This window comes from Lepisosteus platostomus, chromosome 10 (genome assembly GCF_059453375.1).
Source record: "Lepisosteus platostomus isolate fLepPlt1 chromosome 10, fLepPlt1.hap1, whole genome shotgun sequence".
Classification (NCBI taxonomy): Eukaryota; Metazoa; Chordata; class Actinopteri; order Semionotiformes; family Lepisosteidae; genus Lepisosteus; species Lepisosteus platostomus.
In genome coordinates this window covers 41,348,216-41,585,557 of record NC_142620.1, presented here as the reverse complement: position 1 = coordinate 41,585,557, position 237,342 = coordinate 41,348,216, and the positions used below count along the sequence as shown (strand labels likewise).

The window sequence follows — 237,342 nt, the reverse complement described above, 5'->3', positions numbered from 1 at the left end:
CTATTAAGCAGTCCCGTGACAGCGAGATCACAACCCTGAGGCTCTCAATAAAATTCACATTAGTGACGTCTTCTCAGATTCTTGCAGGTGTGCATGACACAGTTCTTCAAATACGCCGGATTTAATTAGCAGAGTTCTGTTTAGCCTTCAGAGAATTGGTCATATAAAATGGGCTTATCGAAGTTTAGCAAATTGTAACAAAGACGAGACCTGTTAGTTGTTAAAACCTGGCAAGCATTTGCAAGCGGTCCGTGTGACCTATCCATTAAACTTGAAGTTCAATTCCCAGCCTGGACATCTGTGTATCAATTTAGGGTCTCATTACACTTACGTGAGGCTTTAGCTATTAAAGTCCTCGAGTTAATTTTGCTTTACTCCAGAGGTGCATTTCGTAAGGCAGCAATATGATTGAATCTCCGCAACCGAAAGAAAAGCTGTGAATCAACTTTGTCTTTTAAGCAAGGGTAAAATACCTACTGGGTGTTATATTTAATGTATGACGTGACCTTTTATATAATGGAGAAGTGCATCCTAGGAGTAATAAAATATAAAAAGGACCTGGAGATCTTCGTTCTAATGCATTTAAAAATCTTTTAAAATGATCATTAAAATTCCATGAACAATATAGTTCATAATACTACAGTACAAAATCTCCCATCGACACGGTTGTGATTGTTGACAACGTTTGACCTATTATTGAATAATACTGAAAACATTACGAACCACAGGATATAACTTTCTGTAGCGACAATGCAGTGCTGTTATATATGCAGAAAGATCCCCACCTTGTGGCAAAAAGCTGTAGCGTTATTTTAAATTGGACATCGAAGTATGCCAAAAACTGCACCTCTTACAAGACCGCGACAGGCTTTTGCTGGACGAGTTATCGTCCCCCGGAAAGAATAAACGCTTTGAGTCGGCGGATATAATTTTCTGATAAGATGAGAAATGTGTCGATATTAAGTATAACATTTAAAGCTGGTGTCATCACATATTAAACACAGAGCTGTTTTTAAGATTTGTTTCCCCCGCATTCCACGCTTGTGTACAGTAAATGCGTGAGACGTGAATCTTGCGTCAATCCGAGCTCCTTAATCCTGCCAGTCGTGCCCGCGCAAGGATTTAGCTCTGCTGCCTTGTATTGCTAGAAATGAAAAAAAAAAAACAAGCTGGTGTCTATTAGGTGTATCGAAAAGACAACTGCTTCCATTTAAAAGAACGACGGGTGGAGTCGATTCCAGAAGAATGAGGCAGAGATTTGTCCGTTTACTCTAAGCCTATTGTAAACCGCCGCTATGTGAAGAATTACAGTCACCGCTGATAACACGATCCAGTGTTGAAACAGAAGAATTATTTTTGTTTATTTTAGGAATATGTATTAACTACAGTTTTACAGGAACTGTGGGAGCCATCCCATTGTACAGAACAGTCCAATGAGTGATTCGTTAATGTTCTGCAAACTCCATCAGTCTGTGCGGTATCTGACGCCTGTCCTGGTGTGTGATGGTTTCTCCCTTTTCATTCTTTACTGCACAGTTATCTGTTTTTGTCCTATGTAATGCATAAAAATTATAGAATGAGTTCGCCATGGAGCATGTTCTTTGTAAAATAATTGAAATAATTTAAAAATCTAAATTTGTTTAGAGAAATACAGAATGATGACTAATTCTAGTGATTGGAATTATCCCTACTATTCCCCAGGTACTGAAATTTATTCTTGCATTGATTAGCTAACCATACTTTGACAGCTCACATATCAAATCCATCAAAGACATTACTCCTATCTCAATCACAATTATGAGAAATATACCTGCAAATATTACTGTACAAAGTCTGAACAGAACTATTATGTTTACTGTATAACATTTTTAGTTTTTTTAAAAAAAGACAAATCTAGTTCTTAGGTTGTATTTTTGACACTGTTTCCTGAGGGAATAAATACATCTGGAGGGAACTGTATTCAATTCAATTTATTTTTATATAGCACCTTTCACAACAAGGTTGCCGTACGTGTTGTGAATACAGAACAGAACAGACCAGAAGACAACTGGAGGAGAGGAATCAAAAACTCCTAAGTAAAGAGAAAAAAAACTTCTAGGGGTCCAAGGTCAACTGGCTGCTCAACCCCTTTGGGCATGCTAACATTATACAATTAAAACAAGAAGTAAATGAATGAGGGTATTAATCCATCCATCATGTCTTCTGTGTGTCATTTCTCCATGCAGATCGCTGCAGACCAGCAAAATCCTCCTAAACGATTTCTATATCCACGATGTCCCTCTTGGATCCATGGCAGTGATGCAGCATCCAACTCGGATGGTGCCCAGTCTGGGCACCATCCAGACGTGGGGAGGAGAATAGGATAGTTTGGTCAGAACAGATGTATCTACCTGGTGGCCCAAAATAGAGACACACAATGCCTTGTACAGCAGCACCAGCAGCCATGGTTGTAGCAGGCTATAATGCAAGGTGTGAGTAGGCTAGGCTGAAGTAATAGGTCTTCAGTTTGGATTTGAATACTGAGATTGACTCAGCATCCCAAATATGGGGATGGAGACCGTTCCATAAGCTAGGCACCCTGTAACTAAAGGCTTTAATGCCAACTGTTTTTTTATTAATCCGTGGAATATGAAGAAGACCTGCATTCTGTGATCTAAGCGGGCGACTTGGATGGTATACATTAATAAGTTCTATTAGATAGACAGGTGCTTGACCTCTGAGAGCCTTATACAGTAGATAAGTAAAAGGATTTTGAAGTCCACCCTGTACCTTACAGGAAGCCTATGAAGAGAGCTAAGTATGGGGGTAATATAGTCGTACTGTCTGCTCCTAGTAACAATTCTAGCTGCTGCATTCTGAATTTGCTGTAAGGTGTTGAAAGAGTGGTGGGTGTTCCCTGATAGTAGGGCATTGCAGTAGTCTAACCTGCTGTATACAAACACATGTATTAATTTCTCTGTCTTGAGTGGAGAGAAACTGCCTTAGTTTTGCAATATTTCTCAACTGTAGGAAGCATGTTTTCAATACTGTTTTAACACGAGAGTTAAATGAGAGCCTTGTGTCTAATATGACGCCTAGGTTACGTGCTGAGGCACATTTTTAAATTCTCCAAGTAAGTGTATATACAATTTTATATGCCTACAATACCACGTGTATCTAATTATACATACTGTAGCTATATGGCACGCAAAGTTTCTATATCTGTATATCTTTGTATAGCTAGGTATTGCAATTATATAAATTGTGCTTTTGTTAGTATGAATAACTCTTGGTTAAGCATTACTACAACTCATTTCTACATTGTAATAAACTGTGGTTGCAGGTGAGTTTTATGGGCATTGTATGCCTGGAAATAGATGTCTATGTGTGGGAAAACAACAATTCTTTAAATATTACTTCCATCTTCATTTTCTAACCACTTCTTCCATTTCAGGGTCACAGGAGAGCTGGTGTCTATTCTGGTAATCAATGGGTTCAAGGCAAGATACACCCTGGTCAGTATGCCAGTCCGTCTCAGAGCAGATACATATTCATACCCAGGGCCCATTTGCACAGGGAGAGCATACAGGCTCCAGGTAGAGAGCACCCCAGGTTTGGAATTGAACCCAGGGCCTCAGCGCTACAAGGCAGCAGTGCTAACAACTGTGTCACTTTGCTGCTCAATTATAATGTCCCTGTGTATATAAAATACGCAAGCAAGACATTTGTATAGCAAGATACTTGTGTTAAAAATGATAAACCATTCCAGCATTATTAACACTACCGTTCTTTTGTTAATTCCATTTCTTTACCGCTCCATGAGTGACTAGTTATTCACCAAACCTATATATTTTTTGTCACATCCTTTGGATACATTCCACATTGACAGGTGGATTAAATTTAACTTTTCTCTGGCCTGCATTTTAAAGCCTTTACAAACTTTACAAAAAATGAAAGAATTCATACTGAGCTGTTATTGCCATGCACTGTGAGTTTTCTCATTAATCTGGCATGAGGAAAAAGAAGCTGCAGTTTTTTTATCTTTTGTCGTACACTGAAGGAATCGGAGGACATTTCAAGGACTGAGGATGCTAAGTTTCATCGTTACCATGGAATGCTAGCTGCTGCCAAGATGACTATCAATCATTAAGTATAGCCCTCCTCTTTTTAAATTTTCATTATATTTTGCCACTGTAACTTATGTACCCTCATCTATGAAAGGTTTGTAGAAGAACTAATGTAATAAGGCCTAGTCAAAGTTCACCAGAAATTCTGCTAGACTCTCTAAAGAGACCCTCTAGAGACCCTACCACTTTCTGACAGTCCTCATCAGCCACTACTTTATTTTCTAAAAAAGTCATTTAAAGTAAAGAAATACTGGTAAGATGCTAAACTGTTCAGCGTTTGTTGATTTAATCATCTTTATTTCAGACAGCATCTTTCATGATAATTTCAAGGCATATTACAAGAAAATGAGACAAGGGCAACCCAAAAGAGAACCGAATTAATCCACTTTAATTTACTCTTAATTATCTCACTAAGTTAATCAAAAATGAATAGCCAGTGTATAAAAGTTTAGTTTTAAGACCTGATTTGAAAGCGATACATTCTGTATTGAAAGGGACAAACCAAAGGTCTTGCAAGAACAAATAAAAATCATTGCATGGCTTTAGAGGAAAAGAACAGAAAGCATGATCTTTAAGAACTCAGAGGCTTGATTTGGAAATTGGAACAAATGTCAGAGTCTATAAAATACAAACAGTATGGTGTATAAGGAGTTAAAGAGTTGAGTACCTCATGTACCCGACTGTAAATATTCCACCCAATTCCTTCAGAAGGCAAGAATACTCTTCAATAGGCAAAAACAGGAACCAGCAAGCAAAATTATTTTTAAACATCCAATTAAAAAATATCTGAGTTGTATTTAGGCTCAGTGGAATTTTATATAAATATAAAAGTAACACCTTTAAGTCAAACAAAATATTTCAGAAACTGCTTTGCAATTGCTCCTATTACTATCTTTTAAAGATTTGTGTCACAAAGGTTGTATAAAACATATAAATGCTATGAGGTGGTTTGTGTAAAGTGGTCATCATGGCGGCATAGCCGTTAGCATTGCTGCCTCTCAGCGGTGGGGCCCTGGGTTCAATTCTGCACCTGAGGTTCTTTCTTCATGGAGTTGGTCTTATCTCCCAATGTTTATATGGGTTGCATCCCACAGTTCAAAGACATACTGGTAGGTTAAATGGCTTCTGAGAAACCTATCCCTAGTGCTCTGTGATTGACTGGGGTCCCATCCAGGGTGTATACTGCCTTGTGCCCACTGCTCCCTGGGATAGGGTCTGGCTCCCTCCTGACTGTGAAGTGGATGATGGTTTGTGTCAACCAATTGCAATAGTATTTTTGTAAACACTTTTTGTTAAATGGGACTTGACCTTCTGGTTTTCAGCTTTTTAACATGAATTAAAAATCATACATTAGTCTGGTAACTAGTCTGTTTTTTTTTTGGCTTTGTGCGATGAAATGTATCCCATTTCACAGGAGATTCTTAGTCATATGGACACAACACATTTTTGTTTGAATGTTCCAAAGATGAAGGTGTGTTTGCTACACACTTTTTAACTGACTTAGATTGGGTCTAAACTGGGTCTGCCTCCTAGTGTCCACCGCCTGGCGTCCCGACCTACTGTAACGTGAAAACTCCATATCAGGCTTGCCATTTGCTTTGGCTAGAGTTGCAATTAAAGAGGAAGAATGTAAAAATGTGTGTATTTTCATTTTAGGAAAACAATTTGAAAAGTTAAGTACTTCAGCAGGCTGAGTTTGCATATGTTACAGAAAATTTTAATTCTCATATCAGTGAAGTGCATACTACATGTATGGAGTTCTCTTTTTAATTCTTGCTGTGGAGATGTGAAGTGCATCACTGGAAGTGCAATAAGTTATTCTAAAGATGAGTAAAATGCATTATAAATTTATGGCTTTTTCCAGAGCACAGTAATGCCCTTGCTTAATGTGACTGGGAGAACCCCATACAAAGCACAGTAAAGTACTGCAATATGATGCAGTTATTACATTTTGTTCCATGTATTTCATTATACAAATGGTTACATGTTATGGCTCCAGTAATGAATGCAGGTCAAACAAATTTTGCTAAGGACGTTGGCCAGAAGTTTAAATCAAAGTATTATTCTTGATCATGAGATAAAGATAAGGTTGGATCCTGGGCAGCAGAGAAGTCAACCCCTCACAGCATGCAGTAAGATTAGGAAACCATCTGGCAAGAAACCCAGATAGCAGAATGATTTCCCTAGAAAACCTATATCTACCAAAACCACTCCAACAAAACCTCTAATTATGAGTACATAAAATGTACAAGAAAACACCTTTAATCCAAAATATAGTTAAATTGACTGCAGATTTGCTTTATATGTATGCCTTCAAGCACTTAAGTTCTTCAAAGCCCCAACGTGATGCAAACTGTAAGAAAAAAACAGCAGTGGAATGCAACAGTATTTCTTTGTGGCACTAATACTTGTCATTGGAGTAGAGTGGCACAATCCTATATGTGCATGAAAAGCAAAATTATGGTCCAGTTTAGTACAATTTCTGAAGTAAAGCAGATTAATTTTGCTCAAATGGAGTTTAGAAGGTTTCATACTACTTTAACTTCTCATTCACAGCTCACACCTGAGCAGCCAAACCTCAAGAACAATTAAAACAAAATAAACTGCATTTCACAATTTGCTGACATTTGAAACTAGCTATTGGTCATAAGTGAAATCAAAGTTGTTAAGGTATTTTATCACATCTTTTGCAAAAATTTCCTTTTTAGTTCAGTATTGGTTTTGCCAAGCAAAACAAGCACTGTAAATATAATTGCCATTTGTCCCACACTCACATTTTCAGAAGTAGAAGTTTTTTCTGCACTTTGCTCTCTCAAAATATCAATTAAGGCAGTTCATGTTCCCGATCTATCACTAAGTACCTTAAAAATAAATAAGACCAAGTGCCTGTCATGTATTCTTATTTTAATTATCTTTCTATTTCTGATTTGAGTGTTTAAAGATTATATAAACTTAAGTTCAAGTCAGACTGAATAGAATCTTCCTTTTTTGGCACAAGTATATGTGTATCAAAATAGAACAGACAGATATTAGTTTAAATAAAATATATAGCTTCATTTCTTGAGGATTACCCTGAAAGTTTTGAATGTGGCATGAACAGTAAGTGAAGAGACACTTAAGATCAGTATAGTTCAGGTAATTAACAACTTGCATTTCATAAGGTGTCAAGTTATTATAAACTGTAACAACTGTAAATAATGGGTCATTCCTAAAGTATAAAAAGCCACTAAAAATAAGTACAATTTTTTATTCTCTAACAAATGTTAAATACTCCAAACAATATTCTCCTTTTATTTGACAAAGTTTTAAATGTTGCTCTGTAAATGTACCCTTTGATTTCAGAACAATCAGACCTCAAAATCTGCTTTAACCTATAAACAGGGGACTACTGAAGGACTCTTTAAACATTTAAAGCACTATTATTGTTAGAACAGGAAGGAACTTGATCAATAAACCCAATAAACATGGTGATCAAGAAAACCATATTCAATCCTCTGCATTCTCAATAATTCTATTCAGTTCTAATCACCGACGTTGAGGGGGCATCTCATGGTATCTGACATCATGGAAGTCTACCAGCTCCATTTTAACATATTACCGTTTTTTGAAGTCAAAGCTAACATATGTTTGTTGTACAGAAACAATGTATTCAAATCTAGTATAACAATCACATTTAACACAAATAAAAAGTGTACTGAGACAAAAATAAAGGTCTCTTTGGACAAACACAGATTCATCCACATTAACCTACACTGAAAACAAAGCAAAAGGCAGGGGCCCTCACCCTGTGAGTTTCAAAACTTTAAAACAAAGTGATTGATATCTAGTAGTTTATGAGGTACAGGGGTAACATTCAAAACCATGTATTCCTGCTGTGAAATCATTATGGGCTGATTCTGCAAATTTAGCCATTTCTGTTAAGTACATATTGATTGCAATTGAACTTGCTTGAAAGAGCACTTATGTTTTTTCCCCTCTATTTACAAATATATCTGAAGTATAAAGATGTGCTTTATTATCACTTAGTGATTCACTGCTTGATGATGGTCTCTCCCAGGTTATTCAACAGACTTGTGATTTCTTCGTCAATCCTCATCCTACTGCTACTTCTGAGAATATATGTACACACACAGTTCCGGAAGTACAACTGGCACAGTGTGTGTGAAGCAAACTACTCACTAAACTTATTAGGTTAATTATGAATTACAGGTACATTTGCTAATATTGATATTTTCAACTTGAAACATTTTCTAGCAGCGTAATTCAAGATAATGCCAAAATGCATTTAAGTACCTGTATAGAATATTGTACTTAATTGCATTTTAAATACAACAGAAAAAAAAATGGATTTTCTTAACTATTCCATGTGCAAAAAATATCCAAGGCGATGAAATTCCATCCAAACAAAACACACAAGTTGTCCCATGAAATCAGACCTGCTACCTCCAAGCCCATGTCCATTAAAAAAAAACAATAACACTTTACTCAAGGTGGAATGAAATGCAGAAATTAATAAGCCAGTCACATACAGCTGATCTTTTGGAAACTTACTGCAATTCCCCACTCTCTAGACTGGGTAATTTGGCACTAACTCTGAACACACAGCTATCCTTTCTTTATGCAGATGCAAAACGGTGACAAATCTCAACACACATTGTATGTGTTTTTGTATAGGGATAGATCTAACCAGTGGGGGACTGGGACAGTCAGGAATGAAACTCCATTGGAATTTCCAAATAGGTCTTGTAAAACAATACTGCACTGCATACACAAGGCAACAAATTGGACTGGTTTCAGTATTCACGTTTTGTGTTTGTAATGCTCCTAAGTGTATGTATTACAAATGTACAAGTGATTTTGAATCAGTGAAAAACTGAACAACCTCCACAACCACATGTACCCATATAACCATTAAGGGAGATCCAGAAAGCACAGTTACAGCTGAGTCCTTTGTTCAAACAAAAGTTAAAAATAAAACTATAAAGAAAAATCAGTTTAGCAGGCAAGCCCTATTACCTGGTTTTCCAGCCAAAATACGTGGCACCTGCCCTGTGAATAGTCTAGTACAGTTACTACACCCTAACCAAATAGAGGAAGAAAAAAGTGAAACTCCTCCTCACAATTCAGCTGCAGAGGAGTAATATTTTCTTTAAGGTGATTGACAGATCAAAGCCACTAAAGATCACAGCAAACAATACATTAAAAAACACTTTTTCACAAAGAGAGCTTAGCTTTTCGAAATGACTGAAAGAGGAGTATAGACAAATAATTCTTCTCATGTTTTTTTGAAACATTGCACCCAGTTTTATGTACCAATCAACAGTGAAATGGAAGTATTTTCAAGCCTAGTACCATGATGACAAAGAAACACCACGGTTATAAGAAATAATAAAAAAATTCTAAGATTTCATATCTGAGCTACATTTCTTGGGGGTATTCCAGATAAGAAAAAAAATTGCAATAAAACATGAGGCCTGTTCCAAAACCAGTACGCTACCCTTCAAGGATTTAATTCAGATGCTAAAAATTAATTTCAGTTAATAAAACATATTCTGTGCTCCCAAACATTTTCTCTACAAAGAACACAGATAACAGATCTCAGCATTCATATTAAATCAAGCATATACCAGAGCAGTCAGAATCAATTAAAACATTAAGTTGAATGTGGAAAACCACTGGTCATGGCTGTCATTTCAGCTGAGCTGATGGATATTTGACAAACTCATTACATGAACCAAGGATTTAGCTTATTGAAACAGGCAAAGGGTGCAAGCCTTTATGTTGTACAGCGATACCGGCAGCCATAATGTCCACAGCAAGGCTCATTTTACACGACAGTGTGGGAATACATCTTTAGGTAAGGACTGGGCCACCAACACTCATCATAGGTAATTTAGACAAGTACACCCAGACTCACAGTGGTTTTCAGCTCTGTGGCTTGGTATTGGAAATCTACAACAGGGTGGCTAAATTGAGAGCTTTCAGAAACACTAATTTTAGACAAGCAAAAACAACTTAATGCTCAGGTAGAACAAAATCCAGAAGAGCTTGTAGCATTAAAGACAACTAAGCTTGTTTACACTTTAACAATTCGTCAGAAATTAACTTTTGAGAAAAGATCTTTGGTTCCAGTTCTCACTAATTACTTAAGTATTCTGAGCAAGAAAAGGTGAAACAAGCTGGATAGATTCACTGGGGGTAATATGACAATCATTTAGAATAATATAACCATGGGGGAACCACAGAACCAAGAAAAAAAAACAAACATGCATTTTTCAAAGTTTGTATTTGCCGATTATGTTTTGTTTTACCCACCTAGTTTGGACCTCCAGTTGACTCCCACATGAGAGGTTGAGGAAGCAGACTTCTCTGACCCACCCACCTCTGGGATACTTGTCTTTTAACAGGTCACAAGCATCAGAGCCTTGTACCAGAATTTCAACATCAACTGGAGAGGCTCATGTCTCACTGATAGCACTGCATGGCTGCAAGAGGCCCGGAAGGCCACATAGGGCGTAGGCACTCCTGGGCAAATATTCCCACCCTACCTTCAGTGATGCTCAATCAAGGTGCACCACCACTTGGGAAATCTCAGTCAGTCAGCTAGTAACCCGGCTCAAACCCATAATCACAGAACGTCTTCTACTTTCAGGCAGTGCTCAAACTGGTTGAATTGCTGGGGTATGCAGTATAAATATAATACTAGGGTGAATGATTCTGTATTGTATTTTACTTTTTTTTAAACTAACACCATATTCACACTCAATTTCAATCTGCCCATGTGGATGAGAAGACTATGTTGAAAGCATCAAAATAAACATGTCAAAATAAGGTAAAATGTGCTTATAACTATCCATTTTTAAAACTAAAACAAATACACGAACAGGTCATGTTTAAACTACTTACTATGTAAATAAGCCTTTTCTAGAGACATAATTTTCAGAAAACCGGCAATTGGGGAATAATGCATTTACAGCCATTCAGAAATAAAAAGCTCTGAGCAATACTTCAGTGGTTTTACACAAAAAAAACCACCAGAGAAATGCTAAAAAAACATCCTGAAAGTAGTCTGAACATTAAAAAAAAATGACCCCTCCCTCATTACAGTACATTTCGTGTCTAGGTCCAATATAGATTCACTAGGAATACTGAATCCTCAGAGCTGACATTCATCTCCTAGCCCCTGACTCAGTTTCCACACTGTTCAATCTCATTGATTTAAGCCGGACTTTTATGAATGCAATGGTTTTGAGATGTTCTAGATGTTTTTAGAACTTGCCTTTTTTAAACTGTATGCACCAATATTGCAATGAGGAAAAAAAATGTTGGGTGGTATCCAGCTTCTGGAACAATGAATAGCTAATTGTGCAGCTGGTAATTTGGTATAAACAGTTAAAGAAAAAATGTTAGGGTGGCCGAAACGTACGTTATCATGCAATTTCATCATCTAGTTTCAGGTTAGCCCATTCTCAAGGGCTGGCTCACGATTTGTGGCAACGTTATCACTGTGCTTACTGACTTCCCAGTACAGATAGGGATGGCTGTAGATTCCAGATGAAAAACTGACAAAACATTTGAAAATATACCAATAACTATTTTAGAAATATGTTTAAACATGACAAATCTGCCTGGAATATAATTAAACATCCTTGACATAGTCTGCACCAAAAAAAAGGTACAGCGTACAAGTACGCATTATTATACACCAATATTTATGAACAAAAGTGGTCTATAGACAGACAAATCTATACAGTCTAAATTACAATACAGGTTCAGGATGTGTATCTGCTGTAGGAGAAAAAAAGATAAACAGGATGTGGATGCATTAGTAAAAGGGATACCTGACAGTGATTTTTCCCCAAATCATGTTGATTGCAGTCTCGTTTTGGCACACAAACCTGATGCTTTCTTCCTTTTGGAATCTCTCAGAGACGTTTTAATTGTGGTTTGACTGAATCAAGAGGTCTTCACACAAGGCATACTGGATCTTGCTATGCAGGTTGTACAAAATGACTTTTTACTGTACCATCAATTCTTCATGTCAAAGAACAATTCTGAAGAAAGTACTCAGCTGCAAGAACTTGACTAAAAATAGTTGTTTTGCCATTAACTAATCCACCCCCAGTGGTGTCTTAAAATGATCTAGTGCAGGACTGGAAGGCTACTGAGTTGGATTTCTACAACCAGCACTGTTTCTAGCCTCTTTGTAATTCCATTCTTTATACAATTACTGAACAAAGATATTTATGGAAATTTATCTAATTAAACATGGTTTGGTTATATGTTATAACCACATACAACACTAGTTTGTAAGTACTAGATGTACTAGAAGTAGTATGTTTTGATGGTAAGTCACTAGCTTGGGTTCCAAAACTTAGGTCGGTCACATACTGGGTGCACATTATATGAAAAATGTGTTAGTTTCAAAGTTATTCTGAAACATTTCATGTCAATTATAATTGCATTTCATTATGATTCAAATGGATTCAAGTGCAATGTTTACAAGCCATTTCTTAAATAATGCAAGAAACACATCTAGATTTGATAAGCTCTAGACTGAAATATATGCTCATATACGTCTAATGCCTGAATTTTGTATTCTGAATTTTTAAAAAAAGATTTGTTCAGTGTCCAGTTTTCCTTCATGCAACTGTCACATATGTGGACCTTTGGTTTTGACTGATGTGATGCTTATTACAAGGCTATTGAGCCACCCTACACGGATAAACAAGTATACAGATTTACAAAAGCATTTCTATTTTAGAAACTGCCTTATTTCTAAACAAATGAGGCTAATTATTTTGGAATGGTAATATTAAATTAATTTTTACTTAATGACCATTTGCAAAAAAATCATGAAAGGTGAGCTTGAAAGGGACAGTTTAAATTGTCATCTTCTAACCATGGAAATGTTCAAATGGAAATACTACAACAGTGCTTTAAGAAAAAATACAGAACTTCTAGAAAAGTTTTACAAGTTTGAAAGGGAATAACTTCATTTATGCAGACTCGCGGTCCCTACTATATTTTAAGAACAAATATACAAGTTTATACGTTTTGCTTTTAACTTTTTCCCCTACAGCTAACTATTGCACTGACATTCCAAGAAAGATAAAAAACACCACTCATAACTGGTCAGATGTACAGATGCACATTAGAGGAATCTTTTATTCTGTGACTTCCCTCCACTGTAATAATACAAGCTCATACAGTGCCACTGAGAGGTCTGATGTCAAATAATCACCGCATTACTAGAGAGTGACATGACATCAGACCCCAGCCCACCCCCATCAACACACACAAACCTGGAACAAGTGCTTCCAAGTCTTATCCTCAGTCAGTTAAATTCAGTCAATGAAACATGCTGCTGTATGTGGCTGTCCATTAAACTGAAAAGACCTCCCAGGGACCTGGTACACTTGCTTAACTTCTAAAAACATCAAACAAAAATCAGACAGAATCCTTAATATTCAGATCTCTCCAAAATGCGCATCCATGCATTTAACCTTTAAATGGATACCATAGACCCTTCTTACCCTTGTACAAGGTCAATAATCATTACAGAAAGCAAGCATGTTAAAAATAAAGTCACCAATATACTTCACCTTCTTGTCTCTTTAGGCAGAGGCCAAATTTGGTGCAAACATTTCCTCTATAATTTTTCTTGTACAGAAGCCATTTCCTACGACTGTTTGAGGCTGGTCCCTTTTAGGTTTACCAAATTGATATATGTACTTTATCAATATCTGATATCAATACCAGAATAAAAAAGAAAACCATACTGGTGACTTTAACACATGCCAAATGCCTTTTAAGTAGAAACAATGTCAAACAACTAAAACCTCATATGGCCAGGTACTGAATGAGAAATATTTAGTATTATTTTAGTATTAAATGCCATGGGAATGAAGGTGGCATACATTATTTCTTTAGCTCCTGTCCCTGTTAGACCACACTCTCGCGAGTGGAAACAAGGACTGCCCTCCGGCAGATGGGACAAGTGGAGTTTTCTGAAAGCCAACGGTCAATGCAGTGGACATGATATTCATGAGAGCAGGGGAGCTTGCGCAGCTTGTTCCCTTCCGCGTACTCCGTGATACAAACACTGCAAGTCTTCAGAGCGTCATTCTCCCCAAAATTCCGGGTCGACAGGTTGTCAATTTGTTCTTTGGTGAGTCCCCTTGGCTGATCATCATCGTCGTCATTGAGGAGGAAGAAGTGTGCCAGTCGGAGAAAAGGCAGGGACCCGGGCTCCTCGAGGCTGATAGGGCTACGGCCAGCACGACCTTCTCTACCAACTGTCGGCACTGAAGCACTCTCGCTGGCAGCGTCCTGACGCTCCTCTGCGGTCCGTGGCTCCGTGCTCTCCAGGCCGGAGTTGACGGTGTTGGTAGAGTTGGTGGTGTTGTGTAGCTCTGTGGGCTCCGTGGACTGGCTGGGTCCCCGGTTAGAGTCCGAGTCACTGTCACTGTCCATAAAATAACTCAGTTCGCCGAACCCTGTCATTATCTGCCGAATCATGGTCTGTAGGGCCATGGATGTGGCCTCACTAAGTCCAGCATCAGATATCCGCCGGATGGGAATGCGGATTGTGCTGACATATGTCCGCACCCCTGCTCTTTCCGATCTCGAGAAGGTACGACGGAACCCGCCTCGTTCACTCTCATATAAGAAAGTGTTGTTAGAGGTCTGGGAGCGAGACCTGGTCCGGCTTGCAATGCTGTCTCTCTGGCGGTACTCCCCTGGCCGTACCCTCCGCACCTGAAGGTCCAGCATGATGGTCGGGGGTCTTCTGCTGGAGGAGTTTGTTTCAACACCAGCCCCCCCATCCGAGGGGTTCTCCACTTCCTGGGGGGCATTAACGGGCTCTGCTGAAGCACTGTCCAGCTGGGCATCATACTCCACAGTGCTCTGTCTCGAAAGAATGTGCTGCCTAGTTCTGGAGCTTCCTTCCATTTGAGGTTCTGAAATGTGATGGGGACTCTGAGAGGATGTGCTGCGACGGGCTCGCCGCGGGCCCTCCATGCCGTCATGGTTCAGCGGCGAGCGGCTCCTCTCGTTCCGGGCTCTGGTCCTCCGCTGCTCTGGACTGCGGCTTCTGGCCCTTCGCTGGCCTCTCCGGACTGCCTCCTCAACAGGGGGGCTCTGTGGATCTGGCAAATCAAGCTGCTCAATGGGTGGCCTGATCAGCAGAGGAGACTCAGGAGGTTCTGCTTCAGGATGGACAATGATGGCAGGCTCCTCCACTTCTGCTGCGACCGTTTCCATTGGCTGTTCCACTACAGCAGTCCCAGGTACTGGCTCCGTTTCCCCCTCAAGCGGCTCCCCCTCTGCCCTGGCCTGCTGCTCTGTAATGTTGCGGTTCACATTGATTTCCAAGCTGAAACGGAAGTCACCACTATTTGGGTTGGTTCGGCTCACTGCTCTCCATGACTGATTACCCCTGTGGCCACTCCGGGTGGTGTTTCCTGTCCGTCTTACCGAGTTCAACCAGTCCAGAATAGTATCTCCATTGGAACCCTCCTCTGACCCCTCTGCTCCTATAGGCAAACAAAAAAAGTGAGCACTAGAGTAGAAATGTTTGAACTGTTGTCTACAACGTGAAGTTAAATGCAAAAATTGTCCTGTGAAATTATACAAATGAACATGCATCTGTATGAAATTATACAAAAACAGTGTCATTTTTATCTGCGATTACTTGGTATACAGGTTAAATGGCATGGTTTCTAAAAAAAAAGTCAAGGAACTACAGTATGTTACACTTTTCAAAATTATCAAAATCCTATATAAGATTTAATATCCATTTCAAAGCTATTTTCTACAATTATCCACCATAGTACATAAGTAGACAACTGAGGATCTAGGATCTAGGACAGTTTTTATGACAGAGAGAAGTAAACAGTGGAAAAATGGGCAGAAAAAAAGATAGTATACCCACATTGTAGAACTGCTGCAGTTACAGTGACTGGTACTCACCAGCAGCAGTGATGAGCAGATTTTGCCATAACATTTTTAAACTCTGAAGAGACACCACACAAGTATTTCTGGGTATTTCCCAACTGTGCAGTTAATTTAGGATGTGTTACTTTTTTGTTTATTACTACTATCACATCTAATGATTTACTTTTATTTGTCTTTACCCATTGTAGCCTTCAATTCTACCCAAACAAATGACTGCAGTATACTGTAAATGGTGTATTACATTCTGAAGTTTGCTGTGCTTTGAACACTTTGTGCATGACTTAGGTTCGTGGTGAGCACCTGCTCAACAAAAGCAAGTCCTTTACATCAAGACCATTTTAATCTCAACACTGTAGGCTGTACAAATGATTAAGCAAATAGTCATTATGGACTAGAAAATGGCTAGATAAGATGGTATCAATTAGTCACTAAATCAACTAACTGCTTAATTTGATTCTTCATGATCAGCATTAAAACAAAGCCTTCTGCATCTTTAGTGAAGCGATAAAATACATTTCATAAGCCCACATACCAGCACTCTCTTCACTTCGTTCATTAGCATTCTGCTGCTCTGGCCCATCTTTGATCTGCTGAAGGCGACTCAGCAACTCCTCTTCTGTAATCTCACCTAATAGAAAAAGGAAACATTTCACTACAAGGCTGCTGATGCCATGAACATCCTGATGCAAAAAAAAAAGAGATCAATGTTGCCACTGCAACATTTCCTTAAATGAAGGTACAATTGGATCACTGAAACAAAAATTACAAAGTACTGAGAAAAAAAAATACTGGCATTTTCGGAAGAAGAGTCTGTTATGACGAACCTCCTAGCACAACAAAAGGATTGAAAACAGTCACAAACATAATTCATAAAAATTTCAAATAAATGCAGACTGAAATCCAAACTGAATATGCACCTGAAAGAGCTTGTTTCACTATAAGCTGTGCTATTAAAACCTTTCAGACATCTGTATGGAAGATTCTTTTTAATGAGGGGGAAAAAGGGTTGGTCAAACATTACCATCGTTTACAGAATTAATATATACCCCCAAGTGAAATGCAGATATTCTATACTGCAAAAATGAGCATTTGAAATATGCTTAATTGATAAGAAGGAGGGTAGCCATTAAACTTATTTCATAAGCCTGCATCCAAACAAAACATACACAATTTTATATCTTTTTATATCCATTGTAGCACAAATACACTGTCCAGCTAAACACGGCAATACAAACATCATGATTCATCTTCTACTGTTCAACAATGTAGTAGCACATGCTTACAATTTTTTTATATGCTGCAAACTATGGTTTATGGTTACAGTTATGGGTTAAATTTTTATTTTTACCCCACCTTTCCAGTTGTTGGGTCCAGAAAACCAACATTTCTATTCTACTGGCTTTGCAGTTGTGCTCTAAAGTTAATTACACTCACTGTGTGGTAGATAGCAATCACTGAGAATGGAAGTGATTTTTTGCTTGCCTTTAAAGAGTTTCATTTATTTTAAAAAGTGTGAATTTCTTTCATGAGGGCTTAGACTATTAATTTTTAAATTGATTTACCAACTTTTGTAATTAAAATCAGTGATTTACAAACCTTACATTAATAATGCATTTTAAACATCTAGCATTGAGTGTGAATATGTAGCTGCTCAGATAACTAAAAAAACTAACTTAATGGATACAATATAAACACCTATGCATCAATTAATCTATTAGTACACTAGCAATGCAAACTTATTTCAGTTAATTTTCCTTTCTCAGGAACATGCAGTAACTCAACCAGCACCTTTTTTATAGGAATATTAAGATGTCAAAGCTATTCATGTACTTTGTTCAAACATGTAACGACCATTGTAAGATGGCGATCATGTGCATGTGAGCCTTTTAACATCTAGTGCTGTATGTCTGAAATCAATGCAAAAAAAACTTTATACTGCTACAATCTAATTCTGTATGATTATTATAACTTTCTGTAAATACAATTTCCAAGTATGCATTCAATTGTCTTTCAATTGCACATAGGTTAAACTGAGCATCAAAAGAGATAACTATATAATTTAAAAAAAACATTTAAGAATAGTGATTAAATGTTTTTGGTGCTGTTAACAGATCATTTCCGAATGGTGATGCACTAAAATATTGACTGTTCGAATTAACACCAAATCACCTATTTATTTAGAATTAACTCTGGTAGAGGTGGTGAGGTGTTTTAACCTGTAGAATGTCACATATGGTGAAAATCAGGAAATAAAAACACAGAAAGGAACATGTATACTCTGCTTATCAATACAACAATGCTTTTTGTTATTATTCATGCCATTAGGATATTGGAGGCCAGGCTAAGTAAACACTTTCACTAGCCTTCAGAGGTGTTCACAGGTAGAAACTGTTAAACTGGCAAGGCATTACAGCCAGTCAATGACAGGGTATGATCTAGCACCTGATCACGGCGCCGTACCTGGATCAATGGGGAGATCCAAGTCTGAATGATTGGCCAGGACTGTCTAGTTCCTTACAGAACTCCACCTTACTTGCTACCCATCCTTTCGCTTATATTGATGCATCAAGATTCCAGACCTGAGTGACACTGAATATTTGTGGGATGAGTTAGAATTATGTGGGAGATGTAGAACACGAAGGCCAATCAACAAGCACATTTTTCTCCAGTATCTTCATTAGGAATTGGAAAGAATCCCACAAGGCAGCACCTGAAACCTCATCAAAATGTTTTGCAGATGAACAATTTGTATTACTTCTGACAGTGGCAAGGCATGCTTGTACCCAGTGACTTTTACACTAGATCCCCTGTTGAAGATTAATCTTAATTTGCACCACAAATTTATTTTATTTATTTATTTTATTTATTTATAAGGTCAAAAGAACTGATTAAAAAGTGTCATTTTCTTTCCACTTTTTCAAAACGTTTGCCACCATAAGTGGTATGTTTTCGTTTGATGCTCAGTATACATTTTTCATTTATTTCTAAAATGTTAGCAGTTACAGCTTTATTATAGTGCTGTCAGTTGAACAGTCTTTTGAGAATTTGGCAGTTGGTTTCCAGGTAAGTTTCAGTATGAATCCGTCTTACCTACACAGCGAACACTACTGCAATGTGGAAACACTGAGCAGAAAGATTCCAAGTACAGTCCTCAAAATCAGTATTGTAGACAGGCCCTTAGGTACTACAATAGTAATGCAAAGTAGCTAATACACAATACATGTATTTATCAATATAAAGATAAACAACATTATAGAGGGCCTTTCTGCTATATAAAACAACTGAAAAGAAAACAATACTCAATATGTACAAGGCTACAAAGAACCCTTCATAATGGCTTATGAGCTGCCTTCACAAACTCTCTAAATGCATTTGTAGCAACACCAAGTAATTTAACCAACTGAGCTTTGCACAGAAAACAATACCGTGCTTTGTGCTTAATTAAAATGAAATGTTACTGCAGTTTAACAAAATGGCCCTGTACACAAACATGAAGGGCCAAAGCAGCTCTGTACTCCAGTACATTATATTTTAGATTCATATTTGCACATTTACCAGCATTCCTTTAGTTATTGCTGCTTTAGGCATACGTCTTAACCTCAGAAATATTTTTCTACTCAAGGGAATGAGAAAAATACATACTTTTACTACTGTATAAAAGACTTGCATTATATTTCTGTATAGAACTCCCTGGTTAGTCAATTTTGCCTTAATTAACAGAACAAAAAAATAGCTTGGCCATGTCAGTGAATCTTCACAGTGAGTTTCTTCTGAAAATATTTTAAAAAATGTATTAATGCAACAGGCAAAAAGGTCACTTTTCATTATCCCATGGTAACACTTTTTGAAAGAATGTTCATCCCAAAAAGACTGCAATCCTCAATATTACAAAGGATAAACTTACCATGAAACGCCCTGTCCGCTCAATGCCAAGCTTCTGGCACCAGCTTCAGCCAATGGACGAACATGCACAAGCTGCTCCAAAAATTACCTTCTTTCGTGTCCCCAACAAAAATGGACGGGTCCTCTTCGGCAGTCCTCAGGCTTTTGTGGCGAGCACAAAAACGCTGCCGTGCATAGGACAAGGTATTGAAAATGGGGCAAGACCATTCTAAATAGTTTATCTTCCTGAGCCTTTCCCTATGCTTGGATTATACGAGAGCCATTTGCTTGTCAAAATCTTAAAAAAAAACAGAGCCCAGTTTCCTCTTCTTTTATACATCAGACCACAACTGACTGCAGTCAAGGACGACCGCTTTATTCTTTGACATTCACAATCCAAGTTTATGTGTTTATCACTTCAATATTCAAAGGCTCTGCTTTGGTGGGTTTCTCCCTGTCAAAGTCACTATGTGGCCTATGTTTAATTTACAAATAAGTTCAAAAGATCTAAGTGGATGGGAAAATGGTTATCTTGTGCTTCCAAGCAACAGTAGTTATACGTGTTAACTAAAAAAATGATGCAAGAGAAAAGCTATATAGAGAAATATTTTACACTTTTTAAACAACTTACAGTTTGAAGTGTTATTCAAAAAACAAACATGGGAAAAATGAAAAGTTTATTGCATACCCATAAGGAGGATATCCCATCTACAAGACTAGGAACCACAGTTAATGGCATCTGTAAATGCTCAACTTCTCATTCAATGACTTGTGCAGTATGCAGAAAAATGAGGCGATTAGAGATGTTGTAGTACACGTCTGGAACACGTCCAGAACTGATACAGCAATGAACATGTGCTGTGAGTGAAAAATCACTTGGTACATAAAATGGATGTGTACACAGCTAAGCAGCAGAGACTGCTAAATGAATTTCAAAAAGGCAGCAGCTGTGAAAACAAGCCACCTGAGAACACCACCAAAGGTTTGGTGTTGAAGGAAAATTGAAAGGAAAGTACCAGCTAAGGTACAGTTTCTGAGGTACTCGGCAAAGGACACAAAAGTAAATATGAAAGATATACTGCATAAGAATTACACACAATAAATGCTAAAATGTCTTAACTGTGAGTAAATTAACCTCAAATCAACAAAGGATTTGTCCTTTTAAGAAATATGCCAATGGAATCAAATATAGGAAACAACCTATTAAGTGTAATGACAGAAAATGCAGTTAGTGCTCCAGAAAAATTTTAGCTCACTATCCTTATTGGCCTAATGTCAAGACGTACAGAAGGTTCTTTCAATTTTAAGGACCTCAAGAGGATGAGACAATCCAGTTGCAAACCAGCTCTATTAAGGTACACTGAAGAAGATACATATTTTGTGTCAACTTGAATAAATTTAGACGTGTAGCATGCCTGAAGGTCAAATGGAGCGAAATTTAACAGGATAATAGATCAGTGTCTCCAAGGTGATGTAAGAATTTTTAAAAATTATTTAATACAGACGTAACATACGGATGTAGTTTGTAGTAAAAACTTGGGAGACAGGAAGGCCACAGTCAGTGAAGGAATTTCTGCATTACTGTAGTTACCATCAAATCCATAAAAGCTTTCGCTGGCCCAAACCAATGACCCAAGTCCTGAAGTGATGCATTCAGAAAGCACTGTACTGGTGAGAATTATATCTGCTGCATAAATAAGCCAGAAATGTTACTGCTGGAAATGCAACAGTCTAAACAAGAATGTATACACTCAATGTTTAACGTGTAAAACCCATTCTCTTTATCATGAACATCCCACCCCAAAAGCAGTTGAAGCCAAGATGCAGTATTAAACAGGTTTCCAATTAAAATCCTTTAAAACTAAATGTTTAGAAACTTAACATTTCAGATTCACCACCTAAATGAAAATTTGTCAGATTCACCACCTAATTGAAGCTGGAACGCCCATAAATCAACCTAAAATGCTCATAATTTAGTATGTAATGACATTTAAAATTGTTAAAACTACATTGTGGACATGTGTAAAAGTTTGATGGGTTACTTTTAATTCATGTCAGTTCACAGAAGACACTTGATGTGTTATTATATAATCTACATAGGAAATAATTTATTAAAACCACACAGCAATATTAATAAAGAAACGAAGAAAGAAAACTGCAATAAGTTATATTTATTCCACTAAGTGATAACCTGCTCAGAAGTGGCAAAGGCTGAAATCTATGCCACACCAGTCTGGAAAATAAACTGGATTTACGACTCAAGGTAAACAAGTTTTAAATGATGATTAGCATCAGAATACTTCTTTGAAGCCCTCCTACATACGGCTGAAGGAAACAATTATAATCTTAAACTTAAGCAATACAGATAGCTGATTAAACTCCACACTTTCGGAGTAATAAAGACATGACCAGTGTGTTATTATACCAAATAATGAATACTGGGGCACAACACCAGTAGATTTCTGGCTACATAAAGTTTTCTATCATTCATAATGTTAATGCAATTCCAAATGAAATGATTTTAATGCAGAAACAGCAAAACATCACCACACCAAACTTCAGTAACGAATAGAGGCCTACTTTTGACATGACTGAAGGTGGTCTGTTCTGCATTGTCTGTGCCAAGACAAACAGTACTGCAACCTTTTTGTAATGTAAATGAAATTAAAATGTAGTTAATCTGTATTTTAAAAAGTAGGATCAAGCTGTGAACATGTTAAAGTGATCAGAACTTGAGCCCGTTAAGCTTAGTTTTAGTACTTGTACTTGATGAGCTTTCAACACTAGGTCACTTTAAGCACTTCCTTTTGAAAGCATTCAATCCAGGTGTGTTATTGTAAGGTTTTCTAAAGCATTTTCTTGAGAAAATATTAAATGAGTGGCAAAAAAGTCTTGTAATTATAACCAATGTGATGCAGTTCATCCATTTAGCATGTTGACTAACACTACTTTGTGAGGCAGAATCCATCGCTTCATTTTAAAACGTTAGTATTTGCAAGTCAATCAGTTTTTCCTCCGCCTGACTGGGTCTGTGGAGGAAACCCAATAGTATTAAAATGGAAACAAAAACATATCAATTTAAGGGAATTAGCTGTGAAAATTGTTCTGTCACTAAAAAATGGATGTATTACCAGGGGTTCCCAACAGGTTATTGTCTCTCATCAGCCGGTAGTCCTCCTCACTCAGGTTGTTCACAAACTGGTAGAAAGCCTCTTCCCTGTTGAGCCGGTCTCTCTGCCGCTGACGCTGAGCTTCCGACTGCTCGCTTCCTCCTTGTTCCGCACTGTCCGAGTTCTCCATTGCAGCCAGGGCAAAGGTGAGGTCCTACTTCAGACTATTAGAATGAAAACAAAGGAAAATTGATTTGAAGACGGTGTGGTGCCACAGGGTTACATACCAGCCCCTTGAGCTGCACTTTATTTCAAATATAAGAGCCACTTTGCATTTGGCATTAAATGATACAGTACAAATTCTTCTAATCTTCAGATCATGTTAATAGCGGGGGCTGGGGGAGAGTTTATATTGATTTAGCCTGGGATGGTAATCATGCACTCGTGTGAAAATTCAAACATGCACTCTTGAAAAACTTCTTTAAAAATGTCTCAAGCTCATAACTGGGACACAAATCTAGCTTCATAATCAACTCCTTACACGTTAAGTACACACTAATATTTGCGGAAACCGGAAAATGTGCTCATGTCATTAAGGATCTGCCCAGGCACGTGACGAAACACTACCTATGCATTTTACACAAGAAATGAACAATTTGAGGACACGTCGCTTTTTATAGGTAGCGACTGATCTTATCAAATTTAAAAGTACATGGAGATACTCTTGTGGAAAAGATCAGAGTGAATCCAATCACAGCAAGGAAGCTGTTGAGCTTTTCTCAGCATTCATGGTTAAATAGGCAAGGCTTCAAAATGATTTTTAATCTGCACTGGTAGAAATACAATAGAGAGTAGTGAATACAAAAAAAGTCTGCAATGTTCTACTTATTGCTTTTTTTTACTAAGATTCATACATTCTACTCAAAATATCGTTATAAAACAGACATGGGTACAACCTACATATTTCCTATGAGGGCTTACACTTTCTATAAAAAGTCAACTTTTTAAATAAACGACAGATCCAAAAGGTAACTAAAAATAAATCTAATTCTGTAAATTAGGAGCAGTTAATTCATTTAGCTGCATGGTTTAGTTGGGTCATGGCTTTTAAATCCCATGTGGGATGTTGCTTTTGTACCCGTGAGCAAAGCATGGGATTCAGATTGCTCAAGTGAATACCAGTGGGCAGAGTACTTACTGGAGCAATTCCACCAGTTCTTCATTGTAAACTAGTATTTTACAACGATCACAGCGTCTGATTCATAAACTGATCAAATAACATAATTAACAGATCTGCTGCACAATCTGTGCATTTGAGTGCACACTATAAATGTGATGCTCAGTACAACAAAACTAAAATAAACATTCATTTCATTACCTTATCAACTTATATGGAGAATGAACCAATCTGAAAACATTATAACAAATGCTTGCTTTTTATGATCCAATTAAAATGAGTGAATTATAAAAACGGGCCTATAATTTTGCAATAGAATAACTCCCAAACCAAGGACTATATCCCAATGAAAAATCACTTAAGATGGTAATCAGTGGAAGAGGTTCAAAATACTATTCTGAAATATTAAAAATTGCTATACAATTAAGTTACTGAAATAAGGCGGTGCGTCATCCCTATTTATCTTCAGTTATGTGTAAAGCAAAAGACGTCTGAACTTTTAAAAACGCATGGTCTAAACTGTGTATTTAAAAATGCTGAAATCATGTGAAGCCTTTTTGACTAAAATTATTCGTGTTTAGATCAAAACACATCATGTCTGAATCTGACAATCGATGAGAAAAAACAAAATGGCAACAGCTGTACGTTTCCCAAATTAGGTCAGAAAAATATATTTCTGGATTGTATTACTGAATCTTACCGTGGTATAAACAACACAGAATTATTACTATAGTCATAGATTTGATTTTTTCCGATCGGATTCATCTCAAGCAACTCAATTATGAGTAATAAGCTCTGAGGCCCACCGTCTGTTAAATAAGGTAAAGAAAAGAAAAAACAGAGAAACCTCCTTTTAATCGCTAGAACACCGACAAAAAGCAAAAACAGTTATTTTAACGACTTTTACTGCGGCATGCTGAATTGGTGTTTCTTTAATTAAAGAAAATTCAATGAAAGGCTAGACCATCAAACGACATTTCATGAATTGCACAACAAAAAATAAACAAGGAGTTTCTAATTAAAAACAACGTCATCATTTTCCGGCCAATAACACAAAGCGGGACGATTTTTGACCCCCATGTTACGAATTCAAGAACCGTTTCGTATACCTGTTATAATCCGTTGCTTTTACGTCAATTAATTCGCGTATTTTCCTCTCTTCTCTATCTCGGATTCACCTCTGTCTTCCTATGTCTCAAACTGCCATTTTCTTCATTATTGCAAAGCCTACCGGAACAGGAGCTGTGATAAAACGGAAATACGCAAGGACCAGGAGTTCTGTTCGCCCGCCACAGCGCCATCTTGAGGAGGGAAGACGGACTCGGTGCTGCATTCTTTCGGTTTTCTCTGGTTGTTGATGCGGTGCATAGGAATAAGGAGAAATGCGGGGATGTAATGCATGTAGCTGGGAAGTGACAGATTACATAGAATGTCTTTTCTGAAAAATGAAATAATAATTAGAAAGATGTTACGCATCCTGGTACATATTGTCATTGGATGATAATAAAAACATAATACCCCAAGTGCGTATAATTTCCCACGTGTGCTGCTGTCACTTCGACGCCCTGAAGCACTGGGCAGACGAAAACAAGAACCGGAATGCGGATCAATTTAACTAGAACTAGGAGAAAGGCATGCGCGATAGCATCCAAAAATATTGTTTATATTAAACTGGGTCCACTAACTTATGATATGAGTATGTGTCATACAAAATTATTTTAATGTTTTTTTTCGGGCAATCTGTGTTCTTCGGTTGTAAGCTATCTATACTCGCCATTTCACACACACGTGCTTTGTGCACACAGGCCCCTAGGCTGTGCCAATACACCAGACTGACGCTGCGGCGCCCCCTCAACAGCGTTCCACACCGAACTGCGCTAGTTCACGAAAGGTGAAGATGTTACGCGCATGAAATAAATAACAAAACCCATTATTGGCAATTCTTCACAAAATGTTTTGCATTTTCGTTTTCTGCCCGAAACAGAACATTAGTAAATCATCAAAAGAAAATGATTTTTTTTGTTATTTCTCTTCAAAATAAGAATTCAGCTTGGCATCCAGTGTAGTGTATTTGTTGGTTCTTACTATGTGTATACAATTTTGCCACGCCTCTTCTTGTCAACATAAGCATCACTAACGGATTGACGGTCATTTCTAAAGGCTGGTGAGAATTTTTATGAAGTAAATTAGTTCATATAATACATATCTGCATTTTCTCCTCTTTTATATTGCTCCTGGAATAGATTGATAGCAGTGGGAGTCACAGCCTCCACTGGTATTTTCTACATTTTTTCTATGATCTGTGAAATATGATTTTTTTATGAACAGTTATTATTGCTTTTTAATTTGGGTAAAACGATATTAAGCTTTTGAGGGCATAGTGGCACAGTGGTTAGTTAGCATTGCTCTCTCTCGCAGCGCACCATGGGGAGCAATCTATCTGTGTAGTGTTTGTGTTCTCCCTGTATAAGTGTGAGTTTACTCCAGGTGCTCCAGTTTCCTCTCACAGTCTAAAGACGTACTGGAAGGTTAACTGGCTTCTGGGGAAATGGGGAAATTGGCCTTGGTGTGAGCGTGTGTATTGTGTCGCTGTGCAATCTGCAATGCACAAGCGTTTTATCCAGGGTCTATCCTGCCTTGTGCCCGTTGTTTGGCGGGTGGGCTCCGGCTTCCCCTTGACCCATTAGCGAAAGTTATTAGCAAATGGATGAATTGACAAGGTTTGAGTAGGGAGCAGTGTTAGGGTGCATTGATTTTAAAGGAACAAGTAATGGTTAATTCCACATTGATCAGTAGAAAGTAAAAAGTAGAAATTCTTAATTGAAACTGCTGTTGAGCCTTCTTTGAGTGTGAGGGAGAGAGGATGAAGGTTGGAATAAAAATCACGAGAGAACAAAGGACAGAGCAGGTGCGAATGGGTACACAGGTGAGAAAGATATGTCTTTGTTGTAAATGTCTGTAATAGGTCTGTAGATTTTATTTTATTTTTATTTTTTTGGAAAACACTGGCAACACTGATTGTACCCATCGGTCATGCCATTAAAGCAACTTGAATTGTATTGAATTGAGTGTCTGAACAAAGAGCGAGATGGGGGAGAAATGTGAAAGTCTGAAATCTTTTTTAAAAAGAAATGAGTCTGTCATTGAGAGAAAGGGGAAGGTGTGACCAATGTTCCCTCTAATTTGTAATGGCCTATGTGCGCAAACAATTCGAGTTGTGCAAATGTTTTCCCCATTGACAAAAACCTGTGCACACTAAATTGAGTATATGTGAAATTGTAAACCTGAAATTATTTTTATAGTCATTCTCATAGAAGCATAGAGATCCAAAAGACCGGGACAGCAATTCAACGAGCCTAGTCATAGAGACTGTGCCGAGCGAGCATGAACAGTGAGGTTCAAGACTACGAGAGCATAGATATCGGTTATTGAGTAGCAATAATAATGCCCACAGCCAAGTTGGGCCTCTCACAGCCAGTCTCATGGTCAATTTAGCGTTTTTCAATTGATAACCGTGTTTGTTTTATTATTATAATTTTGGGGGGAATTTAATTTTTTGTGCGCAGTTCAATTTCCTTTGTTTAGAGAGAACATTGGGTGTGATCCAAAATTATTAATTTTGGCTTTGGATGTACTAATTTAACGTTTAATTTACTGCTTAACTGCTTGTCATCTATCTGTTATCAGAGCGTTGCTTTGCCTGCTGAGAGTCATGGCTAGCTGGGGGCCCGTCCCAAAAACATAGGGTGCAATTAGACTGAGAACATGACAGCTCTTCCCCTAGAGGGGGCAGCAGTCCATTGCAGGGTGACAAAGAAAGGGACAATTTCAAATAGCCACTCCAGCCTAGTCAGCTTGTCTTTTGAAAGTAGGAGGAAGCTGGAGCTCCCAGAGAAAACCTGAGATCAGGATCAAAATTCAAAATCATGCACACATGCAATGGAGAAGGAATATGGTTGGGCTATTCACATTTTACTCTGGAAATAGAGGATACATGTGAAGCCCATGTTGATTATTGACAAGGAGCAGGCAAGCAGGGTGGAGAAGGGGATTTTGTGATAAGATTTTGGTTGGCTGGAGAGAGTGGGGTGTGTTTAATACTTTCAACAATTTTAATTTCTGAGTTCTAATAGGTTTAACATTTAATATACACCTCTTTCAACTAGCAGCCTACTGTTAAATAAAGTAATGATAAAAAGGAATGTTAAGTATAGTAACCTCTAGTTCGCATCACGTTTTGCCAAAGCTATTTCGTGATCCCTCTTGCAGCATTCTGAAATTCCCAATCTTGTTGAGCTGAGTTATCAGTTGCTGGTTTAATAGAGTTTTCATTTGTCAATGAAAATCTAAAAGTTCTAACAATCGCTTTCGTGAGCATACCATCTTTTCAATGTATTAGGCCTAACAGAACCACCTCTTGCTCATATTAGCCTCAGGGTAGTTGACTTTGTTAGGTACAACTATACACTGTACACTTTACAGTAGCTATAACAACCATGCATGTACAGCAGCAAAAATTACAATTAGAGTAACTAAAAAAAGTAACTACCTTGTCAAAATGCACAAATCACAAAGAGGGGTGGATTATTATAATACTTAAACATTCATATAATTAACAGCAGTAATTGACATGCATTAACATATAATGGAAGTCATTTTAATTAATTTTGTTAATTATATAGCAACACAGAGAAGCTCAATATATTTGGTGGTCTATGTTGTTTGTTTAAGGATCAATTTGACCAAATAATTGAACATCTAGACCCTGATTTCTGCACAGAACAGGTTTTAAACAAATTGTTTTCTGATTTTTTCCAGGACATGAAACATGTATGCACAGTGAGTTGTGCCCAATTAAAAAAAAATACAGTTTGTCTGGAAGAGATTCTTTCCATTTCAACAACACAGTGGAGTGATTGAAGATATAGCTTTAGTTTGTAATCGGGGCATGCTAACATTCTATGAGATATAGTACCCTTGTAAACTAGAGGATGTTGACAACATTTCATCCATTCAGATGCCTCATCTTTAGATTCACCCTTACTCTGGTTTTCAGATGTGGTTTTGAATTTCCAGACTGTAGTCTTATGGATCAGATGCCTGCTCCCTTTGTCTGAGAAGAAAAAAGTATTTTCACAGTCTGGACATAAGCTGTCAACATCACAGCCATTTTTGGATAGCAAGCAACCTCAGGTCATCTAATGTCTCAGCTTTCAGAGATGTACAATGGCATATTTTCACTTTGTTCATGCAGAAAAAGTCTCTCTCACAGATGATTATAAAGGGCTGAGTGTAAGGAGTACCTGTTTAGTAGAAAAATAATGTAAGAAAAGTGGTAGGCTTCTCCTGTAAAGTAATAATGTACAGGTTAAAGCTCCTGTCCCGTATTGCCATGTGATCAATCCTTTCCTGTGGAATTAAGTTGGACTCTTCCTCTGTCAAAATATAAATTTCATTCTGGGGCTAAAGTGTGTGATTATACTGATAGGCTGAAGGAACTGAACCTTTTTAGTCTCGAACTGATAAGACTACAAGATGTCCAGATAAATGTAATCAGAATCCTCAAAGTTACTGACAAAGTTAATCCAGTTATTTTGCCAGGATATCCTGGCTTCTTTCATTGAACGGCTGGAGAAGTTCCTTGGATCAATTTGCTGCTAACAACCAAACAAATTAGATGTGCCAATGGCCTCCTCTCATTTGTGTCTATTCTTCTGAACTTCTTCAAAGAGCTTTCAAGTTCACATATCTCTCGAGTAGCAGCAGAGGTACAGTGAAGTAAGACAGGCCTTTGGAAATCTCTCATGTAAGTTTGTCACAATGATATGAGGTAGTTTAGTGACGTCTGTGTCCCATGGTGTAGGATGTGCCTTACAGGAGTATCCAAAATACAATTTTAAAAATGCATATAAAAAACGTTATGGTGAATAAAGTGCCCCTTATTTCTTCTTATTCCACAATCCAGACTTTGGTCCTGCAAGGCAACTTCAAGTATGAGCATTGTCAAACAGCAATGTTTTTATGAGGTGTAAGTAAAAAGAAACTGCTTCTTCTCACACCAAATATGTTAGAGTTAGAGCTTGGAAAAGAGCAGTGAGTAATAATAATAATAACAATAATAATAATAATCAGATTATAAATATAACTATAGAATAACAGTCAGTACATATTCACCTTCTGTTACACTGCCAGTGAATTTCTAGTAATTTATTGTACAGGTGCTATCTTTTATTGAAGTATGTCTGACATCATTATTGAGATTAACAGCACAACATTATTAGAACCTATCGTGGAAATGTTGTCACACTGGGAATCTGTACTACATTTTGCTTGGATAATACAGTAGTCTTCTTTCCCCTCTCCTTTGCTGCTACTACTGTCAAGTATTTTCATATAGGTGTCTGACTTCGTAGCATGTCTGAATCACCTGCTCTGCTTGGTAACCACTTGGTGCTTTTAAGTAAACTGAAATAATTATTTCTGGAAGAAAACAAATCATTATTCTCACCTGCTCACATCTCTTACTTGTAGAACAATATTACATCTTGAACACCAATTTTATTGTCTCTTCAAATATATCTGAGTAGTGCGCATTTCTGACTGCATCAGGTACTGCTAGTTCCAATCTGTGAGCTGTGCAATGTATTGGAGTGGTCATGAAGCCTGGAGACAGGACATGTGTACAGTACAAGTAAATAGCTGTGCTGTGTAAAGAGTTCCAGTTTCTGTTCCCTCTGTTTCAGCCTGTGTGAGTCTGTGATCACTGTGGAACACTGTCAGTGTAAGGTGGGGTTAGCTGGGCATTCAGTGAGGGGAGGGGGTGTTGGGGGAGCATGTGTGTAGAAGGACCCCTAGTGGGCCAAATGAGCTTCAGCAAACGGGAGGTCTCTCCCCTACTGCACTGTATGTGTGCAGAAAGCCTCTCTCCCTACTGTGTCATCACTCACAAGTAGGGATAGAAAAGTGGAAAACTTTCATGTTTGATTATGTTCTGCTGAATGTTATGGATTTCCTTAGAAATAGAGCACGACTGGGGAGGAATGGTTTGTTTGGCCTTGCAGTTGGCTGTTACTCCATTGGCTAACAACAACAGCAAAAGACCAAAAACAAGATCTCTCCACTGTGTCAGTGCATTCATTGAAGACCCCCATAAGGAATCTTTGTCCTTCCATGACAGTACTGTGACTGCATATTCTTTCAATTCCCTCAAGCATGTAGCCTTCCTTGTTTTCTGCCCCTTCAGTAGAGAAGGTCTATCAAAGTTTGTGCAATTTTCTTCATTTCTTTTTTCTATTTTATGCAATTTGTCTATTGCTCTTAAAACACCAAGTCCGTGTGCATGTCCAAAAGTTTTTTTTGTCACTTTCATTGCAACTGTTTACCTTATGTTACAGTGTAGCTAATCCTACAGTATTTCCTGATCAATAGTACTAGAGTTAGTGCTTTTGTCAGCTAAAACCACAACCAGCCTACTCTGTTCAATGAAATCTGCTTCTTGATTTCTCTCACTGTATGCAGTTGCACCACTGAAGTCGCAGCAGGTATGGCCATTGATGTACAAGTCCTTTAGTTCAACATTTTTTCTTTGCTTGCTTTAATTTTCTAAAATTGCCATGTTTAGGCAGAGGCAGTTCTTTCCTCATGATATACAGTAAAAGGCAGAGCAAGAAAGGTGTGTTATCATGCCAAAATGTGACATGCTCTTCTTAGCAGGAATATTTGCTATTGGCGTCTGCCCTGGATTGTGTCCGACTGATTGGATAATTACACATTTCATGCAATGGGCAGAATTTTACTTTACTTTATAGAAGGTACTGGTACCCCTCATAAAAAAAACCTATCTTCATGATTTGACTACATTTCTGGCACAGGTGACAGAATGTTTTAGTCAGGCAATCATCAAATGTGAACGTAAACCATTCTTTTACCCATCTAACCTTTTGCTATCTGCTTCATCCAATTCAGGGTCACAGGGGGAGCCGGAGCCGGAGCCAGAGCCGGAGCCTAGGAGGCAAGCAACAGGTGCAAGGCAGGGTACACCCTAGATGCCAGAATCCCAGTCCCTCGCAGGGCACATACCGACAACAGACAACAAATATGCAAGCACTCACACCAGGACCATTTTTCCAGAAGTCAATTAACCTACCTGTACAATATGTCTTTTGGCTGTGGGAGAAAACTGGTGCACCCAGAGGAAACCTATGTGAACATAGGGATAACATACAACCTCCTTACAGATAGCACCAGAATTGAAACCATGGCCCCAGAGCTGCAAGGTAGCGATGCTAATCACTGTGCCACCATGCCAATCCCCATTCTTTTACTTAATTCATTGTTCCAAGGTAGGATGAATGATTGCTTTCTTTGTTTCATTTTCTTAATTGCCTCCTTATTTTGTGGGAGCGGTCATTCATCTCCAGTTCAACACATCCTCCTCTCCTCAATTCAAGCCATTAAATGTTCCCCTCCTTTTTGCAGTTGCTTTTTTCTGTGTCCACCTGCCTGCATGAAATTGTGAGTTTGGAGTTTGGGACTGGGAAGCAGCTTGAAGGTTTGGTTCATAGTTTAAGCCACGGCTATCACTCCTGGGGCCATATTTATTAATTGAACTTTAAATGGTTTATTTTCACATACACAGTTTAGAATCATCTCTCTTAAACTGTAAATGATTAAATCCTTACTTGAGTCCCTGCAACACACACTTCCAAACAATAGGTTTTGATAAATCTCAGTGTTAACAGACTGGCTTGTACATGGAAACCCAAATTTAAAATGTCCCAAACTAGCAACTGTATATGGTAAATGTAAACAGTATTTGTTGGTAGTGATCAGTCAACTTGGAAAAAGAAGGAAATGTATTGAAATAAAAACCTTTAACGCAGATAATGTGAGTGGGAGTGTGTTGTTTGATTCATTTTACAGCAATGTAATCATGAAAGGAATGCAACATTGGCAGTTAAAAGACATGCCTCCATTTTGATAAGAACCAAAATTAGAATTTTGCAATTTGCTGTCCAAAGTAATGATTCATGTAAATCAACTATACATTCAGTGCAGTATTCATGAAAAGGTGAAATTTTACTCATGGTTTTACTGTACATAAAGTGAATATCTTTCATTTCAATTCTGTTTACAGGGTAAGCAATTATTTAATGTTTAGTGTTCACAATGTGATACATTACATATTTAATAATTAAGTAACTGCATCTGTAAAAGATAAATGGTGCTTTTTCAGACAGTCTTGTCAGACTATATTGTCCTAGTTTTTTAGAATACGACTTAGATTTTTTTTGCATCTAAGGAATATTGCCTATCTACATCTAGCTATGGCAATGCCTGATATAGAGAGTCTATTTTACACCTCTTTATCTTCTAGAATTGATTATTGCAATGGGATTTCTAAAACTCCAATGAAACATTGTAGTATGATGAAAACTGAGTCAGAAATGTAAGTCCTGGTCAGGTGTTCACATTATGTATGTTTATGATAAAACTCTGTTCTACCTTCCAGCTGAGTAAAGAACAGACTTTAAAACCCTACTTTTAATGTTCACAGATTTCTTTGGCCTGTCCCCCTTTCATCACTGACCTTTTATCCAGTTTTAGCCACAATTTACAATCCACTGACTCAGGTCTCTTGTCAAAGGCATTAGCTTTTAATCAGCAGTACTGGGAAAGACACTTTCAGACAGTGCTGAAAAAAAAAACAAACCAAGTAAATTATGTGGGACCTTAAGCAAAAGTAGATTAAAATTTCTACATAAGAAATTACAACAGAGTAGGACATTTCTGGCTTACAAGTCATACAGTTTAGATTTTTTTGAGAGATGAGAGACTAAGCAGACCTCAAAGCATGGCAGCTCCAAAAAAAACTGCCTTTTGTTTCAAATCGTTTTCAGATAATGGGAGATTTAATAGAAAATGTAGTGCTATGCTTATTGAATGCGCCAGTGTTATAGGTTGGCTGAAACTGCAGTTTGCTGAACCCTGGCAAACCAGTATATTGAGTTTCTGGGGACCTTCCAGAGATTTTAGCCATTTGGGCTCAATTGTACTACCCCAGAATACAAGAGTTAAAATTGTTTGCCATACTGTGCAACATCTGTCAGGAAGTAATGGACATAACTGAGAGCTATAAGCTCCTAAATTGTTTAAAGGAGGGGGGAGTAAGAAGGATACTGAGGATATACTGTAGAATTATTTTTTTACAGTTGTCCTTACTAGTCATTCAGATTGAGGCAATTCACAGTATTTGTACATCTCAGGTTTTTCTCTAGTTTTTTAGAACACCCACACTGTCTGCCTACTCCAAACGCATTAAATTAGGTTCTTGAACTGGATATATTATGATTGTTTTCACAAAGATTTGAAATTTGCAGAAGATGTGTACAATACAAAGACCATAATAACATTCAGAACAAGTAAGATGATTCTTCTTACAGACCTGTTCCATTCATCATATGCAGCATATGCTTCTGTCAGGAAATGAAAATAAAACCCTTAAAAAAAAAACCACATACACTGTATTTTTATCTCCTATTGATATAAGATATTTGTTTTTCTCAGAACAATTAATAGCTCAAAGAAAGTCTGGATTTTCTTTTTATTGATTAGTTTAATTTCCAACCCTCATGTTAAAACAAATATTTGTCTGTAGGACTATGAACTTTATGCATGATTTGATATTAATACATTAGTGTTTTTAAATCTTGCAGCAAATCAGATATCTCTGTTTTTTTCATGCATATAATAATGCTTAAACTAAAGCACAAATCCTGCTTTCTAAAGCTAGAATTTCAAGAAAGCCGATATTAGCTTTTTGTGTTATTTTAACTGCATTTTTTGTGGATATATATACCTTATATAAAACATACAGTATATACCTTTGAATAAAAGTACCAGATCATAAAAGAAATTCACCTAAATAACACTTTAGTTTTATAGCTGTTTAATACCTCTTTTTAAAGTTGTTTGAAATTTCATTGTACAGTAAATTTTTCTATTTGTTTAGCTCTTTTCCTTTTTCGGCATTTTGTGTTAAAGTGTCTATGTGCAGGGTTCTTAAGATCAGAATTGATGTACCACAATTCTCCTTTCCATGATACACTTTATTTCTGTAAGAGAAAAAGAAAAGTCTTGATCCACAGTAATAAGATCCATGGTACATTTTTTGTAATGTTTGTTAAACAAATTCAGTTTCTCAATCCTTGTCTAAGAAAACCCCTGTGTTATTTAGTTTTCTAACCAGTAAAGCTCTTTCTTAATTAAGTATGTTGAATCTTTAATTGAATTTTTTAATAGGTTCTTTACAGAAATAGCAGGATGATGTTAGAAATTAGCATGAACCCTGTGTTAGATGCTTGGTTTCAGAAGACTTCCTTTTTAGGGTTATGTCCATGTGGAGCTTAACCAATAATTCTAAACACCAAAATTAATGCTTTTTATAGGAGTATTTTAAACAACAATAATTCCCTAATACATCATTAATTAAAACCCAGTTAGGGACTCTCATGCCCATCCTTGCTGGAGGACTGTGCAGTAGGCTAGTTTACTCTTGCAGCAGGCCACGCCTCTTCCACTAGTCAGTCAGGCCTGTTGCCATAGAAACATAATCAGCACCTGCCTCCTGGTAAAGCAAACTGTTGGAGGTCTGACCAAGCAGTGCTTGATTTTCTGTTTCAAGGTTTTTGGGCACAGCCAGTGCTGTGTTTCTTTTCTATGTTTTGTTCTGGACTCCTGAGCCTGGCACAGGATCTTCCTGGTATTCTGCTCAGCTCCATACCTGGAATGCTTCATTCGACCTCCACTTTTGGATATTCCCTTTACTGTTCACCATGTCTCTCTGGCTCTGAACTGTGATTGTTTCCTAACTATGATTCAGGATTGTACTTTGCCTGCTTGCTATGCCCGCCTGCTGCTCACCAGTTTACTTGTTCCAGCTCTAGGACTTGTCCTTTGACTGATCCACAATCCGCCACTATAATTCCAGCTTTAGTAGCAGTTCATGACAGGAACTGCTTAAAAAACTACAAACGTTTATGAATTTAAGACATCAGATCAGAAAATAGTTAATCCAGTTATTAGGGGATTAAATAAGGTGTTCGATAACTTTAAAATTGCAATTTGTTTAAACAATCTAGAAAACATTGGGGTGGGCCACGACCAAAACTGTGTATTTAATCATACTTAAAACATACTATTAACCCATTATCAGGGGTCAATAACGTTTTGGCCTTCAAATTAGTTTCTTGGTTCAAAAAGGGTTAGAGGGCCTGAGTGGGATCAAGTAAGTATAGGTGTTTAGTTATAATGTTATTGAAATAAATTTAGTGTTAATTTAGTTTAAGGGATAGAAAAAGGGGAGTGTTCAGGGGTAGTATGAATATTACCCTGCATTTATAAATTCCAAATTAATGTTCTATATAACATTAATTGAATATAAACTGATAATTGCTAGAATTTATAAACAAGTATTTAATAGGTAACCTAATTTAAAGTCAACCAAAATATATTATCCATCTGTCCACTTTCTAACTATTTTATCCAATAAAGGGTTTCAGGGGAACTGGAACCTATTCTGAAAAATAACTGGCTCAAGGCAGGATACACCCTGGATGGGGATATACTGTATACATGCGCGCACACTCATACCAGCACCAGCCTTCGCAAAAGCCAGTTAACCTGCCAATATGTCTTTGGACTATGGGAGGAAACTGGAGCACACAGATGAAACCCACGGAGAGGAAATGTGAGCTCCACTCAAATGGCACCACAGGAATTGAATCCAGGGCCCCAGCAATACAAGGCAGCAATGTTAACTACTACACCACTGTGCCCCCCCAAAATAACACTATATTATGTGACTAGACAGTCAGAGTTATAGACACACCTCTCGTGGGATGAATGTTGTTAATTACATTGGCATTTTTCTACATTTCTTAGACTGAAACAGCAACATTGAAATCTCAATGTTTAATTCCATTGCAGCTGCAAAACTGTGGATCTCAGGTATGGAGAACATCATGGTTCTTTAAGTATTAGAGGGAAAAAATGACACTACATAATTCAGCTAACGTATCAAGTTCTGAATCTCTCAAGATTCATCGGGGCTCTCGTGATCACCAAGATGATCATCATTTTTAGTTGTTTTAGTTTCAGATTACCCATGATGGGTATTTGAAAATGTCATCATTCAAACTTTTGTTTCATTTTAATTCTGTGTTAGTTTCAAGGTATTTGCAATTACCACAATATTGTTTGATTGCAAAAATGTAAAACGCCGTTCCATTAGTCCGGCATCTGCCACTAGGTCAGGGTGATACCAGAGTGGAATGCGCTAACAGTATGATTTTCCAAGATCCATAATGTCATTATTTTTCATTTTGTGAAAGTATTTGAAGAAAAAGCTTAATTGTGAAAATCTTACATGAGATAATGAAGGTGTGAAATGGAGAGATAAAGCAAGCGTGAATTCATTGTAACTGGTTGCCAATTGCAAATAATGAAGCTTATACTCTATTTGTTGGCTTTTGTTGGCCAGCAATGGATGCAAGGCAAGGTACAGCCTGGATGAGACAGCAGTCCAATGCAGGCAGACACACAGACTCTTACATGCACAACCTCACACCTAGGGACAAGTTTCCCAGAAGCCATTTAACCTACTAAATGTTTTTGAATTGCAGGAGGAAACTCACCCAAAGGAAACTGAAAACAGGTAGAATGTACAAACTCCACGCAGATAGCACCCCAGATCTGGATCTGGAAATTAACTCATCTTTTATGTCTTTCTGTTACAAATTCTAGTAAGGAAATGTAATTTTGTGTTATATGTAAGCAAATATTAGGATTATTTAAATTACTTTGCTTGAATCTAGAGAAATGTGGGTCTGTATGAAGGAAAATTATTTTTTTCTTATTTGAACAGTTGGGGTGTGCTTTTGTTAAATACTTTGGTTACCTTTACTTATTATTTTGGTAAATACATTAAACCAAGGGAGTAAGGCGTGCCTGTTAATGCAAAATGGCCATAAAATCACGTCTTTTCAGCTAAAAAAATATAGTATATACTGTATATTGTAACGCATACGGCCGACAGGTACTGTGTAAGAGCCGGCTTACCAGAGCGGTGACGTCGCCGCCCTTCCCTGTAATAGCAGGACCACAGCCCCTGGGCAGAAGAGAGATCTCTCTTTAGGAGTCCCGGGTTCGAGCCCCCGATGGTGCGGGGCCAACCTAATGCGGCAAGGGCGCCCACCTGAGCCCCCGTTGCGTTACAATATAATCTCATATGATAGTGTGTTTTCTGGATCTTTTTACTTATTATTACAATTGCATTCACAACAGTTTATGAAAATTGTTCCTTCTCCTATCTTTTTTATTATAAATATAGACGTTCTTTATTCAGTTGTAAATATACTGTGTAAAATTCACAAAACACAAACATCACCCATTGTAAGCAATTTGCTTACCCCTTTACTAATTGCCCTCTACTTTATCTATGATTGCTGAGAAAATCTAGTATTTCTGATTTTACAAACAAAATTCCCCTTCAGCAGATTGTGTCCATTAAATACAAAGTCTGTTAAAGCAAAGTCCATTAAACTGAGAGTTTACTGTAGAGTATCTTTTATATTTTTCTCTCATGGGTAAATCTTTGTGTTTAACAGAAGATTAGTTATGGAAGGTTAAAAGATGGGTGCTGGCTTTTGGGAATCCTAGAAACTGACTTTATTTTATTAATGTTATTTATCAATACCTGGAATTTTTGGATCTTAGGGCCCACATTACATCCAGAGAAAAGGTTTGTGTCAGCTGAGCTGATCTAGAGTGTTAAAAATTGATTTGCAATTGATGGTTCTCCCTGTTAAATTTAAAGGCACACTAATAGTATCTATTGTGTACAACTTGTAAATAAAAAACAGACAAGTCAAAGATGAAATAAAATGACTTCCTGAACCGGTGCTTGTCTTTGTGTCTGTGGATGTTAACAGGAGAGTCAAACAGCCGTATCATTTAATACTTTCTCCGTTCTAGCACTGCATGTGTTTTTTTTTTCATTACTCAGTAATACACGTGTGCCTTTTCCTCCTTCTTAAGTGTAATGGTAATTATTCTTTAATCCCTGAGACACTGCTGCTGAACGGTGCTAGGAGATTTACACTTGCCTGACTGTCTTGCCGATTGACAGAACAAGGAGGTTTTCACAGAAAAATGCATGTCTCCACTTTTGCTAATGCCTCAGGTCATAACTGCATCAATATCTGTGAATATAATATATGAATTCAACATTGGTTGTGGGTCTTTAGGAATAAGCAGATCTGCTTTTGAATAAACAGCATAGCCTGGCCAAGTAAGTGTAGGCACAGTACTGATGAGTTTGACTTGCCTTACTGGTGTATATTTATTAGCATCTGAATTTCCATACACTTGTTTGTTCACTACTACTGGCTGAATCAGGATTAGAATCTATAGCTCTCCTGCAGCTTTGAATGTAAAGGAATTAATCAGAGTAGAACGATAGGGAGAAATCTGCAGTAAAAGTCATCAACAGGTCCCATAATTCCTGGACACTTGTCAGAACAGGTTTAAAAGTAAAAGTAAAAACACTGAACCTTTGCTAAATTAATGCTGGTGTCACATTATCTGGAAGGTGTATTTGTTATAAAAATAAAAACTTATCCATTATTAAATGAATGGTTTTTGGTCACCAATTATTATTTTGGATGTCAAATTATAACCCTGGAAAATCACAAGAAAAGAGAGAGATACACACACAAACAGGAAATTCAACCAATCAAAGCTGGTCTTTTTCTATACATTAAGTGGTTCTGTCACAACATCAAGCCTTGACATGAAATTTCCCTGCATCTCCACTTCTACAATCTGTCTTGGAAAGCCTCTGTATTCATTGATGTGTTTTCCAGTATTGGTGTGTGAAAATGGCTTGAAACATGTTCCCAGCCAGATATGTCCCTTTGTTCTGGTCATTCAGCTCATTTGAACCACCTGTTTGGATCAACCTTATTGCTCTTTAAAACAGAGAAAGGGTCAATCCAATCTCTTCTCACACAGTTTTTTGTACTGAGACTGAAAGGATTGTTACTTAAATCTGTCCTCATACCTCATGTCCTTACTCTCTGGAACAAGCGTTTTTTCACTCACCTGGACTTTAACCAGTAGTTCATGACCATTTTCATTAAAGTGAAAGACTACTGTATAACAGTGCACAGTACTCCAGATACTGCTAGGGCGTTCTTCAGTTTCAGCATGAGTTTTTTGGATTACACTATGTACTCTTTGCTATTTCACCAAGCAGGTTGTTTGCTTTTGTATTGCTTGATGTAAATAAGCAGAGAGTGTTGTTTCTCAGTGTGCACTTTCTAATTCCCATGGTGTAAGCATGTCCCACATTTTTCTAATCTTTATGCAGGCATTAAAGTTTCTGGTATTTGTTTTCCCATCTAGGCTCCTCCTTTTAAAACAGAATTAAGGGATCTCTGCATCTTAAGAGAAATCGACCCAGGTTTGGCATATTTTCTACGAGCCCTTAAAATTCTGGAAGGCACACTTTTCTTTCTGTCAGCAGAGCTCTCGAATCTAGTGAAAAAAGCTGGTAAAAAGTAACAAAAAGACATACAACAGTGGCTTTTTGCCTAATTTTCATCATCATAGCAAATCAGTTCAGACTAGTTTTAAAGGAGAGCCATCAGATTAAAAATTAGAACTCTACATATCCAAAAGGGTAGATTTACGACCATTAAATGTCATTTCCCCATGTATCTGGCAATATAATCTAAATCCTTCTGCATTTACTTAATTGCATTTCAGCTGTTGCTCCCCAGTCTTTGTATCATTAACACGTTTTTCCACTGACACCTTGAACCATATAATCTACTAACGATATACAGTATGGGGAATATCAGGAGCCTCAACACCATGCCTCATAGGACTCAACTTTGTTTGCTAGCTAACATGAACATTTGTCCTCTCACTATGACTCTGTCTTATGCTGAAGCCAGCCCTGAAACCTTCCATTTGATTCCTTGCATGTCTGTGTGGAGTTTCCAGTATTGGTGTGTGAAAATGGCTTGTAACATGTTCCCAGATATGTCCCTTTGTTCTGGTCATTCAGCTCATTTGAACCACCTGTTTGGATCAACCTTATTGCTCTTTAAAACAGAGAAAGTGTCAATTCAATCTCTTCTCACACAGTTTTTTTGTACTGAGACTGAAAGGATTCAGTCTGTCTTTATACCTCACTCAAAGCCTTTCATTTGATTCCTTGCATGTCTGTGTGAAGTTTCATTCTGATTTCATAGAGGACAAATGGTTTGCAAATACTCTATGAGTGCATATAAACATAGAAGTTATGTTTTCATTTGTGCATCTGTAAGTCAGTACCCCTGAGGGGCATCTCTAGGGTTAGAGGACCAAGTCTCCATTTCTTCCAAAATACATCAGAATGCATAAAAAAAAAATCAGAATAGTTTTCAGACTCAACCAGCAGCTACAAGACAATTAGGTTGATACTCTGCTTTTGAAAATGGGTGGTGATGGTCTGCCTAACAGACTCCCACGCAGATACCACAGACAGCTAAAGGTAAATTTACCGCTCACCTATGAAAAGACGAGAATTGTGTAGAAGATCCATAGATATTGTTTCAGGTCACAAAAGCTTGAGAAAGCACAAAGCTGTTTCAGTGTTTAGGGAAGTCAGAGTTCAAACTCAAAAAGTCTTTTACCTTAAAAACATCCAGGAAAAATGTTACTACTGCCAATGTAGGTAAAGACAAATTTTCAAATCTGTTAAGTACACTGATTTAGTGTGTTAGCACTGTTGTCCATAGGCAAGTGGAAAAGCCGGAATGAATGGCTTTGATCTGTCAGATCTACACAATGCACCGTGGAAGATGTTCACTTCCACCATGTCAGGGAACCTATCGGTAGAATAGGAGGATCCTTGTGCGTGACCATGAATCCCACATAACGCAGAGTAGCGAAGGGAAAATCCAAAAGATAAGATCCAGAGGCTAGGTAAAAAAGGGAGGCAGAGGGTCCAGTAACGAGAGATATCCAAAAAAACAATCCAAAGACAAAATCCAAAAGCCGAGGTCAAAAGGCAAGAACAAAGAGTTAGTAACAGGAGATCAGTCAGAAGGTTTGGAAACACACACAGGAGAATACTACAAGAGGCTTCTCAATAGTGAGCAAAGGTTGGAGTGAGAGGGAACCTTAAATACTGAAAGGACTAAACTGCACGCTTAATACAAATCCAGGTTTTTGGAAAATTGAGCTTTTAAGGAATTCTGCAATGCTGATCACATTACTAATTACCCATTCAGAAGGTTTTGTTTCACCAGGCTGCCATTTTGGATCTCTGCCCCAAGAACCTTCTTCAGAAGGGAAAGTCACAAGTTCCGGAAAGCCTAGAAGACTTGCTTTTCCAACTGGATGATGTCCTAGAAATCAATATGCATTTTTACAGAAAGCACTGGAGTCTTGGATTGCAATAAATGAGTGATGTGAGTTTTCAAGAATGCCACCAATCAGTCCAGATCCAGCAGGCCAACTCTGTTTCCCAGCAGTGTTTTTCAGCCCCATTGAGCCTGGCAAATAAACTACCGTATAGCCCACATGTCCAGCACCTGTGATGCCCCTCAATACAACCTAAGCTGTATTTTCTCAAGCATTGCTAGCTCATTGGATCCCCACAAGCCTATAAGCCAGCCTAATCTGTTACACATAAGAACCCCCCCTTCCAGAATAGAGGCTAGATGCAGACTGAAACCCTTTTCTTTGGCTAGTTTAATAAGCCTCATAATTAACCCAGAAGAGTGGCTAATTCCATGCAGTGTCTTTCTTAACAGCTCTTTTTCTGCATGTGAAATTTCACACCTAATTACTCATTTACACTAGCTGTGCATCATTTTGCAGTTTTTTTTTCAATTAACAAGCAACCATCTTGGCTCTAGGACACACCACAGAACCTAAGGTTTGAGCCAAGATGGAGGCTGTCTCACAAAGCCACTTCTTACTACTGTACTTCATATCACCTCATGTATACACAGAAATCTAAACTTTTGTGAGACATCCTGAACTAGAGCATTAAAATACGTGACCAATGTATATTTAATAAAAACTGAAGCAGAGCTGAGCTCACTTTCTTTTGTATCTCTGTATAATTCAAAAGCTAAAATACTTGTCATCTTATGGTCTTACAATTATTCATCTTGAAAAGAAGAGAAAATGCAGAGAAATCAGTTCTGTTTCTCTCACAAACAGAAAGCAGTTCATCAGCTCTCACTATATATTCACATGTAAATGTTCCAGCAACCTTCTACTAAGACCACATTCTATATAGAATTACAGTGCCTTGCGAAAGTATTCGGCCCCCTTGAACTTTTCAACCTTTTGCCACATTTCAGGCTTCAAACATAAAGATATAAATTTTTTATTTTATGTGAAGAATCACCAACAAGTGGGACACAATTGTGAAGTGGAACGAAATCTATTGGATTTTTGAAACTTTTTTAACTAATAAAAAAATGAAAAGTGGGGCGTGCAAAATTATTCGGCCCCCTTGCGTTAATACTTTGTAGAGCCACCTTTTGCTGCGATTACAGCTGCAAGTCGCTTGGGGTATGTCTCTATCAGTTTTGCACATCGAGAGACTGAAATTCTTGCCCATTCTTCCTTGCAAAACAGCTCGAGCTCAGTGAGGTTGGATGGAGAGCGTTTGTGAACAGCAGTTTTCAGCTCTTTCCACAGATTCTCGATTGGATTCAGGTCTGGACTTTGACTTGGCCATTCAAACACCTGGATACGTTTATTTGTGAACCATTCCTTTGTAGATTTTGCTGTATGTTTGGGATCATTGTCTTGTTGGAAGATAAATCTCCGTCCCAGTTTCAGGTCTTTTGCAGACTCCAACAGGTTTTCATCCAGAATGGTCCTGTATTTGGCTGCATCCATCTTCCCCTCAATTTTAACCATCTTCCCTGTCCCTGCTGAAGAAAAGCAGGCCCAAACCATGATGCTGCCACCACCATGTTTGACAGTGGGGATGGTGTGTTGAGGGTGATGAGCTGTGTTGCTTTTACGCCAAACATATCGTTTTGCATTGTGGCCAAAAAGTTCGATTTTGGTTTCATCTGACCAGAGCACCTTCTTCCACATGTTTGGGGTGTCTCCCAGGTGGCTTGTGGCAAACTTTAGACGAGACTTTTTATGGATATCTTTGAGAAATGGCTTTCTTCTTGCCACTCTTCCATAAAGGCCAGATTTGTGCAGTGTAAGACTGATTGTTGTCCTATGGACAGACTCTCCCACCTCAGCTGTAGTTCTCTGCAGTTCATCCAGAGTGATCATGGGCCTCTTGGCTGCATCTCTGATCAGTCTTCTCCTTGTCTGAGCTGAAAGTTTAGAGGGACGGCCAGGTCTTGGTAGATTTGCAGTGGTCTGATACTCCTTCCATTTCAAGATGATCGCTTGCACAGTGCTCCTTGGGATGTTTGAAGCTTGGGAAATCTTTTTGTATCCAAATCCGGCTTTAAACTTCTCCACAACAGTATTACGGACCTGCCTGGTGTGTTCCTTGGTCTTCATGATGCTCTCTGCGCTTTCAACAGAACCTTGAGACTATCACAGAGCAGGTGCATTTATACAGAGACTTGATTACACACAGGTGGATTCTATTTATCACCATCAGTCATTTAGGACAACATTGGATCATTCAGAGATCCTCGCTGAACTTCTGGAGTGAGTTTGCTGCACTGAAAGTAAAGGGGCCGAATAATTTTGCACGCCCCACTTTTCATTTTTTTATTAGTTAAAAAAGTTTCAAAAATCCAATAGATTTCGTTCCACTTCACAATTGTGTCCCACTTGTTGGTGATTCTTCACATAAAATAAAAAAATTATATCTTTATGTTTGAAGCCTGAAATGTGGCAAAAGGTTGAAAAGTTCAAGGGGGCCGAATACTTTCGCAAGGCACTGTATATAGTATAGAATATGCAGTATTATTATATTCTTATTTAGACATTGAAAGAAATTGATTGTTTTAATGTATTTGCATTAGACGTTAAAGTAATACAAAGTTGCAAAAAATAGTCAAGCAGTAGTATCTGGCATGTTGCAGCATGCTGGAAAGAGCCTTTGTAGATAACAAAAGGCATAGTACTGAAAGAGTAATACATTAATAGCATCATATTAGAGCTTTCTAACAACTTGTCAGTATATAGTATTAAATGCACATTAAATTCTGACAGGGTTAATACTGATGCCTCTCTTTTGTATTTTTCCTATGATCTCCCAAAATAGCCATGTGAAGGCATGGGTTTATCTTGCACTGAAACATGCATCATACACAGGCTTTTGCACCCGATCTGTGGCTTTATTGTCATCTTTCATTTGGCTAAACTGCTGTGTCTATCCAGGTGGCAGATGAAGCAAATTTTCAGCTGAAATCCTTGCTCTGGGTGTTTTCTTGATAACAGCAAATGACTGTATGTGTCACTGCGTTGTCTCTCTCTCTCTCTTTCATCCCGTTTGGCTCCCCTCCCCCGCTTTCCTCTACATATCACAGTTTTGGAGCACAGCCATGCTTGCAAAACAAAGCCTGAAGACATTTTCTGGGCATATTAGGAATCATCTTGAGGGTAAGCAGATCTGGCAAGCTAAGCTGACCTGTGAAGAATGAGGGCCACATTTTGTGCATAAATTGAAATCAAGGAGACAGATTCTGATTTACTAATGTTAGCAAACGTACCACATTCTTCAAGATATTGACTACACCCCTACATGATCTGTACCAGAAGCTTGTGATGACTTCAGAGTGTCTGAGTAGAAATGTAGCAGCTTCTTTTTTCTGTAATAGTTCAAGTGTACTTATTTTTTAAGTGTCCATTCCAAAGCAGCTTCATCTTAATAAAATAACTGCAACCAAGAAGACAGCTTAAACCTTTAAAGCTCAATGGATTACCTGGCTAAAACAAGACATAGCCTGCTGGGTTTTTGTCCAGTAGTCATCTAGCAGTTGGTGTCCAAATACCAGAATTCACAGCATCCAGGTTCAATTCACATTCAACCCCTGGTCTTAAAAGATATTAAATTGAATCAAAGGTTCTGTAAAACGATCTTGAAATGTTCTAGAGTGACTGTCTTTAGAAGTGTCAAAATGATGGAACCTACCTCCACATTGGAATCTTCCTGAAGCTCTGTATCACATTCTGCATTAAATGACACCTGCTGTAGCCAGCTGCTATCCAGAACCATTACAGATATCATAAGAGTACCTCATGAATCTCATATGATGGTTTTTGGATCAACAAAGGGACTAATGGCTTATTATCTACAGTATAGTATATACTATAATATACTATATTGTATAGTGTATATAGTATATAAATAAAGAATACACTAATAGTATATAAATAAAGAATACACTAACAGTGTTGGACTACAAGAACCTGCAAATGGGTGAGCAATGAAAGAGGTGTGTGATTTTGATTAGAACTGGTGTAGATGGAAAAGTAAACTGCTTGGATTCAAGTATCAAATTTCTTTGGACACTATATTCAAAGCTACATTAGTACACTATGAAAATACCCAGAGGCAGCTGATGCTTCAGAACTGGGCCACACTGGGAATCCAGTACCCAACAGTCAACATCTAATATACAGGATATATTTCCTACAAGGAGCTTGTTTATGCATAAGAGAAATTCTGAAAGTCGGGCTGGCGAAGTTTAATGTCAGGAAAAGGTTAAGTTGTTTATTAAATTCAAACCTAGAAGAGTAGGACTCGTACACATTTACTTCCTTTCGAATGAAGCATACTAAGAATGATTGCTTATACAAGTCCCTGTCCTGTGTTGGGAACATGGATGTGCTCAGGATTTGCGCCTGGGCATCCATTGGTTGCTTTTTCAATCTCAGCAATTAAAAGTACAGAGCTTTGCATTTCCCTGACGTTCTTCAGGGAAAGCAGGGGAAGCCAAGAAGATTGATCTGTTGCTTTGCGAGTTCCACTGCTCAATGAGACAGTCACCCTAATTTGGAAATCTCTCCTTCTGCACCTTACATTAGCCACAGAGAAATCCAGAGATTTATTGACAGTGGTCTTACCTTCATGTTACACCTCATCCACCATGAAAGCTTTTTTTCTGCTACTTCTGAAACACTGCAAAATTACAGCTTCATCTTCTGGTGATGTTTTTCTTCAGTTAGATACCTAACAGACTCCACATGCAGGCTCAAACTAGATATATAGTGTGCTATTTGTATACTTAAACCAATTATTTCATCCTCTATGCATGGGTTTATAAGGATAGGTTTATAGATTGCAGCATTTTAATATACACTTACAATATATGATTAATAAACAACCCTAAGGAAGATTGCTTGCAACATTACAGATATTTTTAATAGTTATTTTGGAGATATTTAAAGTCTTTTTAAAGTCCTCATCTGTTTTCAGTAATTCTGTAACAAAGGCCTATACTTATTTCTTTTCCTGGTGAAATAAATCTTGAAACACCATGAAATTGCTCATAATATTGCCAGCAATAAACTGAAAGGCGTACATTAGAAAAATTGCTTCAAATTAATCACCAGCAATTACTGACGGCAAGTGTTGCTTACCAGTAATTGCCAAGTGTAAAAACCAGCTAAAAAGAGACAGATAAATCTGTCTTGGGCTGGCTAGCTGTAATTTTTTCCCTGCTAGGCTGAAGTTTTTTTCAAGATTGTAACCAACTCAGAATGTGAGACGGGGATAGGAGATAGCAAGCTTGGTGGCTTTTAGAATACAAGGCAGATTTCTTCCTGGGTTGGCATCTTGTCTTCTGTATTATTAGCCAAACCTTCAGCAAAGGCATTGATCGGGCATTGTTCCGTTTATGAAATGGTTTTATACAGCCTTTCTGGTGTCGTTTTCGTTGACCTTATTGTAATCATTGAATGAATGATTCCGGATTTTTTTCAAAAGTCCTGTCTTACAAGATGCATTTGTTTTAAAGAACATTTCGAAAATCGCAGAAGATTAACCTTTTTATTCACATAGTTACGCTAATGCAGTGAGAGTTCATGTGGAAAGATGCCATTGACCCTTCATGAACTGAAACTGATGCTTTACTTTTGCAGCAGCTGTAATTCACAATATTTTCAAAGTGATACAGAACATCTTTTAATATTATTTTAAGAAATACTTGCAGGGAAATCATCAAGTTTGCCGATGACACCACAGTTGTAGGTCTGATCACAGACAATGATGAGAGGGCCTACAGGGAGGAGGTCAGTCTCCTTACAACGTGGTGTGATGACAACAACCTCACCCTCAATGTCAGCAAAACCAAGGAGCTGATTGTTGATTTCAGGAAACTGCAAACCGGACATGCCCCTATCCACATCAACGGGACTGAAGTGGAAAGGGTCAGTACCTTTAAATTCCTTGGTGTCCATATCACCGAGGACCTCACATGGTCTCTCAACACCACCTGTCTGATCAAGAAAGTGCAACAGCGCCTGTACTTCCTAAGACGGTTGAAGAAGGCTAAGATATGTCCCCAGATCCTCACTAACTTTTACAGATGCACTACAGAAAGCACACTGACAGGCTGCATCACCGTGTGGTATGGCAACTGCAGTGCTGCTGACCGCAAAGCCCTACAGCGGGTGGTGAAAACTGCCCAGTCCATCACTGGGGTTGCCCTCCCATCTATCTAGGACATTTATGACAGATGGTGCTTGAGGAAAGCTCTAAGCATAATCAAAGACCCCACACACCCCAGCTACAGACTTTATGATCTGCTACCATCTGGAAAACGGTACCGGAGCATTCGGGCCGAGACTACCAGACTCAGAGACAGTTCTTACCCCCGCACTATCAAACTGTTAAACTCCCAGCCTCTCTCACTCTCACCTCACCTCTCACCTAAGATCTGAACCTCACAGTGCCTTTTTCCTTTCTTTCTTACCAAAAACCCAAACACACATTGAAAATCTACCTCTACCATACATGTCAAAAGCTCACTCCCCATAATTTCTATCCCTTTATTTTATCCTGTTGATGCATATTTTTGAACATAACCTGTTACCTTTTTGTTGTTTTGCACATTGCCTGTTGTTGTTGTTTTTTTTGCACTTCGTCTGTTGTTGTTTTTTTGCACACTGCCTGTTGTCTCTGTCTTTCTTTTGTTACACAATTGTATTGTTGTTGTTGTTGTTTTTTTCTCTTTGTACTACTTATGTCCTAGAGCTAGCTAAATAGCATTTCGTTATACCATATACCATGTATATGAGTGTAATGACAATAAACTTGAACTTGAACTTGCAAAGTTGTTCCTTATTTGAGGAGTTTTTGGAGATCTGTTTGTATTCAGATCAATTGGAAAAGGGTTGTGGTGGAATAACAAAATACGCCACTGGAGTGTTATGACGTGTGCTGAGAGAAGGTAATAAAAAATAAGAAACATTACAAACTAGGAGAAAATTTGGCCCATCTAGTTCATTTAGTTGCTAGTAGCTAATTGAGCTGAGCATCTCATTTCTTTCTTGAAAGAAGCTAATTTATCACTTTCAATAACATGGCCGGAAGGGTAGTTTTTCCAGACTCCTTCAATAATTTACATAAAAGGTGCTTCCTGCTCCTGGTTTTAAATGCACTTGGATGTAGTTTCCACTTGTGTCCTCTGCTTTGTTTCTAGCTGTTTGTTCTGAAGAGCTCTGCTGGGCGTTACAGTTACATATGCTCACCACCAGAGGGCACCTCAAGTACTGGTTCCTGGCTCGGCTACGCAGCAGAGGCGCAGACTATGCAGATGACTGTAGCCAATCACTGACTGACTAGTGTACACAGACTCCTCTCCTCCCCTTCTCAGCTCCATATAAACTCTGCTCTTATTTCTTCTGATGCTCACCATTGTATACCTCTAGTTTGAGCTCTGGACCTTTACTTACCTGGTTTTTTTTTTGCTTGCTGTACTTGCTGAAGTACCCTGCTTCTTATCTTACTTCCTTTTCCTGTTCTGTTTCAGTCCTTGTTCTTTTTCTGGTTCTTCTTTTTAAGTTATTTCCCCTGGTTACTCCTTGTGTCCTTTTGTGCCTTCCTGGTTCTTGAATTTGGCTTGTTTCTGGACTTTGTTTGCAAACTCTGTATTATCCTGTAGCTTCTTTTAGTGATCCCTGTTGGCAGGAACCATTTCCTCTGCTTACTTGAGCTGTCTAGGCAGCCTTTACACTGGATGCACTTAACCTAAGAAACATTACGAACACAATCTTGAGATCTGGTTAATTGTGATTGCTTGTGTGGAGGACAGGTTTTTTATAATACAGCCTTTTCTTAAATGTTCACAGGATGTCAATCAATGACATGGCTCCATAATTTGTTTTAAACTCTGTGCCTTCTTTTTACAGTCCTCAAGGAAATTCTTTGTAATTTTCCGTTATAGTCTTGCTGTATTATTGAGATAGAAATAGTTTACTTGGTAAGTAAAGTGAAAGACTTTGTAAGACAAGTAAAAGTGATAAAGATCCACTCAGGAGAGCAATTGAGTAACTAGCGTATGTCAAAAACAGATTCAGACAGAAAAGAATGGTGCCATGAATCATGGGAAGACATGCATAGATTTTTTTTTCTCTGTGCATTTGTTTGTCACTGTGCCACTGCAAGAATGAAATGTCCATTTTCAAAACATTTCTACGCTGTGTTGGATAACTATCACACTAACAATCAGTTTAAAATGATGAAGGACAACTAATTTAAATGTAATTCAATTTAAAATGAAAGAAAAGGCCAGGAATGTTTTTTTCACTATGCATTGTTCCTTCTTTAAGTGATATCTACTGGATAAAAACTTGCTTTAAGGGAGAATTATTTGGAATTGTCTTTAAAACATGTGTACCGCCCTAGGTTAAAGATGACCTGCTGCCTTGTACAATTTCTCTTTAGTGTCACGAATCATGGCCCTGCACTCTAAGATTGCATAACATATGGCAAACCTCTATCACTGTGTACTGAAAATCTGATTTTGCAAACTCTTTTTCAATTGTAAAGGATTCTGGGGCTCCTAAGTGGCTCATCCAGTAAACAGTTCCTACCCAGAGAGGATTAGTCCTAAAGTTAAGAATTGTGGCGATCCATAAGTCACTCAGCTATGGTGCTAACAGGATTCAGTACCTTCAGCTTCTGGCTGAGTGAAGTCAGCAGGGCTGGCCTTCTACTCAGCAGTGCATTGCAAATGTAAAGCATGTCTGTCTGTGGAGGAAAGGGATAAAGAATCCACATGGAATCCACACACACACAAAAGCTTTTACATTTAAGGTAGGTGCCAATGATAACAAACAGGAAACTTAAACTTTAAAAAAAATGGGCACATTTCTCCAAACAATTATTTTTAATCTCAAGCAGGAGAGAACACAAATGAAACTGGACACGTCTTTAGGGCACAGAACAAAACTTCTTAAGAAACAGAAATGAAGGCGTTTGGAAGAAAGTGCCTTGCCGCCCTGTGGACACTGAATCACCGAAATCCTTCTAAAGGCAGCTTGATGAGGTTCTTGGATCAATACAGTGCTAGAAACCAAAAGAGCAAGAGTTTCTTCCTCTTTGACATCTTTTGGAGACTCAGCTGTATTTCCAATTGTTTAGCATTATACAGAGGACCAATGTGGAGATGACCTGCTATTTTAATGTGTAATTTAAATGGTAAAATATAATATTTGGAAACAGTTTGGGATTTTTATATAATAAAAATAATAGGCAATTACAGTGGTTAGCATTGCTACCTCGTAGTGCTGGGGCTCTGAGTTCAATTCCAGATCTGTGGTATCTGTATCCCAAAACATTATGGTAGGTTAATTAGCTTCTGGGAAAATTAGCCCTGGTGTAACTGTGTGGGTTTTTGTGTCTGTCTGCCCTGCAATAGGCTGGCATCCTGTGTAGAGTGTATCCTGCCTTGAACCCTTTGCTTGCTGAGATAGGCTCTTGCTCCCCTGCACCCCTGAATTGGAAGAAGCAGTTATTAAATGGATGGATGGATAAAAATAATATAAGAAATCTCCGTGTCTTGATTCAGCTTCTTTAAGGAACAATTAGCTCCACTGCAATAAATCCTCAAAGGCACTGCATATCAACCCAGCAGTGTTCTTCTGAATGCACACTGAACCCAGACGTGCAGCAGTACAGCAAGCAAGACTTCAGGATTCCACAGGTCCAGGTACAAAAGGCCACAACCTGTGCTTGCCACACCTAATTATATTGGGAGGTAAAATTTATATCATAATTAGATATTTATTACACCTCCTTTGCCTACCTGGAAATGTAGTTTCCTCCTGGAAGCAGAGTAGAGGAAAGGCCAGCACTATAGGGCTATAGTGGGTAGGAATGTTTAAAAAAATCTTGGCCCAATATACACTACTTCTATGACACAATTGTGTACACAATGTACTATTCAGGATAATTAAGAACCTTATAAACCAAATTAAAATCAAAAGCAGCATAATAAGAAACAGCTGGTGAACAGATATGACATCAATTGTGTCAATGTCAGAAATGTATAAAACTTCTAAGGCACAAGAGATGCAAATATTGAAATAAATAAGAAAAATGAAGGAAATGAAAGCATATGAAAACCTACCACAAAGTTATAGACAACCATAGTAGGTGTATGAATTGGCCCTAACTTGTTAGTAGGACACGGAGACTAAAATATTAAGACGGAAAAACAACTGGAAGATTGAAGAAAACAAAACTTTAACTTTAACAAAAATGAAAAGCTTTAAATAACACCATATCAAACACTTAAAGAAAATATGCAGAAACATTAAAATGATTGCTGATTCCAAAAAGCAAAAGGGCAACGAAAAATAATGCTACATTATGCTTACTAAGTAGAAACAATTGTTGTTAAACTTACAGCATAAAAAAATAAACTCCATAAAACTGTAAAATACTTTTGATTCCCAAAATGTGAGCAGAGTGTAACATTTCAATTTATTTGACCCTTCAAAACAAATCACAATAAAATCTTACACCATTCTGAAGGCAGCGTTCAAAAGCTCATTTTTATTTTTATATTTATTCCATAAACATTATTACAAAACTCAGCAAGTTACCAATATTACATTATCACCATACAGGCTTGATCACAAATATTTAAAACCTTTGCAACGATTACAACAAAAACAAAATAATACTAGAATAATTTACATGAAAATCTATAAAACAGCAAAGAGTTCACAAATTTGTTTTTTTTTCCATTCTTTTTCTTTTTTTATTACACGATAGCACTACACTCTCACAAGATCGGTCTTATTACAAAACTTCCAACAAAAATTGTATTGATTTTTTTTTGTCGTTTGTATTTTGGTTTTTAAAACCAGAAACTTGTCATTATACATCCTTTTACTGGCCCTTTGAGGCTCAAAAAAGGGTTCCCACACGCACACTCACAAATACTTCACAGCACTTTCTAAGAAAAATATACACTTACAAAATATGTTACAAATTGGCACACTGAAAAATATACAAGATTTTGTAAGATGTCAAGAGTTCATTAGGAATCCCTCTGGAAACAACTCTAGACAATATTTATAAAGCTCAATTTTTTTAACGAAAAAGGCAAAAGTAATCCCAATTAATGTCAAAAACATGGTGTAAGTACATCAAACATAACATGACATTATATTGTACATTCTTAAAAAGGGCACAGAGAGTATTGTTTTTGATGTGTTTTGTTTTTGTCTCTGGGAAAAGTGCTTTTCTCTAGCACCATTAAGAAGCAGCAGCCCAACAGTGGTACATGTTACAAAAGTTCGCCTTGGAAAAGTACATTCAGTTTACAGGAGGAGTCAGAAGAAAAGCAGCCCATGGTCAGCAGTGCAGACAGGTCCCTGCCGCATCAGCTGTTGGATTTTCCCGGTCTCAGTTTAAGCCAGCTGGAATGGTAAATAAGGAGAAACATTAAACCTTTCATGATGTACCACATAAAACTTGCTCATCATGAAGCAGAGATGCGTTTTATGCTCTCCTTGTGTTCACACGGATTTCCTCCCACAGCCCAAAAACGGCTCTGGTGCGAGTGTGTGCTCTGCGATGGACTGTACCATACCAACCCCACTGGGTGAAGATCTCAAGGCCATCTTAAGACATGCTGGAGAGACTCTAGCTTATGAGTGTCTAGAATGTCTTGTGGATGAAAACAGATGTGGTTTTCCCTATTTGATATGCTTTTGCCACAGTCCTGACCAAGACAAGTGGACTGAAGATGGATGGATACTGTAGATGGATGGAAGACAAAATGAAGGCAAATTTGTTTTGAAAAAATGTACAACTATACCAGCAACTAGGGGTCAAGAGAACCACCTGGAGTGCCACTATGAAATAAGTACACAGGTTTGTGTGAAAGGACTGTGAAAGGAAAAAAATCTCAAAGATATTTCAAGTAGAACTGTAATTTCTACCAACAAAACTAGATATAGTATCTGTTTAATGTATAATGATAAAGATCTGTAATTGAATCTCTGCTTTCTGGTGTCCAAATAGTTACTAAAACGCAGACCATAGTGCTAGAATACAGATGAATACTAAGAAAAATATTCACTGTCTTGGTAGAATGCCCTAGTCCTGGAAGGCTATAGTGAATCTCTAAACATCACCACCTCTTTAACACCTGAGAACAATGCTGAATCCGTTCAGTTTAACAGGAAATTGCTTATAATTCATTATACAAAGAGCTCAGTGGGAATGATAAACAGAAGACCGTGTGACCCTAGAGGCCCAGTGTTAAGATGGTATTTGGCATCCTGCAATTCCCAGGAACACCGATGTCTGCAGTTAAATTTTAGTGCTTTAATGCATTGTAAATCAGTTCTTAATCAGGATGGAGTGCATAATTGCAGACATACAGAGGCAGCAGGTAGCGAGTGTCCGATACATTTACTATTATTTAAAAGGTTGGATTTATAACTTGTACAACTGTTTTGCACAAAGGACTTATTTGTTCAATTTCTGAGAATGAGAGAATAAGTCAGACTGTCTGCTAGTGTACTAGGGTGCATTCCCTTGTATTACCAAGGTCTCAGGTTTAGACCACAATATTTTATTTATGGTAATGATTTTGACATCTGAGAGATTCAGAGATGTTATGTCTTTTCATATTTTGCATGAATAAATGGCAAATAAATGGTTTTCAAAGAATATGCAATTTTTTAGTACACTTAATGTACCCATTTAACCACTTAAACAGGTAGTGGTTTTCAGATTTCAGCCAATTACTTACACAGTTACCACAGATCAAAACTGAAGAATCTTTACATTTTTGAAAGAATTTTGACAATACCCAGACACAAAACATTTTATTAGATACCTATGATGGCCAATCTTGCATCAGGGGTGTTCTGAAATAATAGATATTGCAGGTTTTGAACTAATTTGAGAATTGCAGTAGTATGACTCCAAATATAAAGCCCAACATTTTATAGAATTCAGACATTATGCTCACAAAACCAAAATCTCATACTGTATTTCATTTCATTTAGCTACGTTATAAGATTAGAAATGAAGCAGAGGGATAATGCCAAGGAAATTGTACAGTGCCTTTCAAATGTTTCAGACACTTGCAGTTTTCACATTTTGTTCTTTTTAAAGCTAGTAGCACTAGATGCTTCGAAGTGGCAATTAATATTTGTTATATATACAACCTAGACCACACATTCAAAGTAAAAAAAAGAAAACGATAATATGAAAGAAAAATGGAAAGGTCATGATTATATAAGTATTCAAACACATTGCTGTGCCAAATCTACATTAATTTAAGAGCACAGAATTGCCTTAACAAACCACACAATTAGTAGAATGGCCTCAAGTGCAATAATAGGTGTTCATATTTTTTCACAATATATACACTGGTCTCTGCAAGGTTCCTTAGTCAGGTAGTGAATTTCAAGCAAGAATTCAACCTTGCTCATAAAGAAGAAGGACCTTTAAAAACAAATCAGAGATTAGGCTGCAGAGAAACACAGATCAGGAGAAAGATCTAAAAAAAAAAACGTTCTTTTTGAACACTATGAATGTAATCATTAAGACGTGGAATGAGTATCATACCACTCAGAAACTGCCAAGATCTGTCTGTCCCTCCTACTGTAACTCAACAGTCGGGCAAGGAAGAAACTGGTTATGGATTAATGGCAATAATGGGCCAATGGTGACTACAGAATACAGAGTTAAATGGCTGAAATGGGAGAAAATGTCCATGAGTCGGCAATATTCAAATCACTGCATAAAGCTGGCCTGTAAAAAAAACCCTCTCAAATCCCACATAGGGTTTGCAATAAACATTGAAGTGATACTGCAAATAAGTGAAAAAAGACTTTGTGGTCAGGCAAGACAAACTTTCAAGGGATGAAGTGGGAGGAAATGTGTATGATTCAAAGCAGGCCTGTATAGCAGAGTGGCAGGAAGGAAGCCATTACTGAAAAAATACATCTTAAATACTGGATGAAGTTTGGAAAAGGTTATTTAAGTGACACTGCAGATGTGGCAAAATTGCAGCATTTTGCTCTAACTGCAAAGTGTTACCTCTGCTGCAAACCCAACACAGTACTGTACATCACTCAGTCAACACCATCCTTACTGTCAAACATGGAGGTGGCTTGGTTATGTTTCTCATCAGCAGGGACAGGGAAGCTCGTCAAGACTGACGTCAACATAGACGAGTACACTCATCCCTCATTAAATAAGCACTTTACTTACGAGTACTCACTAAAACGAGCGATACATGTACATAACCATCTATGAATTGGCTTCATTACTCTGCTCTCCGCTCCACTGATAGCTGATGTGTGGTGCACTATGGCTGCCATCACGTCGTCCAGGTGGGGCTTCACATTGGTGGTGGTGGAGGGGAGTACCCATTACCTGCAAAGCGCTTTGAGCGGAGTGTCCAGAAAAGCACTATATAACTGTAAGAAATTATTATTATTATTATTATTATTATTATTATTATTATTATTATTATAACTATTTCTGTTCTACAGTATGTTCTACAAAGTTAACTTCCTCCGCTAATATGAGCTCCAAGCGTTTCTTCTATTTTTATTTTTTGTTCCTCTCAGATGTTGTCGTCTTAACTATCTTAACAGAAACTGTAAGTATATTATACTATTAATGGTGTAGAATAATTAATATCTAATTAATAAAAATAATATTGTTTCACATATAATATACAATTAAATGTTTTATTTTGATGCACTATGTATGCACAATATCAACGTATCCAGACAGTCTGATGCCCTATATTTCTTTTACATTTATGGCTTTCTGTCTTTGCACATAATTTATTAACTAAGGTAATATTTTTTGTTTAGTCAGAAATTTTGATTAGTTCATGTCATTTTTATTGTTCATGTTTATTGTTTACTGTTTTATTGTACTGTAGAGATTATGCAAAATATTATATTATTTCTCCACTGGCATGTTGGTAAATTCTACTTGTAACATATACTAAGCAGTTTATGGTGCCAAAGTATTAGAATTGCATCACAAAAATACTAAACTCAACTTGTTTATGTCCCATTATGAGCACATGGATCGAACCAGAGACTTTTATATGTATTTTAATGAGAATTTAGTGTCATTTTTACAATTAATTGCCTACAGGCAGAAAATTTGGAACCAATTTTGCTTGTATAGCCAAAGTTGAGCGTACTTGCAAATCATAGAGGAAAACCTACTTCAGACCTAACAGGGACAAAGATTCAACTTTCAGAAGGACAAAGACAAGTTTACCCCTTGGAAATCTTCAGTTGGAGATTCAGGGTCTGAATAAGAAATTTTTATAATTATAACAATTTTATCATGTTTAAATAAGAATTAAAATATAATCAGTTTGATAATTTTTAAATATAATTTCTACTATTCTAAATATAAGTAATTTTATTACTACTAAATGGAAAACCAAAGATACTTTGCAAAACTTCTGCAAGGCACACTGTATCTTACAATAGGCCAATTTTCAAAACTTTTTTTAACCCCCCAAAAATTTTTTTTTCACTTTTGGTTGGCCTGTAGTGGCAGAGCGATACAAATGCAAATTGATTTTTAAACTTTAAAAAAAGTTTTTCTTGAAATCACATTTTAATTTTAAAGTGCATGCTTAACATTGGCATATGTCTGCAAGTGTTTAAAATACTGTAAGCTTGAATGCTCTTAGTCAAGCACTGAAGCATGAAAGGTCGGATAATTACTCTACGTTAAAGGCCGTAATTATCAAAAAAAAAGTTTAAGGACAGTGCTGGCACAGAAATTGCCACGTTTCAAATGTCGTCTCTTGTGTGAATAGAAGGGTGGACTTTTTCTTTGCTTTATATTGGGCACCTACTAGACAAGAAATATTCTGAAATTCCCTGCCATTTCTGAGGTAGCAAATACTGTATATTGTATCAAAATGAAGAGGAGAGGGAGCATCTTACTAATTTTTTTAATTATGTTTCTTGCAAGACATTTCTGTCTTTAAAAATGATCTCAAGGACTACATGACTTAAAACTACTGCTGAGAGCACTGTTCTGTAAGCGCACCAGGACTCCCTTCAGATTATGCCAATGCAGTTTTCTTATGAACCTTAAAGTTTGTATTGTTGAAGAGAAGTAAAATGTGAAATTACTCTTTTCATTTTACAAAAGGTGTTTTCCAATATACGATACAGAAATCATCACAATAAAGCCTGTTTAAGGATATTCTTTTATGGTATTTAAGATTCTGAGGTTCAGTTTTGCTTTACATATAAATATGCAAATCACAGCCTCTCCTATGAAGCACTTCAGACAACCTTGTGGCACTTACTCTAAACTCTTACAGACTGTGGTAGCCAGCTATGATTCCAGCAACAAGATAGTTCTGCTATTCAGAGGTTAAGCACATCCTTCTTTTTCAGGCACCATCTTCAATTATATGCCTGAAAGGACAGAGACTCATTTACATGCTAGGAAGGGGCCACCAAAACTCCAACAAGGATGCTGGAAAGTCTGAAGTGCAAGTATTCTAATCCTAAAGCAATTTAATCTAGATTGATCATTTTGAGAGAGCCATGTCTAGAAACCAGGAGAGCGCCTTAAATTTATATGTAAGCAACTTTGTATGGTTTAGGGCAAGCTCCCTTAGAACATATAATGCCGCATGGCATTAACCAGGATCTAGGCACACTTTTTCCCATTAATGAGCCTATTATGAAGTGCAGATAACCCTGACAAAGGTAACTATTACAAAAATAAACATGACAAATGAATATGACACAAGTATAAGTTTAGGGCTATTTGTGTTTGCAAGCCTGAGATAAGCACGATTCATCAGTAATGGATCTGGGTACTTGTTTACCTCACAAGCCACAAATGCAGACAACACACTTTCCTATGATAACCTGTCAGAACAACTAATATGGCTCTATTTTGCACAGCTCTACTCACGAGTGATTCAGTTCAGAGACTCTCTGTAAACCAATCTGTTTTCTGGTGTTAAAGAGGTCTGCACCACTCTGGGGATCAATCCAGGGTGAGACTAGTCAGTCTTGCCTTCAGCAAGTTGGAGGAAAGGATTGCAACTGTTCTGTCATTTTGCAACTGGCCTTCAAACTTACGGAAAATCAGCTCTAGTTTTGTTTCTTAGAAAAGGCAAAGAGCCATTTAAATTATTTAACAATGAATAATTTAATTATTTTCATAATTTCCAAAACGACAGGCTATTATCATTATTAAATTCAGACGTTTCTAAGTGGCCATCTTTCTAAATGGAAAATTCAGCAGCCAGAATCCTGACCAGGTCTAGTGCAAATGATCACATTACTCCAATCCTGGAGTCTTTGCACTGGCTTCCGGTCAAATTCTGTGTGGACTTTAAAATCCTCATGCTCACCTATAAGGCTCTGCATGGCTTGGCACTTCAATACCTGTCTGAACTATTATTGCCCTACTCCCCACCTCGCAACCTTTGCTCTTCTAATTATGCTCTCCTTACTGTCCCCCAAGCCCGTCTACATTGTATGGGTGACAGGGCCTTCTCCTGTTATACCCCCAAGCTCTGGAACTCTCTCCCCAAGGATATCGGAGTCACCTTCTCTAAACTCCTTCAAATCCAGACTCAAAACCCTCTTCTTTAGAAAAGCCTTTACTTAACTGGTTCCATTCTTCACCCCTCTGCTTTTCTTAGTACCACCATCCATGGTCTCTTCTATATATTAGAATTGTGTTTTATCTTGTGTATTCTTTTAATTTATTGTTGTTGTCATTCTGTAAAGCACTTTGAAAAGCCACCTTTAAAGGTGCTATATAAAATAAAGTTAATTTTTTAAAATATTTTCCTGTTTTTTCTCATATTTCTAGTTCAGCTCCCCCTGTCTTAAACCAATTTGTTTACTTTGGTGCACTCTCTGGATATAAAATAATTTGGTCAAAATACTTCCTTAAATCTTCAGATTGCATTGCTATAAAGAGGATATTGGGTGAACTTCTCTTATACTCGATATACCTTTACAGTTGCAAACCTAAGGTTCTACTTATCTAGATGGTAAGATTTTCTCTAATTTTCAGCAGACTTGTAAAGGGAATATACTTAAGCTTCTGAATTAAATGAAACAGATATGATGCATAATCTTTTTTACTGGCTAGGCTACATGGTAAGATTTTCATTACAAAAATAATTATATTCCCTCACATTCACTTATTTTTTTTCCAAGAACATCATTACCATCCATCCATTAAAAGGAATCTGCTTCTCCAGGTGGGGGCATGGTAATTTAAAGACAATTTTGGAAACATAGGTGCAACTGAGAGCAAGAGACCTGTCTCATCCTGGACAGGATGCCAGTCGATCGCAAGGTCACCGAGGAAGGAACAATTTAGAATAAAAAGTCACACATACCCAGAAAGTATTAAGGCAGTGGGATGAAACTCCCTGTTTTACTCCCGTCAAACTACTTAGAACAAATTAATGCAATTATAGTTAATTCCATTTGAAACATGTAGCCAATTGTTCAGTTGCAGACCTTACAGCACTCCAAAACCTGAGGTACCAGACTATACCTAATTTTAAAGATTCCTCTTGGGATTTCTCTTGGATATGTTTAGGACATAGCTAGATTCAAGAGCAGGAGGTATGGTGGTGTAGCTGGTAGCATTGCTGCCTCACAGCACTAGGGCTCTGGGTTCAATTTCTGGGGTGCCATCTGTTTGCTTTTCATTGTTTTTGTAAGGGTTTCTTCCCGGTACTTTCCAGTCACAGTCCAAAGACATACATTCAATTCATTAGCTTCAGTGAAAGTTGCCCTGGTGTGTCTGTGACTGTGTGTGCCCTGCGATGGACTGGCATACTATCCAGGGTGTATACTGCCTTGTGTCCGTTTCTGTCTGGGATAGGCTCCTGCTCCCCTGCAACCCTGGATAAAGTGGTTAGAAAATGAACTGATAGTATCTTCAGATTCACGGCACTATAATAAGAGCGCTTCTAAGTATTCTTGCTCCTCAACGTCAATTCCCAAATTTCTATTAACTTTCAGACATGTTCTAACTGCATCCAAAAATGTATTTCAGAAAAGTTGACTGAAGAAAGAGATAATTCTGCTTATAGAAAGAGAAATGACTAGATGACATTTTGCTACTACAAAAACTGTGACAAGGTGGTCAGATGTCATTTCTCTTATCCAGTTGTTAATCGGTCTATTTTCATTTATTTGGAACCCAAGTTCACATTGTCCTTTCATCAAAATTAAAAAAAAAAGATTGTTGGAAAAGTACAGACTAATTGAAAAAAGTAATTATTTTTAGTAGTATTTTAGCATTATCCATTTGAAATAATAACACACCATAATGTAATATCACAAAAACAAGAGAAGTATAAAAAAATACCTGGTATGTAACATTCCGGTATGTGTGTATATAACATTCAAAGGTATGTGCAACTGTAAGACTTAATGGATACAAGTATGTCTTTATACTAAGATGTCACTGTCTGTGCTCTTAAATAGGCAGTGTACATGAATAGTAATGCTTGACTTAGTCAGCTTGTACTACTTAAGTAATATTTGGAGGTGTACTGTATTTAGGATCTAGGAAATGAAATGATCAATAGATTTGGAAACATTCAGAATTTACAGATCACAATGGTTTCAAGTGGTGTGGGAGTTAAGAGAACATAGTCCATAGTTAGAAGCCCTAATAATTATAAAGAATTAATCAAATTTGTACATCAGTACAACATTTGTTATAGGATATTTTTCAGGATTACTTAATCCCTTTTACACAAAAATATATTATGACCAACTATCACTAAATGACTTGTAAACTTCCAATATTATTTTTTCTTCATTTTACATTTATGTTAAGTAACTGATTCATAAAACACTTAAAAGATTACACATTAGATGGTAACTGAGCAGGCATAACTAGGCTGAGTCCATAAAAATTCACACAGGGTGAATTTGAAAGATTCTTTCTCTAGAGAAACATCTGTGCCATTGTGTCTAAGCATTAAAGCATTTAAGCATTTAAAACAGAAATTTGCTACATAAATACACAATAAAGCTTTGGAAAATGGTTGTGAAAGGCATTTTATTTTATTTCAAAATACTTTTGGAAGATTATCTGGATGTTACCTGAAAGAAAAAAAAAATGGAGCAAAAAGAAAATGCTCTGATATGTTGTTACCTTATAAGTTCAATTTTAAAATCACTTCTCTGCACAGAAGAGTGCACCAGCCAATGTGGTATCTATAAGAGTGGTATTTACCTCCTCTTCATGGCTGACAGATAACTCAAGCTTATACTGTAGCTTAGAGTTTACTATTCGGTTATTGTATTTTGTAAACATTGTGAAATTATTTCATAATTACAGAACCAATTCCTATAAATCGATTACATTTTTTCTATTTGCATCTTTTTTTTGCCTCTTCTCTTTGTTGATTAATGTGTAAAATCTACTAAGCATGTGTGAACATCTGAAATTTGAGCTGGAAGAAGGTGGAAATACATGTAACCTATAATTTTCATGTGTACCATTGAGTGACATAGAAAATTAAGGACCCACGCACATAGATCACATAGTTTGATCACTGTTTAAGAATTAATATCTGTACATTGTTTTGTCTCTCAGTTTCAATGAATGTGAATAAACCTTGTGAAGAACAGAAGCCAGCATAAACCCTATACAGATAGCTGAAGATTTTGGAGTTCGTTATTATACAGTTCTTAAAATGGTCCATCATCATTAATAAATGAGTATTATAGACCTTTGCAGAAACTGCCAACCACAGCAAGGTCATACAGTTGTCTGCTTTAATTTGCATGATCATTTTCTGCCAACCTCAACTATCAGAATGTTGGAACACATCAGGGATAGTGTTGACTTTATCAGACATACTTGGCATGACTGACAGTCTTGACTGCAGTGTGCAATACTCCACCACACTATATAACAGGCAGCTGCAGAACATAATCTCCCTTGGTATTTTCATGTGTTTGTGGAGAGAGCACTCGTAAATTGCATTTGTAAATATTATACATTTCTTTTAGAAGTAAGCATATATCTATTCAATAATTATTAAAAATAGTGTTATACTTGTGATGTGATGACAGAAACATTGAAAGAACATCATTCAGTTCTTCTTTATGTTGAAAGGATCAATCTTAACTCTTTTCTACATTTTCTCCCATACACAATAGTTCTCATTCACTAAACAATGTTGTGTTCTGCACATCGTACATGATCTTAACACAAGTTGAGGACACCTTCAGTATTCATCAACAGTAGCTTTTCACACTAGCATATCACGTGCAACATGGCACGGAGAAGAATTACTGTGGTTCCATGTTTGAGTAATTTACATACTATATAATTAATAATGTTCATGTTTGTGAATGCATAACACATTGCCATTACAAAAAACCACCCAAGGTGATGTGCAACATGCAAACAGTTTTCACCATAGGTACTAAATTTAGTGTAAGCCTCAGCATGAAATAATAGTAAAGACCATTGAAAAAAATACTTTTCTTAAATTCATGATAGAACAAAGCTGGAGATGGTACTGTCACAGAAGTAGAAGAGGACCATGAAGAAGTGAAGAACAGCAAATCACCAAAAGATCAGCAAATTTCCATTATATATTTTATCCTTCAGGTGCCTCTCTGCGTGTACTGTCTGTTACAGACAGGTAGAGGACAAAAAACTGAAACACCTGGGTAAATGAGGGACCCCAAGTTTATTGAAAGCAAAGGATTCCACACAGGTGTGGATCATGAATTAAGTAAATACCATTCCAGCACTGTAAGAGTAAGAGTCATGCATAAAAATGTTTGTCTATAATAAGGGCTAGAATAGCTACAAGAGGAGATCTCTGTGACTTTGAAAGAGTGGGGATTGTTGGGGTGCATTTGGCAGGAGCTTGAGTGACTAAGGCAGTTCAACTGGTTGATGTTTCATGTGCAACAGTGTCTAAGGTGATATAAGCAAGGAACTTCGAGGGAAAGACATGATCGGCAAAATTCAACAGTTGGCGCATACGCCAGGATTGTGACATCCATGAACTAACATCGCAACAGCGATGAATTGACTGCAAATCGAAACCTGGGGCAGGAGCAGCAAGTCATCAAAACTGCAGAGAACTTATAGTGCGGGATACCATAGTCAGGTTTGCTCATCAAATATGCATGACCTGGCAATATGCAATGCGGATTTGTGAGTACAGTGGTGCAAAAAACACAGGCAATGTACTTCCAAGCATTCGAGAGATATGATACGGTCATATGAATCCTTCTTCACCATGTTCTCGAAAAATGGATGAGTACATTTGGTGCCAAATTAAAGAACTCTACAGCCCTGAGTGCTTGTTTCTAACAGTGATGGGTTCTGGTAGTTCCATGTTTGGGGTACATTTTCCTGGGATGGCATACTGTAAGTGTACTAATTCTCTTAGAAGGCAAGGTCAAAACTAATCTTTATTTAATGGCATGGAGTGATCATCTTTACTCCACGTTACAGCATTTCTTTCCTCCCAGGAGGAGTGTCTTCCAGGATAACAATGTCTCCACTCATACAGCACATGTGGGCCTTCTCCATTGCGAGATATGAACCCAATAGAGTGCTTATAGGATATTCTGGTTTCTGGATTTTCGGCATTACATAAACTTCCATATTGTTTTAAATCTACCAAAAAATGAACATGTAAATTGTAAATAATGTAAATTGAAAACATAATTGTAAGAAACAATTATGACATGTCTTGAATATTTTTTAAGAGTGTACATGTAGCCTATATTGTAAACCGTTGATGTAAAAAAATATGCACCAGAATGTTGTAGCTTGTTCCCATATAGCTAAGTGAAAGCCGTGCAAGATTTTAGCTCGGAGACGTGATGACATCACAGCTCGAGCGAAGGGGCAGATGTCAGATCAGTTGGCAAGAGACAGTGAGAAGGTAAAGTTTTACATCAGGAATTAATAGATATTGATAAATCTGCAATGCTATCGAGATGCTTAATTTTGATAGTTGTACTCATTGTGCTTTAGTCTGCTTTGCTATTTATAGTAAAGACGCCAACGGAGACCATGGGTGAACCATAACAGTGACAATCCTGACAGTTCTGTAATTTTAAATTACACTCACATTTGGTAGACACATTTTTACAAAAAGTAAAATAAAAAATATGATGTCTATTACCAATTATTACTAGTGACTCACTGACATAAGTTCTATGTAATTTGAGCCTAACTATATTATAATTTATAATGTATGCACAAAATTTCAAAATATAGTATGTAAGAATTTACAAAAAAAGTAAAAATTAATACACCAGTACAGGTTCCTTTTTTTGCACCAAAGAGAAAGGTAATGCACAGTGTCGAGACCAACCAGATATATTTCATATATTGTGATGTCCCGGGAGGTGTAATCATAGAGGGGTGCTATCTATATGCCCACCTTCTGGAATTTTGCGACACGTACAACCATACGAAGATGCCGACCTCCAATTGGAGCATGGCAATTAAACATCTGAGATGGAAACGAGGCTCAGCTGTTACAGGTTATGCCACGTACAAACCCTGTTGGTAGAAGGTAAGGGGGCGTGGTAGATGTCAGTTATGACGGATGACTGGGAAGCGTGGTACAACTCAGAAGCACGGAGCATGAACATATTTTATTCTTCTCCCTAATTCAAACAGAAGCCATGGAATTGGAGGACTTCCACCCAGGAAGGAAGACTGAGGGTGAGAAAGCCGAACACAAGAAAAACTAAACTGAAACTGAAAAGCCCCTAAAAGATGAATAAACTCCTTTAACTAAAAAAAAAACCTGTGTTGTGGAAATCCTGTCTCGACATATCCAGTTTCGCTACTTGTCCATACCCCAGGACATCACAATATATAAAATAACACTGTCCCTAGATGTATTGGGAATGAAGTAAAAGCAAACTGTTTAGGTTAAGCTAGAGTTTCATCAAAGCTTTGCAATGATTATCCTACTGTACATGTCTAACAGCTTTGTTCAGTGAAACGTTCATATAACATTAGCAAATAAACATGTACTCTTGATAAAGATCATAGCAAACTGATGAAGCAACTAAAGAAAGAAGTCAGCATATCAGCCAGCAGCAGCAACACCTGGACCATGTGGTAGGCTAATTCTTTGTGTAGCTGAAAAATGTAACTGTTAGTAATTGTTTAATTGACATCTGTCTCTGTCATCTTGAAAAAACAGTACAAGGACAAATTGAAATAGAATGCGATATGATATTAAGGCTTGATGTTAAAACATAAAGAACAAGAACATAATGGGAAATGTACATATGTTTAAAAAGAAGAAGAATTATTAATTAAATCATTGTAATTGTATCCTTCTGTTGAAGATATTTGCAAAAAACATATTGAGGGACCAGTGCAGCCACAGAATAAATCCAAAAACACCCCAGGGAGGAAAAAAGAGGAACTTCAATCAAGCATGATACCCGACATACATGGCTTGAATACTCACAGTCCAAAAATGCCACATACTGCTTTGCATGCAGACATTTTGCCTTTCCTATATCCCAGCCTCTGTGTTTGCATCATTGTGTGGATACACAAATTGGAAGAAAGCTTATGCTTAAAGATGGGGGATTTTGCTTGCATTCCACATTTGAATACCACATAAACGCAATGTTCACTTTGAGAGAGTATAAGAGCAACACATCGGTGTTAGACCTAACAGATGACAGCCACAGGAAAATGATCTTTGAGAATCATCGGTGCATCAAAGCTGAAGCTGAAGTCGTGCTTTTAACTGCAACTCAGAATACAGCTCAGAAAGGTCACAATGAGTCAGAACAGTCAGAACGGAAGACATTTTTTAGAACTTTTGCAACTAGTTGGTAAACCCAACCCACTGGTTAAGAAAAAAAAATGACCCAGACTTTGATAAGTCAATTAGTGCATTTCAAAATTAAATTCTGCCATGTTTAGCAGAAACATTGAGAACAGAGGTTATAAGTGGGGTTAAAGAGAATGAACACTTTGCTGTGACAGTGGATGAAACAAGAAAAAGGAAGAAATGTCTCATGTTCTTCAAATTACTGTAATGATGGAATACGTGAAGGCTTCCTAAAAATCCAAATGGCAGACCATTTACTGTAGATGCTGCAGGATTGACCTGGCTGTTTAGAAAGATATGAGTTGGACTACAAGGAATAAGTTGTTGGTAAAGGATCCAAGATCCTTAAACTTATATAACACTTTCCTGGACACTCCACTCAAAGCACTTTCCAGGTAATGGGGACTCCCATCCACCACCACCAATGTGCAGCATCCAGCTGGATGATGCGACAGCAGCCATTGTGCGCCAGTACACTCACCACGCACGAGCTATCAGTGAATGATGAAGCCAATTCACAAATGCAGATTCTTAGGAGGCCATGATTGGTAAAGTTCAATGGGAAATTTGGCCAGGACGCTGGGGTAACACCCCTACTTTTCTCGAGAAACTCCCTGGGATTATTAATGACCACAGAGAGTCAGGAACTCGGATTTACATCTCATCCGGAGGACAGTGCCTTTTTACAGTATAGTGTCCCCCTCACTATGGCTGCTGGCAAGGGTATGATGGAACATCCTTTTGGAGTAGAAAACATTCTGGTTTGGAAATGAGAGTCAAAGCAGTAGCCAAACCTGCAATTAAAGTCAATTGTAATGGACATTGTCTAAAGCTGGGTACTTGTTGAGTTTGTGAAATCTGTGCCACAGGTTGCATGTTTTTTCTCCTTACTGGAGAAACTGAATGTCTGGCTGTTATGTTCAACATTAGTGGCTTGAAGTGCAACATGAAATGTTTGGAGGCATGCCAAGGCAGTTCCAAAGGCTAAGTACACAAGGTAGGGCCTGCGGGTATTTAGCCTGCAGAAACCTTAAGGTTGTCAGCTGTCATTAGGGTGCAGGAGACAATTTGTGATGAAAACAGTTCTGATAGAGGTGTAGAAGCTAGGGTTTTACCTTTTTTTAGGCTTCTTGCATTATTCAAGAAAGCTGATGCAAAAGTTCATTCAGAAATACTCCAGTCACCAAATATGAACCTTACCAAATCAATTGAGCTTTTTGAAGCTCTTCAGCATTTTTTTGTGACTGTATTGAATCAGCTGTATTGAATTAACTGTATTGAATCAGCATTTGATAAGTTTTGGAATGAGATCATTTATAGTGCAGAACTGTGCAATGTTAGTACAACTGAAAGTTTTCAGAGGAGATCAAAAAAGCCAAGCTGTAAATTACAAGATAGTGTCATCACATGCACACTTGGTCAGTGCAAGCAAGAAGTGTATAAGAATGTTTTTAGTGTAGGAATACACTGTGCTGTACTTAATACCATGTTTGGTGAGATGCAGGAGTGTCTCTCTAAATAAAATTGTAACATAATGAAATGAATACAGGCACTGACCAGCAGCTTTGTAGAAGAGGGAGCTGTGCTGTCATTGGCCAGCACTTATGAGTCTGATGTGGAGGAACTGGAACATGAGTTGCACCAAAGTAAGAGATTTATGGGAAGAAAGACGGCTGGAGAAATGGAAAAGCCCTCCCGTTTAGTTCACTTCACAAGATTTTTAGAGCCGTTCATAGAAGTGTTTCATCAGCTCTTTCACTTTTGCAGAATTGCCAGTGAGTAGTGCTACTTGAGAGCACAGCTCTTCAACTGGTGAAGAAGCATCTACGCACAATTATGGCAGATGACAGGTAGGGCAGTCTCTCAGTACTCAGCATTAAATCAGAGCAAATGAAAGCACATGATTTGGATAAGTTTGTGAGAAACCTTGTCAGCCAGGACAACAATCACTACATCCAGTTGTTTTAAACTTGTTAAAAACACTGTGCATCAGCAGTGCTTTTAACCACTTCTAATCAACGCCCATATTAATCAATTTCTCTCTTCACACCAGTCACGGGCATAACCCACTTGAAGCATTTATTTCCGCTTTGAGTCTATTTTTTGTGTGTGCACAAGTGGCACGCCAGTGGATTTTCACAGAAAAGGCCTTTAAATGCATACTATACAGTTAATTGTGCAATATATAATCATAACTGCTGTTGTGTTTGTAGGTCAAGTCAAAGTACATGTTCCTTTCTATTAATGCAACAACTCTACAGGACATTAAAGAAACCAAAAAAATAGAAACTGTCACCCCATTGTATCTTATATTGAGAATTATGATTTTTTATTGTAATTTATTTAAAAGCTCTTTAAGATGCTCTCAAAATATGACAAAATACGGTTAGAAATAACAGGGTTTGGGCATATTTCTAAAGTTGTGTCTGGTGTGAATACAAGCTCTGCACAAATCCATTCTGCTTGTGCGTCAGTTCCTCCTCACCCACGATGTAAAACAGGAGTTACCAGTGTAAATGGTGCAGAGAAGAATAGTAATACACCTTTTAGTAGTACATCCTATTTTAGAAGGCAAATAATATCATTTAAAAATGCCACCCCAGTAGGTGTCCCCCCCACCTAAGATATTTAATCCTGGCTACACCACTGCCAAGCGAGGTACTGTATGTACCAGACAAACTAAAGTAAGCCTATGCTTAAAATATGCAAGGTATGTTGGAGGATCCTCAATGGAATACCTAAGCATGAGACCTGTCATTGTAAGTTGTAAATAAAGAAGATATATGCACTACTTCCATGGAAGGTGGTTAGGTGATGAGTTGAAGCCATATGTCTGAAGCATAAAGAAAAGAAATGAGAACCAAAAGAGTTTTAAATATGCAATGAAGATGAGTCTGTGATGTGTCTTGAGAATGTAAATGCTTACTGTGAAATGTTTATATAAAGAGTTCGCAGAGGTTTGAATGTGATTAGCAGTAAAAACTACTGTGGCTCCCTTAATTATATGCCACTATTCAATTTCTTGTAGTTAAGTGAAATAAAAATAAAACAAATGTGTTGTGGTCACCACTGATGCTCTGAACTAGCTGTACAGTAACCTGCTGACTTTATTATGCCTTTAAGTGAAATGAGAGCGTGCCCAGACTGGTGGAAGAGAAAAGAGAAACCAGTAATACTATTTTGCGGTGTACTGTACATGCTGCCTTTCAGTTCCAGTATTCCATGAACGTTCTGCTGGACCATAGCTGTTTTCATCTGCAATAGTATATTTGTCCTGAGGTTTCTAACAAAAGACCTTTTGAAGACTACAGGTGATGGTCATGATGCAAAACCGATTTTGCCATGATCCAGAATTTTTCAAATTCGTTTTCAGAGATGAAGGATCAGTATGGTACAAGACTGCTGTTAGAGAGGAATGATGGGGATGTGGGTGTAGCAGGTAAAGTGAGAGCGAGACCTGCAGGCGAGGGGGGGCCTCTGTCCTGAGCCCCAGCACATGCGCAGTGGATGAGACAGAAAGAGCCACATCTGGTGACAGGAGCGGAATTCATGTTTTTAATGAAAATGTTGAAAGAAATAAAGCATGAAGTGAAAGGCGAGGAGAGGTCCGGAGAAGAAATTGATGTAGATTCGAGATGGTGGATAGCATATGTCAATCTAGAGGTAATGGAGCCAAGCAGAAATAGCAGGGGCCATCGACAGAGAACTTCACTGACACCTGAGGACGACCGAGGAGGTGCCTGATGACTATATCCGAAGTATACAGTAAGCATATCATCCGCACACTGAAAACAAGATAAAACTCTTGATACATGTGTTTGTCAGTTACTGCCTCCAGTTTCTTTTCCTTTGTTTTTCTGGAAGCACACTTAGCACACACAACAACTCATACAACACATACACACCATTCTCTTTCCCAAAAGAAGCAGGGCAAGACATAAAACATTCTAAAACCCATTTTGACTTCAACATGTCACAGTCAAACAATGCAACTATGACAAGAAAAATAAAAGGTATGCTACATAAACAACTGTAGCAATGTTATATTATTCAGAGCACTGGTACTAATTTTCTATAAAAACAAGGTTAATACCAAGCATCATGGGACTGATGAATACAGATACTATCTTTATAAGAAATCGTCAAGCTACTACAGAAGTAAACATTGAATAATTTAATAAAACTCCTTTGCGGTTTTGCGGTTTGTTGCTTTAGTTAAACGAAGTTGAATGAAAATTCTGAACTCGGGTAAATATTTTCTCACTAGAGGGAAAACTAGAGGTCATTTAACACCACAATTTATATTTAAAATATGACGGATAGAAGTTTCTTTTTTAGCCACACACAGTTGGCTATAAACACACACATAGATCTTGTTGATGAAGTGTTCCAAGTCACATCAATTGGAACCTCCTATACAGTACTATCCCACAGTGTGTATGTAGCCACAGCTACATATTTTATCACAGGTATCAGTAAGTCAAGAGATTTCTCTGCCTTGAATCAAAGTTCCATTTTTTCAAAACAGCACTTGCTGTTTATTTATCTGGTCAGCATGGTGGTTGGCACTGTTGCTCTACAGATTCTGGCTTGTATGTTTGATTCCTGGGATTCGTTTTGAAGTTAGCATATTCTCCTAGTGTTTTCACATGATTTTCTATGTACTCCAGTTTTCTCTTACCTCCTACCTATGCTGCCTAGGTCTGACTCGGTACTCTAAAGGAACTCAGTCTCTCAGTCTGGCATTGTACCCTGGGAAAGACTTCAGGCTACCATGAACCTCACCAGGAAGAGCAGCTTTCTGACAATGGATTGTCATTTTTTTCAAAGGTGTCACCACAATCTGGTGTTTCAGGTATTTGCTGTTGAGGGCAATCACACTTTCCAGACATCTGAAGACCCCACCTTCACTTTGTCTTGTCAGAAAACATCTGAATTGTTGTAAAACCTTAAAAGAGCACACATCTTTGAGTGACACTTTACTTAATTATGTACTAATGTCATAAACTATTTAAGTTTTAACATACAATGACAGCAATTTGCATTTGAGCACTTGTGTGCCCATATAGAAAGACAATTACATTCTTAAAACAACATTTAAAATGGGTTAAACAACTAATACAATGTAACATAAAAACCATAAGCTTAAGGTGGTGTTCTTATTCAATACGGCATAACATAACAAAACTCACACACAAAACACAGTACATATTCTTACCCTCTGATGCATTACAGACGTCCTGGAGCATCCAGCAAGAATCATTTCATACTCATCCTGCTCCATCATTCTGTATAGAGGACTATTTTTAAGAGCTTTCAACAGGATTCTTCACATTGAGCTTCACAATGCCGGGTGATGTTGAGGTAAGTTGAATTTGGCAGCCAAATGTAAAATAAAAACAATGTCTTTTGATTTTGGTTAAATGAGTGGTTTTGTCCTACTGTTGGCTGCAGGTGCTTTTCAACGGGGAATTGTTCCAAAATATAGCATCTCTGGAATGTTTTCTTTCCATTAAGAGTCCCAAAACAAAACATGAAATGTTCATATAGATATAAAATTGTCTGTACAGTCACTTGTTCATAGTTTGGCACATGAATTCTGTTTGTTTTTTTTTTGCAAATAGTGCATATGTTTTCTGTACAACTGGCATTAACAAAAATTGCAATTCTGAAAGAATTTAATAGCAATTTTAAAATGTATTCCAGGCTTGTTAAGAAAGAGGGAGTCCATTTCATTAAAGCCCCCCCAAAAAAGCATTTTTGACAACAAACAATAACAAATAATGCCATTCCAAAAAAAAAGAGGAAAAAGTCACTGAATGTATATTAAATACAAAAAAGTCCCTTTTTGCTTTTGCTTTAAGAAAACTGAAGTCTGGCTCCCTGCAGAAATGCATGACCATTTATCCACACTCCTAGGGTGACTTTAGATATATCAACAGGGGTGATATGATTCTCTACAGGAAGTTGTAGTTCTCCCGCATAACACGAGTCAGGCTGAAAAAGGCAGTCTGAGATATGGAAGGCGTCCATATTCTGCATACAAAAGACAGGGTGCTTATGTTTTCAGTTAAAGCATTTGTATAGAGCTATCTATGTATAGACAGAGACACAGAGAGTGATATTGTCAGGAAGGGGCAGCAAGTTTCACAAAAAAATAACATTCCACAAAAAGGCTCAGGTATTAAAGTTGTTTGTCAAGGCTTATAAGAATAGAACAAAAACCAAAATAATAATTAGAAAAAAAACTGAAGCAGCAACATAGCAGAGAATTGCAGCCATGGTAGTTTTTTTTTAAAAAAAGAAACCAGTCAAGCTGGAAACAATTACTCAATAGGTAGTTTGCAAGTACAAGAATTTCTCATGCAAGTTATTCATTTTCTCTCCAGTAAAGAAAAAAACGTGTGGGGGGTGGGGCGGGGGGAAATGTCTTTGCCATGCAACTTTTGTGTCGAGTCAACAGGGAAAAATAAGGGGAGAGAGGGCTGAGAAGGTAGGAGGAAAGTGAGAAGGGATGCACTGCAGCCACAGTTACAAAATATTACCTCAGTTTTTCAAAAGAGGCCATCATTGATAAGTCCTTATTCGGTTCGCGCTCGCCTCGCTTCCCCTTACTGTTTTCATCCCTTGGGAACTTTGCACTTGATTTATGACGGTACATCTTTTTGTGTGCTGGGCCATTAGTGACTGGATTATTTAGGTTAGGGCCACCCTTATCAAACAAGCACCTCGGAGGGCCTGCATTACAGTCCAAAGCAATTTGAGGGAATGCACTGTGGGATGAATTTAACTTTGCCTGATTTTTACTACTGGCTCCCTTGGCGGCTGACTTTCTGCTTTTTGTAGTGCCAAGGCAACCAGTGCCACCTCCTTTCTTCTTGGATTCGGGCGGTGTTCCGGCCAGTATTTTGAGAGTTTTCAGTTTTAGGCTGTTTGATTCAGGAGGCTGGCAAACCCCTGATGCAGGGCCCCACAGCGGCTCGATCGAAGCCATCATGAAACGCTGGACCTCAGCCATCCCGGAGGCAATGTTAGACAGGATGTTGGAGGGCTCTTCAAACTCACGCTGATCGTCGTCAAGGAGGTTGCTATTCTGTGCCATTGTGCTTTCTGCCCAACTGGCATTCGCCTCTTTAACTAAAGGCCAGTCACCAGACAGCCCAGTGACGCTGCTTGAAGTGTTTTGTACCACAACAGTATCTTTCAGAGACTGAGCTGAGGCAATCAAGTTATTTCTAAACTTTGCTGGCAGTTTGGCACCTCCTGCCTGTCCTTTACCACTCTTACTCTCTGAAGGATTTTTCCCTTTTTTGGAGGACCGTGAATTTTGCCTAGGGGTTTTGCTCTTTTCTGTTTTACTGGCCTTTGGAGTTTTTGCTTTCCTTGTACCCTTCTGGTCTGGGCCAGCATTCTGACCAGCACTCTGCTTGGCAGTTGTTTTCTTTTTTGCCTTTGGAGCCTTTGGCCCACTGCTACTATTATTCACCTGCTTGTCGAATGTATCCAGGGAGGGAGTTTTCTCTACCAGACTCACTGTGTCATCGTCATTGAATGTGTGGAACTGGAATTGATGACTGTTGACTACAAATGGACCACTGTGAGGGTCCTGCTGCTGGATGATATTACAGTTCCACTTCATCTCCTGTGTGCTGCCTAAAACAGCTTCATTTGAGTCTTGGAATTCCTTTGTTTTTCCCACAGATTTGATTTCTGGTCCTATTACTTGCGGAGACAAATTCGGTGTGTCAGGTGGTGACATCTCTGACAAGGAAGAGTGGCGGAATTTATCAGGAGTGAAGTTGGAGATATCCAGGAGGTCTGTTGATTCCTTCAAGGGAATGATTTCATCAACACTTTGCTGGATCACTAGTTTTGGGCTACAGTGGGCTAAGAAGTTATCATTCATTTCATCTTCTCCATCCTTATCACAGGACTTTAAACTTAGAGAACTATAATTACTTGAAGCTGCTGACAATGAACCCACTGAATCAAAACTGATGAGTCTGCCATTATCCGTGTTTAGAGTGCCTCTCTGAAACTGGAAATGTCCCTCTCCACATGGCACCTGGCACGGTTGATAATCTGTGTCAGGCTGCAGGGCCTGCTCATGCAAATAATTCTTCTGATACAGTAGTCTGTTGCCGTCCAAGTTTAGCTGACTGTATCCTGAGACCGGCAAGTTGTCTGCCATTGGCATAGGTACTGGGCCAGAAAAGCTGCTAGCCATTATAGGGGTTTCTGCAATGTCAGATGCAAATGGTGGCTGGCTGGCAGTAGGCTGCGCATGCCACATATGAGTGAAATTTGGCTCAATCTGGTTTGTGCAATTCTGGGGCGACTGTTGTAGCTCAGATTCAGAGGGAGGAGAAAGAACACAGCTCTGTGCAAGCTGCAAGGAAGTGAACTGCTTGTCAGCCTGGGAAATACCGACGGAGTACTGCCCAGAGGGGTGCGGAGAAAAATAAGAGATTCCAGTGCTACTTGATGAATCTGATGCATCTAGCAATGTCTGCAGATAGCCTCCGGGGACAACTGGTACACTTGTAGACACGTTCACAGATGGTGCGGGTTTGTCAGGAGAGCAGGTGGCTGATACAAAAGTAGATTTTTCAACAGCGTCAGTGGTGTGGTTTTCAGATAAATGGGGGCTGTTTGTAGCAGAGTCAATAGTCGCATCCTTCATGCTGCCTACAGAGTCCTGATTTTCTAAAACTGGGCAAATGTCTGATACGTTTGTTATGTTTTCGCAATCCTCCTGCATGGCTTTCATTCTTTTGCTCTTCAGTCTGGCTTCACTTTTAAATTTTTTTATCCGAACAATTTTACTTCCCATTCCCTTATCTTCCCTTTCTTGTGATCTGCTGTGTACCATGGTAGCATGCGTGATGTCATTTGAGTCTAATCTGTTTGCACGGTTGGGGGCTGCTATTGTTAATGGCATGCCTGCAAGGGCTGCGTCATCTTTAGTGCCGCCTTCCTGCTTCTGATCAGACGAAGAAGGGCCCTGCTTGTTTGGTGATTGCTCCACAGTTTGAATTCTTTGAATCCTGAGTCTGTTTGCAATCTTATATTTCCTTTTGGGGAGACTTGCCCTAAAGGAACGGCTTGAGCCATTCAAATGGAAGTGGTGTTTGATGTCACCCTGCATCCGTGTTTCCCTTCGGTCAAGTTGCTTTTTTTGCCAGTAGCCCTTCAAAGGGGCCATTTTTTCATATTTGTGCAGCAGGTCAGCATTTAAGTTAACTGTTGTGTGAGTGGGATCAATTTTACCAAGCTTCACCAACATGTGTTTCTCTCCCTTGAACCTGTTAATGATGATATATTTAATGATCACTGGAGGCTCTTTGCGGGAAGACTTCCGCCTTTTCTTTGGACACCAGTCATCATCGTCTTCTTCTTTCGGGCCAAAGGGCTGCTTCTCGCGTTTCTCTGCATTCCTTTCACTCTCAATGGAATCCACATCATACAGATAGTCCTCGCTGTACCTTACCTTTCTTTTTGCTCTCAGTCCATAATTTAGCTGGCTGGAGGAGCTGGAATTTTCTCTGGACAAAAAGCGGTTGCATTCTTTAGTGTCCCGAAAGGTGTCGTAAGAAGAGCCAGTACAGGAGCTATCATCACTATATTCTCCTGAATCTTCAGTTGAGTTGTTGGAGTCGAAAAAATAGTTCCTTTTCGGGGTCATGTATTGCATTCCATCTGCAGTGCTGCCATGTTTATTCAATTCTGCCTTCTCCTCGTTCCCCCAAAGACTAATCTCATCCGCTTTGAACTGCAGAGTGTCCATATTCTTCTTAATGGCCCCATTCTCTTTTTTGGTACAGTTCACAAGGACGCTTGGGAAAAAGTTAAACTGAGTCTCCTCTTGGAGGGCATTGGTTTTTTCCTTCACATTATCCTGGAAGGACTCGTAGCGGATCTTTAAAGAACACACATCACTGCTAAGGGTGGAGTCATCGTCATCAAACATGTAGTTGTCGACATCCTCCTCGGAAAACAGGTTCACCGACAGTTCATTTTTGGAGCAAAGGTCAAGGAGTTCCATTTTGCTCTCACTAATAAAGGACTCAAAATAGCCCCAGTCTTGATTGGGATTAGACAACAGGGCTTCCTCACCATTGCATTTGTCCAGAAGCAATCCTTCATAATAGTTTTTCTGTGTAGGGTCTTCTGAATCACTGTCAGATTTCTCAATGTCCCTTTTGTCTGCTGTCCTAGACTTATGCAGGGGAAAGCTTAACAGCTGATCAGAAAGCAGCTCATCCCCATACCTTGCACTCTCCCCTGTGCTCATACATTGGATTCCTATGTCTGAAATAGAACATGAGTCATATTCTCGGTTCACATCGCCTATTTTCAGGCTGATACCAGGCTCTGGGTCCACACCGTCTTTGGATTCAATGAAGCAGCCTAGGCACGTTCGGCTCTGCTGCATCAGGCAGTCTCCAGTCAGTGATGACATGCCACCTGGTTCCATGATCGTGAAGGGGGTCCGGTCACAGTCCTCAGGCAGGGACCAGGGACTTGCCCCCTTGGTTACACAGGAAGTGAGAGAGATGGCATGGGTGGAGGAGTCATCTGCTGAGTGCTCAGGCGCTTCGGTGAGTCTCAGCGGGGAGGGAGGACTCAGGACACAGGGTTCCTTTGAAGCCAAAGACGGCAGTGCTCTGTGGCAGTCTGGACTTCCTTTCTGTGCGTTAGCTGCTGTAGCCGGAGATGGGAATATAACTGCAGCATCTGCAGCAACATACGGCTTCAGATTATTCCCCTGGTCATGAGATCCTAGGAAAAAAGAAAAAAACATAAAACAGCATCAGGAGCAAGCAGCAATTGGCTGTGTCTGAAAAGAATACATCTGCTGCTAAACCTTGGTGGACCTTTTATCGGAACTGTTACTTTAGCGGAAGAAATGTTTTTGTAATAATTAAAAAAACTTCAGGCTTACTAATCTAATTTACATTCAACTAGGAGACTTTGTAACAAAATAATGGATCTGCCCTGTGATAGTGCAGTTTTCTTTTTTGGCAGTTAAAGTAAATGTATAATTAAACAACAAAGACAGCTGGTTTACATGTAGTATTGAATTTGTTTGCCATGGATAATTAGTCAACTGCAGCAAAAGCAGGTATATACACATGGGAAGAGACATCCTTAAGCACTGCAGGCAATGTAACTAATAAGTACTATCTTTGCTTTTACCTCACCCTGGAGCTGTGTGTTTAAAAATAGACCTAGATAACAATGCTAGTTACAGTGGCAAATATTCACAAATACATAGCTTTAAGCATCTAGATATCATAATAAAACAATAAGAGAAGCTGTTTGTCTCCTAGATAAAGCATTAACACGTTTCACAGTGGCATAATACCCTGTCAACTTAATGACATAGGAAATATACTTACAATTATCATTATATGAGTCTTTAGATAAAGATGTACACTGCAATTTATAGATACATCTTTTTTTTTAGTGACAGCTGCTCGTATGGAGAGAGACTGAATCTACACAATTAATTACCCCTTTTCATATATACTGTATAGAGATAGTCATATAGCTTAGACAACTAATCACTGCTTTATACACACATAGAGAAAATCACAGCTATTTATATATAAATAAAAAATGTATAAAAGAATTATCCATGCTTGCACATGGAAGTTGGAAAATCTTTTTGAATTACAATTTGATTCACATATATTATAAAAATATAGGAAAGGTTACAAACGAGAGTAAGCTTTTTCGCTCATTCGGTCCATAAATTATTAGCCTTCTCAGAAGACACCAACCAAGTCCTGTATCCTTGCTATTTCTGGCCAATCCTAATCATCCGCAACATATTCATGGCTGTGTTTCCACCCTTCTTTTTCATACTGTTCATACTGCTCATTCCTTAACAAGTCAAATGCCTTTGAGATTCCAAAACCTTTTGTCATTCTTTCAATTTTAAGCAATTTTGATCTGGTCTAGCAGATGTTTGGAGTCACTGTTATGTTGAAAAACCGGCCCATACCATTTCTGGAGCCAATTTACACAGTTGAAAAATCGAATAGAATAGTGTGATCTCTTTTCTAGAACTCCTGTTTTTGCACTCATGAAAATCCCATCCCGCATTTTTACAGTAGAAATTACAAAACGTATAGACATCTCTTAGTCATTTTCCTTTCAAACATATTACATACTTAGCTTAATCTACAACTTAATCAAGTCATGAAAGATAGTTTTGTATGCTCCTCTTTGAGAAGTAAGAAAACACTAACCCAAAAAGAGATCTCATCATTTTTTACAAGATTTCCTGTGATCAAGTCTTCCTCAATGCAATGTACTGCGTGGCTCAATACTGTATACTGAAGAAATATTTTGCTGCCACAGCCACCTAGATCAATTCTTGCATAGATGCTATGTATATGTAGAAGGAGTGGGCTATATATGAACCTCATATATAGGAAGCCCTACTACTTGCAACAATAATCTACAATGTGATTTAGAAACACAGAGTGGATGGAAGGGAAAATCATTTAAAGGTAAAACATGGGAGATGCACAGTGGGTGGAAACAGGACAAATGAAAAAGGCCATCACAAGTATAGCAATACTGAATGGCCTGTATTGAACGGCTTTTAAGAATCAAGCAATAGAATTTGACAGTTGATGGAAAGGAATATTTTATTAATGGGTACATATTTTTCAAAACAGGATAAGGCTTGGTAGCCTTTTACATTAAAATAGCAGTAATATTCAGGACCAGAACTGCAAGAAGCAAGTGTTACAGGAACTGACACAAATTCAGAGGGTTTAGTGGTAGGACTAAATAATATCTCACAGCTTTTAAGTGCTGCAGTGCATACTTTGCTGAATGGAGAAATTTATAAAATCTGTAAGAAGAAGGAATAAAGGTGGCAGTGGGGGTTTAAACTACTCTAATGCAGATGGAAACCAGTATGGTACTGCGTAAATGAATGTGACTGTGAGAAGCCAATGACTACCTCTCAAATCAATTTGTCCTCAGGTTTCTGAAAGGTAATTTTTGTTTTGACCTAGAAGTGAGAGAACCACTGGGGACCAAAAATCACAATGTTATTTTTAACAGAAATAGGCAGATATAAGGTAAATAAAATTCAGTACCATTTAAAAAGTGTAATCATTACATATATGTAACAAGTAACTACATTTTAAGTTAATGAGCTTGAGGAAGTCTTACGGATTTATATTGTTTATCAATTTACTCATCTAGACAACAAAGGGAAGGATGCTGATATCCACAAAATACTTGGATACACAGCAAAATGTTCTAAATTCTAATCGGGGGGTAATGTATGTACTGAATTTTTTTTAGATACAGTACAACATACTACTCTGCTCTGAAAAGATCCTACAAAAGAACATCCAGAATAATGGAAATGGAGAGCCACAAACTTACAAGTTTTCTGTAGTGAAAGGACTTTTTTATGAAATAAAAACATGCCTTGTCTTCTGTTCTGCCAACTATTCGAGCTAAATAGACTCACAAAAGAATAACCTCACATAGCTTTTAATAGAGTCTAGGTGTGACTTTTTATCCTTATCTTTCATTTGATACACAAATAAAACGTGGTCTGTGTCCTTTCTCCATCTCAATTGATAGTGCTCAACTAACGTTTCCTCTCTCTACAGGACACCATGAACTTTATCCATGCTTTCATCACATCTGGGCTAGATTCACCAATTATTATTGTTCTTATTATACTTTTACGGAGTTTAGATTGTGTCCTGCTCATAATTTTGGTAATCTATAGTGCCACTGCTAGGATCCTCGCTAAAACTAGATACACTCATATAAAGCCCTGAAATAGCTACAGTAGCTACCAACTATTCAAGAAAGCTTCTTATTGCATATCAACTAGAATGACCCCTCCTGTCCTAGGATGCCAGCTATCACAAAACCCCTTAAATTCACATTGCCATTGATAGACCTTAGATACTGAATCTGCAGTAGTCCATTGTAAGAGCAGACATTTCTTGATAAATGATAAAGTCAGTTCAAAGAGCTCCTTAAAAAATAAAACAGCTTTGTAAGTTCCCTTCATCCATTAACAACTAACAGCCACATGAGCTTAGGAAGGTTAGGAATTTTCACTTCTTATCATGAATTTCTCCCATATTTATGTGCAGAAATCTCTACTCTAAGATGTTATTGTGCTGCATAGCAGATAGATATTTTCCCTATCCGTGATCCTTTCTCTTAAAATTCAGTAACATATTTATGCATCACATCCCCCCTCTTTGAAAGAATTAAAAAACCTGAGTAGGAGAGACTCATATCCCTTGGACCTATAGAATACAGATGCCTGGATGGAAGTCCAGCGAACGCCTACTAGCCACACATCATACTGCCAGTGGTTAATGAAATCATTAGCATGGTTCTTGTGCTATAAATAAGATTTGTTCTCACTACCAAACCTGTCACAGCAAGATTTTTTTTTCTTCAGCCACCTACGTAAATAAGGAAAAATTAATTGCCAAGAACTTGGAACATTCATTAACAATGACAGAAGTTACAAGAACATGTGATCACAAAAATTAATCCACTGCTGCCACTGTCTTGCCAGACTCCCCTTGTAAAAACAAATAACATTAATTGTCTTTTTCCTGCATAAACAATATATACATTAACCCAGGTATGCTATTGATTTGTGGAATAAAAGCAAAGGAATTATTATTTTTTATATACAGTGCTTATAGAAAGTCTACACCCCCCTCGGACTTTTTCCACATTTTATTGTGTTACAGCATGGAACCATGATGTATTTAACTGAGAATGTGTGCCACTCATCAACACAAAGTACTCTACAATGTCAAAGTAAAAAAAAAAATGCATTTTACTAAATAAATTAAAAATATCAGAAAATAATTTAATGCATAAGTATTCACCCCCTTGCTTTGACACACTAAATTACCACTAAAGTAACCAACTCTCTTCTCCAAGTCACATAATTACTTGACTGGAGTCCACCTGTGTGCAGTTGAGGTGTTTCACATGATTTCAGATGAAATACACCTGTGGCTGGGAGCTTCCCCACTTCCCCAATTCCAAAGAAACACTACACCATAAAGACCAAGGAACATTCCAAGCAGATCCGAGACAAGGTTCTTGAAAAATACCAGTCAGGGCAAGGATATAGGAAAATTTCCAAGGCATTGAATATACCTCAAAGCACAGTGAAGTCCATCAATAAAAAGGTGAGAAAATATGGAACAGCTGTGAATCTGCCCAGAACTGTTGGTCCTCCAAAACTGAGTGTCTGGGCAAGAGGAGCCGTAGTAAGGGAGGCCACCAAGAGGCCAAGGAAGGGTGTCAAGAAGAAAACCTTTGTTGAAACAAAACTCATATCACATATTGGCTGGAGTTTGCCCAGTGTGAGGGACAGAACAACTTGGAGGAAGATTCTATGGTCTGATGAGACCAAAATTGAACTTTATGTTTGAAGGAAACCTCACACAGCACATCACACTGAGAACACCATCACTACAGTGAAGCATGGTGGTGGCAGCATCATGCTTTGGGGATGCCTACTGCCTACTTGGTTATTAAAAATACTTTGCTGTTCTTTGGCAGGTAGGGGGACCTCTCAGATTGCTCAATCAACAAAAGCCATATTACTCTGCAACTCACAACTGGCAACCCACTGAAGCTAAGCAGGTGTGAGCCTGGTCAGTACCTGGATGGGAGACTTCCTGGGAAAAACTAAGGTTGCCTCTGGAAGAGGTGTAAGTGGGGCTGGCAGGGGGTGTCCAGAAAAGTCCAAAAGGACTTTTGAGTGTCTAGAAAAGCGCTATATAAGTGTAAGCAATTATTATTATTATTATATGGGGCTGTTGGATGCAGCCGAGACATCGGTTATGTCTATTTCCAGGTGGTAAGGGCAAGTTCGTTTAAACATTTTGAACCCAACGGAACCAGGTTAAGTTACCTATGACCTGGAACCTGTGATGTGACCATGCCAGAAAAATAAAGGTGAGAGCAGATTCTAAATTGTTTTTGCATATTTATTGAATTTCCCATGATTTAATTTTGCAAATAAAGACGTGTCCATACCACTAACTGTGTCTCAGATCAGATCACATATCTTGGCTGAATGAATATACTGTAGTCCTGTGAACATGTTGCAAAAATACACAACCACGTGTTCAGAATCCCGAACTACAACCTGAAGAAGTATAAAAATGCACTCCAGGTTCCCACAGTAGTGGTGTGAAATTGGCCATGCTGCTGGAACTGATTGGACATTAAGTCAGCTAGTGTATTCATGTCTTACTGCTTCTTCTAGATCCTACCATATGGTGTTATTAGTAAGAAATCCACTGCTCCTCCATCCATGTTCTAACTTCTTCTTCCAGTTCAGGGTTGCAGAGGAGCTGGAGTCTCTCCTAGCAAGCAATAGGTGCAAGGGTGGACACACCCTAGATGAGAAGCCAGTCCATAGCAAGGCAGACACATATTCAAAGTAGGACCAATTTTCCCAGAAGCCAATTTAATTACTAGTACTTCTTGGACTGTTGGAAGAAACCATACAGAGAACACACCTGGTTCGGAACTGAACCCAGGTCTTAATGCTAATCACTGCGCTATGGTGCCTCCCAATGCTCCTCACTAAATCACTGTTTGTGTGTCATGGTAGGCCATGTTGGTAAATAATCAGTGACTCAAAATTGGATGGATTGTAAAGTACTAAAATCATTAATGACTCAATTAAAAAATATATTAAAAAAGATCTACAAAAGGGGAACTCATAAGAACAATGGAAAAAGGTAATGAGATCAGGCCAGTCAGCTTATCTGAACTCATCAGACCTCTGCTCAGCTTTTCAACAGTACTGACAAGAAAGAAAAGTATGGGAGAAAGGGGAGAGTCCATTGTAAAGATAGAAAGATTCTCCAAGCAGTCCTATCCCCAGTCCGATAAAGGCTTCACACTAGCATGCTGGTGAAAAGAACAGAATCTCAGTTTGACAAAGTTTGCAAAGCTGATGGTGGAGAAAAGCCAGCCATGGGGGAAACAAACAGCAGCTCGATTAGTAAGACCTTCTCCTACCGTTCCCCTGATGACAAGTCCAGAAGGTTGACAAATAGCAGAAACAGAAAAGAAGTTGACAAACAACAACAGAAGGGTACACAATCACACTATAAGTACAGATACTGTTCCAGACACAAATGAGGACACATGACTATACATGGCTGCCTTGGAAGTCTTATATTTGACCTTCTACACTTTATTAAGGGCACTTCACTTTCACTGGGTGTATGGCATTTAAACTAATTCTCTTCTAGATGGCAAAAGTACAACATGTCAAAAACAAGACAATTGTTCTTTTTGCATGTAAACCCAGCCTTTCTCTCTCAAGTGGGCATTATACCATGCACACTGAAGTATATGCAGAATATAAAGCAAAAGAGCATACAGCAAAAAGGAGGAGAACAGATTGATGAAGTCAATTCATACATGGGGATTATTAGGAGACCACAATTGATAAAAGCCAATTGGATATTTGGCCAGGATGCCAGGATAACACCCCTGCTCTTTTCAAGAAATGTCCTGGGACTTTTAATGACCACAGAGAGACAGGTCCCTGGTTTTAAGTTTCATCTGAAGGATGGCATCTTTTTTAAAGTATAGTGCCCCCATCACTATACTGGGGAATTAGGATTCACACAAACCGCAGGGTGAGGGCAGGGTTTTTCCCAGGAGCTCACAACAAGGTGCTGACCAGGCTCACACTTCCTTAACTTCAGTGGGTTGCCAGTTGTGAGTTTTAGGGTAATATAGTGGCTAACACTTGGCCTGGGATAATATTTGAAAGCAAAGAAATCTGAAGACCACCAACATACGCCATAATCCTAATGACATGCCAACTGTCAGTAATGTTTTTGTGTAATTGTGAGTGTATATGCTGTTGCTAATTGGTTATTGCTGATAAACACAGAATACTTTAGTGTCTCCTATATGCTACTGTACACACTTTCAGAAGGAGCCTTTGGCCATACAAAGATTCTTGAAGCATTTGTCTTTAAAATATCTATAATTTCTGTGTATAGGGTTTTATACCAAAGATGAGATGAGGCAAATCTATCATGGTCAGTCTGAAATGTAACTTGGGAGCTGAACTGTACTGAATCTATACACCACAGTTTGAAGTAGAGCTGCTTTGAGCTCTGTACACAGGAATAATTTCTGACAAGGTAAGACTTCAAAGATTGGAATCTCCTAAACTGGCTCAGTGCAAGAATCTTGCCTGTAGTGAGACTGCCGTTTACCTGAGAAAAAGAAATATTAAAGCTTAATATTGAACACTTGAGATAAAACTTTATTTGGAATGAGGATGAACAGTTGGTGCTGGGTTTTTGGATAGCTGAAGTCACACAGCTAACCACCAAGCCGTTCTGTAAGCTCAGATTCTGCTCCTTTGATTGTGCTTTCTTTCTGTGCTCATGATTATAATTGAGCATTCCTTTAATCCTTAAGGAAAAGTCATCTTGAAATATCAATTTTCCCTTCTGCATCACCATTGTTGAAGAACGTTTTCACTTCCCCTCAAAAGACAGTCAGGAGTCCATCTCAGAAGTTAAAAAGTTTTATTTCATGCGCATGGGAGTGAAACACATAGAAATGGTGACTGCATTTTTCTCAAAGCGATTAAACTTGAACAGTCCTTAAATATTTTTCTGTTATCTATCAAGCTTCCCTGTGATTATCAGATTGGCCATATTCCAAGATCACGCTCATCTTCCTCTTCCCCATTTGCCAAAGATAACTTCTTTAAATACGATTGGTTACTTAGTTTCGTAGCACACGTTCCTATATAACACAGTACAGAATTACATAGTAGCTCTTTTGTCCAGTGTTCTTCCATTGTAGTTCCATTCCATTTCAAACCAGTTCTGTACTGTATGTCCACCTTATAAAATACTACAGTCTCAGCAGAAAAAGTATGTACAAAGTTCACAGAGACCCTCTAAACACAATCTTATTATTTTACCCTTATTCTCCCCCTTAAGTATTTTATTGATAAGGTATGGATTGAATCTTACAGCATCTGAGAATACAGATATGTAGGGCCAAGAGATCTCCAGAGATTCTCTGTGATGGGGATTGCTAAAGACAACAGTTGTCACTTATTTCGGGAAATTAATCACAAGCTATTCATCTAATCTAGTACTTACTCACTTGTACGTTTTGTCTCTAATGCTAGCAGAACAACACAAATTCAAAGAATGTTTATGAAACAGTGAAAAGGAGATTCTTCCACTTGTTATTCAGCAATGGAACTGACAAGATTAGGAAAAAGTATGGTTATGCTATGCGCATCAAAAATACAAAGAAACTGGCTTTTATGTCTATTTTTAATTTTAAATAAATATAACAAGTAGTAACTTTTCTGATTCTCTTAGTAACAAAGAATCTTACTCACTAGGCAATTTTCCTACTAACAGTAATTGCTCAAAAAACTTCTAGCAATATAATAGGTTTTCTACCAATTATACTGTATGTAAAGTCATTCTTAGAAAAGACTCTGAAGGTTCCCTATTGAGTCAATGGCTCCTCAGTCCTTGATCACTATCCTGATGTGTATATTCACATTTCTTACGTTTGTGCACTGAAGTACTTGCCTTGTGTTAAGAACTGACATTATTTTAAGAAAAGGTCAGCCTATTACCCACAGTACTTTGCTCAGAAAGTAAATCATTTTCACACTCCGTTAGAATTTAAAATTCCTTCATCCTTTTAGGGGAAAAAAAAACAATTTGGAAATTTTGAAAATCTTTTTTCCATCTCCATCAACCCCAATTTCACCCTGTTTTTTTATGTTTCAAACTTGTATTCAGATATGTCCATTAACAGAAAATAGTAAATGTAGGTATGTGTTCTAATCCTAGTGGGAACCTAACACTACTAACTGCTGTGCTTTTCACCACGATATGTTAACATTTTAACTACAGCCACTTCACAATCATAAGGCTGATCTTGAAATCTGCTTAAATTAAATATCTGTTCCTCCCTTTCTTGATGCTAATTCTGTTGTGTGTAAAATAGGGGATGGTTGTAATAAGTGCACGTTTTTGGCATAAAGCAATTAATCCATACATTTTTGTAACCATTGTATCCAATTCAGGATCACAGGATGACAGAGCCCATCTCAGACAGCAACAGGCTCAAGGTGATGTACATCCTGGAATGGACATCAGTTTGGGCACACATAGACACAAACACACATCAGGGCCAGTTTTCCCAAAAGCCAATTCACCTACCAGCATGAATGGAAGGAAACTAGAGCACCTAAAGGAAACCCCCTCAAACAGAGATAGCACCCCAGGAATTGAACCCAGGGCAATGCTGACCACTATGCCACTGTTCCAATCATTACACCAATTCATCCATCCATTTTCTTAGCATAATTCAATTTGATTTTTTTTTGTATAGAACCTTGAGCAACAAGTTGTCACAGAGCACTTTCACAGTAATTCATACAAAATATACAGACACAATTATGCAGTACGTCATAAAGAAATTGGTGTAACTGGATGTAAAGACGTTTAGTGTATCATAGAGTAACAGTGTAACCATCAGGCAAAGAGGAGTGAAAAAGAACACACTCCAAAAAGGAAGAACTGGAGTAGTGATTTTTAAGAGATTAAAAATATGTGATTCCAAATGTACCTTCACAAGAAAGAATAAGGGCTAATTACAATTTTAAAAGAATGCTTGAAAAAGAATCTTCTACTCAAATACATGTTGCATTCTCCTTTTTATTCTTCTTTTAAAAATGTTTATTATATTATGGAACTACAGTATCATTAACATATAATGATAATGCATAAAATCAGAAATGAATTACATATTAAAAGAAGAAGAAAACACATCAATTCCTATCTAGTTTTATAACTGTCAGAATATTTTTCTTCTTTTTATTATCATCATCCTCCTCCTAGGAAAAGCATGCAAAGAGTAAAGTGTACCTATATAATAAGAAGCTAATTATATGTTTAAAAATAAAAGTAAATATATAAAAAAACATGTTCATCTTCATCTATTTAGTTAATAAGAAAATAACAAAGAAAAGGTACAAATATCAGGAGGTCATTTTTCCAATTTAGGTGATAGCTTGGTAGCTGTTTGGTCCTAGAATCTCAATTTCTATCTTTTGCTATTTCAGAATAACTTGGCTTGGTGGTTTGTTCCTGACACCCAACTGTGTGTTTGAAGAGCAGCTTCCTGTTTTCAGTGCCCAATCCAGCTGTTATGAAATTCCATGTCTTCTTTATATTGTTGAGATTTAAGGAGTGCCTTGGGTTGGCTTTGTTAAAACAATTGAAGGTTTTGGATTCTTGAATGAATTCCCTTGCATCTCTTGTCATGGTATCCTATTGCTTTTTTTTCCACTTCAAATGCAACAAGAACGTGTAACAAAATAGTGAAGAGCAAACAATACAGAAACATTTGAATGCAAAACATATCAGTGTATTTCCACCATTTTTGAAGATGTATATGGACTTTTGGTGTGGTGGGGCAATATAGGAACCTGGCTCCTGCGATCTCAGCACAGCTTCTGCTTTCACACTTTGGCTGAAACACAACACTGCTTTATAGAGGCTCCCTTTCCTCCTTCATTTGAATCTTAGTTCAGACTCACTGTTCGCCAACCGCATCAAAATGCAAATGAGCAAATGTCAACCTGTTCCCTGAGATGAGGGCTAGGGCTGTGCCGGGATGTTCTTTCTGAAGCAAAAATGAATCCTTCTTCACCTCTTTGTTAACTGGCTGATAGATCAATGGATAGACACCTGTCTTCAGATTTCCACAGCTATACATGACTCTCCACAATCAAAGCTGAAAGTAAAGCCAAGTTTTAAACCACAATTCAAATAAACTGGAAGGTCAAATCAAACAATCGTGGCCAATCATCTGAATAATCTCACCCCCCTTAATGTGTTGAAAGCATTCTGGCACTCTAGGTTGGCCAACTAAAGAGTAATTTAAACTGGGGGGTTGGGGAGTGTTGCGAAAGAAAAATCTGAACGCTCCTTCAAGTTCTTGTTTTAACTCTTTCACAATGGCATACAATATAATGTAATTGTAACAGTAACTGAAGAAAGCAGACTGAGGATTTCTTTATCAAACCTGTGGAAACACTACTGGACACTAGCTTATCTGTAATCAATGAAGTCACATGCTGATGTCATTTGCCACTATTAAACTTCTAAATTCTCCTTGAAAGACATGATAATCCACAACTATGGTTAGGAAAAGCATTGAGAGTGAAAATAGTTTCACATGCGCCATTCTGGGCAGTCCAATAGCTTGACTATGGCAATATGTTAATCAACAGAAGTAAACTTTTAGTCTCGCTTCAGCTACACTAGACTGAAGGAAGATTAAATACCTGATGGTCATAAAATATCATTCTAAAATTATTAAAGGGTTTAAGCATGGTGGCTATCACCTTGTTTCTCACGAGACAGCAATGAAATGTTTTAAAGGGATCAGTAAGAGGTAAAGAGGTTTCACATCGTTTACCCTGAGAGAAACAGATTTTGAGTACAGTACTCAAAGCTGAAGGTAAGTGCCTTTTTAAATGCACAGTCATGCAACAATTAACAGCACTGTGGTGGTTTCACCACAAAATATGGTCTTACTCATGATATCCATCAGTAGGACAACTAATGGATATCACTGTTTCTGATATTTCTGAAATAAAACCACATATCAGAAAAAGAAAATCATTTTTTGATTATTTTACCGAACTCCAGCATTGCTAGTTTAATAGAGGGGTTAATTTTTTATATAGTCACAATCTGCAAGCACACAAACATGTGCCTACATCAAAAATGCAATTATATGAGGAACAGTAACTACTTCACTTGCATTTAAGAGAAGTTATTTAACTAACTCAGCAGCAGCAGCAGCAGCAGCAGCAGCAATGAACCCATCAAATAAATGAAGTACTCACACATGGTCAACACTTAAGAACATATACTAGAATGCAATTTTTTAAACGAAACTTCTGCATACTTGTTAAACAGTGACAATGGGAATCATTCCTAATTGTTTCACTGAGTTCCTAATTCAGTGATGGGTTCAAACTGCATGTCAGTCTTAGTCTTTCAGCATTACTGAAAACATCTAACAGAATTCAACTGAATTTATAGGATTTATAGGAATTTATGTGAATACATTTAAAATTAGATAGGTTCATAGTCTATTTTAAGTCAAGGAATAATGTAATATTCCATTTTCAGTTTAAGTTCACTAAGAATGCAGTAAAGGACCTGCTGCAATGACACAGCAAAGTGTTTAAGTTATATAATTTAAGAATAGAAAAGAATTATTGTGCATTATTAACCATTTCAGTGACATAAACAGAGTTGAATACACTGTATATATTTTTTCCTTGCTTAGATAAACAAGCTGATCTTAACAAAAGACCTTCCAGGTCAAGTGAAAGGATATGAATGTGTTGCTTTAATTCAAATAACACGATGATGTGATATATTGCACTTCATGGTGTGAGCTACAGCTCAAATACCTTGTTTTTGTATCATTTTAATCTGACTACAGTGTACCGAATCACTGAAGAAAAACTTAATTTCCATGTAAATCAAATGCAAAAAAGAATCTTCTGAGGTTTGATTGCGATATACAAGGCTTAAGCTTTCTGTACTTCTGAACCAGCTGTCAGCAGGGAACTGTGGTTAGGCGTCATGTAAATGAGCTCTGCCGCTGTGCCTGCTGCTACCTCAGCATGCCAAGATCCGTAAAGAAATCTATACACTGGCACATATTTTTCTTCATAATGTAAGGCTGGGATTATGTATGCGCAAAATAGGTCTGTTAATAATGACTTATGAATGGTGATGACTTGATTTGCTTTGGGAGTAGGGCACCATAACCTCAGGGGTTTATTGTGCCGGAAGACCACATCTTTAACACGGGGTTCTATAATATATGAAGAATAGTCTTACTTGCTAAAATCTACTTGTGAGTTTGTGTTTTAAAGCGAACACCTGTGAACATCACTTCTTACCATAGAGCAGCACACATCACTATAGTTAGTGGTGTTGATTTGATTAGAAAACGGTGTGAAATGGTAATATGTCCTTACAACGATACATACATCATATAATGCAAACATATTCAGACCCTGGCACAGTTTTTATATTTTGTCGCTTTAATGCTTGCAGTCTTGACACTTTGATGTTGCAATTAATATTTGTTACAAATACAATCTTCTCCACACATTTAGTGCATAAAAAGGATTATATGAGAGACAGATGGAAAACTCATTCAATCCCTATGCTGTGGCAAACCTAAATGAACTTAGTTTTAGGAGCAACAAAATTAGTTGATTGACCTATGTGTACAACAATAGTGGTTTTCACGATTTCAGAATAAAAAAGACCTAACTATGTGAAGTTCATTGGGAAGATGTGACCAAGCAAATACTAAACAATACTATGATGTCTAAGAAGCTTTCAAAGCAAGTCAGGGCCTTAGTCATTGAAAAGCAAAGATCAGGAGAACAGGAAAATGAAGTCTCTGAATATTCTGGTGAGCACAGCCAACTTAATCTAAAAGAAAAGGAAATTACATTGAACAACCCAGAAACTGCCTAGTTCAGACTGTGTCTCTAAACCAAGCAGTCATGAAAGGAGGAAACTGGTGACAGATGCCACTGTGAAACCAAGGACAAATCTGAAAGAAGTACGGTGGTAGCTACGGTGGCAGGGATGGGAGAAAAGATGTTCATGGGTCAACAATATCCTGTTGGTCACTCCACAAAATTCTGGCAAACCCAACTCATATGGGTTTGTGGGCCTTTCTGGTGTAATTGCAAAGCATTTCATCTGGTGCAAACCCGAAACAATGCATCTCCCACTCAACCTCATCTCTACTATCAAGCATGGTGGTAGGAACATCATACTATTGAAGTGCTTTTCCTCAGCAGGGACTAGAAAGCTTGTTAGGAATGGATGGAAAAGAATACCGGACAATATTAGAGAGAAACCCTATTTCTGTATCCTGAAGACCTTAAACTCAACTGAAAATGCAACTTTCAGTAGGACAATGATCCATTGCACACAGACAATGTTTCACCGCAATAGCTTAAAATAAGAAGGTGTTTGTCAAACCAAAAAGGTTTGAAACTTTCAATGGTTGAAGGTTGCTTCCACCAAATAATGAGTTCACAGGTCTGAATACTTATACAATTGACATTTAGTTTTTTTTCTCTTTAGTTTAGGTTGAGTCTTCAGGTTGAGCATTACGTTTTTCAAGCTTAGATAATGTGAATGTATAGTCATGATTCAGTAAATTACAGTTTTTCTATTTAAAAGAACCGCTATAAATATGGTTCAGCGGTACCTTTCAATATCATGTTTATTCAATAGCAGCCATTTTAACCATGTACAAGCATTTCTTCTTCTCCCTTGAAGACCTTTCTAATTTACACAGCTAGAGTCTGACTCCAGTACAATTAAGTTATGATGATAAGCAAGCACAACGATGGGCCTTTTAACTTATCCAAGGCACCTAAAGCCAAGAAAAACCTTACTCATAAGTCATTAATGCTATTATATACATTATATTTTTACTTTCATTAACAATGTTTCCAGTTCTAACATCTTTGTAATTTTTATTCTTTCTTTAATTCTATTATACACACTTTCAAGGAAATTCCTGACTGTTAAAGCTGTCTTCTAAAACTAATAAGCAGTCAGTGATCACGCTGGCATTATCAGACAGATTTTTAATATTGGATGAACCACTTTTTAACAGTTCTGTCAGCGGTATGCAGCAATCACAATGAAACAAATATGTCATGTTGATAAACTACATACACTGTTCTAAGGAAACAAAACCACCAGCATTAAATCCAAATCCATCAATCCATTTTCTAACCAATTCATCCAATAAAAGGTCGCAGGGGAGCAGGAGCCTATCCTAGCATGAGCACAAGGCAGGACACATCCTGGATGGGATGGCAGACACATGAGGGCCAATTCTCTCAGAACCAATGAGTTCAAGTGATTGGAAATTTAATTAGAATTAAACTACATTTCATCAGAGGTACATGGCAGTTTCAGTTTGCATAGGTTATGAAAATAGATGCTTAAACAATAATCTGATATACAATATATTAATGTTTAAACAATGAAAAGTCACTTAAGTTAATGTAGTAGGCATGTATAAATTTTTCCATTGCCACCCAGTGTTCCAGTATATCACAGGGCATAATGCAGGACTATGCCCTGGACAGGCACCAGTCTATCACAGGGTATTTTTCCTATTTTTTCAACTGCAGTTTCAATTGCAGCTGGTCTAACATAACATTACTACTACTATTTTATATGTCGGGGGTTAGAAAGAATTGGCATTGATGAGTGCATTTCAAACCTCAATCACAGAAAAATGTACACAGCAACTTGGAAAACCTCCAATTTCCATCACAAAAGAGAAGAAATTTCCAGGTATGCATAGCGCCTTATTGCTGTCATTGTCTGCAATTCACAAACTGAATCAACAAAATGATGTGAAATGTCCCTATTACATTGTAAACAAGTAGGCTTGTGAATAAATTTCTTTTAATCCAATAGAAATATTGCTCCAGACTTTGAGACAGTTTTGCCAGCTAATACTAATTACTTGTTACCTCTGCATGCAGATCACGTTGGAACATTTCTGCGGCGATATGTGTGCTGCACAACCTGTACTTATTCGCTCTCATTACATTAGGCATTACATCGACTAGTGAGCAGGAAGGATGGGTTTAAGTTACAATTCTCTCGAACTCTGGCTCTCACCCATGGCGAGACCGGCAGTTAGCGACAACATGGCGACCTTACGGTACTTTCACAAAGTTTACAGCTTTGTGATTAGATCTATATTTGTCCAAATGTCCCATACTGTCAAATTTGTTTTGTTATCGAGATGTACAGTAATAACCAGAAACTGGGACTGCAGTTCCCCTTTAAGCACTACCACCAGCAGACAATATATTGCGGCATTTGTATTTTTATATTCTTAAAAAATGCATTTCCATTTTGTCTCAACAGGAAGAATCTCCTGATAATTTGCCACCATTGTTGTGTGCTCATGGATGTGTGTCCCAGGTGACATAGAGCTGATAAATACTGTACCTGCCTGTAATCATATGTTGTATTGTTCCTTAAAAATGCTCCTGTCTTCTACTGCTACCAGGTAAAGTGATTGTGCAAACTCTTCTCTTCTCTAAAACCAAACATTTACTTAAACTAGTTTTAAATCTATACTCACGTTTTGATAAAATAAAAAATCATGCATGGATGGGATCATGGACAGAAAAGGGGCCCCTGCCAAGTTTTACGGTTATGAGGTCTTTGAGAAAAACATTGTGTGACTTGAGAGATAAGATATAATCCCAGCCTACTTCCTTAGATAAATTTGTGCAATTACAATTAATATTTGCACAAATGTATGTTAGGCAGTGGGCTGGCACTATTACTAATGGGCTACAATCGAATAACAATCTTCCATTCTGAGGCTTACCTATCTCAATACACATTTTTTCCAATGTCTCTCTACTCTGGGAGAAACGTGGACTACCCTGTGACTCTTAAAATAGTAGCTATTTTAATGTGATGTGCAATCTCTTTCACACACAAATATCAGACAAGTTCCTGATTTTGATTTCTCTATGTGAGCTTGTTAGAATCCTGTGACACATCTTAACTGTTTAGTATGCTAAAAAAAGTCCATGATTCTTTTTGTCAGTTTGCACCCTTTGCTCTCTTTCTTCCTCATGCACAGTCACTCCCCAGACTTAATTTCCCATTCCATTCCATGATTTCCAGCCACCAACAATGGAAAGTATGAGCCTTCATTTAAACATTTGATGTGTGGCATCAGGAAAAGTACTTGATATAGCAGGTACTGACCATCACTCCATCACTACTAATAGCAGTTTGGACATCACATCTTTGGATACTAATGCACAGCATAAGAAACCAGTCAATGTACCTATCTCCAACACTGGGAACCACAGCAGCCAAAAGCATTCCACCTCAAAAAACAAAAAACACTGAACAAGAGGTGATTTAAGGGAGATGTGATCAAGGTTTCAAAATCCTGAGAGGTCCTGACAAAGTAAATGCAAAGTATAACCTAAAATGTCATTAATAAAACAAAGACCCAAGAAAAGAAATGTTTTGTGTAGGAATTTCATTGTGTTCAAGACTTAACTTAAACTCAAAGCACATTTACTGTACACAGGAGGTAGCTGGTGCTGAGAACCAATGTGCCAGCCATACTGCATCTCTGAAGCTAAATCCTTCAAACAGTGACAGGGTGGAAGTATCCGTTAATCTAAATAATAAAGTGTGATATCCACCAATATAACCTGATGTGGAATGAACTATGTATTCGCATTGAAACAGGGCAATGAAAATGTCCAACTATATGCAAATTCACAGGTTATACTTATTAATAAGCTATAGCAATTCATGGGCTAAGGAAATTAACAGCATTTTAATCTCCTAAATAATAACGTTTGCTCCATATCAGTCTAAAAAGTTAATAAACTGCAGCTTTAATCATGAATTACCCTATTTAAAAGCACAATGATATTCTAATTTTAAGCTTCTCAGAATACACTTTCACATTATTGATGGCCGATACTAAAAATATGTACACAAGAAATGAAGGAAAACACAGAGATTCTTATCTTGCAATTGGCAAATGTTTAAGGGTTTCCTTCCCTGTTGAAACTGCATTGAGCAATTTAAACCGTGGGTGGATTTTGAAATTCTTATATGCTTATGTTCTGAAAGGCTTATGAGACAACGGTCCTACAGGAACATTGTGTCCAGTTTGGGCCACCGCCTTACAAAAAAATACTGGTGGTCTAGAAACATACAGGGGCCCCCAAGTTCAATTACACACGTGGGGTGCTGTCTATGTGGAGTTTGTATGTTCTCACTGTGCTTGTATGGGTTTCCTCTGGGCGCTCAGGTTTCCTCCTACAGTCCAGATAGGTTCCCCTGCGACCCCATATTGGATTAGATCCAGTTAGAAAATGGATGTTTTAAGATATACAGGAGAAACCAATTGGTAGATAAGGTTCATTGAACAATGAGCTAGTACAAACTAAATAAGGAAGATGGACCAAATAGTCTTTTTACAGTATAACATGTACAGTATAACATACAGTAGAATCATATATTCTGCAGCTTTAGTAACCAAATGAAAATCAGTCAATTCAAATTGATTTATATTTTATTGGCTAAGAAAACATTCAACAATGAACAGAAACATCCCAATAAAACAATTTGAGCAAGTGTTCCATTGTACAACTAAATGTATTTGCCTTGCAGTTTTTAGAAGCTTTCATTTGCCTATAATACTATGAAGTCTTGAACATAAATCTTTAAATATTTTTTTAAACATATTAAGCAGCCATATCACCTTGCAACTCACAACTGGCAACCCCCTGAAGCTAAGTAGGTGTGAGCCTGGTCAGTACCTGGATGGGAGACATCCTGGGAAAAACTAAGGTTGCTGCTGGAAGAGGTGTTAGTGGGGCCAGCAGGGGGTGCTCACCCTGCGGTCCATGTGGGTCCTAATGCCCCAGTATAGTGTCTCTGTCACTATACTGTAAACAGGCGCCGTCCTTTGGATGAGACGTAAAACCGAGGTCCTGACTCTCTGTGGTCATTAAAAATCCCAGGGCGTTTCTTTAAAAAAGTAGGGGTGTAACCCCGGTGTCCTGGCCACATTTCCCATTGGCCTTTACTTATCATGGCCTCCTAATAATCCCCATCTATGAATTGGCTTCATTACTCTGCTCTCCTCCACACTGATGGCTGATGTGTGGTGAGCATTCTGGCGCATTATGGCTGCCGTCGCATCATCTAGGTGTGTGCTGCACATCAGTGGTGATGGAGGGGAGTCCCCATTACCTGTAAAGTGCTTTGAGTGGAGTGTCCAGAAATTTTATTATTATTATTATTATTATTATTATTATTATTATTATTAACTGCATAAAACATTGCAATGACTGTAATGAGACTACTGACAATAACATGGCAGGAAAAAAAAAACCCTACAGATTGTTTTACCAGAAAAACAGAAAGAGATCAGTGTTGAATGTAGAATAGGATAAATTATTTCTCATCTACACTAGATGTTGGTAGTGAAATGAATGTGACTGACAGCATGACTCATTTGGAACTAGTCTAAAATCAATTCTTGTCTAACCCGAATTCTGTGCATTTTTTTGGCTCACAAAACACTGTGTCTTTTGGTGCTCAAAATAACCTAAAATGTTTTACAAGCTTTCATTTCTGAGTCGGTTTGTTGCAATTAGTTTATGCAGTACATGTGTTGAATCTTAAATCTTACATCTCCAACCCTGATCCTGGGGAGCTAAAGAGTTGTCTGGTTTTTAATCCAGTCAAACTTTTACTTCTTTAGTTGGACCTGTTAATAGCTCAGTCAAGATTTGCACTATTTAAAAAAATAGAATTGGCAACTATATATTGGGTGACATACAGTATACAGTAAATATATCCAACCAATTTTGAGTAACTGCTTATTTTTAAGTATTTTAATGTATTTCAATATTGATTTCTATAACACTCTGGAAAAGGACAGGACACATGAGCAAATGCTTCTGACCTATATGTGTAGTTGCTCATCATGCCGCAAGCCAGAAATCACCTGTCAGGAGAGTCAGGGCAGAATGGAGAAGATTTTGTTTCTCTCACTGATGTCATTCTAAGCCGTCAGGTTCAAAAGCTTTGGTTCATCACTCCCTGTTCTGCCCCAGCAGCACTGAGCCAAATCTGTTCCACCACTTGGGGAATACCAGTCATAGTCCACAAGTGACTTCATTCCCCAGGCCTAGGACTGAACTTGCCATGCAGGCCCACAGAATTCACCTTGCTGACTGGATCAGTTAAAGGTGAACTGCAGTCCCAATTTCTCAGATCAATCTTGGTAACAAAATACATTAATTGATGCTATGAAACAAAATTACAAATTTCAAATTAAGCACAAAATTGTGAACTCTGTGAAAGTACTGTAAGTAGCCATGTTGTCACAAACTCGCATTCCCCTGTTTCCATGAATTGCAACAGGATTTGGCCCTTCCTCCTCACTAGTCTCCATAAAGACTAATGTAATGTGATGTAAGAGCATTTAAATACAGGTCATGCAGCACATTTCACAATGTGATCCGCATGCAGAGTTAACAAGTAGTATTTGTTGGCAAAAACATCTTGAAATCAAAAGCAATATTTCTATTGGATTAAATTAGATGAATTCACAAGTCTGCTTGTTTACAATGTTATAGGGCCACATAAGTCACCGGAAGTCTTGTTTCCTTATTCTGAAATGCAGAACATGGCGCTGTGCATACCTGGAAATTTCGGCTATTTTGTGATGTAAATTGAAGGTTATACAAGTTACTGTGTACATCTTACTTTTATTGTGGGTTGAAACGCACTCAGCAATGCTGATTCTTTCTAACCCCGAAATATAAAAATAGCATCGCAGTTACCCTTTGGGAGAACCCAGTTCCTGAAGATCCCTATAAATCCTGAAAGACTGAGGCCTGCCAGAACCAGAGTTGAAGATGTCTGATTCAAACTCTAGATCAGGGGTTCCCAATCTTGGGCCTGGAGGACCAAACACCTGCTGGTATTTACTCCATCCCAGCTCTTATTTTAACAAATGAACATTTCACTGACTTAATATTAGGATTGATTTGAGCTGTTTTACTCACTGTTTTCAGCCCTTAACATGTGCTACATATTGATTATTAACTATTGTGTAACATCCAGCCATTTTCTAGCCACTTCTTCCAATCCTAATTTGCAGGGGAGCAATGGGAAAAAGGTGGGGTACACCCTGAACGGGACACCAGTCCATGCACACACGCACCCCTAGGGCCAATTTTCCTAGAAGCCAATTAACCTACGTCTATGTTTTTGGACTGTGGGAGGAAAACAGAGCACCCGGAGGAAATGCATGCGAACAAAGAGAGAACATACAAACTCTATGCACCCAGGATCTTAGCACTGCATGGCAGCAATGCTAATCTCTGCACTGCCATGCCACTCGCATAAGTGACATACAATTCCAAACTTCTGAGTAGAAAAAAAACTTGTCAATGTTCTAATCAAGCTGAATTAAGGGTTCATTTAGGTAATTTAGCTCTGCTGTAATGAAAATCAGCAGTTATGTAAGTCCTCCACATCCAGGATTTGGAGTCCTTACGCTACAGTAGATAATTAAGGATAATAGATGAGTCTCCATTTTAAAGCAAGTGGATTCATTTCAGGTTTTGTGAACTACCAAAACTACCAAAACGTGTGTTGAAAAAGCATTAAGGTAGAAATAGAAGTACATTAAATGGGCACATTAAATAAAGGTGAAATTAACCTTTCAATAAACTAGATATGTCAAACCAGGTTCTGAAAAGCTTGATTCTTAGGTCATTTTTAATCTCTTGCTAATAATTGTGTAAAATTATCTCTTGCTTACAATTAGGAAATATTAAGTTCAATTAAGTTCTGATGACCTCACCTGGAACAAAAAACCAGAAGGCTTTGTGGAACTTACAGAGTAGATTTGGAGACCACTGCAAAATATAGCAACAGCCATCCCCTTGAAGATCAAATCACAAGCACACATTCTTTGTCAAAACTGCAGCTTTCAGTGTACTCACTGTACAGTCATCTTCCCATTAACTGAAACATTAGCAGATCCTGATTATCATACACAAAAAAAAAAACTCAAAGGCAAGGAAAGGAAACCTAATTTAATTCACAACATTATCCGGAATTCACATTGTTCTGCTCCATTATGTTTAAATCTAGAAAAATCAGGATTTAATTTTATGTGCCAGACAAACTACATTTTAATGATTTATGATACAGATGGCAAACTTTAAGTAAAGCAAGCCCTCTCCATATAAATGCCACATTTTGAAAATCCTCCACTAGGATTTCTTCTAATTGAGGAATTGGCATCTACGTACATGAAGGTAACAATCTGTTCTTAAAAGCTGCAACAAAGAGGAAAGGTCAAATGGTTACACTATCGGCAAATCTTAAAAATAAACTGTGTCTGTTACAGATTTATGAACATGCAAATGTATCTTGAGGAAGTGTATAATCAAGTGTGTTGCTTCTCAAAAAATAAGAGTTATTTGCTTCTCTAGTGGTCTAGTTTATACAGTGGACATTTGGCATGGTAATCATTCACTAATAATGCAAATCAGAGCTGAACTGATATACAGTAAGTCTCCTTTCAGGCATCTCTGACTTATGCTAACTCCAAAAACTAGGGGCCAATTTTCTGTTCATTGTCAGGATCTATGGGCAGTAAAAAAAACCTACTGCATTACAAAAACAAAACAATCCCTGAAATTTGCTTTGAATTTTTTTTTTGCTACATAAGGAGAAAAAATGTTGACTGGAAAAGAAGTTAAATTGGAAAGATGCAACCTCATTTGTTTGGGTTTTTTCTCCACATTGGGATGAACTGGATTATGTAAACATGCTGCAGGATTGTGCTTTGTCCCTGAACACAACTGCATAAATCATTGAATATTAAAAACATAAATCAGTTTTGCATTGAAGCCATGAGATCACTGTACCAATAACATGCCAGAAAGCAACCCCACAATGATTTCTTATGGGTAGCTTTAACATAACAGAACTAGCAGTGGCAGTAAATAATCACAATGTTTAGCTTTATATCATGGATGTACTGTATTCACTATGTTATATTTACTGCTTATTGCTTCTTACCATTCTCATTCACCCCATTAGTCTGTGTCGGGTGTTCGACCTGCGCAACAAGGTTGTTATCTTGTAGAACATCCATCAATTTTGCCTGGTTCTGTTCCTTCCATGCATCATTACCTTTGTCCAATCTGCAAACACATAAAGAGGCAGGGAAAGTTAATTTAAGTCATGCATTTAATGATTCAAGCATTGTGCACCTAAGAGAGCAGCCTACAAAAGGGGCTTCAATAGTTCATAGACTTGGAATTTGAAATTCTTAAATGCTTCCTCTAAAAATGTCAATTAGGCTGTCAGAAATAATACTACACAGGAAAAAAAACAACATTCCACACCTGATATATTTTAATAGAGAGCTTAAAACGTACATTTGAGACAAATATTTTAGTTGTAATCTTGAACATGGCATTTGCAGACATGATTAAAAATGTATTACAAAAACTATTAGTTTAGTTTATTGTGTGGTTTACCAGCTGTGAAAAGCTAATTTACACCATACCTTTGTTAATAATAATAATAATAATAATAATAATAATAACAACAACAACAACAACTGCTTACACTTATATAGCGCTTTTCTGGATACTCCACTCAAAGCACTTTACAGGTAATGGAGACTGTTACACTTAAACATTTAGAAAATCATTGGCAAACAACTTTGCTTTTCTCTTCTCTACTACAAAGATCAAGTTCTTTTATGCATGAATAATCAGCTGTTGCGCTCCTGAAATACTCTTTATTTTCTTTTTAGAAACTTGATGTAGAACAGGCATGAACTCTATCACCAAGAGTCTATACAGAAGGAGTTAGAATGAATCCATGGCTTGTCCTGAGAATGGAGAAAAGCTTCAGATTTTATCCTCCAAGGTCATTAACATCAGATTGCAGATTTGCTGAAGCATATAGCCAGATAAAATGGGCACATTCTCTATAGAGGGAAGACAGTGGCCATTTTCCCTTAGTCGTAAATGATCAAAGCAGTGTAATCCTGTCAGACCATAACTTTTCAGATTCATGAGTCTGGTTTTCTTTTACTTGTTTGGTCAACTACATACAATGTCTGATATGTGCTGTCTTTCCCTTGCAGGTTGAAGTGTTCTGTGTAAATGGAGATGGACCCACATGATAACAAAATACTCCATTTTAGAATAACTTCAAGAGCCAGCAAACAGAATGCCCATAGTTTCTTTACAATAAATTATAGAAATCTTTCTCACTCCATTTTCCAGATGTCTTCTCTCATGCATAATGTTTCTTAACAAGTGAAATCAACAGCATTTTCACAGCTAATACTTTGCTCACGACTTTTTCAGCCTGGATAAGCAACTACTGTTAAGTTCCCCTATTTATTTTCTTTCTAAGCATCATTTAATTTTTACGGAACACAGCTAACTTCATTCATGTTTAGAAATTGCTTTCACCTCGAACGAGTGAGGAAATTTCCAACCATTATAAAATAGAAACAAATGGAATGAGCTGAACCATCTTCTCTACTTAGTTAAACTGAGTCATTTCCTCACTAATTTAAACACACAAAGTATACACATGGCTGTGAAGGACTCGAAAACACAGATATTTTTTTAAATGTAGGACCACAAAGCAAATATGATTGGAAGCCACACTGATTGCATAAAAAACTTTATTCTGTTCCTCTTTAATCGTAGCGCTGTTAAAAATAATTATTTTATTCTGTATTTAAAAAATTGAATACATAAAAAAGTATTTATACATAAAAACTTTTTCCCTGAATTGTCAGATATTACAAATAATTACACATTCATTTTTCTGCAGGTAGCAATTAAATGTCAAGGACTAATTTTGGTTCTGATTTCAGGCACCTAAAACCTTCTCATTCCTGGTCTGGCATCTAGGCATCAGTGGTTTGTACTGTAGACGTTTGGTCTGATTTACAACGGCATTGTGAGCTTCTGAAGTCTCAAGACAGATTGGCTACAGCTTAATAGTCACTGTACCACCCACTATTCACTATTCAACTATTTATTTTCAACTCGGAGCTGTACTCAACATTTGTAAGTCACAGCTAAACATTATTTTAAAACTCTTATTTTACAAAGTTTTATGAGGGTGTTTTGTTCATAAAGCGGTGCTGTGATTTGTTTGTCATATACATTTTCTGGAAAAAATTATTCTAGATACTTATTCTAGATTCTAGAAAAAGGTGTTCCATGAAGTTGATAGATTAGTACAGTACATGTGTAAAAGTCGTGGCTTGCTTTTCATGATGGAAAAGGTAAATAGTGCTTGAACATACTACAGTATGCTGGCAGAATTCTTTTTCTCTTTCAGTCCTACATTAGAGTTCCCCTTCTGTTATCTATGTAACCTGATGTTAAAAGGTTTATTTAGAGCACGACACATAACTGTGTTCTGCAGGAATGTGAACATCAGACCTACGAATCACTGATAAGTAAAAATAAAGAAAACTCACCACAGTTACAATTGCCATGGCAACAAAATTCAAGACTATTCTATTTTGAAGCTCCATTTAGCATTTTATTACTTATATTAACTCTTCAGGGACTTTTGAACTTTATTAGGGGCTATGGGTGTTGACTTTTATCTTAGGTTGATGACTTTAGATGACTAACCAGTTGCTGTAGAAAAATTAAAGTGGTGAGGTGTTCACTGGGGATTAGAGATGTCCTTGTGAAGGTGTTCAATGGGATAAGAGATGTCCTTGTGACAACTTTTCTTTATAGACACATCAGTCTACTTCATATAAATGTACAGACAAAATTGTTAGTTTTGGAAGAATAAGCTTTAACAAAATCTATACAAATGGCTGCATGGAAATGGTTAAATACAGCAGCTAACTATTTTCAAACTTTCCTTTTGAGACCAATGTGTTTTTCAGTCATCAATGCAGTGTTGTTTTTTTAATGCCAGTTTGTTATTGTTTTTTTTAATATATTTTTTATATTTTTATATGGCCAGATTTCTTTGATGCTTTCTTCATCATGCAATGAAATACATTTTTGAATCTGACTTTTTCACTCACGTGGAAGAACCTCAATCAAACTCTTGAGTCTTAAATGGAGAATGAGAAATTATTATATTACATAGCCTTAACATGCAATGACAAAATCAACTCAAAGTATTACCAGTACTTCAAGTTTGAAGATGAAGATTTGAAATGTTGTCTCAGGTAAATAGCCAATACACATACAGTAGCACAAGAGACACACAACATCACAAGCCTAGTTCCTTGTTTTGAAGAGCTTAAACAATCCTGAGAGTCCTGAGGATTGATGTCACCATAAGTTTACACAATTAAACCTGATACACTCTTCCACTGAATGTTATGTAACACATTAATAGACGGAGAACCATCTGGGTCACAGATCCAAGTCACAGGACCAATATATTTGACCAATGTAATATATGGGGTTCAAAGTGCTGTCTTAGGCAATTCACCAAGTAATTAAGTTGCTACACTTTTATCACACTCTTTAGCAGCATGGAGATGAAAAGATCTGGAGAATACTGTCATGATTACAGTCTACACTACAAGGCCTATTACAAAAACACAGGTGGAAATTAACAGCTAAATAAAATTGAATTATCAGCTTCACTTGCCTAGCACCGCCTGGTGTCAGGGGCTGGAAAATACCCGAGGACCAGTATATCAGGTCTCAACCAGAAACAAATGTCACAAGTGATTGCATAATAGTGCAGGGTGTTTCCCGTCTAATGCCCATTGCTGTTGCGAGCTGGGATAGGCTCCAGCTCACTCACAACCCCAAATTCGATGAAGAGGATAGAAAATGGATGAATGGACGGATTTCCATCCAACATTCCAAAACATACAGATCACCTCCTATTATAAAGAAATGGGGAACTCATGACATTATTAATATAGTTCTATTTCACTACAGTATGTGTAGGAAACTGTAGCAGTGCACATCATGATCGATGCAACATGACTGTGCTCCAGGTCAGAGGTACTATACACTATAAGCTTTTCTTACGGTACATCTTAGAGAGGTGGGAAAAACCAAGAAAACTGAGAGAACAAACTCCACACAGAAGGCAATCCAGGGCAGAATAAAACCCAGGATCCTGCTGTGTGACAGCAGCACTAATACTGTATATAGATACCTAAGCAATGTATCCCAAAATGAGAAAATATTGACACTCCTTCATGTGCCAAACACACATGCTAAAAATAGAGCACCAATTTTGTCCAATATTGTATCTTATTCTGTTTAATAATAATAATAATAATAATAATAATAATAATAATAATAATAATAATAATAATAATAATCACAGTAATAATAATTACTACTGTTTAATAATGTCAAGTTAAAAGATGGTCAAGTGTCAGTCTGCCCTTTCAGTGTGAAATGAATGCTGCCTAGAGCTTCTTAAGAGATTATGGCGACTAATTTGCCATGAATGCAGCATCTTGTTCATTAGCAATCACCTTCATTCCAGAGAGCAACACTATATTAAAGAGAATCGTACAATAGTCACGCTATGTCTCTTAGTAGTTGCAGTTAAGAGCACATCACTTTTAGAATGGCAGGTTTTCCATATTTTTATACACACAAAACCAAGTAAATATGTTTTTGTTCACAGCCCAGTAACAGAAGTGAAATTAATTACCAGAGGCATTTGCAAAGATCAACTGTTTCCTCAGTCACTCTCTCCATTTACAGGTCACAGCTGACAGGGAAACTAATGGTATTCTGTGGAGATGGTAAAGAAGTCACCAACTAAGATGACTTATTTTATGAAACACACTGAAAGGACAAAGAGGAAGCTCAGAAATATTTTTTTAGAAATTTGAGACTTTCTGTTTTAGAAAGCAGATACAAAGTCACTGCTTACATTTTTAACAATAAATAAAATCACTGCAACACAGAAGGAAAATAAATGTCTTTTGCATAATATTTTACCCATCGTGGGATTGTTAGTATTGTGTAGGAAAATATAAAAAATAGCATGCAGATGATTTTCACAAGTGGTGCCCTACCTTTCATTCTGATCCTGGGCTTTAAATACAGGTTAACTTGGTTATACAGGGCTGTATCAATTTGGGCTGCCTAACATTTAATCTCTGTGTATGATATGTTTTTGTATTTCTAAAATCTGAAAGTGTCAATATCATAGGCCCTGTCAACATGTGAAAATGGAATTAAGCAGTGGAGTGATAAATAACTATTGTCCTTTATCCCAAACCTTCAGACTTTCATACAGTCTAAGACCATTTACTTGTCATGTGCATCTAGCTTGTTTTCTGGTATGCTGGTTTGGCAAGTTTTGGTAATTAAGGGCAGGACAGCAGTGTGGAGTATCAGTCAGGGTTCTGGAGTTAATATTATTATTATAATAATTCCTTACAATTATATAGCGCTTTTCTGGACACTCCACTCAAAGCACTTTACAGGTAATGGGGACTCCGCTCCAACACCAATGCAGCATTGGATGATGTGATGGCAGCCATAGTGCACCGGTACATTCACCACACATTAGCTATCAGTGGGGAGGAGAACAGAGTGCGCCCTACTGGCCCTCTAACACCTCTTCCAGCAGCAACTTTTGTCCACTAGGTCTCCCAACCAGGTACTGACCAGGCTCACACCTGCTTAGGCAGCCAGTTGTGAGCTGCAGGTTGATATGGCTGTTGGCCAGTGTAACAAGGGGTAACAAGGATGTTGTGGGTTCAAAATCCAGGTGGAACACAGCAGTTTTGCCCTTGAGCAAGATGCAATAATTCAAATGCCCACTTGTATGAATGGTTGCAACAGAGTTGTCTTGGATAAAAGCATCGTATAACTAAATGGACTGTATAAACTAAATGAGCTCCTTTCAATCAACATGAAATGAATAAAAAAAATCAGATGCCTTAAGGCTCTGCATGACAGGATATTTCTGCTTTTTCACTGACAAACTGGGCCATAATTTCTGAGTGTCTACTACTGCAGGAAAAAAGTGCTGTGTTGAAGTACATCAGTTTATAATGGACATATCATTTATAATGTTATACCAGTTAAACTCAAATATTTTCCAAGCACTGTCTTCTGCTTCCCCTTTCCTGAATTTTATTTATTTAATGAACAACTAAATCAAAGGAATAGAAGAGTCCCTGACACTACCTGTATGAAAATACAAGAGCACAAAAAGGAAAATCAGGCATGACTGCACAGCTTTCTTAAAGGAAACAGAACAAATTGAACATCAATTTATTGATTAACATGCTGTGCCGTGAAATGTGTAGAATATAAATGAACATAAGTAAAAACATTAGACATGTAAGAACCCAAAACAGTGTCAAACCCCATATTGAATATTGTATTCTATCTTGGGTATTTCAGCACTGCAACATAATATTGCTGCAAAGGGTTCAAAACAGACTGGCACGAATAATTCCTGGCCTAAATGGCAAATATGAACAGCCTGAAGGTTTAAGGAAAAAGACCAAAACAAAAAGCAGGAACTGGATATTACTTTTAGATGGGACTTTGTTTTCCAGTTATTTTCTGCTTTGCTGAAGTACATTTCAGACAATGTTATTGTCACAATGTTGTTGTGAGAGCAATAAGTGTCACAAACGGAAAGCACAGTACTTGCAGAAGACATCCTACAAACGAAGGCTTGGATCTAAATGAGCTCCCAAGGCACCCCTGGCCTTAGAAACTCCAAAGAAATTTGATTTTAACCTTCTGTATTATGTTTAACAACCAAAAAGAAAAACACAACTTTTACTTCTTCTCCCTAGTTTGTTTGCATGTCCTATTTTGCATGTGTGCTTCACTTTGTGTTTCAATTCATTATACTTTTTCCACATACAGAAGACTCATGCAGTCACCATGAGAAAAATATATTAAATAATATCTGGTATACATCTTTACAGTATCTGCCCCAACCTCAATTCCATTTCACACTAACAGTCTCCTAATTTCCACTGCATTTTGTTTACAGAAAATTGTTGGATTTTTATTTCTATAGTTCCTGAATTTCAGAAAACACCTAAGTTAGTAGCAATATTATATGCCATTGGTTTGGGGGAAGTAAATTCTCATCTCTTTTATCCTATATCAATTATGGGCCTTCTTATTTCTACCAGTAAATTATATAAGGTTTAGCTCTTTTATGAGTAACAATTATGAAATGACAAATCCCATTAAATGATAAAATTTCCTGTAATATCCTAATAAATAAACAAACAAATATCTCTTTTCTCAATCCAATGGGCAATGCACTTGCTAATAGTTCAAAACTTCTCTCTTACCATGGCTGTATGTCTCATGACCATACCATATGTATGAAAGGTTGAAAAATGCCAACTGTGTAGATGGGTACAAATATAAATCAATTTGGATTTTGAAAACTTGAATCAAGTCCCCTCATAGTTTTTCTGTTTAAGACTGCAATGGTTCAGCGTTCCAAAAAACATAAGCACCTAAGTTGTTTTTGCAGTCTTTTCAAGCTGAGTGTTGCCCATTTTATATCTAGTTCATCTTTCTGCTCCTTACATGCAGCACTCTACATTAGTCTAAATCTTGTCTTTGCCACTTTCAACAGAGTTTAATAATCCTCCTATTTTAGGGTCTTCTGCAAACCTGACAGGTTTACTAACTACACCAGATTGTTTGTCATTCTAAAGTATGAGCTTTGAACAAATGTATGTAAAGACCTCAATCACTTGGACATTTTTTTAAAATCCCAGAATTTCCCAAAGGAACTGAACCAAATATATGGAAAATTACCAGGCTTCCATTAAAAACTCATATGCCCAAGAGATGAGGGAGAAGAAATGGACTTCTTTATAATGGAGAAATAGTTGATCTATGCAAAATCTTTCCTGGAGACTATAGATTAAAGTCCTCATTCACAAAAGGTTCTTCATAGAAGTCATCATAGCGTGTGTAAAGTTCAGTAAAGCATGTCTCTTAAGAGCTGTGTTGCTGATAGACGCTCCTGCTATTAAGACGATGGTTGGTGTGCCAAGATATGCTAATAATTTCTACTGCATGTGTCTTAAGGGGAAGGTTAAGAACTGATTCTGAAATTGTAAAACAAAAATGAACCGTATGAAAACTGACTGAGAAAAGAAATGCATTCCCTAGTAAGAAATGCAAAGAATTTGCAAAAAATCTGCCTTCTGGTTGCCGAGTTGTATATCACACTGCACTACGCGCATCACTGTAACACTTATTTTTTACTTGTTTTTGCCTTTCTTACGACTCATCTCCCTTGACTCTCACTTGCTTCCTACCTCCTGCTTTCGTTTTCTTTTTTTCTTCCCCACTCATGTATCCCCTAGCAGCATGATTAGACACCTGTTAATACCAATTTTCTTGGCTGCAGCAGTGATGTGGGTCTTCTCCTTTGAGAACTGGTGCTTCCCTAATGTCCCTGTATGCTGTCAGTAGAATTCAGTCACTTTTCTAAGGCAAAACCAGCCAGAAGGAAAGAGATAACGGATCTGATCCTGTAGTCATGTACACTTTCATCTCAAACTCTGATTAATGGGCTCCATTTTACAACACTGAAGTCCCTTTCACTAATGGGGGAAAAATATACAAAACCACTCTGCTGGTGAAAGGGCTTACAAACTGCATTACAACATTCTAAAGAGCTCTAAAATAAATATTATGTACTATAGCACAGTGACACAAAATGTGACAGCAGGGTAGGACTCAGTTGCAGGATAAGAAATGAGACAAAGCTATTGATAAATAGGACCAGTGTGTAACACATTACAGGAAGCATGTAACTGTGTAACAAAGTACTTTATGAATAAATGTGTTAGTAGTAGATCAGAGCATCACCTTACTGCTCCATGGACAATTCAAGACATCTTAAAGTCTGACGGTTTTCATACTGGTTCTTGGTACGCCTCTGTTTTTTAGAGATGTTTTGAGATTCTGTATAAACTGAGAGGTGAGTTTATTCAATCTGGCAGATATACTTAACTCTATATAAAGAACACATGAAATGCCACACATTTGGAAGCAACACTGTGAGACAGGTACAACTTCCTCACCAAAATTCCTGGCTTTACTACTCTGTTTACTAATTAACCTTTAATAGAATTACAGTATGCTACAAAAGCAAAAAAAGAATGCTTCCCTAAATGCTATGTGGTCCTACAAGTTCTAAGTTTGTAAATGTACACACTATATTGTACCTACTATGCAAAGCCTGAATTCAATATGTTGGAAACTCTCAAAGGATATATTTAACAAAAAATGTCATTATCAGGTTATCACAAAAAGGCACTTGAGAGCTCACATATGATCATATTGCTGATATTAATATCCCTGAGAGAAGCATTCCAGACAGGAGCAGAAGAGTCAGATTTTCATCCAGTTCCATAATCCCAGCAGAAACTGGCAGTGGAATGCTTTTAAATGTTGCCCCTGGTCTGAAATAAATCAACCTGCCAACTGTTGCAACTTTGCTAAATTGACATTGGTCCTACAATATCATGAGACACCACAATAACTTTTTAAACTGAATTAAAAAAAATAGATTTTGCAAAATTATTAACAAATTGCATTTTAATTCTGCTACTTTGTATTGTCATAATACAAAAATAATAATAATGTATAGTCTTATTTGCACTGACTCATTCTGAGGAAGTAAGCAGGAACTATCATCTAGCTGTCCTCCAAGACTGACTGGTGGAAAGAGAGAAATATCGTATTTCAAGTGGGAGTTCCTATGCAATTGGAGAATACATCAACATCCATTTGGAAAAACAGCAAAATACATGAATACCTTAAGACCTAAGTGCTGTTATTCTGACTTTCAGTCATGAAGCAACAATATCAGTTTAAAAATGTTAAAACATCAGCTCACACATTTCTTTTCTTTGAGATCAGGTGTAATGTTAAAGTGTCCTGGATTTATGGGTCCACTCTACAGCTATTGCCTGAAGGCATGGCATCCAATAATGAAAGTCTCAGGGGTGACCTCAACAGGCTTCCGCTTATGTACAAAGTTGACAGGAGCAGGAGGATGTAATGTTTTGGGAGTCAGTGGGAAACGTTTGATAGACATGCCTCTAATAACAATTGTGACCAGTGGTGAGGAATGTTTGGTGTGTTTTACAGTAGCTGGAAATCTTCCTACTTCATTCTGTGATTATTGTAGCCTCTCTATTAAATGACAAAAGAGCTGGAGCTACAGAATACTGCAAAATCACCTTGCAATTCTTAAGCTCTGTAAACAAGATGACAGTATTTTTGGACGCTTCAGGAGACATGGAGGCCTGTTTTCAACCCATTTTAATCAAAACAATACCACCAGGAGACTCAACAAATTTAGCCAATAAAAAATGCAAGGAACACATAATGCGACTAAACATCATAGAAATGTGATTGAAGAAATTTGTTCTTTATTTCCAGAGTTGTTTTTTGTTTTAATGTGATGGTGTCCTTTAAGCTAAAGCAGTGCTGATCCGTCATTCATTGATACTTTCAGGGAGACAAACTGCTTGTGTGTCTTTATTGTTCTTAAAAAAATTGGAAAATCTAAATCTTTCTTACGTTACTTTGATGCTATCAAATAAAGAGAATACACTTCCTATACCTCAGTATAAGATACAGTATGTATCCCAGATCCAATACCCCAAACAGCCTATAATATAACTGCTATATAAATGTACTGTTAATACCTTTAATAAATGTATAAATATACACTGATTACTTTACCAGTGGTACAAATCTTATAATGTTCATAATTACTACTTACTACTAAAATTCCTTAAAAAGTCACCATTCATCATCTGCCAAACTGTGTTATACCATACGGTGATGCCGGAGCCTACCCGGCAAGTAACGAGCGCAAGGCAGGGTACACCCTGGACGGGGTGCCAGTCCATCACAGGGCAAGTGCAAGCCAATTATACATGGGGACAATCTGGAGGCCACAGTAAAGGCTGAGGGTGGAAATTTGGCCCGGACACCAGGATAACGGGAGTCCGATGAACAGGGCATCAACAGTCTAACTATCATGTTCTCACCTCACAAGAAACCCACTGATACACGAGCAGCATGAGGACGTGTGCTGTCCTGCTGGAACTTTGTCATGTCCCATGAGCCTGCAGGAAGGGCAGCAAGTGAGGTCTCGGTCTAGAAACTTGTGCTCGGGCCAACAACTCCCCACTGATTGGTATATTGTACATAAATATTAGCTGTTTTGATATAATGTTAGCATGTATTCCGTGCTTAACTCACTGATGTCCATCTGTGTAGTCAACACAAAACCTTGACTGAGTCCTAAAGAAGATTTTGACAATTCCACTCCTGATGAGTTTACTGGAGTTGGCTTCATTCAGTCTCTGACAAATGAATGGTACCTAGGTGTCACTCTCTCCATTAGCAGTTCCTATCTACATTTTTCTTTCTTCATTTTTGCCATGCTTCTTATTGAAAGAAATTACATCATCACTTGAACTCAGTCTCACAAATGAGGTGATTTAGTGTGTATGCAACAGTCACTGGAGTGTATCATATTCAGTCACGAATGATCAAATAATCACCAAAAACATGTAATTCAAATCCAAAATCAATTTTGATTTGAGGTAACCATGGCTTATAACCCAGTCTCCTGAAACTATGTTGCAGACATCAAGTAGTGTTATTGTCTCAGGCCCTTGGATCACCAAAAAAACAATGATTCGAAATCCCCCCTTAAATGCCATCGTGATGTTGACATCTCCAACATTTATCCCCCACATTTAAGGTCACAGAAAAACAACAGAGTGGACAAAATACTTTTCTACATGTTTGACTAAGTATAAAATGCAAAAAGGGGGCTGAGTGTCATACATTAAAGTTCTGTTTTAAATAGCCTGCTTATCATGTTTTCAGTTCACATCCTGATGGATGGTTTTTAAATAAGTTGTATGTTCATCACTTTAAATGTTCATTTGCATTTTTTACAGGACTGTCATGAAGCCTGTATTTGGCCTGACTTTTTTTTCCAAGCTATTGGAGAAACTCCCACATTTTAGAACGTCTTTGCCTGGTTTGGATGGAACAGCAAGGTCGTAAGTAGCACCACATAAGAAAAAGAACACTCCATTACCCTGAGCTAGTCAAATAACAGATGAAAGTCAGCCTTCTAAACAATTTCAACCTTCTGTTTTTCTTCGGCTTTGAAAAAAAGATCTGAAGAGGATGTCTCTTTTATAAACAAGACAACTATTTCATTCCATCCTTATTATATCCTACAATTCATAGCTGTGAAATACATTATTTGCAACTCGTCCAACCAATAGAATCAAGGCAGGGATGCAGCAATGTGCTCACATGGCATGCTCCCCTCACTAGGCTGCACAATAATGATATGTCTCGCACCGCGAAGCCAGCACGATACAAGTCTTATCAGCTGCATGCAGACACAAATACTATCTTTTTTTCCCCCAGTGCTGCTGTTCAAGATGTCTGAGAAGGATCTCGTGAGGAAAGAAGGCATAAGCAAGGTCTACATCCATGGGTTTAGGTAGGAAACCACTTTGAAGGTCTCATTTGGCACGTTTGTCTATAAGGGCAACACTGGGCCGACTTGTAACAGACTAAATTTCATTTTTCAGAAGACAGTGGTCTGATTTATGATCTTCCGTGGCGCTATCATACACTAGCCGGCGGAAGATCAGAAAGGGAAGTGATTAGAATAATGAAGACGGACATGCTGCAATAGGGTTGCATAAATTTGAGCTATCCAACAAGCGTGTCCAATTTTACACAATATTAAACCCACTTGTCTGCTTGCTGCGTCCACTGACATTTTTGTGCTCCAAGAAATCAGACCTCATTATGTGTCAATTGCAACAAAAGCATCAGGTTTTCAGACTAAAAATGAACGTGTGAACCGAGACGACCTTTTTGAGACCAGGACCACCCAGATCCTACATGAACAGAAAGTTTGAAAAGATAAACACAATAAAATCATTTTTTACTAAATTTAAGGCAGCATATCCCACATCTGTGACACATAAAACATTTCACATCACAAGTTTAAGTTTTTTTAAATTGGGTACTTCTAACTTTTACCTAATTACTTTGAAATCCACTCTGCTGCACACTTTATTATACAAGAAATGCAAAATTGAAGTACCAGTTGCCATCCGGATCAAGGGCCAGGTTCATGGGTGCTGTTCAGGAAAGATTTGGAAAATAATGTATTAGGGAAAAATAAACCAGGGTGGCACAGTGGTTAGCATTGCTGTGTGGCTTTACTCTGGGTGCACTGGGTTCCTCCCACAGTCCAAAAGCATACTGGTAGGTCAATTGGCCCTGGTGTGAGTGTGTGTGTGTATGTGTGTCTGTCTGCCCTGTTAGAGACTGGTGTCCCATCCAGGGTGTATCCTGCATTGTGCCTGATGCTTACGGGATAGGCTCAAGCTCCCCCACAACCCTGAACTGGAAGAGGTGGTTAGAAAATGGATGAATGGATGGAAAAATAAACCTGATTTTTTATTCTCCTCAACAAAATGTCTGAGAATGAGATTTTGGGATCAATTAGCTTCTATAAGCCATTAACAGACAGAAAGACTCACACAAAAATCAATTCATCTTAAAAAAATGAAGATTGTTTTAACATGGGCTAATGAATAAGACAACAGTGACTGGTAAGGCTTGCTGAATTCCTCAATTTTTTCTCAAGACCATGAAAGTTAAAATGAGATTTAAAAAGTCCCTTAGGACACTGCAACAAACATGATGGAAGTCAGATAGTTGCCAGCTTCGATAAAGCACGTAATGATAAAATGTCTAAACTTTAAGACTGAGATTAAGCTCCAAAATGAAAAAAAGAACAAATACAATCACAAGGAAAAATCAAGAACTTTATCTTTAACACAATGTGAACTCTCTGAGGAAATAATGCTAATAGTTTGCATTTCTTTTCTAAATAGCTTTATGCACATATCAAAAGCATCAGTTTTGTTAGAATTTTGTAGAGAAAAAAATAACAGCCAATTATCATTCAAAACCAACCTACCGCTGAAACCCCTGCACTAGCCCAGCAGTAAATGAGGACTCTACACATGCTTGTGGTCATTAAGGATCCCATGGTACTAATTGACAGAGAAGTGGTGCTAACCCTGGAACCTTGGCTAAATTACAATTAAGGGCTTTGCTGTCTGGCAAACCTAAATGTCCCCCTCTGTTTTAACGGGCTAAGTAATTCTTCACTTCTTTAATGTTGTGTACTGAGCTCCGGTGTAAATGCAGTTGCCACGCATTGCCCCAGCAAGAGCTTCCTTGAGCACAAAACAGGATATGACTATAAGATATTATTATTTTTGCCATTAGTGGTGTCATGAACGACATGTTTTATTAAGTAATCCCTTTATTTTAACACTGTGGTCCTAGAATACATGCAATCAAATGTAGGGACGCACAAACCATGACTGAGGTCATGACCGACCCAATATAAGGAATCCCCAGGAACACACCGAGGATCATAGCCAGTGGATACTTGTGTCTTTGCCCCAAAAGCATAATTAGAAGCCCTCAATAGCCAGGCTATTTGTACCTTTACCTCAGGAAGATACCCAGAATTAGGAGTCCCTATGACCATACCCAGGACCATACCATTAATATTATTTTCTCCTGCCTGAAAACTCAAAATCTGCTAGATACCGCTCACGTGAGAATACAATTACACATAGCAATCACCATTCAGACTGCCTCTGCTCATTTTAAGCATCGTCTAAGGCACAGCAGGATACATTTCTCTTAATTTTCATTTAACATAACAAAATGGTGATGCCCACACTGATCAACTGGCAGCATCAATTTCAAACTGCTAGTGTTACAAAACCTGTTTTGCCAGTTTTGTCCAAATATTACTGTTTTCATTTTGGAGAAAATGAAATTACAACATTACACAATGGTGTTCCTGTATAAATTAATATGGACATCTGTTAGCCATTGGTCATTAATGTGCTTTGAGTATTCTGAGCATCCATATTGTCTGTAGTCACATATGGCGATCCAAAGAGGTAGTATAATCGTGAAACTGACTGTCATCACCAGGACTTCCTAATTGACACAGACAAGAATATAGCAACCTAACTTCCACATTGCTCAAGTACAGTTTTTCATGACAGGGGCTTTTGTTGTTGTTTCATGGTTTCCAAACTAGTGAAGACCAAAATAACTATGCCTTCTTTGCTAATAAAATCTATTCCCTAGCAACCTTAATGCCACTCTGCTTTACAATAGTATTTTATAACAGAACTAACTTGAAAGCCTGCAAAACAGCACAGTTTTCTAGTTTCAAATGTTCAATTAATTGGAAGAGGACTACTGATTCACCAGCTGCACAAAATGATTGATGCCAATGATTACAACAACACATTACAGTCCATGGTATCCTTGTGCATGTCCCAAACTTTATACAAGTGCACTGCAAGGAGTTGCAATACAGGAAAAAAAAATGAGTATGTTTTATTTATCACAGATCAACTGCATGGGTTCAGCTGTGGTTTTGTAGCTTTTCATGCCAGTGAAACAGATTTTTATTTGCATACCCATTTTTGTTCAACATGGACAATGCTTCTGCCAATCTGCAAATGCAGCTGATTGAATTTCAGTGTGGCTCCATGCTAAAGGAAAAACATGGCACCCAGCAACCCAGAAACATTCCATTCCAGCAACTACCCAGAAGGAAAAATGCCTGCTATGAAAACAGACCTCCTTTTTGGAAACACAGGGGTATGCAATTACAAGTACATTTAAGCTTAATTAAAAGTAACGAGAACAAGCACAACGTCATTTAAGGCCAGCTGCAGACAGATGTGCAAATCCAAGATCCAGATTCATGTACCCATTGACAGGTATCTGTCAGTTTCTTGACATTTTAAAAGGTCAAAACGCAAAAAGATTTTCCTTAAGTTCACAATTCATCTTCTACAAATATGAAATGGTTTTGTAAATTATTGTGGTAACAATGTGGTAGACGTTGTTCATCCACAACATGCTTTTCACTGGTATGTTTTAATTCTGTATATCGCCGCTGTTAATTCAATACAAATGTTGACACAGTTTAACATTAAGGAATGCCAGCAAAATTAAAAGATAATTTAATTGAAAACTTGATTGTAGTAATTAGTTATTTTTTCTTGGCCCTCTGGTCATGAATTCAGTTTTTATAATGGTCATCCAGCATAACATTTTGTGTATCCTTGATCAAAGGTGCCGGACACTCAATAAACATTATACAAGATCTCTGTATCACTGGCCGAAATGTCTTTTTAAGCAAACTATGTATAACTACAGTACATGCTGTAAGTGAATGCTTAATGACAATTTAGGCAGAAAAGAAAAACAGAAGTCATGAGAAGCATGGCAGAAGAGACAGTGAGAGCTTTTCTGCAATACAGTACATCTGACTTGCATTTATTATAAAAAAGACTACTTATTAGGTTCTTATCCACATGGCACAGAAGACTCCATATGAACATCATAACATAAGAAATGTTAGACTAGCGATACTATAGAACCTATCTAGCTAATCTGAGTGCTAGTAGTAAAGTGATCCAAGGATCACATCAAGCTGTTTCTCAAAAGAACCCCAGGTATCTGCTTGATCAACACAGGTGGGCAAGATATTTCAGGCTCTCACAACACTACGAGTTAAAAAGAGGCCTCCGGTTTTCTATTTTAAATGCAGTTCTCCACTCGAATCCTATTTTGTGTTTCTCTGTTGATTCTAAAGTCCATTGGGTTGAATTTGTTAATAGCTGAGGATTTAAAACAGTTGAATTAGTTCTTCTCATAGCCTTCTGAAGTCAAGGCTAAAATATAATAGAATATTCCTTTAAGCCCAAGAATGTATCTACTCACTCTTCTCTGGACTGAATTCAAACCACCATTATGATATATTTTTTGTAGTTTGATGACCAAAATTGTAGACGACATTCTAAAAGATTTTGTTAAGTGCAGTGTAATTTGAACATATCATCCTCAAATTTAAGCTTTAACTACTGTATGTATTTAGAATTACCATGGGGTGAATTTGTGTCACGGACCTCTTGTACAAACCATACATAAAGCTTAGAGTTTGTAGTATTCTGTATATTTATTGAGTTAGTGTGTGATTCCTAAATCCAAAGATTTAAATGAGGTAATCTTGTTTTCATTGAAAAGCTGGATCCTGCTATTCACAGAGAGATGAATCTATATCCACCTTGTAACAAGATATCTATTGCCATGTTAGCAGAGCTGAATTTGACTGGCAAGTAACCTACATTTGACTTAAAATGAATGGCTGAACACGTAAAACTGATTCCAATATGCTATTTTCTTTTCACTTTACCTAGATACCTTTCAAACTAGCACAAATGATTCTGAAGACTCCACACAAATGTTTCTCCTTTTCATTGGCAAAATGATGGCGCATTTGTTTACCAGACTAAGATAGTCTTAGTTTTCCACTGACTGGATGATTGAGTGTTTGAAGTTATGGAAGAATTTAATAGCTACACTGCCTAAGAAACCCCTGTTGCCGCGGCAATGTTTTCCCAGGAGAACAGGAACAAGTCCCTGCCTCATCTTTCGCGGATCATTTCTCCCTTTCTGAACCATCTACAAAGAATTGACTGCTATTGTATTTCTGCTAAGAGTGCAGTGCAATGGAGAAATAGGAAAAGGAATTAGTAATCAGGGCTGTTCTGTCTCCCAATGCCATTCTTAATAGATCTAAAGATATTTTATGAAAATAAAAAATAGTCAAAAACCATAGATATTTATTCCCACCCCACCACATATAATTATATATATTTATGTTATTTGCCACCCGCTGAAAAAAAAAATCCTTCTCATTTTCCTTCTCAACTCAAATTAAAAAGAATAAACACACACTAAAATTAGAATTGTGAATTTCCAGTGCTCTACACTAGATTCTCTCCATCAATCTATCATCAGAAACCAAGAGCTGATTACAGATACAGAGAGGAAACAAGACAGGACTACACCTTGAACAGGATGTCACTGCAGTACACACAATATGTATGCACACAAGACAGATTTCAGTGGCGCCAATTAAACTAGCCAGAATGTTAATTTGGAAGATGGCACTTTCAAGATGGCACTGGAAGACAGGAGGAAACCAGAGCACCCTGAGAAAACCCACATCAACACCAGGACAGGCACAGCCCACACAGAAAGAACCCCAGACCACAACTGAATCCCAGTCCCAAAGGCTATGAGTCAACAGCCCTTCAGTAACTATCACACCTCTGTCCTGCTGGTTTGCCACATAAAAAAAAATACATTTGAAAAGCAAGTTAAAATAAACAGAAATGGAAGGATTCAAATAATCTAGCAGCATTGTTAATTAACACCTAAATAAATCTAAAGTATCCAAATAAATGTGCTCAGTGATCTCAGGGAAAAAGGGCACAGTAACCACGGTGACTACACCTTATAGCAGATTATCCATTTAACTTCAGATTCCTGGAAGTATGAAATACCTGTTGGTAGAGCAGGATGCAAAGGGCAATCATATTCTCACTGCCTAATCAGCACCCCTCCAAGAATGCTTATGCACTGTATACTGTCTGCTGCTTCACGGTCGGAAGTAAATAAATTAAAATGACATTACTGTGTCGTACACCCACAGTAGATTCTGTTCATTCATCATCCTTTTCTTTCTGCTATGCTGGGCATAATCTTACATTTTGGCAGCACTGACACTGCGGCTGCCACAGGCATTGTGGAGTCTCTCTAATTAAACAATTATACCAGTGAGTAGGTAATGTGCCTGGAACTGCATTTCTATACAAACAGATATTCGCCACTGGCAAAATTGGTCAGACAGCATTTTCCTTTGCATGTGTTCAGAGCTGTTGTTCATTTAAGGACCCATAATATGCATCAGCCCTTTAGATAAACCATTTTTGCTTATTTTGCTCTTACTAGTGATGTGACTATTTTGCTGTCTCCAGTCACAAGAACATCCAAAGAAAAAAAATACAAAAATGATTTTTCAAATGAAGAAAAGCACACTTGTGCACCACATTGGTTGTAATATCTATGGAGACTTAAAATGTATATGAAATGACAATGTTATGTACAGTGCCTTGCGAAAGTATTCGGCCCCCTTTTCAACTTTTCAACCTTTTGCCACATTTCAGGCTTCAAACATAAAGATATAAATTTTTTATTTTATGTGAAGAATCACCATCAAGTGGGACACAATTGTGAAGTGGAACGAAATCTATTGGATTTTTGAAACTTTTTTAACTAATAAAAAAATGAAAAGTGGGGCGTGCAAAATTATTCGGCCCCCTTGCGTTAATACTTTGTAGAGCCACCTTTTGCTGCGATTACAGCTGCAAGTCGCTTGGGGTATGTCTCTATCAGTTTTGCACATCGAGAGACTGAAATTCTTGCCCATTCTTCCTTGCAAAACAGCTCGAGCTCAGTGAGGTTGGATGGAGAGCGTTTGTGAACAGCAGTTTTCAGCTCTTTCCACAGATTCTCGATTGGATTCAGGTCTGGACTTTGACTTGGCCATTCAAACACCTGGATACGTTTATTTGTGAACCATTCCTTTGTAGATTTTGCTGTATGTTTGGGATCATTGTCTTGTTGGAAGATAAATCTCCGTCCAAGTTTCAGGTCTTTTGCAGACTCCAACAGGTTTTCATCCAGAATGGTCCTGTATTTGGCTGCATCCATCTTCCCCTCAATTTTAACCATCTTCCCTGTCCCTGCTGAAGAAAAGCAGGCCCAAACCATGATGCTGCCACCACCATGTTTGACAGTGGGGATGGTGTGTTGAGGGTGATGAGCTGTGTTGCTTTTACGCCAAACATATCATTTTGCATTGTGGCCAAAAAGTTCGATTTTGGTTTCATCTGACCAGAGCACCTTCTTCCACATGTTTGGGGTGTCTCCCAGGTGGCTTGTGGCAAACTTTAGACGAGACTTTTTATGGATATCTTTGAGAAATGGCTTTCTTCTTGCCACTCTTCCATAAAGGCCAGATTTGTGCAGTGTAAGACTGATTGTTGTCCTATGGACAGACTCTCCCACCTCAGCTGTAGTTCTCTGCAGTTCATCCAGAGTGATCATGGGCCTCTTGGCTGCATCTCTGATCAGTCTTCTCCTTGTCTGAGCTGAAAGTTTAGAGGGACGGCCAGGTCTTGGTAGATTTGCAGTGGTCTGATACTCCTTCCATTTCAAGATGATGGCTTGCACAGTGCTCCTTGGGATGTTTGAAGCTTGGGAAATCTTTTTGTATCCAAATCCGGCTTTAAACTTCTCCACAACAGTATTACGGACCTGCCTGGTGTGTTCCTTGGTCTTCATGATGCTCTCTGCGCTTTCAACAGAACCTTGAGACTATCACAGAGCAGGTGCATTTATACAGAGACTTGATTACACACAGGTGGATTCTATTTATCACCATCAGTCATTTAGGACAACATTGGATCATTCAGAGATCCTCGCTGAACTTCTGGAGTGAGTTTGCTGCACTGAAAGTAAAGGGGCCGAATAATTTTGCACGCCCCACTTTTCATTTTTTTATTAGTTAAAAAAGTTTCAAAAATCCAATAGATTTCGTTCCACTTCACAATTGTGTCCCACTTGTTGGTGATTCTTCACATAAAATAAAAAATTTATATCTTTATGTTTGAAGCCTGAAATGTGGCAAAAGGTTGAAAAGTTCAAGGGGGCCGAATACTTTCGCAAGGCACTGTAAATGTCATATTGCTTGCTAATATTTGGGAGAAATGCTGGAGAGAATTTGAACAAAAAGAATCCCACATATGTGTTCAAAGAGCAAAACATGATTTCTACACCCACTTTTTCATGAAAATACTAATTAACTAATTAACACATGCTATTTTTTTTCAGAACAGTACTGTAAAGGTCTCTGGGTTCAGTTCAGCGTTTTGATCCAAAACCATCATTAAATATGGAATATTTAATAATTTTTTCGTCTTTGTCTTTGCTTTCTACTCATGTACTTACATATTTGGATATTTAAAATGACACAAAAAACAACAACAACAACAACAACAACAAAGCACTGTTCTACTGCCAGTCACAATTCACCAGGAGAAAGAAATATGTGCTATGCGAGGCTGGTGGCAATTTTGAGGAAAAAAAACAACATTTTGAAGACTTAAAAAACACTGCAAAAGGTCTGTCATAAGCCCCTTGACTGAAATGTCTCTTGTATAGGCACTGCATATGAGTGTACATTGAAGGGGTCAATTCACACCACCCCCATTTAAATACTGGCAGGTTTTCCAAGTAAATACTGTTGGAATGTCGTAGGGGTAGGAATTTTGAAGGAGTTCCATTGTTAACACCACTTTAATGTAGCCAGGGCAATTACATTCTTCCCTGCATTGAACTCAGTAATGCATTGATTTGCTACTGATAATAACCCTCTGAAGAAACTAATACTCCTGCATCAAAAATGCCAACAATGCAAATTGGTTAATGAAGCAGAAACGTAGCTATGTGGTCTTCAGAGAGCTGAAATGCAATTGTCAAAATTTCTCTTGGGATGTGTTGGAATAAATACTTTATACTATACTGCCTGCACTGCGTGTAATATCAGAATGAGATATTCAGTGGAAAACCTCCTAAACCATATTACAAGAAAAAAAAAAACCTAATAAATAAACCGAAGTCCCAAATTCCTAAAGGATCTACTCAGGTTCCTAAATAAAACTTGAACTGTCCTTTCACATCCAACTGCTTTACCACCCTAAAACTGTGCATCTTTAGTGCTTCAATAAATAAAAGTAATCATTTTTCCTCCTGGTATGTCAAAGAGATAAAACAGATGATGCAACATTTTGAGGAATGTGTATAAAATACTGCAGCCTGACCTTGGTTAATCTGAGAGAACTGAAGCTCAAAGTTGTTGTACACAGAATTTGAAAAAAAATACTTGTAAATGGGATTTAGGAAAACCTTTGGGATTAAGCTGTATTTTACATGGAAATTTCCAGGGAAGGTTAATAAATTGGTCTTCCAAAATGATTTTTTTCTATTGGGGATTTCAGAAGTTAAAAACTAAAAATGTAACTGAAATATATATAAAATATGTGGTTAGAGTTCATGGTAGTCTAAGACTGACCCTACAACAGGGTTCTCCAACCCTGGTGCTGGAATAACCCTATCTATTGAGTCTTACAGACACCCCTAAAATGCCCATTTTTTTAAAGATTAGGAACAGACAGTAAGTGATTGATCACTTAAGTGAGGGTATTGTTCAGTTAAGGTCACTCTGGTCCTTTAGGGCTGACAGGCATTCTGGATTTTGTTTCAGATCTCTAAATCACTTGATTTAACAGTTCACCTAATTAACTAATCACAGTTAATTCCAAGTCTTTAGAAACTGATGATTCAGTGATTACCTATAAACCCTACATAATTGTTGCTGTAGAATCAGGGCTTGAGACCTCTAACACAGCACTTCCTAATCCTGATGTCTTTAATCTTTCAACTAATATCTGAAAATAATTTGTTTTAACCATATTACAGGGCATATTAAGCCACTAAGAGCAATGTTAGAAGGACACTGGATATTTAGAGAACATATTCTGTTGTCTCACTTACTGCTGTCACCCAACTGGCACTGTTAGATTAACAGTCTAGATTAACATCTGATTGGTGCAGTTGCTGCAGTAATGCCGACATTGTACTAAACTCTGGTGGTGAAAAAGAAGCTGAGTATTCAGACAAAGCTCTTTGTTTTCTAGTTGATCTATGTTTCAGTCTTCACCTGTGGTCATAAGATTTGAATAATGACCGAAAGAATGAGATTGCGGGTACAAGCAGTGGAAATTAGGTTTCTCTGTAGGGCTGCTGGGCTTACCCTCTGTGAGAGGGAGGACTTTGAAGTAAAGTAGCTGCTCCACAAGATCGAGAGAACTCAGTTGAGGTGGTCCGGGTCTCTGGTGAGAATGATCCTCAGGTGCATCTCCCACTGGAGGTATACCAGGGATGGCCCACTGGGAAGAGACCTCAAGGCAGATCCAGAACACACTGGAGGGACTGTATCTGTCAGCTGGCCTAGGATCTCCTGGGGATTCCCCAGGAGGAGCTGGGGATTCTTGCTAGGCAAAAGGAAGGGGTCTGCTGTGCTTAGCCTGTTACCACCATTGCCTTCTCCAAGAATAAGCAGTTAGAAAATGGATGGACATGCTATTGTATTTGAGCATAAACTACTTATGTTCTGCAAAACTAACATAATTAATATCATCATCCACCTATTTAAATATCTGATTTTAACTTCATTTTAACAATTACCAAACCATTCTCCAATTTGAACAAACGGTCAATTAAACCAGTGAGTGAATTATCTAAATTGTAGACTTCTGGGTTTTATAAATTGATATTGCCGAAAAAAGTTATCATTAAGGGCAACTTAATCGGAGAGGGTTTCTTGTGTTTTATTTGTACAAGAACTATTTAATAAATCACTTTTCCAGCAGATGGAGAAGTTGACCATGGAGAACCCAATGGTCAATGACAGCATGTAATCGAATGACATATCACTATTTCTTTTTCATTTCTCTAATGCAGTGATCTGACTGCTATGCACTTCATAGAATATGAACACCTCCTTACATGTACAATGCATTTTGGAACTGCATACTGAATTTGAGCATTTTTTACCTGAATGACCAAATGTATAATCCGGCATCTTGAGATCAAGTGTGGGAAACTTACGTTTAAACACTTGAAAGGGTTTGAATGTTGAATGTTGAAATGGTGAAAAGACACATTGCAAGCATATTACGTCATTTTAGCAATAAGAGATAATAGCAGTATTTTCTTTTTCTAACGGTGACTTCAGCAAGCCCACTGGCAGCATGCAATAATACAGTACAAACAACTTCTGGAGGACGTGCTGCAGCAGAGTCTGAATCAGGTCAATATTGAAATGAATTTTGCTTTATGCTGCTTGTTGTGCAATCAGAGGGAATGGATTCATACCTGGCAGGTGGGAGATGCTGATCCATGGAAGATGCAACATGAGATAATACGGCCAATTATCTTTTGCTCCCTGATGCAGTTTATCAGTTAATTCACAACTGCAACAAATTATTATAGCTGCCTCAAGCGTCATTATGTTTTTTTATGTTCAAAGGTAAATGAAGAGCCTGGGGAGAAGAACAAATCTTTTTGAGCAAAGGTGCTCGTTAGATAGATAGATACCATTTTATTTGCTCATGTAATTTACTGCTTAGACTAATTGAGATGCTTATGATGTCTACCCTGGCTTTATCTTTGCAAATTGGTATTGCCAGTTCCTTATAAGCCACCCAATAGGATTCCACATCAGCATGACTTCATTGCTTATGGTATTATCACCACTCGGGCCTGCTGCAAAGTTTTCCTTTTTCAGCTTCAGTTTCTAAAAAGATGTTCCTGATGGCCCCAGAAAATGGACTTTAGTACTATAAGTGGCGTCTCTGGTTTGGAAACCTTTCATCAATGTTTTCTCATTCAGGGTTTGGGGGGGGGGAAATCATTTTCACCACATTTCACCACAAGCAAAAAAGAGCCTTCAGTGGTAGAAAATAACTGTGTTGTGTTTTAACAATTTTGGCTAAATTAGCTACATCACACCACCAAAAATATTATCAGGCAGGCTACAATCCCTAAAAATAACAACCTCTTTTCAAATACTCACATCTCTATTTCAATATTTTGTTTAGATGTTATTAATATCGGAATACAGTAAACCCTTGGTTTTGGTACTACCTGTAATAGGGGAAAGGAGTGTCTGTTATAGCCGAATCTCCATTAAATTACAAATGATGTTTTCAGCCTGAAAAAACACACTATTATATGATAAATATACATATACTATACTGTTTGTACTGTATGCTTCCTGGATCTTTTAACTTATTTTTAACAATTGGAAAGAACTTGTGTTTCTCATAAATATACATTATTAATTTAACTAATTCATGCAAGCAAACATAACCCATCATAAGCAACTGATCTTCTCCTATAGGAAACCATTGACATTTCTGAATTTTAAACTTATGTATTATTTATTTTTACCTCGTTTTATTATTGTGCATTTTACTGTACATATTTTTTTTACATATTGTTAACATTTTACTGTCTTTTTTTAAAAATTGACTGATTCTTAAAATTCACTAAAAGCGTACAAACCAAACACCTATTGTAAACAATCAGTCTTCTGGCTGATTAACCTATATTTGTCTGTTAATGCAGGAAAGTCCACTATTTCTGATTTCACTGACAAAATTCCCCTATAGCAGATTTTATCTGTTAAATCTTAAATCCATTAAACTGAAGGTTTTCTTTATATTTCACAAGACACAATGACATCTGCCTGACTTAACAGCGAGATGCAGGTGAATAAATATACATTTTATTGAACTGTCAAATGACCAAAAAGAACATCATGTACAAAGCCATAATTACGTGGTACATATATTTTGCACTGCTTGGTTCAAAATGTTGAAGACTTTCAAATTACAGTATTCTTAATTACAACGATACATCCAAATATGTACTACCATATCCATCAAAGATTTAGACAACAGTCCTTCCTGTGGCGAAGAGTAAGATGAATCTATCCATTTAATTCAAGTACAGTAAGTGAGTAGAATGTTTCTAAAAATATATACATCTGTAAGTATAAAATCTTGTTAGGATGTCAACAATGAAAAGAAAATTACAGGCACATCCATATTTTCTGGGACTCTGCTCCTTATTCTTTAAGGGATACTATTTAAATATCCAACATTAACCCTGTGTTGTTAAGGGAGATAGAAATACTGAGATTCAACCCATACACCTATGACATCTCATTAGAATCTTATTATTAAACCTCCCACGGTAGGCTTCAGGATCATACTGAACCAACATATATTCTACTGATGTGCTGTGTGCAACGTGCATGAATATAAAACCTGCACAGTGATGGATTTAATCCTTTTCTGATTGAGTATTTGAAGGAGCTATTAATATTTAAAGTGAGCAGGACAACAAGGGATCCTGGACTTTATCTGTGTTGAACTAAACTTTAGTCTTCTGCTTGCTGATTTCTAGGTCATCCAGAATTTCGATCCACACTGAGAGGCAGTTTAATTTAACTGATAAAATACAACATTATCCTAAGGCTCTGATTAAAATTGGATGGCTGTGTAAGGGAACAGAGGGGTTTGCAAAACTGTCCTACTGCAGTATTTTCTTTGCAAACCTACAGCTTTTAAATTTCTAAATTGTCTATTTCAAATTATAGGATGCACATACAGAAGTAAACTAGGATAAAATTAATATTAGTATCCAGTCCTGGAAAGCTTTACTCAGGATGATGGAATGCTCTTCTTCTTTTGCTTTACTTCTTCCATGCACATCCTCTTTCTGAATCTGCATTACCTTCCTGTTAGTGTTCATGTTCAATTCAACATTGCTGTCCTGGATAAACCTTCCTCCTTGCTCTTCTATCGCCTTCCCCACACATTCATATCCCTTAGCTTAATATGGAAAAACCAACTATTGGCCAGCATTAGTACAGCACCATCTCTGACCACCTCCCAGCAACGTCTTCAGAGCTCCCCAGGCTCAAGGAAAAAGCACAAACTCTTTGCTCTGCAATCTCCAAAATCTCATAATCAACACCTGTCAATGCTCATGACAGAGGTTAAGATCACAAGCACCTCATTTTGAACTCTTTATCCCTTTTATAGAAACTGCTCTCAGATTCACGATTGTGCTTGGTCAAGTACTGTTTCTTACATTAATGAAGAGAGAGTTGTATTATAATCGAGTAGTTTCTAAATTATTCTGTCAGGTTTATGCTGTGTCCTGGAGTGTATAAAATACTAATAAATACTATTTCTGTAACAAGTAATTTTGTATACAAGAGAAAACGGAACATGCTCTCTTAGATCTGTGTACAGAGTGATGTTTTGTGGCAGTATTGCAATGATGTGAGGATTTGTTACTGTTTTGTTACTGTTGTATGATCTCATTGTTTAGTGTCAATTTGATACAAAGAGATACTACAATGTGGAACAAGTACAGCTCTCACTGCTCCGAGCATGCACAGTAACACTCCACAAAGAGAACAGTTATATATAGTGCCTTTAAAGGTGGCTTATCGAAGCACTTTACAGAACGCCAACAACAAAAAACACAAGATATATGTGAAATACACAATGAGATGAGACAGTAGATGGGAGTACTGAATACGGTAGGAGCAAAGGGGTAAAAAACAGAACCAGTTAAGCAAAGACCCTTATAAAGAAGAAAGTTTTGAGTTTAGATTTGAAAGAGATAAGGGAAGGTGACTCTAATATCCTTAGTGATACAGTTCTAGAACTTTGGGGCATAACAGGAGAAGGCCCTGTCACCCACAGAGTGTAGACGGACTTTGTGGACCGATAGGAGACCAGAATTAGAAAAACGAAGGTTGCAAGGTGGGGAGTAGGATTATAGTATCTCAGACAGCTACAGTATTGAGGTGCCAAGCCATGCAGAGCCTTATAGGCGAGCATGAAGATTTTGAAGTTACCCAAAACCTGAGAGGAAGCCAGTGCATGGACTCCAGGATAGGAGCAATGTGATCACTTACACTAGACCTCGTCAGGATTCTGGCTGCCAGATTTTGGACACACTGGAGTTTTTTCAATGTGGATTTAGAAACCTCAGCGAGTACAGTGTTACAGTAGTCAATTTGGGAGAAGGCAAATGTGTTGATGAGCTTTTCAGCAAGTTAGGAAAAACATAGGATGTAGTTTGGTGATATTTCTGAGTTGAAAGAATGACAAAATGTTGCATATGTGAGTCAAATGTCAAGCGTGAATCAAATATCACTCCCATGTTTTTCAATTTAGACTGAAGCTCAAGTACAGTACTATCTACAGATAGGGTTACAGCATTGGCTATAAAACAAACTAAAAGAGAGTAAACTCAGTCCTTTATTGAGGATCTGCCTTAGAGAAAACTAGTCCTTTTACAATGTCATATTCAATCCTTTCAAGTGAAGAGGGAAACAACATGCATTAAAAAATGCAGATTAAATGGTCTCAAAACCATGAGTTGAAAAACAAGATTAAAGTTAAATGATAATATGGGCTCAATGAGACTATTTTGTACTGCACTGTAAAGATCACATCTATCGAAGCAACAGAGGAAACATATTTCCTAATGGTATTAATCTATTTTTCTCATTGCTTTGTCTTTTTTTCTTAGCTTTATTAATTCCTTCCAGAAATGAACAGGAAGAGACTGACAGCTTTAAAAAAGTTGAACTTTTTCCTTTCCTTACCGCTCCTCTAGAAATTGCCCTGCCTTTTAGGTTATATCTGTGTACAAAATAATGTTTCAGGTACAGTAGTGCAATGATGTGAGGATCTGTTGTTGTTTTTGTACTTTCATTACAAATCACAAAATGGCGTCACAGCTGAAATTTGCTGCTTAAATTTAACTTTACCCTGTTGTATACTTATGTTGGACTTGCAGTTCCAAAATAAAACGGGACACCAAATGGCATGGACTTCATATAACAGTACATATTAGTACTGAAGAGCAAACTTTTAAATATAAAATCAGGCCTTATTTGTTATTGTGGGAAAAACTGTTAATCAATATCACATTTTCTGTTATTAGCCTACTACCTAGAGAAGCTGGAAATGTTTATCTGCCTCATTCCTCCAACAGGTCTTTTATTCAGTATATCTTTGGTGATCTCTCAATGAGTAAATATAACATTGATTCCTAAGACACCTTACAACATTTTCAGATTGGTGATTCAGGGTTGGTGATTTTAATCTGCATTGAATTTGAGAATGCCAGCATGAAATTCCTTCTTGTCACAAGATCCATATTATAGTTATTTGTGCTAAAATGTCCTACAGTTTAACAAGTGAACAGTCTTTGATTATACTTACCCAAAACTTGAATTCTGTCATTGCTTAACTAAATTAATTTTAAAAATACCAAACAGATTTAAGAGTAAAATTGCTAATGAAATTGGACTCATTTCACATGTTAATTTCCTTCCTTAACCAGTTTAGAGAAAAATGCATTTATTTTCAGCTGAGCAATAAGAATGACTAGTTTCAAGATCAGTTTTAACTGAATACATTAACTCATTAGTGTATTTTACAGTTGAGACAAAAGTCCATCATTGTATTCTTGGGTTCCATCCAGTTAAAGAGCCACTCACCACCTCCATAAAGGCACTGATTTGAAAAAATAAGAATTGCTTGTGATGAAAGAACGCTTACTTTTGTGTGGTCATCTTTAAATTTCTCTTGAGGTCTGAATGACCATTTCCTCCACATTTTGACATTGATTGGCAGAATATTACACTTGCTTAGCAACCATGACAACTTGTAGTCACCAAGGAAATATGGATCCAGGCAACTGATATGAAAATTACATAAACATTAATTCCATTATATAGTGCTTTACATCTTAAAGCACTATACATTAAAGCTCGGACTCTTTTGACATGTAGGGCCTCAGCTACTGTATGTGATTAAAGCATTGCTCCTGCAAAAGGAGGATAGATGGAGAAATTACGTTACCAACTTTAGGTAGTCCAGAGTGAGGATAAATTTTCTTTTCCATAATGGCGCTTTGCATTGTTAATTACATCAAGAATCTCACTTCCAAGAGCAGGGATACGGACTTACAAGACAGTTTCGGTACTAACTTAAAAGAAAACATGAAGCAACGGGTTAAAGAAAACTCAATTAACACATAGAAATTAGAATACAATAAAGCTAAACAAAAATCTGTAAGCACGTTCCCAATTTTTGAATAAAAGACTAATGTATGTTCAACTGGGAGCTACATAGAGTTCACCCAGTTAGGTTTGGTTTCTTTCACAAAGCAACAGTTCTAAAAAAGTGGACCACTGGGGAGAATTTCCCCCAAAACATACAAAAAGACAGTAAACACAGCCCTTTCATAGAGAATTTGCCATAAAATGACTCAAGTCACTTTATGATGTCATTTTCAATCTTATCAAGTGAAGAGGGAAACAACATGAAACTAAAAAATGGAGATTACATGGTCTCAAAACAATGAGTTGCAAAACAAGATTAAAGTTAAATGATAGTACGGGCTCAATGAGACTATTTTGTACTGCAATGTAAAGATCACTTTTATTGAAGCAACAGAGAAAACACATTTCCCAATGGTATTAATCTATTTTTCTCATTGCTTTGCTGTTTTCTTAACTTTATGATTTCCTTTCAGAAGTCCACACAAAGGACTTAACAGCGTCAAAAAAAGTTAAAAAATCCCCTTTACTAACAGCCTCTCTAGAAATGGCCTGACTTTTAGGTTGTATCATTACAATAACAGTACTAGATCTGCAAAATTTCACTGAGAAGATATTGAACCAGTCCAGGGTATTAACATTTATTCATTTGGCGGATGCTTTGTAATTCTAAAGCGAGTGACAATCATATCCACTCAAAAAGGACAGGGTGTAAATAACACTAGTTACTAAAGTAACAATAAAACCACTAAAAAATAAGCTCGGTGTTAATTAAATTCTAAGATGTAGCACCGTGCTAAGGAGTTTCGGTGTTGCTTGACAGACTGGAAGAAGAGAATAGAGAATATAGGCTATTAGAGAATAGCCATTATGTTAGGGTTTGTCTTGGGCCTTTGGGGACAAGTATATCCTGTTATTTGTAAATTATGGATGTTTAAATTCTTAGTGGATCATTGAGGCATTATGGTGTAGATGCATTGTCAAAAACGACATATTGTAAGAATATACTGTAGTAGCACCTTTGGTTTGGATCCCGCAATACATTTCAGGAATCAAAAGTCCAGAACCTTGTAGGCATGAGACCACAAAGGTTCTACTCTTTTAACCTGTCTGGATATATCCTTCCCACTAGCAATGGAGGCAGTGCGGTGGCTCTGTGGCTAAGGATCTGCGCCTTTGGCTGGAAGGTTGCTGGTTCATATCCCGCCGCAGAGGAATCCTAGTCCGTTGGGCCCTGAGCAAGGCCCTTAACCCCAACTGCTCCAGGGGCGCCATATAAATGGCTGACCCTGCCCTCTGACCCCAAGCTTCTCTCCCTGTCTGTGTGTATCATGGAAAGCAAGGTGGGGTATGCAAAAAAAGACAAATTCTTGATACTAGAAATTGTATATGGCCAATAAAGTGATCTTATCTTATCTTTGGGCACATCTATGCTTCCATTTAATAACTCTCTCTCTCCTGAAAAAAGACTCAATCTCCCTGTAGCTCTCCCTTCATACAAGGACATAATAGATTAAAAAACACTTTTCACACTCCCAGAGGTAAACCTTGACTGAAAAACCAATGTTCTATAAACACTCATTAGACAATACAAAATTGGATATATTGTGGTTGAACTGGCTATTTGTAGGCAACACATTTGTTCCTGGCTAAATTAAATTTCAATCGCAACTTAAATATCTTTTTAGACTTCAGATAAATATTTTCAGGGTTGATTGAAATTTCAGGTACACAAGGAGAATGGAAATGCTGTCCTAACCTTATCAGAAATCATAAATATAGTAAACATTCTTTGCTTTTTTCTTAAATTGATTTCTAGAAAGCAGTTCTTAATTGTCATTTTCCAAACGCTATCTACCTTGTGTAGACTATGAAACAAAAAAAAAAGACATTAGATGTCAGTGAAACCCTACACCATGTTTAAGAATGTTAAAAACCAAAGAAAAACTGTATATTGAAAAACACCCTTAATTCAATTATACTACTGTACAGTAGCTTGACTATAAAAATGCAACAAACAGTACTCCCATTGGAGTGCACATAATAGATGGCTTAGTAAATCAGTTCCGAGGATCCTATTTGAACGAGCAAACCCAATTAGATGGACCCCATCTATGAACTACCATAGGTGAACTAAGCACAAATTTGCTTTTTAATTCAGTTCAAAAGGGGATGGAGAAAGAGGGAGTGACATATATATATTTTTTAAACAATAACGTTCTGGGCCATTGGCACCAATAAGATGAATCAGTTGTTACTACAGAAACAGCTGTTGGACACAAGTCTATATACAGAGCTATCTCTGCACACACTCTTATAAATTAGGGAATGAGGAATAAGTTATTTCCATTAAACCACACTGCATATCCTTATATCTGAATTTATATATACTTTCAAGTTCCCATCATAGATTAAACAGAAATACAAGTGTCATAAAGATATATTTAAGATGCTTTACAGCAGATACTCATTTGCTTGTATTGAAATTATGATGTCACCTTCCTTTTAAAGTCACACATTGTGAAAACATAATGACGCTGGGATGAAAGCTGGTTAAGCATCACCCGTTAGCCTACTTAAATCAATCATGGCAAACTGTGGAGAAATGCCGTTACACACATTTAGTATTACTGTTAAGGCTTTTTATAAGTGTAAGTGCTTCTGAAGGCCATTCTGCAGCATTCAGCACAAGAAAAAAATAAGGCTCTTCCCAGAATGAATGCTAGTGCACTGGAGGCTGACCCCCCACAATGCTGGTACTCATTACACCACCTGAACTGACTGAAGCAATCAGAATCATGTGCTTTGCTCAAAGATATAACAGCTATGTCCACACCGGGGACTTCAACCCATAGTGCTCTGGAAATGAGTCCACTACTTCTTATTACCAAGATTATTTAATGAATCTAAAACGTTAGTGAAAAGCAGTTCTAGCATTCATAAAACTTCAGACAAGGCAGTATTTACAGTCTGCATCTGTCATATCTAAAAGAAAGTAAACCCTTAATAATATTCCAGCGTTAAGGTTTAGAAAAAAATAACTGCATACATATTGTAGCGTATACGGCCATCAGGGTGTGTAAGAGCCGGCTTACCAGAGCGGTGACGTCGCCGCCCTTCCCTGTGATAGCAGGACTACAGCTACTGGGCTGTAGAGAGATCTCTCTTTGGCTCACCGGGCTGGGTCCCTGTTGAGTGACGCGGGAGTCCTGGGTTCGAGCCCCCGACAGTGCGGGGCCGACCTAATGCGGCAAGGGCGCCCGCCTGAACCCCCGTTGCGTTACAATATCATTGAAAAATACTGACAACAAATGTATTCATTTTTAAGTAATTAAATACCAAGTGAATCGGCAGATGTGATGGGACTCGGGCACATGGAGAAAGAAGGGAAAGACCCCATAGGGGTAAATTATCTGGCTGTTCTCCTGGATTCATCTTGCGATGAAAGCTTGAAACAGGCAGAAATTTGGCCTTCATTATTAAACTAATTTTCGACTTATTCTGTACAACCATCATCAAGATGGACAGCAACCAAGAGTTTGCTGGTCAACTCTTCCGGAGTTTGAAAGTTTTCAATTGTCTTGTTGTATGTAATTGCTTAGAGTACGGTTGTGTTCTGGAATATTCAGGGTGTCCAATTAAGGAGGTATTATTTAAATTAAACATCAGGAAGTTTTATTTCCTACCTATAAAGGTAAGACAATCTCCCTTCCAATGGTCACAACCTTAGAAAAACCTAGGATTTTCACAGAAGTCAGCAAGTTATGTGGCAGCCAATCAAAATTTCAGAGGCTTTGTGTGCTGTGGTTCATGATTCTAGAGATTTTCATTGAATGTTCACAAAACAGGTGCTCTCGCATGACTGGCATCTACTGACGCATGGTTTGGGATAACAAAGAAGATTACAGAGGCCCCTGGAGAATAAAGAGGAAATGTGTCTCTGCAAGTCTTTAACTCTGAATCTCACATCAATAAGCTGAGTTATTCTTTAAAGAGAAGAATGTTGTGTTGGAACATGGGTTCCCTGTCCTGGTCCATTAAGCCTGCTAGTTTTCATTCCAGTCAGGTTTAATTACTTAATTGGAGCCTTAATTAGGATAAGTTGCTTGACTGGGATTTTGTAATACTCAAAAGCTTGAGATTTTATTTTACGTATAAAATACAATAGTCAAAAGTCAACCACCAACATGGTTAAGAGCTTAAAATGCTCAAACAGTTCAAATTTGTCCAATTGTTACATCAATAACTGTGTGTAACTGCTTGGTTGGAACAAAAAATCCACATGTGCTTGGTCCTCCAGGACCCGTTTAGGACACCAAAATCCCAAACTACACTACTCTTATTTGGACACTAGAATACAAGATACACAGAACATCTACTCAGAAATTCCTTAAGGACTTTGGTCAGCTAAATGAAAGATCCTGAATCTATAACAGGTGGGTTATCTTTGAAACAAAGTAAAAAGAAAAATAACTAAAGTCTACATGCCATTAAGCCCCCAGCTGCTCCTTCTCAATGGTTCATATCAATCTTCAGACACAAACACAATCTATTACCTGTCTAACTTCAGCTAAAACAATCTATTTCGCATGGTTGGATTTACAGTAGACTGAGGTACAGGTGAACTGCAGCCTGGTAGCCTTACTGGTAGAAACTGTTATTATGGAGAAAATTACAGCCAGATTGCATTGTATTAGTGTAAAGCCAGGTCAGATGCATTATTTGATTCAATTTGCTCTCACCTCTTGTCTTGTCATGTCACAGATGTCCTCTTATCTGTGTTTCTGTTATTATTGATGTAATTCTAGTTACTGTATGTTTTGAAAATTTAATAAAAATGTTTTTTTTAAAACATTGCTATGCAATGACTAATATGAACAGCTCTAACTAAAATGACTAAAATCTGATTTGCAATGCCAACTTGGAAGAGAAAGCATGCTAAGTTATCTGATCAAAGTATCAAAGTATGTATGCCAATTCCTGTGGAAAGAGCAGAAATGATCATGTCAATTTTAACCACTGATCCCAAAATGATAATCAATATTTGTACAATAAATCCAACCAAATGGACTGTTTTAATCTAATAGCTGGTCACATCAAGGCAACCGACACTGGTTAACGGCAATTGAGTCATTGTCATAAGTAAAAAGACAAAAATATACAGGTATACAGTGTATTAGGATTCAACAGAACCTTAAAACTTTTAAACATTAAATAGAAACAAGGATAAGCTCTAACTCCAGTCTAGCTCCATGAATATGAATGGAGAACACAAGAGGAAAGCACATTTAAACCCAAGAAAGAGGACTTTCATTATTCAAAGTGGGAGTCTGGAACAAGCTACCCAACCCTACCTTCCTTCAGGATACAGGTGGATGAAATTCTGCACCTCAGGTAACTCGACTATCTATGCAAAGTACTTTAGCTGTTAGAGTATCTAATTGCAATTAATTGGTTATGTTTCTTAGGTCTTAATATATTCATTAAACAGCATTCACAAATGTTCTTTGTAACTCATTAATGATGAGCTTCTCCTTGATGTTACAAATCAAAGTAGCAATGCCCATTAAGACAAATGGGAAAAGTTTCTTACAGCCAAAACTTTGTGATGGGAGATGACAGCACTGAAATCAAAACAAGAAATGGCTACAAATTTGCAGACAGTAGGCAATCTCCTAATTTAGGTAAATATAATGTCTGACATGGAACACATGCTAATGTTACAATTAAGCAATGATATGATCTGTGACAATTCAGATCAGCAGGAATTCTATCATATTTATTACAGTGTACAATAAATTACCCTGGTGGACAGCTTTGCAGGATTTATAATGGCATTAAATGATGATTGTAATGTCTGTTTCTTTAAAGCTGAGAACCATATCTAAACACTTGGCCTCTCAGTAATGGCATGTGTTGTGAGGAGTCTGAAGTTGTGTTCTTCAGTCAGCAGGACTCTGCCTGACAAACAGACAATAAGTATTACAATACATGTACTGTAGGTGATGAACAGCTTCTCCACTCCTGTTGCAGTCCCTTACAGGAAGATTAGAGACTAAACATATCAGATTCAAAGACTGCAATACCTGAATTGACAATGAAAAAGTTAAGTTCAGATGTACAGAATTTTAAAGAACTGTTTTTTCCCCACAATTCCTGGACAGGAATTAACTGTAATAAAACAAACAGGCTTCAGTTACTGCACTGTTCTGTTTTACTGCAATAACATCTTAAAAATAGCTCAGAGCCAACAAAAAACACAGTGGAAAGAACTGGCAATATTTAAAAAGAGAATTTTATGCTGCATCTTTCATGTGGAGTTTAAGGCAAAGCAACGATGGGGGGGGGAGATTATCAGAGTTTTGTACTAGACGTACACAAACTGTGTACTGGACCTGGGTTAGCCAACCAAACGCAGCAGACGCTCCTCTAGGGAGACAGATAATGACATTGATTTGTCTCTTTTTTTGTCTCTTTCATTTCATTCAAACAGCTACAGGTACAGTATGTACACCGATGTGAATATCTCAGTAGGACAAACTAAAGTCTCATGATTTACATTAATTATCAACTCAGTCTTTTCTTTTAGGCAGTACTGTTTCCCACCACCCAACTCCCATTCCTGCAACACAACAAAAGATCCCTCTATTGTGGTCTGTCATTTAGGCAGAGCATTAGCTAAGGTTCTGGACTTGTAATTGGAAGGCTATAGATTCCAAAATCCAAAGTGAGACAGTGCAGTTGTAATCTTTAGCAAGGTAGCTCACCCGGCTTAAATAAATGGGTAAAAATTTAAGTTGCTTTGAATGAAACTGTCAGCGAAATACATATACTGTACATTTAGGTTCAAGTGGGGAGCTGAATTAATGTGCACTTGCTTTAGAGAAGGCCCAAAAACCGTAAATCACAAGGAACCATCAGACAGGACAGGTTTGCAGGATTAACAACTTGTCCACCCAGGGGAATTCAGCACCAGTAAGGCTATTCCAGAATGCTTATGTACAGTACATTGATATTACAACCATAGAAAAAAGAACTGAATTTTGTGAAATGTAGATCAAAATATAGCTGTGAAGGCGGACTGACTCCCTGCAATTCCTTTGTCTGTATGTTCTTGTGACCTCACCTTGACCCAACTTGCTAAATGTCACTTAACTTCCTGCTGATGGAATATTAGTTTGAAGCAGCCCTAGTGCCCTGAAAGAACAATTTAACCATCCCTTCATGGGTAGTTATTTATCATATCTGTATGCCCTTACAGTACATCAAAGCCAGTATATTTGGGAGCACACTGTGAGGGATGACAACACACTACCAAAGCAACTCCTGACATTTTAATTTTAAGACCATTCAGCAATTTTAGGGGCTGAGGTTATGTTGCTGCTGTATTTAAGGGACATTGTTTTCCTTTTTAACATAACCACCACCTCCTGAGTAGGTATACCCAAACTGTAGGGAGGGCAGAGCAGACAGGAAAACTCACTTTACTGAAAACTAGGAGAGATCGAAAGATGGTCAGAGTCGTTGTCACAACCCCTCATTTTTATACTTTTAATGGAGGTAGAAGGTAATACTAAGGACAAGAGCTCTATCTTGTATGCCAATGCCCCGACAGAGAAGAATATGGGCATCCTGATGTGAACAGAGAAAGGGAGGAAATTAAGGCTCCAACCTCACTGATTCATAGAGAAAAGCTAAAATTCTTGCAAGTAGATAGGCTGTTTTGGGTTCATCTGAATGCCAGTACCCACTCTGCTGTTTGTGAAAAAGAAGCACAATGGGCATACTAATGGTGCCTCTAATTCACTTTTTCTTCTGGGTGAGGTAAAGGCAATTACAAAGACTGTCTTAGCTGGGCCACTTCACGCAAACAGTGATACTGTACATGTTGACGCATTCGGTACAGTGTTTAACTATCATCAGGAAGCAGAGTCTTTGGCTAGAGGTTTGATCATGTTTCTCCCCTTCAACAACCTTGTGTCAAGAGGGTGAGCCCATGGGGGCACAATCAGACATGACAAGCGGAGCCAAGTAAAGTTTCAGTGTACAAGGTAATCTGCCTTTGCGCCCAGATCTTGCAGGAATTACAAGATGGTGATTATGAATCAAAAAGTGGGCTCCAGCTCACACTGCACACATGACAAGTCTATATCAGCCAGTGAGTAGCTACAAGGAGGACCAAGGCTTTATATTGCGTGATCCTCTCCAACCACAGTGGAGAAGATCAAGGAGTGGAGAGCCTTACAGCATATTTTAACCCTGATGGAGGCTAGGATATCTGTCTGAGAGGTATTTATGTCCATTTCCAATGAAAATGATTGTTGGAAGTGGGCTGATTCCCTGGAGATAAAAAGATTGGTTATCTCTGCTCAAATCACTTTTACCACATGAAGGTAAAGCAGTGCTGGAAGCTCCCTTGGACAGGTGGTGGCTGAGTGCATCTGGGAGCTAGGCTACTTAGAAAGACCAAAGGTGCACGTGTTCAGAGCTTAACATCTAGTAGTCTATTTGGTCAAGATTGGGTGATGGTATCCACCTCTGGCTCTGTAAGTCATTACTGTTGTGTTTGGCTAGACTAACGTTTCATAACAGCTTGGAGTACTGGAAAGTCAACGACACAGTTTGCAGCTTTAGCACATTGATATTATAGCCCCGCTTTGAGGTGCTCTATTACTCTGCCTCACAATCTGGCTGTTCCTCCCCTGTGAAGCAACACATTGTGGCAACATAGAGAATACATGCCTGTTATATCTACCACATCAATAGCCAGAAAAAGTGCTGGCACACTCTTAGAAACCTCCAAGCTCATTTTGGTGCTGTGGCTGAACCAAAACTGAAGAGTGTACATGCAGAGCCCCTCATGTGAAGGGTTAGTGAGACCACTACTACTAGCTCCAGAAGACTCTGGAATGTTACTACAACACAGTACAGCTGAAACTACAAAATAAATCAGTCTGATTCACCACCTATTTCCAAACAGTCCCACTCCAACTGATTTATCCCATGATGACTCATCTAGAGTCCTATTGTCTGTTAAGAGACACAGGTCACTGTTAAAACAGGACAGCTGAATATTAAACCCTGGACCTTTCAGGGTGGGAGATACCAACTAGGAAACCAAAAGAAACCACTGAAAACCAAAGGAGTCTGCTGCCCAGCACATGTTGGCAAACCTTTTCTATAAATGGGGTATGTGCTAAACACTTGTGAGCCAGGCCAAGATAAAAAAGCACCAAGTGCATGGTTATCATGCTGTGAACTTAAAGATAGTGTGCAAAGGGAACCAAGATGACCCACACTAATGCCCACTGGAGTGTATCAATGCAGATGCGGAGTATAAAACACACTGTTAAATCTGTGCACTGTACAAAGTTTCCCTGAGAGGCTTGGTGGTGATGCAGTGAAAGCAGAACACATCAACCTCATTCAGTAATGTAGTATGGGGGCATGAGCATACACACATTCAGTCTGCCATTGTTGTGGCATCAGCTATAGAACACAGTGTGTTCTTAAGGTACAGTATGTGGCATTGTACCGATGCCACCAGTGTATCAACTAAAGTGGTGTGCACAGTGAAAAAGCCTGCAGGATGCATGGCACGAACATGCTCTACATGCTCTACAATTACACATGGTGCAGAACAAAGACATTGCACCCAGGAGCAGCTCTCATTCATATACTGGGCTGAAACACCATGCTGACAGACAGAAATGCAGATGAGCCATGCCCTTCATTGTAAACGACCCAACTGATCAACAAAGCAACAGACGGACACTTTGGCACAAAACCAGAGAGCAATTTTTGAAACATCAAGAATCAAAACAATTGGTCAATAAAACATAGGAGATGCCGTAGCTAGACAACTGTCAGGGTATTACTTCACTTGATGCCTAGATATTAACACCACAGACTATGCAAGCACAAGACAGAAAAGGGCTTGCTAACTCAAACCACGGAAGACACGCAAAGTAACACTAACCAGACAGAACAAGTCTAGAAATTCTAATGGTAATTTTAAATCTAACAGTGGAACTTAACAAATATCACCATAGAACTCAAAACAAAAAAAAAACAAGGGAAAGATGACAAGTCAGTATCCTGGGAATTCCAGTGCTGGTGCAATAACCTGGTGCCACACTCAGGCAAACAACACACACACTAGCCACATAACAGCAAATACAATGCAAAAGACTAGAGCTATTAAAGAACAAAAACAAGAGAAGAGCAATAGTTATCTTATTCTGCCTCTGGCCAAATGACTTAAAACAGCAGGGATACTCTATATGTATGGGTTCCTAGCTTAGCTGATGAGATGATGTGCAGTCCTAGTACAGTGGAGTCTAAGTTGGAGTAGCCTCAGAATAGAACTCCAAGGGAAAGACTGGCTAATCAAAGGGTTACCCTGAGGTGATGGTTAGATTACATATGTAAAAGTGGCCCAAACATTGATCCTACCACATGTTTAAGTCAACTAGCAATGCAGCCAGCTGGCAACTCTATGTCAACCCTGTGTCAGAGTCAAGGTGCTGCTTTATAAAATACTCAGAACAGACTGACTTCATCACCAGAAGCAGGAGCCAGACAAAAATGAGCTTTAAAAATCACACCTGTGTTCCATGTTTTATAGGCTTCCCTGAAATGAGATAAACAAAAATCCTTCTCAAGAGAACACAAAAACAAAACCTGCACCTGGGAGCAGCAGTTACTAGAGAAAAACAGTGCATTTTTTATTGATGGGAGAACTGTAGATATAAATATTTAATAGGACCAGGGGATATTATGGTTTCCCTGTGCAGGCTGACAGGTAGATCATGCTCCGCCTCATTTACTTAGCTTCTGTCACACACGCAGACAATAATGACCCTGAGTCTGAGGACAGCTCCTCTGAGGGGGCCTGCAACACCTCCTCCCTGTTAGCGCTCTGCAAGAGGCCCCCTTACCAATTTAATGAATCAAAAGTACCTAACCATTCAGTTCCTGTCCCGTGGGTATTTTACCTTATTATAAAAAATAAAAAACAGCAAACAGCTTCTGCAAAGTCCTGGCATGAATCCAACAAGGATAGGGCATGGTGACATGCTGCAGGTACACAGGCCAGAGGATTTCAAATGGTTAGCATGCAATCCAGTAAGGAATGACAAGTTCAATAGGTTTAGAATGCAAAATGTAGCAAAGAAGCAATGTTTGTCAGGAACTTCAAGACTGAATAACAAGGGCTAGAAGAACTAGAGAGATAAATTGATAAGAGAAACTGCACAATATGATTCCAGTATGTCTGCCTGCAGTCTTGGTTAAAATAAGAATGCACAAAGTAACCTAAGTTCATACTAGACAGTTGTAAATATTCATCACCAAAAGAACCTGCTTGATAATGGAGCAGACTCCATTATCAAGCAGGACTACAACAGACACATTTTGTTCTAATAGGACATCAGTCAAACATTCCTTTTTCCATTTAAATCTTCTCCAAAAGCATCATGTTCCTTGTACATTCAATAACCACCTCACCCTCCTCAGCATTGATATAACTGAGCCCAGAACCACGTGACCCGAATCAACAGCAGTCTGAATAAAACAGTGATATACTATACAATGTTACAGGGTAGTATGGTGGCACAGTTGTTAGCATACTTGCCCCACAGCACTGGGGCTCTGCATTCAATTCCGGACCAGGGGTTCTCTCTGCATGGAGTTTGCAGAATCTCCCTGTGTTCAGGTGAGCTTTCTCTAGATGCTCAGGCTTCCTCTCACAGTCCTAAGACATAGTGGTAGATTAATTGGCTTCTGGGAAAATTAGCCCTGGTATGACTGTGTGTGTGCCCTGCGATAGGCTGGCATACACCAGTACACCATACTGGTATACCCCTGCCTTGTGCCCATTGCTTGCTGGGACATGCCCCAGCTCCCCCCAACCCTGAACTGGATAAAGATTGATATAATTTTACATTTGAAAACATGCTCTTTAAACAACAACAAAAATAAATCAAAAACAAACCAAATCAAAATCAAATGAAAATTTAATCAAATCAAAAGGTAGAATCATAGAGCTGCAAATACATGTAATCGTTGAACTGGTGACATGTGTTCAAGATTTTTCTATTAATTTCCTCTAACTTTACAACTGTGAAAGACCAGGAAGGTTGGTCACTGCAGCCAGGCTCTTTCAGTTTTGTCCTCTGCTGTGGGAAGTGAGGCAAAATACTTCTAAGGAGCTTACAATGCTGTTGTTTTGGCCCTTTTATTTACACTGCAAAATCAAGCCTTCCTCCTTTGCTGGAGGCTTATCTATACAAACAAGATTTCTATCTGAGGGACTGGCTGCATCTTCCACTTTCCAAAACTGCATTGTTTTCAAAAACAACCTGTTCAGCATCCCTTTCCTGAAGATTTCTTTCAGGTTTTATAGAGTTTCTTCACCAAGAGCAAAGTGAGATGGCACAATCAGAACTGCAGAACTCTCTCAACCCCCCCCAAAAAAAGCAGAACTGTGCTCTACCACACTATTATGAACTATGAACACAAGCTCTGACAAGCTTTTTGTGCCTAATAAATGCTAGGAAGTATTTTGCTGGCAATTGTTTTCTTCTTTACCCAACTGGGAAATGTAGTTCAAGCCAATCGTGATGGACGCACAGTACTTTACTGACAAGATTACATAAGGGTAGCTCAGACTTTGCCACACCCCAAACCCTTTACTCTACATGAAATTGCCTACTGACAAACAGTACTAAAATGAGTTAAGATGCTTGCCCAAGTGCAGCCTTAGCTCTAACATACGGGTGTAGTAGGGAAAAAACCTGGATCATGCTATTGCCTGAGCTCTGCAGAGGGAAGGGTTGAGATTTGTCAGCCAGGACTCTCTGGGTTCCCAGCGACACAGAGTCCTGCACTTTCCTGGCTGCTGCAGACTTGCAGTGCTGTCAATGATAGACACACGTTAAAAGCCGAGTGGCTCAATTGTAGGAGAGTTTGAGGTGTCTGTCTATATTTCTTAATCCTCCCCATTATGCAGCTGCAGGGGTCCTAGCAGTGACGCGAGAGATATTGTGAGGGTACATAACAAACAAAATAGAAATTGTAAAAACAATTTTTAAATATAACAACATTTTTATAAAAACATTTTTTACTTCCCTGTTTCAGCACAGAAAAAGGGGTTGTGTGGTTTCATTCCACAAATTTGTTTTCAGATCTGATTTATACCTATGTTTTTGTTTTTGTTTTTGTGTGTCACAATAAGCTTATCACAGTACGTGTCTCTCTCATCATTACAATACATTATATCTTCATTTATTAGAAATCCTGCCCATTCATGCTTTATGAACAAAAGTGGCAGGTACCACCAATCGCTGAGAATGAGCATAGTGCTTCATTGGAGAAAATGGATCAATTCTTCACAAATTTCAAAAGAGGAGGGGCTGACAGTAATGAAAGTAATGAAGAGGGAAATGAAATTTGCTATCTAAAATTCAAGGATCAACAATTACCTCGGCACGGCAAAACCAATGAAACAGGACACAGAAACCTCCATCCCTAATTCATCACAATCAGCAGCACAAATGCAATATGATCTAAATAAGATAAATTGACAGAAACCACAGTATTTTTTGCAGTGAATTATTTTGTGAATTAGTGGTCACCTGATTACTTTTCCCCCCACCCGACAGCATTTGCTGTTAATTCCTTGAGAAATTCAGTGAGGTGTTAAAAGTTGATTAGGCAGTTAAAGGTCAAGCAGATGAGCTACATCTGAGATCCCAGAAGACATCAGCCTCCGAGTTAATGAGATGAGGAAAGCCATGTTCAATAAAGGAAATCGGGTACATGTTTACTTGTCTGAGAAGCTCAGAAGCACAGCAGCACTATACAGTATAACTCAAGAAAGCATCTAAGAATAACTGCTTCTGTTTTCACAGTGAATTACTTATGCTCAGATCTCACTTTTAAAAGTACCCATGGTTTATCTAGCAATAGATACCATCTTCAATACTACTAGCGCAATTATAAAATTATTTTATGTCAAGAAAGGACCTCAGATTGGAACTATAATTACATTATTTTCCAAGGGTTCCAAGCTATCTGGTCTTAATTTAGTTTGCTTTAATGAAGCCTGAGAGGGACAGGGAATTAGAGGTGGGATCTATTTAAATTGCTTTATTTTCTGAAATAATCCTTGTGTTTGTGAGCTAGGTAATCATGATTCTTATTCTTATTTCGGATAATTTATTTGTCAGATGCTTTTATCCCAGGCAACTTACTTTTGTACCCATTGACACAGCTGGGAACTTTGCTGCGTATTTCCTGGGGCAGCCCCGGTATTAAAGGTCTACACTTGACATCCTGACTTTTCTGAAAAAAAATGAATCATCGTCTTATTTTGGAAAGAGAAAAGGCAGCAAGACCCCACTGCAGAAACTGAAAAAGACGGAACGGGAACAAAGCTGGTAACTCAGTGTGAAAACAGAAATGCAGTGTACTCGCCACCCAGGAAGAAACTAAGCCCTCCCTCCCACTCACAGAGAGAAATAAAAAACTACGTGTTGTGTCCCTTTCTGGGAAATATTATCCTAAATAACCACTACTCTACACTGCTGCCCCTGTATTTAGACGATACTTCTATTTTCCTTATATACCCATGTAACAGGTGAAGGCATGCATGTTTCCTTTATGTGAGTACTTTATTTTTTTAGTTGATAACAGAAACCAATCTTATTTCTTAAACCTTACATCACACTTTATAAGCATTAATGGAAAAATAAATCTTCCTTCAGTTTAAGAAGCTTATTCAAGTTCGCAGCTTGATGTATGGATCAAATTCTATAAATCCATTACATCAATGGGAACTGGGAGATCTACCTTGTCATATAAGAGTTTATGTAATGCTAGTAGAGAACAAAGTAATATTAAATCACAAGGTCTCTGCTAATTTTCCACTAACATCTACATGTTTTATTAACAAAGAGCTCCAGCCAGCTTCAAAGTATGTCTATAATGATCTGTTTATGTTACTATGCCAGAACTCTGTGGTAAACTGGATGAAAGTGAAATATATGTATGTGGTCTTTGATTGGCAATCTGTAAGATTTAAACTCTTTGAATTACAAGTGGTTGGGAGATGACCTAGCACTTTAATATAAACTTTTAAAAAAAACATCACCTTCTTTGAATTAAGAATAGCTCTAAAGTTGTAGGAAATGATCCAGAAGCATTTTTCTTATCAGAGATCTAACTCCAATAATATTTGGGGCTTCAGCTGTTCAACAATGAAATCAGTGCATGAATGCTCCTGCAGTCACAGACCACTTAACACAACCTCATCCCTCACCCTCACACCAAGATTAACATCATCCCTCTACTGTACCTAAATATAAAACACAGGTTGTACAGTATGTACATGCAGTCTTTTCAGAGCAACAGCTCTCTCCTGGATGCTCCCGGAAAGATTTAGATTAGACAAATCAGCTACCTGCCAAAATCTTGTAGGCTCTATCTGTTAATGAAATCCACTTTTGGGTTATCAATTCCTTGCTTATTAAATGCAGCTGAGACTGACAGGTATTCAGCTATGTGTTAAACCAATGGTTTTAGAGAAGAGTGGCTGCAGTATCAATGCCAGCACTGGCACATGTGAAATCTTATGGAAGGGTGCCAGGAGGTATCCTGGAGAGTGAGTGTTCTGGCAAACAGATGGCTGCTCAAATTACCCTTACACTAGGCAGTGCCACTTGACCAATCACGGCCCTAGCTCACAATTCCATGGAAACCACTATCCCACTGCCATTTTGGTTTGTCAAACAAAGCACTGTTTTAAAAGGAGCTGATCACTGGAGCACTCACTTATTTCAGATTTTCTAAACACTGTAGTACATATGCTGAACCGATACAAAAACACATCTCTAAAATATCAAGCTCTTTGCAAAAGAATATTAACTTTACAATTTAAGCATTATACACAGCTAGCACAACTGTGTACAGTTATAGAATTTGCAGGGAATTTAATGAAGCAGACCTGAACATCGTTTTAAACAAGTGTTCAATTACTTGATATTTTCACATAATGAAACAGTTTTTAACATTTACATCCCAAATAATGTGAAAAAATAATACTGACCTGTAAAAAAAGAACCAACTGCACATGGTATTGTTACAGGTTTTGGTTTTCATTGTACAAATTCACACAAACCATTGCACCATGTAACACTAAACAATGGTAGCACATTCACTCCTGGAGATTTTAAATAAATCTGAAATCTAGAACTAAAATCAGGAAGCACTTCTGTTTTACACAGGGTTATAAGTGCCTGGAAAAACAATGCTCATCCAAGTTGATTCCCTGGGATCCATCAAGCAAAAGTTACCACATTAGTAACCAAAATGGGCAGAATGGCCTTCTCTGATCTCCTAACTTAACTGTCCTTAATATCAGATCACATCAGGGAAATAACTTCTTTCAAGAAACAGTGGGATTAAATCTTTGGATCAAATGATAACTAACTACCAAGTCAAGCCTAGATGGGTTGAATAGCCTCCACTAGTTTGTAACTGTTCTTGTGTGGGATCCTATGAGAAATGGCTAAATGGGATTCTTGGATCACAGAGCTATCAGCAACCAAATAAACAAGATGGGCAGCAAGAGGAAGAAATGTGTAGGCTAACAGTATGAAAGTCACTGAAGACATTAAGGTAGATAAGAAGATAGACTGCTGGGAAGAAGCCAGTGAAACACGAGCCCGCTCTAATACTACTACAAAATATTTAATGACGCAAGGGACCAAAATTTCTCCTTTCATTTATAACCCTTCAAATGTTCTTCCCTTGGTTGAACAAATCTTGCATCTAGTCTGTGAGAAAGTGTGTGATTATAAGTCTTTACAATAGTAAATATCTGGCCCAGTGCAGATAACATGCCATCTGCCGCAGCTACAGAGAGCTGCAGTTAACAAAGACAATAAAACAATAATTTAACATACAGTATACTGTATGATATGCTTATGTTATAAAGGTACTGCAATATACTGTATGCCCAATTCACAACAACTTTGCATTTAACTTGGCAGTAGCTACGGTTCTGATATATTTACTGTATCCAGAGAAATGGTAGTTTACTGCCAAGAAAAATATTGACAGCTTAGGAAACATATCAACAAGCACCCAAAGTACAAGAACACTACAGTAGTATTTAAAAGCAAAATATGGTACCTACCACTTATACCACCCACTGTTATTGAAAGCAGCTGTTTGTATTGGCAGTTAATGTGAGCTTTTTGTACCATTTCCACCAGTGTCAATGGCAAAGGCATTACTTACATTAAATTAGTAGCTCCAGCTATGTCAGGCAGATATAACACAGATAATGTCTACGGACTACTTGTTGTTAAATAAACATTATATATACTGTAGTAGTTCAGGTGGGTAGCTGCGTCAGCATGCGTAGGCTGCAAAGGAACAAGTAATAGGTTTATTCCATGCTGAAAAAAAGAAGAAAGAGAACACAACGTTTCGGCCGTGGAGCCTTCTTCAGGTGTGAGGACCTGAAGAAGGCTCCACGGCCGAAACGTTGTGTTCTCTTTCTTCTTTTTTTCAGCATGGAATAAACCTATACTTGTTCCATTATATACAGTGCCTTGCGAAAGTATTCGGCCCCCTTGAACTTTTCAACCTTTTGCCACATTTCAGGCTTCAAACAAAGATATAAATTTTTTATTTTATGTGAAGAATCACCAACAAGTGGGACACAATTGTGAAGTGGAACGAAATCTATTGGATTTTTGAAACTTTTTTAACTAATAAAAAAATGAAAAGTGGGGCGTGCAAAATTATTCGGCCCCTTTACTTTCAGTGCAGCAAACTCACTCCAGAAGTTCAGCGAGGATCTCTGAATGATCCAATGTTGTCCTAAATGACTGATGGTGATAAATAGAATCCACCTGTGTGTAATCAAGTCTCTGTATAAATGCACCTGCTCTGTGATAGTCTCAAGGTTCTGTTGAAAGCGCAGAGAGCATCATGAAGACCAAGGAACACACCAGGCAGGTCCGTAATACTGTTGTGGAGAAGTTTAAAGCCGGATTTGGATACAAAAAGATTTCCCAAGCTTCAAACATCCCAAGGAGCACTGTGCAAGCGATCATCTTGAAATGGAAGGAGTATCAGACCACTGCAAATCTACCAAGACCTGGCCGTCCCTCTAAACTTTCAGCTCAGACAAGGAGAAGACTGATCAGAGATGCAGCCAAGAGGCCCATGATCACTCTGGATGAACTGCAGAGAACTACAGCTGAGGTGGGAGAGTCTGTCCATAGGACAACAATCAGTCTTACACTGCACAAATCTGGCCTTTATGGAAGAGTGGCAAGAAGAAAGCCATTTCTCAAAGATATCCATAAAAAGTCTCGTCTAAAGTTTGCCACAAGCCACCTGGGAGACACCCCAAACATGTGGAAGAAGGTGCTCTGGTCAGATGAAACCAAAATCGAACTTTTTGGCCACAATGCAAAACGATATGTTTGGCGTAAAAGCAACACAGCTCATCACCCTCAACACACCATCCCCACTGTCAAACATGGTGGTGGCAGCATCATGGTTTGGGCCTGCTTTTCTTCAGCAGGGACAGGGAAGATGGTTAAAATTGAGGGGAAGATGGATGCAGCCAAATACAGGACCATTCTGGATGAAAACCTGTTGGAGTCTGCAAAAGACCTGAAACTGGGACGGAGATTTATCTTCCAACAAGACAATGATCCCAAACATACAGCAAAATCTACAAAGGAATGGTTCACAAATAAACGTATCCAGGTGTTTGAATGGCCAAGTCAAAGTCCAGACCTGAATCCAATCGAGAATCTGTGGAAAGAGCTGAAAACTGCTGTTCACAAACGCTCTCCATCCAACCTCACTGAGCTCGAGCTGTTTTGCAAGGAAGAATGGGCAAGAATTTCAGTCTCTCGATGTGCAAAACTGATAGAGACATACCCCAAGCGACTTGCAGCTGTAATCGCAGCAAAAGGTGGCTCTACAAAGTATTAACGCAAGGGGGCCGAATAATTTTGCACGCCCCACTTTTCATTTTTTATTAGTTAAAAATGTTTCAAAAATCCAATAGATTTCGTTCCACTTCACAATTGTGTCCCACTTGTTGGTGATTCTTCACATAAAATAAAAAATTTATATCTTTATGTTTGAAGCCTGAAATGTGGCAAAAGGTTGAAAAGTTCAAGGGGGCCGAATACTTTCGCAAGGCACTGTATACTGTATATATACACCGTATATGGTTAGATCTATAAAGTATATGCATACAGTACTGTATGTGTTGTAATGCCTGAGCTTAACTTTTCTGGTTATGCTTACAAGAAATGTACATTTCTGCTTCATACCTAAGCATTGTATTTTCTTTCAATGTTTCCCCTACACAGTCTTGATGAGAAAACAGACTAATCACCTACCCCCATTATCCATATCATGGAGAACTTAATGCAACCCAACATTATGTATAGTGTATGTTACTACTATTATTGTACAACAGATCATTTTGCACTTATGAACGTTAAATTTCATTTCAAGTGTCTGTCCTTGCAAGTCGTTCAGTTGGCCTCTCCTGTCTTCAAATCATCTGCACATTAACTCTAGTTTATGCCAGACTCCAAGTGGGTTATGTAGCTCAAGAAGAGTAGAGGACCTAAAATGAATCCCTGTGGCACACCACTGCTTACATCTATCCAATTAAAAGTAATGACTTTTAAGATAATGCACTGTTAATGGATCTGATCATTTGTGTTAATGCACACATCACCTTGGATTTTTATGCCTTTTTATTTGAGAATCACCTTTTTATTATTATTACTTATTAAATGCCTTCTGGAAATCTAAACATATCAGGTATGAGCTCTAGTTTTAATCTATAGTTTTTTTTGGAGAATTCTAGCACGTTAAGATGTCCCTTTACTAATTCCATGTTGGTGGTCTCTTCATATGCCTTGGTTTGTATTAATCTAATTCACCTCTACTTATCGTTATCAATAACTGACTTTTTTATTGTCTCGTGATTAAGTTTTGTCTTGTTTTTGTGAATTAATACTACATATGCAATTCTCCAAAATGTGGCTATTGCTCACAATCTCAGTGTGAGTTGTCTTGTCTATGAATAACATCCCCCTTTTTCTAGGAAAATACCATTAAGCCCCAGTAATATATTAGTTCTTAGCCATCCTGGCCAATATAGGTACTAGGGTCTTTAGCATACTATAACATACACACTTCGTAAAAACCTGTGTGATTCTGATACAGCATGCTTTCTGTTTCTTTATCATCTTCTTATTAGCCATCTTTTCAATCACAAACTGTTTACTGATATGAACAATACGAATGATTATGGTTTTACAGTTTTGCAGTTCTTTTGCTGTTGAACTAAAAAAAATATTTACCTCTCTGTTGCAATATTATGTTTTGTCTCCCCATTGGCAATTCTAATGTTTTCTTTTTTCCACCTGTAACTCAGTACATTTTTTCTGTCTTTGAGTCTTAGATTGTTACACCGTCTCTAGAGCATTGTTTCAGATTTTTGTCTTTAATTTTTACATGCAACCATCTATGCAATCATTGTGTTTATCTATACTTAATTGTTTAAGGAAACAATTTGTTTTGGGCCTTGGCATTGTATTTCTAAAGTATTCTAGCAATTCCGTTCTACTTTTCTTTCCTTTATGGTCTCCTTTTCTAAAATCTAGAGCTTTATACTTCCAATTTCTGATTATATGTTCTTTACTGCAATATCTCAATTTTATTTTGAAAAGTTGTAAAAGTAAAAAAAACATCATCTTTGCTAATACTGTTCCTTCCTTATGTCTTTGTGCAGTAGCTAATGTGCAAACATCTACTTTAGGTCATCTATAGCACATACCTAATTTTAACATCTTAAAAAATAACAAATTCTACTTTGTCTCATATAGATTCTAAACTGTCCATTTCCCCTACCTTCATTCAGTTCTCTAATTTGCAGTTTATAATATCTACAGTATATAGACTCACACCACCTTGCTTTCTATCCTGACTGTCATGCTAACAATGTTTACCCATCATCCTCCCCAACCATGTTTCAGTTATTTCAAAAGGTCATATATTTCTGTTCATGCAGTTGCCTGCTTTTTATACCTTATACTTCTGGCACTAAAGTATATAGAGTTTTAAAAGAAACTCATCACTCTATTTAAACAAAAATAAATTACATGGATTTAAAGTACTGATTACATTTTTTACATGATTTTGATTAACTGATCATTCATGACTGCTACACTCGAGTGACTGTTACATCAGCAAGAAATCACCTCACCAGTGAAAGAGATGATTGGACACAAGTGATAAGGTGGTTTAAACTGTTGAATGTCGAGGCTGGTGGAATTCAAGAAAGGAAAACACAGAAAAGATTAAATATGCCCTGCTTATTTAGATAACAATGCCTACATTCCTTTGAAATACTGGAGCAACACCCAAGTTGGACTCACCAGCAATTGTGATAAGTGCTCTTTAGTGATAAATCGAGGCTTTGTGTGAACGATCCTGATGGACAAAGATAAGTCTGGCACAGATGTGCAGAATAACATGTTAATTATTCTTTACAACTGAGCAGCCAATGAGGAGATCTAAGTGTGATGGTCTAGGCAGGAGTGCCTTACCACTACAGTATAGAGTAGGGTTTGAGGGCAACAAAACTGCAGGATGCTGAACTGATCAAGTCGTGGACCCTTCACTTCCTTGCCCTTCCTGCTAGCTCATCTCAAAGAGACAACATTCAAGCAGGATAGCAAACTTCCTCATGCTAACTATGTATATAGCAGTAGCTTCTTGTGAGATATAAATTTAGCAGTGGTGTTGTAGATGCTCTCCTCATCAGATTTTAGACTCACTTAATATCTGTTGAACTAACTGGACAATGTGTGACATCTAAGGCTCAGAGATAAATGAACAAGTACCATCTTGTACAGGCTCTACTAGTAGAATGGGACTGAATTTCTCAAGACTAGTCTGTGATGTTGACCACCAAATGATGACAAATGTTAATCAGTATAAATAATTTGCCCTTGCCCGAGCCAAAAAACCCCTCGGACCATCAACTCAATCAGGAACTCCCGCCGTAAAAAACTGCATTCCTTTGATGTTTCCCTACCACCCCAACACACTTCCTATCCCCAGGAATATTAACAACAACTTTTCTATCCTACAGGATGATCCCTCCATTTGGGCCCTCTTTTCTGACCGCCCCATCATCTCATATCGCCGACCACCTAATCTGCGTAACCTTCTTGTTCACAGCTCCCTTGACCACCCTCAGCAACCAATCACACCAGGCGCTTTCCCTTGCAACAGAGCTAACTGTATCACCTGCAAGTACACATCTAACACCACACTCATTCAAGACCCCTCAGGAAAATTCCGGATCACCCAGATGGCATCTTGTACCTCCAGCAACCTTATTTACTGTATCTCTTGCAGTAAATGCCCAGCCATCTACATTGGAGAAACAGGAAGGAGACTTGGAGACAGCTTCAGAGAACATGTTAGGGCTGTGAAGATTAAAGATCTCTCCAAGCCCATTGTTTCTCATTTCATTTCAGATGGCCATGATCACACTAATCTCTCCTTCAGCGTTCTCAAAGACGGTTTTCCGAACTCATACAGTACATCAGAAAGACTACAGAAACTAAAATTATCCTGCAGCTAGGTTCACACCTTCCCCCTTCCCTTAACGACAGACTACTTTTCTTCTAAATTCTCTCTATTCATTGGAGGTTTCATTTCACACCTCTCTACACCTATCCTGACTTCACACCTCCTGATTGGCCACTCTTTCTGTCCCCTGCTCCCGCCCCTCGCTCCTCCTCTCACATAGATTTTGTTCTCCCGCTACATTACCTTTGCTTACTGCCCTGTCTTTCTCACACCTGAAGAACGCTCTCCAGCCGAAACGTTGTTTTCTTTCTTCTCTTTTCAGCATGGAATTAACCAATTACTTGTTCCTTTGTAGTCTTACCAAAGCCTTCTACAACTTTTTTCTCAAAAGAGCTCCTCTTAAGTATGGTAGTGCCTGCTCCTGGTGGATAACTGACTGAAAAACAAAACACAAAAATACACATTTTCAGATGTGTCAATCGAAATGATCAATCCAACCTCCTGGGTGGGCACAAAAATATCCAATGGATCTTCACTAGACATTTAGTGACAGGGCAGAAGTCATTCTGCATTTATCCAAGGTGATGTCAACTTAAAACACATTTACAGAACATGTACGGAAGCTACAAAGAGTGGCAGTGCAGTTAAATTATACTTGTTATAGTACATTATAACTGCAAGTACTGTATGGTTTAAAAGCATTTCCATCCATCCATCCATTCATTTTCTAACCCCTTCATCCAACTTGCAGTTGTGGGGGGGGGGGAGTTGAAGCCTATCCCAGCAAGCAGCAGGTACAAGGCAAGTTACACCCTGGACAGGATGCCAGTCTATCGCTGGGCACACACACACCAGGGGCTTTTTTCTCAGAAGCCACTTAACCTACCCGTATGTCTGTGATCTGTGGGAGTACCCTGAGGAACCCCCCTTGAACCCAGAAGAATATAAAAAAACGCCATGCAGATAGCACCCCACGGATTCAAACCAGAGCCCCAGTGCTGCGAGGCATCAATGCTAAGCACCGCGCCACCCACAAAAGCCTTTCCAACACAAAAAAAATCATTCTCAAATATTCCGTTAATGTTGCAATGCAAAAAATGTTAATGTTGAAGTATTCAGAATACTTTATCTAATGTAATAATTCTTTATAAAGTATTCATATATTTGATAGAATACACACCAATACATCAGATGTATTAAAATGGATTACCTCTTAACAAGGCTTTGGAAAGATTTCAGTACTTACTGTAGGATGACTGGTTGTGGATAAACTATAAAAGATCTGAATTTCAAGATAGAAAAAAAATAGTCCAAAGCTTATGTCTGCTGGCAGAGGGGGTTATTACAGTATATTTGTAAAGTGAAACAGAGCAAGTTGGGAAACATACAGTATGCATGTTGTTCAAACTGAATCATGCCAAGAGTGGTGTAAAAATGACAATTTGTAATACTGGAACAGAATGAACTCAGTCCATTGCTTTTAGGCATTATTGCATAGCATCAAAAAATGACAGAATCATCTGACAGCATCATATGCATACAGAACAGAGGGAGACAGCCTGTTCAGTTCAGAACATTAAATTCACTGTAAACAGTCTCTGACTTACATTGTCTAAGGTGCACTATAATGCTTGTGGATATTTGGTCTAATACTCATCTTAAATTTCACATCACCATGTTACATAAAATTACTCTCTCTCACCTCCCCCATATGAAACACTCAATCTCATACTCTATATTTGAAAAAAATACAAAGTGTTAGAGCTAAAAAATTACAATTATTCTTAGTGTAGACAACCTATGACAGGAGCGATTCAAGACTGTGTTTCTGAGCTTTTTGATACGTTAACAACAGAGAACTGACAGCTTAAGCTTCAAGGCTAAAAAGACACCATTCTTTGTCTGGGGAAAAATGATTCTCTTTTCTTCTTCATCTTACATGAATTAAAAAAAAACATTTTAATGTAATAGCAAAATCAGTTTTTTTTGCCCACAAATAATAACAATGCAGTGATTTATTATAATAATCGCTCACCAACATTAACTAAGAAATGTTTCTTTGACTTACTAGGAAGCCTTATTATAGACATACTGAAAAAAAATATTTTTCCTTATTCAGTTCACCCAGCCTTTGCTGACTTTATTTGGATTTCTGATCAGGAGCTTTCAGACTGCAGCTTTTCAACTATCCCACACAATGTTCAGAGGAACAATAAGCCATGGAGTGATCACAACAAACACAGCGTAAATGTTACGGAAAAGTGATAGTGCACTTAATTTGCGGCAAAACTGTCACCAGCAGAAAACAGTACTCAGTTTTTGCAGATAAAGAACAAAGCACCTTTAAAAAACATTATTTCAATTATCCCTTTCCCCTTCAGCCACATTCTTATTCCATTTACTGGGCCTGAGATGGCATACTTGCAGTAATCATACAGTATCTAGATGACAGAGACAACCTAAGGCAGCTTATAAGTACCTTCTGTGAACTATTGAACTATTGTTAAGATAAAGGCTAGAGCAGGTATACCAGAAATACAACTTTTTACTTTTTACGGACATACAGTAAGTTATACTAGGTGTTTATACATTACTGTATAAAAATGCACTGGATACTGTATACTGCATTTATACACAGGTCAGCCAAATGCCACTCTTCTAGAAAAGCAATTTGCAACACCAAAGTTCTCCCATCATTGTCATCAGTAAGAATACATTGATGTATCTCAGCTTATTGTTTACTACTTCAGAAAGAGAGAACTATGGCCTCAGAAATATTTTTTATTTCACATTTTGGGGGTTAGATTTTTTTTTTTACGGAGAGTAATCCGATACTTCCCAAAGCCCTGTACATGTCATCTTCAGCTTCTCAGTCTGCTAGAAAAATGCACTAGGACCCTACAAAACTGTAATGAGCAGGGTTCAGGCTTTGTGTTAAATGACGACACTAGTTTTACACATTGTGCTGCGAGTCTGCCAGGCCTTGTATGATAGACTAAAGTAAGAAAGCTCCTAATCAGGGACCCTTTTCCTATTTTAGCAGCCCAGGATGGATTCTTCCAGTTCCTAATAAAGCCTATGAATCTGCTGCATTTGATTTCACTGCCACAGTCTGCTGATAGAGATTAAATCAATGGAAGAACAACAATACAGTATACTATATTATTCCTACAGTATATGTTCTCTGGCCTTGGAATCCAAGAGACATTACAGAATAGAGTGTAAGTTTATGGATGGACAGCCATACCCTGTTGTTGTGATGATGTTTCTGTGCTTTGCCAGCCTCACAACTGGATTTTGGTTGCATGCACACTGAGGCATGTCCCAGTACACCAGCTGGACAGCACTCCCATGAAGTAGAGCAGCCCTCTATGGCCAAAGGGTTTCCCCTTACTGAAGAGGGCTCCAATGCTGTTGGGAGTCCTAATAGCATCTCAGTAATGTTCAACACTGCAAGATCTGGTACATTTAAGCCAGGAGAGAAGCTGAATAATGCTGTATGTATTCTTCTTAAAATCAGTACAGACTCAGAGGTTTGGGTCGGTGTTTGGTTCATGCATATTTTCACAAACTGCATGGAAGTTGAAAATGTAAACGTCTTTAAAAAATTACGCTTTGTTTCAGAAGTTAAATGTCTTATGTAGTGAAGATACAGTTTTCTTCACATTTCTTCATCTTTTTCTTTGTATTATCATCTCTGCTTTCTGTGGTACTGTTTTCTGTATGAGATGGCGAGACAGCGACAGGGGTTCTGACATCACAACTAGCTGTCAAGCTTTATATGACAATTACTCCCAAGTATAATAGTGCTTTAGACCTACATAACTCGTACTGGTGACCAAGAAACACTTAACAATTTAAACAGATATTGAATAGAGTTTGTATCCAAATACTAAATCCTTTTTTCTGCTGCTTTTCTTGGTTGATTCACATCTAGCTGTGTATATACGTTGTGTCTCTCTGCCGCAGTTTCTGATTAGATTGTTTGCCCTTCGCAGCAAAGCATTAAAGTAGAAAAAAAATCATCTGACAAGATCCCTCAAGGCTGAATGTAAATTTGGGCTGCACTGAACACAGATGTTTCTGGTTAGTTTTCTGTAAGCTGTTCTCTTGACTGACATATCTCAATTCAGTGAAGGTTATACTTTCGAATTACACAATTAGGCACTGCTGTGTCTACTGTCTACCAACTCTTTTCCTATTTAGGTTCCGTTAGATATTTTATATTACTCAATAGTAAGCAGGTATATTTCACCATTAATGCTACCTGATAATTGAAAGGAAGTTTTGTCTTTGAATTGAAGTGGTAAAATGAACCATCACTTCAGTCACCAAAGGACTCAATGGAAATTTGTGTATTTCGCACAGCCCCAGTATGAAGAGAGTAGTGAATTAAGAGCATTCAGGCTGCACATCTCCATGTTTAACCAGTGGGCCTACAGCACAATGATGTTTATGTACTTCTATAGCATAGTTCCTTCCAATTAGGTCAAGGAAATATGATATCTGACACACTGATAAATGCTGTCTTCATTTTATCATTTTAGATTGGTAAAAACGATAATTTTAAGATGCTGTCATTTCCATACGTTTTCATTTACTGCAACCTCCTTAAAAATACTGGTTAATTATACTCAGGCACTTTCAAAGGAAACTGGCACTCTAAGTTCTGGCAGATGTTGATTTATGACAAAGAAATCTACTGGGTGGACCACTGCCTGAAGAACAGCCAACAAGTTCTGATAGGTTAATGCCATGAGAAACTATGGTGTTGCTGTTCTATAGTCACTCTGCATTCTCTACATGTTTGGAAAAATAGATGTGCCAAGTAAAAATGGCAGGGAAACATGACTAAAGCAGACTAAATTACAAAGAATAGTAACCCATGCTGAACATAAGATGTGACAGCTGCATTACCTTATCTCTGTGCAAAAACCAGAATTGCACTGAAGTGCTAGTCCTACTACAGCGCCGTATTTTAAACTCAAACGTAACACATCTGCCACTTGAATGTAAATGTTGCTGGAAAAAAAATGGTGCCAGAAGTCAAAACACCATAATGTCCACTATCCTAATTTTGGATCTCATTTTGACAAAACAGTGGTCTATGGACCAGGTATGATCTGCTGTAAGGTTGCAAAAATATATTAAGAATTTCAAAGATAAAGGTTGCAGAATTTAGATAATAATATGGGTTACTATACAAAGAACTCTTAATTACTAGCACAAAAACTGAAAAAAAGTGTCTTCATAAGGTGACAAAGCTGCTAACCCCATCCCTCAGCCCCTTTTCAGAACACAGCCTGACAATTTAGTCTAGAGACTGTGACACCAGTGTCTGCTAGTTTTCAAACCAGCTGAGGCCTCACTTAATCAAACTCTTAATTTAAATCACAGATTGCTTATTTGGCATTTTTTTAAAGGTTATTTACTAAAAAGGATGGAGATTAACGGCTAACTTCCCACATTTTACGACCTAAAAACAAATCCATGTTGGTCAATTAACAGATCAAGAATATGATTATAGTTACAAGTAAGATGAGGCCAGCTAGTCCTGTCTAGCTAATTTTTTGTAGTTCCAAGGATCACATCTAGATGCTCTTGAAAGAAGCCAGGGCATCAGCTTCAACAGCATGGCTGGGTAATTAGCTCCTTACCCGCACAACCCTTTGTTGCATGGAAGAGCACCTCCCTGTAGCTTCAACTTGTGGCTTCTGGTTTGTGATTCATTGCAGATTCTGAAGAAATCCACTGGGTTGATATTGTTGCTGCTCTTGGGGATTTTGAATACTTAAGTTGAACTTCAATATGCATAATCTTCTCTGATCAAATACTAAAGAGATACAGTACGATTCTTTTAACTTGTGTGAAGGAGATTTCTTTGGGCCCCAACAATGTATCTGGTTGCTCTTGTGTGGACTGATTTCAGAGCAGCATTATCTTTTTTCATATTGCTTAAAATTGTTCACAATATCCTTAAGAAGATTTTACAAGAGTGTCATAGAATTACATCCCTTGATTTAAGTTCTACACTTAACATCCTGACCAGCAATAGTTACACCTCATAACTACTGTATAGTTTCTGTTTTGGCTACCTTCACCTATCTATAGTACATTAAATAATAATAATAACTATTTTATATAGCACCTTTAAAGTTGGCTTCTCAGAGCGCTTAAATGTCATCTATCAAGTGTTTGCCCAGTCATGATTAAGGTATTTCACTTTGAAATACTCTTGCACCTTCAAGAACCCTCCTTTGTGGGAATCTACCCCAAGCATTATTAGTTCAACTACTGTACAGTATACCAAATGCTAGATGACTGATAAACCATTAATAAAAAAGAGCAGTGGTGCCAGTGCAGATTCCTGTGGTACTCCACTATCTGTATGACCATTATTTGAGCATTCACCTTCTCTGTACTCTGTTTCCAGTCCATTAGCCATTCTTAATCCAATCATATGCTGGTTAAATCTATTACTGCTGTTGCTTCTTTAAAAATCTCTAACAATCTGGTTTGGCAAGATCTACCTTTTCATAATTATGTTGACTATACCTTAGAATCCTACTGCCCTAGTGATGATCGTGTAGTTTAGTTGTTGTTTCCATTACCTTGCATGTATGTTTGTATGACTTATTGGTCTATTATTGGTTTTATTATATTTGGTTCAGTTTATGGATGAGAGCTACATTTGCAATGAGAATACAGCCCCTGTCTCTAGAGACTGCCTAAAAAGGTTTGTTAATGGTCTATGAATTATACAATATAAATGTTAGAAAAATTAGAAAATAGAGAACCATCAGGCCCTAGAGATTTGTCTTAAGTGCTTCTAGTACCTGTAATATGCCTGCCACTTCTATTCTAACATGCAGAACTTTGTCTTTGACAAAGTTACCGCTTTGCCTGAGGTATACTATCTACAGTACCTTTTGCCTGGTAAACACCTAAATGAAATATTCATTTCTTACATCAGCAATTTCCCTTTCACTATTTAAAAGTTGTTTTTTTAAGACATTTCATCCTATACTGTTCTTTTGCTATTGAAATTATGAACAAAAATATTTTATTTTCCACGGTAATATTCCTTTCTCATGACATTTCTATGATGCTCTCTAATTTTAGTTGTGAGCTGTATGTGGTTCCATAAACATATTCATGTTGGTTAACTGAATTCCGTTCTTACTTAAATTGTTTACAAAGGACTTTCTTTATCCTTATATTCTTTTGAATTGATCAAATAAATAAATTAAGGGAAGATAGTGTATTTTCTACTACTTTACTTATGTGAATCGGAATGTCTACCGATTTCCTGTTTCGACCAACCCCATATTTATCGAGCCCCAAACTACTTCTCTAAAGCTGTATCTCATTCCTTCATAGCGTACTTTCCTGAAACTATCTGCCTTTGTTTTGTAGCATAACCCTCTATGATCACAGTTTCCTAATAGTTCTCTCATGTTCATTTTCCTCATTTTGTCTTGACTCTTTGTAAAGACTCAAGACAAGACGACTGGGGAGCAATCTGAGTAGAACATACTGATCAAGGATATAATAGCAGCATCCACACAGAATCCTAAATAATACTCCATGCTGCTCCCTTTATCAATTATTTAATTAGCACACTGCTGCCAGTCAAATAACAGCTTAAATAAAAGCTACCAACTGCCAGGACTAACCCGGTTTGGCTACAGTTGGTGCTTCATATATTTCCTTCATTTGTAATACTTTCCTCTGAGTCCAAACAAAAAAGTGCATTTTCCAATAATGTTTTTTTTTGCAACTGCATCTTAGAAAAGGCTAGTTTGTCTAAATGAACCTAGAACAATGCTGCTATACCTTTTCGAACTGCAGGAAGGATAAATATTATAAAACAAATTGAAATACAACTTTAATAGCCTTAATAACAATTCAAATGGTTTATGTACCTCTGTTTTGCTTGGAGGAAACCAAAGTCAAACAATTAATCGTAGCAATTGTGCTCAACGGGGAATGGCTTTCCTAGCAGAGCATCAGATCTGTTCAATTTAAAGATGTGCTAAATGTATGAGCATAAGAGGGCCGATGGCTATGTTATCAAGTTTCTAACATTTCATATGTATATTAACATAATTGTACCTTTTATACACATCTAGCAGATTATATCTCTTGTAATGGTGCATGTTACGTCAATATACAGCATACAGTTTAATTAAAACTAAACTAGCTGTGCAGCCTTAAGCTTCTCTTTGCAGGGCAAGCTTTAAAGCTGTGTTTTAGCAACTACTGTAAATCCTAAAGAGACCTGTGTGTAGGGTAGAAGTGTCCAGTCCTACTCTGCGGGTTTTCAAGGTCTCTTTAAAGCAGCAGCACCTGAAGAGCTGGGAGAAGCTGTTAAAATGGTCCAGTTAAGCCAGCGATCAGGCTGGTTTGGCTTGTTAGGCTGAAATGAAAACCCACAGCCACACTGTACCTCCAGGTCCAGGAATGGACACATCTAGTCTAGGGGATAACACTACATTGTCTGATTCCAGATGCCGGCAAATCAACAACATTCCATTTCAATTAGCTACCAGAAAAAGAGAAAATGATGAAGCAGCACAGGAAAATGTTTGAATTAATAGTAGAGTGATTCAAAGAATGAATTTACAAAATGTTAACATATTGGACTTATGACATGTTAACATATGGAGGCCCCCGATTTCTTTATCCATGCACCCCTTTTCTAACTGCTACAGTACATCCAATTTTACAGCTGCGGAGGAGTCGGAGTCTAACCTGATAACAAGAGGTGCAAGGCATTCTTGGATGGGACGCCAGTCCCTCATAGAGCACACACAGACACAAACACACACACTCACACCAGGGCCAATTTTAACTGAAGCCAATTAACCTTTAAGAATATCTGTAGACTGTGGAAGGAAACCATGGGGAGAACATACAAACTCTATGGAGACAGAAACCAGGTCCAGATTGGAACCCCAATGCTACAAGGCAGCAATGCTAACCACTGAGCCACCATGATGCCCCGCTAAAAATTATTGCTCTCACAATGAGTGCTTGTTAGTGTTAATCATGTTTTAGTTTTATTGTTACTTATATGGTTTAGTACAGTACACTTCAGCATTGAAACTGGTAAGACTTCCAGAGCACTTTGACCCATTTCAGATTTTACGACCCATATACTCTCATACAAATGAGGCATAAACATACTATAATATATTTTTTAACAGTCGAACTCTGCATCTGTCAATGCAAATGTACACCAAATAAGGAAACAAGCATGAAATATTCAGAACCAGGTGTTTGTGTATATTAATTACTGTGTCTTATCAAACACAAAATGGATCTGATTATGCAATAGTAGTTTTATCTGTTCTCATTATTGGCAGATGTATTTTAACATTCTTCTTCCTTATCATGGCTTCTTATCTTATAGCAAAGCTTTATTTTAAAAAAGTAGTAACGCTTTATTTGAATAAGGCTATAAAAACTGTCATAACATCTTCTTAAACACTGCACAACATGTTAATATAACAGGTATTAAAATTATGTAGGAAAATCAAATTTAACATGAACATATCCAAATCACTGTTACTGAGCTGCATCTACAGGAAGTCCTCGTCAGCTTTGAAGACTTTAATCGTCTCTTCCATTATGTTTACCTGACTTCTCTCTACCCGAAGTTCTGCTCTTAACTTTCAATTGAAAGGCTGTCTCATTTCTTACAGATAATTTTGTGCCTGTAATATCATTTGCACAAATGGTTGTAAAGGATTAAGCATGTTGTATAGTGTTTTCAAAGAGGTTATGAGTATTTCATGTAATTAACCAAAAATTGTATTGGTGACATTCTGTAGCAGATAAGATGTAATGGATATTTTTTACTAAAAAAAACATAATAAAGCATACCTTTCTACATTAATCTAAAAGAGACAAATCAAATGTAAGTTTATGATTGTAAATGGCTCTTCTTCTAAAAACTAATTTTGTGTTTATTACAGTTCTGTGTGCTATGTTGTTTTCCTCCAATGTATTGTTAGATAGATGTCATTTCTTTTGAAGCATTCCCCCATAAAACGATGAAAAAGATGTTTCTGCAGCAATAATTATTCGCTTGGGGAGATGAGGTCGGTATTATTAAAGTGAATAATTGTGTCTCCTACATCCTGAAATGCAAAAGCGAAGTGTCCTGCAAGTCTGAACTTCAGCAGCTGAAGTTCATGGTTTAATGATCAACTGCTGTCTGGCACTCATCTAATCATATTTATCAATGTAACACAGGCAATTTTAGCGTATTCATCTCTAGCATGAAAAGTATCACTTGCCAATTAAACAAAATTTCTACCTGATCATGGGACTGCACACCACACTACAGCTTTTCTGGGTTTTGTACATTTCCTTATGTCCTCCAATCCAAGCATTGCTGAAAACTTCAATCTGAATTGTCAGTGTATTCAGAAAGATGTTAATTCTACACATCAACAGGTCATGGTTTCATGTTTTGTGTTAGTGTCATGATTTAGCTTTGCTCTTTTAATCTTTAGTAAGGACATTTCCAAGAAATAACAAAAGCTGTTAAGACTTTTATTCTCAAGCCTGATACCCACTCCAGATTAAACTATACAATTTATGCAAGCACTTACTAAGAAAGCAGATATACAGACAGCTTTACAGATATAAATAATGTATGTATCCAGACTACTCCAGGCAAAGCTCAGAAGGCTGTGTTACCTTAGCACAGTAAATGCAAACCTTTGAGTTCTTTGACTGTACAGTTGCAGTGTGATGCTCTAATCAGATCACTAGTATGTACTGCATGAAGACAAGGGAGTGAATTTTAGTTGCAATGTTCTGAAGGAATCAGGCAGGATACCTCTCTGAACATATATACATCCTGGATTTTATTTATTTTTTTGAGGGGTAAGGCGGAATGTAAATGTGCATTTAGTGAGCCAAGAAAAGCAAAATAAAACTACCACCTTATATGCATTTACAATTGCACTTATAAAGACAAGCCTATCAAACCATGATTTCCACAGATCATGAGATTAAGAAGGACTGGCACATCTCTGCGTATTCTCCACACACTCCGAGTTCTCACATTTACATACATCCACCCCCTCCCTGCATCTCCGAAGAGGGCCACACAATGCCCCATTTTGGCAAGAGGACATTTCCATAACAGGAGACTGGTGTTGTGAGCAGAGAGAGGATTACTTTTGAGTGACACTCACTCCCATATCTGCACTCCAGGGAAATAACCTGTTAATCCACAACACACTATTACACTGGCTCTAATCGTAGCCTCTTCTAGGGTGATATGAAAGACTTCCCATGTGATTCAAATATCAGAAAAAAGGGGGCTCTGTTCAGAGATACTATCTCTTTGTTTTCTTTCGTTTCCAAAGGAGGCTGACACACACACACACACTTACAGAGGTTCCGGTTTGAATAGGAAAACTTCCTCTTTGCTTTTGAAGAGAACGACAGATCTCTTACACTCTGCAGAAGCGGCATTAAGTGATTTGGAAAAGACAAGGAATCACCTTGATTGAAGTGCTCAGAAAACTGTACTGCTGATTTCACCCCTTTAGCCACTAAAATCTATTTATTATTCGTCCAACTGGATAGGGGCTTTGAAAAGCACCACAAGTCTCTAAAGCCACACTCTAACTGAAATGATGTATTAATCAGCACACTGATGCTGAACCTTTCTTTTTTTTACTAGAGTTAAATAAAAAACAAACTCAACTCTTCTGCAAGCACTACATCTTCATCAATAAACAATATTTAATCCTGTTTATAAAGTATCATTGTAAGTATGTGTTATTTGGTTTTGTTGGCATGTTCACATAAAAATACTTGGGGTTTGTTTTTCAAGCTACTTTACAAACACTGAACAGGTAAACTGCAAAAATTGCTGAAGAAATACAATGGCCAGTAACTTTTGCTCTTTTCCGAAGAGGATTATTACAAATTCTGCAAAGTTGTTCATATAGGGAATAACTATTTTTACACTACAAATACACAATGTTAGGATATGAGGTATTGTGATTCAAAGCAAATACAAATCATAAGACATGGATGTAATGAATAAGCGGTGGAAGGGATTTAGCCAGGAACACATTTGTAGGATATAGACAAATATACCCCCAAGCACATTAAACACGGATTAGCCAAGCACATTTACTGAATAAGACACCCCTACAGCTTCTAAATAGTCCACTAGTGGTAAGTACTGAATGTGTCCAGGTTTATCCAGGCTCACTTAGATATCTCCCAGGTTTTTACTGTACATAAGTGATCTAATGCAAAAGAGATTGAGAAGGAAATGTAAAGCCTAACCTGGCTAATTCCAATCCACCCATGAATTACTTGTTTCTGCTTTTCACTTCAACTCGAACTCAATTGATTTAATTAAGTAAATAAGATGCATAGTTAAATATTTTTCGCGTCTTAATCATGTGCTAACTGAAAAATACCTGTAAAACCTGCAGGTACCTAATGCTAACAAGCATTCATAACAGCTCCATAAAAACACAAATATCCAGGGCTGAAGCAATTATTCAGTCCAATTTCACCAAAAAAATGTGTTTCAGCACATGGATCACAGTAGGTCTATATCCCAATGAGAAGTCAAACAGAAAAATGACAGGGTGTTGATATGTTACATTTCTAATGATGAGAGAATGAGATCCCTTCATGGGTTACAAAATATTAATTGATTGTTCTTTTTGTCTGAAGAAACAGCATAAAATAACTGAATATCTGTGGCTTTCTTTAATTTATAATTTTTAAAACAATTTTTAAGACGTAAAAGCACAAATATGTTTGTACATCCTTTTTACACACAGTTCCACAGCAAGGTTTACATTTTGCTTAATCTGTTTTAAAGAAGAGGAATTTGCACAATCCTAGTACAGTGTTTATTAAAAATGTACTGAAGTGCAAAAGCAAACCAAAACAAGCTTCAGTATTCAAACGAGCCAAAACTACCAGCCAAAGTTCTGCATAAAGAACTTTAATTTCTATTGAATGGCTAATAGTCCAATGCTCAGCTCAGTCTCTATATTACTCTCTTTACCAAGTTCAGAATATAAAGTACATGTATCACCCTATCAAATACTTTTTGTGATGTGTTGGATGACATGTTTACCTAAGATCAATAATCGGTGACTAAAGAACAAAGATCAAGATGAAAAGCAATATTTCACACATAATAATAATTATTATTATTACTATTATTATTATTATCATTATTAATAGAGCTTTTCTAGACACTCCACTCAAAGTGTAATGGGGTACAGGTAATGGGGACTTCCCTCCACCACCACCAATGTGTTACACCCATCTTGCTGAAGAGACAGCAGCCATAGTGCGCACAGCACACTCACCACACACCAGCTATCAGCGGGGAGGAGAACAGAGAGTGATGAAGCCAATTCATATTAGGAATATCAGGAGAATATGAGGAGGCCGTGATTGGTAAAGGCCAATGGGAAATTTGGCCAGGACACTGAGGTTAACACCCCTACTCTTTTTGAGAAAGGCCCTGGGATTTTTAATAGCCACGGAGAATCAGGACGTCGGTTTTACGACTCATCCGAAGGACGGCACCTTTTTACAGTATAGTGTCCCCGTCACTGTACTGGGGCATTAGGACCCACACTATAGGGTGAGTGCCCCATACCGGCCCTACTTATACCAGCTCCAGCAGCAACTTTAGCTTTTCCCAGGAGGTCTCCCATCCAGGTACTGACCAGGCTTAGCTTCTGTGCTGACTGCTTAGCTTCAGTGGGTTGTCAGTTGTGAGTTGCAGGGTATTATGGCTGCTGGCCAAACATGCATGTTAGAGGATAGATGTGAAATCTAAGATAAGAAAAAGAAAGATGTGAAAACTGTTCAAACATACTGGCATCAGCAAAACATTCTATGTGGTGAACGTTACATAACACTAGGAAAAATCTTGCACATGCATTGCTTGAAATAACAGGAATGACTCTAAAATAACTAGTGGGATGTCTTTATTAAAGGTCCTAAAATAACTCCTGCCCAATGCCATCCCATTCTTTCCACAGTAGGTAAAGTATACAGTACACAGTAGATAAGGTTGTGTGTGGGATTGAAGTGCATGTCCAACCACTTTTCAATGGAATTAAGATCTGTGGCTTTGTATAGTGGGCTGCATGATGGTGCTATGGTTAGCTTTACTATTTCTCAGCACTGGGGCCTTTGGTTCAATTCCGAACTTAGTCAGCTATCTGTGTGGATTTTGTTTGTTCTCCCAATGTTCATTTGGGTTACTCTGGGTGCCCCGGTTTGATCCCACAGTCCAAACACATAGTGGTAGGTTAATTGGCTCCTGGGAAAACTGGCCCTGGTGTGAGAGTGTGTGCGTTGTTGTATGTTTGCCCTCTGATGCACTGGTGTCCCATTTGGCCTTGTACCCATTGCTTGCTGGGGCAAGATCTGATTCCCCCTCAACCCTCAATTGGATGAAGCAGTTAGAAAATGGATGGATTAATGAATTTGTAGAGTCAGGGATGTTGATGAAAATCAGCCTGATGCTTCTCAGGCATAACCACTCCTTGCCTTGCATATTATTCTGGCCACTGAGTGCAGTTCTTCAATTTGATTCGTGCAGAGGATTTTTTATTGAAATCTGACGTTTGCATCTGTCTTTGCAAGTCCTGGTAAAGTTCACCACATGAACAGCCAATTAAAGTTCACCCACAATGGTCCCATTTTTTAAGCACAACACCTCAGAAGTCTCCCTAGAGGACAGCTTTGAAAAGCACTGTAGTGAGAGGGGTCATTTTGGAAACCAGCTGTCAATATCTCCTCTAATCCCTTACATGGCCTGAGTGAAGAATACTGTACTAACTGGTGCTTTCAAACAGACATTTTAGAGTCCCTCGGCTTTAACACAAATAAGAACTCCTTTATCCCATACTCAATCAAATTACTCAATAAATGAATATTGGCTTATGGGCAAGTGCAATCAGAGGATTATGTGCAAAAATGAAGGGGTAATGAGTAATGATATGGGCTTAGTGTAATTGCGGGGGGGAGTAAATTCACAGAGTTCTGGTGTAGTTGTATCGATTCCTATATGAGTGGTGCGAAATGGTGAAATATGGGTAGATGTCTGTTATGTTAAATTTATTTTTTATAACATTTAATTGGGCTGTTTGTTTTTTTTGTAAATTTCGGAGCGTGTACAACATACTTTCGATGCTTTGAGGCATGACAACTTTCAGAGAACTCAGACAGTAAAGTATTATTAGACAGTGTCATAATTATTAACATTACAAATTTAGTGCTCTGGTACAGCACCAGAAACACAAGCAAGATTTTATGCCAGTGTGAGAACTGCAAGCACATTTGGATGAAAACCAGACGATTATACAAAGGTGATGAAATATGCAGCAGGAAACGATTGTTTTTATCACCCCACCGAGCCAGTTAATACTGCAATAAAGAAGAGACTTAAAGCAAGAATGATGGATCGCTTTCATTCAGCATCTTACATTGTTTTTTTTTCTAAAAACCAAACCATGCTATTTTTGCCTTTTGCTGCAGCCTCTGGTATTTTCCTGGCCACCTCCCACCCTGTACTCATCAAATTGCAAAAAGCGAGCAGATTACCTAAACCCAAGGGAAAGTTAATGTGAGCTTTAGCATCACTATCTAACTGTGTGTCTAATAATTCTACATCCCAGTCTTCAGCACTTTACTTGCTGAAGTTCATCGTCAGGAAGTCGACCGAGAGTGGATGAAGGATCAGTGAGGATGAGGAAAAAAAAATCTACAATCTGTGGTTGTACCTGCAGTACAATAAGTATCGAACTTCCTCTAACAGCAGTTTACTATACAGGAAATCTTTTGAAATAAAATAGCCTGAAATAAAAATATATCGCTTATTCATATCTATATGCAACTATCTAAATGTACTGTATGTACTGTGTATACTTTAGCAAATCTTATTAACAAATCCTGATAGAACACTAAAATGTCAACATAGGAATGCTACAGTATATTGAACAGACATGTCTCTCAAACTACTATGTTGTCTTTACCATTCCTTTAATTAAACTACAGACAGTAATAAAGCACAATTTCTTTTCATAACACAATTTACTAACTAAAGCACTCTAAGGTACTGACACTTGATTAAAACATTATCAAATGAATCACGTTTGGTCCATTTTCTTAATAAATACTATTTTAAATGTTATTTAAAATAATCTATATTTAGAATACAAAAGTATCAAAAGGTTTTTTTTTTTACCTGACCTAAAGATTCAGACAAATGAACTAAAGCTGGTTGCAGTACAATAAGAGCAAGACATACTGGGCCATACCACGTTCTTAAAAAGGTCGAACACTGTGACTCCTATGTTATAACACAGCTGTCATGGGTCAAAGGGTCAGATTTATCCCCAAATTTAATTTGCCTCTATCATCTGGGGTCAGTTCTCTACACTTAGATTACTCATATTATTTGTTGTGCAAATGACAGATGACATCCATAAATTTGAGGATTTTCACAGAACTATTTTCAGAAGAATTTCAAAAGAAAAAGGAATTTCCTCATGCGATATAACTAAAGAAAGCAGCTGAAGAATGAAGGAAATGAATTAGTTTTATTCAGCATTCACTATAGTAAGAAATGCGTTAACTTTCCATCTCTGAAGTCATCTCTGATTACAGTATGTCTTAATTTTAAGTACTTCTTACATCCTTGTGTTCTACTGAAGATACTGTAGCATTCAGGGTCTCTGCAAACCAACTATTTTGAGGCAAAGAATAGGAATGAAGAGGAGACAGTCCTTTCATTTTTAGGTCTCACACCAATACAATTTTGATTCTAAAAATTCAAGACTTTGCCCACGTTTTCAAGTCCACATCGATAAAAATGAATGAAGCTTAAATGGTTGACCTTGGTCCTCTTTAAAGCTTCCATTTTCAGAGTCTGCAAGTATTACCTTCTGATTACTACTTTCTGTGAAATCCTGTCCAAGCACAAAGGATTCTAATGCTGGTCCAAAGCCCCGTTCCTCACTATTATTCCACTAGGAGAGGAGCCCAGCTGCTTGCTCGTCAATGGACTAATACTCATTGGGAGATAAACCTGGTTCAATTCCCTTCTGCGTCCCACTTGGACTCAGGCCTCTGGGAAGGAAATCGTACTAAATAAATTGCATGACCTCTTACCTCCTATCAAAACCGAAATCAATACACAACTGAATCAACACAAGCACTCACAGTGAGTGTGTGTGTGTGGGGGGGGGGGGGGGGGAGTTGTGTTTATCAGATCTTTTCATCTTTACCCCCAGGGTCTGTGACAATTCGACCCTGTGACAGCACCCACAGGGACTCCCATTTTTATCAACTTCTTCACTGTGGCAAACACTGCAGTTTGATTTTGTGCAAATAACTGGAATATGAATTATCCATATTCTTATTTGGCCCAAGCACACTGTAATTATTGTTGAGATCTTGATTTAAAATCTTGCAATTCACCTGTTTGTAAGACTTTAACTTTGTCATAACCAAACTAATTTCAAAGATGTCAAAATTAAAACAAACTGGGTAGTTCAGAGAGCAAAACTCTTTATTCCCACTAGTAGTCCTATTACATCACATTTCACCGTATAAACTCCTGCCAGCAATCATAATACAATAATCCCCTGCTATTTGCAAATTTATCTTACGCAGTTTTGAGTATCCATGCAAAACTGTCTGTATACCATTCTACCTTGCAAGACCCCTAGTTCTGAGTATTCCTGAGCTCCAGAAGCATCCATGAGCTGTAATGCATGTTGGCTTAAGACGTATCCACAATTTCTCACATTCTTAAAGTGTTCTGTGCATATCAGTGTACATTATTGTATCGAGCTCTGATATCTATTTATATTTGATTGAGCAAAAAAGTATTAGCGATAGTGATTTCTTAAATAAAAGTGATAGTCATGAGTTAAATAAGAAAACATAAATCCAATTACACATTAAAATGACTCCAAAACATACCAGAAAGTGGTGCTAAAAAATCTAGAACCATGATAAGCTTAGAAAGTGTGGGAAGAACTAAGTAATAGTGCTGTTGGTTGGTTGTTTGGCATAAATGAATCCACAATTTGTACAATAAAGAGAAGTGAGGATGTTAATAGATCAAGTGTAAGAAGTGGAACAGCAACATCGCTTGAGGGATCATATACAGTAACTCACGTGACCTGATCTACTGTACATGGGCACCATTACAACAATAAAGGTAAGAATTATGTTAGGAACTCATTTAAAATCTATCTGTACAATATAATTTCCAAAACATATATTGCTTTTTCCTTTACACTGATCTTATTGTTTTATGATGGTTTTCAGGAATGTAACCCTTACAGCTGGCAGGGATTACTGTATTCAGTCTTTCACAACAGAACTCCTGGAAGCCCTTATCTATACAATGAACAACAGTTGATTCACTTGGAGCCTCAGTCTCACTATGGACCCAGATTCCCTGATGGTGGGGGAGGGGGGGGGGTTCCCTTTAAGGGTCAGCATGGTTAGAGCTCAAGTTGAATGAGCACATACTGGAAAATGTTTTTTTTTCTCTTTTTCAACGGGCAATGAACTGAAAAATAAGAGATCACATCCGTACGCAGGTCATAGTGCCGAGCACACAGAGCAAAACACTGCCAGTAAAAAGCCCTGAAATGGCACCTTTATTAAGCATTCAGCTCATTTTTCGGTAACAGTGACTTGAAACACAACAGAAGACCCGTGAATACCCCATGAATAATTCAACTATGCAATTTAAAGCACATTTTAAATAATCCTCCCCCACCATGAAACTGAAACATTGAACACCATACTAAAAGCTACAAGCATATTTAGATTCTCACTGCATGTTTCAATGTGCTGCCCTATACTGTATACATAGTTCCTTGTTTGTCTTGCAGTGTCAAGTCCACTGGCCAAGCATGGATTCTGTATGACAAATGTTTACAAGTGTACAGTTACAATCAAACACCTCATTCTCATTGCAACGACTGGTCAGAATATCGGAGAAGGGACTTTTGGTCCCTACCTTACCAGTTGTTATGTGGTCAAAGGTTTTGCTGTCTGGCCATTACACTAGCACTAGTAAGTCCCTGCACAACCCTTCCTTGACCCTTTCAGTTGTGATCTGAGGTCACTGAACACCCCTGCAATATCCAAGGTTGCGTATGGTCTTCCTTCTGATATCGTACACAAATCTGAAACCTCAACCTGATATGATTTTTGGGAAAAGGCCAGTACTGTACTTAAAGTTTCCTAAGAAGCCTACCATAAATATCTGCTTGATTCTAAAAAAAAAAAAGCGGAATAAGATTCTTCAGATACCATGACAACAATTCATTGTTGTTAAAGTCGATGCAACCATATTGTATTTGTTGGAAAATGATTCTTATTTCTATCTTTTACTTCATTAATTAACATTAAATTCTACCCTCAAGTCACCTATAATATTGACATGAAGCAATGGTTCCCCTATTCTGGACACCATCCTGCAGGCTGTATTGATCATGCTATAATTATAATTCCTAAAGGCGTGGAACAATTTACACATTGAGCTGGCCCTCTGCTCAACAAAGCAATTTTAAAGGTCTTCTAAAGTGAAAGCACAAGGTTCTTTTCACCATCAAGAAACGTGTATCCACATGTTAAATAACTCAAACCCTGACAATAAAAATATTATCTTTATTTTTTTAGGCACTTTTTATAATTCTTCAAAATGTCCCTGTGTTTTTTAGGAACCTTGACTCCACTGGTGTAATATATGGACAGAGGGCATCCTGTGCCATATTAAAATAAGTCTTAGTATCAATGTTCATACTGTAGTCTATTAGACTTATTTATAATGATTATACAACCCTGGATTCATGTAATTACACACTAGCTATTCCCCTCTAAACTCATTCCTACAGTGAATTTTTCTCCAATTATCACATGATTAGGAAGTAGCCAATTGTGTTGTTCACTCCACATACACACATAGGGGAGAATAAGGAAGAGCAGAAAGATTCCTCTGATCTGCCCACCTTTGTCTTTTATTGTCACAGGCAACCCAACCCAGCACTAGAGGTTCAGCAGGAACTGGAGAAGAGGCCCATCACCAACAGGACACCAAGCCTGTAAGTGCCTGGGAGACCCAGGGGTCGTTCAGTTTACTATTGTGATCTACATTCACGCTATACTGAGATGGATACTACATACAGGGTCAGCAGTCAGGGTTCTGGACTCACAACTGGAAGGCTGAAACTGTTGTACTGCTGAGCTCCACCTCAATTGCTCCAGGGAAATAACCAGCTGTATAAATGGTTACAAATCTAAGCTGCTTTGGATAAAAGCATCAGACAAATAATTTATTGAATTAATTTATTGATTAATTTAATATACAGGCTGATTTAGTCCACATAAACCTTAGCGGAGCTTGGTCAACCATTTGCGGTCAGCTTGGGAAAACCTAGTTACATTACACCTGGAATATGGAGCATAACCACTGCTCAGAGCAAAACTAAGCCACTCAGTGTGAACCTGAAATACACTGCTGTCAATCATCCAGCAACACCTACAATGTTTCTCAAGAAAAAACAAAACCTCAAAGAAAATATTGCTGTGTTTGATCGGAAACACTTTAAAAACACTATCTTGTGTGCAAAGTACAGTGATGGTGAGAATTTCTTAAGGGTGAACCTGTCAAAGAATTAGAGCTAGGGCACTTAAATAAAGTGAGAGCCAAAGCACTTGGGTCTGAAGAATTCTGTTCAGTTAAATTCAATTCCATGGTTATGTTTAATAACAAAATGGCAGCATGCCTGAGTTCAGACAACAGTATTTAAGCACTAATAGTAGGCTTGTAAAAGTAAAATAGAGCTTCAGAGAGTTAAAAAAAAAACAAAACAAAGGATATGACATCTGGAGATTCAATACCATTTGAGATGGTGCTCCATCACATAAAACTCCAATGCTATTATTGTCCTTATATTGTACTACAGATTTTTGCTATATAAAGGATGTTTATAATTATGCCCACGCAATTCCAGTATACCAATGGCTCTCTAAGAGAATCTGCCAGTTACTGCAATTAGTTTGAGCTTGAACTAATTAGCAGCTTACAAATCCAAGATACAGGGCGAAACACCAACATTGGTAATACTAGTCCATGAACCATCTGTAAATTAATGACATTCCTTTGAGTCCTATCCAAAGTGGACACTAATTTCCCTTACAGTAGTTTACTGCAACAACATCAAAAATTTGTCACTTTCTACTAATACATTTTCAGCATCTTTGGTTGAATATCTTGGCATAACAAGGATTGGAACTCCCTAAAGTCTCAACAGTAAAGGCTTTAACTCAGCACAGTTTGGGCCCAAATGTTCAGAAATTACCAATTTGAGTCTGATCTATGTCACTGGCTTAAAGTGACCAGAATTCCTCAAGCCCATTAGATAGCGGTCATTGTTTCCTGTGCTTTCAAGAGAAGATGAACCAGGTGAACACCCTGACTCCACTGTTTATGCTGTGGGATTCCAAGGCAAGAACAAATGGCAGGCTATGTTATTTAGAAGTTCTATGCATTTCAACTCTGAGTGGTTTTACAAAAATTATTTATATTCCAAATTTTCTTATAACATTCAAATTGAGTTAAACACTCAGAATATTTAAGTACATATGGCTAACTGTGAACCCTGTCACAAAAAATCTAGTGCATGATATCTGAGGTGGTTTTGAGCAATAAAAATGGTCAGTACTTACCAATTTATTGCAAAATGTTTTTTAGCCAATTCCACGTTTAACACTCATAAATAATTCAAGGATTGATGCAGAACAGGCATTACAGGTATATAGAGCTTTTCTGAACGCTCTACTCAAAGCGTTTTACAGGTTACGGGGACTCCCCTCCACAAAGTACAGCACCCACCCGGATGATGAGATGGCAGCATAGATCTGACCTGGTTCAAACTGCAGTTCAGAGAAACAGCCTTCACAAAACCGCCGATATGATTTTTAATCATCTCCTCTCCACGTAGGTCTTGTGTGCCATTTTGTCACTTACCCCTCTTAAAGCTTTAAGGATTTTCAAATACGCAAATGACTCAGTTATTGGCATTGTTAATAAATGACTGTGAAAGAACAAGGCCAGCAGTACTTTGCCTCTTTAGTTCAACAGATATTCCAGTCTAACTAAAATTCTAAGCAACATTCTTCCTAACCAAGGACTATTGGCTACACTGCAGCTAACGGCCTAGTCTCTGATTCTCAGTTGAGGGAGCTTGGACAGCTGATTACTGAATTTTATTTTTATACAATTGATAAATTGTAAATTTATTAATCCTGGCTCATTCTGGAATACAGCTCACCTGCAACAAAAGTCATTAAAGGCTTGTTCCCTGACAAAAGAATGAAGCAGAATTGGTAAGGTAACTTATGCAACAAAGCCAATCAAACTCACACAGTTCCATACAAGGCAGGAAAGGCTGGCTGCACTTACCCAGAGCGTATCCTGTTTCTACTACAAGAATAAAGGACATGGAAAAAAAGCTGGATGTATGTGTACATTAATGAAACCAACTACATTAAATTGAAGATCAGTCTTCGGAGTGGATCTACAGAAATTATTTCATGCATCTTAATATATAAGATGAAACAAAATACACAGAGAGATCATCCCAAATCAGGCCTTAGCACACTGAAAGCTTTCAGGCAGCCTTATATAATTTAAATCAGAATAACTGCTGTATTAAAAGAATATGGTTTCCTTGAAATTCTAACACTTATTGAGAGTTTTGAGTTATGCATCAGGAAATGAATAGGAAGTCTAACTGGAATTAAATTGCACCAATTTTTCAAATCAATTACAGAGTCCCCTAGACTCACAGCAGACACCACAAAACAAGAACTAGTTGAACACCTGACTTGTTAGTAAAGAATATATTTATCCTCGGAAAAAAAAAAATGCAGGCTTGCTAGAGACTTGTTCAAAAATTTAGTAATTCAACTAGAAAACATGTTCCTTTGCCCAGTACCAAACAGAAATTTAAAAACTTCTAAATAGTTAGCAGAATTGAAAGGAAAAGTTCATTAAACCTTTTTTTCCTTTTTAGACTTTTAAGAGTTTATGAAGATCTCATCAACAAGTATCTTATTAGGATCTTCGCAATCAACCACATGATCATGTTTATGATATAAGAAATCAAGAACTTGAGGTCTACAGTATGTGGGTGGCACTGCTGCCTTGCAGCGCCGGGGCCCTGTGTTCAGTTCAGGATTAGGGGTGTTATCCAAGTGGAATTTGTATGTTCTACCCATGTTTGTGTGGGTTACCTCTGGGTGTACCGGTTTCCTCCCACAGTCCAAATATATATGGGTAGGTAAATTTGCTTCTGGGAAAACTGTCCCTGGTGTGAGTGTGTGCATGTTTAGTTTGTGTCTGTCTGCCCTGCGATGGACTGGCATCCTGTCCAAGGGTATACTCTGCCTTGTGCCCACTGCTTGCTGCCCTCCCCTGTATCCCTGAATTGAAAGAAGCAGTTAGTTGGATGGATGGATGACCTCTGTTACTATCTTGTAGCACATTATGGTCATCATGGTTAAAATATGATTTTAAAATGTCTTACAGGCACATTTTTAAGCAATCTAATGGAATGTAAATTTATATCTGCAATTTGCAAATGTAAAAATAACATCTACTTTGCACAATCTGAATTACCATGACTGGAGTCAGTGATGTCATTCTCTCTACCACCTACAAGAGACTGAAGGAGTAGGCAGCTTGATATCAGAAATATAAACTGCAAGCTGGGGTCAGAGATCTTCAGAGCAGAGCCAGTTAAGTAATGCAGTATGTTCTGTTATGGCTTTATCACACACATAACCACAAAGGTACCTGATGGTTATTATACATTTTCATGAAAACATACCTAAAAATTGGTGAATCCCTTCAAAATGTGGATTTGAACATAGCACATTTAGAAAAATAAGTATGCAGTCTCTCGCTAGAATATTTTAAATGTCACAAATGTAACAAACAAGACCAAAAATATTTCTGTGATGTTTCAGTGTACACAAATCCACTCAAGCCATCCTAATGAACATTTGTATGATCTGCCAAAAGATTCTTCTCAATTAAAAAAATTACGCAGGAATGTGTGAAGGTCATTGGACACTCTCTAAGGCGTATAACTATTTTATATTAATACTTCCCATCTGCTATGCTTCTATGCCTACATTATGTCTGGAAAAATAACTACCTAAGAATTTATTGCCAGGCAGAACTGCATGAAACAATTAGTCACTGTGTTTTCTGGGCATGGATCAGAATGACTCTGACTGAGGTGATTAACACTTTGAAAATCAGCTGTGAGAGAATGTATTGATTAATCCACACTTTGCTAGAAGGAATGAAAGAATATGCTTCACTTGGTGAGAAAAGAAAGAGACTTTTCATTCACACCCATGTTTACTCATTTTATTTGTTGAATTGCAAAACTCTCTAACTCAAATAGTGATTTAATCTCTAATGGAACCAATGTCAATTAAATTTTAGCTAATCAATCATATTAGGTCTTTTTTTTGCACCTGATCCGAATTTTTACATGATCACAGAAGGTAGCCCTTGTTGCATGGCTTTTTAATTGTGCTTAACTTATGCAAAGATATGGAAAACGGAAGAGAACATATTTCCTTTTAGTGTTTTTAGCTTTCTGCAAATATTCATTTAAGGGCAATCCCTAATGTGTCAAATCACACTTTCTTATTACTTTCAATGATCCCAGCACATCTTCGTACAGCACGGTCAACTGAAACTCACTGCCTCCGGGCACTAGGGAATGTACATAACATCAAAAACGGATCCTTTGGAGCTCAAATTACCTCCCCAGGGTTTCAAAAATCCTTTTTGTTGAAATCTGCATGCCTTTTCATTACCTTGGTTTTCCAATTCCCATGCAGGAGTGAAAAAACAATTCAATGAGAAGTGTGTTTAGAAGCAGTCAGGAGAGAAAACAGGAGCTATCTTTACACAGAAAGCTGTAATTCTCTTGAACAAAACACCCTGTATGATTGTAAGACTCCATGAGATTATTTCAGAAATGTCTTGATGCGATTCTTGGAATCATCTCTCATTTTTAACCTTTCTTAGTTCTTAAAATCTAAAATACAGTATTAATAACCTTCATTTCACTGCCAAAAAAAAACACATCCTGAACCAGACCTCTGCAGCTCATCTGTGAGGGGAGGCCATATGTAGAACTGAAATGATTTTTTTGGTGCAGCTGATTGTTGTGAGCAGACAGAAAAATCTTTGAAAGAAGCTGATTTGTCTTTACGTTTCCTGCAAAAAGATACAAAGGTGTCCCCCCTGAAATTAAAATGGCCCCTCACCCACTGTAAAGGGAAGCTGTGTCTGTGACAAGTCTGTTATTTCTAACACGTGTGCACTACTACTAGGAATAGCGCCTATCCCTACATAGAAGGACAGCAGTCTACATGGACCAGGGCTAAAGAGCACCAATCTAAAATCATTCCTACTTAAAGAAATTCAATAAAACTGAGTATCAAATGACACTGAATCTAGTAGAGGAAGAACGTATTAAAAAAAAAAACACCATCAGGCAACCATAAAGGTTCTACAGGAATCATCACACTTACGTTATCAGAAGTACTTTCCAATCGGCAAACTGTATTCTGGAGGAAATTATTAACAGTTAACAGCTGAAACAGAGTTGATCCACACAGCTGTTGCAGCATCTGTAATTAAAATTTTGAAGCTCTGAGAAACATGCAAGTTTTTTTTTTAATAGTCAGTATGATAGGATGCTTTAAAACAAAGTTAAAGAATATATAAAAGCAATTAAAGTAAATTATGACTGCCAACAAGCTACAGGAAACTGAGATAGAAAACATGGTATGACTCATTGTACTGGTAGTAGACAGGAAACCTGGAAACGGCAAAGTAAAGTCACTTAACAGGGCGCTGGGCCACCATGTGCAGACAATAGGCTCTGTATGCACTGTGGCATAGAGTCGGCTTCGGTTTGCAATTCTGCCAGAGGGGGGCACAACAAACTTCCACGATAATGTAAATAAACTCTCGTCTGGCAGATGGAGGTTGAAAACTCTGGTCTCAGAAATATCCTGCTTCTCTAATGAGCTCAGATCTGGTGATTGAGAAGGCCATGACATATGGGTAGCACCAATGACATGATCAGTGCTCATCAAACCACTGGATGACCACGCATGCCGTGTAGATGGAGGCATTGTTATCTTGAAAGACAGCCCTCCTGGCAGAAAATAAATTCTGCAATATAGGGGAAAGTTGACGACTTAGGGCAATTAAGTAATGAATTATTAGCGTCTGAATTAGTCTTCTAAGGCAATGAGGGAACCTTAACCATGCCAGGAAAATGTACCCTGAAACATTACAGAACCACTGCATGGCTCTTAAGAATGATGCCACATGTCCAGAACAAGGTGAAGGTTGATTTATCTGACCATATCACATTTCTCCACTGCTCAGTAGTAAAATGCCAGTGCTCTTTGCACCACTGGTTGTGCAAACATGCATTGCTGGTGTGATGCAACGGGTTGTGGACTGCAATCTGACTACGGTATCCCATTCTGTGGGGCTCTCAGCACACCAGTTTTGATTAAACTGACTGCACATGCTCCAGGCTGAAATTTGCAGTAAGTGAATCTGTTATCAGTTATCTGTTTTTCTTCACACCTCAGAATAAATGTATGGACATCATGATTCTGGACTATGCACTTTTGGCCTTTGCAGATGATGCATTTCCCTCAGTTCCATGCTGACATCGTCTTAGGCACCACTGAAACATCATCAAGTTAAGATGCCTTCGTCACTGAAGGTCCTGCCAAATGTACCCTAACAATCACCCCTCTTTCAAAGTCACCAAGGTCTTCTCTTGCATCCATGCTAGCCAGTATTGTAGACAAAAAAGCCTGTCCAGCATTTTCTATACATAACCCTATACATGCTGGGATGTTCCTTTGTTTCATTACCACATACCACACCCATGTGGAAGCCCTTGCTTTCAATATACTTGATGTCCTTCATTTATCCAGGTGTTTCTATTTTTTGTCTACTACCTGTAGGTTGATAATGTTAATTTTTTAGAAGCCAGGCAACTGCAGATCTATTTTTTATCTAACAAGACAGAAGTGGGCAAGATTAATATTTTATGTTCTGTAACTTTACAGGTTCCAAAATTATCTACTTGAAATATATAGTGACTATGCCCAATGAAACATAGAATCAACTGTTCCAACTGATAAGAAGCCGTATCTTCAAATATACTATATTTTTTATAACAACCTAATTTATCACATCAGATTTATTTTTAGACAGGTCTTTTGCAAGGTCTAGCTCTGTGCATACAGGGAGGTATTTTTTCTTAGTGCTGAGTTCAAGTATGTTAATTTGAACACTTCAGGAGTTGTTATAATTGAAGTAATGTGTTGAATTCACTAACAAACCATGCAGCACCAAATAAAACTCATTCTTTTCCTTAACTGTATAGCTCAGTTAGAAATATAAGATTCTCTCCCTAACCATTCCTGTATCCCAGAGATTACTTGTATGAACACCCCCAAGACATTAATCTGAGGGAAAACAAAATGCACTTACGCACCAAATTTAGCATGCATCATAAACTGAAATGAACAGATATAAGTAGAACAAAGGTCAAACATCTGGCCTACTGGAAAAGTTTAGATATTTCCAGTTCCATGTCACTTCAGCTTCGCACCATTTATTTTTTCATTATGCATGTCATTTTTTCAAAATATGATGTTCCAGTTTGCAATACTGAAAGATATGCAAATTAAGCATCTCCAGGACAGAAACTGAGCATATTCTTAATGGGAGACATCAGTCGACTGTGAGGGTAAGAATTTTGCTGCGGCCTGCATTGTCAATGAGTGTGTGTGCAAGAAAACTCAGAGAGACAATGCCACATAGCAGAAGTAACGCAGGTTATTCAGCTGATGTCTCAGCAGAAATTTGCTTGCATTCAATTCAACTGCAGTTCTCAAGACATGCTTACAATAATACTCAAAACTTTTTCATTAGGCGGTCATTTGAGATTTAGGAGGACAATGAAAGCTGCAGAGAAGACTAGTCCTCACGTATTTCACTATGTTGTTGACAGTCTTTAAGCTGTGTGGAGGAACAGAATGCATGGTTTCTGCTTGTTTGCTCACTCCCAAATGTAACAGATCTCTGTTTGGCTCCCACTGAAGCTGCACCAGCTGTTGTGCTTAGATCCCAAAGCAAAAGATTCTGCACATCTCTCTTTTGTATCCATATAATAACATACATTAAAAACCATAAACAGCCACATCTTGGCATTCCACATAAAAATACTGTCTGATATCACAAAGGTCTGTTGGCCAGCTCTCCAAATTTCATCCTTGGTCAGACCGATCCTTTGAGGTTGAAATGAATGGCAGTTCTCACTGAGCCATGCCTGTCCGTACACCAGGCCTGGAAAGTCACCAGAAATTGATGGACTTTGGTATTCACAGGACCAGGGCTTTATTCCACACAATCCCTGCTGCCACAGACAGACAGGCAGCAGAGATCACAGTATCTTTCATGTAGTGATACCGAGCTGTGGATGCACAGTATTTGAAAATATATTAAATGATCAATTCCACACTGCTCTTCCACTTCTTCAGTTTCATATTGGCAGTATAGTGAATAACACCATTTCCCCTCTGCCTTTAAATTCTTTTTGGTTTCATTTCATGTTTACATTTATTCATGTTTACCATTTGTAAAACTTTAACAGACATTTAAAGGTAAACGTTTGTGTATTCCAGTTAAGAGACCAAAAACTGGAAACTCCCAATTTTAAAAAAGTACCATCTGGTCAACATGTTACAGTACCAGAAGCTACAAAAACCATAATTATAAAGTCATAAAAGTCAGTCATATTCACACATTCTGAGTTGTCTTTTAAATTCTGAGGTACAGTATGAGTCCTTTCAGAGTACTGTATATATACAGCATATATGCAGTATGTATGTCACACATCTCAAATTCGCCCTTCCCCTTCCCATATGTTTCCTACAACTGACCGGGCTTTCTGTCCAAGGTGTGGTTCTACCCATGATTCCAGTGGCTGCTGGGATTTGCCAGCTTACTGCAACTCTCTAAAAATGAAGAGATAACATTAAAAAGTGGAAGCTTCTCCTCATTTTCAGTACCTAATATGTTTGACTTGTGAAACTACATTATAATGCTAGAATGTCTTCGAACATGGGGTATCATAATAAATTTCACTTTCTGGGCTTACAAATGCCACAGATAAAAGGCTGCAGAGTCCAGAATTTCTGATGCTGGGATCATTATCTGATCATGACCCACTGTCCTCCAGCTTCCAAATCACACCTGGCTGACTGGGATTGAGAACAGCCGGCCTCTGTTTTTTCTGCTTGCCATGTAACAGAGACCCCTGAGGTCCAATCGGCACCTGTGAGCTTGTACAAGCCCAGTCACTCAGCTAAGATGTTTTGCTTAATAAATTGCAACTCTAAAATTGGAGGTTAAAAAACAGAGAGACACGGTGACTGTAAATTCCTAACAGACAGCATATAGTAAATAAACGCTTAAACCAAATAGCAATTTGAGTAATGTAGAGTGCTCTCCTTTCACATACTAGAAGTTCATTAATGCTAATTTGTTTCCACATAATGCATTTGAAAAAAGTATACAATGATAAATATGTACACCTCACTTACACGGAATGAAAGTTTGCCTAAAGCGAATAAAAAAAAGGGGGCATTGTAGGTAGAATTTGTTATTCAATACATTAGCCTAAACAGTTTATTCTGCTTTTTAAGGCTGAAAGCTCATTGAATCCAGTTCTTACAATAAAATAAATGAAATGCTTGGTGTGAAATAAAAAGAGCTGCAGCATTTTCTCTCAGGGATTATTTTTACACATCATTAGAATCAGGAATTGAGCAAAGGAGAAAGTTTAGCTCAGCTCAAAGTTAGGAGTGAGTAATTTCTTAAACATGGACACCAACTCAGCAGAAATTCAGTAGTTGCACACCAGTAAGCAGTGAAAAAAGCCACACTAAAACTAAAAAATTGTGTATTATGTTAAAGGTAAATAAAATAAATGGTTGCAGGTTGTCCTGCCTTCTTGTCCAGCATTAAAAGGAAGATAAAATGGTACAGTTTTAAATGTACAGATATAAAACAAAAAAGTTCAATATCTACACATTTAAAACTACACATTCAAATAGAATTTCCACTCAATTTACAAAAAGCCAAATATGTGCCTACAGACAACCTGCCTTGAGCCCCACAAGCCGAAGAAACTTGATGACAATGCATCATGAAGAAAAGTAACGCATCAAATCTAGAAGGGAGTTACAGAATAAAATGCCCTCGTAAATGAAACACAATACACAAACACTATAAAATTCACATTTACTATAGCACATCATCATAAACAATTCAATCTCCTATTGTCAAACAGCAACAGAATGTATTAGGTTCAAAAATGCTTTATTAAATCACAACTTCCACAAAGCCATATTCAACTGGAGACCGCCTTTGTCTAGAGACTGAACTCAGTGACATGTTGGCAGGATCAGTTTTGGGCACAAACAACCCAATGACCACCAAGGACAGTATTCAGCAGGAAGGTTGTACACAAATCGTGTCACCGTCACCTCGTTGAATTCAGGCACAGCACAGACTGTGCTTACAGGCCAGTGAGTTTCATTAAACCCCTGACAAGTCTTGAATATCAAGAGACAACAATTAAGAACCCCTGCATTAGTGCCAAATCAGGAAATCCAATTTAAGGGTCGTCAACGGCAACCCTTGTTTCCCTTCCACAACACAGTACTGTGCGCTGTTCACTGCAAACCAGTAAAAAAAAAAAGAACCAAGCAGCCACTCCTGATTACCTCCAGCTAACAGTGAGTTAAAAAGAAAAGAAATTGTCACAGAGAGAGTTCGACTCTCAAAAGGAAAGAATCTTCGATGCAAGCATTCATATCTGCAAATAAATGAAGCCTTTGCTACAATATCTTAATAAAGGTCTAAATTAGAAATCAGAACAAACGGGCATAAAAAGGTTGCAATATAATAAGGGCATTATGCAAAGTCGGCTCTCATTTTCATTATTTGTTGCTTTGCTTTTGTCCATCCAAAGCCCCTTCTAAGTGTCTCCTCCTTAATGCAGCTGAAACACCTTGATTGACAAGTAAAAACAGCTTTGTGTGGCCCTGACATCATCACAGCTATGTAATTCATCTATTTGCAAGTGCTTTTACACAAAAATGACTGCACCGTCTCAAAAAACACAATCCTGGTGCAAAAAAGGGGAATGCTACAATACCAAAAGAAAAAAAAAGTTATACAGCATATCTAAAACATTCAGGTTTTTACCTCATACAGCACACGTTCTCCTCACATCTGTGTTTTCATAGTGCTGCACTGGAGTAAATTAAATTTCTCTGAAAAAAAAACCCTAATTATGAAAACCTGCATTAAAATTTAATAACAGAGAATGCAGTAAGCCTCTACATTAATTAATAAATGCAAACAAGGAATGCGGGTTAGATTATTATAAATCCTTATCTGAGATTGGCATTATGCACCTGGCTGACACACAGGCTGACAGTGGCATTTCTGAATTGGTGCTGGGATCTGTTTACAATAACCATTAATGTAGTGCTTATTTGTAAAATGTCTCCTGCGGTAGAAGTGGTTGTGCTGCAGTACTCAGAACGAAACTATAGCTAATTGTGATTCAGTCTCTCCCCTCTGCACATGAGCAGCTGTCTCTACTTACGCTAGGCACATTTCAAATGGCAGGAGGAGTGGGGGTGTGGGTTGGGGGTGAGGGAAGAGAGACACAATAAGGTTGCATTTTTATTGCACTTTACATTTCTGCATCAGGACAGGGTAAAACATTTGGGCTAATGGAACAGAGCTCTGCTTCTAAAAAGACCAGGTAACCCAGATTTCGAGAGGACTTCCTGTGGCATTCATCACAACCCAACAACCTGTAAAAAGCAATGGGTTAAATACAGAAAGGCTTTTTCAACAAAAAACAAAACTGTAATTGTCATCCACCTAAATGTGCTATAGGGCTGTAATTAATAGCATTATCAAGATACTGAATGTCATGACACTGTCGTATTCCCTAAGCCAATTATTTTGTAAAATGTAATTCGGCACAATGCACTAGACACAACCGCGGACTAAATGAACTCCATCCTGTTGGAAACATCTGACTTCAGCGGGGTGCCAAGTGCCAAGGAATTTTCTCTGGTCACACACTTGTTTGAGACTGCAGCCTGCTGCTGTGCATGATCAATGACATGGCAGGTTCATTTCTGTTTCAAAATGCCCTGCTTTTATCCCTCCAAAGACCTGAATTAAGAAAGCTCGACAATCAAGATTGTGTGCAACAGGCTCGCATGCCGACAAAACACTCAGTTCTTTTCAATCCTGCAGATTTTTTTTTCTAAAGATTGTGCTAACCATATTCTTAAGAATGGAAAACAGCTTGTGTGCTACAGCAGTCTTCCTAGAGAATATTTAAATCACAACAAAAAAACAAGTTTCAACACACGCTGAAAATGCTGTACATCCAGCAATTTTAAAAGACCAATATGAAGCATCAATTGCAACATACTGAAATTTCAGTATTTCAAGAATTCAGCATCTTAAGAGTCATGAGCATCGTGAGAATTGTCCTTATTAGAATTAGAAATTTCAGGACATAAATAATGTAGCAAGCCATAGTTTGCATTCGTTATAATGTGCTGCTGTTTCATACTGTGAAGGTTAAACAATAAAGAAAAATACTACAGAACAACCAATCTGTTTCCATTTCAAATTAATGGCACTTACACATTAAATCTGGCCATTGCATTTAAGGAACCCCTGTATACAACCACATTAAATTCCAAAAGACATAAAACAGCACTCCTAGACTGACAGATACTGCCATGAGCCTCACACCACAGTTTTGCCACGGAGACAACCTAAAATTGGAACAGGGTGGAACAGTCTTTATACTGTACAATATAACAAGTAATCCTTGTACTGGGAATTTAAGGTATGTAACATCTTATACCCACAGCCTTTTAAGACAATGGCACTGATCATGAATTTCCGCAGTGTTGAGGAGGCCTGGCAAGCTTTGCATGAAAATGCTAGTACCTCCTGTGTTTTTTCATCGTGCTAGGTCATTTTTTATTAATGTTCTAGTTCAGTGAGAAGTGTGCCACCAATTGACTAAGATATTTTTTCTCAGTTTCTCAGCATCTGAAGCAGAGCAGAACAGCCCGATTTAACCTAACAGAGTGAAGGTCTCTAAGGTCCCCAATGAACAGGTCCCGTAAAAGTCCAAAGTCAGTCAAGAATAATATAATCTCTAGCCACTGACTGAACACATTTCGTTAAGTATTTAAAATGTCAGAGATTTGACAGAAATTAGATTACAAGGCTCTGTAGCTCTCCAGGACTCCAGGACAGGGTTTTAAAAAAAACCCTGTATGAGACACTGCGTGATTTACAGTATTTCTTATGCACTGTTATAATGTATTCTACACTACATTTGTAGACACACACTGGCGCCTTAACAAGCAACATTAGATGTCAAATTAATGTGCATTAAATGCACAAAATTCAATGCAATATATTAAAATAAAAGTATATAATTTCATAAGGACCAATCTCCAAACAGATTATGTAAACATAAAACAATATTTATGATTTTTGAAAAATTTATATGGAGTATACATTTGAAATAATTATCTTGCACTCTCTTTTCTGTTGAGGTTCGAAATCAGCCGTAAATTACTGTAACAATCAAATTTAACAAATTTTTGAAAAGGGTACAGTAGAACTCCAGAGAAATTGAAGAACTGTTAACACTGAGAAATCTTGATTTGCATAATTTCCATTTTGAGGGAAGAAATGTCAAAATCCTTTACCTGGCATGAGAAACTTAATCTTTACTCATACTGTACTCTCCACTTGAATTTGTTCGTCTTCAACAAAAGTAAAATTGCTTTGATTCAAATCATTTTCTGAAAACTCCACAATGCAAATTCACAATTTTGCTCAATGAAATAATCAGAGTGATCTAATTGCTTGAATTGCTTGAAATAGCCCCACAATTAAGCAGAATCATATTCCAGAATGCAAATGTATGAAAACGCAGTTCTTTCGACCATTTTCATCAAAGAGCAGTGAAGCTTCTACAGACGGTTCAGATTTGTACCTGTGAGCCTTCTTGATTAAAAGTATTGCTGAAGGCGTACCTCAATTTCAATGGATTTCGGGTATGTCATGTTCTCCTCAATAACAGCTAATGTGGTGTGACCACCCAATACAATCCGCCACACAACAGCACTTGTGACTTCCTCTCCGAAGAGCCGGTTCTCTGAGGTTAGTTACTTAATCACTGACCACAGCAACAAGGGAACATTAAAAACATTGTAATTTAACTGACGTCTGAAAATGTATTCTATCTAAAGGCAGTACATGCAAGTAGAAACTGCCCAGGTTAAAAATGTCATCTTGCAAATCAGCCATGAGAATCCTGGTTTGGGGAGAGCAGCACAAACAGCTACTCAAAAGTACTGAGAAATCAGAGATGCTTCACATTTCCTGTCAGCAGAGGACACAAAGCATCGAAAAGCTTTCTAAGTAAGCTGTGACCTTAGGCCCATAAGAATGTATGCCACAGAAAACTGCCACGAACACATGCATTTCATACATTTTAAAAGGAATGAACTATTAAAGATGAACTGTTCATAATTTTGGAATGTCATTTTCTGCTTTCATGCAGCCTTCTGCTTCATGAATATTCACGATAAAAATCAGGTATTTTTCAGGTTCCTGTGGGTTTTTTCCTTTTCATGAAGTTGCCCTTTTAGAATCTTAAAAGGAGCATCATTATGCAATCAACACTATAAACAATCAAAGAAATGCGCTTGTGCCTTTTTAATTCAAGATGCCAACAGTTTCAAGGTAAGTTTGTTTGTAATCCTTTGATCTTCCGGGAATTCACAATGCGCTGACTGCACTGCTAAAATGCAGAGACAAATTTCTCCTTTAAAGCTCACCTTCTTTATTTTTTTTCCCATTTTTATTTTGCTGTCTCGATTACTCATTAAAGCTCAGCTGTCGCCTTCTACAAGACAAAAATGTACAATACCAACCTGCAGAGAGTGCACAGAGGAATTAATACAGACTGCATCCCCCTCTCACACCTTCCCTTCCAAGGAGTGTGACAAGTTGAGTTTAGGGGAATGCCTACAGACTCCAGGCTTACCTTATTTAATCTTCTCAACCTCCGCTCTTCAAATTCTGCCCTCCTTACTGTCCCCCAAGCCCGTCTACATTGTATGGGCGACAGGGCCTTCTCCTGCTATGCCCCCAAGCTCTGGAACTCCTTGCCCAAGGATATTAGAGAGTCACCTTCTCTAAACTCCTTCAAATCCAGACTCAAAACCCTCCTTTTCAGAAAAGCCTTTACTTAACTGGTTCCATTCTTCACCCCTCTGCTCTTCTTAATACCATCTTCCACGGTCTCCTCTATTGTTATTGTTGTATTGCTGTAATTATAATTTGTGTCCTGTCTTGTGAAATTTTTCTTATTTATTGTTGTAGTCTTCTTATTTATTGTTATTGTCATCCTGTAAAGCGCTTTGAGAAGCCACCTTTAAAGGCGCTATATAAAATAAAGTTTATTATTATTATTATATTATTATTATTATCTTTTTTTAAGAAAAAAATAATTAGTAGTTTTATGTGGAAAGCTAGGAAATTGTGACAGAACAAAATAATCCCAGACTCAAATGAAAAAAATAAAAATATTATAGTGAAAAGGTCAGGAAAATACCTTATTTGCTTTACTTGGTTACTCCATAAATATCTGATTTCTCCTCACCTAAAATGAATTATACTAAGACCTATTATAATTGTTCTAAAAAACATAAACCAGATGTTAAATCTTTGAGTAAATAGTTGTTGCTCATAACATATTGTACATTATATGAGAAATATAAACATACCTGATACAAAGATAGACAAAAACTGTAGAGAATGAGCAAAAAACATTCGATTGTTATATAAATGCAGTGGTTCGTTAAGTTTCTAACATTTTATTTTCATTTAATCAATTAACTGACTATAGTTCTGCACCTCAACATGTGATGACCTCAATAAACCATCAAATAAAGATAACACCAGATGTCTTCACCCCCCACCGTCAATTTAGGAGACACTGGACAGTCTGGAGTTTTTCAGTTTCACTGTCAATTACCTAAGTGGACCAACTACTCCCCTTTAGCAAAAGCCTAAGATGCCTACAAACCTAAAGAATTGTGATTCTGTAGCACCAGGTGCAGTGACCACTAGCCTGGGTTAATATGGACTCAAAGAGAAGTCCAATGATGACAAAAAGTTAAATGTACAGGATCCCCCAAACTGCAACAAAAACTTTTAAGTTGCAGTCTGGCCAACTAGATACACATCTGCCACTGTAAGAGGTCCAGATTAGACTCACCATCTACAAAGAGTACCAGGTGCAAAAATGGAATACCCCCATTTAGAATAAAAGGCAACAAGAAGACACATGTTTCCAGACTTTAACCCCCTGTAAAAAGGTGCCCATAGTCCCTAGAGACAGCATGCTCAGAGGACTTAGAACTAGTTTAATAAGATACTGGCTGTGGGGGGTCAGATATAAATTCTGCACAGAATTTATATCGGTATCCTACATATTGTTGCAAGAAATGGCTTCATCTGTAATATTCTCTTTTCCAGAAAGTAACCACTAATAGTTAATATGCAGCCTGCTATAGAATGACATAAATGATTCACTCCCTTTGTTTTACTCATAGGTAAAACTGATTATATGTACTAGGGGTGTAAACAACTTCACCCATTGTTGAGACGTAAACAAAAAAGAAAGTGAAGCCTGGAAGTTCACATCGCAACTGCAAGAAAAATAATGCAATTTTGCTGGAACAAGCAAAGACAGCCAATGCTTATCGAAACTATCTCTAAGAATGTGAATTCCACTGCCACCCTGTGTGGGGAAGACAAAGAATTGCCTGTGGGTTCATAATTATGAAAAACTCAAGGATGGTCTGCCATGACCTTCAAGATTTCATGAATCTTTCTATTCAAAGCCAGTTTTTAATTGTGTAATTATGAAGCTCAAATGCAATCTACAACATCTAAAATGTAACACAGTATAAGATAAAAGTCAATACAGCTGGAACCAACTTTCCAAAATGGATGTCAAGATACAGGAGAGTCAAAGATGAACTACTGTACACACACAATGCAAGTAGATTCTGGCAAAGCCATACCTCTCACAGACATTCCACACTCTAGATTGGAGAATTTAAATAGACTGGAGAATTTAAAACCTGGTTGCATAATTTCCATATGAATGTTGAAATTCTAGAACAAAAAACAAAAAGATTGAAGTAAAGCAGTCTTTAGTATTATTTTAAAATGTCATTGAAGTTCTTTACTGTGAGAGAATTTTCAATAAATACACAATGGGAATAAATAAATTATGCTTTATTTCTAGTGTTTAGAAAAACAATTCTAAGAATCCAACGGCTGTTCGCAATACAACTGAAATTTCAAATAGACTCAAATAGTTAACCTAAGAGAAACAGAAGAAAAGTGGTGAACAATGAGAAACAGAAATATAAATACAAAAACATACTTTTAACTGAAGAAAATATCCTATCTAGGTCTGAAAATGCTTAAAAGATAGTTGAATCCAGTGCATATTTAAAAGACTCCCCAAAAAACACATAGGAAAAAAAGGTAATTCCAACTGAGCCAATAATTGCATCAATGGAGTTAACAGAGAGGTTAAGTTGAAATGAAAATCAGAAATTCTATTTTACACCTCTGTTCTACCTAATGGAAATCCAAGGTTTCAAGCCAGGATTTTTTGTGACTGTGACCAGAGTTCCAAATTGTTAATAAAAATCTGGCCTAGTGTTGCTGAGATTGGGAGGTAGATAGGATAGATGAATCTTTTGCCTGACATACAGCAGCAACCCATGTTGCTGCTCTTAAACTTTTGGGACTGGGTCCTACATGATAGAGGCTGAATATATTCTCCAATGCCCACTGAAGACTCCAAACAGTACACAGCAGTTAATTCAGACTGGGCAATTGGCTATTTGCATTTGTTTGCTCTAGTCAAAATAAAAGCCTCAGGACCCACTGCCACCAGATGTCAGGGATAATATTTACTTCACTGTCTGTAAATTCAGTAATTGATGTTCTGCAAAAAGTAAAGGTCACAGGACATAAATGGTACTATATTAAACAAGGTGAGCTCAGAGAGTATGACAAAGGCCTGTCAGCCATACTTCACAGATCTCTCAGAAATGCAAACGGCAAAATCTATAGAATTAGACCAATTTTGTATCATAAAGAAAAACACAACATCTAAATACATTATGCCACCCCCACCCCAGGCCTTTCACATACATACTCACAGAATTTCAGAATTCCTTCAAAGAAAATTACACACACAACGGAGATCTCGAGTGAATTCTTCAGTTTGAAAAATTGATTTCCTTCAAAACACAGGACCAACTTTAATTTCCTCTGCGTGCTGTGGAGCACGCTGCTCTGTCAATTAATCAATCACAGGCATTGTATCTCTGGCAGAGAACAGGCAATTTACAGCAACCCCCCACCCCACCCCATCTCTGCCACAATTCCAGTTACATTTTTATTTCCAAGGCATTCTACACACAGAAAGCTAAGAACAAGCAGTCCTTGAATCACTGTTTAAAACTGATCTGTATCAATTATCATTCTAGCAATATAATGCTGTAGTTCTCATTTATCACTTTTTTTTTTTGGAATCCTGAATTAATTTTCAAGTTATACACATGTTGGTTCTGTGATTAATAAATCAATGTGGTTTTAATGTGACAACCTTTCAAGGGTCACACATACTAAGTTTTCAACAGTTATCATCATCTACTAGACAAGTACTGTATAGACACGTACACATACCTACCCACATGCACACTTTACTTCCGTAGACTGAAAAAGACAAATTGTACAAACTTGTACAGATGAATGAATGCCTGTATCCACATACCCAACCACTTAGACACAAGCAGAAACACACATCATATTGGTATACACTCCTACACTTATGTACAGCGGTCTTCAGATTTATTTATACCCCCAATGAAATGGGAATAAAAAATATCATACAGCACAACAACTTGGGAACTGGTTAATGTACTGTAAATCCTACTTTAAAAAGTCTTGTTATACTGCCATCACAACAGCACTGCACAGACCAGAGATACACTTGTCATAATAAATTGAATGCCAGAAAACAAGGTCACATTTATTCACACTTCTAAGTGTTCCTTTAAATAAAGTTCAACATAAAGGAATCTTCAGTAGCATTCTGCTCTTTGGAAGTGCAGTGAAAGTCCAGATCTACAGAGCGATGAGAAAAAGTTTGTGAACCCCCTAGGTTGGTCTGTTTTCTTATACATTTTAATCCTAAAATATAATAATCTAAATCTTAAAAAACAGTGAAGATATCCTCATTAAACATACAACACAAAGACATATTTGGATAATTTTTCTAACAAAAGGATTCAACCGTAAATATCGTCACGTGAACTACTGTATGTGAGCCCTTGGTTTCAATAACTGGGTGCACCTCCTTGAGCAGCAATGACTTCAGCTAAACCTTTCCTGACGGGTTCTCTTTAATAAATTAATGGCTGCTATTGTGATCTGCAATATTTTTGTTAATTTAAAATCAAGATTTTTTTGTCTTTTAATGGCGTAACTTGGCAACTGATTATCAGCTCACATTGCAACACTTGCACCTTCGTCATGCTACCATAGGAAAGATGAAGACAAAATACTCGTGTCCTGTTAAACACACACTGCCCGACCCACAACCCAGGCAGCAGAATGGAGTTAAACAGATCTCAAGCATAGCTCACTGGCAATGCCCAATGATGCTAGATGTTGTACACTGAGCAAGGAAGTCATGGATGACTTTGACACCACCCAGCTCTGCTGACTCTTGAGACACTAAGCATCAGTGTTATGGTTTTCACTTTTTTGTTTCCAAATGACTAAAATTAAACAAGAAAAAAAATCCTCTGACTAATAAGATCACAATAAGATGGTAAAAAATAGAAAGATCTTTCTTGGGGTCAATACTTAACATTGGAGAAAGTCTACATTCCAATCTGCACGATATCTATGGAAATTGACCTGAGTGTGCTGGCTGATTTCTCTTCTTTCATACCAGTCAAGTATTACGTTTAAGTTAAACGCATCCTACATTTTTACGTTAAGACCTATTTTCCACGAACTTCCAATTTTCCATGAATTTAAATGTTTATTTGAAGATTCAAAATTCTTCTCCTATGGGATCTCCTTGCTGCATAATCACCATTGTACAGTTGTTTCTTTCCTTTTTAATAAACCGTAGAAAACAATAAACTGTAAAAAAAATAATATTTTTCTTTTGTTTGCAGTTTTCAAAAGCTAAAACGAAGCTCATCAGCAAACATAGGAATCTGAGAAAAAATGTAACCTTTTCTTCTTGATCAGGAATTTAGTATTTTACTGAACAAACGTTCTTAAACTACACATGAAAATGGTCAACATACTGTATATAAAATTAATATACTAATTAAATTCTAAATTATTCATGAATTAGTGTAATATGCTGTATGCACAACATCTTCCAATAGTGTTGTATTTATTAGATGATTGTGATGAGAAATTGACTTATTTGACAGGGTAAAATTGTTTGAACTGGTAAAGATAAATCCATTTTGTTTGAATTTGGAGTTTGGGTAATTAATATTAAGACATTTAATAATTGATTTACTTACTCACTGTGTGTAATCTCACTTGCAAATTAATTTGAGGTAACAATACATGTTGACATACTGTATATGTAAATGTTTTATAATTATTTCAATAATTTTAGTGCCCACTAAAAAAACAGAACAAAATTGGGAAGATCTTCCCATATATTACTGCCATATGGCCAAATAACAAACAGTGCTGTAAATAACTAATAAGAGTAAAAGAGCCCTATTCTTAAGCACAATCTATTTAGTTGAAGCTTTCATCCTCATCTGGGAAAAAACAAATATGTTTGATTACATCTTTTTTAAAAAGACATTAAAATAACTATTACAATAAAAGAATCACAGTATAGATCATGTTACTGTAACAAAATGGAAAGATGAATTCAAATTTTTGCACAGTAAAATAACCTGGTCTGAAACACAGGCCATCGATGATGAAAGACTAAAAACAACATTGATTATACAGACTGCCTTCCATGGATGCTTCACATGCAATCAATACACTGCCATTTAAGCTCACAATACACGTAGAGGCAAAGTGAATCAGCTAAATGGAAAACTAAATGAAACTGCAATTATGATTCAAGTAGCTTTTAATGTTTAAAAAATGCATTTTTATTTGTTCACAACAGAATGACTTGTTTTATCGAGTATATGCACCTTTTAAGAATTCCTGCGTGTAGAAATAGGAACATCTCCATCACCATCAATGATAAAGGTCAAGCCATTATATAGTATATGGTACTGTTTGGTTTTTCTGTTTGAATGCTTCAACTGAGAGATCTTGCACAAGAGGTGGATTCCTTATCAAATCATACGAATCCCTGTTATTGCTCACAGACAGAGGCCTCTCAACTAATTATGTATCTTTGACAAAGTAATTTTATTCACCTGAACTCATGTAGGTTTGTCATAGCTATGTGGATTCTTGTACAATCAACATATTTTAGTTGTGGGTTTTTCTGTACAGCTTTTGCTAGTATTTAACTCCTTTCGCTCATAAATAATTTTGTTTGCGCATTCAAGTTTTAATGAAAAACATCCGCTTCAATAAAAGGTGTATGCAGCATTTGTAATTCTACAAAATGGGATTTTATTGGAAGGGGGCAAATACTTTTACAAGGCTTTATGTTAGATTTGTCCCATGAATACACACTGTTAAGTTAATAATGGTACATAATACATCTTTCATTTAGTTTGGAACAAAACAAGAAAGCATCTTGAAAGGAAGAATAAGACTAAATAAATAAGGGCAAAGTTATAATAAATGGGCCCATCTAGCCTGTTTGGTAGTTAACTAATTAAGCTGGAGATCTCATCCAGCCATTCCTTGAAAGAAACCAGGATATCAGCTTTAACAATGAGTTCCATACTCCTGCAACCCCTGGTTAAGAAATGCCTCTTGTTCTCATTTTCAAATGTACTTCCCCATAGTTTCCATTTGTGTACTTGGTTCATGTTCCACTTTTTATTCTAAAAGATGTTCACTGGATTGTGCCTATGAGTATTTTACATACAGTACTTGTATCGGGTATGGTAAAATTAAAACAAGTCTATATATACTGTATGTTGTTTTAACAATCTCAAAGGCAATATTTGTCTAAAGCATTCAATTGTACTTAACTAGGATATGTTTATAGAAAATATAGAAAAATAAGGTCACAAATGGAAAAATAAATCATGTAGTAACAAATCATTATTACAGTGCCAATTCCTTTGCCATGGCTTCACTGATTCAAGAGCCTCATTATATTAATGTGAAAGACCCAAGTAAATCAGCTTACATCGTATTGCTTGGTTAATTATCCTCCATACCTGAGAAAAAGAACATCCTTCAAATAAATTCTTTAATCTCTTTGCACTTTATTCCTAAATATACTCTTAGATCTCTGTGCTCAGCATGAACCACAGGCTGGGGGTGATTTTGTCATATCTGGGATTTTTGAAGTCTTCTAATTTCTGCTTGTGGGGAGGAAAACATTGTTCAATTCTTTTAATCTGTCTGCATACAGCAGTCCCTTTCATACTCAGTATTATTTTAGTCCATCTTCTCTGTAGCTATAGTAATAAGGAATAACATCATATTCCATACCTAAACAGTTTAGTCAATAGAGGGATCTCATCAGATCATTAGGTGGTGATTGGGATTTCTGCCTAGTTTCAATCTAAGGCTTACTTCACTTAGTATCTAAGCATTCTGCCTTTTTATATTTTGTCTATACTGTCTAGATAAAGGTTTGACAAGTCCACAAAAAAACACGGTTTTAAAGGTTCTTCTTTCCCATTGTGAAAAAAATAGAAAAGGAATCAAGCATAACAGTCACGGGGCAAAGAAATGGGGAAAGAGCTACCATTTTACACCCACAGCCACCTAGTTCTCAAGTGCACTGCTAACCTATCCCTGGAACCCATGGCCACATTTCCCACATATTTTCACATTAAAGGTGGCTTTTTTCCTTCTCCAGCAGCCAAGATGAGGACCTTTATCAACCCCGACCTCTATTTTATGCTCAGTGCACACGATTCAGGGAATTACATAATTGGTAATTCAGGAACATAGGAGATCATTTTAAACAGATAAAGTGATTTGACCAAATTACCATCACTAATGTTTTAAAAAATATATTTTTTGGCATTATTTACAATAATACTCATAACAGAAGGGAAAAGGCAACACAAAACAATTCGTTTCCTCTCTTTCGTAACCTTTTATATATTAGGAAGTCTGTGCTTTCTCTGCATTCCAATCATAAAAGATCACCCAACATAAAATTGTACTTTACTTAACAGTTGTGCCAATCCACACAATCCCTGTGTGCATACTCATCGCAAACCTCCAGTCACAGGACTTAGGGGAGAGGAAAGCTCCGAGTCCCCTGTTCCCACCCCAGCGGTGTTAAATTAGCTAATAAAGGAACTTGGCATCGCAGGCTTACGCTGCAGCTAATTAAACAGAGAACAAAAATCCGGAGCTTTATTAAGTGGATAAGGTTAATTAGTTATTTATATGGTCGATGTACTCCAGTAGTTTAGAAAGGTTAGACGCTTCCACACTGATGCCCTTTAGAATTCCAGAGAAATCTCTCCGCTCACACACCCCCACAAGGCACGGTAATCATAATAAAGGTCCAGTGTTCTGAGCTGCCCCGACTCCCTGTGTGCTTCTGGTGGGTCAGTCACAAACACGCACACGTGCAAGGCAAACTAAGCACATGCAGTCCTTTTCCGCCTCACCCCAAGAGAGCCCTCCTCCGCGGCTTTCTGAGCAATATGAGAGGAAAACGTAAAAACAACAAGAAAAGAAGGCTACGTCACTGGAGGGGAATAAATGCCTGTAAATACCCTCTAGGCTCCTGGGTCTTCATTAATCACTCAGAAGTGTGGTCTCCCTCTTCTTATGGTTCTGGAGGTACCGCAGTAGCCGCTAGCAGACTACAGTACACACATCTCACAATAGGTGTATTTATTTTAACGTTGCGTACTTCATTCCTAACAAAAGCGCCAGCTGCGGGGACATCACAAGAGCTTTTCTGAATGCTTCAACAACAGTGATTATAAAAAAGGTTTCAGAGTTTGTTCCTGGCAACAATGAGACCCAGTTAATCATATCTCTCCTCGGTCTTCCCCCAACTTCTCCTCCTGTTTACTGTCCATTGTCTCTCTTGTATTCTGAATATGGGACCACCATTTCCACGTATTTCAGACAACTGTAATATGTATTTTAATCTGCCTATATATTTGCCAAACACGTTCTCTTATTTTCTTTCCCCTTTGAGTTTTCCTAACCTACTGTGCAGCAACAAATTATTGACATTATTTGTTTTGGACCTGTCTGGTCTGCATTTCTAGAATGTTTTGTGATTTCGTTCTGCCCAGCAGCTGAGACATCTTTGCCAGCCAGCAATGTTGTCCTGTATAGGGAAATTACAGAATTCTTTTCTGGATTGTGTCCCAGCCTAGTGAAGCTTCACAAGCTGGAAATCGTTGTGATTCTGGTGCTCTGTTTTGTTTTCTTGCACAACTGACAATGAAGAGTTAACCTATTGCACCAACCTAGCCATGCTTTTGTCCTGTTAGAAGTAAGCAACATTTAAGTATACATTATGCCAACTTGTTTTTCTGTAAAAAATAATATTTTATGGAAAGCATTTAGATTCTTCAGATACCCCCTACGGATTCTTTTGCCCTTGCAAACCTTCACACGAATCAAAAATGCTCACGCACACACATGCATGCAAAGCATCAGAGTGCCATAATGTACGGTAGGAGCCAGCATATGGGCTTTAATCTTGCTTTCTGCACTGCAAACAATCTAATGCTAGCGTAGTGCTGAACTAACAAGCAGAGTAACAATATTCACAAAGAAGCTTAATAAAAATGCGGCAAACATTGTTGAGATTACAAAAGAAAGCTGGACCTTCAAACGGAGTACCAAAAAGGTAAAAAAAAAATGAAGAAAGAAAACTTGAAAAATAATCAGTGTGTGCGATCATGTACAGTAGGAGCTACAACAGGTTTTATTTCAGGCACTCTGACGTCCAACATTGTAGCAAGCGATCCTCATGACCAAATATTGGACAAATACAAACAAACGAGGCAGCCGCTGTGACTCAGTGCTCTAATGAACCAGTGTATTGACTCACTGAATTCCCTCCCTGTCTGCAATGTGTTGATCCAAGCTGCCACTCTGAATACCAATTACAGACCCTTTGGAAGGGGGGGGGGCCTGGAGGCGGTCGGTGAAACGCAGGGGATATTTGCTCTCGTCAGAGAGTAGATGTTGGTGGGTAAAGCACGGGGAAGTGAAACAAAAAACAAAAAAAAACAGCCTCTCTGAGACGCCATATTCCATTCACTCACAAAATACAACAGACATGCTTCTGCGGGGAAAAAAACAGAGCAGCCCTGAAGGTGTGGTAACCCAGTTCACTTGATGATTATTCTTTGACAGCTTGTTCTGTTCGCTTTATGTGCAAGCTCCTTGCTCAGATGTGCACCTTCTGCTTTGTGCAGCCATGAAAACATGAAATGCGCCTGATCTCAAACATCACTCCCATTTGTGACACCAGAATCTCAATTTGTATATGCTAGAATCTTCAGTTACATTGTAGGTGTTAATCATTTTGATAACCAGTCTCAGAAAATCCCAATCCGGATGAGAAATACCTCCTTTTCACAGACATATGCAAATCCAAATAACACCACTACGAACATGGAATAAGCAACTTATACAGAATAAAAGACATAGAAGCACAAATGTAGACACAATAACAAGAGTTACTCTACACAGATCAATTAATTGTCTTGACCATAGATTACAAGTGGTCTTACTATACACGTCTCTTAACTGTAAATCTTTTTAATATTTTTAAAGCACTGATAAAATGTTAATCCCTTGAAGATTGTAAATGCCTACAGTACACTGTCCTTTTTTCAAAAACAATTTTGGCAATCCTTTCACTAACCCACATTCAAAAACCAGATTTAGGGGGATATAGCCCATGGACGTATTCCTAAAAAAACATGCAAATATTACCATACTGACAATATGATAAGATAACTGCCACCTTTATCATTATACAGTTCTAAATAACTCCTAGAATACCACTTAAGTCATTCCAGCACAATGTTATGGCTTCAGCAAATTTTGAACAGCATTCTTTTTGCACATGACAAGATTTCACTTAACTGATGAGGTCTCAGTGATGTGTCCTGCTGCCATATTCTGGTCTTTATATCAAGAACGCTCTTTAGTAATTCAAGACTTGATTAACAGGCTGTTGGAAGGTTATAGTGGCAAAGAAAAAGATGTGTCATAGAGGAAAGAATGTTGAGGGTGAAACACGAACCAATACAAAATAATGGTGCAATATCATGCACAATTTAATTTCTACATATGTTCATTCTTCTAAAATGTCTTCATAGACATTTTACTGGTAGCAATCTATTGCAATTGATAGATTTAAATAAATCACACTGTTTACAACCCAACACAATCAATGCAGCTTCACATTCATCCATTTTCTAACTGCTTTATCCAATCAAGGAGCCAGAGCCTATACACCCTGGACAAGACACCAGTCCATCACAGAGCAGGTACACAGACACACACACTGACACCAGGGCCAATTTCCCAACCCACTGTACCAGGATGTCTTTGGACTGTGGAAAGAAACTAGAGTACCGAATGCGAACATAGGGAAAACACAGAAACTCCACACAGAGATTTCAGGTCAGGGATCGAACCCAGAGACCCAGCACTGTGAGGCAGCAACATTAACCAATGTGCCACTGTGCCACCCAGCAGCTTCACATGGCCAAACTAATGTTGGCTTAATCCATGCCCACACTGACTTGGATTGCATACCATGAAAAAATCTTTACTGCTTACAGTGTGCTCCACTACAAGTGCATCTCTTTCACATTGACACAATCTTGTGACTCCTGACATGAATGTTGCTGTTATTCTAACATATTACAGATTTTGTTTCCTGAAAATAAGGATGTGGACGGTCTTTAATTTTATGGAGGGGGGAGAGTAATGCAAGTACTATTTTAAGAAATCTATACAAGAATAATAGAAAGCTTCAAACCCCTGAATAAAGACCCTTGTCAGATTCATGGACACCAATGTGCTGTGATTTTGGTAAACAGAAGTGGACTCTGGGATACAAGAAAGTCATGCCATTACTGGTCTTACGATAAATATGTTCCTAAAGATAGGCAACAAGACCAGGTAAAACCAAATTCAGCTGAACTGCCTTGGAGTGCACTCTAAAACTAAATAAAAGACTTTCTATTAATGTGTTTCTGATTAGAAGTGCTTTTCAAGCCAAATAGAAAACAAGCTGAAGTTTTAAAAGACCTGATGATGCCACTTTCAAACATCTTCTTAATTGTTCTGCTACAGTAAATGCTGCAGAAAATAATTTCATTGCAGAAGAGATGCTGCCAGAGGAAGCCTCAAAAGAAACACTCCTTTCATTTACTGACAATGCAACACATACAGTATAGTCTGTGCATTTGGAGTTTTCATCACAAGGAAACAGTGATGTATTCTTCCAAAGCACAATCACGTTGACTTTTTACAGACTATTGAAGTGGTAGAGCAGCTGCTTGATACAAAAATAGTAAGAAACCGCAAAATCTTCTACAATGAAAAAGACTTCTGCGCCCTTCTACAGCAGAATTTCTTTGCCAAAGTACCAGTCTACAGAAACTACCTACAGAAGATTTAATCTTTAAATGTACTTATGTAGAACAAATCATTATTTGAGTAGAACAAAGGTTCGAAAGAAATGTACTTCTAGACATGACTCGATAATTTTTCAAGTACACAATAGATACTTCTGGCCATTGCAGAATTCCTCCTGAATACATAAGAAATAGAAGGATATTTGACTTCCTGAAACCAGTTTCGCCCTTACTGTATGCCCAGTTAATTCTCAAAAGGCTCTACTTCCAATTAATACCACCAGTTCTCATTTTTAATTATGTGTAACTGTAGTAAATGTCAAAAAGTAGCATAGTTATGAGATCACTGGAAAACAGGTCCTTGTTATTCTGGAACTTGAATCAGTCATTGAATCAGTGTTGACTGGCTTCAGGTTTATTGCCAGAACCCTTGCACCTGCACAGAAGTGGTATACAGTGATGCCCAAAACTGAAACAGACAAATTAATTCATCTTCCAGTCTGATCTTTGATAAGAGTAAGAATAAAAATTAAGTAAGAATAATAATTACAATTTTCTTTATGAGCACTTTTCAAGCAACACTCAGCTCTGTATAAAAGCACACATAATACACAAAAATAAATCAAATTTACCCAATACAACCAAGAGCAAAACTAAAGATAATAAAAGCTTAAGTGCAAAGGTAGATCTTTAATCTTTAAAGATCTTGCTTTATTGTCCACTTTAAATGCTGCTGGAGGCCAGTGATATATACTGTATAGAGGATGGGAGTTATATATGCAGTTATTTCACAATGAAAGAAAATTGCAAACTAATGAACCAGTGTAACAAAATCAGGGATGACTCTACTTTGTCACAGAATTAATGATAATTTCTATGTATTTTACCAGACTGTGACTAAACTGATAGATCCATACTGATACGTTTTGTCTTCCAATCATAAATGGTCCTCAAGTCTACCGCTTGTCGAAGTAATTTTGTAATACAAGGTTGGTGACAGCAACAGAATATGTTCCTTTAAATCAGGGGTTTGCTTTACAAATCCATACCAGCACATAACAGAAACTTGAGGGAGAAACAAAAAAAAAACCTTGAATTCCAACTTGGGCATGGAATGTTATTTTGAAGACTATCGCAGATTCGCTGCAGTAATTGATTTCAAAAGAAGAGGGTAAAACCAGGTCTCTCTGGGATAAGTCTGCTTCATTTCTGCTTGAAAGGAAAAGGCTGCTCCCCCTTCCCAGCTCCTTTATGAAAAATTTAATTAATATCTCCAAGTATTAAACCTTGCTTAAAACTAAAATAAAACTCACATGACAATCCCCGTACTGCGGCAATCTGTAGCAAGGCAAGAGTAACTACATCATTATTATTCTTCCCACTGCGATAAATGTGGGAATTGATCAAATCATCAGGACGCAATATGGTGTGGCAAAGAAAGAGCAAAATCAGAAGAACCGCAGAGCAAGGTTGGCAAATTCCCTAAGCCCTACCAAGACAGCAATATACAGGAAACCACAAGCTAATAAAAGCACTCAAAGAATAATTACAGAGAAGAACAATGTCATCCCCTCATGATTTGCACTTTCATCTTAAACAGGTGACACCAAATTTACCAGCTTAGTCGTTTCAAGAACACATTTTTTTAGATTAATCGACTCCTCATAGTTCTATTTGGCCTTTTAAATTTTTCAATTGCTAACACAGAAAGGTTCATTATCAGCTTCCTTTTCACACTGGAAACACTCAGCACAAACAGCAGAGACAAGGCGCTGGGCTGGAGCTACACCACAACTCTAAACTACTAGTGACCTCACAGGCACCCAGCATGCTATACAGGCTCAAGTGCTGTGTGACAAATGCCAAGGAATCCACATTCAGTCCCAGTGGCAATTGTCACACTCTGCTAATAACACAGCCCAAACTCAAGCTGGCCTCTGACTCTCCCTGTTCTCAGTGGGTTCCTGTACCATTTAAGTCACTCAGGAGCCCAGTTTCTTGGAGTCTCGGTTTAGTGCAATAAGCAACAGTAGCTCAAAGTACCTTCTTAATAGTGCACCGCAACAGAAAGGGAATAAAACATCTACTTTGTTTATAAAATCATGACAATGTTCATGGAAATTACTGCTACACTTGAGGGACAAGATGTTTGAGACGGCTCATTTTATTTCTGAAGTCTGAGGCAGCAGTGATAAAATTCAATCTGGGATCGACCTTGGGAATTTGCAAACGAAACAAAACACTTGGCTCTCAAAAGACATTTGGAATCGACCGGTTTCCGTGGATTTTATTTCATCCCGTTTTGGATTTGCCAGCTGCTTGGATCCCGGCTTTACAGCAACAGCTCCTGGACCACATGTGGGGAGAACAAGGACCTGCAGGCTGCTCTGCTGACATTCCCACCTCTCAGAGGCATTTGGTGTCTGACACACTGCCAGCTCCTCATCATCTTTCAGAAGAGCTAGCGGCAACTGGAGAGGTAGTGCACCTTTCATTACTGTTGCTGTGAGCTTATAGGCACCTACAGTAGAAAATTCCAGGAGCTACTGCTGTACCACAGAACTACAAGATCCCTGAAATCTAACCATGAAGGCTTTTAGCCAATGGCATGTCACCTCCTGGAGAATCCTGGTCAGAGCTAGTTTATGACATAGCCCAGGTTCCAATATACAGTATATACAGTACCTTTCAACCTGAACTCTAACTGAGCATCTTTATTGACTGAGAAACCCAGAGGGCCCTGGATTCTGTTATGAGTAGACAGTATTGGTACAGTATGTATGGGTTATGTCCAATGAGACATATGTGTGATGTGAAACTAGGATTAAAAGGCACGAATCTCGCAGGCCAGTGCAAGACCCAAGGAAAGTGGAGGAGGCATTTCTGCTCACTAACAAAGTTTTCTGCTTTTTTTTAAATTACCGTCATGTGTCCAAACTGTAAACAGAGTCAAAGCGGTCACGACAGATCTAAAAGTAAAAGGCACCAAGCTTCAAGAAAACAGGGCAAATGTAAAAATCAAAGCTTTTACAAAATAATTGGCAACTTTCAAAACATTCTGCTTTGTAGCAAAAATGTTCTACCCCACGTCATGAGAGTAAATCTTTAAATTACTCCCATGAAGTAAAAAGTTTATAAGAAGTTTAAATGCGCGAGGTATGACACTGTAGGTAAGGATACTGTAAGTCAATTAATAATTAATTTCTCTTATTTAAACTTGGTTGTGGAAAATGAACTGAAACTCATTTGCGGAAAACTTGTTTCACCTAGTTAATTTACTGCCACACAAATGATTCAGTTAATGTTGAATTTCTATTTTTATCTCTACCAAAGGATCAGCAATTCGATGAAAAAAAGAAAAATTACTTGTTACCATTCTGGACTAGGTTCATTAAATTCCTATCTGAGGACACGATCTGAACCAGAAAACATTCATTAACAATGGCACAACCACTAAGCTGACCAAGAGCACATCTCATCCCACCAAGGTTCATTTCCGAGATCTTGCATTTCAGTTGTTCCTAATTACGAACGGGGGAGACAGTGGCACAGTGGTTAGCATTACTGCCTTGCGGTGCTGGAGACCTGGTTTCAATTCGGGACCTGGGGCGGGGAACACTTTGTATGTTCTCTGTGGTCTTTTGAGTTTCTTCCAGGTGCTCTAAAATTTCCCCCACAGTCCTAAGACACACTTGGTAGAAAATAATTGTCTTCTGAGAAACTTTCCCCTGGTGCGAGTGTCTGGCTCCACCAAGACTATAAATTGGATAAATGGGGTTAGAAAATGGATGGATAATTACATACTGTAGATATCTCAATCCACATTGTTCTGAAGCATAAAAACCTTACATATTAGCAAACGTTGTTTTTTTTAATTTTGCCAATGTGGACTCGCAACATAGGTTTTGGTCCTTCATAGGCAAAATATACAGTATAAATACTGCATATCCTATACATGTTTTCAGCAACATCAAACATCTTATTCCTGATATACTATACAGTATCTCCACATGTTCTTTCTAGCTCTTTACTCCTATACAAAGGAACTTAGATTAGATACAGAAGCTGAACATAAATTCTGTAACAATTTCTATATTTCCTCTTTTCAACCCCAAAATGTATTTTAATCAAACTGCTGTCTATTTAACATCCAGTCTGTATATGCTAAATAGATATGCACAATAAGGAATGTCAGCTCTGTCATGTTTTTGCAAAGAAAGCACAAATTGCCTTTTTTGATCTCCTCAGAAAAATATGCTATACTTATACATGCCGACGTTAGGACAGCATGTTAACATTGCAGAGACTGAAGATGAAAATGAACTATTGTTGTAACATTGCTCTGAAGGTGCTGGCCTCCTAAGATCCAAAATATTACAAAATTAAGGTCAGGGCCTATACAGCAGAAAAATCAGTAAGATTTGATCACACCTTATTAGGTACACAGAACAAAATAGTGTTTCATTAGTAACTTTTATAATTTACTTGTGCTCAGTTTTAAGTAGTAGTATCTATGGTTAAGACACCATTATGTAACATGTAGTTCATGTGTCTGTATTATTACAATTAAACATTCATGTGTCATTACTAAATAATTCAGCTGACATTTACGAATTTTAAAACACTGAGGTATACAACGCTATATGTCATGTAAGCTATAGCAGAGATTTGGAATTAAACTGACAAACTTCAGTCAAATGAATGACTTTATTCAGACATTATGCTGATTTTTTTAAAAAAAAAACGACATTAGTACTGTAGTAACAGAAAATGATGTCAGTAAACTTCACCTTCATGACTGTTATATGACTTTTTATCAAATAAATTTTTTCCTAAGCAGGGTATCAAATACACATTTTACACACCACTCCAGGACACCCTGCTCCGTTTTTTGGGGGAATTGGGACACAACCCAACCCAAGACTTATGTACTGTATCTGTTTGAACTGATTCAAAATGATTCATTCATCAATTCATCCTCGTCAAGTAAGGCTAAAATATCCATCAATTCAGACAGCGCAGACATGGGATGCATAGACCCAACAAGGCATTGCTTTGAAATGCAGATTTTGCCCACCTTGAAAACTAACTCCATTTGTAACTCTATATTCAGGTCTGACATCTCAAAGTAGTTTAAAATACAGTATCCGGAAAGGCGAAACATTTATGCTTGCATTTTATACAGGTACCTTCCAGTAGTGAGTAAACACTGAAAATGGGAAAGTAAAAAACACAAAATGAAAGAGCGTTTCTTAGCTATAACTACACAATGGATCTTTTACCACCATTGCAAGGCAAGAAAAGTTTTTTTTTTTTACTGTCAAAGCCTGAAACCACTGCCCTATAAAGCATGTATTTTCTCTCCTGCTCAAGAAACAAAATGGAAAACATTGCATTATAATGCATGAAAAGATAACACATGGAACACTAAAAGGTGCTAAAGGTTAATGAGGAATTGATAAGCTGAGCCTTTGCATTTAACAAGCTTGTTGCAAAAGGACAATGTACTTATATCCTCGCCTAGTAAAAATGGAACAAATCAATAGAGCAGTGTTTCTCTTAGACACATGCTATCTTAAACACACAGATGTTCAGCTAAGCCTTCTGGTTTTCTCCATCTCATTGCACACCAGCACAGCTGACTGTCCTTTCTATTTTTTCAAGCAATGCACGCTATTGACTGCTGCAATACCTTGTTTTCCTGACAAATACAAACACTGCATTATTTCTGTTGCGAGAACCCCTTGCTAATTGGCTTGCCTGCGACAGTTTCAAAAGCCATTTAATAAGGTACGCAAAAATGGAGAGCTCTGAACACTGTGAAACCATGGCATAAAAACTGCAGCTTTTGGAGGACTCCATCTCAGTTTTGATTAGGTGCATTTATCAAACCGAGTGATTAAGCAAAGAACGAGAATGCCATGCTGTGATCTTTCCAAATAAACACAAAGTCACATGTTTAAGCGCTGGTTCTTATTGTAACCATCCAACCACATTTTCGAACCACATTATCTCATACAGGGTGACTGTGGTTCAGAGCCTATCCCATCAATCAACGGGCGCAAAGTAGGGTAAACCTTTGATGAGATACCACTCCGTTGCAGGGCACACATGGACTCGAACGTGCCCACACTTACACCCGGGCCAATTTTTCCAATAGCCAATTAACCTACCAGTACGTTCTTAGATTGTTTGAGAAACCCGGAGCACTCAGACAAACCTACATGAACACAGGGAGAACACAGAAACTTCATGCAGATGTGAAACTGAACCCAGGGCCCCAGCACTGCGAGGCAGCAATGCTAATCACTGCGTCACAATGCCATCCTCTTAACATGTTACCTTGATTTTATTTTCTGATGTGCATCGACATCATAGCAAGACTTATTTATATAAAAATTCATATATACAGTATATATCCCTACAGTTTGCCTTCGGAATACAAAATTAAACAATCAACATTTCCATTATTGCATTTTGCCAATAAGCAATTCTCCAGCCTGTCTACTTTTCTGAATACATAAATACTCAGCACTCCACCTTACCCAATACATCCATTGGCACAGCCAGGTCTAGGAGTAATCAGCCCCCACTGCAATGCACATACTCCATGTCTTTTCTATGGTTGCTACTTGGCCCCACAAGTCCAGGATATTTAGATGGGAGAGGTATTTAATGTATATCCTAAAACAGAAGAAAATTGCAAACTGAGCATTAAACCTTTGTTAAACTAATAGTCATTGTATATCAGGAGGGGTCAATGACAATAATAACAATATCAGATGACAACACAAAAAGTGTTTTTTCCAAAATCCAAAACATATACCTTTGACTACCCTAACACAGTATTTAAAATCATCATCCTAATTTGCGCATACTTGCCTTTTCCTAATAATACTGATGATCACTGCCCCAAGCTTCTTGCAACAGTGAGGGAATAATTTTTGATCACAAAGACAAAACAAAGTAAACTGAAAACATGAATAAGTTAAAAATAAAAAGGAGGGCTTTGAATGCCTTAAAGGACTGCTGTATTGTAATTTCTTTATTCTGCTGTTTATTTTCTCTTCTCAAAAGAAACAAAGAAAAACATTTGTATTGTCACGATACCTTCTTGGTAATACAGTAACAACATCTTCTTTGATTTCAAGTTTAATGTTCAAATTGCATGTTGTGATTACTTTCAATTTAGAAGCAAATTAAAATCGCTGAAGTATCCTTGAACTACAAGGACAAAAAGCGAGGGAAAAGAATCGCGTACACTCTTTGAATGAGTGTTCAGTGTGTGATCACCAACATATAATAGGACCAACTATATACACTATTGAAAAATGGCATAAGCATGAGATCTTTCAGAGTATTTTTGGTTTGTTTTTAATGTGAGGTTGCCAATTGGTTTTATACCCTCCCTAATTGCGATTCACTAGGTGTTAATTAATTATGTTCACCATTACTAATCTTGTACCAGCACTGAAGTGATGAAGACAATATGCACACACATACTTGTTTTCAGCTGGCAAACCCACAGCACAAACAGCACAGACGGTGCATCAGAAGGTGCACACAATGTGGCTCTCCCCAATCACAGAGCAAGCTCACAGGTGTTCAGTTAGCCACAGGGGGTTGGGAGAAAATAAGTTAAGGACTCTTGACTAAGGACTGACCTAAGAGGATCCTAGGGCAGTTGTGATTTCACTTCAAGGGGTCCTGAACACTATCAGTTAAAAGGGAAGTGCAACTCTAATTTTACATTTATATCAGGGTTAGAATAAATCAGCATGGATAAGTGCATTTCAAACCAGAATAACAATAAAATGTACACAGTAACTTGTAAAACCTCCAATTTACATCTCAAAGTAAACAAAATCTCCATTTATGTGCAGCGTCATGTACTGCGATTCAAAAGGGGCAACAAAAGTAAGGCGGTCCTATTACATTGTAAACAAGCAGGCTTGTGAATACATCTTTTAATCCAATAGAAATATTGCTATCAATTTTCTAGATGGTTTTGCCAACAAATACTACTTATTTGTTAGCTGCATGCAGATCACATTGGAAGATTTCTACAGCAAAATGTCTGCTGCATTAATCTGTATTTATTCACTTGTACATAACATTACATTAGTCATTACAGCAACTAGTGAGCAGGAAGGGCTGCCTAACATCACAATGACGACATGGCGGCTTACAGTACTTTTACAATTTTGTGTTTAATTTGAAATTTGGCAAATTTTTCTAGGAAGTCAGCGAATTTATTTTGTTACTGAGATTTCATAACTGGTCTGAGAAATGCGGAATGCAGTTCCCCTATTTAGCATGTCTTATTGAGCTACTCAACTGTACGTGACAGCTGAAGCATACTTTTTTTAATCACTAATTATTCAATCAGCCTCACCTACAACTACAACTCTTCTACTGCAGGAGGAGAATGAGGACCAGTGCATGCCTTCCTGATCATCATAAAATTACATTTGCCATTTTATTAGAATATGACCACACCAAAAACATATTGCCCAGAAATCACAAACAAAATTCCAATAATGAAAGATTTGTATGTCAGGACTCAAAATTCAACAATTTTAATAGTCCAAAGACTGCTTTTAGCACTGTCAGCTTTAACTGTTTTTATGTTGTTAAGATGCAACTGGAATACAGCAGGACATCAGTAGGATTTGATCACATCTTATCAGAGGGTAAGAATAAAGATACGGTTTTTATAACAAGCAATACTGCTGTTTTTATACCAACTAGAAATTATGCAATTTTCTTTAAATCATAGAGTGATGGAGTAAGGGATATTAAATATACACTCTGCTTAACTGCTTGCTTGATATTTTTAAAGCATTTTTTGAACTTGCTAGCTAAAGGGGATAAACAATGTGAATCCCTGGCTCCTGAAATAAGCAAAACATTTTCCAACTCTTACTCACTGCTTATAGCAACGTTCCACAGTGCTCTGCAAAATGTTTCTACCTGCTCCACTATTTCAGAACATTAGAAAAGTTACAAACCAGAGGGGGTCATTCGGCCCATCTAGCCCATTTGGCAGTTAGTAGTTAACTGATCAAAGAATGTCATCTAACCATTTCTTAAAAGAAATCAGTGTCTGGCTTCAACAATATGGCCGGGTAGCTTGTTTCACACTCCTACCACCCTTTGGGTAAGGATGTGCCTCCTGTTCTCTGTTTGGAAGTGCCACTTCTAGTGAGTCCTGCATTTAACAGGCTACTGCTCCCTACCAACCCTGAACAACAGACCTCTGCACTCCTTTGTCTCCACTCCAGGTTTTTTTTTTTAACAATCCGTTTAGCAGAAAACACAATAAATGGAACACTAAACAGCAACGCTGTTATTAGGTTATTAGGTTCCTAAAACCTGTGTGTGCTCCTACCAAATGTGGCCATTAGGTCTGTACTGAAGACATTTAGTTAAAAACCACTTAACATGGTCAGCTGTCCATGCCTGGCTTTGGCACTGAATGTAGCAACTATGAGCAGCAGCCAGTAAGGTCAATGCCTTTTGCCTTAGTTGAAACTATGGGGCAAAAAATCTCAACCTAACTGCTCACCTCCTATATTTCTTCCATATTCAGTGAAAATAATCTGCTTTAAAACTAATATACTCACATTTCATCCATTATCCATTTTCTAAATACTTCTTCCAATTCAGGATCATGGGAGAGCCTGAGCCTATCTTAGAAAGTAACAGCCACAAGGCAGGGTACAACCTATATCGGATGCCAGTCCATTGCAAGGCAGACACAGGTACAAACACAGACATGCATATACAGTACACACACATCTAGGGCCAATTAATCTACCAGTATGTCGTTGGAATGTTCATTTATCTGACTGTTGTGACTATTGATAACTACATAAAAAAATTTAAAAAGTTCATTATCTCCCATTTCAATTGGACGCTGCTTCTCACATAACTACAGGATGTAATGGACTACAGGTTGCAAAACATGACTCTGGACCATTTTTCAGTTTAAACAGCAACTGAAAACTGCAAAAAAGTCAGACTGCATTAAATATATGACACATAATAATAATTAATAATTGCTAACACTTATGTAGCGCTTTGCTGGACACTCCACTCAAAGTGCTTTACAGGTAGTGGGGATTTCCATCCACCACCACCAATGTACAGCCCCACCTGGATGATGTGACGGCAGCCACAATGCGCCAGAACGCTCTCCACACATCAGCTATCAGGGGCGAGGAGAGCAGAGTAATGAAGCCAATTCATAGATGGGGATTATTAGGAGGCCATGATTGGTAAGGGCCAATGGGAAATTTGGTCAGGATGCCAGGGTTACACCCCTACTCTTTTCGAGAAACGCCCTGGGATTTTTAATGACCACAGAGTCAGGACCTCGGTTTTATGTCTCATCTGAAGGACGGCGTTTTTTTTACAGTATAGTGTCTTTACTATACTATACTGGGGCATTAGGAACCACATGGACTGCAGGGTGAGTGCCCCCTGCCAGCCCCACTTACACTTCTTCCAGCAGCAACCTTAGTTTTTCCCAGGAGGTCTCCCATCCATGTACTGACCAGGCTCACACCTGCTTAGCTTCAGTTAGTTGCCAGTTGTGAGTTGCAGAGTGATATGGCTACTGGCCACATCTTTTTTTTATATCAGTAACTCCATTTTACACTTGCTATATACTTGTAAATTTCTATAAGTCAAAAGAAAAGAGATTAAAGAATTCTGATTGGGTTAATTCCTGGCCTCAAGGAAAAACTGTACACAGGTTAGTCTAACTGAATCCCTTTGGTTGTGAAAAGAGTAGCTTATAAGGAGTTTTTATGCAAAATCCTAAAAGATCGACAAAAGCAACATGAAGGACTACACAAATGGCTCAGGGATCTGTCAGGAATCAGCTTGATGGGATCAATAAGCTGCTAGCTACAAGATCAATAAGGTACTAGCAAGCAAATGAGCAAGATGGGACATTTGGCCTCCTCTTGTTTGTACCTTTCTTATGTACTTAAAACACAGGAAAAAATAGTATCACTAATAGTTTTAACAAGATGTTTTTTCTCTGCATCTTGATAGGCCTTTGTATAGCAAATCATAAACATGGTAATATGTTGAAAAACGCTTCCAGGTCAGAATGAAATTCTACTTAAACCAATCTGTAAGTGAGTATTCTAAAGAATTAATTAAACTATGGTATCCCCTGTGGTTTAAAAAAATGCTCACATTTTTAGAAGGATTACCATGAACAGTCATGAACTGTTTTCTAATGAACCCAAGAATCATTTTAATTCCGCCGTAATTAACCGTCTATAACTTAAAAAAACAAAGTTTTTGCAGGTTGCTCCTGGACAGCCACCTTATGATGTGGCTGGCCTTGAAAACAACAGTGGGACTGAAAAATTCTTCATCTCTTTGTATGAATTTTGAACTCTTACCCCAATTTTAAGAGAATTCCAAAACACAAAACACTGAGCTTTGATCTTCTCAAGGATTTATTCAAAAACACAAGGAAACATGTTAAGTGGTTGTGGAAGCAGACAGTAAAGCAATAAATACTTTTACAACTGTATAAAATGATTTTACTCTGAACCTGCAGTACAGTATATTTGAGGAGGAGGTTAAAATGATTGACTGAGGTGATTAACACATAAAACTGATGCTCAACTGCAAAACTCAGTATTGATTAATCAGCACTAGGTAGAAAGAAATAAAAAAAACAATCCTAATCATATTACATTATCATTTTATTGTATATTACATATAAGATGGCACTAACACAGATGGGATAGTTCACATTAATTTTCATATCATTTTAGTCTCTCCTAGTAAACAATCCAAAAAATATCGTGATGTTTTATAGTCTTCAACGGTGCGTTGGTCAATATATACAGGTAATTTCACCTTCCTTTGGTCTGGTTTACATTATGACACAAATTGTTCCATATCTACGGTTAAAGTCTCCATGTACGTTTTTAGCAACAAACATAATTGCACAACACAGCTATATCACTGCTACTCTTATATAACCTCATCTGTCGTGCAAATGTCATGTCTTGTTTAGGGAAAGAGCTCCAAATCTGCAACCTTAAGTTTGAACAACCTTTGTTTCAGGGTTATAGCTTTTGAAATGCTAACGACTGAAATCTATTAAAGTAACGCAGGATACAAAATGGAATGCTGTGTTGTGTACTGTTATCAGGCGTAAGGAAAAGCAGCCCTCTTCTCCACGGGGAGTGCTTTAGTGTGCTAGGGGTTAGTTAGCAGAAAGAAAGAACAGCCTCAGAGGGATTATGTATGGAAAGCAGGAAGGGACAAAAGCCTGACAACCCCATGAAGAATGTAACTGTGCCAGGTGGGAGGAAAGAGAGGGCTTCGACAGCAATTTACATTCTAAAGAATAGGCAGCCAAATTCAATGAAGTGTAGCTTGGTCATTCATGGACAGCACTACTTTACAGTAGAGAATGCACATATAATCATGCGTCAAGAAAAAGGAATGTTAAATCACGTTAGGTGCTCAATTAGAAGGTACAAATGCCTGAGAAGTCAGTGCAGCTGTATGAAGGCAAGGATTTTCAGCACAATTCAACTTTTTGTGAACACCTTCTTACGTAAAGCCACCTTAAAGCACTTTACAAAATGCAGCCAAGATTCACGTGTACATGGATTACAATACAATAAAATTTAATAACTGAATGTTCTTTTGATTCTTTAAAAAGCACACTTTGTGACATCATACAATAAAACAGAGCCATCACTTAGACACATACTTTAGAAAGCCATAAAAGTAGATCTCTTTTGTACATGTGTCAAAGCATAAAACTGTTCACCTTATATTTTTTAGAAACATAAAAATATAAAAGAAAAGGGAAATGTTTTTTAAAACTAAACAAGACACAAAAAAAGGTCCAGGGATTAAAATAAGCTTCCTACTGCGAAGACATCCAGCATAATACAAAGCACACTTTTGTTCAAACATTGCTCCGATAATGGAGAAAAGTAAATATACAGTATACATACTGTATATATTTTAAAACACAGCTGTTTTCTTTGCACATTTCTTTAAAAAAGTAACAGTTATGAAATATCCACCAGACTATCTTGATTTACGTACAAAGCCTGCAGCTAGTAAAATCTTCTCTGTAATGGGAGTCTCATCTTCATTGCCTATCATCAAATGGCAATTAAACTAAAGATTTGTGGAGGACCTGTCCAATGGTAACATCTTTCCAGCAATCCATTTTTCAAAGTAGCAGTATAATAATCAGGAAATTTGCTTTTGAGAATGCAATAACTTGTTTTTGCCTACTGACCATCCATGAACAAACACTGCCTACACTATGTAGCTATGACCTACACAATACATTCACAATCACAGCCTGTTAAAGAAGCCACAATGCTGTCTGTAAGGAGTCATCATATCTCCCTTGGGATTTGACTGATGAGCTAGCATAACTTTTTCCAGCAGCCTTTAAAATCATACTTTGTATCCTTTTAGTTTTTTTATAACATTTGTTATACATTGTACAAGATATGAAACTGCCAACTGATGAGTAAACACTTGCAACAGAAATGTTATTTTTGCAAATATCCAATAAATACAGCATACTGTATGTTACCATATGCCCTGAACAAGCAAGCAAAAACATTTTTAAAAAATGAGGAGGGGGTCCAGAGTGGCTAAGCTGTCAAATTACTCTGGCAGTGCAAAATCATTCGAGTACCTTAAGGACAAGGTGAGCTGCAGTCAATGAAGAATAAGACAGTGGCCTAGAGCAGCTCTCCTGTGTTGAATGGTCACCCAGAAACCTGGGCTGTACTGTATCTGGAGGTATCACATCTCTTCTGAAACTGAGAAATACATTTGTAATGCAGAATCTCAGCACATGACAAAGCAATAAGACCAACAGCCCAATACCAGCATTTGAAGCTTTCCGAATCATTTGCCATGTAGTACTGTTACAATCTCTTGTGACATGAATAGTTTGGAAACACAGATGAAGTGTAGCAATGATGATGGCACAGCCACAATTGCATAGAAAGTACAAATGTGTTTGTTGTGAGGAGCTGTGTTCCACGCACAAATACTGAAAAATCGCAATTAACCAAAGAAAAAAAAACACAAAAAACTATATTCACAAGAATATGTACACCGATTACTTTCAAAAAGTATATTGCTCTAGGCAACTCCTACTCAGAAGTAATACACAAGCTTTCTCCTTTCCAGTGGAGCTCTTTTTCTAGCTAAAGCGCCTCCTTCTAGAAGGTTCCATTATAAGGCAGGATGGCCGAGCAGTCTAAGGCTCCGTGTTAAGGTTGCAATTGTCTATAGAGGTGGAAGTTCAAATCCCACTCCTGAAACCATAAGTACCAAGACATCAGGGGTGAAAAAAGTTTATATCATTACAGTTTCTGAAGCGCAATATTAATCAAATAAAAGCAAGACTAAATCTGCAGCCTTTAAAATGCCCATTTGCTTATGATCAAACTGGAGTACAGAAACTCAGACATACCGACTACATTTGATCTGTTCTAAAAGAAAAATTATCTGAACTTGTAATGACCAAAATTTTGTTACACAACCCAAATTACACATTTTTACATGCATCCAATTTCAAAACTTTTACACTCAATAAAAAAGAGCTTTTCATTGATTTCCTGTTATTTTTAATGTTGTAGTTTTTTAAATAAATGCTTTTGGAAGTCATAAGAAGTAAAATGCAAAAATAAATTAATAAATAAAAGACTACCTGGTGACAAAGAAAACAAAAAAAGTGATTTCATTTCCCCTGCAGTATCTTTAGCAGGCTAGCAAATCACTGAGAAAGTTTCAGGGGCCTAACACAGCTGTTTAATTACCCACTTGTGATTACAAATTATGGTATAAAAGGGGAAGTTTAACTGCTGATTATAACATTTAAATTAAAATGCCGACTGTCAGAGGGCTGGAAAACTCCCGAGGAATTTGAGATGAGAGTCAAACAAACACCTCGAAGGAAAAATATTACTGGAGCACCAGAGGTAAAAAGAATAACCAGGTAGATTAATAGAGCAGTGGACAAAAACACAGACATACAAATATACAGACATTTTACAAACAAGCAGATTGTCTGGTAGTTCCAAATGCATCACACTGGCTTTCCAAAAGTATCTGGAATTCCAGCAAAAAGGAATGCTAGTTTTATATAATATTTAGACAGCTGTATTTGCTAGTCTCTGATGTTTTCAGTAAAATATTTCTCAGGGATATTTTGCAACAGTATCTGTCGGTTATAGGAAGACAGCTTCACCTAAATCGGTCTTATCTTGCTCATACAAAATGTGGGCTGAACACTACTTCTAATGAGAAGAAACCCTTGCTTTTACTGGACAGTTAAGAATTAGCAGAGGGTGAACAAGCAGAAAACAATATAAAGTCCATTGGGCAATAAAGGTGGGATTTAGGTAGTGTTAAAAGCTTTTTTTAGAAGTCTAGGGCTACTTTTAAGAAAATGACAGGTTGAGAGACATTCAACAGGTAACTCTAGAGCAATCTTTTGTTCAATGCCAATAAATGCACAGCTTCTTCTTCTATCTCCTCCCCCAAACTGTGACACTAAAGTGAACTGCAGCCTCCCTGCATTAAGAACTGCACTATACAAAAGGCAGTCTGTTATTGCAAAGCACTGCTCTCACAAGGGAACCGACTCCTTCAAATTGCTCCTGGGAGCCGCTCGAAGAATAAAGTACATCTATAGCAGAGAACATTCATAAAATGGAGCTTTAAAAAAGGATGATAATTTCATAGTAAAATATAATTGTTTTTTCTGCAGGAAGCCTGTTTCTCATGCTTGCGAATTTCTCCATCAAATCTTTGTATTCAAAATAACACGCTGTCTTTTTAAAAACAAAAGCTACTGTATCATTAATCAAGTTTTATGTAGCTGATGCAAATCAGTAAAAGTAAAAACATAAACCCATAGCTGCACTAGGAATTAATTAGATGATTATTTTAAAAGGCACTATATACAATTTATTATAGCCATTAAATCAGTAAAGAACTTTAGGTTCTGGAAGGATGAAGGTCAATACAACAGCTCATTTAATTGTGGGCCATCATCCACAGTCAATTTAACACAGCATATTACGCAAACAAGTATACAGTAAAGCATCACGTGCAAGTAACTAGAATACTGAATAACATGAAAAGATACAAAAAAGTCTTGAACTGACAGAGGTTATTGCAAATTTCATCATTCTTATTATGATAATAAAGCTTAAAAACTTAAGTACATCCATAAGCACATTTATTACTTCAATTTTACTTTTCTACAAAAAAAAGCACTGGCCAAAGTTCAAAGTTGCACAACCACAGTGGTTCTTGAATTGATGGCTACAGCATGAACTGAGAGAACACAATGAGCTCTGTTTCCAATGTGGAACAGAAAAGGCTTTGTGAAAATTTGATACAGGTATTCAAACTACTGGCAGAAAATGAAAAAGAGTCATCTAATGAGCTATTCTGAGCTCAGCTAGGACACTGGGACTCGAGGAGACAAATCTAAGTGAAGTGGAAGCATTTTCAGGATAGAACATATAAAGCACTTTTTTATATAAAGAGTTTTGGTATGTGGAACGGTGCCTAATCGTGCTGCAGAAGCCAAACAATCGGATCCTTCCAAAAGCACCATGACAAGATGAGGGCTTTGGGTCAACAAGCTCACTGGAAACAAAAGAGCAGGATGAGCCAATGGCCTCCTCTCATGTGTAAACATTTAATGTTCTTAAATGGTCTAAGAATAATGTCTCCTAAAAGCCCAAAGGTTCCCGAAAATGCTTTCTATAGAGTCCAGTATATACTATATGCAACTGGCTAAGAAGAAAACAAAATCTGTTGCAACAAGGTATGTAGACCCACCCCCAGCAATCCTCCACACAGCAGGGTCACTGAAACCATGCTTCTACAGAATGCTAATTCTTCAGAATTGCTTTCTTAAGCACAGTATTTTGTGAAAGCAACAAAAGATTTAACAAGACTGGATTTTTTGGATTGTTAAAAGTTGTCTCCATTAATTAAGTCAGAAACACAACAGAGAATTAAATATCGGGTCACCAATTCTGATGACTACAGTGCTATGCAGAGTTAACTGCAAAGAATCTCCGTGCTGTTGTATTTGTTCAATATTAGGACAGTTGTGAGTTTTTATTTAGGGAAACTTTCTAAAGCAGAAGCATCACCTTCCATCTTCTGAACACTCATAAGAACATGAAAAAGGTTAAAATGACAAGCTTCATTTGCCGAGAAGCCCTTTTCCTTAAATAAAGATGCAAAATAATTTTCTTCAGCAATTACAGTAAAAAGATTGAAAGTTTGAAAGCAGGAATGGAAGACTGCTTTTGCTGAACAGTCTAAGTGGTTTTGTAGTGGACCAATAATTTTGATGTCTAAGCTGAGTAAGACAAATTGCAGAGATCTCCAGCTCCTGGAGCAGGCAGTTAAGCTTAGCGCTCAAACTATCCCAATGGAGTAGTCTCATTTCCTTCCCTGGGGTCATGAAAAGCAATCAAAGTGTCGAGCCGGCTCACTAGAATCTTACCTTTGTGCCTAATTACTCTGCACAGCAACTCCAAAACCTAAACCTGCATAATGCAGGACAAGACAGCTAAGAGAGACTAGGTCATAAACTAGCAGGAATGTTTCAATACTCCACTTGAATGAAAACTTGATTCGTTACCTGCCTGACTAAAACTGAGTTTTCTGAGCTTGATTCACAGAATTACTATTACTGAAAAGCTCCTGGTGGCATGGTGGCGCAGTGGTTAGCATTGTTGCCTTGCACCACTGGGGCTCTGGGTTCCATTCCAGACCTGGGGTGTTAGCTCTGTGGAGGTTGTACGTTCTCCTTTTGTTCGTGCGAGATTCCTCCAGGTGATCTGGTTATCTCCCACAGTCTAAAAACCGCACTGGTAGGTTAACTGACATTTGAGCCTGTGTGTGCCCTGTGATGGACTGGCGTCCCATCCAGGGGGTGTGCCACCTTGCACATGTTGCTTGCCAGGATAGGCTCCAGCCCTTCCACATCCATTTAGTGGATAAAGTGGTTTGAAAATGGATGGATGGCTGGCTAAGGAGCTCTAAAGGAGTTGCAGTCAAAGTTTTTCCCTTTCACTACTGGAGATATGAATTCATCCTAACTCCAAGACATGGCAACTCATCATTGGCTCAGCTGCATCAAAATTACGATCGGAGACACTGATTTAAGGAGAGCAAGTCATATTGTCCGGATTGGTTCCACTACTGGTTTTCTATCTAGCTTTGCATTTCAACACAGCAAGGTGACAAAGCATCTTCACCTACTGTATTTAACTGAAAGAAGCCCAGTCCACTTTTTGTAGCAAACATTTCAACCTGTTCTAAACTCAGAAGCAGCCTGACCACCATTTAAGACCAGAGGGAGGCTGCAGCACAGCCTGAAAAGCTAATTGCAATAAAGCGTTAAGCCTGTTTTTCTTCCCCACTTCATTTCTCACTACAATATGTGTATTCAGATTTTAACATCAAATTCCCCTAATGTAAAACACCAGAGTTTAAAGGTCAAACTAGGAATTGAAACTGCAGTGTAGAAAATCATGGCAACCAGGCATCTTGTTTTATCTCACCATTTACATTAACGGCTCAAACTAAAGTGTCCATATTTAGTACAGAGGGGGAAACATGCTATACGTTTACTGCAGTTTCAAAAGCATACAGCAATTTCTGAAGTGAAAAGATTTTTTTATAGACCTAAAATACTATCTGCACAATAGCTATATTCTGTTCTCTGCCTTTGCATTCCACTTCAGGGCAGTACCTTTATGGCAGATTGTATTTGATCCACAAGCTATTGCTGTCAAAAGTAATCCTGACCCTTTTGTCTACAAATCAAACTTGCGTTGACACATGTATAATGAATATGTAGCAATTTTCACTATTATTTTGTAACTTTTTCATTTAATTGCGAAATTTTCTATTCAGCCCAACATTACAGCCCGTAGGTTTCATTGTTTAAATGATCAAAACGTATGAATATACTGTAAGGTGAACAGCTCTTAAAACAATACTAGTGGTATAATAAGCAGATGAAGTCTCTGGAGGAGCTGCAGACTTCCATTCAAAGGAGCACAGGTTCAATGAAAAGAGGGACAGGCTTTATAGAAATAAGGGCATTTCAATCACACAGCTGTCCTTCAGAATCATGTATGATTCCTTTAAAAATATGGTGCCCTTCACTGCCTCAATTTTAGATTTAACCATTTCTCTCCCAGACTGAAAAACTGGCCCTGTTGTGCAGTATACCTTGGACAGAATGTTGTACCTCAGCTAACAAAAACTTTCACACTCCTCTTTCACTCTAACACATCAACTCTAAAAACTCTATCACAGCAAAACGACGACTTAATACTAAAAAAAAGAAATGTACATTCTTACCCAAATACCCTATTCAATGGAGTTCATGTGAGCTCACTATTGACCCAAAAATTAAATGTACAGTTTTCATTAACTGCATGAAGAATCAAAGTGAAAATAACATTCAAAACTGATGTCTTAGTGAGATGAAGCTGTTTCTTGCATGTACAACGATCAGAAATGAAAGCTGGCCGTTTGTCTAGTCTCAGTCATTGATTTATTAACAGGTTAGTGATCGAAGAACCTTGTTGGGTGGTTTCGTAAAGGATCTCCAGAGAAAATTCTCCCAGAAGATATTGGAAATTTGCTTTAAGAAATCGAGATCTTATGTCTGTGGATAAACTGCAAGCATTTTTTTATTTCTGAAAACTATTAATCACTACTTTTCTATCCATCCATTTTCTAACTGCTTCTTCCAATTTAGAATCACAGAGGAGCCAAGGCCTATCCTCGGCAAGCAACAGGCAGAAGGCAGGGTACACACTGGATGGAACACTAGTTAAATGCAGGGCAGGCACACAGACAAACACAGATGTTCACACCTAAGGTCAATTTTCCCTTGAACTACTTGGACTGTGGGAGAAAACTGGAGCACCCAGAGGAAACCCACTTGAACACTGGAAGCACATGCAAACTCCACACAGATAGCATACAGTACCAGGTGTGAAAATGAACCCACAGCCCCAGTGCTACGAGGCTGCAATGCTAAGCACTGCATCAGCGTGCTGCCCTTTACAACTTTAACCGTGGTAAATATAAAATAACCGACAATTCCCAATTACAAACATTGTATAAAAACGTACTTGAAAGATAAACTTGACTTAATTATTGCCTCACTTTAAACAATGAGTTTATCTGTTCTGAAACTCTCCCAACTTCCATTTCACTCTGAATAATCGATGAAATTTAAAATACCTAATATTATGTATTCAGCAGACTGCATCTGGAATAAGGGGCAAGTTCAGATTGCAATACAGCAAATTTCTGCAATGCAGTGTATGAGACTATTGCTGTGAGACACACAAACTTTTTGTATTGTTCCCAAAAGACACAAATGGTACATGAATATTTTCCAACACAAAAAGTTATTCTTGAGACAGGTGCATTGATATATTCTAAAGCATTGTGAAATTGGAGCTAAAAACATAATACATACTATAATATATCCTAACTTTGGATTACTCTTTAACCTACCCTGTTTTACTACAGCCTTCTACTTCTGCCTTTAATTATGAAAGGCATCAAAATGTATGATTAGAATAAATAAATCATTCTTGTGTATCTATACAGCAGCTTCTCCCACAGGAATCTCATTTGGCTTCAATCACGAAACATAACCCTACTGCCCACACTTATGAAACTGCATAACCATATTTGACCTATCCTTGCCTTGCCTAGAGAAGAATTAGGTCTGGAGACTTAAGAGCACAGGCTACTGCATCTAACTCCCTACCTCAAAGCTAAAACAGGGAACCTGTACAGGACTGTGAGATGTCTTCTTATTTCTAAGAAAAATTTATGTTCCAAGTTGTGTTCCCCCACAGTTTATCCTGAAAATTTAGTACACAAAACATTTCAAACTTCCTTGACAGTTTTTCATTTTTTTGCCACCAGGCCTTGAATAAACACCAAACAAAAGTGAATGATCTAATGCCTTGCACTACTTGCATGATGTTCTTTCTTAAATCTTAGAATTAAGAATTCCTTTGAAGCCAGGTAACGTTTTAAATCCCATTAACACTGCTCAGAACAAAATATCACGGCATTCATCAAATATATTGTATGAGGTACGAAAATGAATTTCTGAGCTTCTAGTAATACTGTATATGTTTGTAAAATAAACATTAGTATCCCAAGAACCCTTTATTTGTTGTCAAATTGTTTTCGCAACACCAGCATTTGTTAATTATCAGCTGGTTCTACAATACAATTAACCAAACAGGCTCAAATGCCAATAAAGAACATTTTGGTTATGGTTCATGTGGACTTTTGTATTTAGTTGCATTATTTCATAGCACTTTTAGTTATGTAGATTACATCCACATATACAATATGGAAAAGAAGTTGATTTTCTAAAAGACAAAGTATGACACCACAAACACCCTGTAAGACTAATGAATAATACTGCTATTTTCACCCCTCCAAAATAAAATCAATTTATGGATCATAACAATATTGAGTACTGATTATACTAAAAAAACAGATGCCCTCCCAGACTGATACCTAACGAACAACCGATACATTCTGTATCCAAACCCATCAAACAGACACTGAGGACATTCCCTTCAAAAGGAGGAATATTTCCACTTAACCACAAGAGTGCAAAAAAAGTTAATTAGTTTTATACTTACACTCTACTAACACCTGCAAGCTACATTTTTTAAAACTGTTAGAGTTTTATGGAGACATTAACCCATTATAAGAAAGATTTTTATATTGCACAAAGCCCTGTAAAGCATTTTTAAAATAAGTGGCAGAACGTAACAAATTTTGAAAAGAGCTTTTTTTTCTAGAATGTGTAACCTTTGTAGTATTGAAAATAAACACTTGTTTTTTACTAAAACAGACTTTTTAGTAAAACGTCTGATGATATAAGGGGTGACGACATGGCGTTTTCATAAAGAAGACCTCATATCTCCTATCTTACTGTAAATGTTTGCACAGAGCAATTCAGCACTGGATGTTTTTTTTAATGACTTGCAGGACCCCTTTATAAATCATGCGCTTATGTGTCAATTCTAAGTGAGCTCAACACCCCCACCAATATGGGCTGCTGGTCAGGAAAGGTCTCATTTCCCCTCAGCACCACTCCAGTTTTTCAATCGCTGGGTCACTGTTCTGCACAACATGCTGTGTTCACACAAAACAGGCACTGACAACAAAACCAGTCAACTTTAGTGTAAGGGAAGATGGACCTGCTGCTAGAAACGTCAGCTCCCTTTAATACAGTTCATTTTCTGGAATTGGTACAGTGTTATCAAAGTTCCACAGTACGCTAATTTAATGTCTTAGTTTATCATATCATGTCTGTTACTGCTCTTCCTTGTTTGTTTTGAACCACAATACTATTCACCTTTGTGTTTTACGGAAGTATAGGTATATAACCACCATAAACTATAAAATGCACTGATTTTCAGACAGAATCACATATTAATGCTGTGGCAAAAACATACTTGTTAATCATGCTCCAACAACATGCTCAATTTCAAAACGCAGCCTAGAGCCACTGAAAGAAAGCATTTGAGGAGAAACTCATTGAGCACAATTCCGCAAGAAGATTGAGGAGGATGTCAGCAGCAAGTCAAAGGATTATCCTTCAGTGAACACCATGAAGTTGATGATGAAAAAAGGCTAAGATACCGCATTACACCAAACTCCCTACGACTCAAACAGGTACCCACCCTGCCTGGGCCTTTGAGGCATGAAGTCCTGAAAAAGGAATAGTCTCTCACTTTAAACATCCAGTCCATACCAAACAGGTTAACATAATGCCTACTAATACCTCCAACAGGTCTCAGTTACTGTAGGTTCAGATAGAGGAAGAGTCAAAGGTCCATACAAATATCAACACTAGAAATAAACAAAATAACCATACTAGTCCAAACAAGCAAATAACGCAGTGTAAGGAGAGCCTAGCCAATACCGTCTGAACTTTATTTTCGCTATTTCTAACACTGGTAAACCTCTAACTGCGTTTGTTTTATTATAAAACAAAAACACGTGAAAACTCCCCCCTTTTTAGCACCAAAACAAGAACAATTGAGTAATTTGTATCCTTTATCAGTGCACTGAGAACTTGGGAGAGTACAACTACTTCTACTACAACTTATGATCTCTACTGGTAAACGCTATTTTTGCTAAAAGTAACTTTTGCCAACTTAAGGGTTTTGTTACTCCACAGTTTGTTATTGTAACATTGCACGGCCATACAATTCACAAACAGTACCAGTTATTTACTCTCTTTGCTACGTATTTTATAAACAACATTTAACAGTTATCACAACCACTTCGCTAGAACCATAGAATCAACACCACGTTAATGCAGCATCTACAAAAGGCCAGCACACTAATTAAAGAACCCTGATAACTAGCCCTCGGATTGAACACATGATATACTACAGCAGCAATTACATTTGGGGAACATGTTCCAAAGAACGTGCTCGCTCTGGATTTGTTAAAATACCGCGTTTCCCTCTAAGCAAATGCAAAGACAAATTCTGGCCGTTTTACAAATTCCTGCAACATGGGAACTAAGTGGAAGAGTGTAAAATGATAGCTGATGATCAACGTGGTAAAAAAAAAACACTTTCCCTGTTCTAACGCATAGCAAACATCCAGATGAAAAAACAAGATAATAAACATCCGTATACACAAGTCATGGGTATCGGCACGTCTACCGCTCCCCAAAAGTCATTCAAGTTTTCCAAGATAACCCCATTATTTGTTTTTTTTTAACGTCCCGTGATTTAAGCGTGTACGGCATGAAATGATACATTCAGCACTTCTCACATTTTGCAACAATTACGGTGATGCACAGTTCACTGAAGTGCTGCATTGCAATCATTAATAATCGCATTCAGAAAAAAAGAAAAGCATGTGAGAACTGCATAGCTGTATCCGAAATTGTTGAACGTGCTATGTGTATTGTTACAAGATTTTTTTTTAAAAGGCCTTTTTGTCCGGTGTAGCTGTTGTAGGCATGTATCGTGCTGTAGCCGTAGTACTGTATCTGCAAGCTCTTCCAGAATAAAGCAACCCATACTCTCAATGGCACCGCATTACCCGACTTACCTCTCAATGCACCCAAACTGCGCTCTTTCTCCCTGTCGCCCGGATCCCCCCACCCTCCCCCCTCCTCTTTTCACAAAATGGGAAATTTGTCTTTTTCCTCAACGCAGCCACTTCTCCATGTTTTTTTTTCCCAGCCTGGACTTCCAGTATCAGCAGGTGGACGCGCCTCTGAAATGATGGAGCCAGAGCTCTTTTCTCCCCCCTACAACTCCATTTTTTTATTTTACGGCATTCTTCATATTCCACGAAACAAACAAGGACTTTAACCGTTTCATTTTTCCATGCGATTCCCACGTTTCAAAGTAGTGTCATGTTTTTTAGACCCCAGATTCCTAATTCATGGCGCCCCTTCGGCTGTTCTCCACCATCTACAACAAGGTGCTTGATGCTGCCATTGTTACGCGTTTCTCTTTTTTTTTTTGCAGCTGGGTCCCCCCCCCCCCTTCTTGATAAACGCACGCTCCCTTCTCTCTTTCCTTCTCTCCGACCTGTCATAAAGAGCGCGCTCACCCCGTGCACGCGGGGCCGCGCATTACATCGGGAACGCGCTCAGCAGAACAGGTGCCTCCTGAACGAGAGCGAGCGAACTTCGCTTGATGCCAAGGCTCACCAGGAATAAGCCTTCCTGTGTGTCTAGGGTGGGGGAGGGCTGTTAAAATGCCGATCTAAGGGCAGACTCAGGGTCACAGCAGCCCTTTGTAAGAAAGATGGTGCTTTGTTTCTAAGTGACCGCTTATGGTAACACTCCACAGTATTACTTGGTGAAATACACCCACATCAATCACTGTAACTGTGACATTTGAGCACACTTTTTAATTGTTTTAAAAGTTACCTTTGTATATGCACATACAGTACCTATATAACATACATGTTTAGGAGTGTATATAGTAGCACACAAAATTATTAACACCTGTGAAATGTATTCACTAAGTCCATTACAAAAAACTGATGGCACTCAGTAATTACCACTAAGTGCACCTAAAAGCAGTAGAATTTTCATAATAATTTATTGCATTTATAAACTGCCTTTCAAAGTATTCCAGCCCTTCCTATGATGTCCCATTTTATGAAATTAGAAAGTGATGCGTAAATGTTTTTCTGAATATATTTTAGCGAATTTTGGTTCACGCAGGAAAAAGAACCAGACACCACTCTAATTTGGCAAACAAGTACCTTTTATTAAGCCTCCATCAGCCAGCTATGGGCAAGGCAAGGTACACCCTGGACAGGTCAAGTACAAGCCAATCATACTGTAAATGGGGACAATTTGGAGGCCAGAGTAAAGGCCGAGGAGGGAAATGTGGCCTAGACACCGGGATAACTCCCTACACCTATCGAGAAATGCCCGGGGATCTTTAATGACCACAGAGCCAGGACCTTGGTTTAACACCTCATCCAAAAGATGGCACCCACTACAGTATAGTGTCCCCGCCAATATACCGGGGCATTATGACCCATACAGAGCGCAGGGTGTGTGCCCCCCGCTGGTCAAACTAACACCTCTTCCAGCAGCAACCATAGCTTCCCAGGAGGTTTCCCATCCAGGTACTGACTAGGCTCACCCCTGCTTAGCTTCAGTGGGTAGCCAGTTGAGAGCTGCAAGGTGACATGGCAGATTCAGGTTACACATTAAGGGACAACACAGGTAAACACTAAACTGCTGTTTACACAAATGCGATTGGGATTATTTACATTAGCTCTCAGTGCACCATCCCCTGGCTACAACTTCCAGCCTGCTCTGCAGTGCATGCACTACCCGGGTGCGCGTCCTCCTCATCACCCAGCGAGGGCGCTACACTGCCCCCATCTGAGGGTTCCAGCATCTAGCTGACGTCAAACAAACCCCACAGGCTGTACTTATACTCTGCAAGCTGCTGGGGAACCCTGTGTGACCGCCCACTGAGAAGCAGTGAAGGCTGGCAACCCGTCAACTCGCCACCACAGGGCAGCTTCGAGCCAGGCTGCTCCCCGGGCTCCTCCGGGGCTTCCCCACCAGTTGTCTCCAACCAAGCTCGATAGGGTGCCAGGCGATCCCAGGGCAGGACCACCACCCTCCCCCACTTTTGCAACCGGACCCTGTAGCAGACCTCGCCCACTGCCCCCAGGACCTCGCTGGGCCCCTCCCACGACAGCACCAGGCTGGAAGGTAGGCCTCCCGCAGCGCAGGTTGTAGTACCTCTTTTGCCAGATTCCTGCCTGTGTCAGGTGGGTCCAGGCAAAGCTGTGTACCCAATGCATTCGCTGCTACAAGTGCCACTCGTAGTCCGGTCCAGCTGGCAGTGCCAGCTCATCCCTGGGGGGCAAACCAAAGGCCAGGTCAACCAGGGTACGCATCTCCCTCCCCAGCATCAGGGACGCTGGAGTGCACCTGGTGGACTCAAGGACCGCAGTCTAGTACACCCAGATCACGAGGGGGAGATGGCGGTCTCAGTCCTGCTGGTGCCAGGAGAGCAGGGTGGCCAGCTGTATGGAGAGTGTCCGGTTAAAACGCTCCACCAACCAAATGCTCTGGGGATGTATCAAGGTGATCCCCACACCCTGGCACACCCTGAAGTAGAACTGGGATTTTAAATTCGACCCCTGGTCGCTGTACAGATCTACCAGTACTCCCACCCAGGCAATAATCTCCTCCAGCACGGTGTCAGCCACTGTGGGTGTGCTTGGGTCCAGTAGGGCAAAGGCCTTGGGCCAGTTAGTACCGTAGTCCATGGCCACCAGGACGTAGCAGTTCCCGGCCTTGGTACGTGGAAACAGACCCAAAACGTCCACCCCTACCCACTCCATGGGATCCCTCACCTGATGTTGCTGGAGAGGGGACCGGGATCACTCAGGGGGACCCTTTTGCGCCACGCACACTGCGCACATCCTGCAGTGCCACGTCCCACTGAAATGCCCCTGGAGGCGCCGTAGGGTTTTTGTCGAGCTGAAGTTCCCCATGCCCACACGAAGCACCACCTCATGGAGCAGCTGCGGCACCACTAGCTGCCACCGGATCTCGCTGCCGGAAGGTACCCGCAACCCCTGGTGTAGCACCCCATCCTTCACCTCCAAGGCCTCCCATAGAGAGCAGAGAGACTTGACAGACTTAGAGTAGGGAGCAAGCTCCTCCCACATAGGCCGGATCCCCACTGTCCTCCAGCGGAGCACTGGCCCAATGTTTGGGTTCGCCCTCTGCTGCTGCGTCAAGTCAGCGAGATCCACCCCCAGTGGCCCCTCCAGGCCCACAGCCACAGCGTTCGCCTCTGCTCCAATGTGGCCGGCCTCCTCACTCTGCTCCCACTGGGTGCAGTAATGACAGTCTGCTGCCTTGCAGGACCAACGCAAGAGAGCGTCTGCATTGCGGTGCCGAGACAGTGAAGTTGTACTTCTACAGGACCTCAATCCACCATGCCTTCTGACCCTTCGGCTCTTTAAAATTTAACAGCCAGGTAAGGGACGCATAGTCGGTCCGCAACCAGAACCAGATCCCAAACAGGTACGGCCTGAAGTGGTGGACCACCTCCACCACTGCCAGCAGCTCATGACAGGGAACGCAGTAGTTCCACTCGGCTTTACTCAGAGCCTTAATGTAACGTGACAACCTGCTCCTCACCTGACCCCTCCTGAGCTAACAACGCGCCCACCCCCGAGTCACTCGTGTCAGTGTCTCACACATTTGGCAACCACAGATCGGGGTAGGCCAGCATGGGGGCTCCCACAAGTGCCTCGCGCAGCCAAGAGAAGACTGCATCACAGTCTGAGTCCCATATGAATTTACGGCCCTTTTCGTCGAGGCTGTGCAGTGGTGCTGGCAAAGTCCCGGATGAACCTCCGGTAGTACGAGGCCAGCCCCAGGAAGCTGTGCGGCTCCGCAATGGTGCCAGGCGACAGCCAGTCCCTCACGGCCGCGAGCTTACCTGGGAAGGTCACCTCTCACCGCAGGAGCTTGTATTTCTGGGGGCTCAGCTTAAGGCCGGAGCACCAGATGCACACCAGCACTATCCGGAGGTTCATCAGGGCCTGGTCGAAGCCTGGGGCATGGACCAGCAGGTTGTCCAGGTAGACAACACAGCAGCTCATCGGGGCCGACATCAGCACCCACTCCATCAGCCGCTCGAAGGTCGCCAGGGCATTGCACAGACCGAACAGCATGACAGTGAACTGCCAGAGGCCTTGGCTGATGGAAAAGGCCATCTTCGGGTGAGCATCGGGAGAGAGCAGTACCTCCCAGTAATGTAAATAATCCCAATTGCATTTGTGTAAACAGCAGTTTAGTGTTTACCTGTGTTATTGTCCCTTAATGTGTAACCACCCTGAATCTGCATTTACCTCCCTAGTGTATGTATCAAGCCTAAGTTTGATTTTGTCTCTGTTGCCCATAGCTGGCTTACGGAGGCTTAATAAAAGGTGCTTGTGTGCCAAACTAGAGCGTTGCCTGGTTTCTTTTTCCTGCACGAACCCGAATTCACTACAATTGGTGTCAGAAGCAGGGCAGGATGGACAGTGCTTGGCACAGCCTTGCAAACTTCGTCAAACGCCAGCTAGCTCAAAAAATGAGCAGACTTGCAGACACCTTTTGGGAGCCAGCAACAGTGACCGCCTGGAGCCAGAGCAACTCCTGGGCACAACCGGTGGCCACAGCCTTTTCAAGACATTCTGCAGATTCTCAATTGGACTTAAGTCAGGACTTTAACTGGGCAATCTAAGGACATTTACTTTCTCATTCTTAAGTCATTCCAGTGTAGCTTTGGCCTTACACTCTGGATTAATGTCCTGCTTAAAGGTGTACTCCAATTTGATATCTTTTGCAGAGTAAAAGTTTTCATCTAGTATTTGCTGGTACTTTGCTCTATGCGCTTTATCTTCAATTCTAGGGTTTCCAAGCCCTCCTGACTGACATTTTGATTAAAATGTTCCAGTTTGGTCTCACCTCATTGAGTTTCTTTTTCCCCCCCATCATTATATTTACTTCTTTCTTTGTATTCTGATTTGAAAGTGTGGACTGGGTTATGTATATAACATTAATTTTTATCTCAGTTTCATGACTACAAGGTTTAAAGCAACAAAAAGTGAAAATTGTGCAAGGGACTGAATACATTTGGCACGGTGTGCATCCATTTTGTATCTCAAAGTCTAAGATAGGATTTAGGCTGACATTACAACCAAGAATAATTACTAAACTGCTTACCATCCTCAGAAAATGTAGTTTATCACTTATCAAAAAAACTTCCATAATCTCACTCTGACTGTTCCCAAACAAGCTGTTCTGAAAGTCCTCAAACTCAAAACTCAGGGGTTAGTCCTTCTCCATCCTTCTCCATTTAGCACACAGAAAGGCTCTACCCTTCAGGTGGCAGATGTCCACCATCTGACCCAGGAACCTTTTGCTTTTTAAATAGTCATCTGACTAATTGTTTTATTGCAACTGATCAGTTGACTGAGAACAGCAACTTATTCCCCCAGAGCTTTCTTGGTAATGCAGTCACAAAAGGGCTGTAATCTCACAGTTGATATTCAAGACAAATTTCCTGCTTTCAATCCTAAATGTTTTTGCCAAATCCTTACCTTTGCTGCCTCACTAGAAATGTTAAAATAAACAGATGTTTCATCAGTACATCACACAGTGGTGTCTTTGCAATCACAGGAAGAATATGTTATGCTGTTGGACAACTAATTGCAAGGGATGGAACCCATGCAGGTAACAATATCCCTGGGAAAGCAGAAATTTCCAAGGGTGAGATTAAAAGACTAGCAAAAAGGTCAATAAGCCAAGAGTGAAACTAGGCAAAAGGTATCCAAAACAAAGTCCAGAAGTCATGGTAAAAAAAAGGCAAGCCTAATGTCCAAAAAACCAAGGAGAAGCCATGTAGCTCTCAAAGTCTCCCCCAATACTGAGCAAAGTTGGAACAGGGAGCAGGGTTAAGTAGGCCGGAGGGGATGGGTTAATGACGTCTGATTAACCAACGCCTCCCCAGAGTGGACGAGGTACGTACCATTGGTTTGGGTGCCCTCTGGTGGTTGGATGCCAGTATTGTAACAGGATCCACGGCATCTGTTCTCCATCTTGTCTGAAATTCTGCCTTCTTACAATCCTAATTGTGAAGCCAGTTACGTCAGAAAAGACACGTTTAAGAAGCAAGACTTCTTTCAAGGAGGTCACTGACTTTCTCATCAATCATAAAAATGTTAGGGTTGATGAACAAGCAACGGTAGTAATGGATGTAGACAGCCTATGATATGGTATACTTTTCAGAAGACTTTTGATAAAGTTTTTAATAAAAGATTGATACTCAAATCACAGGGCTTACAAGGTAATGCATCTTTTTGGATGTAATGCATGTAATGAAGAAGTGAGTTAATTAGTGGGGTATAACATTGATCTGTCTTAAGACCACTGGTATAGTTATTGAGTTAGTCAAGGTTGCAGTTAATACTGTGACACAGCGAAACACAATTCCATTGGTCCCTGCTAGAGGGCCTCCAAGAACCAGGAATTTGGCTCAACACTCAATTCTACCTCATCTCGCCCAAAAAGGATTTAAGTTTTTTCATAGTGACCTCAGTGTGGTCTCCTATTTCCTCCAAAAATATATTGCTTAAAAAAGTGACTCTTACAGCCTCTCCAGAACCCCAGCTGCGATATTGCGGCACCCAACGTGAGGATGTATTGAATTCGAGGCTGCAATGACACACCATCTCTCTATCCTTGAAGGTGCTGACCCTTACTTACTCTGTCACACTTCAACAGGAAGCCAATGGCTTGCAACAGATGTCTCGGCATATCCTTCTAGAACAAAAGTCAATTTTTCAGGAGGCAGCAGCAATACAGACTTACTACCTGCAAGAACAGGTTGAGGCGATTCAGAACTTATATCATCGGATGGTCGAGCAGATTATTTCACTACCTCCGGATCTGGTTCCCTCAACCCACCTTCAGGTCACCTGCTTTGTAATCCAGAAGATGACCCCACAGGATGACGTGGAGGCACATCTCTGAGCCTTCGACAGAACCGCAGTATGCCTTCAGTGGGACCCGAATCACTGGGCTAGCATCATAGCCCCTTTTCTGTGGTTTCTGCCATAGACTTTAACCAGTTGAAAACCCAAATCCTTTCTCCTGGGAAGGAGTTACAATTGGGTCCAGGCCCAGAGATTCCAAGATTCACATTATTACTGAATTGTCTCTGCTTGGTCTCAAATATTTGATGTAATTTACTTGGCAAAAAAGTAGTTGGAGCCTGACACTCTTACTCAGACCCATAGAATTGAATGTGAAGTCCTCGACACAATTCTCTGTCACTTGCACCCTGAAATTCGTTGGACCGTTTGACAGACCCCCAGACTGTCGACGATTTCATGGCAACCCTAGAATGACATCTGTCAACCACTGAAATTGCCAAAAGGAGCAAAGAGCTTGTGACCACAGAATGAGGACTACATACAGAGGACAGTGTAGCAGAGATGAAAACTGCCATGGAAGTTTTCTTACATAAACCAAACATCGCAATCTCATTTCTTGTATGGTCTGGAGGAGATCATTGCTCTCGTTTTGTCCATCTACACAAGAGATCTAAGTCACTAGTCCCTCATCTGTCAAAAGGAGCAAGAAAATGAATTATAATGTGGTCCATCATATAATAAACCAGGCAGAGGACCATATAATTAAAGAAGGTCTATTCATAGAGAGGGTTCTCTTAAATGGACATTCACTTGGGCCTTAGTGGACTTGGAGTGCAATGTGCCTCGTTTCATAGTAGTAGTAGGGATAGTGAACCCTGCACAAATACGTCCTGACCAAGATATCTCCATCTCCTGCATACATGGAGATCAGAAATGTCATCCTGGCACCAGTCTGAATTTACAGCAAGAGCTTCATTATCAAGGCAACTGTGGTTCCAGGTTTGCCCTACTCTCTCTTTTTGGGAAGAAACTTTTCTAAGTTCTCCAAGATATTACAGTTACTGGGCAGCTCGCCTCAGGATGCTCTACCCATGAAAGACATCACCACAATCCCATGGAAAACAACCAGAAAACCACTTCAACCTGGAAGGGTAGTCTGTGCCATCAGAAAGAGAGTAGGAAAAGGTTTGGCCACCCAGACCGAGTCTAACTCACAGGTCTAAGATTCTCTGAGCTATGGAACCAGACTCTGACCCTCTCAACATCTGGGAAAAAAGACTTATGACTCGACACTTCTAATGAGATCCATATAAGGTCTCACCTTGACCCATGGTTGTGTGCTGGTAGTAGAGATCAATGGTGTAACTGTCAAGGGGCAGAATAAACTACCATGCTTTTATTATTAAAAATGATTTAGTTTATCAATTGAACGACCCAAATACGGAAACACTACTTGTGCAGCAAAAACATTTTCACCTACTTTTGAAACTCTCCCACTCACACCTATTGGGGGGGTATTTAGGGGCTGACAAAACAGAATACTAAAACTGTTTTTTTTGCTTGGGATTTTAGCTGACATCAGCATTCTTCTATCAGAATTGCCCTGACTGTCAGCTAAACTGTCCAAAGACCAGGTACTGTGCCACATTAATAGTTCTCTCCAGGATCTCAAGGGGGCATGACTATATTTGGTAATAGTGGACTACGCTACCTAGTAACCAGGTTTGGTATTCCTCTTAGGTGTTCAGTCAGTTGGTTACCCTGTTCACTTGAGTCGGGCTTCCACAGGAAATATTAACTAATCCGGACACACCTTTTACCTCCCATCTCATGCGGGTTCAGACTGAGGTGAGGGTGATGCTCCTATTACTTATCCTGGAGTGTCTGTTATATGATCATTGGCAAGATCCCTGTGAGATCCCCGAAAAAGACAGGCTGGTAAATTATAAAATCTATGACTCAGAGAAAAATCTTGTTATGTCAATTTACTGAAACCTTGGCGTGACTTTTCTTCAGTGGAAGGGACCTCCGCCCGTTGCTTCTGCACAGCTACTTGTTCTGTGGGTACTCCTGTAGCACTGTCTCCCAATCTCTCACAAAACGAATGCAAGAAAGTTTCTACATTATTGCACCATAAACACCTCAGTCTTCTCTGCATGCAGGTGCACACATCACATCAAGATGTCCCCTTAATTTGCTGTAAGGCCTCCCCCTTACCGCATCCCGGAAGCCAAACATCAAGAGGTCCAGAAGATGCTGGACCTGGACATTATTGAAGAGAGTAATAGCCCATGGTCCAGCCCTATCATCCTGGAACCAAAACCTGATGGTTCCTGGCATTTCTGCAATTACTTCAGGAAGCTGAATGAGGTCTCCCGATTTGATGCATATCCATGCATATCCTGTGCCCTGGGTCAATTAACGTTTGGATAGACTGGGGAGAGCAAAATATCTAACTACCAATGATCTAACTAATGGTATAGCCCTCTCTCGGAGGAGGCTAAACCCAAAACTGCCTTTTCCCACCTAGTGGACTCCAGCCACCTTTCAAAGAATGATGGATCACCTGCTTTTGACCACATCTACCAATATGCCTCTTCTTCCTTGGATGACCTGGTGAATTTCAGTGACAACTGGGTGTCTAACCTCTTATACTGTCAGGATGTGCTCTCCTCACTGGCTAATACTAGGATGTCAATCCTGCAAAACGCTGCTTTGGGTGTTCCTCCATGCAATATCTGGGTTATGTTGTGGGAAGGGGACAGGTGAAACTCCAGGTCAACAAGACCAAGGTAATCCAGAACTGGCCAGTCTCCAAGACAAAAATACAGGTGAGGGCTGGTCGGATAATACAGGACATTCATCATTATTTTTAGTTTGCAGAACAGGTGGTCCCTCTGACAGACAAGACCTGCCAAACCTGCCCCAAAAAGTATGTGCTAGACTCTGGATTCTGTGAAGGCCCTTGCTGATCTGAAGAAGGCTCTTTGTGGAACGTCCTGGCATTTACCTCCTTCCATAAACTCCTTCCCTGGGAAAGAAATTACTCAGCCATGGAAAAGGAGTGTTTAGCTGGTAAATGGGCTATAGAAATCTCAAAACCCTGTGGTATTACCTCCTCAGCAGGGAATTTACCCTTATCACAGACCATGCACCATTAGTCTGGATGAAGGCTAATAAAGACAAGAATACTTGTCACCCGCTGGTTCCTGGCACTTCAACCTTATAGAGCAGAGCAGGATCAATGCATGGGAAAGCCGATGCCCTTTCCAGAGTCCACTGTCTAGCCATTATTGCCACTCAAAGGAGACCCGTTTGAGCTGGGAGGAAGGATATGTGACATAGCAAGCCGAAATTCTGCTGGTCACCACCAGAGGGCCTTAAAGAACCAGGATTTTGGCTCAACTCTCACCTCCCTGACAGTAGCATGGGAATGCAATTATAATCATTGCCAACAGCTGCTCCTATTCAGAGGAGAAGTGATAAATGATACCCATGCTGATCTTGGTTCATCACAGAACCTCATCCATGGACAATTGTCTTAATTGTGTATGGGACAAATGTTTTTTTTAAACAAAATATGACTAAGGAACAATGTTCCACATAAACACCCTGAAGAAATGGGAGGAGAGAACACAGGTATTACTTTGTTTGGATCATGAAAGATGAGAAAGCTGAGGAGCAATTCTTCCCTGTGTGCAGTAGCTGAAGTATTGCTAGACATGTCTAACTTGAGTTCTACGTCCAAGTTAACAGTTATCCTAAGTCACACATAGAACTTTTAGGTTAGCTGGCTAGTTCTAAGGACATGTTAAGTTCAGATTTGAACAAAGGCTACTGGTAAATACACTTGACCCCAGAGACCAAGAAGTTAAAAGCATTTTGTACCCATTCTGAAGATTTCAGTTCTGGGTGGTGCTCTATGGATTGAATGGCACTCCAGCAATGTTCAAGGGCAGTGGATCATATCCTGGAGGAATTTCAGAGTTATGGTATTGATATTTTATATTGATATTTGCAGAGTTATGGTATTGATATTTGTGTTAGTTAAAATTGCCATTCGAAAATATATGATTTTAATAAAAACAATACCAGTGAAAGATAAGCCCTTCCCTCATTCGAGCAATGAAAATTGTATGCTTGCCATCACCATGATTGGTGGCATCCTGTTTGTTAAATGTTGCCCAGAAAAATCAGCAGACTCATCCAGAGAAACCAGGAAAATGGCTGTATGAGGGGCAGATCATGTTCTGAGAAGTAGATTGCTACACCAGCCATCAC

At 38.2% G+C, this 237,342-nt stretch overlaps 2 protein-coding genes across 7 annotated transcripts; both read right to left on the bottom strand.

Moving 5' to 3' along the window:
* Nucleotides 1-13,248: 13,248 nt before the first annotated feature.
* rlim (ring finger protein, LIM domain interacting) lies at nucleotides 13,249-25,501 on the bottom strand. Its single transcript, XM_088649017.1, has 4 exons — nucleotides 25,346-25,501; nucleotides 23,081-23,283; nucleotides 16,600-16,695; nucleotides 13,249-15,646 (listed from the first exon to the last, which is right to left on the bottom strand). Exons 2-4 carry the CDS (start codon nucleotides 23,247-23,249, stop codon nucleotides 14,052-14,054), a joined length of 1,860 nt encoding a protein of 619 aa, XP_088505143.1. The 5' UTR covers nucleotides 23,250-23,283; nucleotides 25,346-25,501; the 3' UTR covers nucleotides 13,249-14,051.
* Nucleotides 25,502-53,278: 27,777 nt separating this feature from the next.
* Nucleotides 53,279-226,705, bottom strand: nexmifb (neurite extension and migration factor b). 6 transcript variants are annotated; one of them, XM_088649008.1, is made up of 7 exons: nucleotides 226,183-226,705; nucleotides 208,524-208,662; nucleotides 154,081-154,273; nucleotides 101,440-101,564; nucleotides 74,167-78,403; nucleotides 72,840-73,657; nucleotides 53,279-54,170 (listed from the first exon to the last, which is right to left on the bottom strand). In XM_088649008.1, the coding sequence occupies exons 4-6, from the start codon at nucleotides 101,513-101,515 to the stop codon at nucleotides 73,579-73,581; spliced, it is 4,392 nt and encodes a 1,463-aa protein (XP_088505134.1). In that variant the 5' UTR covers nucleotides 101,516-101,564; nucleotides 154,081-154,273; nucleotides 208,524-208,662; nucleotides 226,183-226,705; the 3' UTR covers nucleotides 53,279-54,170; nucleotides 72,840-73,578. The 6 variants fall into 6 exon arrangements, with proteins under 6 accessions (XP_088505134.1, XP_088505136.1, XP_088505139.1 ...); XM_088649010.1 differs by having other exon boundaries at nucleotides 154,199-154,273; XM_088649013.1 differs by lacking the exon at nucleotides 154,081-154,273.
* Nucleotides 226,706-237,342: the final 10,637 nt, after the last annotated feature.

Coding starts and splice junctions, on each gene's coding strand:
- rlim (XM_088649017.1), bottom strand. CDS start 23,249: ATGGAGAACTCGGACAGTGCGGAACAAGGAGGAAGCGAGCAGTCGGAA. Junction 16,696..23,080: donor TAACCTGTTGGGAACCCCTG/GTAATACATCCA, acceptor TTTTTCTATTAG/GTGAGATTACAGAAGAGGAG. Junction 15,647..16,599: donor ACGAAGTGAAGAGAGTGCTG/GTATGTGGGCTT, acceptor GTTTGCCTATAG/GAGCAGAGGGGTCAGAGGAG.
- nexmifb (XM_088649008.1), bottom strand. CDS start 101,515: ATGGATGTTCTACAAGATAACAACCTTGTTGCGCAGGTCGAACACCCG. Junction 78,404..101,439: donor TAATGGGGTGAATGAGAATG/GTAAGAAGCAAT, acceptor CTTTTTTCCTAG/GATCTCATGACCAGGGGAAT. Junction 73,658..74,166: donor GCCTCTTTTGAAAAACTGAG/GTAATATTTTGT, acceptor TTTTGTATGCAG/AATATGGACGCCTTCCATAT.